The sequence below is a fragment of the Meriones unguiculatus genome (genome assembly GCF_030254825.1).
Source record: "Meriones unguiculatus strain TT.TT164.6M chromosome 13 unlocalized genomic scaffold, Bangor_MerUng_6.1 Chr13_unordered_Scaffold_33, whole genome shotgun sequence".
Classification (NCBI taxonomy): domain Eukaryota; kingdom Metazoa; phylum Chordata; class Mammalia; order Rodentia; family Muridae; genus Meriones; species Meriones unguiculatus.
In genome coordinates this window covers 7,800,049-8,088,406 of record NW_026843645.1, presented here as the reverse complement: position 1 = coordinate 8,088,406, position 288,358 = coordinate 7,800,049, and the positions used below count along the sequence as shown (strand labels likewise).

Here is a 288,358-nt window from a genome sequence, read left to right as displayed (position 1 = left end):
AAATCATATTTCTTTCCCATAAGCCAAGTTCAGGAAACTGCCACTGTAGTGAAAGACTGTTGACATAGAGCCTCTTTTTCCTTTCTTCAGTAAGATCTGACTGAAGCCTGGCCTGTGAGTTCAAGGCCAGCCTGGTCTACAGAGTCCTGCACAGCCTAGAAAAACAAAAACAAGCAAACAAACAAAATCCAACCATCCAAAACAAATCAAAACAGACAAACACAAACAGCTGCTATGGGAAGTTGAAATTGTATGTATTTTACTATATAAAATTTAGGAAATAAACCCAGCTTCTATCTTGTCATGGCCTTAACTCAACCTTCACATCCACACTCACTTTTCTCTCTGTTCCCCAGTGCCTCCTACTGAGGAAAATAACTGCTGAGGTCCTAGTGAGTACTATTTCTCTTCTATTTCTTCTGCAACAATTTCACAGTTGAATCATATAAGGACAGGCTGGAAAGGGCAGCAACTGAACCTCTTTTTAGATAGGATTCACTACAGAGCAGTTGCATCAGAGGCAAGAGAAACGATTCGGCCATGAGACAAGCAGCCTTGGATTCATCCCTGGCTTGGGTTTCAATTCTGATCTGATGCGGCATCAAAGGGTTCCATTATTTCTCTTCCCTTGTTTTCCCTCCCTGCCACCCACACCCCAATGAATCATGTCCCTGCCCTTCGATGATGAGCTCACTAGAATGAGGTCATGGACCAACAACCTACTCCTCTCTGTAGTCTTCCCACCAGCAACGAGAAACCATAACCATGAATTACATTATCCAGTGGTTCTTTGGAATGTATAAAGCAGAGCCTTGTGATTTTGCCAACTTTTCAAGATGTGCATACACGAGTGTAAGGCTGTGTCAACTCTATATGCACTCTCATCTGACGATTAAAGGTTTGTTTTTTAGTAACATAAGTCTGGTGTCCTGCACTACTAGGGTACTGTGTGAACAAACAATCCATAAATATTTTAAATATATGTATATAAAAACCAATCAATAAATATATAATATATAATTATATATAAATATATATGGTATACATAATATATATAAATATATCTCTATAACTATATTAATATATTTATATAAAATAACAATCCATAAATATATAAAAATATATAATATATATACAATTACATATAAATATATGTTATACAGTATATAATATATCACATATCTATATTAATATATAATATATTAAAAATAAATTTTGTAAACCCAATTAAGAAAAAATCACTATGCTTCTTCTCACTGAATGCTTTATAATATTAACACATCATGACTTCTGAATCATGGGAGGGTAGCAATTCTTTCCTATTTTCTTATAAGTGCTTGTTATGTTTTGTTTTTGTTTTTTTACAATTCTTCTTTATTTGGGGGTGTTTAAGCCTCAGCCTCCCCATTGTGGGGAATAGGTAAAACAGACCGCTTTACTTCTCTGGGCTGTTGTTGATCAAGGGTCCTTTGAGAGTCTCCATATCAGTCCCCAACAACTGCAGATACAGCCACCTTCTCTCTACTCCAGGATGTGCTCAGAGGCCCTCTCAGTGCACGAGGCAGGCCTGTTATCAGCTGTCAAAAAGCCATGTCCTGGGAGACCATTAATAGGTGTGGATGAACTATGTGCAAACTGAAATCCCACACTCGGGATTAAGATGGAAACAAATTCACACAACATTCCCAGCACTTCCATTCTGTCTCCTCACTGTGGCCTCCAACTGTCGGGAACCCATTTGACTCCAATCAGGCTTGTTACCCTGAATAAAAGGAGGAGGCCGCCACCCAGGTTCTAGTTATGCAAAAGCCAAAATAGACAGAGACACTGGACACATATAGAAGTAGGACCAACTTCCAGGGGCAACTCAACCAAAACCACCATTATCCCACAAGGACTTAAATCAATGTGTCTTTTAAGGACTGGGGAGACATCTCAGATATGTCTATGTGCTGCCGAACTTGCTCTTGTGTATTTTTACTGGCTGAATGCATTGTTAAATAGGCCACTAGGAAACATTTTTGTTTCCATTCAAGCGAGTCCTTGCACAACCAAGAGTTCACCTAGTGACTTAATATCCTTCCTGCAAAAATCAAACTGGTATGCAGGGCCCATATCCTTCCCATATAGTCAGTTCCTGCACCTTCCTCAAACATGTCCATTTCCAAGGGAAACCGTCTCATTAAGGGCCTCCTCCACAGCCAGAATTTGCACTGTTTCCTTTTGGAGACATTGAGGTGAGAACTTTTTTTCAGATTACAGGCCTCGACTTCCCCTCCAAAGTTCAATATAATCTTGTTCAGTTTAAGTGAGGACTGTGTTTTCAGAACAGCCCCTGGTAAGAACTTCTGGAAGGTTTGTACTTTGGGAGCCAAGGTGACCCTGACCTGGCTGTGGATAGGCCTGTCTTTTAAGTGGTTCACCAGCATACTGGCTCCCTTCAAATTCTTTGGATCTGCACCAAACAGAGCATATGTTTTAAGCTTTAAACCTTAAAGAGAAACCCATGAGTTGTTTTTTTTAATATTTATTTATTTATACATGAGCACTCTGTCTGAATATATGCCTGTATGAAACAAGAGAGCACCAGATCCCATTGTAGACAGTTGTGGGTCATCATGTGGGCTGCTGGGAATTGAACTCCAGACAATCTGGAAGGGCAGCCAATGCTCTTCACCACTGAGCCATCTCTCCAGCACCCACCCATGAGTTTTTAAATCAGATAAGGCCATTCAGCTCTTCAGCCCTTAAGTTCTGGTTTCTCATGATTCCCCATCAAAGCACCCTCACCAAATAAAGAAAAGTGTCCGGCTTTTTTTGTGCATAATTTTTATCTGCAGGGAAAACCTCCCCAAGACCTGCACATGCACACACACACACACACACACACACACACACAACCTCTCTCATTGGTCCTTGCGGGCACACGGTTTTTCACAGGTACCAGGTGAAACTTAGGTGCGGTTATCTGAGCCCAGCATGAAGCCACAAAACAAAAATATTGTTTCTTGAAATTTCTCTGATAGGGGAGGTCCTCCTCCCCTTTCATCTGACCCTAGCCTATCAGGTCTCATCAGGACTGGCTGCATTGTATTCCTCTGTGGCCTGGTCAGGCTGCTCCCCCCCCCCGTAGGAGGAGGTGATTAAAGAGCCAACTACTGATTTCATGTCAGAAACAGTCCCTGTTCCCCTTACTAGAGTTCCCACATGGATACTGAGCTGCCATGGGCTACATCTGAGCAGGAGTTCTAGGTTATCTCCATGCATGGTCCTTGGTTGGAGAATAAGTCTCAGAAAAGATGGAGTGGGGCATGGATGGAAATGAGGGAGCAAGGGTGAGATCGGGAGAGATTGAAGGAGGGGCCTATAGATGGGATAGAGAGTGAATAAACTTGGAATATTCTAAAAAATAAAATGTTAAAAATCATTTATATTCAGAAATGAAATGTATAAGGAACTCAGTCTCAACCCAAATTTTGTTAGCAGCTTTTACACTTTTTGCGAAGAGGGCATTTTGCATTTATTACAAAACACAATCCATATTGTTCTCTGAGAAGACTATATGACTCCTGTGGGAGTCATTTATAAATCCTAATAAACTCCTCTGTAGTACTTGTAAATCACTGTAAACTCGACATTTCACCAAAGATGAATATGATGTAGCATAACTTAAGAATCCTGCAATCATTTTTGTCAGCATTGTTTGATTCTACTAAGTATGTTCTCTAGACATATTAATCATATTAATCATCTCACAAGAAGGGGCTTCTTGGTGTATGTGATTCCTACCTTTTATATATTATATTATATTATATTATATTATATTATATTATATATTATATATGTATATTACTGCTAAAGCATTTAAACACTATGGTAATTTAATAAAGAATTCACCTTAATTTGTATTTTGTTCTTTAATTATAAAATGTATAAATAATTAAAAAAATGCTCTTTACTTGTTAATATTCAAGGGCACCTTCCATTTGTGGAACAGATGGGTAACTCCACTGCAGTTGAGGAATGAGCTAAGGAAGCCTGATCCACCAGGAGGAAGAAAGAGAACTGCTTACTGAGTGCTGTGGGGCCTCCGGCATGCCCTGAGATCTTGAATTTGGGAGCCTAGGGTCCCCTCCCACAGAGGAGAGCAGCAAGTGGCTGAGCGGCAAGTGTGGGAGGGCTGGGTGGTCCCGAGGCTGGGAGGACAGGCGTTAGTGCTGCTGAAATGTAAATCTCCTTAGACCTGAAGAAGGCACGGTCCTGGCCTGGAAGCCAGGGTCAGGGAATAACGGGCTGAGTCCCTTCCACACACTCTAACCCTAAGGGAGACACCCTAACCCTAAGGGAGCCCTCCTGTCACACAAAAATCTCTGGCCAATCAGAGCCTCTGACCAGACCTGCCAGTCAAGAGAGGGGGCGTGTTCTTCCGTGTGCCTTTGTATGGGTTCAGCTCCTGCTGCTGAGCAGGTTCTCAGGGTTCCAGGTGAAGAGCTCTGATCGCTGCCGCCGCTGCTTGGGTGCTGTAAGGGAACTGAGGCAAGCTACGAAGTTGCAGCATGGTGAGTGCAGGGAGAAGAAGGCGGCTGAGCGGCGGGAGCTGGGGTGCGGGGTCTCTTCCAGGACTGGCTAGTCAGCGGCGGCCCCTGGGGAGGAACCTTGTGGTCCTGAGCTCTCGCTGGAACCAGTGGTGGTATCTGAGTCACTTCACTGAGGGGATCGCATCCGCGCAGAGCGTTTGCAGCAGGGGTTCTTGTGCAGAATCATCCTCGTGGCTGGACACCAAACTCGGAATACTTGAGTTTGTCAAGTACTTCAGTGTTCCAGTTTCTCTAGTGTCTTCTACAAGTTCTGCTCTTAGCATTTAACCTTTGGGTGTGAGATCCATTCAGAGGTAGTTTTGTGGGGGTTGGAAATGGCATCTCGTGTGTTGGGTAGCACTCCAATATTAAGCTGTGATGAGGAAGAGTAGAATTGATGATGTAAAGGATTGGGAAGTATAGGCGACACTAAATAGAATTTAGCCAGGGGAGAGGACTGCCTCTCAGTCACCCCACAGGTATGCTAACCAGGCCTGTTAGAGATTAGCATGCTAGCATACACATGCTGACCGGGCTTGTCCAGAAATTTGGCTCTAACCCTAGCAAAAAAGAGAGATAAATGTGATTTACAACCAGCTACCGGGCCGATCCTCATATCAAAGAACAGGCCTCTACGGAGTGGCTCAAGGCGGTCTCAGGGTCACTACCAACATTATAGCCTGTGATGACATAAAGGTGTTAAAGTAACATTTATTCCCCTGATGTAGTTTTCCTCCAGGAACTTAGTGCCTTCATCTGCGAACCTAGGCCTGGTCCTGCAAGCTTCTAGCCTCCATACAATCAAATCTAGGCTTAGAATGTTTTCATCCTCTGAGACTTGGTGCTGAATAAACTCACCCTTTCTATTTCTTTTAGAACTCTTGCTAGGCTGTTCAACTCAGCTGGTCTGGCTCAGACTCCCCTCCAGTCTGGCTTCTCTTAGTTTCTGACTGAATTGCTCTGTTTGACCTCATACTAACTTTGGCAATATGTTATAATCCTCTAGATGGTTCTCATTCTCTGGCTCTGTCTGTCTACACCTGTGCCTAGTTTCTCTCTTCAACTTGTGTCTGTAAAAGTCTCCCAGTAAAACTTTTTTTCTGAATTCTGCAAACTCAACTTGACTGCATTGCCTCTCAACTCACTGACTCACTCAGCTGAACAGCCTGAGCAGAAATGGCTAGAACTCAAACATCTGCATGCCTCAGTTTCCTGAGGGTTAGGATTAAAGGTTTATACCATCACACCCAGACCTAAGCTTTTCTTTCCTGAAGCTTGCGCTATACCTGGCTTGCCTAGTCCACAAGGATCAGCTTATCTCTCTCTGCTGTGATTAAAGTTGTGTTTGTATTCCAACCAGACTGTATAGACCTAGAAAGTCTTTGGATTTGATCTCTTGCTAGAACAGTCATGTTCTGAATTAAAATTCATTTACCTAAAGGTCCAGATTTGTTTTTGGGAAAAGAATAGTTTTTTCCACAGGGGCAAGTCTATACTGGTTGACAACACTTTGAAAAGGAAAACAACAACAACAGAACAAACAAACAAACAAACAAACAAACAAAAAATGTCTTTGTGTTCATGGCTGACATGATCAATGAAGGCATTCCATGAGGCCTTCATGTAAGAGGAATGGCATAGTTCTTTCTCAAACCCATTAACATTCTTGGCATAGCCAGTAACAGACAGGGGCCTAGGCCTTGGGAGCTTTCACTAAGTTATCCATGTATTTAGAATAAAATGGAGTTCCTTCTCAAAAGCGAGGAACATGTTTGGGAGAGCCTGTAATGGTCTGAGTCCCAGGCCTTTGGGGGGGGGCATTGCTTCAGATCATAAGATACTAGCTCTTTCCACCACTTGGGGCTGTGGTTGTCACTTCCAAGGCCACTGTAGGCTTAGTTAATAATGTTCTTGAGAGACCCTGTGTTCCTCTTAATGCAGCTTTGTTTCATTAGACTCCTCATGAGTTTGTTCCTACATATGATATTTTCTGCTGACATTATAGAAGTTAACCATTTCCTTCCATTTCCCCTGTGTTGATATATTTTTTAATGTATACACCTTACCCTTGTTCATTCAAATACTGATTTCTTCTGCACCCCACCCCCAACTCTCTGGTTTCAATCCGGATATTGCATTGTGATACTCATTTTAGGCATCCTGTCTCAACTCTTGTGTAAACAGGACAATATAAAGCAACTAGACACAGTGTTGAGCAGGGAGGAGGCAGAGGACAGGAAAGAGGGGAGGAGCCAGAAAGCAGGAATGAGTGGGAGGAGAAGGGGTGAGAGGAGAGTGAGGAGAGCAGAGCTGGAGGAGAGATCTTGGAGGACATGGAACATGAACCAGACCTAAGATTTCACAAAAAGCAAGTTTAATGTGGGAAATCTAAATATTAGGAAACTGAGGGCTTGGAGGTTTAGGAGGGAGTAAATATTGCCCAGCATTGTGTTCTAGGTTAACTAAAAGCTAAGTCTCTGTGTGGTGATTTGGTTATACAGCTGTTTAAGATTAAATGCAAGCATTACCGGTAGATAAACCAATAGTAAATATTAATCGTCTCCTACAAAACCCTTGAAAGTAGTATACCAGATGTTATTCTTGAGAAGCTAACATGGCCATGGACCTCTCAGAGGCTGAACCACCAACTAAATAGTATTCATGGGCTGGACATAGAACCCCTCCATATATGTAGCAGATGTGTATCTTGGTCATCATGTAGCTCTCCTAACAATGGGAGTCCTGGCTGTTTCTGACTCTGTACCTGGGTTTGGATCACTTTCCTCCACCTGGACTGCCTTGCCTAGCTTCAGTGGGAAAGGGTAAAATTGGTTCCATTTAGACTTGATGCATCAGGGTATGTCGGTACTTAAGTGGGAAAGGAGATCTGCTCCTATGAGGATAGAGGTAGGGAGGAGTGGGGTGTGGGGATGAGACAGGGAGGAAAGGAGGGTGGATTTTTCCATCTGGCTGTTAAGTGATTAAATAAATGAACTAAAGGATAAAAATGCTTACTCAGCTTAACACATAGCTTGTATAAGACATCCCCACCCCAGCTTTTATTTTTTCCAATGTTGCCTTTTTCTCTTCTGGCACACTCACTTCAGGACCCTGTCACTGAAGAATGGCCTGCTGTTTGAGGGCACTAGTCTACTTCTGGCAATATTTTTGCTGTGTAAATCTTTCTAAGTGGCTAGACTTACAAGTCTCCAGTCCCCATTTAAATTGTTATAAACATAACCTGGGGACTGAACCTAAAAGTGACTTAAAGGTTACAAGATATGTGTAATGCAAAATTTTGTCCACAGCTGGCTCCTTTTGAGCATTGGCCAGAGCTGAATGTATGCTGTCATTAATTGCATGCTGTCTTAATCTTTTAATTGTGTTTGCAGTGATTTCTCCTTGGGAGGAGATATTAATTCTAGACCAGCTGCATCTTCAGCCTGGTAGATAAATGTTTCCAAGACAAGCTATTCAGACTGAGGTCACCTTCATCCCAGTCTGTTTCTTCCTAGGGCAATGACCTTGATTTCCTCTTGATTAAACTTTCTAAATTCTTTAGTTAAAGGGCTGTACCAAAAAAGAACTTTATAATTTGAATTAGTGATATACTGTCCATTGTAGTTACAGTGAAAGGATTTCCATGTGGAACATGGTTTCTGCCTTCTGTTCAGAACAGGAAGAACATTTTTTTTATGTACAATTGCTGGGTGAAACAGGATAGGCAATAGCTAGATCAAGGACTAAAATTTAAGGCAGTCAGCTGCAGCGGTCACCCTATGAAGAAGGACATGATCCCCACAGGGTTAGTGAGATTTTTCAATTTCTAGCACATATTAACTTTTGCATGTGAGTGAAAATAGACCAGATTGGTGGGTGTTCAATTTAGGTACCTTAGATGGAGCCAGTGAATATTGACTTTCCAAGTAAGGTCTATCCTATGCATTTATGTGCAGTCTTCTTGGACAGGGCTATGTCTGCTCAGAAATTTGAGACTAGTGCTAGTGGCAGTAATCTCAGCAGCTAACACTGCAGGTAGAATCAAGTCCAAACTGTATCCAATTAATGCCAATAGCTCTACCAGAAAAGGACCTGCTTTTATTAAAAGTCAGTATACCTATGCATTTTTCAATTATATTTATCTTTCTAAAAAAGTCAGTTGTTGGTATTACTTACTAAGTTTTATTTTCTTTATGTATCACTGCTCTAATCTCTTATTTGTTTCTCTTTTCCAACATTTCCCAGTTATTAAGAATTTCATTCCTGGGACGGGAGACATGTCTCAGTGGTTAAGAGCACTGCCTCTTTTTCTAAAGGACCCAGATTCAGTTCTCAGCACCCACATAGCAGCTCACAACTGTATGTAATGCTAATTTCAAGGGATCTGATACCTTCACAGTACTGCACAAAAAATAATATTACATGATTTTTTAAAGAATTTCATTCCCATTTAAAAAGGGATTTCTCATTAGTTTCTGTTTAGAGCACTGTCTCCCAAAATGCATCCTTTCTTCACGCTGTGTAGTTAAGAGTTACTTTGAACACGTAATCCTGCGTCTGTGGCCCAGTGCCTTACAACTCATTTCAGGCTGGACCTTAACCTGGTCAGTGAAATGGAAAAGAGACCAGTGAATGAGGTTCCTCAAACATCCCTGGCCTTTATAGGGTGGGCAATTACAAATAAAGAGGGACCTGTGTATGAAATGAGTTCACTGACCAACTATGAAGCTGGTGTCATCATAGCACAAAAAGGGATGGAGAAGAAGGATGGTGAGAGCTTTCCTGCTTGGACAGGAAGTGTCAGTTATTCAATTTTAGATGGTTAGGAAAAGTCCAAACTAGTAATACTTGGATTTCACATACCAAGGCAATTACGATTCTGGAAGAGGAACTAAACTTATTTCTAGAAACCAAACTTCTGTAGTTACATTGATTCAACAAACACAGAAGATCTGGACAAAATGGTGTGGCTGAGCCTAACAGGAATGTTATTACTCTAAAAATAATGGTGCATCCCAAGATAAAAGGAGTGAATAATACTTGGTGTGCCCTGCTAGGCATGTCTAGTCCTAGAAAACTATTGGAGCATGAACCCTGTTTCAACTTTTACAACAGTTTTTGAGATTATAATTAAATCATTTCAGCCTCCTCATTCTTCCTTACTGTTAAGTCTCAAATGCTGGGACAAATGGCTGAGATACCTATTTAACAACTCAAAGCAGGCCCAGTTGCTGGTTCTCCCAGCATAACTCTGTTTCTAACTGCCATAGGTTAATGGTTAGCATTTCAGCCTTCTAGCCTAGGGTCTGAGTTCCCCTTCCCCTGGATGGTCTTACTAATGTAATCCAACCATTTTGGTTACCTGGTCTTTTTCATCTATTATTTAATATCCTAGCCTCTTGGTCTGGCTTTGCCCTCTCCTCTCCTCCCATTCCTTGTAAGGCTCGCAGTCATGTCCCCTCTGAACTCTCCCAGACATCCCTGCCTCTTGCTATTCTGTCTCTTTTATGTATAATAAACTTTCTACTGTAACATACCTAGAATCATCCATGTCCTTACCTTTTTTTCTTTTTTTCATTCATTTCTCATTTACCACTCCTTACTTTTAAATTCATGGTCACTTTTTGCTGTAATTGTTGTTACTGTTTGACTTTGACTTGTTTGGCTTTGGGATTTCTCAGCTATGAGGTAGGGATAGCTGCACTGAACATTGATTGTGTGTTGGAATATGCACACAAAGGACCCTGTGTCTTGGAAGAGGAACTGTCTCCTTGTGTCTTGGAGACTGGAATGTTGTACTAAAATACAGATTTCTTATAGTAGGGCTCTGTCTGACCCTAAGGTGGAAGGGCCCAACTGGGAAGGCCTCAGCTGTCTGAGCCTTTTGATTGGATTCCCCAGTAGAGGAGCTGCTACTGTCCTGAAGCCCAGCCAGGTGGCTGAAGGAAACAAGGGACTCTGGGCAGACCTACCAATCAGCAGCACCACTGGAAGGTAGCTCATATTTTCTTTTCAGGATTCTTCTCTGATGCAGCTGAAGAGAACTGTGAGGGGAACCACAAACCATGCAATGGTGAGTCTGTGGGCCACTGTCCCAAAAACCAGGAGGAACAGGTCTGCTAAGCTCTCTGAGTCTGATATGGTGATGCTGAGACTGTGAGTCTACTGTAGTTCTGTTGATCTATGTGGTGACTTGGGGAGTGGTCCTTTGTCACTGATTCTCCCTTGAGTATGGATTTCTTGGGGGCCTTGTGTGGGGATCTGGGAGAATTCCTCTGCAGCCCTGGCAGTTTAAAATGATGCTTAAAATATCACTGTCCAGTGTGCACACACATACATTGCTTTTGGTGTGTACTGGGAAGACAGACTGGAAAACTAATAGTCTGCTCTCTAGAAGTTCTGAACCTTGCATTCCACATTCAGGTTTGTGTGGACAATTGTATAAATAGTTTTAAAGCTGGTAGAGAAGGGGCTATGTGCATCCTCCAGCAATTTTTGTTTGCAATCTTTTTATCTTTTCACTACTTTCAACCACAGTGTTGTGACTCAGGAAAATTTAATTTCAGGACACAAAGTGAATTTCTGAAATGCAGAGGTTTTTAAGGTGTGCATGGTGTTGTGTAGGTGTGTAATGCAGATTCCATATCTTGTGGCACAATCCATGTGGGAGTAAGCAAACATGAAAACACTCACCACATCGGTTTGTGTGTGGCTTTCATTGGGGCTGAATTTGTCTGAAACCACAAGAACGCATGAGGGGCTGTAGAATCGTAGCCCACTTTTTGAATCACTGTTTTTTTTTTTTTTTTAACAGAGAGCTCCAGAGCATAGAGCATGTTTTCTCTCCTTTTGGAAGAACAATCTATAGTAGCTGGTGGGTCACAAATATACTTTAGCGGTCAGTTTGAGTTGCTTTTGTAAGAGTTTTGAAGTCTGTGTTTATTTAATTTCTACACATATATAACCAAAGGTAACTTGGTCAAGTACACATTTTTCCTGGCAGAGTTTCATTGGGAATTTTGAGGGAAATTGGAATATATTTTTAAGCTTATGGTTTTCACTTTTTCTCTTCATCTCCTAATTTTGTCAAAACTGTTGTACACATTCTTGGTAGTTGTAGTCTGAGATACATTCTGAGGTCACAGCTGCCCATGTGTGTACTCTTACTTCATAATCCTATTTGGAATTCTGTATCATTTTTCATGGGATATAGCTTTGGAATCATCTTTCCTCTTAGAAATTCATAGAAATTTTCTTCAGATTCTGTTGAATTCATGTTGAAAAATAGCCAACATCTTTGTATTTTTAAATAGATCATTTCATTAGTGTCGTTTACTCTAGTATAAAAGGGTAAATGATATTATCCTACATAATCATTTGTTTAGCAAACTACAGTTAGTACATAAAATTGAAAGTGATATGAAATAATTTTCAATCTATAAAAAGAAGACCAGTATAGAGTTTACTGACAGAAAAAACATTGTTACAGTCAGAAAAGCTATCTCATCAAGTATAATTTGAGAAAACAAAAAGTGAAAATAATACATGGTCCAGAATTGAACTATAAATTTGAATGTGATATGGGATCGTGTATTAGCATACAAAATCAACTCTTGATAGCAGAATTTGGGATTTCCTGTGGATACAAACTAAAATTAGGTAACATCAAGTAGTTTTAGAGTCAATGTAAAACTGCAAGTATTTAATGTATGTAATCTGATGGTTTTGCAGATATTACCCCTACCCACACACCCTCATTACCAAAAGCAACACAATAAACCATGTTTTTACACATTCTCATTGTTTCCATGTTTATGTGTGCCTACATTGCACAGAGCTCTCATAAAATGACAGAATTGCTATGGATCCTAACAGTCTTCTCAGTAAATTTTCAGGTACTTTAGATTGGTTTTAAATAAGTATCTGAATTCTCATGCTTATTGCATTTATGTTCGTGGTGGCATACCTTTCAAAATAACCTAATTCTTCATTTGTTGAGGTCACTCTGAGTATCTCAGGAGGACAGTATGGTAAATAAATGAAGACAATAGCAATGGTTAAAGGATTACACACTTTTAAAAGACTCTCACAGTCAGTGCTGTATTAGTCATGAAAGAGGATATAAGTACAGCATAAACAGTGTTAAATCAACAAACTTCTCTTTCTCTCTCTAATTTCAATCGTGCTGCATTTCTATTTGTCCATTGGGTAGGAGACGTTCAGTTATCTTGTCTACCTAATGAAAGGCAGAAACAACACAACCTAGGTGAAGCAATCACTTTCAAAGAATTTTTATAACATTTTTTAGTTGGTATGTGGAGAAGGAAAATCAAATATCAGACTTTTTAGAGCAAAAGTTGTTATGGAAAAAAAGCAAATGTGCTTTTATAGTATAGTATAAAAATGCAGATAGTTGGTTTATTTTGATGGTCTGAGAGCTTTATGCCAATGAGTCATGAAATAATTTGTTATGGAACAAAATTATTATGGAAAAGTTGTTATGGAAAAAAAGCAAATGTGCTTTTATAGTATAGTATAAAAATGCAGATAGTTGGTTTATTTTGATGGTCTGAGAGCTTTATGCCAATGAGTCATGCTACACAAAGTGAAAATGAGTTAAGAAACAGACTGACTTGTTTTGTTTGAATTGAAATAATGACAATAAATTATAGTTGATTAAAAATGTAATAGTCTTACACAAGTGACACTTTTCTTAGTTTTGTTCTGATCAGCTAACCTGTCTTAGATGGTAATACTTTTATTTTTATTGGAAAAACATGTCTAAACACTTAACATTTTAAAACATCAGTTTGTATATACTTAATGTATTATATATTTAATGTATAGTGTATAACATTATGCATTTATTTCTGTTATTGTGAATATTATTCAAACATTCTTTTTGGTTGCTTCTTTTTAAAGATTTTATTTATTTAATTAATGTTCTGTCTGCACATGCGCCTGCATGCCAGAAGAGTGCAACAGACCACAGTATAAATGGTTGTGAGCCACCATGTGGTTGCTAGGAATTGAACTCAGGAGCTCTGAAAGAACAGAGAGTGTTCTTATCTGCTGGGCCACCTCTCCAGCTCCAAACTTTAGTTTTTATTATAGAGAAGAAAGAGTACTCTTTTGGAATTAAGTGAGCAGGGACCCCTATAATTCCACATAACAGCAGAAAATTACCATTTTTTTTACCTGCATGATATATATATTTCACATTGGTGAGAGCAAAACTTCTGATTTCACAGATCTAGATGGGACTAAAGAATAAGCTTGTTAAACTCCTGAGTGATGCTTTCTCTCTATGCACAGAGAACAATAACTGTACGTCATGATTGTGTTTGCCTAGTCGTCACTATTTCACTTCTCTTTGATTGCATCCCTTCTTCCCATTTTTTTTAGGTAGGAAAATTTAATTAATGCTTTTTAATTGAAAAGGATTCTTCCCTCATACAATATATTCTGACCACTGTTTATCCTCCCTCTACTTCTCCCACGTCCAGCATACCTCCCTTCTTCCCCAGATCCACTCCTTCCACTCTGTATTCTTTTCAGAAAAGAACAGGCCTCCAAGATAGGACTGCCAAACAAGACCAAACAAGATACAAAACGATAAAGCAAACAGACCTCACATTGAGGATTGAAAAGGAACCTGATAGGGGAAAAAGATTCTCAAGAGCAGGTGAGAGAGTCAAAGCTACACCTGTTCCTAATGTTAGGATTCCCCCAAAAAATACAGAGCTAACAGCCATGACACCTCAGTAGAGGACCTGGTGCTGAGACATGCACATGCAATGCTTGCCATTTATGTCTCTGTGACATTCCTGGCCATGCAGGGAGTGGGTTCCATCCCATGGCTTAGGCTGCAAGTTAAACCAAACATTAGCTCACCACTCAAGCAAGTTTGGTGCCACCACCACCCCTTTACATCTTGTAAGCAGTACAGATTTTAGGTGGAGTGGTTTTTATTCTGGGTTTGTGTCCAGGTTTCTCTTTCGAGAGCCTGTACAGTACTGTCTCACCCCAAAGAGACTAGAACATAGGGGTGAAGTCTTTCAGCCTGCACCTGGTCCACCTCTCCACCTTCAGTATGAGTGAGCTGTCGCTTGTCCTGATAAACTTCACCATTCTGACATGTGTAAAATTAAACCTCAAACCTTAAAGGCTAAGGATGCTGAACCTGAACAGTGTTTCTCGGCTATTTGAGATTCTCCTGTTGAGAATTTTTTATTGAGATCTGTTCTCTGTTTTTTATTTTATATTTTTATTTTTTAAATATAAGTTACAGTTTATTAACTTTGTATCCCAGCTGTAGCCTGCTCCCTCATTACCTCTGATTCCCACCCTCCTCCCTACCCTTTTCCAAGTCCACTGATAGGGGAGGTCCACCTCCCCTTCAATCTGACTTTAGCTTATCAGGTATCATTGGGACTGGCTGCAGTGTCAACTTTTGTGGCCTAGCAAGGCTGCTCCTCCCACAGAAGAGGGAGGTCAAAGAGCCAGCCATTGAGTTCATGTCAGAAATAAACCCTGTTCTCCTTACCAGGGTACACACTTAGATACCAAGCTACCATAGGCTCCAACTTAGCAGGGATTCTAGGTTATATCCATACATGGTCCTTGGTTGGAGATATAGTCTCATAAAGGACCCCTGTTCCCATATATAATTAATTGGTCCTTGTGGCACTCCTGTCCTCTCCATGTAATACTAACTCTCTCTTCTTTCATATGATTCCTTGCCCTCAGAGGACCGGACCCACAGTGCAATTGATGCTCAGCACAGAACTCACTGCCTGGTGAGATGTTTTTCAAAAAAATAAAATAAAATTTCTTAAGAATAAGATTAAAAGCTCTGATATAAGAAGGTTTTGTGAGGATGGCAGCAATGTCTGATTTAATGTCTGTGCACAGAGAATAATAATTAGAGGTCCCCTCATCCACCCACTCAAAAATCTTATAAAAATTTAGTTATATAAGAAAACCTCCCTTAAACAAATCCTTAAAGCCTAAGGTCTTGCCAGTCATGCTTGCACAAGCCTTTAATCTAGGCACATGAAAGGCAGACACAGGCTGTTCTTTGTGAGTTCAGGCTGGTTGACAATAACAGGCCTAAACAAAACAGAAAATCTGAGATAGATTTGGTGGCACAGGCCTTAAATCCCAGTCCTCTGGCAGAAAGAAGCAGGCCAGTCTCTGTGAGTTTAAGGTCAGCCTGGTCTACAGATCTAGTCCAAGACAGCAAAGGCTAAAAGGAGAAGCCCTGTCTCAAAATACCAAATCATAATATATATCTCTGTGTCTGTATGTGTGTGTGTATACATATATGTATTAGCTGTATACATACACAGAGAAATTTATTCTGTCAGTTCTTTTCATGGGAAGAGCCTTCACTAGTATAACTTTCTGTTTTCTACATCTTCCCATTGAGGAGAAATTTTTACCTGATGATAGTACTCCAATGTGTCATGTTTTTCCTGCTTTTTTTTTTCTCCTGGGTTTTCTCTGATCTTCCAGGAGAAAAGTGGCTACAGTTTACATGACCCCAGCGTGAATTCACAGAACATAAAATCTCCTTCCATTTTCTAAAATCTCTCTATAATTTTTAATACTCTTGGCACCCTTCCTCCTGTGGGACAGGCTGTTCGCTCTGCTACAGGTTGAATAACAGTTGTGCAATGTCCACCTTGATTCCAGCAGGAAGAGGGAAATTGCATTGTAAGTGTGGAAGACAGAGGGTAGGCTAGGGGAGGACAGGCACAAATGATGAAATGCAAATCTCTGCATATCTGAAGAAGATTTGGTACTGAAACTGAAGCCTGAGCCATAGATAACTAAGCCTTGTCCCTTCATTACAGTGTAAACCTAAGGGAGGTGCTCATGTCACTCAAGACTCACTGGCCAATCAGAATCTTCCATCCCTCCATTTGAGGAAGAGGCCGGTTCTTCTTGGCGACATGGTGCATGTTCCCTCTATAGCTGAGCTGGATTGAATGGTTGGTGTGCTCTGGTATGAGTGCAGCTATTGTGTGCTGTGAGGCGATTTCAGACAAGTTTGGTGAGTTTGTGGTCAGTGCCCCCAACCTGGTGGAGCAGGAGGCCGAACGACAAGAGATTCTGTGTAGGGTCTTTCATGGGGCTGGGTGGGAACCAGCAGCCAGAATCAGCCATGGGAGATGACCCTTTTCCTAGCTCTGAACAGAGCAGAGCATCTGAATATCTTGGCTATGTTAGCTTTTGGTTGGGAGCAAAGAAAACTCATTTCCAGAACAGAAGGTTAAAATGAAAGCTTTATTTTCTGAGCTCAGGGAGGCAGCCAGTTCAGGATCTGAAAGGTGACGGAGAGTAAGCTTCATTGTATATTTAAAGAGTTAAATCCACACGGCGAGGGCCCCTTGGTCAGTCCTGGGGTCATCCAATCAAATTTTAACATTGTGGGTTAGGCAAGGGAGTTTCTGTTGGAGGCTGTGTTGATCCACTGGGCTCAAGGCCTTTAACTGTTTTCCAAGACATTTGGTCTGGATTCCAAGGCCCTTCATTTATATCCCTTGACACGTGGTCTGGAGCTCAAGGTGATAAAGAAACAGAAACAAAGACATGAGTGCTCTGTCTGTAATAAGGCAGGGCTTTGTAAGTGCTATATTTTTACAATTCAGGCACATTGGTTAAGGTAGCAGCAAGTTTTACCAGTTAACTGATAATTAGGAAAATGTTTCAAGGGGTTCAGTGGGAGATGGCGCTGAAAGGTTTGGAATGTGAAGTTAATTTAATCTTGCTAGTAAAGTGGAAGAGTTGCTTGGAGAGGGCTGGGGCACTGGAGGCTGCCTCCTTACACACTATGGGCTTGCATGTTTACAAAGTATTTGCAAGAGGGGCTTGAACACAGAAATGTCCTTGGTAGGATGCAAACTCAGAGAGGCCTAGTTTCTAGTATCTTTTCCAAGTACTGACCTTGGCATTTAACATTCAGGTATAAGATTCCTTTGGAATTAATTTTGTGGAGGTTGTAAATAACATATGTGTTGAGTAGCACTTCATTATAAAGCTGTGGTGTAAACACCTAGAATTGTTCAGGTAAAGGATTTACCAATACTTAGGTGACAGGAAGTCACACCAAGTAGAATTTAGCTAAGGGCTACATAGATAAGTGGCATGCCAACCAGGCATGCTTGAGATAAGGATGCTAGGAAATACATGTTTGCATAAGACGATAGTCAACAAATTTGTCTACAGTCATAACCAGGGAGACAGCCCTGATTCATATGAAGCACTGGCCCATGTCCATGTCAAAGAACAGGCATCTAACAAGCTGCTTAATTGCCATTACAGACTGACAGCCAGCATTAAAGACTGTTGTGCCATAAAGTTACAGTTTTCTTGAGAAAAGCATAGCTCTGTCACATGGGGAAGACATCTGGTGAAAACCAATTGAACAGGGAAAACACTGCCCTGATCAAACAAAGCTTTCCCCAAGAGCCTCGTGTATGGAGAGTGACCTAACTTCTTCTCGTACTCCTCAGATATGCTTGGCAGAACCAGATCAACCTGTGGCCTAGTCTTTGGGAGATTTGCCCAAGATTATGAGGTATTTAAAATAAAGCACTGTTCCTATTCTAAAACCAGGAATAGGGTGAGCTGCAGGTTCAGGGCATTTGAGGAGTGTTTCCTTCAGATTCTGAGAACCCAACTCTTTCTAACACCTGGAGATACCCTCATCAGTTCCAAAGTCACTGTGTTCTTGGTAAATAATGTTCTTGAGATCCTGTGTTCCCCTTGTGCAGTGTTGTTTATTAGACTTTTCATGGTTTTATACCATTGTATGAGATTGTCTGATCAATTCATAGATGTCTCCTGTTTCCTTCCATTTCTCCCCAAGGAGTGTACAATATGCTATGCTCCTTAAGAAGCTTAATTAGGATAAGATATAGTTTGTGCAAAACCTTTCCACCCTAGCTTCTACATTTTCTACCTTCTACTTTTCCTAATATTTGAAACCTCTGAGACATCTCACTTATACCCTGTCACTGAATAATGACCTACTGTATTAGGGGAGTGGAGTACATAAATCATTCTAGGAATATCTTTGCTATGTAAATCTCCCAACTGGCTCAGTGGCTAGACTTGAACTCTCTGGTCCATATTGAAATTGTTTAATATATAAACTGGAGCCTAAAAGAGACCTAAGGAAGACTGCATGTATGGAGTACAAAATCAGTTTTAGGTTGTCTTATAGCATTAACTAGAGCTAGATACATGCTATTATTAAAGAAAACTTTTTTAATTAACCATTTAATTGTGTGTGGCATACATTCTCCCTGATGGTGGATATTAACTCTAGAATAGCTGCATCTTCATTGTTTTGGAAAAATATTTCTGAGACAAGTGTTGTTGGCTCAAGTCACATTTTTCCTAGTCTCTTGTTCCCCAGATGCATGAGTTTGCTTTCCTCTTGGTTAAAATTCCTAATTCTGAAGTTAAAGGCTGTGCACATCAGAGTCTTAAAAATTACTCATTTGAGACATACAATGAGCTGTCTACTGTGTGTGCAGTAGGAAGACAGCTTGGAAAAAATGAAAGTCCGATTTCAAGAAGCTTTAAACATTGTTTCCTAATTCAGTTGTTTTGTGATGAATGTTACAAGTTTACAAATAGGCTTCAAAATGGTGTCAAGGAAGAAATGTAGATCAGTCTTCAGCAGTATTTGATTAGCATCCTTTTATGTTTCCACTCACAGCAGCCACGATGATGTGACTTAAGAACAGAATTCCAGGATTAAAAGGAGTTTCTGAGCTGCAGAGATATCTCAAGTGTACATAGTGTTATGCAGTTACATAGGACAGATTTCATAACTTGTGCTGGAATACATGTGGCAAGAACGAGACTTAAAATTACTATTTCACATTGTTTTGTTTATGGGATTCAGTAGAACTGTGTTTATCTTCAATCACTGGGGGCACATGAGCTATAACCCTATAGCCCACCTTTCTGGTGACCTCCATTTACAGATAGAGGTCTAGAGCATGGGTATTTTCTTTGAAAAATAATCAGTTATATCTAGAAGATAATTTGTTTTTTTTAATTTTTTATTAATTACACTTTATTCATTTTGTATCACCCCATTAGCCCCTCCCTCCTCCCCTCCCGATCCCACCCTTCCTCTGCTTTCTGCAGGCATGCCCCTCCCCAAGTCCGCTGATAGGGGAGGTTCTCTTCTCCTTTCTGATCTTAGTCTATCATTTCTCATCAAAAGTGGCTGCATTGTCATTTTCTGCGGCCTGGTAAGGCTGCTCCCCACCTCAGGAAGGAGGGTTTGAGGAGGGTTTCCTTCAGATTCTGAGAACCCAACACTTTCTAACACCTGGAGATACCCTCATCAGTTCCAAAGTCACTGTGGTCTTGGTAAATAATGTTCAGATCAAAGAGCAGGCCAATCAGATTATGTCAGAGGCAGTTCCTCTTCCTATTACTATGTAACCCCCTTGGACACTGAACTGCCATGGGCTACATCTGTGCAGGGGTTCTAGGTTATCTCCATGAATAGTTCTTGGTTGGAGTATGAGTCCCTGTGTTCAAATTTTCTTATTCTGTTGCTCTCTTTGTGGAGTTCCTGTCATCTCCAGCTCTTACTATTTCCCACTTCTTACATAAAATTCCATTCACTCTGCCCAACAGTTGCCCATCAGGCTCAGCATCTGCTTTGATAGTCTGCAGGGTAGACGCTTTCAGAGACCCTCTGTGGCAGGTTCCTAGTTTGTTTCCTGTTTTCTTCTGTTTCTGATGTCCATCCTCTTTGCCTTTCAGGATGGGGATTGAGCGCTTTAGTCGGGGTCCTCTGTCTTGCTTAGTTTCTTTAGATGCACAGATTTTAGTGGGTTTCTCCTATGTTGTATGTCTATATGAGTGAGTATATACCTTGTGTGTCTTTTTGCTTCTGGGACAACCCACTCAGGATGATCCTTTCCAGGTCCCACCATTTGCCTGCAAATTTCATGATTTCCTTATTTTTCATTGCAGAGTAATACTCCATTGTATAGATGTACCACAATTTCTGCATCTGTAGATAGCTTTTGGTAAAATGGCCATTTTTACTATTTTAATCCTGCCAAGCCATGAGCATGGGAGATAGTTTCATCTTCTAATATCTTCTTCTAATTCTTTCTTCAGAGACTTGAAATTTTTTTCATACAAGTCTTTGACTTCCTTGGTTAGGGTTATACCAAGGTACCTTATGTCATTTGTGGCTATTGTGAAGGGTGTTGTTTCTCTAATTTCTTTCTCAGCCCTTTTGTCTTTTGTATACAGGAGGGCTACTGATTTTTTGAGTTAATTTTGTATCCGGACACTTTGCTGAAAGTGTTTATCAGCTGTAGGAGTTCCCTGGTAGAGTTTTTGGGGTCACTCACGTATACTATCATATCATCTGCAAATAGTGATAATTTGACTTCTTCCTTTCCAATTTGTATCCCCTTAATCTCCTTCAACTGTCTTATTGCTCTAGCAAGGACTTCCAGAACTATGTTGAAGAGATATGGAGAGAGTGGGCAGCCTTGTCTTGTCCCTGATTTCAGTGGGATTGCTTTAAGTTTCTCTCCGTTCAGTTTGATGTTGGCTATAGGTTTGCTGTATATTGCCTTTACTATGTTTAGATATGTGCATTGTATCCCTGATTTCTCCAGTACTTTAAACATGAATGGATGTTGGATTTTGTCAAAGGCTTTTTGAGCATCTAGGGAGATTTTCATGTGTTTTTTTTTTTCTTTCAATTTGTTAATATGGTGGATCACATTGATGGATTTCCGTATAATGAACCACCCCTGCATACCTGGGATGAAGCCTACTTGGTCATGGTGGATGATATCTTTGATGTGTTCTTGTATTTGGTTTGCGAGTATTTTGTTGAGTATTTTTGCATCAATGTTCATAAAGGAGATTGGCCTGAAGTTCTCTTTTTTGGTTGGGTCTTTGTGAGGTTTAGGTACCAAGGTGACTGTGGCTTCATAGAATGAGTTTGGTACTCTTTCTGTTTCGATTTTGTGGAATAGTTTGAAGAGAATTGGAGGTAGCTCTTTTTTTAATGTCTGGTAGAATTCTGCACTGAAACCATCAGGTCTTGGGCTTTTTTTGGATGGGAGACTTTTGATGACTGCTTCTATTTCCTTGGGGGATATAGGACTATTTAATTGATTTACCTGGTCCTGATTTAGCTTTGGTAAGTGGAATCGATCAAGAAAATTGTCCATTTCATTTAAATTTTCAAATTTTGTTCCGTATAGACTTTTGAAGTAAGTCCTAATGATTGCTTGGATTTCCTCAGTGTCTGTAGTTATGTCCCCCTTTTCATTTCTGATTTTGTTTATTTGGATGGTGTCTCGCTGACTTTTAATTAGCTTGGCTAAGGGTTTGTCTATCTTGTTGATTTTCTCAAAGAACCAGCTCTTGGTTTCATTGATTATTTGAATTGTTTTGTTTCTAATTGATTGATTTCAGCCCTGAGTTTGATTATTTCCAGCTGTCTGCTCCTTCTTGGTGTATCTGCTTCTTCTTTTTCTAGGGTTTTTAAGTGAGCCATTAAGTTGCTTGAATGCGCTGTCTCAGATTTCTTCTTGAAGGCATTTAGTGCTATGAACTTTCCTCTTAGCACTGCTTTCATTGTGTCCCACAAGTTTGGGTATGTTGTGTCTTCATTTTCATTGAGTTCTAGGAAGATTTTAATTTCTTTCTTTATTTCTTCCCTGACCCAGCTGTCTTTTAGTAGCAAGTTGTTCAGTTTCCATGTATGTGTAGGCTTTTTGCTATTTCTGTTGTTACTGAGGTCCAGCTTTATTCCATGGTGATCAGACAGGATACAAGGGATTATTTCAATCTTACTGTATTTGTTGAGGCTTGCTTTGTGACCAACTATGTGGTCTATTTTGGAGAAGGTTCCATGAGGTGCTGAGAAGAAGGTAAATTCTTTTGTGTTTGGGTGTAAGGTTCTGTAAATGTCTGTTAGGTCCATTTGATTCATGACCTCTGTTAGAGATATTGTTTCTTTGTTTAATTTCTGTTTGGTTGACCTGTCCTTTGTTGAGAGTGGGGTGTTGAAGTCTCCCACTATTAGTGTGTGGGGATCTATATGTGGTTTAAGTTTTATCAATGTTTCTTTCACAAATGTGGGTGCCCTTGTATTTGGGGCATAGATGTTCAGGATTGTGTTGTCTTCTTGGAATTTTCTCTTGATGAGTATGAAGTGTCCTTCCCCATCTCTTTTGATTAATTTTGGTTGAAAGACTATTTTATCAGATATTAGAATGGCTACTCCTGCTTGCTTCTTGCGTCTATTTGCTTGAAAAGCCATCTTCCATCCCTTTACCCTCAGGTAATGTCTATCTTTGTGACATAGGTGTGTTTCTTGTATATAGCAGATTGCTGGGTTTTGTTTACGCATCCATTCTGTTAGTCTGTGTCTTTTTATTGGAGAATTAAGTCCATTGATATTGAGAGAGAGTAATGACCAGTGGCTGTTAGATCCTTTGAACTTGATGTTGGCTGTGGTCATACGGTTGTGTGCTTGGTTGTTTTTTGTTTTACTGTAGTAGGGTTATTTCCTGTGTTTTCTTGAATGTAGCTAGCTTTCTTGGGTTGTATTTTCCCTTCCAGTGTCTTCTGTAATGCTGGATTTGTTTGTAGGTATTGTTGAAATTTGTTTTTGTCATTGAATATCTTGTTTTCTCCATCTATGAGGACTGAGAGTTTTGCAGGGTATAGTAGGCTTGGCTGACATCTGTGTTCTCTTAGGATCTGCATGATATCTGTCCAGGCCCTAGTCTCTGTCGAAAAGTCAGGTGTGATTCTAATGGGTTTGCCATTATATGTTACTTGGCCTTTTTCTCTTGCAGCTTTTAGTATTTTTTCTTTGTTCTGTACCCTTACAGTTTTAATTATTGTGAGGCGGGAGGATTTCCTTTTGTGGTCTAATTCATTGGGTGTTCTATAAGCCTCTTGTATTCTTATTGGCCTCTCCTTTAAGTTGGGGAAATTTTCTTCAATGATTTTGTTGAAAATATTTTCTGGGCCTTGGTGCAGGGAATCTTCTTTTTCCTCTATTCCTATTATTCTTAGGTTTTGTCTTTTTATGTTGTCTTGAATTTCTTGGACAGTCTGTGTCAGGAAATTTTTAGATTTAACATTTTCTTTGACAGATACATCTATTTCTTCCATTGTATCTTCCACACCTGAGATTCTTTCTTCCATTTCTTATAGCCTATTGGTTATGCTAACCTCTGTAGTTCCTGCTTTCTTCCCTAAGTTCTTTCTCTCCACAATTTCTTCCATTTGTGTTTTTTTTTTTTTTAATTTTTCCAATTCTATCTTCAGGTCTTGAGCTATTTTGTTGGTTTCCTTCCCCTGTCTGAGTGTATTTTCATGTTTTTCTGTCAATTCCTTCAGCTGTTTGTTTGAACAATCCACTGTTTCTTTTATTTCATTCAGTGATTTAAGCATTTCCTCTTTAAAGGCCACATACCGTTTGGCTGCAGCTTCTTCTATTTCTTTTCATATTTTATTTGTTTCCTCTGTTATCATCTTCTTGAGCATAGATGTTAGGTCATCTCCTTGAATTTCATTTATGCTGGGGTGTCTAGGGCTATTTGCCCCTGGATAACTGGCTTCTGGAGATGCCATAATGCTCTGGCTTTTGTTGGTTGAACTTTTACGCTGTCCTCTACCCATTGGGCTATCTTAGTTGTTTGAATTTAGTTTCTGGTTGTTCCTGGACTGTTGTAGTGGAGAGAATCCCTTTGGCAGGAAAATGCTTTTTCCTGAAGGAAGCCTTCTCAGGTTTTTGGGTATCGTCCCTGGATGTCTGGTGTTTTTCAGGAGTTGCTACAGCTCACCTCAGACATAGAGACCTGGGTGGTAACTGTGGTCCTGATTAGTCAAGAGGGCTCTCCTCTCACCGGGAGAAGTACTGGAGACAGCTGCCCTCCTTCTGGATTTTCTTGCTGTAAATTTAGTGATCAGCTGCTGTAACCTGTGTGTCCCGTGGTTTGGTCGCTTTTGTTAGGGATAACTGGTTGCCCCTTGGAGCAGTATCTGGGGGTTGATCTCAGGATTCCCGGTCTTTTGTAGGTCTGAGGTTGGGGCTCTGTGCCCCAGAACCCAAGAGATAATCTGTGGTGGGTGAGTACTGCTCCGGTGTCTTGGGGCACTCAGTTCTGTCTGTAAGGAGTAGTTGCTATGAAGCAGGCCTCTGAGCTGGTGGAGCGTGCGCCCACCTGCTAGTCTGCAGGAGCTGAATTTCCAATCACTCTGTGTTCCGTTTGGGCCCAGATCTGTGATGGGTGGCTGTACTCACCTGTTTGCAATTTGCAGTCTGCTAGACTTTCCCTAGGTGACCCCAGCAGCACGGTTTCTTCCTTCTCTGTGGGGTCCTCTCCGGACAGGGGTTCCCAGTCCCTGTTGTACTGGGGCGCGCAGCTTGTCTGTACTGCTGAGCTGAGCGCAAAGCTCTCCGTGCACGGCAGGAGCTCGACTGTGATGGCGGCAGAGACCGTCCGGGGAAAGACTGGGTGACCTGCGATCAGACCCGCAACCCTGCTTCCCCGTGGGGTTCCCACACGACTGGGACTCCCAGTCTCATGTACCCTTGTGCCCACAGATCAGTCTGGGAAAGTGACTGGGACACGCCTGCTTGCGGCTCCAGCCTGGATACCCAAAGCCTGCGTTACCTGGGATTTCTTCCAGGTTCTGGCTGGGTAGTCGTAAGAGGACCCAACCGATTCCCACGCTGTGGGAGCCTCCCCTCACCTGGGAAACATGATTGATGTAGTTTCAGGGCCCTGAGTTCAGTCTCCTGGTCTCTGCACGGAGAGTGCTGTCCTGCTTCTCAGATGCGCTGTTCTCCCGGCGCCGCCATCTTGGCTCCCCCTAAAAATATTTTAAATGAAGGATACATTTCCAGTATTGTAAATATCATGCTTTCTGTTGTACATGTGTGTGTATATTTTAGATAGCATTGACCTACAATGATGTGCATGTGAATTTCACTTGAGAAGAGTGGGCTTTGATGGATCCTTCCCAGAGGAATCTCTACAAAGATGCAATGCTGGAGACCTACAGGAACCTCACTGCTATTGGTAGGACAGTGAATTTTTTTTTACCTTTTAAAATATGCGGAAAACTCTTTATTCATTATTGAAGTGCTTCTGCAATTTCTCTTGAGGATGAGCAAGAATGAGGTGAATGGTTCTTTCATTGACCATAGAGCACGACTTAAATTTTGTCTTATTTCCGATAATGAATCATACATATTGTGTTATTGTATTTTAGGCTACAATTGGGAAAGTCATAATATAGAAGAGCATTTTCAAAATTCTAGAAGACATGCAAGGTAATTTTTATGAATGAATATCGTTCTGAGAAAATTTTAATATGTTCTGGAAATTTGAAAGAGAAGGGAGAGTGTAAATGAACTGTTTTAAGTGTTTTAATTGATGATGTCTAACTTGTTACTAAACCATGTACCTCCATGTTAGGTATTTGATGTGTGCTTGCAAGGCACTCCTCTAAGAAAGAATGCAAGGAAATCATACTTACACAAGATCAATGTTTAAATTGTTTACTCATTAGCGCTATGAGGTAAAAGTGAAATTTGTTTCGTCTCCTACAACTCAGATATGTGTGAATGCATCATGAAATCATGTTATTTATTATTATTCTTTAATAGTGATATAATCATGTATCACAATGTATACAAGTCATTATAACATATGTATATTGAAAGAAACAATGTACCACCCAGAACAACTAAAAGGTATAGTAGTCCCCATTTTGAGTGGATGTTTAAAAATTGATACCTATTATACTTTATATGGGCTATTTAGAGCTGCCAGCAGTACAGATAAGGACACAGAGGCTTTTTAATATTTTAAAGCTTAGGCAATTTAACTGGGCAGATTCTGAACCCTTTTTTTCCCTAATACAAACCTAGCACAGTGTCTGGATGCATGGCCAGCTCTACTTCTTTGTTCATGGTCATGTCCATCTGTTAACCTCACTGTCATGCTGGTGAGTAGCCTATCATTTGCTTTCTTCCCAGCAACCCTCTCTCACTCAGAAGTTCTGTCCTCCATTTTGTGCAGTGCTATCACTTGTTAGCTCTTTATTATTTCCAATAGATAAGTAAGGAAGGACAAATGTTTACAAAATATATGACAGGTGATCAGCCATAGAACCAACAATAATATGATTTCGTCAGTACTTAGCTGGTTGCTGGCTCATCAATCAGCATTCACCTGTACTGGCACATTTTCCCAGAATATACACTAACATCATTTACCTGGCTATTCACCTTCATTAGGAATTCTCACAAAATCACACTGCAAAAAATATAAGTTTTAGGAATATACAAATTATTCTTTTTCTAACAATCATCTTTACATATTTAGTTTGGCACACAGTATAGGGAAAGTTATTAATCCAGTTAGTGTGTTAAAGCTCTGAGGTATTCTAGTTTTCTATAAATATGTGGTAAAACATCCTATAGAAGAAAGTATATGATAAATGTGTGCCAGGTAAAAAAATATTTTTACCATCACAGGTATTTTCAAATATGCAAAACAACCCGTACAGAAGAACATCATAAATATAGAAATAATGATGAAAACTCAAAATGTAATTCTTCTTTACCTTTAATTCAAATTGCAAAATTAAGTCATGTGTCAAAAACATCCATTAGTGTAATGAATGTGGAAAAGTTGTCATATGTGCCAATTATCTTTGCAGGTATGAAAACAATCATTGTGCAGACAAACTCCCTGAAGATACTCAATATGAAGTCTTTGCACATCACAGTAGTCCCCACACATGTAAAAGTATGCATACTGGTGCAGATCACTATGAATGTAGACTATATAGCAATGCCTTTGCACATAAAAGTCATCTCCTAAGACATAAAAGGATACATAGAGGAGAGAAACATCATGAATGTAACCGATGTGGTAAAGCCTTTCTACGTAACAGTCATCTCCTAACACATAAAACAACTCACACTGGAGAGAAACTTTATGAGTGTAATGAATGTGGTAAAGCCTTTGCATGTAACAGTCATCTCCTGCTACATAGAAGAACTCACAGTGGAAAGAAACCTTATGAATGTAACCAATGTGGTAAAGCCTTTGAACGTAACAGTAGTCTTCTAGTACATAAAAGAACTCACACTGGAGAGAAACCTTATGAATGCATCCAATGTGGTAAAGCCTTTGCACAGAACAGTAGTCTTCTAGTACATAAAAGAACTCACACTGGAGAGAAACCTTATGAATGTAACCAATGTGGTAAAGCCTTTGCATGTAACACTGGTCTCCTAGTACATAAAAGAACTCACAATGGAGAGAAACCTTATGAATGTAACCAATGTGGTAAAGCCTTTGCACGTAACTGTAGTCTTCTAGTACATAAAAGAACTCACACTGGAGAGAAACCTTATGAGTGTAATGAATGTGGTAAAGCCTTTGCATGTAACAGTCATCTCCTGCTACATAGAAGAACTCACAGTGGAGAGAAACCTTATGAATGTAACCAATGTAGTAAAGCCTTTGCATGTAACAGTAACCTTCTAGTACATAAAAGAACTCACACTGGAGAGAAACCTTATGAATGTAACCAATGTGGTAAAGCCTTTGCATCGAACAGTCATCTCCTAAGACATAAAAGAACTCACACTGGAGAGAAACCTTATGAGTGTAATGAATGTGGTAAAGCCTTTCCATGTAACAGTCATCTCCTGCTACATAGAAGAACTGACAGTGGAGAGAAACCTTATGAATGTAACCAATGTGGTAAAGCCTTTGCAGATAACAGTGTTCTCCGAAGACATAAAAGTTCATGTTGCAGAAAATCCTTATGAATATAACTGATGTCATGAAGTCTTTTCATGTAAGACTTATCTTGAACAAGAACACTTATTGGAGTGAAACCCTATGAATATAACCAATGAGTGAAAAAGTTTGCATGCCATAATAATCTCCATGTACATAGAAGAAGCACACTGGATAGAAACTTTATGAATGCAACCAATGTGATAAAGCATTTTGATATAATAGTAATCTCCTATGACATAAAGAAAGCACACTGGAGAGAAGCCTTATGAATGTAACTAAGGTGATAAAGCCATTGCATGTAACAGTAGTCTCCTAATACAAAAAAGAGCTCACACTGGAGAGAACTCTTATGGATGTAATCAATGTGTGAAAGCCTTTGCATGTAACAGTCATCTCCTAATACATAAAAGACCTCACCCTTGAGAGAAACCTTAATAATGTAATCTATGTGGTAAAGCCTTTTCACAAAACAGTCATCTCCTAATAAAATTTTGCTCTTCACAATTATCTTCAATGTCATGAAAGAATTCATACTGGAACAAAAGACTATGAGTGTATTTACATGGTGAAGCTACTCCACATTTGTATAATCTTCGTCATCAGGAAAGAATTCATACAGAGAGAAAATTTATGAATGTGTTAAAATGGGAGACCTTTGCACATATCTATATTCTACATCATCATAAACGTTTCAAAATGGAGAGAAAAATCTGAGAATATAATGAATATGGTAAGGCTTTTGTGTTCTTCTGTCCACTGAATCCATTATAACTCAAACAGATCAATACCGATAAAAAAATATTGTCATCCAGTTTGATGAAGGACACATAATGTTTAACTGTGATGCCTACCCATCCAATGAGCCAGAAAGTTACAGAGGTTCTGAGCTTGAAAATCATAAACATCTTTAGAGTTTTACAACTGAATTATTTCCATTAGTCATGGTTTAGGGATATGGGATTTGTTTATGTCTTAGAGGAAGTCACCTGATGCAAAATGTAGGTTTAACAGTCAAAACAATCATATCCATTTGTTCTTTTGTGGTTAGGAAAAGGTATTGTGTTTTAATAAAGAGAATTTGTGGTTTGTGTCAGTCATTATGTTAGGGGACCAGAAATCATGGTATGGAACAGTCATTTTGGGCAACAAAAGTTAAGTAATTAAAGCCGGTCAGCTATTGAGAAGTCTACAGCTTTCCTAGGGACTATGAACTTGAACTTATGTTCACCCGATATATCAATGAATGCTGGTAACTAAAAGGAAATACTTAGGACAAATTGCTTTTACATGTTCCCACATACAATTTGCTTTTACAAGTATTGCATATCAAAGTCATCTTCAAGTATACAAACGGTCAGATAGTAGAGAGAAACCTTATACATGTCTTCAATGTGATAAAGCCTCTTCTTAATACAGTTATCTCCAAATATATAAAAGAAAACACACTGCAGGGAAACCCTCTGAATAAGCAATGTGGTAAATCCTTTTCATAGGGTTTTCCTTGAAATCATGAGAAAAAGTCATGCTGCAGAGAAAAACCATGAATATAGTCAGTATGATAAAGTTTTCTGCTTCATGCTACCATTATATAAGAGTAAAAGCTTTACTCTGTGGGCTACATCTTAAAGCCTTTGCATATCACAGTAGCCTTTGAGAACCTAAAAGAACTCATTCTGTAGAACATCTATTAGAATAAAAGATTTGTAAAGGTCTTTGACCCACCAACTTGCATTCAATTACACTAGATTAGTTTGGAGGAAAATTCTAAGAAGTGTCAACGATGTATGCATGTGTTTGTGACATCCATCCTTATTTTGTTTCCAATTGAAATCTCATGGACCAAAGGCATATGGATTGAAACAGTAAGATAATCCATTTTTATTTCACAATTCACTTCAATTACATGAAATAAATCATCCAGTTGTAAAATTTATGTGTGCATATTAGTGCATTTTCTATGACCAAACACAATGTCTATGGCAACTTCCAAATGTGTTTACTTTGCCTTATGATATGGGAGAGGATATGGGATCACTTTAAATTGGGCAAAACAAATGTCATACATGGCAGCTAAAGTAGGAAGCTTGGAGCTCACAACCTCCACCTGCAGCATGAAACAGAGAGTGGGAACTACAGATGGTATGCAGCTGAAAACTATCAAGCCCACCCCAAGTAACATACTTTCTCTAGCAGGGATACATTTTTTTAAACATTCACAAAATGATACCACCAACTGAAAAGGATTCATTTCTCTGATTTCAAACCTACATGTTTGATTTCTGTTACATGAAGGAATTCATGATGAAGATATTTGTAGATAAGCCTGTAGTTCCCTCAACACCTGAGTTCAGTAATGAATGCTTATACAAGTAAAACATGAGTATATTTAAGAATTTGTTCTAATTTCTCTTACGTGATAACAGTTTGTCTTTGTCTGTTCATGTGCCTGTCCACTTTACTTTCCATATAGACCAGACCCACTGATTTTCTCATAACAAAAAGTATAGAAAGTTGTCAAAAACCTGACCTAGGTCCTGGGAATGAACTTGTCTTAACTGCAAAACCATGTATCCAGTACTGTAAATATCTTAAATATTAATATATCATCTTGATGTCAGGAAGTAGAAAAGCATTCGTAGAAGAGAGCAATCTTATTTATGCAAAAGTGTTTATTACTTTGGACATAATAAATGTATTCATTTCCAAGAAACGAAACTATTTTGAATCTGTTTTTATCAGAGCCTCAGAAGAAGTAATTATTTACCATGTTCACTTCATTATAATGGAGGAGATCACCAATTGTGGTTGTGGTCTGAATTTTGAAACATTGGAGTAGGTATTAAATTTGCTGTGTGTGTAGCAAATCCATTCACAGAAGTTTATTAGGTTGTTCTGATATTCCTTCTGTGGTGGCTGTTCATGTTCTAATGCATTTCCACTTGGTTATAGGTATTTTTCTGCTGCAATGCATAGAATGGAATCCACATCCTCTATGTGGCGCATTGCTCATTTATATCAGACAGTGTGAGATCATAGTTTTCAAGAAAGGGTCTATGAGAACTTGTACTTTTTTATGTTTTCACAAATTCATTTAAGATGTTTGTTTTTAAGCCTTGCTTGGATATAAATAATTAATTGATGCTTAATAGTATGTGTGTACATATGTATGTATATATTGTTTGAAGATTCATGCTTCTACATGTTCCCATATTTACTATATGGCACATCATCTTGAAGTATTGCCTTCTTAGAGATTTATCTAGAAGTGAAAGTTAATGTAACAGCAACAAGATTTATTTCAAAAAGACATGATATGTGTGTGATGGACTATTCATTCTTAGGCTATGACAGATATACGAAGAGTGTGGGATCTATTTTCGTCATGGTTCTATGATCTTCAAGGTATGTGGTCTCTTTTGCATACCACAAACACTCCCCACTAAGCTCATTGAGACTCATAAAACTTACTTGAAAAATTATATCAGTACAATATTGTCTTCTATTCTGATTATGAATATATTGTCATCTGAGGATGGAAGAAAAAGAAATTATTTGAATAATAAATTCTACTTGCAAATGAAAATTATACACTCCTGTCTTCTTTTGGAATGTGTTAGTTCCTTCTTAGGAGTAAAGACTTATTCTTAAGAATTTCTCAAAACTGCAAGTGAAGGTCAGAGAATTGTCTCAGTGGGTAAATTTAGTTATTGCTAAGCCTGATGATTTGAGCTCAATCCCTGAGTAGTTCATATCAGTGCTATAGATTTTTCTAATGTTTCTATAGTTGGGCTGCTGTATATGCAAAATCACACACTAGCATATACGTAAATGTATTTTCAGGCTAAATAAGGGCCAGTGTGGTCACTGGCCAAAAGACTCATTGTGTTCCATGTCAAGAACTTATATATGGGATGTAGATAATAAATAGCAATAAGTTGTACTCTATCACATATACACAATAACATGTATGTTTACACAAACACACTCCAGCACTTTTTAATTCATTTTTATTTTTATTGATTACAGTTTATTCACTTTGTATCCCTGCTATAGACCCTTCCTCATCCCCTCCCAATCCTACCCTCTCTCCCTCTTCTTCTCCTATGCCCCTCCCCCAGTCCACTGGATAGGGGAGGTACTTCTCTCCTTCCATCTGAACCTAGTATATCAGGTTTCATGGGGACTGTCTTCATTGTCTTCCTCTGTGGACTGGTAAGGCTGTTCCCCCTGCAGGCAGAGGTGATCAAAGAGCCAGGCCCTGAGTTTATGTCAGAGACAGTCCTTGTTCCCATTACTAGGGTACCCTCTTGGACACTAAGCTGCAATGGGCTAAATCTGTCGGGTATTACATTATCTCCATTTGTGGTTCTTGTTTGGATTATGAGTCTCCAAATATCCCTGTGTACAGAGTTTTTCATTCTATTTCTCTCCTCATGGAGCTCCTGTCCCCTCTAGGTCTTTCTATCTCCACCTTCTTTCATTAGATTACCTATACTGTGCCCAAAGGTTGGTTATGAGTCTCAGCATATGTTTTGATACTCTGCTGGATAGAGTCTTTCAGAGGCCCTCTGTGGTAGTTTCCTGTCCAGTTCCCTGTTTTCTCTGTCTTCTGATGTCCATCCCGTTTGCCTTTCTGAACGAAGATTGAGCATCTTACCCAGGGTCCTCCTTCTTGATTAGCTTCTTTAGCTGTACAGATTTTAGTATTATATACCTTATATCCAGTTATAAATGATCAAATTAACAAAGCAATGGAGCCACTTATAGATGACAGAAATTATTTGTAGAATTTGAAGACTTATTGTTGTTCTTGAAAAGGAAAATGGTTCCTCTGTACATCTTATTTTATCCTTTAATTTATTGATTCAAGGATAGACGACTTAAAAATCATAGCTTGGCTCAGAAGTGCATCCTTGTCACCCTAAACCTAGGATTCAGTGGCAGGCTGATCTCTCTGAGACTGAGGCCAGATTGTTCCACAGACTGTATTCTCAGTTTTTTTTTTGTTTGTTTTTGAGACACAATTTTCTTGTGTAGCTTTGATTGTTCTGGACTCACTTTGTAGACCCAGCCATCCTCAAAATTACATAAATCTGTCTGCCTCTTCCTCCTTGAGTGCTGGGATTATAGGTGTGTTCCACCATGCCCAACTCCACGGACACTTCTAAAACAGGCCTGGCTATGTAGGAATATCATGTATCAAAATGATTTCAAAATGCAAACTATCTTTCAAGTAATAGATTTTTTTCCTGAGGGATAGTGTACACAGCGATGTTAGAAGTTTTCTGAAATTGGGCTCTCTGTCCTTTCTGTGAGTGAGAGCTGTAGCATTGTAATATCCCTCTCATAGATCAGATATTATTACCAGATGTCATTGCTCCCTGAGAAATCTACTTTTATGGCCTCATTTACTTCATTTTCAGCTAAGAACTGTGGTCAAAAGTAAACATTCCAGAGGCATTTCTGTCCATAATTTTAAAATTTTTACATCTATTTCTGCCAAGAAATGCCAAGAGTGCCTTTTTATCTCTTATTTTTACATTATTTTCACATTCAGAATAGGACTTAATTTAGAATGTCTCTGAGTAGACAAACCCACATTTGAACTTATCCATATGCCATAAGTTAAATTCCGGTGCTTGCTTTCTTGAAGCAAACCGTTGCTTTGGAAAGGACTCTTATGCTCTTCTTGCCTGTGCCAGGAAAATCTCTTTCTCAGGTCTTGTGTCTTTGCTGGTGTAAAAAAAAACACCAAAACACAGGCTCTAAGAGCTACAATCAATAAATGGGACTTCATGAAACTGAAAAGCTTCTGTAAAGCAAAGGATACTGTCTACAGATAGGGAAAGGATGTTCACTAACTCTATATCTGACAGAGGGCCAATATCCAGAATATATAGAGAACTCAAGAAGTTAAAGAGCAATAAATCAAATAATCCAATTAAAAAAGGGGGGGTACAAAGGTAAACAGAGAATTCTCAATAGAGGAATGGCAGAGAAACACTTAAATGCTCAATGCCCTTAATCATCAGGGAAATGCAAATCAAAACAACCCTCAGATTTCACCTTACACCCATCAGAAGAGCTAAGATCTAAAGCTCAAGTGACAATACATGATGAAGAGGATATTGAGAAAGAGGAACCCTCCTGCACTCCTGGTGGGAATGTAAACTTGTACATCACATTGGAAATCAATCTGGCACTTTCTCAGACAATTAGGAATACTGCTTCCTCAAGATTCAGCTATACCACTGCTAAGCATATATCCAAAAGATGCTCAAGTATACAACAAAGACATTTGTCCAACCATGCTTGTAACAGCTTTATTACCTTTATTTGTAATAGTTAGAAGTTGGAAACAACCCAGATGCCCCTCAACTGAGGAGTGGATTAAAAAATTGTGGTACATCTACATAATGGAATATTACTCAGCAACAACAACAACAAAAACAACAACAACAAAAAAACCCAAGGAAATCATGAAAATTGCAGGCAAATGGTGGGAACTGGAAAATATCACCCTGAGTGAGGTATCTCAGCAGCAGAAAGACACACAGGGTGTATAGTCAATCATAAGTGGAAACTAGATATACAATATAGGATAAACATACTAAAATCTGTACAACTAAAGAAACTTATGAAGGAGGAGGACTCTAGCTAAGATGCTGAATCCACCTTCAGAAAGACAAAGAGGATGGACATCAGAAGAGGGAGAAAACAGGGAACATGATAGGAGCCTGCCACAGAGGGAATCTGAAAGGCTCTACCCTGCAGGGTATCATAGAAGATGCTGAGACTTGTAGCCAAATTTCGGGCAGAGTGCAGAGCACTTCATGAAAGAAGTAGGAAATAATAAGACCTGGAGAGGTCAGGTTCTCCACAAGGGGAACAAGAGAACTAAAAAAATCTGGGCACAGGGGTCTTTTCTGAGATTGATACTCCAACCAAGGACCATTGATGGAGATAAACTAGAAACCTGCACAGATGTTGCCCATGGCAGTTCAGTGTCCAAGTGGGTTCCATTGTAATGGGAACTGTGACTGTCTCTGACATGAACTGATTGGCCTGCTCTCTGATCACCTCCCCCTGAGGGGGAAGCAACCCTACCAGACCACAGAGGAAGACAGTGAAGCTATTCCTGATGAGCCCTGATAGACAATGATCAGGGGAAGGGAGAGGAGGACCTCCCCTATCAGTGGACTTGGGGAGGCACGTGTGTGGAGAAGGAGGAGGGAGAATGGGATTGGGAGAGGAGGAGGGAGGGGGCATGGAGGGATTCAATGTGAATAAAGTGTAATGAGTAAAAATTAAGATTAAAAATGGAAAGAAAATAAAAGACACAGAAGCCAGATTTATAAGCTCTCATTGGTCAAATGACAAAACAATTTAAACATCAAAATGATACGTATATCTATGTCCTCCCAAAATTCCTATGTTGAAGTCCTAAGACCCAAAGTAACGGAGCTGCATGAGATCTTTGGGAAGTACCCAGGTCTGGGAGGTGAAGCCCTTATAAATAGGTTCATAACCTTATTGAAGAGATCCTATAACATTGAGTTTAAAGTGAGAACAGGACTAGATAAGCATGCCCCCAACTAGACCTCATAATTTAACTTTAGACTTTCCAGAGTTCACAACTCTGAAAAGTAAAGCCTTTGTTTATAAATCATTTGTCACTTAGCCGCAGCAGACTAAAACAAACAGTAACAGTCCAGTCCACTACAGAAGGCACATAAATCATGAATCCATATTGATGTAAGTGTATGGCAAATGCATTAACATTCTGATGAGGACCAAGACACAGAGTGTCAAGGCATTCATGGGGGTGCAAGGTATTAACTGTGTAGTAGAAAATCCTGGAAAACACTGATTACAAGTAATCAAAGTCAAAATATGTACCACCTGATAGGACACAATGTGTTATACTTTTGTGATACCCTTGTCCCAGTTTATGTATTGATCTATGAGAACACAAAGAGCTTAGAGAGAGTCTATAAAAATAACTAACCTGGGATATTAGCCATATAGCACAAAATAACCATGGTACAGCCCACAGACCTAAATAAACTAGGTAACATGGAGGGTAGAAGAGAGGATACTTGAATCCCACTAAGAAGGGGACAGACATGGGAAGTGGAGTGAGAGAGGAGGTGGGTGGGAGAGGGGGGTGAAGAGAGGAACAGGAGGGGGGATCATGTGTGGGTAAAGTGGAGATGGGGGAGGAAGAGGGCTAAGAAAGAAGGGAAATTGGTGTTGAGGCATCTCTGAGATAAGATGAAGACCTGGAATTTTGGAGGTGCCTGGGAAGATATGAGGTTGACCCTGGCTGAGACTCCTAGCAGCAGGGATATTGAAACTGAAGTAGACACATCCTGTAGCCAGAGGAGGGAGGGGGACACCAACCATCTCACAAATCCCTCGACCCAAATTTGTCATCTACAAGATATTCAGGAATAAAAGATGGAACAGAGATTAAGGAAATGACCAACCAGTGACTGGCACAACTTGAGACCCAACCCATAGAAAAGACTCAACTTCTGACACTATTAATAATACTCTGCTATGCTTGTAGACAGGACACTAGCATAACTATCATCTGAGAGGCTTCATCCAATGGATAATGGAAACAGTTGCAGAGACCCACAGCCAAACAAACATTAGGCAGAATTTGGAGAGTCCTGTGGAAGAGTTAAAGGAAAGATTTAGGGAGCTGGGAGGGGGTAGTACACCACAATACTTACATAGCCAGCTCACCTGGGACCATGGGGACTCATAGAGACTGAAGAACCAATAAGAGTACATGCCTGGACTAGTCCTAGGATCCCTCCACATATGAAATTGATGGGCTGTTTGTCCTCAAGTGGGTCCCCTAACAACTAGAGCAGGGGCTGTCTCTGACTTGGGCTCCTATCTCTGTTGCTTCCCTCTGGATCCCATTTTCCTTGCAGGGCTGCCTTGTCTTGCCTCAGTGAAAGAGGAGGTACTTAATACTGATGTAACTTGATGTGCCAGGGTGGGTTGGTTGGGGGCTATCTGGGGAATATGGGTGAGTGTGATGATGGCAGGACTGGGAGGAGAGGAGGGAGTGGGGTTGTGAGATGTAAAATGAACAAATAAATAAATTAATAAATAAATAAATTAATTAATATAACTGACCCACAGTCATCACAAGTGACAGGATTATGAAAAAGATGACAGAACTATTCCATATTGAAAGAGACTAAAAAGATAAGGAAACAATGCAACACTTAAATGTACCCACTTCCTCGACAATTATGTGAGTAATAACATAGTCAACACAACCCAAATTAAATGTAATACTGTGTCAGTGTGAATTACCAAATTTGATAACTGAACTGTCATTATGTAAGACAAAGTTCTTGTTTGTATAAAATCAACACTAGACCATTCTGAGTGACAGGGCATAAGGTCAGCAGCTTCCTTTCAAAATGTGCAAAGTAAAACAACAATTAACTGTACATACTTGGAACTATCTTCAAGTTTGTTATTGTTTCAAAATTGTTGTGGGGAAGTTGTGTGTGGTCTTTAACTCCAGCACTTGGGAGGCAGAGGAAGGCAGATCTCTGTAAGTTCAAGGCCAGCCTGCTCTACATAGGGAAGCCCAGGACAACCAGGTCTCTGTAGAGAGAATTTGTGTCAAAAAAACAAACTAAATAAAATTGTTGTGAGGAGAAGTACAATGTAACTGAAAACTGAACAAGATTAAAAACAAAGCTGATTCTCCACACTGGCAGTCTGGGTAAGACTATGTCTGTAAGAGACTGAAAAGTGAAATGACATGACATTTTGGAGCAGCAAGAAGATTCTCTAAATACAGCCCACAGTCTTCTTTTGTTATTGTGTATGTGTGTGGGGGGAGTGTTCATGATGTGGGTAAAGGATGAATATCAGTGAACATATGGGAAGGTCAGATGACAACTCTGTGCAATCATTTTTTCCTTCCACCTTTTCAGGAATTCAGGGATCAAACTCAGGTTTCCAGGCTTGCCCATCAAGCCATCCTACCGACCTGCAAGTGATTCTCTTAAATGACCTCAATTAGATAATAGTGAGAAAAAAATGTGAAGGGTCCCTGCTCTTAAACAATTTCTTAGGGATGAATAAATAATAAAAAAGAGATGAGTAGAACATTAGTACACTAGTGCTACTAACGACTAACAATCATCCAAACACAACCAAGCACCTCCTGAGACAAGGGGCTGCAGGGCTGGTAGCTAAAATTCCTTGCAAGTGTAAAACTGGAATAAACCTGAAATAAAAGAGCTTTCCCAGCTCTACAGTAACCTTGTTATTATATCCTGATTATCTACACATAGCAACCCAAAGAAATACAAATAGGAAAATAAGCCCGCATGAACCCTGTAAACTCCTGGTTGTACAAGTCCATCAAAGTATAAAAAGCAGTGTATCTGCCAAACTGTTCCTTATGAAGAATACTCTGATGAATAAAGAGAACAATTAAATCACGTGAAATCTAAATGAGAGAGAGCACCTGCAGTGGCTGTCTTTACTTAAGAAGAGTCATTTCATTCTGGAATGCTGGCACATACGTCCTGAAACAATATTCCTAGAAATGTGCACGGATCCTGTAGCCTTTTTAAGTACATTTTTAAGGCATTCATTCGACTGGGATGTCCAAGCTCCCCCACTCTACCCGCCCTAGGGCAGGCAGGAGGCAGCACCGGACTCTGCACTTCCATTCCTGGAGGACTGGCCCCAGCATCACTCTTCCTCAGGATGCAGAGCGCAAGGGTATCATAGAAACTCCACAGAGTGTACTCCCGCCCTCCCAACCCTGGCAGCAAGAGGGCGCGGTCCCAGGTACCAGCATCCTCCATAAAAGCTCTTGGCAGAACTCTGACAGACTCTCCCGACCCGCCCAGCCCTCCAGCCCCCAGCTGCACAGCCCTGCCTTGCCTCGCAACTGCCGTCTAGCGCGTCCCTCACACACATCGCCTGCTCCGCGATGGCCAACAGGCTCCTCCACCTTGGGACCCAACCCTCTCTCCTCTCAGCCTCCCAGCCGCGATGCCAGGCCCAGCACCGCCTAGCCCACTGGATGGCTGCTGGGGGCGGAGGCAGAGCCAAGAAGCAGAGCGGGGGAGGAGCCTGTAGGCGGAGGCGGAGCCCGAGGGGCGGAGGCGGAGCCAGGGGGGGCAGGGGATGAGCCCGGCGGAGGAGGGAGACGGAGCCCGTGGTAGCAGAGGCGGAGCCTAGCGGAGGGGGGGCGGAGCCCGGGAACGAAAGCGAACTCGGGGTAGAGACAGGGAGAGGCCCGGACGCGGAGGGAGGCGGAGCCCTGTGAGGTGAAGGCGGAGCCCGGCGGATGAGGGAAGCGGAGTTTGGGAGAGCAGAGGCGGAGCCTAGTGTGTGCAGAGGCTGAGCCTGGGGCGGAGGCGGAGCCCGAGGGGACGGAGGCGGAGCCCGGGTCAGGCGGAGGCGGAGCCCGGGACGGCGCCTGCCCCACACCCTTACCTGGCTTCTCCTGGTCTCAGCCTTCCACGATGAAGTAGTCCACTAGCCAAGCCACGACCGCCGCCATCGTGCCCGGGAAGCGGGTTCCAGTCGCCAACCCTCGCCGCCGCCGCCGCCGCCGCCGCCGCCGCCGCCGCCGCAACCCAAAGGGATTTTCCTTTTACCTTTGGTGGCTGTTGCCATAGCAATGGCGCTTACGTCACGCTTGACAATGGAGGCGCGCACTGCGCCTGCGCTGGGCCTCGCGCAAGCCCCTCCCCCGCCCCATCTGCGAGGGCTCGGCCTTCGGGTTCCCCCGAGGCGGCTTGGACCCTGGCTCAGGAAGTGGGCGGCTGCTCCGAGGGGGAGCTCTTAGAGGCCGCCCTCTGCCTCAACGCCCCCCTCCCCTATTCTTTATTTTCCTCTATCAGGGGTCTTTCCTTCCGCCTTCTCTCTCCCTTTTGCAGTGGGGGGAGAAGGGCATGGAGGGTCGTGAGGTCACTGGAAAGCTTGCTCTTCTCTGCTGCCTGCTTGCCACTGGCCGCGCAGCAAAGATTCTCCCGCCCTCTGCTGGAAGCTTTTATTTTGCACCACCGAGGCTTTCTGGCTGAATGTTTTCTGTTTATGTTGTGCAGATTGGGATTTTAGAAACATGCCACCGAGCTGGCGGGGGAGGAAAAGACTTGCGCAATCTTCAGAGACACCTATGGTTTCTGGGATTCCTGGGCTGGGAGCGTTCACCTTGGGCTTTCCTCTGAGTGCCCAAGAGAGTTGGGTTCCACCTAAAACAGGGCATCCCAGGGATCCTCCTGAAATGGTCCTGTCGCTTCCCAGGGAGCCCTGCTCACCTGAATTTCACTGCTTTTTTGTTTCAAAGCTCTGGTAGCTGAAACAGGTATTAACTTCCAAGTTGCTCTATTGCAAAAGTGCAATCAGATAAATTCATGGGGCTCTTTGTCCAGTCTAGAGATTATCCTAGTCGATTGAGTTTATTTTTTATTTCTTTTTTTATTTTTTTTTTAATTTTCATTAGTTACAATTTATTCACTTTGTATCCCCCCTGTAGCTCCCTCCCTCCTCCTCTCCCAATCCCACTCACCCTCTCCCTTCTCCACCCATGCCCCTCTGCCAGTCCACTGATAGGGGTGGTTTTCCTCCCCTTCATTCTGATCCTAGTCTATCAGGTCTCATAAGGACTGGCTGCACTGTCTTCCTCTGTGGCCTGGTAAGGCTGCTCCCTAAAGGGGAGGTGATCAAAGAGCAGGGCAGTCAGTTCATGTCAGAGACATGCAAAATCCATACACATAAAATAAACAATCTTTTTATACTTGGAATAAATGTATATATCATAAAAGTAAATATACACTCCAGTGGCATTTAATATATCTCACCATTGGACAACGAATACAGCTGTCTTTTTTGTTTCAAACCATTTTCATCACCCACCCAAAATCCATTAAATATACACTACCATTTCTCTCTCTAGGCCCTGGCAATAACCACTCACTTTCTGATTCTATGGGTTTGCCTGTTTCCTATAACTTGAATTAATCTTGTCTGGAATATTGTTTCCTAGGTTTTGGGTTTTTGCTTTTGGGTTGGTTGGTTGGTTGATATTTAAGTGAGGGTTTCTCTGTGTAGCCTTGGATGTCCTGGAACTTTCTTTGTAGACAAAGCTGGCCTTGAACTCACAGAGATCTGCCTACCTCAGCCCCCTGAGTGCTGGGATTAAATGTGTGAGCCATCACACCACCACCTGGCTTTTTTCCTAGTTTTATCCATGCTCTATCATTAGTGCTGCCTTGTACTATATCAGAGCATCAGTACTGCATTCTTCCTTACTGTTGAATAACCCTCTTCTCTATGTACAAATCAGGCCTTGCTTATCCACTGGTGATTTAGAGCATAGAGCATTGTTTCTGTCTAGCACCATGACCATGTATAGAAAATATGTGAGTGGAGCTAAAGAGATATCTCAGTGGTTAAGAGTACTGGTTGCTCTTTCAGAGGTCCTGAGTTCAATTCCCAGCACCCACATGGTAGCTCATAACCATCTGTACTGGGATTTGATGCCCTCTTCTGGCATGCAAGTGTACATACAGATAGAGCACTCACATACATAAAATGAATAAATCTTAAAAGAAAAAAAAAGTGACTGAGTACCAGTTTGCAATTCTCTTGGTATATCCTTAAGAGTAGCACTAATGGACAGTAGTAAATTACATATGGTAATGATTTTACCTACCAACACTGAACAAGAATTCTAACTTATTTCTATCTTTATATCTTTGTCAACAGTTGTTTCCTTGGTTGTTTTTTTAAAATATTATAGATATCTTAAGAGGTATAGATTACTTTTTGTTTGTTTGTTTGGGGTTTTGTTGTTTTGCTTTACTTTTTTAGCTTGTTTAAAAAAAAGGGGGGGGTTTTCTCTGTGTAGCCCTGGCTGTCCTAAAACTCACTCTGTAGACCAGGCTGGCCTCATACTCAGAGATCTATCTGCCTTGTACTCCTGAGTGAGTGCTGGGATTAAGAGTGTGCCACCACTGCCTGTCCCAATAAGTGTGAATTATTAACTTATGCTGTTGCTCTTAAGACAGGGTCTCACTAGAGACCCAACTAACCTGTGACCTAGTTTACTCTTGTACTCTGGATCCTCCAGCCTAATTTTCACCCCCAATACTGAGGTTAACAGCATGGAATTAACCACCAGGCCTAGCTGAGTAGATGTCTTACTGTCCTCCTGATTTATATTTCTTTAATGACTCATGGTGTTCAGCATATATTCCTCTGTATGACTGCCATTTCTAAATCTTCCTTGAAGAAATATCTATTCTAGTCCTCTGCCTAACTACACCTTTACCACACCCTGCTGAGGTGTCTAACCTTTGGCTTCCCCCGTGCTAGGCAAGCTCTGTTCTACTGAGCCATACCCCTAGCCCAGCCCTGTTTGTTTTTGTTGTGTTTGTTATTCTAAAAACTAGACTTCTGTCAAATATAAACTCTGCAGACTTTCTTTCTGTAGACTGTCATGTTATCTTCTTGATATTACCCTTTGGTTCAAAAAAGTATTTTACTTTGATGAAGTCCAAAGTTTTATTGGTTTTCTATGATTTTTGTGTCATATTTAAAAATTAATTATTGAATTTAACATCATGAAAGTTCACTACTATGTAACCTTTGCACACTTATAGCTCTTATATTTTGGCCTTTGATCCATTTTGGGTTGACTTTGTAATGATAGGGTTCTCATTTTACCTTTTTTTAAAAGATCTATGTTTATTTTGTGTGTGTATAACTCTTTGTGTGTACATATGTATATGTGTGCATGTGATGACCAAAAGAGAGTGTCAGAGACCCCAGATCTAGAGGGAGAGACAACTGTGAGCATCCAGCATGGATGCTAGGAACTGAACTTAGTTCTTTGGATGAGAATCAAGTTCTCTTAACCACTAAGCCATCTCCCCAGCCCCCATTTACTCTTTAAATGCATATTGTTTAAATTCTCTTTGAAAATATTGACATTAACCTGAGGTAATCATTGTTCATCCTACTAATACTAAACTACATTCCCAACTTGCAAGTTTATTTTAATTTTTTCTTTTTTTTTATCGAAGTTGTTTCCCAAACCTAGAATTGAGCACTACCTTCTTGACTATGTTTATTCTATTAAGGTCTTAGATAGACTAGTGGACATTTAAATGGCTGTTTTGTAAATGAAGTTTTCCCATGAAATAAGGTAAAGGCCTAAAAGTACTGTGTGTTTCTATCTATGCATGAACACATTAACATCCACTGAAGATACACTTTGGTTTCTCACCTAACAACTGCCAGGCTGCTGAAACTAATAAGCCTGGACAGGACAGCCTGATTGATGAGGCTGGTTAAAGGCCATTCCACCCCCTAAGATAACTACCATCATCTTTCACTAACAAGGGAGAGAACAATCCAAGTCTAGATTTGTTTTGCTGAGGGCTGGGAGCCTCAAGTGATGAAGCTATGCAAGAGAGAAGACAGCCTTTCTTGCCTTACAAGACAAGATGAAGCTGATTCCTAGTGTGGGGGGGATTTCTCCGCCTGATACTCCCCGTGTGGACTGTGGTGGGGTAAGTGGTTTCACTGTACAGGCATTGCCAATGCTTGCTGTGGTTAGCCACTACAGTTTAGGCAGGCAGTCTGAGAGTTGGATTTGATCATATTTCCTGCAGCCACAACCAGGGCTCCTTCAGATTTCTTCTCCCAACCCATAACTTAGGAGACTGAGAGATGTGGAAATTTCCCTGATGACTGCCATATCTCAAAACACGAAGTTGCCTAAGCAAAAATCTCAATGACTGCTACCCTCGATACTGGCCTTTCACTCAGGCCTACATTTGTCTTTCAGTCCTGTTGCTCCTACTTCCCACATGTCCATTTCACACTCACATCATTGCCATTTCCCATCTTGATAGTTTATAATACCTTCCTTACCCTTTTCCCTCTTCATTGGTTCCATGTGTGTAAAAAAAATGGCTTTTTATATGTAAAACTTATTTTTTAAAATCAGGTTTTACTTATCTCAGGCTAGCCTCAAAAATTCCAAGCACATTAAGATGATGTTGAACTTCTGATGCCCCTGACTGCACCTCCTTATTGGGATTACAGGTGTGTACAAAACACGAGGTTTCATGGATGCAAGGCAAGCACTTTACCAACTGAGTTATGTTCCAAATCCTTATATAGAAAACCTAAAGACAAAAAGCAAGATATTGACCCAGTCTTAAAATTAAGTCTGTAAGCCTGGAGCAGTGGCACACACCTGTGAGCCCACACTCAGAGAAGCTGAGGCAGGTGGGTCGCACTGAGTTCAGGGCCAGCCTGGTCTACACAGAAAAGCCCTATTTTGAGAAAAAAAAAGTTAGTGTACCAAGCACACATTTTCAGTTTGAACTATGTTTGGAGTGCAGGAAAGAGAAATCCAGAGATGGCTGACAGACTGTGTCTTAGGCCATTGTGTCTTGACATTTTTTTCGAAGTATCTGGGACTGCAGTGGTCACAGTGCTACTGAGAGGCTTTGCAGGCTGTTCTTATATAGATTGAATATTTGGTACACAGGCCTTGGCTACATAATTTGCAGAGTCCAGTGCAAAACAAAAGTGTAGGATCCCTTGTTCAAAAGTTAAAGATTTCAAAAGCTTTAGCAGAGCATTAGAACAAAGGTGGGCTCCTCTGAGTGCAGATCCCTAGTACCTGAACAGGGTGTGTTTCCACAAAGCTGACTCTGTTGGTGCAGTCTGTGTGCATGCTGGAGTAGAGAGGGGGGGTGGTTGCTGGGAATTGAGCTCAGGACCTTTAGAAAAGTAGCTAGTGTTTTTAACCTCTGAGCCATCTCTTCGGCCCATTTTTTTTCTTTTTTTTTTGATTTTGATTTTTATGTCTATGAGTTCTCTACATGCATATACACCTGCATGCCAGAAGAGGGCATCAGATCCCTGTATAGGTGGTTGTGAACCACAATGTGGTTGCCAGGAATTGAACTCAGGTCCTCTGGAAGGACAACCAGTTCTATTAGCCTCCAAGTCATCTCTCCAGCCCCAATATTCTGCTTTGGTTGTTTGGTATTTTGGAGATAACAATGAAACCTAGAACCACGTTGTGCATGCTTAGCACATGATTTACCACTGAGCTACATACCCCAGCCTCAAAACAATCTCTAGTTGTTCTAGTCTTGTCATTATTGTTGAGATGATCTCACTACATAGCCCAAGTTCACCATCCTTCTGCCCCAACCTCCTAAGAGTCAGGATTACAGAAGTGTACCATTACACCCAACACTCAAAACTATTGTTTCTAAAGTGTGTGTGTGTGTGTGTGTGTGTGTGTGTGCATATTTTCAGCTTTTAGGAACTTTATTTTCCTTCCACCTTTTCTGTTTGCACAGTTTTCTGCAGAGGAGCTCAGGACCACTCAGGGGTGGCTCCAACCCAATCAGTGGCCTATGCTGTGGGAGCTGTTCACCAGTCCTTAGTGTCTGGCTGGACACTCCAGTCTTCAGTAGGGAACTTCTGCATGGGTACAGAGGGCACCTGCATACCCTCAGACCAGTCTGCCACCTTGGGATGAGCGACAGTGAACTCAGGAGCTGGCACAGTCCATTCACCCTGGAATTCCTCCTTGGTCATGGCCTTCTCAGCAGCAGCCTGCTATTCTTTCTCAGTCTCCTCTGGGTATATGTAGAAGTAAAGACCAAGCATAACCTCCCATGACTGCTCATAGGAGATAGTGCCATGCATGAAGAGTACTTCCTCGGCCAGCATCCACCACTGAGTGAACTTCCTTGTTACGTGGATGGCAATGTCCACATAATGCAGAGAATCTGTCTTGCACTGAGCAATGGTAGGCAGGTTCACCTAAGCAGCCTCTGGGAAGGGCTGGTTTCAGCCCTGAGATCAGTTACCATTAGAAGTTATGGCTCCCTGAAGCTGCTTGCATCTGGTTAGTGAAGATCCCAGGTGTGAAGGGGGCAACAATTGGAGTGGCTACAGTGGCAGTGGCAAACTTCAGCACAGCTTGTTCACCAGTGTTCCTGGAGGTGATGACACTGACATCAGCAAGGTTCTCAATGGCAACAGTAGTCTGAGCCAAAAGCAACAGGTCCTCTTCAGATTTATGATGTAGATACCATCACTCTTCCTTTTGTAGATGCATTGCTCCATCTGAAAGTCAAGGTTGGTGCCACATAACTGGGTTACTGTGGCAAGGAATTTGAGGACATCCTCCTCCTTCATCTGCAGGACATCAAGGGCTCAGAACATTGTGTAAGTTTCCCCTTTAAGTTATGTTGGGAATTGAGAACAAGACCACATGGACCCATTCCCAGGCAGTGCATAAAAGTGTGTGTATGTTTAAATTTTTGTAATCTTACTATTAATTTTATAGAACAAAAAGGTCCTTGAGATAAGTGTACACCAAATAAATTCTATCCTATTTTCAAATCACTTGTCTTAGTTATTTTTCTATCACTATGCTAAGATATCATGACCAAAGCAGCTTATAGAAGAAACAGTTGTTTGGGTACTTAGAGTTTCAGATGATAAGTCCATGAATATCATGGCAGAGACCATGGTGGCAGACAGTAATGGCAGGCAGAGCACCAGAGCAAACAGTGGTTAAGAGCTTACATCCTGATCTATAAGTATGAGGCAAAGAACTAATTGAGAATGGTGTGGGATTTTAAAACTTCAAAGCCCACCCACAGTGACACAACTCTTCAACCAGATCACACTTACTAATGTTTCCAAAATTGTTCCACCAACGGGGGACCAGATTTTCGAACATATGAGATAGTAGGGGTCATTTTCATTCAAAGAACTACACTCCTCAATAGCTTCCTATGGAGACAGGAATTAAGATAAAAATTTTAATGTCCCAAAGCATCTCAGGCACTCAGATTCTTGTGTTGTTTTGTTGTTGCTGCTGCTGTTTTGTTTTTGAGACTGAGTTTCATATAGTCCAGGTTGTCCTTCATTCCTGACCTTCCTGATGCTCCATTTACAGGCATGTGTCACCACACTTGTTTTATGATCTTTTTTGTTTTGTTTTGTTTGTTTGTTTGGTTGGTTGTCATTTTGCTTTGCTTTTCAAGACAGGATTTCTCTATGTAGCTTTGCCTGACTGGACTATCTCTGTTGACCAGGGTGGCCTCAAAATCACTGAGATCCAGTGTGTGCCACCACACCTGCTGACCTCTTTTTTTTTTTGAGAGGGTATTTTTATCTTTTGTGTAGATGAGTGATAAGATTATTTTACTTATATGTATAGAAGTGTACCACATGTGTGTCTTATTTCCCAGGAGGCCATATGGCATCAAATTCCCTGTAACAGGAGCTACTGAAGATTGTGAACCACCATGGACATGCTAGGAACTCTGCAAAAAAAGTAGAGAATGTTTTGCTTTGTTCTAAGATTTATTATGTATATAATGTTGTGTTTTCATATACACCTGCATGCCAGAAGAGGGCAACAATTTTCATTATAGATGGTTGTGAGCCACCATGTGATTGTTGGGAATTGAACTCATGACAAAAAGCAGCCAGTCCTCTTAACATCTGAGCCATTTCTCCAGCCCCACAGAAAGTATTTTTCATCACTAAACCATCTCCTCAGCTTCCTCTTTAGTCTTTGTTATTTCTTGTTGGGAACTGCTGTTTTACCAGCTGCTTTGATATTTAAGTCTCAGCAGAAAGACTGCTTTTTAAGGCCTTCACTGGAGTTAGTGAAGAATTTCCAAGTCTAGCTTCTTTTCTTTGAGACAGCATGTAGGATACCTTGTCAAAATCACACCTCTTGTTTCACCTACTTGTGAATTTAACTCATTATACTAAAGTGCTTTTACTCTGTCTTAAGAGGAGTCTGATATAAAGCAAGGCATCTAGCTTCCACTAGAGCCTCTGGGAAAGGTCCCATGTGTTGTCTGTTGGTTTATCAATTTCAGTCCTCACTCCAGACTCAAGAACAATTCAACTCTACTGGCAGGCTCTGGCAATTACTATTATTGTTGTTGTTGTTAATATTATTATTACTTTCTTCCCATTTATATTCCAAACAAATTCACTTTCTTTCATTTCCCCTATGGAACTAAAATGTTCTCAACTCTGGACCTTTTAATACGTATGTTCTTTATCCCTTCTGGGGTGTTAGATCCCTCTTGCTTTTCTTTAGGTTTCATAGTGGATTTTATAGTGATGTATACATTTCTTTGCATGGTCTATAGGTTTGTTTATGGTGGAATACCCCACAAGGCTGTAAGCTTTTAGAGAAAGAATGGTGCTTTCATGAATCATTTTCTGTGTGTTCAGGACATAGCACAGTACTGGGTAACTATTTCACAAACAGTAACTCTCTGTAGAAGGACAAATAACCTTTTAAGTAGTAAATGCCTTGAACAAAGTCTTCGTAATCTGATAGTAATACTGATTTCCCACCTAAAGGATGGGAGCATGTAGCATTTTATTTATTAATGCCAGCCATTGTGCCGACTGTAATAAACTTCTCTTGAAGTCTTTTTATCTTGTTCTGTTACTGCTGTTACTAAGACATCCTCCTCTATGCCTGTTGCCTTCTCTGTGTTCTCTTTCATTTGTCCCATAACAAGTTACTTCCTTTAAGCTTTAGTGAGATTTAGCATCTGGCTCTATCATATGCAAAGACTATCTGTATCTACTTGTTTTGCACAGAAGCTAGGAATGCAGCTCAGAGGTAGAACATTTGCTTCACATATACAAGGTAAAGAAGGAGGAAGAAGAGGAGGAGAAAGAAAAGGAACAGGAGATGCAAAGCATTGCTTCTCTTTATGCAGATGCTCTGCCTTAAATACAGGGATTAACTGTCTTCTTGTATCTGCCTTCCAAACAAGATAGAAATTCCAGATACAGCAACAGTGCTACTTATTTGGTGTTAGTTTTTAACCTGGTCCCTCTCCTGACATTCACTGAATACCTGCTTTATACATAGTTGGTTTTATGAAAATATTCATTTTCTGGGAAGAATGTATGTTTTCATTAGGTTTTATAAGAAAATGTCCAGGGTTTTGCATCCTGCCATACTTATCCCCAGAAGACCATATCTATAAAGCTGATTGTGTCCATTTCTGTAAATCATTTGATGTTATGACTTCAGGATGCATTTTGAACCTTGTTTTCAAGAGCATGCTGTAAACCAGCCCTAAGCTTAAGAGCCATTTTGTGCCTCATTAAAAAAAAATTCATCATAAAATGTCCTGACTGAAAAGAGCATCTGAGATCGTTGTACAATGAACTCAGTAACTTTCATTTTAGTCACTAACATTATTAGTACTGTTTGTTGTTTATCATTACTTTTCTAGAGACCCAAGTATGATGACCCTGGTGTAAGGGACTGTGCACACACTGTTAACTAAGAAAATAAAACCATACATTCAAAACAAGCAAAACCTTCAAATATTAATAAGAATTAGGTTTAGATTTAGGGCCCCAAAATAATTCAGTTGAAATGTGAGGAAGACATTGAAACACCATTATTCAGCAAGCTTTTAGAGTATATATATGATGTAAGAATATACATATAAACACAACTTAAGAATTCTTGGGCATACACACAAAATGTGGAACTTAATTAAACAGGGTTTTTTTCCTTTCTGTTTTCATGCCAGGAAATTTTTAAACATGTTCCTCCCCTCCCCTCCTGACAGCAGGGGTCCCTTTGGCAATGCTTTCACATAATTGCATCTTTTCAAGAGCAATGTTTGTAAATTCACACTGAGCAAGGAAGAAAGTTGTCAAGAGGCAGAGCAGAAGGATCAGGAATTCAAGGTCATCTTATAGCTGTTTAGTTTCAGGCCAGGCTGGGCTACAGGGGATCCTAACCAAATAATAATAACAGTAATAACCACAATATGCTTTGGCTAAGAGCATATTTGACGATTATTGTTCCAAGTCAGAGCTAACCTCAGGTCACCAACTTTCCTCAGAGAGGAAGCAAGGAAACAATGAGGTCCAGCGCAACAGGATTTTCTGCATACATACCCCTCTCCAACCAAGCCTTCTGACCCAAGCATGTGGAAATGTGTGCTCCCACTGGAGACCAGAGGTGCCTCAGCTTGTAGTTCTGGGTGTGTGGGGAAGGCAAAGTCACCGTGGAGCACAACTGTTTGGTCACTGGCCCACTGAGACCATCACAAGCAAACAAAACCACAAAAGAACAACACAAGAAAAAATGTACTGGGTACAATGCACGCAAAGAGAATGGAAGAAGAAAATACCAAAACTCAGAACAGTGGCCTGTCTCTCTATGGGCCCTCTATCCTGTTCCATTCGTGGTGGCCTGCCCTGAAATCAGGATCCACCCAACTACACCAGAGTTTGGAACGGCAAGCATTCAGCCAGACCAGAGACTGGAGTAGCAACTCCAGTATCTGTTGATCTTTACCAGATCTGAGACCCAGAGCAGTAGCCAAGCTATGCCAGACCAGAGACCAGAGACCAGTGGCAGAGGTGCCAAGCCTGGAGCTCTGCATACCACATACATCCCTTGGCACCTCCTTACCACTGTCACTTAGCCTTTGGAGCATGGCTCAAGGCTCCTTGAAATGGGAAATAATAGAATTTAGGGAGATAGAAGGATTCTGTCCCATGTCCTCAGTCAGGCCCAATAACAAAAACCAGACAGTGACAGACAAGACAGTCAAACAAAAAGACAAAACAGCCAGATCCCACTGCTTGTGCAGTAGAAAAATACACAGAGCCAGACAACAGACCCCACCACTCCTGCAGTGGAAAAAATGAAAGTAGGAAATCAGCAAATCTGTGCTGCAGGAGCTACCTGCCTTGTCCTTTTTTTTTTTTTCATGAAAAAAATTATACTTTATTTATATTTTTCAAGTAATTTATTCATTTTTTTTCTTTTTCTTTTATTTTTTTTATCAGTTACATTTTATTAACTCTGTATCCCAGCCGTGTCCCGATCCCTCATTCCCTCCCAGTCCCTCCCTCCCTCCCTCCCTCATCTCCACCGTGCCCCTTTCCAAGTCCACTGATGGGGGGACCTCCTCCCCATTCATCTGATCCTGTTTTATCAGGTATCTTCAGGACTGGCTGCAAAGCCCTCCTCTGTGGCCTAACAGGACTGCTCCTCCCTTCGGGGGTGGGGAGACCAAAGAGCCAGTCATTGAGTTCCTGTTAGAAATAGTCCCTGTCCAATGATCCAGAGATCACAGAAAACTGAGTTATCTACCACCCTTTACAGATAGGGGCACATTCATGCCCTCTGAGATCCAGAGATCACAGAAAACTGAGTGTTCAACTCTCTTTACAGATGCGCCCCTTTACAGATGGACTGTCTTCCAGGCCCCGTGTGGCTCACAGCTCTCCAGAGCATCAGCTTTAACCTTTCTGACCACATAGATTACAGATTTTGCCTCAAGGCTTGAAAACAGAAACTACGGAAACACAGAGGCAGATGCAGACAAACAGACATGGGCAGAGTGCTCACTTAACAGGCTGGTGTTCAGCTTCATGTGCCAGTGGTGCTTGGGGCTCTTGGGAATCCTGTATGAGCACCCAAATGTTATGCCCAAAGATCATCAGGAGCTGGACGACATATACAAGAGCAGAGAGCTTTATAGGGGCTTAACCCCAGTCCCTCCATGATCACCAACACAGCAGACCAGAGAGGAAAGCCCTGAGAAGTTGCATGGCAGGGTTTTGATTGGAGTCTGAAGAAGGAACAGGAAGTTCCAGTTTAACAGTTACAGGATTGGGTGACATTCAGTGAGGGCAAACATTTTACAAAGTGATTGGCTAGCTAACATAACTAACACTGAGTGAGGTAGCTATAGGTCTCAGGAATGTTAGTTAATTTCTGTGCCATGGAATGTTCTAATACAAGGTTGGTGGGCTGCTCAGCACAAATATCCCAACTTGAGATAAGATACTTTCACATTCTTGTAGTTATCCTCAGACTGTTCCTTGGGTAGGGAATCTTATGACCTTATTTCTGGAATTGGTGACCCATAACCTAGTTTGCGGTGACCTTGTGGAGGGGTCACTAGTTTGGTGACCTTTAGGTAACCATTTTTAGGCCTAATTCATGGTTACCTTTGGAGGTGCCAGGTCTGGTTCTCTCAATTCTAATGATGCATTTGGATTTTGTGGGGGTTGTAAATGGTATGTCCTGTGTCAGAGAGCACTCCAATATTAAGCTGTGATATAGAAGATTAGAACTGATGATGTAAAGTATTTACTATTGCTTAGAAATGAGTGACACCAGTTAGAATTTAGATGAGGGAAGACTGCCTGTAAAACACTCCATAGAGAAGTAGTATGCTAACCAGGCCTGTTAGAGATTAGGATCCCGGGATACATGTTTGCTCATGAGGATTATCTAGAAATGTGGCAGGATGAGGTTTCTAATTTGTAATTTTCCAACGTGTATTTATTAATTCATGAATGTGAATGAAAACATACCAGATTGGTGGGTGTACAATTTGGGTCAGGTAGCTTGATCCAGTGAATATTGAATTTCAAATTAAGGGACTGTCCTATGCCTGTATGTACAATCCTCATTGACATAGTTCTGTCAGTTCAAATTTGAGACACAGGCTAGTGGATAAAGCTATGTCTGTCAGGTTACCAGTCTCAGCAGCTAATATTGGACACAGGGGCAACATTAAACAGTATCTTATTAATGGCTTTCACTCTACCACAGAATGGCCTGTGTTTTTCAAAGTCTGTATGCCTATGTGTTTTTTTCAACTAAGAGCTTAAGAGCACTGGCTGCTCTTCCAGAAGTCATGAGTTCAATTCTCACCAAGCACATGGTGGCTCACAACCATCTATAATGAGATATGGTGCCCTCTTTCAGTGTACAGGTGTGCATGCGTGTAGAACATTGTATAAATAATAATAAATAAATAAATACTTAGAAAAGTCAGTTGTTGGTATTATTAAATTTTTTGTTGATGCATCATTTTCCTAGTCTCTTATTAGTTAATATTCTCTGATAATCCCCAGTCATTAAGAATTTCATTCCTTTTTCTCTAGTACTTTGATATTTGTTTTGTTTAAAGCAATGTCTCCTGTAGATCAGCTTTTCACTTGTTATATAGTTTACACTTTATTTCAACACTGAATGTTACCTCTACTGCCCAGTGCCTAGAACACAGTCTTGCAAGTCTTTTCAGGTGGGCCCTGACTGGTCTCTGTGAAGTAAAAGAGACCAGTGAATGAGTGTCCACTGACAGCCCTGGTTTTCCTGGGTTTTTTTTTTGTTTGTTTGTTTGTTTGTTTGTTTTTATTTTGAAGATGGGACTTGTGTGAGAATTGAGTTCACTGACCTACTTTGAAGCTGGTTACAACACAAAAAGGGAGGAGGAGGAGGAAAGATGGTAATGAGTCAGGTAATCAATTTCAGACAGTCAGTAAAAGTGAAAACTGGATGTTTGAGGGGATTCATACACAATGAAATCAAGAATATGTATTAAGAGCTGAGATTGTTTCTGGAAAGCAAATTTTGATAGTTGAACTAGTTAAAACAATACAGAAGATCTGGAGAAACTGGTGTGGTACTGCCTAACAGGAATGTTTCCCCCATTTGAAATTGCAAAACCAGAGAGAAAAGGTGAGTAACAATTGATGTGCGCTAAGATATACCTGAAGTCCTCGAAGAATAAGGCCATTTTCAACTTTTAAAAATAATTTTTAAGATTATAATGAAATTGTTTTAACCTACTCATTCCTCTCTACTCTTAGGTCTCAAATGCTGGGATGAATGGTTGAGGAGCCTACTTACCAAAGCAAAGTAGACCTTGCTGTCAGGTCCTCCCAGCATCCCTCAGTCCTTACCTGTTACAAGGTATGGGTGTCAAACACAGATCTCTAGCCCAGGAGTGGAGCTGCCCTCCTCCCAGCTATCCTTCCTCATGTATTCTAACCGTTTTAGTTACCTGGTCATTTTCATTTATCATTTATCTTTCTAGACCTTTGTTCTGGCTCTCCACTTCCCTCTCTCCTCTCGTCTCACATAGCTCAGGGTCATGTCAACTCTAAACTGTCCCAGATTTTCCTATGTCTGACTATGTTCTCTTGTCTATCTATAATAAACTTTTTACTCCAACATTTCTAGGTACAGCTATATCCTTTTTGTTTTATTTCTCATTTTCATTGAGCTCTCATTAACTACTCCTTGCTCTCAAATCCATGGCCATTTGTTTCTTTAATGGTTGTTACTCTTTGGCTTTGACTGAAGTTTTGATGAAGGACTTCCCAACTATGAGGTAGAGGTGATTGCACTGGACACTAAGTGTGTAATAGAATGTGCAACATAAATGGCTTGTATCTGGGAAGATGAGCAGGTGCCCTGGAAAAGTGGAAGATTGTATTTTAAAACATTTCGAAGATGAGGATGTTGCAGGATATTTGATCCCAGTGTGATACCTGAGATTGTAAACTGTAAAAACCCGTGCTTTGTTTGGTGTGGGTGAGCCCTAATACAAACCTTAATTCCAAGAACTTACAATTTATTGTAAACAGGTCATTACGGTATGGTTCCATCAGCCCTAGAACATGCCTTTAATTCAAAAGCTCTCTGTGCACAGGATTTATTAATGTTAATTCTAGGTCAAGAGGTAAAGCAAGAAACCAGCTAACAGGGATTAAGGAGTAAGTGGAACTTTCAGCTGAAATGTATTTAAGACAGAGTGTAAAAGTGGAAGGAGTTTTAGCTTTGTAGATTTTGGGCTTTTTGAGCTTTGAGCTAGAAGCCTTTGGCCTTGGGTTCCTTTCGCCTATTGCCCCCAGAGCTGTCATCTAAACTGGTGAGCTTTTGGAGCTTCTTCCTCTTAGAGGTAAGGTGAGTAGCAAAATCAGATGGGTGCTCTCTTTGCCTTTTCTGTGCTAGCAGGTTTTAAAATCGAATAATTGGGATTTTCATTCTTTTAGAACAAAACTAGGGCTCTGTGTACCCATAGGGGTTAGGGCAAAGCTAGAATGCCTCTGTTATCTGCATCATTTGACCTTTGATCCACTGATAGAGGGGCTACTACTTTTCTGAGACTCAGCTTTATTGTTCAAGCTAATGAGGAACTCTGGGCAGGCATAGCAGTCAGGAGCAATAATGGGAGGTAGTTGATGGGTTTGTTCTGGGATTTTCCTCTGATGTAGCTCTAAAGAGCTGTGAGTGAGACCAGAGGCCATGTCATGCTGAGTGTGGGGCCATTTTCCCCAGGCCAGGAAGAGAAGGCTGCTGACCTCTCACAGCCTGATCTGCTTTGAAAGAGATGGACTGTGGTTCAGACTGTGGTTCAGGCTGTGGTTCTGTTCGTCTCCATGTGGTGATCTCGGCAGAGACCCTTGGCCTTCAACCCTTCCTGAGTGTTTATTGACCAGAGAAATGAGGATTTTGTGACCTGAGCAGTAGAAAGTTGTGGTGCTTATAATTTGACTACCTAGTGTGCACACACAGGCATTGGTATTGCAGTGGACAAATTGGAAAACTGAAGGTCTCATTTCTAGAAATGATGAACGTTGTATTCCACATACAGTTTTGTGTAACAAATTTTACAAATCATTTGAAACTAGAAGAAAAGAGGTGGTGGTGGTCATCTTTCAGCAATACTTGATTACGTTTTGTTGTTGTTGTTGTTTTTTACCTTTCAACTACCACTAGTCACAATGGTGTGATTTAGGGAAATTCAATTCGAGGGTACAAAAGGAATTTCTGAGATGTAGAATTTTGTCAGGTGTGCCTGGTTTTAGGTAAGTGGATAGGGCAGATTCCACATCTTGTGACATAATTCATGCAGCAAGAAAAAGATACTAAATTATTCTTCAACATTTTTTGTGTGTGAGTGTCGGCAAGGGCTGGGCTGTGCCTGAACCCACAAGGGGACATGAGGGACTGCAAGCCATAGCCCAGCTTTATGATCACCTCCATTTTCCAAGAGACTTCCAGAGTAAAAGGACTCTCTGTAAAGGAGGTTAGTAGTAGCTGGAGTGTCAGAAATATAACAGTTTAGGTGTCGCTTTGTGTTTGTCTTGTAGCAGTTGTGAAATCTGTGTTTATTTAATTTGTATTAATTACAAATTAAAGTTATCTCTGGTCCAGTGCACATTTTTCATGCTAGAGTTTCCTTAGGTCTTTTCACGTAAACTTGGCTATATTTTAGGCTTATGTTTTTGGCTATTTCTCTCACCCCTTCATTCTTTCACAAACACTGTACACATTCTTCTTGATTATTGAAGTTTGTGGTAAGTACAGAAATCACATCTTGCCAGAAGATTATGAGATTCATGACAATAGAATCATCCCTTATTTTTCTGTTTTCCTCTGTTTCTTACCAGGTGGCTTTTCTGATATGAGATTGAGATTTTGAATTCTCCTTTAACAAGCACATAAAGATCATTTGCACTTATGTCTGTAGAAGGCAGAAGAGACAACATGGAGGTAGGTGATACCACTTGGCCAGTTTACTCCTTTTCTTTGGACATTTTCTTTAGGTGATCTATCCTTTTTCTTCCAAAGTTTTATTTGTCCAGTGGTCTCCATATTCCTTAGTCTTTCAGAGGCTCTCTGTGGTAGAATCCTGCCCTGTTCCCTGTTTTCTCCCTCTTCTGTTGTCCATCCCATTGGCCTTTCTGAGTGAGGATTGATTATCTTACCCAGGGTCCTCCTTCTTCCTTAGCTATACAGATTTCAGTATGATTATCCTATATTATATGTCTAATATCCACCATATGTGTCCTTCTGCTTCTGGGATACCTCACTCAGGATAATCTTTTCTAGATCCCACCAATGGCCTGCAAATTTCATGATTTCCTTGTTTTTAATTACTAAGTAGTATTCCATTGTGTAAATGTGCAATTTCTGTATCCATTCCTCAACTGAGGGACATCTGGGTTGTTTCCAGCTTCTGGCTATTATGAATAAAGCTGCTTTGAACATGGTGGAACAAATTTCCATGTTATGTACTTGAGCATCATTTGGATATATGCCTAGGAGTGGTATAGCTGGATCTTGAGGAAGCACTATTCCTAATTGTCTGAGAAAGAGCCAGATTGATTTCCAAAGTGGTTGTACAAGTTTATATTCACACCAACAATGGAGGAGGGTTCCCCTTTCTCCACATCCACACCAGCATGTGTTGTCAATTGAGTTTTTTATCCTAGGCATTCTGATGGGTGTAAGGTAAATCTCAGGGTAGTTTTGATTTGCATTTCCCTGATGACTAAGGACTTTGAGCATTGCTTTAAATGTTTCTCTGCCATTCAATATTCCTCTGTAAGATTTAGGGTTGGAGAAGATACTTTCCTAGTCTGTAGGATGTTTTTTTGATTTGATGACAGTCTTCTGCTTTACAGAAGATTTTCAGTTTCATGAGGTCCTATTTATTGAATGTTGATTTTAGAGCCTGTGCTGTTGGTGTTCTTTTCAGGAAGTTGTCTCCTGTGCCAATGAGTTCAAGGCTCTTCCCCACTTTTTCTTCTAACAGATTTGGTGTATCTGGTTTTATGTTGAGATCTTTGATCCACTTGTGCTTTAATTTGGTTCAGAGTGATGAATATGGATCTATTTGCATTTTCTACATGTAGACATCCAGTTAGACCAGCACCATTTATTGAAGATTCTGTCATTTTTCCATTGTATGGTTTTGGTTTTTTTTTTCAAAAAAATAAATAAAGTATCCGTAGCTGTGTTGGTTTATTCCTGAGTCTTCTGTTTGATTCCATTGATCCACCATTATGTACCTATGCTAGTAGCATGCAGTTTTTTATTATTATTGCTCTGTGGAACAGTTTGAGATCCAGAAGATCTGTTGTTGTACAGATTGTTTTAGCAATTCTGGATTTTTTGTTTTCTATATGAAACTGACTTTTTTTTCTTTAAAGGTCTGTAAAGAATTGTGTGGGTATGTGATGGGAATTGTACTGGATCTGTAGATTGCTTTTGGCAGGATGGCCATTTTCATTGTTTTAATCCTACCAATCCATGAGCATGGGAGCTCTTTTCTTCTTCTGATATATTTTTTCAATTACTTCCTTCAGAAACTTGAATTGTTTTTTAAACAGGTCTTTCAGTTGTTTGGTTAGAGTCACACCAAGGTGCTTTATGTTATTAGTGGCTATTTTGAAGGGTGTTTTTACCCTAATTTCTTTCTTGGCCCTTTTGTCTTTCATATATAGGAGGGCTACAGAATTTTTGTTAATTTTGTATCCAGCCCTTTTGCTGAAAGTGTTTATCAGCTGAAGGAGTTCTCTGGTTAAATTATGGGATCACTCATGTATATCATCATATGCATGGGACAACTACTGCCACCTCTGTTGAGCAGGGAGACCCATGCTTGGGCAAGGGGAAGTACAGGGGGGGGTTGAATATTCGACACTCTCAATTCTCGGAGATGTCCATGGGTGACCTGGCTACAAACTCTCCAAACTCACAGATTTTCCCCTCTCACCCAGGAAACCTCAATGTGGATGTTCTGGCTTCAGCAGCCCCTCCATTCACAAATTTCAGAATTTTAGATCCTGTTCCCCTCAGAAACATTGCACACTGTTTGCTGCCATGCTGGACCCCTTTCCTTTTCTTAGATTCTTAGAAAGTTCTTCTCCTATCAGGTTAGTATCATAAACCTGAGATCAAATATCCATTGTATTTCTAATCCATGCCTCTCTTGGTGCTGATCTTGCTTTTAAAGGTCTAATCACCTTTTTGCATTTTAAATAAGCATTTTCAAAAGCCAAAAATTCAATTGATATTCTTCTGGCTTCTGAATCTGATATGTTCACTAGGCTGGAGTATCAAAAGAATTTTCTATGGACTGTTACAGCTAGAATGAGATCACCAGTGGTAGTGGAAATTCGGGTGTTCTAGCCTATGGCAATACCAAAGTGTTACCATTCTTGGTTAAGCTGCTGTGCTAAGCACCTCAAAAGTGCAGGTGAAAGTCCGTGCCTGGTTGGTTGCAACCAAGACTCAGGCCTGGTGAGACACAGACCCAGTGAGTCCTAGGCCCAGTGGGCCATTGAGCAGGCCCAAAGGGAGATAAATGATGACTCTCAGGGGCCATGATGGAAGGCTGATGGTATCAAGTGGCATACAACCAACCACATGGATTCACACCCAGCATGTTTATTTGAAGTCAGGGATTTATAAACCTTGGGCAAAGAGAAGGATTTTGAGGATGAATGTTTGATTTACTATGGTCTAGAGGTCAAGGATACTTGGCTTATGTATGCATGAAAATGTATATTCATTTTCCATGCAGTATCATGGTCCTATTGCAAGAAGGAGAACACAGTACTTAATTATCCTATTTGTAGGGGGAAAATCTCTGAGTACAGTTGAAAGTCACTGCTGAAGAATAAGATCCTAAGCAGGGTGATGCATTTCTAGGAATTTAGAGATGCTTGTTGGAGCAGTTTTCTTATCAGGAAAGGTTTTGGCTAATAATCTGCCCTGAGGCTCTTTACCAGACCTGGGGTCAAACATATCAGGGAGTGGATTTTTAGGCCCTTCCTTGAGAAGACAGAGTTCACCTTCATAGACTGAGTCCAAATAAATGGCTATCCAAAGATGTCAGAGTTTACCCTAATCCAGCAAAACCTCACATCCCTCAAATGTTTGTTGGCTTTATTTAAGGAATTTATTGGTTTCCTCCAATAGTGTGATTATGTTTTGCCTGGATTTCCTTATGGAATTTATTCATATCATATACCACAGCACATCCTGAATATACAAACATAGCTGAAAGCATACACAAAAAAAAATCTTTAAACAAACAAACATCATGAAGATGATGAAGATGATATTGGTCATTACAGCAATTGGTGCAAAAGGAAGTGTTTAAGTATATAATACAAGCACACTGTTTCTATAAAAATCTGCTTTCTTCTACTTGACATTTAAAAGTTTACATTTTCTGACACTGGTGCAGACATATATCCAATCATCAATCACAGAAAATAATATGGTTCCCAAATGATCATAACAGATATCCCTTTCTTTATCATAAGAGTATGAGATAATTTTAGTAGTCAAATTTATTTTATTCTAATGTTGAAACATTTGTATGCTTTAATGGAATCTCTTCAATTGGAATAGCCCTCCACCTCCAATACATTTTTTATTGTTGCCAAAGGAAATAACCAGATTGCACAAGTTGAGTAATGGCCAGTGATGTCTTTGATTTTGATTTTGACTATAATCCTATTGTATTTGCTTATAGGACTATGTTATATTTATAGGCCTATCTTTGTGTTTCCTTTTGACAGTGGTGCTATGTATATTGTGTGATTTGTTTATATATATTATATTATATTATATTATATTATATTAATTTTTTCTCTTGAAAGGAATAGACCTTCACATATTTTTGCCTTCTGAAAATTTATTATATTATGCTATAATTCCTTGAGTTTCTGTTGATTTGGGACTTGATTTAGAGAAACAGTTTTACTTTTCTCTTCTTGATCTTAAAGGCTTCCCTCTCCTCATTCCTTGGTATATCTGTGTTTTCAAATTCTTGCAATCGTCAATGTATCGGTTTTTACTACTTAAGTGACTGATAGAATTAACACAATATTTTTGTTTTTTTATATTTTTTTCTTTATTAATTACACTTTATTCACTTTGTATCCCCCCTGTGATTCTCTCCCTTCTCCCATCCCAATCCCTCCCTTCCTCCACCTTCTGCATGCAGGCCCCTCCCCAAGTCCACTGATAGGCGAGGATTTCTTTTCCTTCTTTCTGATCCTAGTCAATTAGGTCTTATCAAGAATGGCTGCGTTGTCTTCTTCTGTGGCTTGGTAATGCTGCTTCCCCCTCAGGGGGAGGTAATTAAAGAGCAGGCCAATCAGTTCATGTCAGAGACAGTCCCTGTTCCTATTAAAATGGAACCCACTTGGATACTGAACTGCCATGGGCTACATCTGTGCAGGGGTCTTAGGTTTTCTCCATGCATAGTCCTTGGTTGGAATATCAGTCTCAGGAAAGTCCCTTGTGCTAAGGTATTTTGGTTCTGTTGCTCTCCTTGTGCAGTTCCTGTCCTCTCCAGATTTTACTGTTTCCCACTTCTTTCCTAAGATTCCATGCACTCTGCCCAAAGGTTGCCCATAGGTCTCAGCATCTACATTGATAGTCTGCAGGGCAGAGCTTTTCATGGGTCCTCTGTGTCAGGCTCCTGACTTGTTCCCTCTTACTTTTTCATATATTGTTGTATCTTTGTCCTCATTAGCTTCAGTTGTCAACATTTCAAAGCCTACAGTCATCTGAGGGAGCCTCAATTAAGGGCATGCCCTCAACAGAGAAGCTGGCTGTTATATCTGTGAGAGATTGTGTTGACAGATGATTGATGTGGGAAGGCTCTTCCACTGAGAGATGCAATAACCCTAAGAAAATGGGCTTGGCCCACGTAAGATAACTACCTGAGCATGAGACAGTGATTAAGTAGGAGACCAACCCAAAAACGTTTGTCATGGCTTTTGCCTTAATTTCATTCAAACTTGACTTTCTATGCTAAGCTCCCAAAATGATGGACTGTGATCTGACACAACCAAACTCAATGAATAAACCCATTTATGACCTGGGATTCTTTTGGTTATGGGATGTAGTCACAGAACAAAGTAGCAAATTAGAACAAAAAAAAAAAAATATATATATATATATATATACAAAGAGTGATTTCACTGCTGGACACAACCTTGGAATATTCACTTTTTAAGGAATATGGAAAACATCAGGATTTAAGATGGGGAAAACTTTAGAAAGCTGTATACAGAGCTTCATCGGCTATTCTGGTAGGACTTAGTTGATCAGAGTGTTGACAGTAATGCAGACAAAGTAAGTCCAGGTCATAGAATTTCAGTGGAAAATAGACTCCATGGAAAATTAAGCTAGAGGTCATTTGTGTGATATTTTAGCTGCAAATCATGCTTATTCTGCCCATGCCTTGAGAAATTGAGTAAAGTAGAATTAAAAAATAATGGGCTGGATTTCTTACATGGAATGTTGAATCTGTTGAATGGATATTATTAGTGAGATGTTCAGGGCCAGAGTAAAAGAATGAGCCAAGTGGAGCAGAAATAAATGTAAGGTCTTTGGTTTGTAGAGAAAAACACTAGGTAGTTTTAGATGGCAGAAACGTGGTGAAACAGAGACAGGAATTTTCAAGGAGATTATTGCCATCAAAGAGAAGGTCCTAGCTTTGGATCTGAAGCCTAAGATGGTTTCCATAGATTAATATTCCCTCTTGCTAATTCTTCTGTTAATGGAAGGAGTAGGCAACGTGATTCCTAGTGCCAGGAAAGAACTTCATATAAAAGCTGCTCCAAATGTGGTCAAAGTGTGACAACGTCCATCCCAATTTAGAATCCAACTTGACAGGCTCACCCATGTTGTGCTGGTTCTGGAAACAAGAAAGATTCAAAATTTAAGGTAATGGATGCTTTCTTTGTGGTTTCTGTTCAGCACTGTGCCAGCCATCTGTGTTTGGCAGAATCAGATCCCCAGCGAAGATGCTGTAAAGGTTCATTGCATGAAGCAGGGTCAAGTTGTACCTTGACACTACAAGATGTTCAGATACCTAAGTTATGAGACACATCTAATATAGTGCTGCCTTTAGGAAGTGGAAGTAACCAAACAGAGATGTATGATACATTGCAGGGATAGGACCATCTAAGCCTTTTGAATCAGCAACAGGATTTGTTGTTTTCCTTGCTGATCTTTTTTCCTTGGTCCAGTTTCCCATCACTATATACTGGAATGAAAATGGGTATTCTGTGCATCTATGTTGGAATGATGTAACTTGTTTCTGATGTTATAAGATGTGGCACCCAAGAGATTTTTCTTCTGTGTCAGTAGAGACTTTGGACATTTGGACAGTGTATGAGCTAGTGCAGAATTTTAGGATCATTGAAATTAGACTACATTTTCATTATGGGATGACAATAATTCTACAGTGAATTTTGTCAGAACATATTTGATTGAATCAAAATAGCTCCCAGAGAAGATAATGTTTCTGTTTTGACATTGAAGAAAAAGTTTCTATGTAGCTGTGGCTGTCCTGAAAGTTGGTATGTAGACCAGGCAGGTTTTGAACTTACAAGTCTAACTGCAGTTGAGTATTTGGCTTAAATTTAGTCCAACATGCCTGGCATGAACATCATCATCATTGGCCGCTGAGCCTGGAATGTAGGGTCAGGTGTATGACAACCTTCCTACTTGTTCTGTTTGGTTCTTTTTAACTTTATTTATTTATTTATTCACATTTAATTCATTTTTAATTTAAATTTGTTTCTTAATAATTTATTCTCTGACATGAACTTGGCTCTTTGATCACCTCCTCCTGGAGGGTGCAGCCTTGTGAGGCCAAAGAGGAAAATGATGCAGCCATCCTTGATGAGACATGATAAGCTAGGATCAGACAGAAAGGGAAGAGTTCCTCCCCTATCAGGAGACTAGAAAAAGGGCATGGGAGGGAAGAAGGAGGGTGGATGGGACTGGGAGTTACAGTAGGGATACAAAGTGAATAAATTGTAATAAATAAATAAATGGCATTTAAAAATAATTTATCTGCTTAACATCCCAGTTGAAACCCCTCCCTTGTCTCTTGCTGGCCTTACCCTCCTTTCCTCTTTCCCCCTTATCTAATTTTCTACTTCTCAGATGGTAGGAGCCCTCCTATCAATTCTCACTAGGACTGCCTGTATCCTCTTCCTTTGTGACATGCAATGCCCGCTCCACCACGGGGAAGTGATTAAAGAGCAGGTAACAGAGTCCATGTGAGAGACGTGGGATCCTCTTACTATGGATCCCACATGGAGACTGAGCTGCCTATCAGCTACATCTGAGCAGGGGTCTGGGTCCTCTTCATGAATTGTCTTTGGTTGGTGCATCAGTCTCTGCAGGTCCCCTGGGCCCAGATTCATTGGACTTGTTGGTCTTCTTATGGACCTCCTGTCAGCTTTGGGTCTTTCTATCCTCCCACTCTTTCCTATGACTCCCTGTGCTCTGCCCAAAGTTTGGCTGTGAGTCTTAACATCTGCTTCGATCCCCTGATGGGTAGAGTCTTTCAGAGAATATGTATGTTAGGCTCTCATCCTCTTCCCTCTCCTCAGTCACTTCTGATGTCAATTCTATTTGCCCTTTTGAATAAGAATTGACCATCCTACATAGGGTCCTCTTTTTATTTAGCTCCTTTAGGCCTGTGGCTTGTAGTATGTTTATCCTATATTATGGCTATTATCCACTTACAAATGAGTATATATCATGCATGTCTTTCTGGTTTTGGAATAACTCGCTTAGGATGATAATTCCTAGTTCCATCCACTTGCCTGAAAATTTCATGGTTTCCTTTTTGTTTTTCAATACCCAAGTAGCATTCCATTGTGTAAATGTACCACAATTTCTGTAAAACAATGGTTTGTTTGAGAGACATGTAGTTTGTTTCCCTATTCTGACTATTATGAATATAGATGCTATGAACATAGTTGAGCAAATATCTTTGTTGAATGGTGGAGCATCTTTTTTATATATGCCCAGGAATGGTATAGCTGTGTCTTGAAGTAAAACTATTTCCAATTGTCTGAGAAAACATCAGATTGATTTCTAAAGCGGTGGTATAAGTTTGCACTCCCACCAGCAATGGAGGAGTGTTACTCTTTCTCCACATTCTTGCTAGCTTGCTGTCACTTCAGGTTTTAACATTAACCATGATGGGTTTAAGATGGAATGTCATTTGCATTTCCATGATGGCTATAAATATTGAGTATTTAATGTCCACCATTTTGATATTCCTCTGTGGATAAATCTCTGTTTAGTTCTGTACCCCAGTTTTAAATTGGATTATTTGGATTGTTGGAGTTTAATTTCTTGAGCTCTTTATATATATTGTTTATTAGCTCTTTCTGTTGTATGTAGGGTTGGTGAAGATCTTTTCTCAGGCTGTAGGCAGTCATTTTGTTCTATTGACAGTGTTCTTTGCTTCATAGATTTTTGTTTCATGAGATCCTATTCATTAATTCCTGATCTTAGAGCAAGTGCTCTTGGTGTTCTGTTGAGGAAGTTACCTTCTATGCCAATGAGATCGAGGATCTTTCCCACTTTTTTTTTCTAACAGATTTAGTGTATCTGGTTTTATGTTGAGGTCTTTGAACAACTTGGACTGCAGTTTAGTGCAGGGTGATAAATATGGATCTATTTTCATGTTTCCACATGTAAACTTCAGGTTAGACCAGCACTGTTTATTGAAGATGCTTTCCTTTTTCCATTGCATGGTTTTGGCTTCTTTGTCAAAAATCAAGTGGACATAGGTGTGTGGGTTTATTTATGGGTCTTCACTTCCATTCCATTGATCCACTGATTGTTTTTATTATAGTACCATGCAGTTTTTATTACTATTGATATATAATAGACCTTGAGATGAAGAATGGTGATACCTACTAAAGATCCCCTATTGTACAGGATTGTTTTAGCTATTCTGGCTTTTTTATTTTTCCATATGAAGCTGAGAATTGTTCTTTCAAGTTCTTTAATGAATTATGTTGATATTTTGATGGGAATATCATTGAATCTGTAGATTGTTTTTGTTACGATGGCAATTTTTACAATGTTGATCCTACTGATCCATGAGCATGAGAGATATTTTTATCTTCTGGTATCTTTTTCAATTTCTTTCTTCAGAGGCTTGAAGTTTTTGGGGTTTTTTTGTTGTTGTTGTTGTTGTTGTTGTTCATATAGGTTTTTTACTGGCTTGTTGAGGATAACACCAAAATACATTATGTTTCTTTGGTTGTTGTTGTTTTTTTTTTGTTTTGTTTTGTTTTGTTTTTTTTACTGGCTATTGTGAAGGGTGTTATTTTCCTAATTTTTTTTTAGTCCATTTGTCTTTTGCATACAGGAGTGTATTTTTTTGAGTTTTTTTTTAACTGAACTTTATATCCACCCACTTTGCTGAAGTGTTTTTCAACTGTAGGAGTTCCCTACAGTAGAATTTTGGGCTCATTTTTGTATACTGTCATATCATCTGTGAATAGAGATACTTTGACTTCTTCCTTATCAATTTGTATCCCCTTAATCTCCTTTAGTTGTCTTATTGCCCTAGATAGGTCTTCGTGTACTGTATTGAAGAGATTTGGAGAGAGTGTGTAGCCTTGTCTTGTCCCCAAGTCCAGTGGAATTGACTTAAACATTCTTTTCATTTAGTTTGATGTTAGCTATATACTATTCTGTATATATTCTGTATATTCTGTATACTATCTTTACTATTTTTAGATATGTGCCTTGTCCCTGGTCTCTCCAAGACTTTAAACAAGAATAACTGTTGAATATTGTCAAATACTTTTTCAGCATCTAAGAAAATGGTCTTTTTTTCAATTTGTTTATACGGTGGATTACATTGATGGATTCCATATACTTAACCACCCTTGCATGCCTGGGATGAAGCCTACTTGGTCATGGTGGATGATATCTTTGATATGTTCTTGGATTTGGTTTGCAAGTATTTTATTGAGTATTTTTACATCATTGTTCATAAAAGAGATTGGTCTTTCTTTTTGGGGATCTTTGAGAATTTATCAAGGTGACTGTGGTCTCACTAAAGGAATTTGGTCATGTTGCATCCATTTCTATTTTGCGAAATAATTTGGAGAATATCAGTATTCGCTCTTCTTTGAAGGTCTTGTAGAATTCTGCTCTGAAATCATCTGGCCCTTGGATTCTTTTGGTTGGGAGTATTTTGATGGCTGCCTCTATTGCCTTAGGCACTATAAGACTATTTATTATCTTTACCTGATGTTGAGTCAACTTTGGTAAGTGGAATTTAAAGAGAATTGTATATTTCATTTGGATTTTCAAATTTTGGGGCATATAGGCTTTTGACATAAAAGTTAATGGTTCTTTGGATTTTCTCAGTGTCTATTATATCTTTTTCTTTCAGACTTTGTTGATTTGGATAGTGTCTTTCTGCCATTTACTTACTTTGGCTAAGAATTTTCTGTGTTTTTTATTTTCTCAAAGAACTAGCTCTTGGTTTCGTTGATTCTTTGAATTATTATCTTTGTTTCTAATTTATTGATATCAGCCCTGAGTTTGGTTTTTCCTAGTGGTCTACTCTTGCTGGGTGTGTCTGTTTCTTTTTACTTAGGTCTTTCAGGTATGCCATTAAGTTGCTTGTATGGGATGTCTCCAATAGCTTATGATGGCCTTTGTTGGTATTCAAACTCCTATTCGGACTGCTTTCATTGCATCCCATATGAAGTTGAGAAATCTTCTATCAAGGTTTGTATACTATTCTGTTGGTATTTTGATGGAAATTTCATTGAACCTGTAGATTGCTTTTGGTAAGATGTCCATTTTCACTATGTTAACCCTGCTAAGCCATGAGTATCGGAGATAGTTCCATGTTCTGATATCTTCTTCTAATTCTTTCTTCAGAGACTTGAAGTTTTTTTCATGCAAGTCTTTGACTTGCTTGGATATGGTCACACCAAGGTACTTTATGTCCTTTGTGGCTATTTTGAAGGGTGTTGTTTCCCTAATTTCTTTCTCAGCCCTTTTATCTTTTGTATACAGGAGGGCTACTGATTTTTTTGAGTTAATTTTGTATCCAGCCACTTTGCTGATGGTGTTTATTATCTGTAGCATGTCCCTGGTAGAAATTTTGGAGTTACTCAGGTATACTATCATATAATCTGCAAATAGTGATACTTTGACTTCTTCCTTTCCAATTTGTATCCTTTTGGTCTCCTTTAATTTTCTTCTTGTTCTAGCAAGGACTTCAAGAACTATGTTGAAGAGATATGGGGAGAGTGAGCAGCCTTGCCTTGTCACTGAATTCAGTGGGATTGCTTTAAGTTTCTCTCTGTTTACTTGATGTTGGCTACAGGCTTGCTGTATATTGCTTTTACTATGTTTAGGTGTGTGCCTTGTATCCCTGATCTCTCCAATAGTTTAAACATGAATGGATGCTTGATTTTTTCAAATGCTTTTTCAGCATCTAAGGAGATTATCATGTGTTTTTTTTCTTTCAATTTTTTAATATTGTGGATCACATTGATGGATTTTTGTATAGTGAACCACCCCTGCATACCTGGCATGAAGCCTACATGGTCATAGTGGATGATATATTTGATGTGTTCTTGTATTGGGTTTGCAAAGTATTTTGTTGAGTATTTTTGCATCAATGTTCATAAGGGAGATTGGCCTGAAATTCTCTTTCTTTGTTGGGTCTTTGTGAGGTTTAGGTTACAAGGTGACTGTGGCTTCAATGAACGAGTTTCGTAGTTCCTTCTGTTCCGATTTTGTGGAATAAATGGAAGATAGCTGGAGTTACCTCTTCTTTGAAGGTGTGGTAGAATTCTGCACTGAAACCATCTGGTCCTGAGCTTTTTGTGGATTGCAGTCTTTTGAAGAATGCTATTTCCTTAGTGGATAAAGGACTATTTTATTGATTTACCTGCTTTTGATTCAGCTTTGGTAAGTGTAATTGATTAAGAAAATTGTCCATTTCATTTAGATTTTCATTTTTTTTGGCATATAAACTTTTGAAGTAAGTCCTAACGATTGTTTGGATTTCCTTAGTGTCTTTTGTTTTGTCACATTTTCATTTCTGATTTTGTTAATTTGGATAATCTCTCTCTGCTTTTAGTTAGTTTGGCTAAGGGTTTGTCTATCTTGTTAATTTTCTCAAAGAACCAGGTCTTGGTTTCATTGATTCTTTGAATTGTTTTATTTGTTTCTAATTTATTGATTTTAGTTTTGAGTTTGATTATTTCCAGGTGTCTATTCTTTTTTGGTGTTTCTGATTCTTTTCTTCTAGGGCCTTTAGATGAGCTATTAAGTTGATTGTGTGAGATGTTACAAATTTTTTCTTGAAGGCACTTAGTGCTATGAACTTTCCTTCTAGCACTGCTTTCATTGTCTCCCATAAGTTTGGTTGTGTTGTGTCTTCATTTCCATTGAATTCTAGGAAGACTTGAATTTCTTTCTTTATTTCTTCCCTGACCCAGCTGTCATTTAGTAGTGAGTTGTTCAGTTTCCATGTGAGTGTAGGCTTTTTGCTATTTCTGTTGTTGTTGAGGTCCAGCTTTAGTCCATGGTAATTAGATAGGATACAAGGCATTATTTCAATCTTCTTATATCTGTTGAAACTTACTTTGTGACCAACGATATGGTTTATTTTGGAGAAGGTTCCATGAGGTGCTGAGAAGAAGGTAAATTCTTTTGTCTTTGGGTGTAAGATTCTGTAGATATCTGTTAGGTCCATTTGATACATGACCTCTATTAGAGATATTGTTTCTTTGTTTAATTTCTGTTGTTTACCTGTCCTTTGTTGAGAGTAGGGTGTTGAAGTTTCCCAGTAGTAATGTGTGGGGATTTGTGTGTGGTTTAGGTTTTATTAATGTTTCTTTTACAAATGTGGGTACCTTTGTATTTGGAGCATAGATGTTCAGAATTATGATTTCTTCTTGGCGGAATTTTCCTTTGATGAGTATGAAATGACCTTCCTCGTGTCTTTTGATTAATTTTGATTGAAAATCTACTTTATTAGATATTAAAATGGCTACTCCTGCATGTTTCTTGGGTCCATTTGCTTGGAACCTTCCACCTTTTTACTCTCAGGTAATGTCTATCTTTTTGACTTGGATGTGTTTCTTGTATGCAACAGATTGTTGGGTCTTGTTTACATATCCATTCTGTTAGTCTGTGTCTTTATTGGAGTGTTAAGTCCATTGATGTTGAGGGAAATTAATGACCAGTGGCTGTTAGCTCCTTTTATTTTGATGTTGCTTGTGGTAGTGTGTTTGTGTGCTTGGTTACTTTTAGTTTTGCTGTAGTGACATTATTTCTTTCCTGTGTTTTCCTGAATGTAGTTAGCTTTCCTGGGTTTTAGTTAGTTTTCCTTCTAGGAGCTTCTGTACCTCTGGATTTGTGGGTAGGTATTGTTTAAATTTGTTTTTGTCATTAAATATCTTGTTTGCTCCATCTATGATGACTGAGACTTTTGCTGGGTATAGTAGCCTGGGTGGTCATCTGTGTTCTCTTAGGGTCTGCATGATATCTGTTCAGGCCCTTCTGGCTTTCATAGTCTCTGATGAAAAGTCAGGTGTGATAATGATTGGTTTGCCATTATATGTTACTTGGCCTTTTCCCTTTGCAGCTTTTAGTATTTTTTCTTTGTTCTGTATACTTACTGTTTATTATGTGGTGGGAGGATTTTCTATTCTGGTCCAATTTATTGGGTGTTCTTTAGGCCTCTTGTATTCTTGTAGACCTCTCTTTTAAGTTGGAGAAATTTTCTTCTATGATTTTGTTGAAAATATTTTCTGGGCCTTGGAGGAGGGAATCTTCTTTTTCCTCTATTCCTATTACTTTTAGGTTTTGCTTTTCATGTTGTCTTGGATTTCTTGGATGGTCTGTGTCAGGAATTTTTTAGATTTAACATTTTCTTTGATAGCTACATCTATTTATTCCATTGTGTCTTCCACACCTAAGATTCTTTCTTCCATCTCTCGTAGTCTATTGCTTATGCTTACTTCTGTAGTTCCTCTTTTCCTCCCTAAGTTCTTTCTCTCCACAGTTTCCCCCACTTGTGTTTTCTTTAATTTTTTTCCAATTCTCTTATCAGATCTTGAGCCATTTTATTGATTTCCTTCACTTCTCTGACCGTATTTTCCTTCAATTCCTTCAGCTGTTTGTTCAAACAATCCTCTGTTTCTTTAATATCTTTTAGTGATTTAAGTATTTCCTCTCTAAAAGCCACAAATTACTTGGCTGCAACTTCCTGTATTTCTTTAAGGATGTCCATAATCTGTTTGACTTTATCTTCCTCCATTTCTTTGCAAAAGACAATAATCTGTTTGACTTTATCTTCATCTAGATCTTTATGTAGTTTATTTTTTTCCGCTATTATCCTGTTCATAAACACAGATTAAGGTCATCTTCTTGAATTTCATTTACCATGGTTTGTCCAGGGCTGCTTGCCCCTGAATAACTGGGTTCTGGAGATGCCATACTGCTCTGTCTTTTTGAGCTTTTACACTTGCCTCTACCCATTTGGCTATTTTAGGTGTTGGGTGTTAGTTTCTGGCGCTTCCTGGAATCCTGTGGTGGGGATAATCCCCTTGGCAGGAAGATGATTTTTCCTGAAGGAGGGCTCCTCAGCTTTTGGGGTATTGTCACTGAATAGCAGGTATTTCTCAGGAATTGCCAAAACTCACCACAGGCATAGAGACCTGAGCAGTAATTGTGGTCTTTGTTAGTCAAGGGGGCTCTTCTCTCACCCAGAGAAATCCTGGAGACAGCTGTCCTGCTTCTGGCTTTCTTGCTGTAAATTTAGTAAGCTGTAGCTGTAACCTGGGTACCCCATGGTTTGGTCAGCTTAGTTAGGGATAACTGGTTGTCCCTTGGAGCAGTATCTGGGGGTTGATCTTTGGGATCCCAGGCTTCTGTAGGTCTGAGGTTAGAGCTCTGTGCCCCAGTACCGAAGCAGTAACCCGTGGCAGCTGATCACTGCTCTCACATGTGCAGCAGGAGGCTAGAGTCTGGAGCCTGTGAATAACCAGAAACTTCTCCAGAGCTAGGTGTCCTGAGGTAGGGCCAGATGTTTTCCCCACCTTTGGGTTTTCTCCCAACATGAAGACCTAGTCTGTGGTGTTTGACATGGTGTGTAGAATGGGTAGGCACTTGCCAGATGGCTACCAAGCTGGTGACTGGGAAAGAACCTGAAAACATTTCCAAGAATATTCCCATGTGTGGTAGTGGTAGTGTGTGTGTGGGGGGAGTTGGCTGAGTGCTCTAAGCTGGGACCTGCTCTTTCACTGCCTGTGGGGTTTTCTCCAGACAGGGAAACCCATCCTCTAGTGTCCTGGGGCACAGAGTTCTGTCTGTGATGGAGAGTAGGGCATACAGGTCTCGCAACTGGAGGCCCACTCAAGGCTGGCAGCTGTGCACCCACCAGCCTGCAGGACCTTTTCCAGGGATAGACTGGGTGACCTGAGGTCAGTCCAACTTTCTTCTTCCCTGTTCTTTTTTTTTTTGAGACTGGGGCTCCCAGTCTCTGGTGCCCAGGAGCACACAGTTTTGCCTGGGAAGGTGATCAGGACACACACAGGTGCATCCTGTGCCGGAGATATTTTCCGGGTTCTCACTGAGTGACCTGAGAGTGGAACTGAATGATCCCCACACCACTGAGTTTCCTCTCACCTGGGAAACACGATTGCTGTTCTTTTAGGACCCAGAGTTCAGTCTTTTAGTTGCTGTACCAACATTGCTGTCTTGTTCCTGTCCTGGTCCTCCTGGCAATGCCATCTTGGATTCCCTTTTCCTCATCCCTTTCAATTAATTTTGGGTGAAAGTCTGTTTTATTAGATATTAGAATAGTTACTCCTGCTTGCTTCTTGGGTCCCTTTGCTTGAAAAACTTATTCCTGCTGCAACATCCAAGGAATTTTCCCAGAGATTTGCTGGGCACTCAGGTTGGACCCAATTGTTTCCCTCATCATTGGTTTTCTTCTTACCTTGGAAACACAGTCAGTGGTGTTTGGGGGACCACAGATCCAACTATTGGTCACTGTGCAGTCTCTGCTACCCAGGTTATCAGACACAGTGTACAATCACCCCAGCCATCTGGGATCTATTTTTAGTTTTTACTGAATATAAGTATTTTGATTGTATGCATGAATATGCACCTCTTGTGTGCCTAATCTGAAGTCTGAAGTGCCTAATCTGTAGTCTGAAGATGTCTTCAGAATTCATGAACTTATAGCAATTGAAAGTAGCGGGTCCCAGGTAAACACTAACAATTGAACCCAATTATATGCAAGAGCAGTAAGAGCTCCTCACTGCTGAGCCATTTCTCCTATCTTATGTTGCTCATTTATGATCATCATTTACACCGCTAATATTTTTGTCTTCTATTTTTACCTGTTTAAACATGCATTCCCTTTTAGTAAGATATCATTGAAGTTACAGTTTAAGCTGGGGCACTGCGGATTTCTGGAAAATAAATATACAACAGGAGTGAATGTATAATTCCTTGTAGAAGCTTCAGTAAAGACCTCTGAGTTCTTTCAATATTTTGTGTTTGTTTGATTGACTTTTAGGGGAGGCTCTGTCTTACTATATAGGTCTGGCTGTCCTAGAACTCTTTGAATAGATAATGCTGACATCCAGTTCAATAAGGTACACCTGTGTCTGCCTCCTGAGTGATGGAATTGAAGGCATGACAGAATACACCCAGCTTGTCCACCATTTTTTGTAGTTAGTAACTGTTCATAAATTTCTCTGATCTGTACTTAGTATTGTTCATCTGTTAATTTCTCTCTCTGTATGTCTCTGTCTCTATGTGTCTGTCTCTCTATTTCACACTCTTCTCTCTGTCTTTGTCCACATTAATTGCCATGTCTATTCCAAAGCTATATCCTCTTCAAAAAGTTCAGATATGATACAGTTAAAACTTGTTATTCCGTTTTCTTCTAAAATGACTTAGTGATAACATTAACACTTCTTTTTTAATGGAAAAGTTTTATTCTTTATTTTTAATCTATAGACTACATTATTAAGTAAGGAGGATATACAAAACAATGATCAAAGAATAATCATGTGTTCTATTCCTTTTCTTTTGTCTGGTCACAAAGAAATAAGATGTTATTGGCTATGATTGTGGTTGCTTGCCACTCACATTATTTTTATCCATGTATTCACTGTAGTCCACTTTCCCTTCCACAAATATATGAGCCCTCCTCTTCACATACTAATATGCCACATCCCTGAGCCCTGGTCAAAACATAATATTCAGTACCATGTTGTCTTTTGACTAATGTTACCCATCTGTTCAGTGTCCCCTGATCAACACATCTCATTTGTTGCTATATAAAATATCATGACTGTGTTTTGTCCTTCCACCTGTCTCATGACAGCGTGCTGACCTACTCACCCAAGTAACTGAAGATGATTCAATAGATTGCTCAAGAACCCAACTAATGGCTACTTTATATTCATGTCTTACAAACTGATGAAACACAGGTTTTTGAAGCACGCCTTTGTTTTTTTTTTTTTCAATCTAACCTTTAGGCGTTTTCATCTCCCCTACTTCACATCACGCACAGCACCCAACTGTATAACATTCGCACTTCTGTGTCAGAAAATAAATTGAAGAAGCAGTAGAATTATATGATTATATTGACAATGGCGTATAAATTATATTGTTGCCACTGTTTCTGTTGTACAAATGTATGGCATATTTTAGAATTCGGTGACCTTCAATGATGTGCATGTGAAATTCAGCCAAGAAGAGTGGGCCTTGCTGGAACCTTCCCAGAAGCAACTCTACAAAGATGTGATGCTAGAGACCTGTGAAAACCTCACTGCTATAGGTAAGACTGCAATTTTTCTTTCACTTTTAAAATAAAGAGACAACTCTTACTTTGTTATTGATCCTCTTCTGTAATTCCAATTGAGAATGAGGTGGAATGAGGTAAATAAATCAGGCATGGTTCTAAGGGTCACAGAAGATAGTGATTTAAGTTTTGCCTTAATAATAACATGATATTTCCAATAATATATATTTCCTCGTACTATATTTTAGGCTACAATTGGGATGACCATAATATTAAAGAACATTTTCAAAGTTCTACAAGTAATAAAAGGTAACTTTATGTGCATGTTGATACAGATATAAATCTTAAATTTTAATGTGTCCTGGAAGTTTGGTGTTTTTTTGTTTGTTTTTGTTTGTTTGTTTGTTTATTGGCTGCTTTTTATTTTCTGTTTTTGAAATAGATTTTTTTCTGAGTATCTGTGACTTTCTTAGACTTACTTGTTATACCAGCCTGACCTCAAAATCACACAGATCTGCCAGATTCTGCCTCCACAAGTGCTGGGATTGAAGGCATGTACCAGCACACATGGCTGTATCCTCGAAGTTTTAAAGAAAAGCAACAGTATAAAAACAGCACTGCTTTAAGTGTACTGATGATCATTAAAATCTCATAATTCCATGTACTTCAATGTCAGACATCTGATTTCTGTTTACAAGGCACTCCTCTAAGATAGAAGAAAATAAAATAATATTGTAACAAAAATACCATTTGAATCATATGGACATTACAGCTACTGACTTGAACTGCCAATCTGTTTAGTCTCATTCTATCTACTCAGATATTGTAAAGGTATACACACTGAATTGGTGATCAGTATGTGTCCAAAACCTTCTAATAAGCAAAAATTTCATATTAGAACCAGTGTTACTCATTTTTATGCAGTAACATTGTAAAGTTTAGTGAAAGGAGCAGCTTATGAGAATCAAGAATATTGTTTTGGAGAAACCTTAATCCCTATATGACATGTCTATGATGAACAAAAAACAAACTGTGTTAATTCAATATGGGAATCTTTATTATATTTGTGAATTAAACTGGTATATCATATGTCAAAATGATTCAAGACATGAGCATAGGGATATTGAAAGAAGCAGTGTCCCTGTCTTTCTCCAAGAACAATTGATTTGGTAGTAGTCCCCACTGTGAGTAAATTTTCTGAATGTGATAAATGGTTACTGTTAATTGGTTTTGCAACTTCACTGAGAATTCATCAGCAAACTCATATTGCTGAAAATACCTATGAATACTAGGAATTTGGAACTTCTGCTTCTCTTGGCTCACTTTGAAAATGAAGTATCATTCATACCGTACAAAAATTTGTGAATGGGATTGGTGTGGTGAAACTCTGAATTCTTACAATACTCTTCATATATAGGAGAAAACGTCTTATAGAAAAATGATGCTATAAAAGAGATCCACATAACAAATGCTCTTACCATCACAGGGAACTTCAAAAATACCCATAATGAAGGGGAATACTGTGAATGTAAATAAAGTGATAAAACTTTAAAATTTGATTCTTCTTTACCATTAGACCAAATTATGAAATTAATTCATATAGATAAATATATTTATTAGTGTAATGAAATGACTGTGGTAAATCTTTCACATGTGCCAATTTTCTTTGCAGGCATGAAAGCAATCATACTGGAGAGAAACCCTTTAAATGCACTCTATGTGGGAAAGCCTTCCCCTATATCACTGTACTCATATGGCATAAAAGAACACACACTGGAGAGAAGCCTTACAAATGTAATAAATGTGGTAAAGCCTTTGCAAAAAGCAGTCAGCTCATACGGCATAAAAGAACACACACTGGAGAGAAACCTTATGAATGTAACCAGTGTGGTAAAGCCTTTGCAGAAAACAGTCATCTCATAAGCCATAAAAGAACACACACTGGAGAGAAACCTTATGAATTTAATAAGTGTGGCAAAGCCTTTGCAGAAAACAGTCATCTCATAAGCCATAAAAGAACACACACTGGAGAGAAACCTTATGAATGTAACCAGTGTGGTAAAGCCTTTGCAGAAAACAGTCATCTCAAAAACCATAGAAGAACACACACTGGAGAGAAACCTTATGAATGTAACCAGTGTGGCAAAGCCTTTGCAGAAAACAGTACTCTCTTAAGTCATAAAAGAACACACACTGGAGAGAAACCTTATGAATGTAACCAGTGTGGTAAAGCCTTTGCAGTACACAGTAATCTCTTAAAGCATAAAAGAACACACACTGGAGAGAAACCTTATGAATGTAACCAGTGTGGTAAAGCCTTTGCACAAAACATTCATCTCATAAGCCATAAAAGAACACACATTGGAGAGAAACATTATGAATGTAATCAGTGTGGTAAAGCCTTTGCACGAAACAGTCATCTCATAAGACATAAAACAACACACACTGGAGAGAAACCTTATGAATGTAACCAGTGTGGTAAAGCCTTTGCACAAAACAGTACTCTCTTAAGCCATAAAAAAACACACACTGGAGAGAAACCTTATGAATGTAACCAGTGTGGTAAAGCCTTTGCAGAAAACAGTAATCTCATAAGACATAAAAGAACACATACTGTAAAGAAACCTTATGAATATACCTAACGTGATAAAGCCTTTGCACAGCAGAGTAGTCTCCGAAAATAGGAAAATACACACAGTGGAGAGAAGCCTTGTGAGTATAATTAGTGTTATAAAGCGTTTGCATGTAACAATCATCTCCTAAGATAACAACACATATGAATATAACTATGTGGCAAAGCCTTTGCACATAACATCTCTTAATATATAAAATAACACATACTGGAAAGATGTCTGACTGTAACCAATGTGAAAAAACTTTTGGACTTCAGAATAATCTCCACACTCATGAATGAAATCCTAATGGACAGAAAGCCTGTGAGTGCTTTTAACATGGTGAAACCATTCCACATTTGTATAATCTTCATCATCATGAAAGGATTCATAATAGAGGAAAAACTTATGAATGTGTTAAAAGGGTGATGCCTTGCACAAATCTAGAGTCATCATGAACATAAAAGTATCCTTACTGGAGAGGAATTTTGTGAGTATAAGCAAGGTGGAAAGGCTGTTGTGTACTTTGGTCCACTGAAATGCAACAGAACTGTAAAACTAGCTCAATGGAAAAGACCTTGCTTTTCTGAAGGGGAAAAGGGATGGGGCAATAGGAACGGAGGGTAATCATGGACAGAAAAGGGAGGGAGATTACTATTGGAATTTAAAGTAAATAAACTTATTTTTAAAAAGAATACAATGAATGGTGAATATCAATTACATGCAACAGTACTATATAATAAGGTGTTTACGGAAGACTTTTTGATAGTCCTGTTTCTCAACCTTTACTGTTTTCAATTGCCTCAATTTACACAAGAAACTTTTAGTCCAGTGGATGAATATGTAGGGAATGGTGAACTAACACCAGCCAGGAAGTTCTCTGAGAGCATCACAACAGTGGCAGCCTGTAGAAGTTTCTTTGTGTACACATACCTATTATTCCAGGGGTTCTATTGAAAACCATCACAACCCAGACTGAATTTTGAGATGTGAGTGAGGAGGCTTTCTCTTTCATGTATGACCCTGCTGCTGGCCTAGTTGTATAACCATGGCAAGGGTGAGTTTTCTCTGCCTGACTTCATCTGGAGAGTATCTTTAGACATAGATGCCACCAACCAAAATTCATACATGGCCTTTGACACAGATCTCTGACAACTCCCCTCCCTTCAAATATAGGATAATCAGGTTCCATGTTCTTTTTCACATGATAGGAATGTGCTGTTTAATGTAAATCAAGCATCCTTGAAGTGCCCTGTTTTAAACAATTATCTACACCTATCCTTAGAGCATCCCAGTTACTCCCCAAGGGGTACATACCCTCTGTTTTTTAGAATTAAAGTTGAACTTACTTTCTGAGGTGGTTCCCCGAGTGTTCTGATCACTGTTATGCTTAGGTGGCTTCCAAGTTTTATACCTCATCTTCTGGGGCTCCTTTCTTCCTGGGCTGGTGGGAAACAGCCTCCAGGCAGCAAGAGAACCACGTTCTCTGAAATGCTTGTGAAAAAAATGTTTCACACTTCATAGCATTTCAAATTTCACATGTTTCTTGATGTGAGATGGTAAATCAAACAGTGTCTTGGGGGTGGGACTCTCTAAAATGAGTTATACCTAGTGTTTATTTCACAGTAAGCTTTCAGGCAAGCTTCATAGTATGAAATCTTCTGAGGTGAGCACAGTGGCCTATGCAGAAGTAATAAGAGCAGAAATTTTATTTCCCTCATTTTAATAGCTGAGTAGTGTTCTGATAATGTGTGGATGGATGGGAGAGGAGGGGAACTCCCCCTTTGAGAGGATTAGGGGAAAGAGTTTGGGGGAAAGAGGGAAGGAGTGTGGGACCAGTAGGAGTTGAGGGAGTGGCCTTTAAAAGGGGTATACAATGAATAAATTGTGAAAAAATAAAAATGATTAATAAAATACGAATTAATTAGAAAAGCAAAACTTGACATCAAAAATTTGAGTCCAGTCTGGGTACCTGCCCTCCCTCAAAGAAAAGAAAGATGATATAAAGAAAGCAAAGAAAAATAGAATCTTTGTCTTTGCCATCTTTCTTCTTTGTGAGCTCATTTTTTAATCATTACCTAATGGAGACCAAATGCTCGGTCTGAAGTTTATATTTCCATAGATGTAGGTTTCATACCTGGAACAAAAGGCAGAGGTTCATATTTAACATATCAATACAGAACTAGCTGCCAATTTTTTCCCAGCAATCCCTCAGTTCTTCCATGTTATACGGTCCTCAAGGCTTGCATAGCCCACCCAATACCCTGAATTCACACCTCCCTGTAAGTTCACACCTCCTACCACGCTCCCACCTCCCTGCATGCTCACACCTCCTACAAGGCTCACACCTTCTTGCCCGCTCACATCTCCTGGCACACTCATACTTCCCTACGTGTTCACACATCCCCACACACTGACACATCTCCACATGCTCACACCTCCCTGCAAGTTCACACCTCCTACCATGCTCACATCTCCCTGCATGCTCACACCTCCATGCACACTCACTCCTCCTTGCACGTTCACACCTACCTGCACATTCACATCTCCCTGCATGTTTACACCTCCCTGCATATTCACACCTCCCTGCATGTTCATACCTCCCTACAAGCTCACACTTCCATGCAAGTTTACACCTTCTAGCATGCTCACACCTCCCTGGACACTCACACCTCCTACAAGGCTCACATCTCCCTGCACGTTCACACCTTCTACCATGCTCACAGCTCCCTGCAGGCTCACACCTCCATGCATGCTAACACCTGCACATTCACATCTCTGTGCAGGTTGGTATCTCTCTACATGTTCACACCTCCCTGCAGGCTCACATGTACCTACATGTTCATACCTCCCTACAAGCTCACACCTCCCTTCAAGTTCACACCTCCTGCCATGCTCACACCTCCCTGGACACTCACACCTACCATGCTCACAGCTCCCTGCACATTCACACAACCTTGCACATTCACACTTCCCTGTATGCTCACACGTCCCTGCAAGTTCACACCTTCTACCATGCTGACACCTCCCTGCATGCACACACCTACCTGCACATTCATACCTCTCTACATGTTCACACCTCCCTGCATGCTCACACATCCCTGCATGTTCACTCCTCCCTATAAGCTCACACCTCCCTGCAAGTTCACACCTCCTACCATGCTCACACCTCACTGCATGCCCACTCCTCTTACAAGGCTCACACCTCTCTGGATGCTCACAAATATCATGCTCACAGCTCCCTGCACACGTACACCTCCTTCCATATTCACACCTTCCTACATGTTCACACCTCCCTAAAACTTCACACCTTCTTCCCCTCACACCTCCCTTCAAGTTAACACCTCCTACCATGCTCTCACCTCCCTGCACGCTCACAACTCCCTTAACATTCACACCTCCTTGCACCTTCACACCTCCCTGCATGCACACACCTCCCTGCACATTCACAGCTCCATGCATGTTCACAGCTATCTACATGTTCACACCTCCCTGCACGTTCACACATCCCTGCATGTTCACATCTCCCTACAAGCTCACACCTCCTTGCAAGTTCACTCCTCCTACCATGCTCACACCTCAGTGCACACTCACTCCTCCTACAAGGCTCACACCTCCCTGGACGCTCACACCTACCACACTCACAGCTCCCTGCATGCACACACCTCCTTGCACACTCACACTTCCTGCATGCTCACACTTTCTGCATGCTCACACTTCCTGCATGCTCCCACCTCTGTGCATTTTCACACCTCCTTGAATGTTCACCCATCCCTACATGTTCACACCTCCCTTCAAGTTCACACATCCTACCATGCTCATACCACCCTGCATTCTCACACCTCCTATGAGGCTCACACCTACTTGCCTGCTCACACCTCCCTGCATGCTCACACCTCCCTGGATGCTCACACCTCCCTGCACATTCATACCTCTTTGCATTTTCACACCTCATGCCATGCTCACACCTCCCAGCATGCTCACACCTCCCTGGACCCTCATACCTCCTACCATGCTCACACCTCCTTCCACACTCTCACCTCCCTGCACGCTCACACCTCCCTGCACATTCACACCTCCTAAAACTATCACAACTTTTACAATGTTCACAACTCTTACCAGGCTCACACCTCCCTGCACTTTCACACCTCCCAGTAGGCTTTCACCTTCCTGCTTACACCTCCCTGCTGGTTCACACTTCCCTGGACCCTCATACCTCCTACCATGCTCACACCTCCTTGCATGCTCTCACCTCCCTGCATGCTCACTCTTCCCTGCACATTCACACCTCCTTGCATGTTTACATCTCCCTACATGTTCACACCTCCCTGCAAGTTCATACCTCATACCATGCTCACACCTCTCTGGAAGTTCACACCTTCTACCATACTCACACCTCCCTGCATGATCACACTTCATTGCACATTCACACCTCTGTGCACATTCACACCTGTCTACATGTTCACATATCCTTGCATGTTCACCCATCCCTACATGTTCAAAACTCCCTGCAAGTTCACACCTCATACCATCCTCACACCTCCCTGCAAGTTCACACTTCCTAACATGTTCACACCTCACTGCATGCTCACACCTCACTGCACATTCACACATCCCTGCATGTTCACTCCTCCCTGTAGGCTCTCACCTCCCTGCATTCTCTCACCTACATGCATGCTCACACCTCCCTTCATGCTCACAACTCCCTGCACACTCACACCTTCATTTTGGATCTCCCCTGTTGACTACTTTTGACGCAAAGTGCATGTTATCAGACCAAAAAATAAAAATATTCTCAGATGATAGAATATGGTTGTTTTCCGGTTCCACCTCCCTGTGATTCTTTCAAGCCTGTGACCACAAGTCAGTTTCTGTGTCTAATGTAGAGGGGATGCTCTTGGAAGTAGAAAACAGGCAGATCCTGTCTCTTAGACTGTCTGGTAGTTCGTGTGTTTTTTATTGAGAATTTTAGACCACTTATTGAGTTATTGTCGAAAGATGTATGCTGATTCCTGTCATGTTCATGACCTCATGCTGTTTTCTTGGGCTGATTCTACCACCTAACGTTGCAGAGGAACATCTTTAAGCACCTTGTGACATCTCGGATGTGTTAATTCTTCTCCTTAGGTGGAGGCATTCCTCCTCATTTTCTCTACAGACCCATCTCTGGACACATCAAATGTTTTCATATGTGTTTATCCTAAAAGAGTATCCCTCTCTCGGTTTTAATACATACCATTGCAGATGATAACCTCTTGGCTAATAGGCTCTGTGTTTTGATTTCCTTCTGAGTTTAAATTTGATGTATTATTCTAGCAGGCTCACCACCTTTGTAAGCTCATTCATCTTTTTCCATTCAAGTTTTGATAACATTTTTAATTTTGTGTGTCTAATGTTTTAACTACAATCCATTGTTAAAAGTCATGTAACAATCTCTCTCTCTCTCTCTCTCTCTCTCTCTCTCTCTCTCTCTCTCTCCATCTGCTTTGGGAGGATTCCAGGGTTCTAGATAATACTAAGGACAGGACGTTAGCTCTCGGGTCACCAGCAACTGGTTAAGAAGTATCACCAGGAAAAAAAAAAGGGATATTGGAAGGAGCTTAGGATTCTTCTCTAGGAATAAGTAAAAATCAGCTTCTGAACTAAACTGGAAAGGTTTGTAAACAGGTTTGATCTGAGATTAGCTCCTGTGAAGGAGAAGACCTCTGCAGAGTCCTCCTGAATAAACTCACTTATTCGTGGATTAACAGGAAAAGAAAAAGAGGGAAGCCAGCAAAGACGGTTCATACACACTCAAGGGAAAGGGTGATGAAATGAAAACCTCAAAGTTCGACTTTGACACATTTTAACAAGTTTGTATATGACGATGATATTTCTTTTAGAAACTAAAACTAACTTGCAGTTTTAGCCTGCCGGTTTGACAGTATCTGACCATGCACACACAGAAACACAATCAGACATACAGACATGTTCATAGTCCTACACACACTCCATGGATGATATAACTGTCGCTCCCTACATAACAACAATTGACATGCACCCATATAAAATCATGAATCTCCAAACCTCCTGTATTATCTGTTTATACTTTAATGCTTTGGAGACAAAGGAATTACATCACAGTAAAAAAAAAAAAAAGGCAGTTAGTCACAAAAACAACTGAAGTCTAAACTACAACAGGTTACATATTTTAAAAGTAAACATTTTTTTTTATCTATGTATCCATGACATGCATTCATGATGAGTTGAGAAAGACGAAGCTCGACCAAGGTCTCAAAGTTACAAGTATATATGTCTTTTCAATCAGGACTGACCTGGCTACTCATGTTTCAGCTATCTCTAAGTTTATAGTGAGCTCAGGACAATAATTTTATCTCTCTCTCTCTCATTCTAAGGAACAAGATTAATTTAAAAGGACAGTATATGATGCCATTAGCTGACTTGTTATAAGGAATTACAATGAAACGTTTTGAATTTAACGATTTCAAGACTCGTACTTAATTTACACACTTCTTGGTAGCCCCATGATATTTTGGGTTCGTGGGAAGTTTAAACCAACTTGCCCATATTCATGGTGTATACCAGGATTCATGGCGCCATCCAAGGTCACAAATGTGCCTCATACCCGTCTCCTACTGAGGCCCCCGGAGGACCACAAAGGTATTTATTGCAGCCGTATATTTGCTAAGGTTGTTTTAGAAGTTCTAAAGCAATTGAACTTGCATCAGGAATTCCGACTCAGGAATCAATCCATGTTCGAGAAGATCCTCTAGGAAGTTTATCAATCAGAGTGGGTAAATGCCCAGAGAGTGACAGTTCACACCACGCCAGATTTTAGTGAGTTGCAGCAGCAGGCGCATGATGGTGCTGTCAGGGGTTGGAAGCAATTCTGGGGTGCATCACAGATCACCTTCAAGAAGGACCCTTTGCCTAAAGAGCTCCTTTCATGAAACGAATGTCGACAATACACCCTGGAGAATTTGAGTTCTAAGTCTCATGTAATTGGTGTTAGGTAGTTCTGTTATAGTTGGTAGGCATCACTTTTAGGAGCTTTTGGAAATTTTCTTCACCGCTTTTACTGGAGATAATTTCTATGCCTCTGCTAATGTTTTCTTCTCCTCTTTCTACGATCATAATTTAGGGATTTGGGTATTTTCTTGGTATCCACCAACCCTTTCATGCTACACTTATATATACTTTCAAGTTTCTCCATTTCTGTTATCGACTATTATTGGACTTTTTTTCTCAACTCTTTTTTAAATTTTTTTTTTCTTTATTAATTACACTTTATTCACTTTGTATCCCCCCTGTGGTTCACTCCCTCCTCCTGTCCCAATCTCTCCCTTCCTCCACCCTCTGCATGCATGCACCACCCCAAGTCCACTGATAGGGGAGGTCTTCTTGTCCTTCTGATCCTAGTCAATTAGGTCTCATCAGGAGTGGCTGCATTGTCTTCTGTGGACTGGTAATGCTGCTTCCCCCTCAGACAGAGGTAATTAAAGAGCAGGCCAATCAGTTCATGTCAGAGATAGTCCCTCTTCCTATCACAATGGAACCCATTTGGATACTGAACTTCCATGGGCTACATCTGTGCAGAGGTTCTAGGTTATCTCCATGCATACACCTTGGTTGGAGTATCAGTCTCAGGAAAGACCCCTGTGCTCAGATTTTTTGGTTCTGTTGCTCTCCTTGTGGAGTTCCTGTCCTCTTCAGATCTTACTGTTTCCCACTTCTTTCATAATATTCCCTGCACTCTGCCCAAAGTTTGCCCACAAGTCTCAGCATCTGCATTGCTTTTCTGCAGGGCAGAGCCTTTCAGAGGTCCTCTGTGTCAGGCTCCTGACTTGATCCCTCTTTTCTCCTTCTTCTGATGGCTATCCTCTTTCCTTTTCTGGATAGGAAATGAGCATTTTAGCAAGAGTCCTCCCTCTTGATTAGTTTCTTTAGGTGTACAGATTTTAAACTTGTACAACCACTCTGGAAAGCAATCTGGCGCTTTCTCAGACAACTAGAAATAGCGCTTCCTCAAGATCCAATTATACCACTCCTAGGCATATACCCAAAAGGGGCTCAAGTACACAATAAAGACATTTGCTCAACCATGTTTGCAGCAGCCTTATTTGTAATAGCCAGAAGCTGGAAACAGCCCAGATGCCCCTCAGTGGAGGAATGGATGCACAAATTGTGGTATATCTACACAATGGAATATTACTCAGCAATAGAAAAACAAGGAAATCATGAAATTTGCAGGTAAATGGTGGGACCTGGAAAGGATCATCCTGAGTGAGCTATCCCAGAAGCAGAAAGATGCACACGGTGTATACCCACTCATATAGACATATAATATAGGATAAACCTACTAAAATCGGTACAGAACTTTTGCTAATCAAGATAAGATAGAGAGTAGAATACTTTTTTTTCAAATTTGCTAATTACATACAGTCTAGACATTGTGAATGTAATTTATACCTGATTATAGATACTTTATTGATGTTAGAGGGAGAAGTCTTTCATTTAGCCAAAAGGGGAAATGTTGCAGGATATTTTATCCCATTATGAACCCCAAAATTGTGAATGGTAAAACTGTTTTTTGATCAGTATGGTTGAGCCCTACACACACTTTCAATCCAAGAAATTTCTATCTATTGCAAACAGGTGATCATGGTGTTGTTCAGCCCTAGCAAACACTTTTAATCCAAGAGCTTTCTGTACACAGGATTTACTAAAGTTAACCCTAGGTCAAGAATTGAAGCCAGAAACATGCTTACAGACATTAAAGAGCAGGAGGGACTTTGAGTCGAGGGGTATTTAAGACAGTGTGGAAAGGCTTATCTCAGACTTTTGCCTTAGCTTTAGCTTAAGCTTCAGCTCCTTAGCACCCTGGGATTTCTAGGAAGCCTTTGGCCTCGAGATTTTTGGCTTTTTTTTTTCTCCTGGGCATGAGTTGAGCTAGTGAACATTTTTTTTTTCTCCATTTGGACTGAAGCTGAGAAGGAAGGCCACCTGGGTGCTTTCTCTGCATCTCTGAGCTGGAAGCTTTTCTCTGTAGCATCTGGCTCCTGAGTCTTTATTGGTAAAATACAATGGTTGGAATTTTCATTTTTGCTTATGACGACATTTGCCTTTCTTTTTTTTTTTAAGTCTGGAAATTTTATTTATCTTTATAATATTATTATTTTTTAAAATATATCAAAGAATTAATAACATTAATACCATTTTCATTGAATGAACCAACTGTTACAGAATTTATGGCTCTTGAGTTTTCTAAGTGGAAATCTTGAAACTATTTTTTTTCAATGCACTTTATTCAGAAACATTGAACAATCCTCGGACCCCGGGGAAAGCCTTCAAAACGTTCACCCAACAGTCTGCCGGAACTGTCACAGCATTCAAAATTCACCCAATCATGGTAATCCCACGACCAGAAAATGTTTTTATGTACAATAAATCACGATGTTCACAATTTCTTGTAAATATAAACATTTCTTCTTTCTGGCTGCTTCCTGGGGACTGGGTTTCCAGCCTGGTCAGCTTAGCAGGGTTCGATGTCTCTACAGGAAAAATGAAAAGTTTCTTCCCCCTGGAGTGAGAGACTAGAAGTGTTCAGTGAATAAAAAAGAAATAGAAAAGAAATGAACCTGATGGGTACTAGGTATGGGGGAGGAGTAAGTTATTTCAGATCTGAGGAAGAGCATAGACAGAGCAGGGACACCTGGGAAAATCCAAAGTGGACATGACCCTGGGCCATGTGAATCATTAAAAAATAAAAACACACAAACACACAAAGAAACAAAGAGAGAAAGAAACATGCCTGGGGTTGTTTTCCCACTCAAGTAGATCTCTGTCCTCAGCTCTAACCTGAACCCTCAGAAATGTGTAAAGAAATTAACCTTTTTTGTTGACATCTCAGGAAGCTGTTTTCTGAGACACAGTTTTTTCTGTCTGACCTTGACTGATCTGGACAGGCTTTCTAGACCAAGCAGGCCTTGAACTCACATAGATCCACCCCCTTTGCCATCCAGAGTACTGGTATTAAAGGCATGTGCCAATATGCCAGGATTTGATATTTTCATTTCATTTCATTTCATTTAACTTAATGTGCTTTTATTGAGACATGGTGTCTCTGTGCATGGTTGCCTGTCCAGGACTCTCTCTGGAAACCAGTGTAACCTTGAACTCACAGAGATGCACCTTCTTCAGCCTCTCAAGTGCTGAGACTAAGGATGTGTGCCACCCTGCCCGGCCAGACTTTCTTATACCATAGGTTAAGTCACACTCTGTTATTTCCGACAACTCTAGTTATGTGGGTGTGAAGGACCCTGTTTTCTCAGACTCTGTTCCCTTGCGTGTCCTGGAATTGCTTTGTAGACCAGGGTGACATTGAACTCATGCAGATCAGCATAGTTGTGCCTCCCAGAGAGCTGGCATTACAGACATATGCCACCATGCCTGGCTCAGATTTTATATATATGATTAAAACAAAATATGTATTGATATATATTAAATATATAATATATTAACTACATTATATATTTATCAAACATTAACTCATATTAATACATTCAATAACTTTATATTTAATAAATATATTAAAGATGTATTTAAATATATATTAAAATTTATATGCATGAATTTATATACATGAATGATTTGGTATTTTGAGACAGAGTTTCTCTGTTTTAGCCCTAGCTAACTTGGACTAAATTTGTAGATCAGGCTGATATTGAACTCACTGAGATTGGCCTGCTTCTGCCTGCTAGACTGCTGGGAATAAAGGCCTGTGCCACCAAACCCAGCTCAAATTTTCTGTTTTAATCTTATTTTCTGATCTGATTTTTAAGACTGGGTTTCTCTGTATAGGCCTGACTGTCCTGGACTGTCTTTGTCAGCCAGGCCTACATTGAAATCACAGGGATCATCTTGTGTCTGCATCTCATGTGCCTGGATTAAAGGCTATTGCAAGCTTGTCTGGCAAGACCTTAGATTTACCGACACAGGGACCAGGGGAAAGGCTGTGTTGGCTGTGTGCCACTGAGGCCTGCAGTAGCGTGAAGAGGCTTCCCCAGCCTACTTCCAGGCTTTTTGCCATGCCACCCATGAGCAAAGCTGAGGGACCCCAGCACGTGTTTTAGGGACTAGCCTGCAGGAGCTTTATAGGCAGCACAAGGGACAGGATTCATGAGGGAGACATGGGGGGACTCAGATATTTGACTGAAAGCAATCCCTCCCCTGTCCACCACCATCTGTCAGTCCGTCTGCCTGGAGTCCCCTAACGCTTCGCACGTGGGGCAGAACCACAGACGGGGGGAGGACTAAAGAGAGATGCACAATCCTGCACTCCCACCCTGCTGCCTGCATCCTGGGGGGGATTGGTCCACCCCGCCTGAGTTCAGGTTGGGCATGACCTTGTTTAGGGTGTTCTGGCGCCCTCTGCTGGCCAGTGGTGTGTGAGCAGGCTGGACACTAAATAATGCTTGGTGTGCTGGAGGCTTAGTAGGTAAGGTGCTCTGTGCTCAGTGGTAAGCTCTGTGCATAAGGCTTCCTCTGCTGACATGAAGGCATATATACATGAGCCAAGAAATAAAGGAAGAGGTGGAGGAGGAAGAAAGAAGGAAGAAAGATCAATCTATGTGTGTGTCTGTTTTCGGAAAAATTCCCAGCTAATAGATACTTGGGTACTAAGTTGGTGTTGATTTGCTGAACTTGAACCAAAATACACAGGCAACTATACAGGTAGTCTATAGTGATATAAATAATTGATGTGTTTTCCTTATGGCAAAATATTTTCAACCAGAAGGAAAGTGTGGAAAGTGGCCAAGCAACACATTATATTTAGAGTCTATCAAATAAGAATGATTTTATAAACTTTTTCAGAGGAATCTTTTCATGTTAAAAGAAAAGCACCATCCCTGGCCTAAAGCATTTTCTCGAGGCACCTATATCCCCCCAGTACCCAGGAGATTCTTCCATAAATTCTGGATTGACAACTTTGATTGCTCACCTGCTTTGCTATGTAGAAATCATAAACCATACCCAGCAAACATTTCAATACAGATTAAACCAGAAGAAAATGATGGGATGACCAAGTCTGAGCCCAGCTATTCCATATGAAATGTAGTGTAGGCAGTGGCCCATGCCCTCCAGAAAATGCTGTTGAGCAAAACTGAAACGGGATCTAAAGAAGACACAAACAAGGGTGAGAGTCTAAGGGTGGCAGGTAAGCCTCACTCATCAGCAAGAGAAGCTTCACAATCTTACATCATTTGTAAGTAATTTACTGTGGTCAAGACAGTAAAACATTTTCATCTTATAATTAAAAATATGAGTTAAAATGGAAAAGGGTTCTGTCACAGTTTATGTATATATGTCTGTAATTATCTTACATGATTTTGGAACTGAAAGCACTGATTAAAGACAATAAATTTGCATATACTTCAAAAACAAGCAGTTTATATTTCAAAATACATGTATATATAACACATGAAGTAACAATGAGGAAAAAAGCCATGAATTTGAAAGTGAGCATGGGGCAGTGTGTGGGAAGGCCTGGAGAAAGAAAAGGGAAGGATGAAATTTCATGATGAAATTTTAGCCTCAAAATAATTGATAATTGTTAATATCCAGAAGTGAATACCCAGCTTGGAAAGACTGAAGCAGGTGAATTCAGGGTCAGGGACTGATATTTGTCTCTTTCTGTATACCTAAACTTGATTTGGGCATCTTGATGAAGTCAAAAGCAGTTTTATTTAGGTGTTAATCCCCAGTCTCCTTACTTGGAGCCTGGTGCTTTACCAATTGAGCCACTTAAGGCTTTCTGGTCACTCTGATGACAAAGTCACTCTTTCCCTAATGTTTTTATTGCTTAACAACAGGTGGTCTTAATTAGACTGACAAAGAATTCCAGGCTTGTTTACCCAGAGATATTCTTCAGGCCACTATGGGCTCAGTGGCAGTCATCTTTCCTTTCTCTTAGGCAGGCTCCAAGGTCTGGTAGAGTTTTAGGGTCCCATTAACTCTCCATGATCTAAAGAGAAATGGATAGAAAATATAGAGGTCACAGGCACACACACTGAAAAAAGTGGGTGAAACAAGAAATTTTACTAACAAAGTCCTACAAGCTTACTTATGACGATGATGCTGATTTCAGCTAGCATGTCCTCTGCAGGAACTGTAGCAAGTTCAGGCTTCCCTTTAAGAAAACATCTTCCCTGACCAGCTGTTGTGGCCTGTTCTCCCATACATACACGTAGACAAATGATCAGATATATAAATCTGTATATATTTGCACATATTCCATGGACGATGAAAAAGGAACTCCTTATAGCCAGATAATTGACATACACTCATGTAAAATATACCAAAAAAACAGACTGACCTAGTTCATGCAAACACATCAATATACATATTTACATATTTACATCACATGGGTGAAGCAAATTCCAGTGGGCTTCATAGTTTTTACATTTCTGAGACAAAGGAATTACTACATAGTGAGAGACCAAAGAATCAAAATTTAAGTTTTATTTTTTAATTTTTTGGGGAAGGGCTTTGGTTTAAAGTTTAAAGCATAAGCCTGAAGAAAGACAAGACAGGTGTATACATGTCCAGCCACCTTCAGGGGTGAACTAGCCCTACCACATTCTTTTCTTGCCCAGTAGAGATATAGTTGCTAGGTTGCTGGACCAGATGTTCAGGCCAGAACCATTTAGTGTCTTAGCATGTAAAATAAAACAATCATTTCAAAAGTAAATTTCCCTTACACAGTCATGTAACTCCAAGGCATGTAACTCACTGCCTATGGCTTTTCCCTTTAAAAACCTTGTTGCCCTAGACCACCCTACCATACTCCTCCTCTTCACCAAGGAGGTTGTTGTGACCGAGACTCTAGCTTGTATTAAATAAACCCTCATATGTTTTCAGTGGAGTCAATTCCTGGTGACCTTTTGGGATCTCATGAACTGAGAATAACATTTGCCGGGCTCATCAGGATCCCCAAGACTCCAGGACCCTGACCTAGATGGTCTTATTGTGGCTGGTAAGTATCTAAGTGTGCATGTGTGTGATTACTTTCTGTCCTTATTCTAAAAAATCCTCAGGTGTTCATATTGGTGATGGCAGCAGGATGTAATCAGAGGAAGACTTCTGGGTAATCACAGCTGCCAAAGTCAGGGTATTACCCCGTCTTCATTTTTTTTTTGTGGGCACTTGGGTAGAGTCTTGAAGTAGGGAGGTAGTTCAGAACCACCCAGTGCTCTGGAGGCTCTGTGGCAGGGAAACCAGAGCAGTGATCTGAAGTTCCATGGATCTGAGCTTACCTTATGATCTGGCTACACGGCCACTCAGTCTGCACCTGTCCTATTTTATTCCTTGTGTTTAGAAACTTCTTTGGCACAGATGTGCCTTTCCCAGAGGAAGAACCTGTTTCTGCTTTTGCCTTTCCAACCATGAACAAAAACCAAACACTTGGTTTTGGTTTTGTTTTCAGTAGTGTAGCAGCAAGTATGCATGCATTTGTCTGTCTATTTTGTTCCTTGTGTTTATGAATGTTTGTTTGTATTGGAGTATGGGACTGTGATGATGCTATGAGATAGACTTGCTGTAATCCCTCCTGTTCCTTTCAGCCCCTCCACCCTCATGCTGTTCACCTTCCCCACGTCCTGCTGTGGCACAATCAGGTGTTCTGGCAGCCAGAGGGAGAGAATGCAAGGGTGGGTCTGGGGATGAAATTGTCAGGACTGCTCCTGCCCAGCTAGGAGCTATGATTGTTGAGTGCATTTTCATCATGGTGGAGGTAGCAGCAGCAATGCCCCATGGCAGGAGTGGGCTGAGGGAATTGAGATTTCAGATCAACTGGTCTGGTATAATAACGGGCTGCCATTTCAGGCTAGTATAATTGTATGGAGTGCAATTTGGGGGAAGACCACCCCCTAATGGAACAGGAAAGAGGGCCATTGAGAGATGGACCACTACACCTTCGGGTTTTCCTTCTTCTCCCTTTCTTTTTGTACACATTGTATTTGTACATTATTTTCTTGTGTTCTTTTATGGGTTTGTTTGTTTATGATGGTCTCAGTAGTCAGGTGACCAAACAGCTGTGCACTATGGTGACTTTGCTTGCCCCATGCTCCTAGCACTATAAGGTGGGAAGCCTTTGGTCTTTGGTGGGGGCATGCCTCAGGGCAGGACAGATACAGGACTCCCAAGAGCAGGGTGGGCTCTGAGAGCTTGCCCAGACTGATAGGACAATTACAGCTGGATGGAGTAAGAGAAGTTTTCTCAGTTTAAATGTATATATCGCCACTTCATATTTTTGACTGATCTTAAATGTTTAATATGCTCTGTATGTCTTGTTTATAGCTTAACAGTTATTGAATATGTCTAAAGATTAAATTCAAACTCTTGTTTAGAACATATATGTGTGCATATGTGTTTATTAGATCTACAGAAGCACAGATGTTTTTAAATAGCAACCATGTGGCTTGTCATGCATTGTGATGTGACTCCACCATTTTGAAATTGCCACGTGGGGTAGAACAAAGGAAAAGAGTGGTTACAGAACCTCTTAGTCAAAATGAATTTTGTTTATCCTGTTTCCTTTTAGACTAAGAAAACAAGACTCATTTTAAATTGGTATTGAATTTAGAGATTGGATTGTTTGCACTGGTAAAATTTAGTTTTAAATTTTGATTCTGACTTTCAAAATTATGGTTATGCTTTGTGGTTTTACTCCTAAAAAGGGTAATTTATTTTCATATGGCAAAAACAAGTTTTGGAGAATGTTTAAATTTTTAAGACTATGACACATTTTAAAGTTTATCAGGCATTTAAAATAATGACCTTGGGCTATCTAACAAAGAACATGGAACAGTTTCTTGACCCTTTGGGGAGGTCAAGAGACCTTGGTAATTGTTTTATTCATTTTACCAAATGAAACCAAGCCATATTGTTTGAAGCAATTAAGAAAAGTGCAGTTTTTACAGTATATCATCGCAAGATGGTAAAAAAAAACCCATGGCTTAGTAAAGAAATGTTGAGAGAATTTTGATGAAGGTTTTTATGTTGTCTGAAAAGCAAGAGAGAAGGCAAGAGACTGTGACAATGAAAAAAAGAAAGGGAAGGAAAGGGAAGGGAAAGAAAAGAAAAGAAAGGAAATGAAAGGAAAAGAAGAGAAAAGAAAAAAAGAAAGGAATAGCTTGTCCAAAGTAACCTAAAGTTATATAGAATTTTATGGAATATCAGAGTATGTATAGAAAGCCAGAGGACATATGAACTGTATTTGCTTTGGTTTTGCGTTCCTGCAAATATGATTTGAGAAAGAACTGTAAAATATGTTGTTTTTCACTTAAAAGGCTGGAGATTATTCGATGCAAAATGTCTGCTTATGCTCTTTAACAGGAGAATAAAACTGCAGCTCCATGTTACCATAGGGTTATACAGGGTTGTATTCAGGTAATTATTAACCATTATATACCTACCACCAGCTCCTGAGTGAATGGATTAATGCTGTTTCTTTCTGGCTGACAGGTTTGGTATGGCCAGAATAGTTAAAGTACTGTTCTTTTATGCAGTTGGTTCTAAAACGTATTTGATTACAATTTTAGAAATTTTAGTTATGGGGAACTGTAAATGCTCCACAGTGCTATACTGTAGGCTGTAGTAACACCATCAGTGACACCTAATGGCTGTTTTGCATTGGCGGCCACAGTATGCAGCAACGCATGGCTAGCCACCATGGTGGTTCATGGATAAAGAAGGTGGAGCCATGGTTTTACCACTATCTTTGTTGAAGGCTGCCAGCTGTATTCAGTTCCAAAAGTGCTAAGGGCAACTTTTTTTCTTTAAACTTTTTGCTGTTCAGTTTTTTAAATTAAGTTTTTATTTTTTATACTAATTAGAGCTTATTCACTTTGTATCCCAGCTGTAGCCTCCTCTTTCCTTCCCTCCCAATCCCACCTACTCCTCCTCATCTCCTCCTATGCCCCTCTCCAAGTCCAGAGATAAGGGAGGTCCTCTTCCCCTTTCATCTGACCCTAGCTTATCTGATCTCATCCAAACTGACTTCATTGTCCTCCTCTGTGGCCTGGCAAGGCTGCTCCCCTATCAAGGGGAGGCAGTCAAAGAGCGAGCCAGTGAGTTCATGTCAGAGATGTCCATGTTCCCCTTACTGTGGAACCCACTTGGATACTGAGCTTCCATGGGCTACATCTTAGCAAGAGTTCTATGTTATATCCATGAATAGGCCTTGGTTGGAGTATCAGTCTCAGAAAAGACCCCTATGCCCAGATATTTTGGTTCTGCTGCTATCGTTGTGGAGCTCCTGTCTTCTCCAGGTCTTGCTATCTCCCCCTTCTTTCCTAAGATACCCTGCAGTCTGCCCAAAGTTTGTTTATGAGTCTCATTATCTACTTTTATACAATGATGGTTATACTCTTTCAGAGGCCCTCTTTGGAAACAGGCTCCTGTCCTGTTTCCTGTTTTTATCCTTCTTCCAAAGTCCATCCCATCTGCCTTTCTGAGTGAGGGTTGATCATCTTACACAGGGTCCTCCTTCTAGCTCACCTTTTTTAGGTGTTCTGATTTTTGTAGGTTTATCCTATCTCATAGGTCTAGTATCCACTTATAAGTGAGAATGTCTCATGTGTGTCTTTCTGTTTGTGGGATACCTCACTCAATATGATTTTTTCTATGTCCCACCATTTGCCTGCAAATTCCATGATTTCCTTGTTTTTAATTGCTGAGTAGTATTCCATAGTGTAAATATACCACAATTTCTGTATCCATTCTTTAATTTAGGGACATCTCAGATGTTTGCAGGTTCTGGATATTGTGAATAAATCTGCTATAAACATGGTTGAACAAATGTCCTTGTTGTGTACTTGAGTATATTTTGGATATATGCCTAGGAGTGGTATAGCTGGATCTTCAGGAAGTGCTATTCCTAATTGAGAAAGCACCAAATCGATTTCCAAAATGTTTTTCAAGTCTACATTCCCACCAGCAATAGAGGAGGGTTCCCCTTTCCCCACATCCACTCCAGCGTGTATTTTCACTTGATTTTTTTTTAATCTTAGCCATTCTGATGGGTGTAACGGAAATCTTAGGGTCATTTGATTTGCATTTCTCTGATGACTAAGGACACTGAGCATTTCTCTAAGTGTTTCTCTGGCATTCTATGTTCCTCTACAGAGAATTCTCTCTTTAGCTCGGTACCCCATTTTTAATTGGATTACTTGATTTGTAGCTTTTTAACTTCTTTAGTTCTTTATATATTCTGGATATCAGCTCTCTGTCAGACATAAGGTTGGTGAAGATCCTTTCCCAGTTGGTAGGCTGTCATTTTATTCTGATGACAGTGTCCTTTGCTTCACAGAAGCTTTTCATTTTCATGAGATCCCATTCATTGATTGTTGCTCTTAGAGCCTGTGCTGTTGGTGTTCTGTTCAGGAAGTTGTGTCCTGTACCAATGAATTCTAGGCTCTTCCCCACTTTTTCTTCTAACTGATTTATTGTGACTGATTTTCTGTTGAGTTATTTGATCCATGTGCACTTTAGATTTGTGCAGGGTGAGAAATATGGATCTATTTGCATTTTTTTACATGTAAACATCCAATTAGACCATCAGCATTTGTTGAAGATTCTATCTTTTTTCCACTGTATGATTTTGGCTTCTTTGTCAAAAATCAAATATGCATAGGTTTGTGGGTTTATCACTGGATCTTCTGTTCGATTCCATTGATCCACCATTCTGTTTCTATAAAAGTATCATTTGGGTTTTATTACTATTGCTCTGTAGTACAGGATGAGATCAGGAATGGAGATTCCTCCAGATGATCTGTTGTTGCACAGGATCATTTTGACAGTTCTGCTTTTTTTTGTTTTTCCAAATGAAGTTGAGAATTTTCTTTCAATTTCTGTAAAGAATTGTGTTGGTATTTTCATGGGAATTACATTGAATATGTAGATTGCTTTTCACAGGATGGCCATTTTCACAATTTTAATATTATTGATCCATGAGCATGGGAGATTTTTCCATCTTCTGATATTTTCTTCAATTTCTTTCTACAGAGACTTTTATTTGAACAGATCTTTCACTTGCTTGGTTAGAGTAACACCAAGGTATTTTATATTATTAATGGCTACTGTGAAGGGTGTTATTTCCCTAATTTCTTTATCAGCCCTTTTTTCTTTGGTATACAGGAGGGTTTATGATTTTTTTTCTGATTTTTTTTTTAATCAGCCACTTTGCTGAAGGTGTTTATCAGCTGAAGGTATTCTCTGGATGAATTTTTGGTGTCATTCATGTAGACTATCATATCTTCTGCAAATAGTGATACTTTGATTTCTTCCATTCCAATTTGTATCCCCTTGATCTCCTTTAGTTGTCTTATTGCTCTAGCGAAGACTTCCAGTACTATGTTGAAGAGAGATGGAAAGAGTGGGCAGCCTTCCCTTGTCCCTAATTTCAGAGGGATTGATGTAAGTTCTTTTTTTTTCTGTTTAGTTTGATGTTGGGTATAGGCTTGCTGTATATTGTCTTCACTAAGTTTAGGTATGTGCCTTGTATACCTGATCTCTCCAAGACTTTAAACACGAATGGGTGTTGGGTTTTGACAAATGCCTAGGGAGATGATCATGTCATTTTTCTCCTTCAGTTTGTTTAAATGATGGATTTCCATATATTGAACCACCCCTGGATGCCTGAGATGAAGTCATGGTGGATGATATCTTATATGTTCTTGGATTCAGTTTGCCAGTATTTTATTTAGTATTTTTTCATCAATCCTCATAAGAAAGATAGGTTTGAATTTCTCCTTTTTGGTTGGGTCTTTGTGTAGTTTAGGTTTCACGGTGACTGTGGCCACCTAGAATGAGTTTGGCAATGTTCCTTCTGTTTCTACTTTGTGGAATAATTTAAGTTGAATTGGAATTAGCACTTCTTTGAAGGTCTGGTAGAATTCTGTGCTGAAACCATGTGGCCCTGGGCATTTTTTTTGTTTGTTTTTTGGAAGAGAGATTTGTGGTGACTGCTTCTATTTCCTTGGGGGATATGGAATTATTGAATCTTTCTGCCTGATCTTGATTTAATTTTGGTACATGGAATCTATTAAGAAAACTGTCCATTTCATTTAGACTTTCTAATTTTGTGGCATATAGGCTCTTGTAGTATGACCTAATGATTGTTTGAATTTCCACAGTGTCTGTTGTTATGCCCCGCTTTTCATTTCTGATTTTGCTGATTTGGATAATTTCTATTAGCCTTTTAGTTAGATTCACTAAAGGTTTGTCTATATTGTTCATTTTCTCAAAGAACCAGTTCTTGGTCACATTGATTATTTGAAATGTTTTCTTTGTTTCTAATTCATTGATTTCAGCTCTGAGTTTGAATATTTCCAATCATCTTCTCTTCTTGTGTGTGTCTACTTCTTTTTATACTAGGGATTTTAGGTTTGCCATTAAATTGCTTGTCTAGAACTTCTTTTTGAAGAAACTTAGTGCTATGAACTTTCCTCTTAGGAGCGCTTTCATCATTTCCCATAACTTTTGGTATGTTGTGCCTTCATTTTCATTGAATTTTAGGAAGTCTCCAATTTCTTTTTTTGTTTCTTTCCTGACAAAGCTGTCACTGAGTAGAGAGTTGTTTAGTTACCATATGTATGTATGCTTTTGTAGTTTCTGTTGTTGTTGAGGTCCAGTTTTAGGCCATGGTGGTCTGAAAGGATACAAGAAATTATTTTTATTTTCTTGCATCTGTTGAGACTTGCTATGTGCCTGACTATGTGGTCAATTTTTGAGAAATTTTCATGAGGTATTGAAAATAAGGCATACTCCATTGTGTTTGGTTGAAAAGTTCTGTAGACATATTTGCTTCAGTAAATTTGCTCTGTAAGTGTCATTTCTCCCTATTTAGCTTTTGTCTAGATGATCTGTCCCTTGATGAGAGTGGAGTGTTGAAGTCTCCCACTATTAAGGTGTTGGGGTGTGTGATTTAAGATTTAATCATGTTTTTTATTTACAAAAGCAGGTGCTCTTGTATTTGGGGCATAGATGTTCAGGACTGTGATGTCCTCCTGGTGGAATTTTCCTTTGATGAGAATGAATTGTCCCTCCTTATCTTTTTTTTTAAATTTCTTTTTTAAGATTTATTTATTTATTTATTATGTGTACAGTATTCTGCCAGCATGTACACCTGCACACCAGAAGAGAACACCAGATCTCATTATAGATGGTTGTGAGCCACAATATGGTTGCTGGGAATTGAACTCAGGACCTTTGGAAGAGCAGTCAGTCAGTTCTTAACCTCTGAGACATCTCTCCAGCACCCCCTCCTTATCTTTTTTGTTTAACTTTGGTTGAAAGTCTATTTTTATCAACAGTTTTGGCCTGTAGTTTTCTTTTGTTGTTGTTTTTTTGTTTTTTACTGGATTGCTTATGACAGCAATACTGGATTTCTAGAAACAGTTTCAAAGAGTTCCTTCTTTTTCTCTTCTTTTTTTTTCTTATCTTCTCTTTTCTTGATACTTTAGGAAGGATTATTATAGCTCCTTTTAAATGTCTGGTAGAATTATGGTGTGACTTCAACTTTAGCAGACACACCCAAGTGGAGTAGATGATTGGAAATATTCAAACTAAGAAATCAATGAATTAGAAACAAATAAAACAATTCAAACAATCAATGGGACCAAGAGCTGATTCTTTGAGAAAATCAACAAGGTAGACAAACCCTTAGCCAAACTAACTAAAAGCCAGAGAGAAAATACGCAAATCAGCAACATAAGAAATGAAAATGGGGGCATAACAACAGACACCAAATGAGGAATATGGGCATCATAATGGCATCAAATAGAGCTATGTTCCACAACAGCACAAAGTCCTCAGTGTAAGCAGTTCTTGGGGTTATGCTTCTCCAAGACAAACTCTTCATGACTATGCTAACGGGGGAGCCACAGTCCATGAGTGCTACAGATGTTTTGCTGTTGCTCCTGCATGGCTTTCAACAGGACCAGGAAGCCAAAATAGTTTGCCTATATATGGGGGAGGGAGGAATGAGTTTAGCTCAGGCCCTGGGAAGAATTCAGTGTATTAGGTGCGCTATGCCAGCCTGGAGGACCATATAACATGGAAGGACTGAGGGATTGCTGGGAGAAAATTAGCAGCTAGGTCTGTTTTGATATGTTAAATATGAACTTCTGCCATTTGTTCCAGGTATGAAACCTATGTCTATGGAAATATAAACTTCAGAGAGAGCAGCATGTTCTCCATTAGGCAATGATTAAAAAATGAGCTCACAAGGAAGAAAGGTGGCAAAGACAAAGATTCTAATTTTTTTTCTTTCTTTATGTCTTCTTTCTTTTCTTTGAGGGAGGGTGGGTACCCAGACTGGACTTGAAGTTTTGCTTATAAGTTTTGTTTTTCTAATTCATTTTTATTTTATTAATCATTGTTATTTTTTCATAATTTATTCATTATATATCCCTATTAAAGGCTACTCCCTCAACTCCTACTGGTCCTACCCTCCTTCCCTCTTTCCCCCACTCCCTTTTCCCTAGTCCACTGAAAAGAGGAGTTCCCCTCCTCTGCCATCTACCCATACATTATCAGAACACTACTCAGCTATTAAAAACAGGGAAATAAAATTTCTGCTCTTATTTCTCCTCCATAGGCCACTGTGCTCAACTCAGAAGATTTCATACCATGAAGCTTGCCTGCAAGCTTACTGTGAAATCAACACTAAGTATAACTCATTTTAAAGAGTCCCATCCCAAAGACACTGTTTGATTTACCATCTCATATCCAGAAACACATGAAATTTGAAATGCTATGAAATGTAAAACATTTTATCACAAGCATTTCTGAGAACGTGGTTCTCTTGCTGCCTGGAGGCTGTTTCTCACCAGCCCAGAAAGGAAGGAGGGGCCAGAAGATGAGGTATAAAGCTTGGAAGACCCACAAGCATAACAGTGATCAGAACACTCTGGGAACCACCTCAGAAAGTAAGTTAAACTTTAATTCCAGAAAACAGAGGGTATGTACCCCTTGGGGAGTGACTGGGATGCTCTAAGGATGGGTGTAGATAATTGTTTAAAACTGGGCACTTCAAGGATGCTTGATTTGCATTAAAAAGCACATTCCTATCATGTGAACAAGAACATGGAACCTAATTATCCTATATTTGAAGGGAGGGGAGAGTTATCAGGGATCTGTGTCATAGGCCATGTATCAAACTTGATTGGTGGCATCTATGTCTAAAGACACTCTCCAGATGATGTCAGGCAGAGAAAACTCATCCTTGCCATGGTTATACAACTAGGCCAGCAGTAGGGTCATACATAGAAGAGAAAGCCTCCTCCCTCACATCTCAAACTTCAGTCTGGGTTGTGATGTTTTTCAATAGAACCCCTGGAACAATAGGTATGTGTACACAAAGAAACTTCTACAGGCTACCACTGTTATATTACTCTCAGAGAACTTCCTGGGTGGTGTTAGTTCACCATTCCCTACATATTCATCCACTGGACTGAACTTTTCTTGTCTAAAGTGAGGCAACTGAAAACAGTAAATGTTGACAATCAGATTTATCAATAAGTCTTCCCTAAACACATTTTATAATACTTTGCATGTAATTGATATTCACCATTCATTGTATTCTTTTTAAAAAATAAGTTTTTTTGCTTTAAATTCCAAATGTAGTCCCACTCCCTTCTCTCCCCCATTACTACCCTCCATTCCTATTGCCCCTATTCCCTTTCCACTTCCCCTTCACAAAAGGGAAGTAATTTCCATTGAGCTAGTTTTTCAGTTCTGTTGGATCTCAGTAGACCAAAGAACACAAAGGCCTTTCCATATTGCTTATAGTCAAATATTTCCTCTCCAGTAAGGATACTTTTATGATGATGATGACTCTAGATTTGTGCAAGGCTTCACCATTTTAACATATTCAAAAGTTCTCTCCAGTATGAATCCTTTCATGATGATGAAGATTATACAAATATGGAATGGTTTCACCATGTTAAAAGCACTGTCCATTAGGATTTCTTTCATGAGTGTGAGGATGATTCTGAAGTGCAAAAGTTTTTTCACATTGGTTAAAGTCATATAGCTTCTTTCCAGTATGTTTTCTTTTATGTATTAGGAGATGTTATGTACAAAGGCTTTGCCACACAGTTAATTCATATGGTTTCCCTCCAGAATGTGTTGTTGTCTTAGGAGATGACTGTTATATGCAAAGGTTTTATCACACTAATTATCCTCACCAGGCTTCTCTCCACTGTGTGTTTTTTCATGTTTCCTGAGACAGCTGTGCAAAGGCTTTATCATATTGGGTATATTCATAAGGTTTCTTTCCAGTATGTGTTCTTTTATGGCTTATGAGATTATTATTGAGTGCAAAGGCTTTACCACACTCATTACATTCATAAGGTTTCTCTCCATTGTGTGTTCTTTTATGGCTTATGAGATGACTGTTTTGTGCAAAGGCTTTACAACACTGGTTACATTTGTAAGGCTTCTCTCCAGTGTGTGTTCTTTTATGCCGTATGAGAGTACTGTTATGTGCGAAGGCTTTACACACTGATTACATTCATGAGGTTTCTCTCCAGTGTGTGTTCTTTTATGACTTAAGAGATGATTGTTTCGTGCAAAGGCTTTACCACACTGGTTACATTCATAAGGTTTCTCTCCAGTGTGTGTTCTTTTATGCCGTATGAGAGTACTGTTTTCTGCAAAGGCTTTACCACACTGGTTACATTCATAAGGTTTCTCTCCAGTGTGTGTTCTTTTATGGCTTATGAGATGACTGTTTTCTGCAAACGCTTTACCACACTCATTACATTCATAAGGTTTCTCTCCAGTGTGTGTTCTTTCATGGCTTATGAGATGACTGTTTTTTGTAAAAGCTTTTCCACACTGGTTACACTCATAAGGTTTCTCTCCAGTGTATATTCTTTTATGGCTTATGAGATTACTGTTGTGTGTAAAGGCTTTGCCACACTCATTACATTCATATGGTTTCTCTCCAGTGTGTGTTCTTTCATGGCTTATGAGATGACTGTTTTTTGCAAAAGCTTTACCACACTGGTTACACTCATAAGGATTCTCTCCAGTGTGTGTTCTTTTATGGCTTATGAGATTACTGTTGTGTGCAAAGGCTTTGCCACACTCATTACATTCATATGGTTTCTCGCCAGTGTGTGTTCTTTTATGGCTTATGAGATGACTGTTTTCTGCAAAGGCTTTTCCACACTGGTTACATTCATAAGGTTTCTCTCCAGTATGTGTTCTTTTATGCCGTATGAGCTGACTGTTTTTTGTAAAGGCTTTACCACATTGATTACATTTGTAAGGCTCCTCTCCAGTGTGTGTTCTTTCATGGCTTATGAGAACAGTGGTATGGTGGAAGGATTTACCACATAGAGTGCGTTTAAAAGGTTTCTCTTCAGTACGACTGCTTTCATGCCTGCAAAGATAATTGGCACATGTGAAATATTGACCACAGTCATTTGATTACACTAGTAAATATATTTATCTATATGAATGAATTTTATAATTTGGTCTAATGATAAAGAAGAATCAAATCTTAAACTTTTATTATTTTATTTACATTCATGGCATTCCCCTTCATTATGGGTATTTTTGAAGATCTCTGTGATGGTAAGAACATTTATTATGTGGTTCACTTTTATAGCATCATTTTTCTATAAGAGGTTTTCTCGTGTATATGAAGAGTATTGTAATGATACAGAGTTTTACCAAAGCAATCCCATTCACAAATTTTTGTATGGTATGAATGACACTTCATTTACAAAGTGAGCCAGGACAAGCAGAAGAAGTTCCAAATTTCTAGTATTCATAGGTATTTTCAGCAGTATGATTTTGCTGATGAATTCTCAGTGAAGTTGCAAAACCAATTAACTGTTACCTTTTATCACAGTCAGAAAATCTACTCAAAGTGGGGACTTCTACAAAATTAATTATTCTTGGAGAAACACAGGTACACTGCTTCTTTCAATATCTCTATGCTCATGTGTCTTATAAACATTGTGACATATGATATACCAATTTAAATTACAAGAATAATAAAAGATTCCCACATTGAATTAACACGTTTTTTTTTTTTTTGTTCATCATAGACATGTCATATAGGGATTAAGGTTTCTCCATAATTATATTCTTGACTTTCATAACCTGCTCCTTTCACTAAACTTTACAGTGTCACTACCTGAATATGTGTAACACTGGTTGTACTATGAAATATCTGCTCATTAGAAGGTTTTGAAACATAGTGATCACCTATTCAATGTGTATACCTCTTACAATATCTGAGTAGATAGAATGAGACTAAACAGATTGGCAGTTTAACTCAGTAGCTGTAATGTCTATATGATTTCAATGGTATTTTCTGTTACAACATTATTTTATTTTCTTCTATCTTCGGGGAGTGCCTTGCCAATACAAATCAGATACCTGACATTGAGGTACGTGGAATTATGAGATTTTAATGATCATCAGTACACTTAAAGCAGTGCTCTTTTTACACTGTTGCTTTTCTTTAAAACCTCCTGGACACAGCCAGGTGTGCTGGTACATTCCTTTAATCCCAGCATTTGTGGAGGCAGAAGCAGGCAGATCTGTGTGATTTTGAGATCACATTGTTCTAACAAGCAAGTCTAAGTCAAGCCACAGCTACACAGAATAAAAAAACTATTTCAAAAACAGAAAATAAAAAGCAGTCAACAAACAAACAAACAAAAAAAAAAAAAAACCAAACTTCCAGGACACATTAAAATTTCTTAAGATTCATATCTATATCAGTGTGCACATAAAGTTACCTTTTATTACTTGTAGAACTTTGAAAATGTTCTTCAATGGTATGGTCTTCCAAATTGTATCCTAAAATAGAGTACCAGAAAATATATATGACTGGAAATATCATATTATTATTAAAGCAAAACTTAAATCACTATCTTCTATGACCCTTAGAACCATGCCTGATTTAGTCACCTCATTCCTCCTCATTCTCAATTGGAATCATAGAAAAGGATAAATAACAAAGTAAGACTTGTCTCCTTATTTTAAAAGTGAAAGAAAATTTGCTGTCTTACCTATAGCAGTGAGGTTTTTACAGGTCTCTAGCATCAAATCATTGTAGAGTTGTTTCTGTGATGGTTCCAGCAAAGCCAACTCTTCTTGGCTGAATTTCACATGCACATCATTGAAGGTCACTGAATCCTAAAATATGCCATGCATTTGTACAACAGAAAGAGTAGCAACAATATTAATTTATACTTCATTGGCAATAGAATCATATAATTCTAGTGCTGCTTCCATTTATTTTCTGACACAGAAGTGCTAGTGTTAGATAGTTGGGTGTTGTGCATGAGGTGAACAAGAGGAGAAGAAAAAGCTTAAAGGTTAGATTGTAAGGAAAACCAAAGGCATGCTTTGGAAACCTTTGTTAAAGGTGTTTCATTAGTTTGTAAGGCATGAATATGAATTAGACATTAGTTGGGTTCTTGAGTAATGTATGAATCATCTTTAGTTACTTGGGCAAGTAGGTCAGGACCCTGTCATGAGACAGGTAGAAGGAAAAAACACAGTCATCATATTTTATCTAGCAACAAATGAGATGTGGCTATCAGGTGACAGTGAACAGATGGGTGGTGTCAGTCAAAAGACAACATGGCACTGGATATCATGTTTTGACCAGGGATCAGAGATGTGGCATACCAGTATATGAAAATGGGGGCTCATATATTTGTGGAGGGGAAATTGTACTACAGTGAATAGATGGATAAAAATAATGTGAGTGGCAAGCAACAATAATCATAGCTGATAACATCATATTTCTGAGTTCCCAGACAAAAGAAAAGGCATAGAACACATGATTATTCTTTGATCATTGTTTTGTATATTTTCCTTTTTAAATCATGTATAGGCTATAGTTTAAAATAAAGATTAAAACTTTTCTATTAAAAAATAAGTGTGAATGTTATCACTAAGTCATTTTAGAATAAAACGGAATAAAAAAGTTTAACTGTGCCATATCTGAATAGGATAGAGGTTTGGAATACTCATGGCAATTAATGTGGACAAAGACAAACAGAGAGAAGAGAGCAAAATAGAAAGAGAGAGACAGAGACACACAGAGAGAAATTAACAGATGAACAGTACTAAGTACACATCAGAGAAATATGAACAGTTACTAACTACAAAAAAAATGATGGACAAGCTGGGTATATTCTGTCATGCCTTTAATTCCATCACTCAGGAGGCAGACACAGGTATATATTATTTAATTGGATGCCAGCATGATCTATACAAAGAGTTCTAGGACAGCCAGACCTATATAGTAAGACAGAGTCACCCCTTTAAATCAATAAAACAAACATAAAACATGGAAAGAACTGAGAGGTGTTTACTGAAGCTTCTACAAGGAATTATACATTCACTCCAGTTGTGTATTCAATTTTCAGAAATCTACAATGCCCTAGCTTAAACTGTAACTTTAATAAGATCTTACTAAAAGGAATGCATGTTTAAATAGCTAAAAATAGAAAGATGAAAATATTAGCAATGTAAATGATGATATATGTAAGCAACATAAGACAGGAGAGATGGCTCAGCAGTGAGGAGCTCTTGCTGCTCTTGCAAATAATTGGTCTGAAATGTCAGTGTTTAACTGGGACCCACTATTATCAATTGCTATAAGTTCATAAGTTCTGAACACATCTTTGGACTCCTGTGACGATCAGGCACACAAGAGGTTCATATTCATGACTTCAATCAAAATACTCATATTCAGTAAAAATTAAAAACAGATTCCAGATGGTAGGGCTGATTGCATACTGATCAGTGGGGTAACAGAGACTGCACAGTGACAAATAGTTGGAACAGTTGGTCCCTAAACAACATTGACTGTGTTTACCAGGTGATAAGAAACCCAATGATGAGAAAAACAATTGGGTTCAACCTCAGAGCACCCAGCTAATCCCTGGAAAATTTCCTGGGCTGTTTTGGCAGGAATAAAGTTTTCAAGAAAATAGACCCAAGAAGTGTGTCCTGATCACCTTCCCAGGCTGAACTGTGTGCCCCAGAGCACAAGAGACTGGGAGTCCCACTCTCAAGAAAAACCCACAGGGAAGGAAGCAAGTGGGACTGACTGAATGTCATCCAGTCTATCCATGGAAAAGGTCCTGTAGACTTGCAGGTGCACAGCAGCCAGCCCTGAGTGGGACTTCAGCCGCCAGACCCACGTAACCAACTCTCCATCACAGACAGAACTGTGTGCCCCAGGGAACTAAAGGATGGGTTTCCCTGTAGAAAGAAAACCCCACAGGGAGGGAAACAGCAGGTCCCAGCTTAGAGCACTCAGCTGACCCTCCCACCACCACTACCACCACCACTACCACGACCACATATGGGAATATTATCGGAAAAATTTTCCAGGTTCCTGTCCAGTCACCAGCTTGGAGCCACCATTCGCAAGCAAGTGCCTATGCACTCTACACCCCCCAACAGTACAGACTGGATCTTTCTGTTGGGAGAAAACGCAAAGGTGGGGGAAATATCTGGCCCTACTTTAGGACACCTAGCTCCAGAAAAGTTTCTGGTTATCTACAGGCTCCAGACTCTAGCCTCCTGCTGTACACATGAGAGTGGTGCTCACCTGCCACTGATTACCACCTGGGTACTGGGGCACAGAGCTCCAAAATCAGACCTACAGAAGCCTGGGTTCCCTGAGAACAACCCCCAGATACTGCTCCAAGGGACAACCAGTTATCCCTAACTAAACTGACCAAACCATGGGGTTTGCTCACTAAATTTACAGCAAGAACCCCAGCATCAGGGCAGCTGTCTCCAGGATTTCTCTGGGTGAGAAGAGAGCCCCCTTGACTAACATGGAAAATTTCCACTAACGTCTGTATGCCTAAGGTGAGCTGTGACAATTCCTGAAAAACACCTGTCATTCAGTGACCGTACCCCAAAAGCTAAGGAAGCCTCCTTTGAAAAAATTTTCTTCCTGCCAAAGGGATTCTCCTTCTCCCCAGCACAGGATTCTAGGAACCACCAGAAACTAACACCCAACACCTAAGATAGCCAAATGGATAGAGGCCAGCATAAAAGCTCAACCAACAAAAGACAGAGCAAAATGGCATCTCCAGAACCCAGTTATCCAGGAGCAAGCAGCCCTGGATACCGCAGCATAAAAAACAATTTCAGGCCAATTTCCCTTATGAACATTGATGCAAAAATACTCAACAAAATACTTTGCAAACCCAATAAAAGAACACATCAAAGATATCATCCACTACAACCAAGCAGGCTTCATGGCAGGTATGCAGGGGTGGTTCAATATACAAAAATCCATTGATATGATCCACCATATTAACAAATTGAAAGAAAAATAAACACATGATAATCTCCTTAGTTGCTGAAAAAGCATTTGAAAAAATCCAGCATCCATTCATGTTTAAAGTATTGGAGAGATCAGGGATAAAGGGCACATACCTAAACATAGTAAAGGCAATATACAACAAGCCTATAGCCAACATCAAGCTAAATGGAGAGAAAATTAAAGCAGTCCCACTGAACTCAGGGACAAGGCAAGGCTGTCCACTCTCTCCATATCTCTTCAACATAGTTCTTGAAGTCCTTACTAGAGCAATAAGACAATTAAAGGAGATCAAAAGAATACAAATTGGAAAGGGAGAAGTCAAAGTATCAATATTTGCAGATGATATGATAGTATACCTGAATAACTCCAAAACTTCTACTAGGGAACTTCTACAGATGATAAACAGCATCAGTAAAGTGGCTGGATACAAAATTAATTCATAAAAAATTTAGCCCTCCTGTATACAAAAGATAAAAGGGCTGAGAAAGAAATTAGGGAAACAACACCCTTCGCAATAGCCTCAAAGGACATAAAGTACTTTGGTGTGACCATAATCAATTAAGTCAAAGACCTGTATGAAAAAACTTCAAGTCTCTGAAGAAAGATTAGAAGAAGATATCAGAATATGGAACTATCTGATACTCATGGCTTGGCAGAGTTAACATAGTAAAAATGGACATCTTACCAAAAACAATCTACAGATTCAATGCAATTTCCATCAAAATACCAACAGAATACTTTACAGACCTTGATAGAAGAGTTCTCAACTTCATATGCGATGCAATGAAAGCAGTCCTAAGAGGAGTTTGAATAGCAACAAAGGCCATCATAAGCTATTGGAGACATCTCATACAAGCAACTTAATGGTATACCTGAAAGACCTAGGAAAAAAGAAGCAGACACACCCAGCAAGAGTAGACCACTAGGAAAAACCAAACTCAGGGCTGATATCAATAAATTAGAAACAAAGATAATAATTCAAAGAATCAACGAAACCAAGAGCTAGTTCTTTGAGAAAATAAAAAACACAGACAAATTCTTAGCCAAACTAAGTAAATGGTAGAAAGATACTATCCAAACCAACAAAGTCTGAAAGAAAAAGATATAATAGACACTGAGAAAATCCAAAGAACCATTACCTTTTATGTCAAAAGCCTATATGCCCCAAAATTTGAAAATCTAAATGAAATATACAATTCTATTTAAAATCCACTTAGCAAAGTTGAATCAACATCAGGTAAAGATATTAAATAGTCTTATAGTAAATAAGGCAATAGAGGCATCCATCAAAATACTCCCAACCAAAAAAAAAAGCCAAGGGCCAGATGATTTCAGAGCAGAATTCTACAAGACCTTCAAAGAAGAGTGAATACTGATATTCTCCAAATTATTTCATAAAATAGAAATGGATGCAACATGACCAAATTCCTTTGGTGAGACCACAGTCAACTTGATAAATCCTCAAAGATCCCCAAAAAGAAAGAGAACTTCAGACCAATCTCTTTTATGAACAATGATGTAAAGATACTCAATAAAATACTTGCAAACCAAATCCAAGAACATATCAAAGGTATCATCCACCATGACCAAGTAGGCTTCATCCCAGGCATGCAAGGGTGGTTAAGTATATGGAATCCATCAATGTAATCCACTGTATAAACAAATTGAAAAAAGCCATTTTGTTAGATGCTGAAAAAGCATTTGACAATATCCAACAGTTATTCTTGTTTAAAGTCTTGGAGAGACCAGGGACAAAGGCACATATCTAAAAAGAGTAAAGATAGTATACAGAAAATATACAGAATATATACAGAATAGTATATAGCTAACATCAAACTAAATGAAAAGATTGTTAAGTCAATTCCACTGGACTTGGGGAAAAGACAAGGCTACACACTCTCTCCAAATCTCTTCAATACAGTACTCAAAGTCCTATCTAGGGCAATAAGACAAGTAAAGGAGATTAAGGGGATACAAAGTGATAAGGAAGAAGTCAAAGTATCTCTATTCACAGATGATATGACAGTATACAAAAATGACCCCCAAAATTCTACTGTAGGGAACCTCAAAAAAATACACTCCTGGATGCCAAAGACAAATGGACTGAAAAAAAATAGGAAAATAACACCCTTCACAATAGGCAGTAAAAAAAAATGTATTTTGGTGTTATCCTCAACAAGCCAGTAAAAAGCCTATATGAACAACAACAACAACAAAACCAAAAACTTCAAGCCTCTGAAGAAAGAAATTGAAAAAGAAACCAGAAGATAGAAATATCTCTCGTGCTCATGGATCAGTAGGACCAACATAGTAAAAATTGCCATCGTAACAAAACAATCTACAGATTCAATGATATTCCCATCAAAATATCAACACAATTCATTAAAGAACTTGAAAGAACAATTCTCAGCTTCATATGGAAAAATAAAAAAGCCAGAATAGCTAAAACAATCCTGTACAATAGGAGATCTTCAGGAGGTATCACCATTCTTCATCTCAAGCTCTATTATAAATCAATAGTAATAAAAACTGCATGGTACTATAATAAAAACAATTAGTGGATCAATGGAATTGAAGTGAAGACACATAAATAAACCCACACACCTATGGCCACTTGATTTTTGACAAAGAAGCCAAAACCATGCAATGGAAAAAGGACAGCATCTTCAACAAACAGTGCTGGTCTAACCTGAAGTTTACATGTTGAAAAATGAAAATAGATCCATATTTATCACCCTGCACTAAACTGCAGTCCAAGTTGTTCAAAGACCTCAACATAAAACCAGATACACTAAATCTGTTAGAAAAAAAAGTGGGAAAGATCCTCGATCTCATTCGCATAGAAGGTAACTTCCTCAACAGAACACCAAGAACACTGGCTCTAAGATCAAGAATTAATGAATAGGATCTCATGAAACAAAAAGCTTCTATGAAGCAAAGAACTCTGTCAATAGAACAAAATGACCGCCTACCGACTGACAAAAGATCTTCACCAACCCTTCATACAACTGAAAGAGCTAAAAAACAATATATATAAAGAGCTGAAGAAATTAAACTCCAATAATCCAAATAATCCAATTTAAAAATGGGGTACAGAACTATACAAAGATTTCTCCACAGAGGAATATCAAATGGTGGACATTAAATGCTCAATATCTGTAGTCATCATGGAAATGCAAATGACATTCCATCTTAAACCCATCATGGCTAAGGTCAAAACCTGAAGTGACAGCAAGTTAGTGAGAATGTGAAGAAAGGAACACTCCTCCATTGCTGTGGGAGTGAAAACTTATACAACCGCTTTAGAAATCAATCTGATACTTTCTCAGACAATTAGAAATAGTGTTACTTCAAGACCCAGCTATACCATTTCTGGGCATATATCAAAAAGATGCTCCACCATTCAACAAAGATATTTGCTCAACTGTGTTCATAACATCTATATTCATAATAGCCATAATAGGGAAACAAACTATATGTCTCTCAACCAAACCATTGTTTTACAGAAATTGTGGTACATTTACACAATGGAATGCACCTCGGGTATTAAAAAAAAAAGGAAACTATAAAATTTTCAGGCAAGTAGATGGAACTAGAAATGATCATCCTAAGTGAGTTATTCCAAAACCAGAAAGACATGCATGGTATATACTCATTTGTAAATGGATAATGGTCATAATATAGGATAAACATACTACAATTTATAGACCTAAAGAAGCTAAATAAAAAGGAGGACCCTATGGAGGATGCTTAATTCTTATGCAAAAGTGCATATAAAATCGACACCAGAAGTGACTGAGGAGAGGGAAGAGGATGAGAGCCTAACATACATATCCTCCAAAAGACGCCCAGCAGGGGTTCGAAACAGATGCTAAGATTCACAGCCAAACTTTGGGTAGAGCACAGGGAATCATAGGAAAGAGTGAGAGGATAGAATGTAGAAAGACCCAGAGCTGGCAGGACCTCCATAAGAAGACCAACAAGGACAAAAAATCTGGGCCCATGGGGACTTGCAGAGATTGATGGACCCACCAAAGACCATTCATGAAGAGGAAACAGACCCCTGCTCAGATGTAGCTGATAGGCAGCTCAGTCTCCATGTTTGATCCATAGTAAGGGGAGAAGGTGCTGGCTTTGACATGGACTCTGTTGTGTGCTATTTGATCATTTCCCCGTGGTGGAGGGGCATTGCTATGCCACAGAGGAAGAGGATGCAGGAAGTCCTAGTGAGACTTGATAGGCTGGTTTCAGATGGTAGGAGAGGAGGGTTCCCTGTATCTGAGATATAGGAAATGGGATAAGGAGGAAAAAAATGGAGGGTGAGACAAGGAAGAGTCAAGGGAGAAGATTACAATTGGGATGTTAAGTGGATAAATTATTTTTTTAATTTAATTAAGTTATTTATTACAATGTGTTCACTTTGTATCCTTGCCATAGCCCCCTCCCTCATCTCCTGCCAGTCCCACCCACCCTCCTTCTTCTGCTCCTATGCCCTTTCTCTAGTCTCCTAATTGGGGAGGGATTCCTTCCCTTCTAGATTATCAGGTCTCATCAGACCTCATCAAGGTCATCCTCTGTGGCCTTGCAAGGTTGCACCACCCAGGAGGAGGTGATCAAAGACTCAAGTTCATGTCAGAGAATAAATAAAAAAAAAACAATTTAAATTAAAAATAAATTAAATGTGAATAAAACAAACAAAATTAAAATAAAACAAATACAACTGGTAAGAAGAGCGTCACACACCTACAATTCAATGACTTGGAAAGCTCAGATAGTGTTAGTGTCATAAATAAAGGGCATCCTAAGAAATTAAATATACTCCCTGCCAAATTTCAAATGCAAGATGTTGATGAAGATCAACACAATAACCTATGCTTACATATACAAAACAAAAGAAAATAAATACCTAAAACTCTATATTCCATGCTCAGCAGCCAATGATGGTGATGTTGATGCCAGGCATGTTGGCCTAGATTTAAGCCCAACACTTGACTTGAGTTAGAGCTGTTAAGTTCAAAACCAGCCTGGTCTACATACAAACTTTCAGGAAACATCCAGGAACTCTGGGACATTATGATAACACAAAACATACTAATAATCAGATTAGAAGAAGAAGGATGAGATCAAAGTTCCAGAAGATATTTTCAACAAAATCATACAAGAAAAATTTCTTAACCTAAAGAAGATGTCTATGAAGGCACAAGAAGCATAAAAACACCAAAGAGACTGGACCAGAAAAGAAAGTCCTCTTAGCACAGAATAATCAAAATACAAAACATGCAGAACAAAGAAAGAATATAAAAAGCTGCAACTGAAAACAAAAACAAAAACAAACCAAACTAACCAACCAGACAAACCAAACCAAACAAAACAAAACAAAAAATAACCCACAAAAACCAACCAAAAAAAAAAGAGGCAGATCTATTGGAATTAATCCTGTATTCTCAGTAAAAATGCTAGAAGTTGAACAGCTTAGACAGAGTGCTTCTGACTCTAAAAAACTACAGAAGCCAAGACAAATTACTAACCATGCCCAGAAAGTTTCAATCAGCAAATGAAGAAAAATAAGATGTTTCATGATAAGGTCAAATTTAAACAATATGTATCTATAAATATAGCCCAACACAGGGTGCTAAAACCACCACCACCGCCACCACCAAAATACCAGGATTTACAATCACTGTTTGTTGATATCTCTTAATACCATTGACCCAAATTCACCAATAAAAAGACACAGGCTCACAAAAATGGATGATAAAACAAAATCCACCCTTCTTCTAAATACATCAAACACAGCTTCACATCAAGATAGACATTATCTCAAGGTAAAGGGTTGGAAAAGATATTCCAAATAAATGAATTAGAATATCAAGCTTGTAAAGCAATTTTAATATCTAACAAAACAGACTTCAAAATCAACTAATCAAAAGATGGCAAAAGACATGACATATTAAAAAAACATCCAGCAATATAACATTTCAATACTTAACATCAATGCCCCTAACCTAAGAGCACCCAAGTTATAAAAGAAACACTTCTGCAGCTGGCATCACATCCTGGCCCTCATAAACCGATAGGAGAAAACTTCAATATATCACTCTCACCAATGGACAGGTCCTCCTGACCAAACTGAACAGAGAAATGGTCCAGATAACTGACATCAAAACACTACCCAAATGATGTTTACAGAACATCCACCCAAACAAAAAGATTGTTCTCTCTTCTCAGCAACACATATATTGTTCTCCATAATTGATGATATACTTGAACTGTGGAAGTCTCAAAAGATATAAGAAACTTTCAATAACCTCCTGCATCCTATCAGACCACTAAGGTTTAAAGCAGCACATCACCAATAACAAAAACAATAGAAAGCTTAAAAACTCATAAAAATTGAACAACACTCTATTAAATAAAAATTGGATCAAAACTGAAATAAAGAAATTAAAGACTTTCTAAAAGTCGATGAAATGAATACATAAGATATCAAAAGTCATAGTACACAACGGAATTGTTGACCAGAAGACAGTTCATACCACTAAGTACATTCAGAAAAAATAATCAGAAAGATCTCTTAGTAGCAACTTAACAGCACACCTACATACTCTAGAAAAAAAATGAAGTAAACAAAACTAAAAGGAGTAGACAGTGAGAAATTACTGAACTATGTCTTCACTGGTAAAACCAAATGTTACCACAGGAAAAGAAAGGAGGATCCTAACAAAATTGATAATGATTAGATTTTAATAGTGGAGATCTCCTGAATAAGCAGAGGTAACTTTTCATCAGACAGTGTGGTCATTCACTCCAAACTAACTTAATAAAGACTGAAGTTTTTTTTCTTAAATAAAAAAGATACTTTTGTTGTTTCATATTAAAAACAGTTAAGAGCTTTAAAAAGTTTTAAGTAAATTCTAAGGTATAAATTTTTTGAGTTGGAATAATTTGGAGTGACTATAACATATCTGAGCAGCATGGTGATAGACCATGCATTTAATCCCAGAAGAGACAAGCAGTTCTATATTAATTAGTTGTTTTCTAAATTCAGGAGTTACAATGACAGGGTGTTGGTGGTTCATAGCCTTAATCCCAGCATTTGGGAGGCACGTGCCTTTTCATACCACCTGGGAGGCAGAGGCAGGCACACAGGATTTACACTGATTTTATTTAAAAGCTGCTTGTAAAAGGCAGGCTGAAAATCAAAGTGAATATCCTTTATTATCTAGAAATAAATACACTTTAAGGTATATTTGGAAACTTTCAAAGATTTTTTTAACTTTAATTGAGATATTATACTTTTTCTATTTCGAAAAAACCATTTTGCTCTATAAAAGATATAACATGCCTAAAAAGCTACAACCCTCACCCCAGAATTAGGGATGGGGCAGGGTTTTGATTTAATCTTTTCAGGAGAATAAAATCATCCAACTAAAGAATATGGAGACCACTGGACACATGAAACTTCTGAAGAAAATGACAGATCACCAAAAAAATGTGAAAAGAGAAGGAGTAAACTGGCCAACTGGTATCACTCACCTTCATGTTATCTCTTCTGTCTTCTACAGATATAAGTGCAAATTGTCTTTATGTGATTGCTAAAGAACAATCCAAAATCTCTATCTCATATCAGAAAAGCCACCTGGTAAGAAACAGAGGAAAACAGAAAAATAAGGGATGATTCCATTGCCATGAATCTCATAATCTTCTGGCATGATGTGACTTCTGTACTTACCAGAAACTTCAATAACCAATATGTGTACAGTGTTTGTGAAAGAATGAGAGGGTGGGAGAAAAAGCCAAAAACATAATCCTAAAATATAGTCAAGTTTACATGAAAACACATAAGGAAACTCTAACATGAAGAATATGCACTGGACCAGAGATACCTTTGATTTTCTAATTAATACAAATTAAATAAACACAGATTTCCCAACTGTTATAAGACAAACACAAAGTGACACCTAAACTGTTATATTTCTGACCCTCCAGCTACTACTAATCTCCTTTACAGAGAGTCCTTCTGCTCTGGAAGTCTTTTGGATAATGAAGGTGATCATAAAGATGGGCTATGGCTTGCAGTCCCTCATGTACCCTTGTGGGTTCACGCACAGCCCAGCCCTTTCTGACACTCACACACACAAAAATGTTGGAGAATAACTTAGTATCTGTTTCCTGCTGCATGAATTATGTAACAAGATATGGAATCTGCCCTATCCACTTATTTAAAACCAGGCACCCCTGACAAAATTCTGCATCTCAGAAATTCCTTTTGTACCCTGGAATTGAATTTCCCTAAACCACGCCATTATGACTGGTGACAGTTCAAAGGTTTAAAAAACATAATCAAGTATTGCTGAAAGATGACCACCACCACCTCTTTTCTTCTAGTTTCAAAATGATTTGTAAAATCTGTTACACAAAGCAGTATGTGGAATACAACATTCACCATTTCTAGAAATGAGACCTTCAGTTTTCCTATCTGTCCACTGCAAAGCCAATACCTGTGTGTGCACACTAGATAGTGATATTATAAGCACCACAACTTTCTACTGCCCAGGCCGCAAAATCCTCACTTCTCTGGACAATAAACACACAGGAAGGGTTGGAGGCCAAGGGTCTCTGCTGAGATCACCACATGGAGACCAACAGAACCACAGCCTGAACCACAGTCTGAACTACAGTCCATCTCGTTCAAAACATATCAGGCTGTGATACCTCAGCAGCCTGCTCTTCCTGGCCTGGGGACAATGACCCCACACTCAGCATGACATGGCCTCTGGTCTCACTCACAGCTCTTTAGAGCTACATCAGAGGAAAATACCAGAACAAAACCATAAACTACCTCCCACTGTTTCTCCTGACTGCTACGCCTGCCCAGAGTCCCTCATTAGCTTTTAACAATAGAGCTGAGTCTCAGGACAGTAGTAGCTCCTCTACCAATGGATCAATGATCAAATAATGCAGATAGCAGAGGCATTCTAGCTTTGCCCCAACCCCTATGGGCACACAGAACCTTAGTGTTGTTATAAAAGAATGAAAATCCCAAATATTCAATTTTAAAACCTGATAGCGCAGAGAGGCAGAGAAAGCATCCATCTGACCTTCCTACTTACCTCACCTCCAGGAGGAAAAAGCCCCAAAAGCTCACCAGTTCAGATGACAGCTCAGAGGGGATAGGCCAAAGGAACCTAAGGCCGAAGGCTTTCTAGCTCAAAGCTCAAAAAGCCCAAAAGCTACCAAGCTAAAACTCCTTCCACTTTTACACTCTGTCTTAAATACATTTCAGCTGAAAGTTCGACTTACTCTTTAATCCCTGTCAGCTGGTTTATTGCTTTGCCTCTTAACCTAGGGGTAACATTATTTAATCCTGTGCACAGAGAGCTTTTGAATTAAAGGTATGTTCCAGGGCTGACAGAATCATATCATAATCACCTGTTTAGAATGGACAGTCAGTCCTTGGAATTAAGGTTTGTGTTAGGTTTCAACCATACCAAACAAAGCACAGGTTTTTACAGTTCACAATCTAAGGGATCACACTGGTATCAAATATCTTGCAACACCCTCATCTTGGAAATGTTTTAAAATTCAATCTTCCACTCTCCCAGGGCACCTGTTCATTTTCCAAGATACAGGTAATTTATGTTACAAACTCAGTGTCCAGTGCATTCATCTCTACCTCATAGTTGGGAAGTCCTTCAGCCAAACTTCAGTCAAAGCCAAACAGTAACTGAAGAGCTTAAGATAGCCTGAATATAACTCCATTTTGAAATAAAGATCTTGACTGGGAACTGAATTCAGGCACCAGGAAATATCACAGAATATACACCTGGTAGAAAACAAAGTTAACTCTCCTAGCAACAGCCTCCAGGAAATATAACAGAATAAATGCTTCATAGAAAATAGAGACAAACTCCCTGGCAATAATCAATGGGAATCGGTTGAGAATCGAGTGGGAAAATTCTCCCCAATGTTTCAGATATGGTTTAGAAAAATAGCCATTGTGATTATATGCCTTAGCCATTGTGATTGTGTGCCTCAGAAAAGGTCACCCTTCCCTGCTAAACTTCACCCAATTCTGTAACACCAAGGCTTGTGCCCCCCTGCTTGCTGCCATGGAAACCCCTGGCTCCCAGACTTTCCCTTTAAAAATTCTGTTCACTCAGAGCTCGGGGTCCCACTTCTCTACTGCTGCGCTAGTGAGACTTGGGTTCCGAGTTCAATCGCTCTCATAAGAAAGCTCTCTTGCAATTGCATTGAGTCATTTCCTGGTCGTCTCTGAGGGTCCTGTGAACCTGGCATAATATTTGGGGGCTCATCCATCCAGGATACCTCAAGAACTCTAGGACTCCTGGCCTGGGTTGGAGTGTACTTACCTCTTTAGGTTTACTGTGGTGAATGTTAAGGGGAACGGGAACACCCACAATCATGCATGCCATGTCTTCAATGTCTTATGTATTGTTGACAAGCAAGCACTTGAGAACGACTATAAAGTTATACTCCAAGAAACTTACACTTGGTGGAAATTCAACTTTCAGGAGTTAGCATGGCACCTCTTCATTTTTCTAGTTCCTCCTGTACCCTGTTATTTTCAGGTATTTCAGACTAAACAAAAAGCATCTTTTCAGGCTGGAAATGGACTGTAGTTTTCAGGTTAGATATAGCAGTAGCATAAAATTCGTTCAGTGGTGAACTATACTTATCTGTGTACATTATTAAAAATATCAAGATTGCAACATGTTTATATTCATGAATGGACTTTCATGTATTATAGGGATTTTATGTGGATAATTCACAGTATGATTGCTTAAAACTCTTTCAAAAATTTACTGTTATTTCACCCATTTCCTTCTTTTATATTTATCCTCCTTCATAATTAGAGTACCTCCCCTGGTTTATCCCAATCGGATCAATTGTACCTGCCATTGTATTGCTTACCCACCATGCGTTCTTGTTTCTACAGTTATTCCATGATGAATACTCACAAACCAACATTTGGAGCTAGATGCCCCAGAGTAGAGAATGAAAGATATTTGTCTTCTGGATATGGATTACCTAAATTATGTATTTTTTTACTTACATCTATTTATATATAGATATTTATCATGTTAAACATATTTATGAGTTTACATTTCCTACATATTGTGAACAGAATAGCAATGAAGGTGACTGAGCAAGTGTTTGTAGAGTGGGATGTTGAGTCATTTTTACATATGACAAGGAAAAGAGAGCAGAGACAGGCAGCAGATTTATAATTTCTCTTTAGAAAATTCTCTACTCTGATTTCTGGAATGGCTCAACTGTTTAAAAAACACACCACCAACCCCTTTCCAGAAACTGATTCTCATGCTTGGACTATAGAAGAATCTCAGATATCACCCAAAGCCCTGTATATAACAGGGCTAAAAACTCCCTAAAATAACAAAGAAAACAAGTATTTGTTCATGTACTATTTATCTCAATTACTTTCATGTAATTACATTTTGAATATGTATATTGTCCAAAAATTAATAAATAACATGCATAACTTACTAAAATGTGTTTTCAGCAGCAGCTTTTATTCTAAAATAGAATGTCTGTGATTGTTTGACAAAGTGAGGAGCTCTTTTGTTTGTTTAAATATACATTTAAGAAAAAGTTACTTAAAAGTGGGTAAATAACTTAATTTTAGTATACTAATGGGTTTTATTAGAAAAAAGAAAACTAATACATCAAAATGATCAGTTTTTATTTGGTATTTTTTGTTTTTAATACATCTCAAAGAGTTTTTATCAGGTCTTAAGAGAATAATGTAGCACTTAGGGAAGAAGATGCACCCCAGCAACCCTGCACTAGAGGCCAATATGGAGAAGACCTCCACAGCCATGACAGCTTTGCCCTTGGTGCTCTGGTAAACAGGGATGAAGATGACCCAGACACTGAGGAAGACCAGCATGCTGAATGTCAGGAACTTGGCCTCATTGAATGTGTCAGGCAGGTTCCTTACCAGGAAAGCCACAGTGAAGCTGCCTAAGGCCAGGGTCCCTAAGTAAGCCAGCACACAGTAGAAGGCAGTGACTGAGCCCTTGTTGCATAAAATGATGACATGAGCATGTTCAGAGTGTTCATCTGTGTCAATATAAGGAGGTGAGGTTCCCAGCCAGACTGCAGAGAGAATAAGTTGGATCAGGACACAGATAGGGATGACAGAATTATAGATGCCTGAGACGAACAACCTTCTCATTGTTCTTCCTGGTTTCATGACCCTAAAGGCCAGAATTACAGTTATAGTTTTTGCCAAAATGGTGGAAATAGCCAAGGTGAACACAAGTGCAAATGTTTTTTGTTGCAGTATGCAGGAGGTTGTGTTTTGGCGTCCAATGAAGAGAAAGGAACAGAGGAAGCAGAGGAGGATGGAGATGAGCAGGGTGTAGCTGAGAGTCCTGTTATTGGCCTTAACAATGGCTGATTCTCGGTGTTGGAGAAAGACTCCCAAAACTGCAATTGTGCTGACAGAGAAGCACATAGCTGTGCATGCCAGCGCCATGCCCAGAGGATCCTCAAATGAAAGGAAGGTCACTGCCTTGGGCAGACAGTTGTTTCTCTCAGGGTTTGGGTACTCATGACTTGGGCAAGTGATGCACTCCTGCTGATCTGTATGGAGAAATTTGATCAACATTTCACCTTATATAAATATCTATTTGTTGCACATTTAAAGTGTTTTCCAGTGATGTGTGTATTCTGGTATATTCTGCTTCCTGTTACTGCCAAGTACATGAAATCTTTATAATTCACATTTTTACTGTTTATCTTGTTTAATCAAAAATAAGCTTTCTTCTCAGCAGCTTATCACTGTTTCTCAAGGACAGTAAAATCTATTTTACTTGTATTCAGATAAAGTAATACTGTCAAGTGAGCCTTCAAATATTTTTTTTTACACGTTGAGTTTCTAAGTATGTGTACATTGTATTTTGGTGACATCGATGTATAAATATACTTCATTGTTTCCACCATCATGGATTCTTCTCATTTTTCTTGTTACTCACTGTTTCAGTGGATATTTGTTATCCCACTCCTATAATTTTTCTAAGGTAACATGGGAATAAGTGAGGTCTCACCTCCATGACCTATGAAACAGTTCTGATTTGGTGGTAAATATACAGCCCTTGCATCAACAAACTCCAGCTCTAATCTCAGACCAATAATTACCTATCTCAGCTGTGGAAGTTTCAAATAAATTTCTATAGTCTTTGACATCCTTTGACTCAGGACAGGACTCTTTGTCTTTCATTATTAATTCCAGAATAATCCTGGGAATTGTTCTAATTTTCACTCTTGTTCTTCAGTAATATTCTGAAGACTGAAAAATGACCTGCATGTCATAAATACCATAAATCTACCAAAATGTTTTATCACAAAGGGAGAATGACAGAGCCATATTCACTGAAAGTGTTGAGAGTCATTTGCCAGTATAGTTGCTTGGTGCTATTCCAGCAAAGCTGAGATTGTTACAATTTTTCTATCTCTAACTTCTGCTTTTTTTAATTGTTTGCTGCATTACTGGGGACTTTCTGCACTTTGATTCAATTTCTGTTCTTTTTTTTCTACATAAAAATTATGTCTGAGTCATTTTTAATTAGGTATTTTTAATTATTTATAGTTTATTCACTTTGTATCTTAACTGTAGCACCCTTGCTCATGCCCTCCACATCTTCCCACACTCATATCCTCCCATACCCCTCTCCAAGTCTGCTGATAGGGAGGTCTTCCTTCCCTTCCCTCTAACCCTAGCCTATCAGGTCTCATCAGAGCTGGCTGCATTGTAAGGAGAACAGGGACTGCCTCTGAATTTAACTCAGTGACAAGCTCTTTGATCATCTTCCCTTAACAGGGAGCAACTTTACTAGGTCATAAAGGAAGACGATGCAGCCAGCCCTAATGAGACCTGAGCCTTATGAAAATACTAAACTTAGCTTTATCTGTCCACTGTTTGAAAATCTTCTTTATGCCCTGAAAATTGTTAAGCAGAGTTAAGCAGATAGAGAGATGAGACCATTATTTCAGAAGTTTTCTTGGGGTATGTGCCCCTAAATATTATATTGGTGCAGGGTAAACAAATGTAATATGCATAACCTGAGAGGCCTGGAGATTCATGTATAGGTTTAAGATCTTCTATTATAGGCTTAGAGCTCCCTGAAAATGTAGTTTAAAGATAGAAGTTCACAGAGGATACACTCCTGATGGAATAAAACTTAGTAAATAAGATTGACTTAAATAAACTTTTTCTAGTTTGTAGCATAGATAATGATACATATAGTAAAAGGAGATATTTCTTTGTATTTGCTATGCATAAAAAGACCAGTTAAAGTGTTTTTTGTTTCTCTGGACTACACTCATAGTGCAAACAATACCAGCCTAAAAGCAGGCTTTCACATATTAAATGTGTTTTCTGTGAAGGAGACATTCTTTGGATTCTTTAAAGTAGAGTTATAGGGCTAATAATGATAATCAAATATGTTTGGTGTGTACTTTTTAAATTGTAACAGAACTTTTATCCCTGGATAATGAAAAAAAAATCAAACACCCATTCTGTACCACTTGTATAATCATTAATCTGTGTTTGTACTGTGAAACTTGTACAAACAAGAAGAGCCTTGTCAACAATAAGTCAGAGCCAAAGAAAGGTCTTAATGTTATAAGTCAGCTGCTAGATTCCACTAACCACATCAGCTGACTAACTCCCTCTCATCGTTGACACCTCATCAGCTCTCTGGAGCACCCTGTAGGCAAAAACCTCTCCTTTCCATGCTCGGGATTGCCCCACAGAAAGGCTCCTGGCACAAGCTCACAGAGAATGAACTGCCAACAGTAAAGCATGCAAGGGACAGATATGAGATTTTTGCACATATATAACACTTGTGCAGCTTTGTCTTTATGGGGACACCTAAGAGCAAGACCAAAGCTTTCTCTGACTCTTTTGTCACCTAATTTGACTGCCTTGTGTAGCCTCAATAACAGAAGTTGTGCTTATTCTTATTGCAACTTTATATGCCAAGGCTGGTTGATATCCATGGGGGACTTGTTTTTTTGGAAAGAAAGGGAGGAGTGGCACATTGGGTTGGGAGGGTCTGAGAGGAGAGGTGTGAGCAGATGCTGTGATAGTACACGAATTAATTAATAATATAATAAAAAGAAATAATAGCTTTGTAATAGAAATGAGTGAAACAGAAGCAAAGAACACAATACATAGAATTAACCAAAGGAAGAGCTGTCTCTTTCTGAAGATAAAGAAAATTGACAGACCTATATCTCAAGTAAATTAAGGAAAAAATAGAGTACTCAAATTAACAGAATCAGAAATTACAGAAAAACTTTATTACAGAATTCAACGAAATTCAGAATATTCTAAGGAAATATGTTTAAAACATACTATATTCTAGTCAGCTTAAAAGTGGTCATGAGATGGATAAGTTTTAGATTTGTTCAAGCAACCATTAGTCAAAGTTGAATTCAACAACAATTCAGCAACCTAATTAGACCTAAATAGACCCAAGTGTAAATTCAAAAAATTACAAAAGGCTCCCACCAAAAAAGAAAAGGATGAAAGTTCAAACAAGGAGAATCCAAGATGGTGGAGACCAGTGTGCACCTTATCTGAGGGGCAGAGATGCAGAGACTCTGAGACCAGTGTATGGACAGGTGGCCAGATCCACAGAATCAACTTTGCTGCTTCCTGTTCTGAACAGGTCATCCAAGAAATGGAGTCCATCTGATACAGGCCCTCTGTGGCCATCTCACAGAATCAGGAGTAACAAAATTTGGGCCACCTGCCCCTTCATATACTCCAGTGAGTTTGGATCCCCATATCCAGGAACTGTTTGCTCTAGAAGTCAGAATTTGGATCTCTTCTGCTCCCTGTAGGGCAGCTTCAGGTTTACTGGGAGAGCATCTAAGCCACCAAGCTACTGTTTACTGGTCACCCTGTGGACACCATGTGAACAATAAAATTACAGGGATGGCAGATCCAAGAAGGCAGAGCCCAGAGGAATCTGAGTACAGGGAGCACAGTTTGGGGCAGGCCTGTAAGCAGCAGCCCAGCTTTATTCTGAGGAATCCCCCGGATACAACCTGAGGCACCTGCCCCTTGCAGATGACCACCAGTACCTGCACTCTAAAATTCATGGTTCCAGTGCATGCACACCCTTGTCCTTCAGTTCACCAGTCCCTACATGTTTATGTGTCTATACACTGCCATGTGCCCTGCCCTTCAAGATGCTGGCATCTGAACTGCCAGTATCCATTCCTGAGCAACTGTACATTTGACATCTTCCTGAATACTACTCTAAACTCCAAAAGCAGGAGGATCCAGTCTTTGGTACAGTTTCCAGGAAGAAACAGGTAAGTCTACAGAGAACCAGATGGCCAAAGGCCAGTATAGAAACACAGTCAACAAAAACTGGGACATCCTGGCTCCACCAGAACCCACCCCTGAGAGCAATGGATATTCTAATACAGCTGAAACACAGAAAAGGGACATTAAATCTATGTTTATGAAGTTATTAGAGACGTATAAAGAAGAAAAGAACAAATGTCTCAAAGAAATACAGGGCAAACAAAGAGAGGCCATCATATATAAGAAACCACAATTAAACAGGTGAAAGAAATTATTAAAAATATTCAATTATTGAAATGGAATTGGAATCAATAAGAAAACAACCAGAAAATCCTGGAGATGGAATACGTAGGGAAGAGATCAAGTACCATAGAGATAAGCATCACCTACAAAATACAAGAAATGGAGGAGAGAATCTCAGGCATTGAAAATACAATTGAAGAAACTGATCTATCTCTCAAAGAAAACATATAATCAGAAAAGTTCAAGGACTCCATGAAAATGTAAAGCCTAAGAACAATAGGAATAGACTAAACAGATGATTCCAGGCTCCAAGGTACAGAATATATTTTTAATAAAAATCATAGACAAAAATTTCTCCAACCTTAAGAAATAATAACCTTAAACATACAAGAGGCTTACAGTACACTAAATAGACTAGAACAGAAAAGAAAATTATCTTGCCATAAGATAATCAAAACAATAAATCTACACAATGAAGAAAAAATATATCAAAAGCACAAAGGAAAAAGATCAAGTGAAATATAAAGGCAGACCTATTAGGACCACACCACACTTTCCAACAGAGCCTATGAAACCCAGAAGGGCCTGGGGAGATGTCATGCAGACATGAAGTGACCACAGATTCTAGAGCAGACTACTGTACTCAGCAAAACTTATAATCAACAGAGATGGAGGAAACAAGATATTCCATGACAAAACTAAGTTAAAACAAGTCTGTGCACTATCCCTGACCTTGAGAAGCTACTAGAAGGAAAACTCCAACCCAATGAGATCACCTACACCCATGAAATACACGATATAGATAACATCAGAAGTTGGGCTGGAGAGATGGCACTGGCTGTTCTTCCTAAAGGTTCCTGAGTTCAATTCCCAGCAACCACATGGTGGCTCACAGCCATCTATAATGAGATCTGGTGCCCTCTTCTGGCATGCAGGTGTACATGTGGGTAGAACACTGTATACATAATAAATAAATCCTTTAAAAAAAAGAGAAAAAATCAAAACAAGCACATAAATACACTATCCGCAATAACACCACAATAAAAGGAACCAAAATTCATTGATGACCAGTATCTCTCAACATCAATGGAGTCAGCAATCCATTAAAAAGACACATGCTAACAGAATAGTTATAGAAACAAGATCCTACATTCTGCTGCATACAATAAACACACTTCAGCCCCAAAGATAGACACTACCTTGGAGTAAAGTGCTAAAAAAAGGTTTTCCAATCAAATGGAACCCAGGAGTAAGTGGCACTACCATCTTAATATCTAATAAAATAGTCTTCCAAATGAAATTATTCAAAAGAGAAGTGAAGGATATGTTGTCCTCATCATACAAAAATCCACCATGAGGACAATATCTTTAACAACTATGCCCCAAATAGAAGGGCACCTGCATTTGTAAAAGAAACATTATTAAAACTTCAATCACATATCAGTCCCAACACAGTAATAATGGTAAACTTTATGACCTCACTCTCACCAAGTGACAGATCATTGTCACAGAAGCTAAACAGTGAAATAATGAAGCTTACATAGGTCATGCATCAAATACCTAATAGAAGTCCTAAAAATGGTCACCCAGACACAAATATGTCTTCTCTGCAAATCAAGGAATTTTCTCCAAAATTGAACATATATTCAGGCAAAAAGCAAGTCTTAACACATACAATAAGACTGAAATAATCCCTTGGATCCAATTACACTACCATGTTCTAAATCTGGACCTCAACAATGACAGAAAGAGCGAAATGCCTACACATACACATGGAACCTGAACAATTCTACTCAATAACAGGTGTCATGGAAGAAATAAAAAAGTAATTAAAGATGTCCTAGAATTCAATAAAAATTAAGGCACAACATGCCCAAACTTATGGGACACAATGCCAGCAGTGCTAAGAGGAAAATTGATAGACTAAATGCCTTCATATAGGAATTTGAGACATCTCCTACAAGCAATCTAATAACACAACTGAAAGACCATGAATAATACAACAAGATGTAGACAGGGCCAAGAGGAGTAGAGGGCTGGAAATAATCAAATTCAGTGCTGAAATCAATATACTAGAAATGAAATGATTCAAAGAATCATCGAAACCAAGAGCTGATTCTTTGAGAATATCAACCAGAGAGACAAACTCTTAGCCAAAATAACTAAAAGTCAGAAAGACACTATCCAAATGAACAAAATAAAAAAGGAAAAGGGTGATAGAAAGATGGAAATCGAAGGAATCATTAGGTCTTACTTCAAAAGTCTATACATCACAAAAACTTAGTATCTATATAAAACGGACAATTTTCATGGTAGATTCCACTTAGCAAAGTTAAATCAAGATCAGGTAAATAAAACATCCTATCTTACCCAAGGAAATAGCGGAAGTCTTCAAAAGTCCCTATCCAAAAAAGCCCAGAGCCAGATGGTTTCAGCTCAGAATTCAACCAGACTTCAAAGAAGAGTAAATACAAATACTCTTCAAACAATCCCACAAAATAGAAACAGAAGGAACATTAACAAATTAATTCGATGAAGACGCAGTCACATCACAGTCAAGACCCAAAAAAGACATAAACTTCAGACCAATTTCTATCATGAACAATGACACAAAAAAACTCAGTAAAATACTCGCAAAACAAATACAAGAACAAGTAAAAGATATCATCCACCACTGTCAAATAAGCTTCATCCCAGGCATGCAGGAGTGGTTCAGTCTATAGAAATCCATCAATTTAATCCACCACATAAACACACAGAAGGAAAAGAATTCCATGATCATTTCCATAGATTCCAAAAATCCAATGCCTCTTTATGTATAAAATTTTGGAGAGATCAGGGTCATAAAGCACATACCTAAACATAGTAAAGTCAATATACAGCAACCCTATAGCCAACATTAACCTAAACAGAGAGAAACACAAATCAATCCCAATTGAGGACTTCTATTAGGTATTTGATTCATGACCTTTGTAAGCTTCATTTGTAAGCTTCATTTGTAAGCTTCATTTGTAAGCTTCACTGTAAGCTTCATTTGTAAGCTTCACTGTAAGCTTCATTTGTAAGCTTCACTGTAAGCTTCATTTGTAAGCTTCACTGTAAGCTTCATTTGTAAGCTTTGTAAGCTTCATTTGTAAGCTTCACTGAAATCAGGGACAAGGCAAGGCTCTCTGCTCTCTCCATATATTTTTAACACAGGAATTGAAGTCATCTGTCACTCTGCAAGGAATTTAACCTATGATAGCATTAGATCTTAGAATATAAAGAATATTTAATTTTCAACATTTGATCATTTCCAATAATACATAAAAAATTCTGTTTGTATTATGGTTGTCTAAGGATTGGCCTTTATAATAGAATAAATAGTAGATTCTCATCATTATATTAATGTATTTTCTTTCTGACTTTTTATTTTTCTGTAAAAATTTTCATTTAAAAAATAATATAATTACCTCACTATGCCTCTTCTTTTTCATTTCTCTAAGTCATCTCCCAGACCCACCTTATATTTATTTACTCTCAAATACATAGGCTCTTTCTTTTCTCATTAAATGTGTTTCTGTCTTGGTGTGTGTGTTTGTATATAAAAATGCAACCTGCTCATTCCATATGATTTTACTTATATATGTTATCACACAGTTGACCACAACCCTAAAAAGGCAGCCATGTTTTCATTTACAAAGACTTGCTTTTTTCTATTGTTGATACTGAAAATAACAACTGTGTTGTAAATGCAGTTCAGTTTCTTGTGCATTCAGAAACAATCAGATATGCAGTTTTCCTGGAGTTACTTTGAAGAAAGAATCATTAGGTTTGTTAATCACAGAAATACAAATCTATCCTGGACAACTGGAGAACTCACAATTAATGGAGAGCTCATAACATGGAACACTGCAAGAGCTGAGATGGTCATTCCGTGCACCCAAAGGTTGGTTTTTGAAAGTAGGGTGCATATGACACAATAGCATGAGAATTGCCACTCTAAATTCACACATTGTGTGGTTTCACCAATGATTAATGGATTTAAGGATGAGTGTTAGAGACATATGGAACAGCACTACATTATGACACCAAGGTCACTTCTTAACTTTCCCCCTCTGCATTCCCAAGCAGTTTGAGTAAAAGTATTATTTTTCTACCTGTCTGGTTAGAAATATGCTGCTCTGGACAAAATGCACAAGAAAAACAGCAGACCGGCCTTTCTTTTTGTAGAACTTTCCAGAATCCTGGACCACAGCTCTGTGTACATACAGATTGAGGAGTCTGAAAACAACACAGAAAAACTGGTCACGGTATCGAACATCACTTTAAAATAGATTAGGCTAAATACACGTAACCTATGGAAATTGCATTTGTTTATGAGGAACTCTGAGGTTTTAATGTGGGAATGTAGAATGGAGATTTCAACTTACCACACTTTCCAATACTAAATGTTCAACATCCCTTTTTGGTGACCAAACTATGACTCACTACTGCCTATCCTGTGTGAAATGTGTTGGACATCAAGATATCCTCTTCTGTGAGGCAGAAAGCCAGAACTTATTTTATTGTATGAATTTTGGGACAGTTGGATTTTAAGACAAGTATCCAATCATAAAACTTGCCTCCAAGCACACTTATTTCTACCTTTATATTTCCAATCTTATAGTAACACCCATGCACTCTGATTCAGCTGCAAAAGGAAGTTCAATTTTCTCATGAAAATGTTTCGGCCATTGGTGAATTATAATCTGTTACTGTGACTCTTACCCTTGACTCCCAATGTTAGGGGTTGTTTTATGCCTTTCTTTTCAAACATTAGTGATGTCATCAAATGGGACTTTCACCAGTTGCATTCTTTATAACATAACTAATAAAATCCTAGTGCAATTTTAGTTTGTTATACGTTAGAAATTTTGTAGGACAGGAAATATTTTTATCTTAGATCTCTTTTCTGCCCTGGTTTGGCAGTTTCTGTCTAATGAATATGTACATATTAACAGGAATGTGTTTCTGGATAACTGGATTAGCTGTTAAGAGTGCACATAGCTCTTGAAATGAAATATAAGTTCAGTTCCTGAAACACATATTGGGCAGCTCATATACATTGCTTGGAGAAATGTTTTGTGTCCAAATCCATAATTTATTAGTTATTTATGCTAGCTCACATCCTTGTAAAATTATTGATATGCTTGAGTATGAGTTATGTGAATGGAAGGATGCTTGAGCATCAGCTAGCCTTTATAATTAAGATGTGAAAATTTACAGAACTTTGTGTGCATATGTGTGTTTACATATAGAAACACACATACATGCCTTTATATAACCATGAGTACTCAATCATTCATTCACTGCATTATTAATCAACACAAACATTCAAATTCAATTCATCTAATTGTAGCTAAGGAATTAGCTGACATTATGTGTGCATTTGTATGTATATTTATATGTGTATGTATATACATATATGTAATTCTGAAATATTAGTTCATTTCTGATTTAATGTCATCAAACAGAACTAAAGAGATGTTTTAGTATTTAACATGCATGCCACATAAGCAGGAAAATATGAATTTGATCATGATGAAAAGATGGAAGAAAAGTTGGGTACAGAAAAATAGGCCTGTAATCCAAACTTTATGATAATGAAGACAAAGAGAGAACCTAGGTAATTCTGTCCACTGAGTTCAGCAAAATCAGAAAGTAAGGGTTTCACAGATAAAAATAGAGTTGACAGCAACTGAAGAAGATAACCACGGTTGACTGGGATTTACGAAGCACATGTTCTCGGGTGCATGAACACCCACACACAAGCTAATAGTCACAATAGACATAAGAAATTAAAAATTCACAATCATTTTAAAAGTTCAAAGAATCATTACACAATCAATTTTTATAATTCTTTACAATTAATTCCCTTCAAATTAAATACTGAAAAATTTCCAGACCTGTTTTAATTTGCTTGGCCATTGAATCAGAACTTCATTGATGAAAAAGCCTTGATCTTGTGCACTCTTGAAGACAAACTCTCCCACTTTAAGTAGTAATGCATTTTGAAAATTATATGCAATAAAATTTTGTATATCATATGTTTTCCTAATATTCTTGTTCTCATCAAAGCTTATTTTATTTCCAGCAGCATTTATAAATTTAATTTTCCTCAGAAATGGATGCAGCTGAAGAGAGACATCATATGATATGAGTGGCCGACACAGGCTGACTTTAAAGAGAAGCTCATTTTCCCTCTCTCTACCATGGCTTTCTTTTTGAAAGTGCTTAGTTTGTTTATTTGTCTTCCCAGTTGTTTAGTGAGATTAAAACTATTCCCCATAGAAATAATACAAGAGCCAGTGAACACAAGTAGAAATATTGTCTATGAGATGGAAGATAGTATAGTATGTAGCATGTCCTTAGTTGGAAAAAAGTCCTGTGCCTTTCCAGCACCAGAAAAAAATATTTCCATTTAGAAGATGTAGAGTTGAAGAGGACAAAAATGGCAGCACCCGGTGGACCGGGTTAATAAGGCTTCAATTGTAGTGACTTCACAGCAAGTGGGGCCGTGCTGTGGAATTGAAAATGTTATGTTGTATATGTCTATGCTTCACAACTGTACAGAAGATACTAGAATGAAAACCCCCACCAAAGTAAGTAAACATCACCCAGAGAATAACAGAAAATAAATAACACTGCTGCTGCAATAACAAATGAAAAAAAACCACAAAAACTTGCTGCAATCATAAAAATCAAAATAACAGGCACTAGCAATCATTAATCATTAATATCAGTCAACATCAATGGACTCAATTCCTCAATAAAAAGACAAAGACTAACAGAATGGATGCTGAAATGGGACTCATCAATCTGCTGCATACAAAAGAAAAAACACAACTTAAAAACAAAGGAGGACATTACTTCAGAGTGAAGGGCTGGAAATATGTTTTTCAAGGAAACTGACCCAAGAAGCAAGTTGAAAGAAGCCATCCTAATATCTAATAAAGTAATATTTTAACTGAATTTATTCAAAACAGATATGAGAGGACACATATCATAGCAAAATGATACATATGATAGCAAAAATCCACCAAGATGATGTCTCAATTCTGAATGTATTGGTCCAAATACAAGGGCACCTACATTTGTAAAAGTAACATTACTAAAGCTTAAATCATAGACTAATACCTCCACAGTCATAGAGGGAGACTTCAAAACCCCATACTCACCAAAGGACATATCACGAAGACAGAAACTAAACAGAGAAACAATTATACTAACAGAAACACAAATCAAATGGATTTAATGGACATATACAGAATTTTTCCCCCAAAGAGGAATATACCTTCTTTTCAGCACCTCACAGAAGCTTTTCCAAAAGTGCGTATTGACTTAGTCAGAAAGCAAGCCTCAATAGGTACAAGGAAGTTGAAATAACTCCTTGTATTTTATCAAACTACCATGGATTAAAGCTAGATATCAATAACAGTGGAAACAAGAGAAAACCTAAAAAAATCATGGAAACTGAACAATTCAGTGACCACTGGGTCAGGGAAGAAATAAATTAAAGATTTTCTAGAATTCAATGAAAATGAAGGGACAACATACTGAAACTTCTGGGACACGATGAAACAGTGCTAAGGAAAAGTTTCAATGCATTAAGTGCCTTCCTAAAAAGAATTAACAAATTCTTATAATATAAATTTAAAAACACATGTAAAAGCTCTAGAACAAACAGAAGTAAAAACAACCAAGAGGAACTGGCATCAGGAAGTAGTCATTTTCATGGATGAAATCAGTATCAGAAAAATTGGAAACAATACAAAGAATCAGTGAAACTAAGAGCTGTTTTTTTTTTTGAGAACATCAACAAGATACACATACCTCTAAACAAACTAACAAACAGAGAGACTGTATCCAAATAAAAAAAATCAGAAATGAAAAGGAATAACTCATAAGAATCACTATATATTATTTCAAAAGACTATTCCACAAGTTTCAAAAATCTAAATGGAAGATTTACCTGATAGATTTCACTTACCAAAGTTAAATCAAGATCAGGTAAGCAGGTTAAAGAGTCCTATAACACCTAAGAAAATAGAAACCGTCATCAGAAGTCTCCCAACCAAAACAAAATCTCAGAACCAGATGGCTTTAGCATAGAATTTTACCAGAATTTCAAAGAGGAGCTCACACCAATACTTTAGAAACTATTGTACAAAACCAAACAGAAGGAACATTGCCAAACTCATCCTATAAATCCATAGTCACACTGGTATCTAAACCACTCAAGGACCCAACAAAGAAAGAAAAGATCAAACCCATTTCCCTTACGGACTTTGGTGCAAAGATACTCAGTAAGATACTGGTAAAACCAGTCTAAGACCACATCAAATAATCATCCACTATGATCAAGTAAGCATCATCCCAGGGATGCAGGTATGGTTCAACATAATTAAATCCATCACTGTAATTCCCTGAAAGAAATAGTAAATAAACATGTTCATCTCATTAGATGCAAAAAAAAAAAAAAAAAGCCTTTGAGGTAATTGAGCATGACTTCATGATAAAAGCCCTCTAGATCTCAGGGATACAAGGCCCAAACATAAACATAATAAAGGTAATAAAACAACGAGCCGATAGCCAAAATCAAATTAAATAGGGACAAAATCAAAGCAATTACACTAAAGTCAGGGACAATAGAAGGCTGTCCACTTTCTTCATATCTTTTCTGTGTAGTACCGTAAGTTCTAGCTAGAGCAATAATCCAACTACAAAAGATCAAGGGGTCCAAATTGGAAAGGAAAAAGTCAAAATATCCCTATTCACAGATGATACACTAGTATATATAAGTGACCCACAAAATTTTACCAGAGATGTTCTATAGTAGACAAACCCCTTCAGTAAACTGGCTGCTGTAAAATTAACTTATAAAATCAATAGCCCACATGAATGTAAATGATAAATTGGCTTGTAAAAAAATTAGGAAAACAACATACTTCACAGTAACCAGAAATAATATATCTTGGTGTAACTACCCAAGCAAGAGAAAGACCTCTATTACAAGAACTTCACATCCCTGAAAAAAGAAACTGAAAAAGATATGAGAAGATGGAAATATCACCCATGCTCATGGATCAGTAGGATTAACATAGTAAAAACAGCCATCCTACTAAGAACAATCTACAGATTCAATGCAATTACTATCAAAATACCAACCCAAATCTTCACAGACCTTGAAAGGACAATTCTCAATTTCATATAGAATGCCAAAACCAAAACAAAAAATTAGCTAAAGAATAGCTAAAACATTTTTGTATAATAAAAGAACTTCTGTAGGTAACTCCATCCCTGATTTCAAGTTGTACTAAAGAGCGATAGTAATAAAATCTTATGGGACAAAAGGAAAGCAGTGCTAAGAGGAAGTTCATAGTGCAAAGTGCTGCCAGAAAGAAGCTTGAGACATCTCATATAAGAAACTTAATGACACACCTAAAATCCCTAGGGGGAAAAAACAAGCAGATACACAAAAGAGGAGTAGACAATTAGAAATAATCAAACTCAGAGTTGTAATCTATGAATTAAAATCAAAGAAAACAATTCAAAGTATCAATGAGACCCAGAGCTGGTTCTTTGAAAAAATCAACAACATAGACAAATCCTTAGGCAAACTAACTAAAAGGCAGAGAGAAAGTGTCCAAATCAGCAAAATCAGTAACTATAAAGGGGACATAATGACAGATACTGAGGAAATCCAAACAATCATTAGGTCTACTATAAAAGCTTATATGCCACAAAATTTGAAAACCTAAATGAAGGGGACAATTTTCTTAATAGTTTCCAATTACCAAACTTAAGTAGAGATTGGCTAAATAGATTAAATAGTCCTATATGTCCCAAGTATATATAAGCAGTCTCAGAAGTATCCCTTACAAAAAAGCCTAGGGCCAGAGAGTTTCAGTGTAGAAATTTACAGACCTCAAAAAGAGCTAACTCCAGTTCTATTTAAATTATTCCACAAAATAGAAGCAGAATGAACATTACCAAACTCATTTCATGAAGCCACAGTCACCTTGATACCTAAATCTCAGGAAGACCCAACAAATACAGAACTTCAGACCTATCTCTCTTATGAACATTGATGCAAAAATACTCAATAAAATACTTGCAAACCCAGAACACATAAGAGATATTATCCACCATGACCAAGTAGGCTTCATCTCAGGCATGCAGGTTCAATAGACAGAAATCCATCATTGTAATCAATCATATAAACAAACTGAAGGAGAAAAACCACACGATAGTTTTCCTAGATGTCAAAAAAGCTTTTGACAATATCCAATACCTATTCATGTTTAACTAAGTCTTAGAGAGATCAGGGATACAAGGCACAAGACAAAATATGGCAAGCCTATAGCCAACATCAAACTAAATGGAGAGAAATTTAAAACTTTTTCCATTATACTTTTTTTTTTATCTTGAAAGCGTGGTTTATTGTCTGTGTGACTTTTCTTTTTTTATTTTTTATTTTTTATTTTATTTTTTATCAGTTACATTTTATTAACTCTGTATCCCAGCCGTGTCCCGATCCCTCATTCCCTCCCGGTCCCTCCCTCCCTCATCTCCACTGTGCCCCTTTCCAAGTCCACTGATAGGGGGGACCTCCTCCCCATTCATCTGATCCTGTTTTATCAGGTATCTTCAGGACTGGCTGCAAAGCCCTCCTCTGTGGCCTAACAGGACTGCTCCTCCCTTCGGGGGTGGGGAGACCAAAGAGCCAGTCATTGAGTTCCTGTTAGAAATAGTCCCTGTTCCCCTCACTTTGGGAAACCAATTGGTTACTGAGCTACCACAGGCTACATCTGAGTGGAGGTTCTAGGTTATATCCATACATGGTCCTTGGTTGAATGTCAGTCTCAGAAAAGACCCTGTGCCCAGATATATTTGGTCCTTGTGGAGCTCCTATCCTTTCCCCATCAGACTAACTCCCCTTCTTTCTTATGATTCCCTGAACTCTGCTAAAGGTTTGGTCATGAGTCTTTGCTTTGAAAACACTGCTAGTTAGAGTCTTTCAGATGTGCTCAGTAGACTCCTGTCATACGTTCAATGCACATCCCATCTGTCTTTCTAAACGAGGATTGATCATCTTACCCCATGTCCACTCAATTGATTATCTTTTTTAGGTGTATAGATTTCATTATGTTTATCATATCTTATAGGTCTATATAAGTGAGTATATCCCATGTTTGTCTTTCTCCTTCTGGGATATTTCACTCAGAATGATCTTTGCTAGATCCCACCATTTGCCTGCAAATTTCATGATTTCCTCCTTTTTGATTGCTGAGTAGTATTCCATTGTATAAAAATACCACAATTTCTGTACCCATTCCACCATTGATGGACATCTGGGTTGTTTCCAGGTTCTGGCTATTACAAATAGAGCTGCTATAAACATGGTTGAGGAAGTGTCCTTTGTGTGTACTTGAACAAACTTTGGGTATATACCTAGCAGTGGTATAGCTGGGTCTGGAAGAAGCATTATTCCTATTTGTATTAGAAAGCTCCAGATAGCTTTCCGGAGTGGTTGTACCAGTTTACATTCCCACCAGCAGTGGAGGAGGGTTCCCCTTTCTCCACAACCTCTCCAGCATGTGTTATCGCTTGAGTTTTTCATCTTGGCCATTCTGATGGGTGTAAGGTGATATCTCAGGGTTGTTTTGATTTGCATTTCCCTGATGGCTAATGAGGATGAGCATTTCTTTAAGTGTTTTTCTGCCATTTGATATTCCTTTGTCGAGAATTCTCTGTTTATCTCTTGTGAAAATGGCCATACTGCCAAAAGCAATCTACAGATTCAATGCAATTCCCATCAAAATACCAACTCAATTCTTTACAGACCTTGAAAAAAAGATTCTCAGCTTCATATGGAGAAACAAAAAACCCAGAATCTCCAAAACGATCCTGTACGACAACAGATCATCTGGAGGTATCTCCATTCCTGATCTCAAGCCATACTACAGGGCAACAGTAATAAAAACAGCATGGTATTGGCATAGAAACAGAAAGGAGGATCAATGGAACCGCATCGAAGACCCAGAAATAAGTCCACACACCTATGAATACTCGATATTCGACAAAGAAGCCAAATCCATTCAATGGAAAAAAGACAGCATCTTCAACAAATGGTGCTGGACCAACTGGATGTCTATATGCAGAAAAATGAAAATAGATCCATATTTATCACCCTGCACAAAACTAAAGTCAAAGTGGATCAAGGACCTCAACATAAAACCAGATACCCTAAATCAATTGGGAAAAAAGTGGAGAACAGCCTAGAACTCATTGGCACAGGAGACAACTTCCTGAACAGAACACCAACAGCACAGGCTCTAAGAGCAACAATCAATAAATGGGACCTCATGAAACTGAAAAGTTTCTGTAAAGCAAAGGATACCGTCATCAAAACAAAACGACTGCCTACAGATTGGGAAAGAATCTTCACTAACCCTTTATCTGACAGAGGACTAATATCCAGTATATACAAAGAACTAAAGAAGCTGAAAAGCAGCAATCCAAGTAATCCATTATACTTTTAATTGTAAGATGAAAATGTTTTATTGGCCTGACCACAGCAAATTACTTACTAATAATATGAGGTTCTAAGCTTCCCCTGATTATGGGTGAGGCTTATTACCTGCCATGGTAGAAGCCAGTCTGTGTTTCTGTCTTCTTTAGATCCCATTTCAGTTTTGCTCAATAGCATTTTATGCAGGGCATGGGCCACTGCATACACTGCACTCCATATGGAATAGCTTGGCTCAGAAATAGTCATCATATCATTTATTTTCTCCTTAGTCTTTAGGGAAATATTCACTGGACAAAGTTTATGATTTCCACATTGCAAAGCAGGAGGTAAACAACTAAAATTGTCAATCCAGAACTTAGAGAAGTAAACATCTCCTGGGTAATGGGAGGGTGTAAGGGCCTCAAGAAACTGCTTGAAGCCAGGGATAGTTCTCTTCTTTAAAAATGAGAAGCTTCCACTGAATAGGTTCATCATAATATGCTTATTATTTATTATAGACTCTAAGTATGTTGAGTGTGGCTTTGCAAAGATCCACACCTTCTTTCTGATTAAAAAGATACGAATGTGTACACAGAAGAACAACAAGTCATCTATATCACCATAGAATAAATTCACATTTATTCGTGTATGTTGTTTCAAGTTCAGCAAACCATAATCATATTTTACATTATGATTCAAATTATCAGGGAGTTTTTGTGTAAAAGCTACACAGATATCTTCTGATACCATCTTTACTTTCAGGTCAGAGAGAAACTCCCTTCCTTTCTTATCATCAGACACAATGAGCCCCATCCACTTCCAGGCAAAGTGGAGCAATAAAGAGATCAGCCCTTGGGCTAGACCTCTGTCTTTAGTAGACATCTGATAAAGGGATGGAGACGTATCTTTGTCACTAAGCACGGAATCAAATGGTCCATATGTGACCTGAAGAAGCAAAGAAAAAAAAAAGTGATTCTGAATTTCAGGTATTTGGAATCATCACCCTGAGTAAGGAAGTGACTTCATTATTCAAATATGAGGGTTAATATGAATATTGTTAAGGAGGATGTCTTCTGTGAGATTAGCTTGTCCCTAAATTATGTGGTGGAGTACAGTCTTTTACAAGTACTATAGGCTCCAAAGTTACTAAGGTGTCTGAAGCTGCCAATAAGTAAACAATAAGCAGCTCACTGGCTTTGAAAGGCATGATAGCTATCTCTTGTTGCAATAACAATGCCAAAAAGTATCTCATGTAGAGAAAAACTGCAGAAAGCATTAACAGGTACTTTCTTGTCACATAACACCATATTTCCGAGAACCTTCATTTTTAGGAAAGCAAATACAGAGACTAACAAAGTTTTTAGAGATTCAGTTTCCTAAGTTAAAATTGTGTAAGTTAAAAGGCGAAAGATTTATGTGATATGAAGAGAAACTAATAAGAAAAATAAAATAAAAAAACTTAAAAAAATTGTGTAAGTTGTGAAGATCTGGGGCCACATTGCCAGAGGTTATTGTATCATCCCTCTCAATAGATTTGATAGAGAGAAAACTCAGACAGATTAAATTATTGTCTTTTACTTTTTATTACATTAGGTTAAACACATTTACAAATTGTTTAACTGAATGATAACAATGAGAGTTACCAGGTGGGTTTTTAATCTTGATTATTTCTGACTCTTGTGCTCACCAAGTATTTCTATATTTGTAGTAACGCCTGCTGATAGATGCATTTCTTCAGTGTAGCCTTGGATGAGTCAATTGCAACGATATAGCTAAGTGGTTGGTCTTTGTGGGTGCTATTCTGAGATCTATTTCCTGAATGATATCATTAATTCCTTGAAAAATTTTCATCAGTGATGGCATTAAACATTGATCCAAACTTAGTTACATGTCCTCGACTTTCTTTTTCCATGTGTAAGGTATTGACAACCATAGGAATTTTAAGATGTTTATATGCTAGATTGCATATTTAGGTATCTTTGTTGTAGAATTTGACTTATGATCAAATGCAGACTGTGTATCCACAGTACATCATCCATTGTTTGGAGATAGAATCATGGATACTACTAAGTGATCTGCTTAGAAATTCCCAGAATTTGCTGTCCATGCTTTTTACCACACTCTGTCATCTGTTAATTATTGCCATATCAAAATAATTCCGTCAGTGCTTTTTGAAATCTGCCTACAATAAACATAACCCATTTCTCTGTTTTCTTGTGTTTGTTCTGTTATTGTATTCTGTTGGTTTGTTTGTTTTGGTCAGGTCTAAGATGTGATTATGCTTAAAATATGTTTCTAACTTACTTGTGGGAGATTGTAGAGCTCTGAAAGTGTTGCAATTGCAGCAGAAAATTCAGGCTTGGTTCCTGAAATGATTCCTAGAGCATTATGTTAAGTGTTTCACTTGTAGTTAGGGATATATTCACTCCTTCCAGACAGCCACATCAGAGGGCCCTCCAAGGCTCTTTTGTTAGAATTAAAGGCATTGTAGATGTGGGGACCCAAGGTCATATTGGGAAGCAAGCTTGAGTCCTTATTGATCTCTTCAATGGCAAAGTATAAGGTCAGCAAATATTGATAGTTTCTCCAAAGGAATCTAAACCAGAAGAACAGAATGATGGGTCTTGTCAGCACATTTTTTCTCAAAAAGTCTTTGTCAAATACAGGAACCTAGAGGTCCTAGCCTTTGACTTTTCTTGTGACATGTAAATCTTGTGTGAATAAGCCTATGGCAACCCAGGAACATCATTGAACTTCTCCTAAACTCTCAGAAGTTTAAGTGTTCCTAATGTTTTTTGGTGTACATTGTGTGCATAAAATATCACGTTTGTATCAGATGAGTACTGAATACATAGGTGCTTATGATGTTTCAGCACATGGAAGCACTGGGTTACAGAAGAGTCACTAAGGTGTTCACTAGGAATATAAGCAAGAGCTTCATATCCTTTTCTTTTGTCATTATTCAATTTCATACTCACTTATAAAAATTTCTAACAAGTTTATATGCACTCCTAGTGTTAAAGTGTCTCTTTGTGGTTTAGACAGATGCCCAGGCATCTGTATATAGATAGACCGCTTTGAATAAAAGCTAGCATCAGTTCTCAGTGCCCACAGGGTGGCCTTGGAAACATGTTTAGCTCCAGTTCATAAGATCCCTCTGGCATCTTTGGGCACCAGGCACACCTGTGGTATTCAAACCTATGTAAGAAGGTGAGCTCTCAAGTACATGAAATAAGAATAAATAAGCATGTGCAAAATAGTGTTCTTGGGTTTGAAAAATGATTGATACATTATAACTAGTTGCTGCTCTTGTGGAGGACCCTGATTCAATTCACAGTAGCCAGTTTTAGGTTCCTATAGTGTGTAACACCAGTTCTAGGGAATCCATGTCCTCCACTGCCCTATGAAGGGACCATGCACACAAGTGGTACACACACAAACATGAAGGCAAAACACTCATAATCATAATGTAAAAATTAATGAATTCCTATAAAAATTCAAAAAGTAGTAAAAAAGCAGTGAAGGAAAAGTGTTTCTCTAAGCTTTCAGATTAAATGAATGAGTAGAGTTTCCTGGGTAAGGTAAGGGAAAAATAGTAATTTAAAGTAGCATATTAAAGTGAGGAAAACCAAGTACATTAAGACAGTACATAATGGGAGAAAGTGGAACTTTGTTGCAGGCAGTTGGATTGAATTGTGTCACAGATATCCTTCAGTGCTTGAGGATGGGTCCTTAAAAGCTTGTTTCAAAACCTGTGGTGGATAAGAGTCTGGGTGACCCTAATAGAGGAAGCTTAACACAAATCATTAACCTGAAGTCCACTGGTTTCTATTGAAGGAAGGAGTCTGCATTCTGACCTGCCATCACCAGGAAGAATTCGAATTGGATGTACTACATTTATCTGAGTTCTGTGTCTAGATGTTATGTTAAGAGAGAATCTATTGGGCAAAAGCAGGCAATTAGCAACAGCCAAGAGAAAGATAATTTAGTCTTCCCCAAGGATTATACCATACTAAATATTGAACTGTAGGAATGTATACATGCATCAATGAGAACTCCTGGAAACAGCTGTGTTTGCAAAGACTGGCTATAAAAACTTCATTGAAGAGATTGCAATATTGTAGTTTGATAGGCTCATTACCAAAGCTTGGGCTATTTGCAGCACCCTGAGTAGCCATTTCCTGGACACCTCTGTGGTTGAGACGATAGCTACATAGATACCTGTATCTGTTTCTATATCTATATATCTCCTATAGCTCTTGAATAAAATCATTTTAGAATGTAGTAACCCAGTACACTACTGGATTTTGCCAATCTAAAAGACAAGAATGACATCACATAGCCATCTTGGTCCTGTAAGATACCTTACCACATTTTGCTGTTAATATCCTCTCTGAGGTTTCCAGTGCTGTATTGGATTTATAGTTTTCCTTATTCTGTTACTCTGAAAATTCATGAAGCTGCTTCCACATTGTATCATGGAGTTTGGGATAACCTAAATTGTGTTCACAGACTCTCAAATTTATTCAAGAAGAAATTCTTTCTTTTTTTCATTTGAGCTGAGGGCTTATGTTTTTCCATTCACGTAAAAGCAATACTAAAGATTAAAGAATCGATTCAGTTCATTCTATCTGTATACTTATTCATTTATATATATATATATATATATATATATATATATATATATATATATATATGTGACAGGAACTCTACAAAAAGACCATCAGGACCAATCACCCAGGGCCCAGAGGGTCATACAGAGTATGAAGTACCCACAAAACACAAGGCATGTAGGTCTTCTACATATAAGTAGCTGATGTGTTTAGGCTTCATGTGGGCCCACTAGTTAGTGGAGTGGACATAGACTATATTTTCTCTTTGTTGATCACTTTCCCCTGATGGAACTGCCCTAAAAGACAACAGGGGAGGAACACAAACTCAGCCTACAAACTAAGACTACAGGGGCTGGGGTGTGTAGGTATGGAGCAGAATATTGGAGGAGGATGTGAGAGAGAGAGTAGGATTGGGAGGAGAAGAGGGTGGGGCCTATGACCAATATGTAAATTCAATTAATTAATGAAAAATATTCAAGTGAAAAATATTATAATAAGTTAGATGCTCTCTCTCCAAGCCCTCAGAGAGTTCTCCTGAGTATGGATTTAAGGAATGTAATGAAAATGATTTCTCTGCCACATATTGGTTGCTGAGATAGGTTGCTAAGATATGTAGATAGACCGCTTTGAATAAAAGCTAGCATCAATTCTCAGTGCCCACAGGGTGGCCTTGGAAACATGTTTAGCTCCAGTTCATAAGATCCCTCTGGCATCTTTGGGCACCAGGCACACCTGTGGTATTCACACCTAAGAATAAGGTGAGCTCTCAAGTACATGAAATAAGAATAAATAAGCATGTGCAAAATAGTGTTCTTGGATTTGAAAAATCCTTACATTCCTGCTGAAGATATACTTCAAAGCTTCTCATTGTGCTGAAATCTTAACTGCCATTACACATTCAGAGAGAGGAAAGAAATTGTCTTTCTTTTGATCATATTTCAACTGTGGTAATGCTGACAACTGAACCATGAATTGCCACACACTTCACCCAACAATAAATCTCTGTCCAACCTAGGGACATGGTTGAATTAAATTCTCTACTCTGCATGGCCAAGGTAGGTTATTTTTCCCAAGTTCCTGCTCCATAAAAAATCAGGCCTCACAAGTCTGGAATTTAGAGGCTCATGATGCCTTGTGTGGCAGATAAAGACAATGTTGTTTTGTGTGGCATACAAAGACTGTCAACCTCTGGTCCCTACATAGTCTTTGAAAATGCCATGGAGGATCCCAGACTGGGTGCCCAGGTATCCATTAAATTTCTGTCATTTTTACTGGCATAGAGACCATTAGGATTATACTTCCAGATAAAATTTTCCCATCTCAGATCTGTTCTCATTTTCATAGCAGGTTGTCATTATAAAAGTTTAACAGATGTTATGAAACTTTAGGCAGCTCCTCTGAACAATGCTGCAGCTACATGGTCAGTCCATATAATACATGAAAGTCAGGCCTTGTTCTTTTCTACAGATACAAGATTTTCCTTTGAAGAAGATATTACCTTGCTGGCTTCACACTGAAAAAAATCTAATCTCACAAAATTAGATTTAAATGAAATTCAAACTGAAGCTACTAATACCTAATAGTTTACATTTTATCGTTCTTTCCTTTAAAAGGACTGGCTTGTCAATCATTTCTCCCAGTATTCAAACCAATCTGTCTCTGTTTAAATGCCTGGATGTTGGAAACAGACACTTTAAAGTTGATGTAAATTTTGAATGTCTAAGAAAGGGATTTAAGGTATGTAAATTTAAGGTATGCAAGGTATAAAAATTTGGGAAAGTGGTTTAAAGTATGTGAAAAATGAGACTTAAAGAGTTTAAACTTTCTGATTTTAAAATGTGAATCAGTGGAGTTCTGATATGCTATGAAAACCACCAGGGGAAAGCCTTGGCTAGTCTTCTCATAGTTACTGAATCAGACTTTTTAATGTCCTTACATTCCTGCTGAAGATATACTTCAATGCTTCTTATTGTGCTGAAATCTTACCTGCCATTACACATTCAGAGAGAGGAAAGGCTGTTCATTTTTAGTCCAGAACCATCCTTTTTGTTGCCCAAGCTTATCTGTAAAGCATCAGTCTACTCTAATTGTTTACAGACACTTGTTGACTGCTGTTGGTCTAACAGAATCTAGATTAAGACTTCTGTCAACTAACAATGCAGTCTTTCTATCTACTGTCTATATCTGAAGATGGGTACTTTCCTTCCTCCTGTGTTGGCATTCCTTCTCTTTCCAGCTGCATTGGGCTCCTGATCAATGATTTCTCTATCTTGTGAAAGCATTCCTACGAGTTCTTTATTTTCAACATAAATTAGGAATCCTGATTTTTTTTCTATTCAAGTACTCCACAACAATACAACTACCAGGATCTTAGGCTAGTATGTTTGTTTCCTGCTCAGAGAGGAAATATGTATTGTGGATTCAAAAGATACTTTTCAGCAAAGGACCATCCTAATCCCAAAACTGATGTTCAAATGAACACATGTACCAAATATAGCATCAACAAAAACCAGGAATATGAAAAAGCCTACTGACTCCTCCACAATATCATAAAATATCAGCAACCTAACTCACAGTTTCTCAGAGAGATAAAGTGGTAGATAAATACTTCAGAAAGTAAAGAGATGAACAACAGAAAAGAAGACAGAATCAATAAATGGATTCAACTAGGCATTCAGACAAGAATCAACATTCTCCATGAGAACTTGGATGAGGGATAGAATAAACAACAATACACAGGAAAGACTGACTACCATAAAAGACAAATCATAAGACAAAATTGAGATTGTGAGGGAGGAGAAAGACAGATAGAAAGGTTGGAAATGAAAATCATAAAACCTCCAATCATATCACAGAACACTGGGTTTCCAGCACAGCTAACTAAGCAGAGGACAGAATGTGGGCATGAATGACATGAATTTCATAACATTACATTACAATATCAATGTAAAATAAATTAGTTATAAGTATGACCAGTCTTTAAACTCTGAGTTCCTTTAAATATACTAAAATCAGAACACAAGAAACTGGAGATTCTAAGATTTGTACTGAGGACATAGGGATATTCAAGTTCACTTTAGCAGAAACTCTCCAATTCTTGAAAGAAACAGATATTCAAACATAACACATTTAGATGGCCAAATAGACCTGAGAAGACTAGAAACTTATCTTGACATATTAGCATCAGTTAAAAAAAAAAAACATAAGCTTGTCCATGGAATCACACCATGGAGCAGACACAAAAGTTGGTGGTTTCTCTTCCTGATTTCTTTCTTACTGGAAACATAACAAAGAGAAGTGGAAATGTTTGTAGATGCACAATGAAGCAGGAAAATGTCAAACTGTTTATCACATTGTTCTGGAACTAGTTCATAATCCTCAATGGAATTACATGTGTTTAGCAGGTAATGTACTATCTTGTAGACAGAACAAACATAGCACATTCAAAAAAGTACTCACTGAAAGTTGTTCCATAGAGGACTTGGTTCAGTGTCAAAACGGTTCTGGACATTTTGGGGTAGATCAAGTAGGATGTGAATGGGGATAAATGTACCAAGGATTATTTCTGCCTCTGTGTAGTTGCTAGGATCCCAGTAATGAAAACAATTGAGCTGAGACATCCTGCTATGGGGTGATGTATATGCAGGTTGCTGGAGTAGGATGAGACAAAGCAAAAGAAGGAACATTTAGGCTCTTCACTACACAGAGACAGTCTCCTGCATTTGGATTGATCCAGGGAGATTATTGGCTTAGGTCCTGGAACAGGCTCAGACCTCAACAATGTCAGAGAAGGCTTTGTATGCTACAGCTGCTTCCTACTGTTGCTTCAGTCTCTCAGTCTGTGCATAGCCATAGGTTCTCATAACAGGTCGGTGCAAACACTGTAGCAAATTCCAGACAACTGAGGGTCACAGTACTGAGATATTTCTGTTGCTGTAGCCAGACTTGCTCTGAATTTTCTGTCTTTTTATTGTTCTATTTCCCTGTCATCCATGTACTCTTGAAATCCCATAGCCCTGGAGCTCTGCACCTGGTTCCACTATGTGGGTTAAAAACATGTTTGGTTCTTTCTTTCTTCCATCAACAACCTGTAATGATTTCATCATGGTCCACAGTGACTTTGGAGAGCACCAGAGTCTGAGACAAAATTGTAGGTCATCCAAAAACAGCTTGTTGAGGTTTGATTGCTGTTGTGAGAGTAGTTTGAACATTTGATTTCTCCTAGGAAGGGGAGCAGGGACAATCAGGCTTTGATCACTTTGATAGCTCTTTGACCACTTCCACAAGTCAAGGTGGCTAAACTAAGCAACAGGGAAAGTAGATCCAGTTTTGATGAGACCTGATAAGCTACAGTAAGATAGTAGAGGAGGAGGAGGACATCCCTTATCAGTGGACTAGAGGAGGGACATAGGGGGCTGGAGAGGGAGACTTCAGTCATACTTTGACATGGGGTTTTGACCAAGAAAGTAAACACTAGTGACTCAGCCTTATGCAGGACACCTGGGTTCAGGGTTCTCAACTCATCTTTTGCATTCAGACCTCTTCCTGGATGTCTGGCACCAACTTCAGAATTATACAGGACAAAAAGAGGGGGCAAGCTGCTCATAGTCAATTTAAGTCATGACAGGCAACACTTGTGTGCTTAGTTTAGAGTATCAGTCACTTTCCTCTTTACATTCTTTCCTGATTAAAAAACAAACATGAATCACCTGAAGAATCAGGATAGGAGTAGGCTTTAGGATCTCTGAATATGAACTCAGTTTTGAACCTGGCAGCAGAAGTCTTGAGATTCAGTCAACTGTCTCATAACAAAAACCAAAAAGAAAAAATACTTTCTCTCTATACTTTTTCTACTTTACTGTAATACCATTTATCATAATTACTACTGATATAATTTCATGGTATTATTATATATTATTGTTATAATATGATATATATAATATAGTGAAAATCAAATTTTGATATCTAACAGGTAAATTTATTCATAAAAACACAGCCATGAAATTTCAAAAGAGGTAAATCTGAAAGAGGCTTTGAAGGTAGGAAAGTGGAAAAAATGATGTAATGTTAATTCTTATGTATAAACAAACAAAATAATTAATTGATGTCTCCTATGTATAATCTTACAAAATTTGGTTACTGGAATTTAAAAAAAATATATAGTGAATACACACACAAATAAATCTGTCTATCAATCTATGTATCTATCTATCTATATCAATCCAGATATAGATAAATATAACTATACAGTGAAATTTCTATGTAGGCACCAGCTTAATTTCTCTATGTTCAGTGAGTTGTGTAAGTGATGTATTAGCGATAGAGACTTACAGTGAATTTATGGAGAGCAAATTATAATATTGATCAAAGTTTGCATTGTTTGGGCATACCAATAAGACTCCTTTGCCCACCACCTCAAATAGATATAACCCATTCTTCTTTGATGACAAGTGACATGCTGTTGTGACTTTCTCATATTATTTCATTATTATTTCATTATTCAGATATGTATATATTTTAGGAAGCTCCTGCTCTATTAGGTTACTACAGTAACATTCAACCGACATTTCATCTTCGCTGTCTCTCTTCATATTACTTTCCTTAATGTCCTCTTTCTTCCCCACTTCCAACCCATTCTTCTTTATGAGCCCATTCTCCAACTATAAATAACTATTTTACTGACCTATCCTAAAGAGATCTAGTTACTTGTTCTTGAACACTAGTTCCTTGTTCTGTGTGTATCCTACATGGTTTAATGTACTGTACATTGCTTATCATTCACTTTAAAAGTAACAGATGTAGCCAATGGCAGTTCAGTGTCCAAGTGGGTTACATAGTAATGGGAAGAGGGACTGCCTCTGACATAAACTGATTGGCCTGCTCTTTGATCACCTTCCCCTGAGGGGGGAGCAGCCTTACCAGGCCACAGAAGATGACAATGCAGCCACTACTGATGAGAACTGATAGTCTAAGATCAGAAAGAAGGAGAGGAAGACCTCCCCTATCAGTGGACTTGGGGAGGGGCATGCATGCAGAAAGGGAGGGAAAGGTGGGATTGGGAGGGGAGGAGGGAGGGGCTTATGGGGGGATACAAAATGGATAAAGTGTAATTAATAATAATAATAAAAATTTAAAAAAATATATTAAAAAAAAGAAATGCCTGAGAATCCAGACAGGCGTGTCCAGGCTTTTGACATTGCCAGAACAATGCTGTCATCTATAAAGTTCATGCTAGACAATTGTGCTATTACCTTTTTAAGAAAAATCCTTCTCCCAAACAGTAAAAAAAGTAACATTAACATGTGAGAAGATACATGACATATTTGTATTTTTGAACTTGTGTTACTATATACTCAGTCTGATTTTTTCTAGTTTTCTTGCACATATGCATATTCTTTCAAATTTCACGATTTATTTTGTAAAATGACTGAGTACTATTTTGTTGTATAAATGTCGCATTTTCTTTATCTATTCTTCTGTTATGGACATCTGGGTTTTATTCAATTTCTTGCAGTGTTGATTAAAACAATCATAAACATGTTTGCATAATTGTCTCCATGGAAGGATGAAACATTCTTTGGATATATGCCCAACAGTGGCATAGCTGATTCTTGAGGCAGAACATTCTCCATATTGCTGAGGAAAAGCCACAAATATGTCCTTAGTGGCTATACATTTTGGTACTCCTACTAGCAATGTCAGAATATTCTTAGCCATTGTGACTCTCTTTAGACCATACCTCAAACTACTTTTTGTTTCCATTTCCCTGATGACTATCGATCTTGCACATATCTTTAAATGTTTTTCAGCCATTTGAATTATTTCTTTAAGAATTCTCTTCTGATATCTTCTTATATTTCTTTCTTCAGAGACTGAAGGTTTTTTTTTTTTCATACAAGTCTTTCACTTGCTTGGTTACAGTTACACTAGGGTACTTTATGTCCTTTGTGGCTATTGTGAAGGGTGTTGTTTTCCCAATTTCTTCCTCAGCCCTTTTGTCTTCTGTATACAGGAGTGCTACTAAATTTTTTTCAGTTGATTTTGTATCCAGGCACTTGGCTGAATTGATTTATCAGCTGTAGAAGATTTTTTGGGGTCACTCAGGTATACTATCATATATCATCTGCAAATAATGACATGACATGAACTCATGGGGTGGCTCTTTGATCACCTCCACATGAGGGGGTAGCAGCCTTACCAGTCCAAAGAGAAAAACAATGAATCGAGTTCTGATGAGACCTGATAGACTCGTGTCAGAAAGAAGGAAAGGAGGTCATACCCTATCATTGTATTGAGGGAGAGGCATAGGAGAAGAAGGAGGGTGGGATTGGGAGGGGATGGGGAGGGTGCTACACCTGGGATAAAAAGTGAATAAACTGTAATTAATAATAGTAATAAAGAATTCTTTATTTAGAATTATATTGTGTATTATTCATATTGTATATTTTCTTGATATCTAATTTTTCTTTTGACTTATTTATTCATTTGAATATTAGAATTTATTTGGGTGTGTAGTTGGTGAATGTATTTTAGCTTTTTTTACACTTCTTCATTTTCAGAATGATGGTGGTCCTTTGTTATGAAGAAGATTTTAAGTTATCTGCTGTAATATTGAAGATGGTTTATCTTTATGCCTGGGCAAGGGCTAGGAATATCTCCCCTACTCATTGACAACTAAGATTAATACAGTAAAACTCTCCATCATAAAAAAATGCAATCAACATTAACATTCAGTGTAATCCTCATCAAAATTCCAGACAATTCTTACCAGATGCTGAAAGGACAATTTTCAGCTTCAAATAGAAGCACAAACAAACCATGAAACCTAAATAAGAACAATCCTAAATAAGAACTGCAAGAGGGATCACCCATCCAAAGATTAAATTGACCTAAAAACTATAGTAGTAACAGCATGGTACTGGCAGAGTAACAAACACTTTGGTCGATGATGAGATGAAAAACCTATGCAGAAATCCAAATACCTATGGACAGTTAATATTTTTAAAATAAGAAATCTTGAAATAAACACTGGAAGAAAAGACAGCATCTTCACCACATTGTTGTGGTCAAACTAGAAGTGTGCACATAAAATAATTCAAAAGATCCTTATGTATCACTCTGAACAAAACTCACCAAAATAGATTAAAGACCTCAGTAAAATCAAGAATCAGAGAATCTGATGGATGAGAAATTAAGGAATAGTATTTTCGCTAGTCATGAGAATGTCTTTTTCATGTTTTGGACTGTGTTGGTGAGGCTTATCACTTGAGTTTTTGTTAGACTTCTTCAGCAGTTTTTTATTTCTAGATATATCTCAGTTTTTCATTTTATCGATTCCTTTTGTAATAAAATGTCTTCAACTATCTTCAGTGTTTTATTTCACTTTTTGTTTTCACAGACATCATTGAGGTTTTATAAATATCCTGTGCTATATCCTTGATTTATCTATGTTTTGAAATCATTGTTTTGTTCTGTGGCTATATTGAATTTCTCAGGGTCTCCTCTAATAGGTTTGTGGTGATTTGGTGTCTTAGGTGTTAATGATTTTGATTTCGCTCTGGTGTTTAGTTATCTGGGTTTGGGATGATTGTAATTCTAGCTGTGGCTATCTGGACTTGTCTATTTTAGGTTTATGGTGTTTAATTTCTTCATTTCTGTTTCTCTCTCTGGATCTTAGGAAAGGGTGTTGGCTGTGTATTGTCTTGTAGAGAATTCTTCTGACTGTGTGCCTTGATAGGTCATTAGGGATACTAGAGAGAGACTGTTCTTAGGTGTGGGTGATTACACTAAAAAAATAATGATAAGTAAAGATAGCCCTTACCTCAGGGCTGGAAAACGTTTTGAAAGCAAGAAACCCCCCCAAAAAAACAAGATGAAGTAGCCATTTTCATGTCTTAAAAATAAGTTTTCAATCAAAATTAATCAAAAGAGATAGGTAAGAACACTTCATACACACTGAAGAAAAAACTCACCACAACAACCATTCAATAATGAACATCTCTGATGCAAATGCAAGAACAGCCTCATTCATAAAAAATACTACTAAAGCTAAATTCACACATTGAATCTCACACATTAATAGTCAGAGAATTTAGCACTGACTTTCTCCAAAAGACAGATCAATACAGAAAGTAAATGGGGAAAGAAAGAAACTAACAGGCATCTTGAATCAAATGGGCCTAAGTGATATATATAGAACATTTTTCAGAGGCTCATGAAACCTTCCCCAAATTTGACCATATAATCAGTCACAAAGCAAGCCTCAGAAGATATAGGAAGACTGAAATAACTCCATGAATCTTATCAGACATCCATGGATTAAAGCTAGACTTCAACAAGAGAAACACCACTTGGTCATGGAAGAAACAAAGGAAGAAATAAAAAACATTCTAGTTTTCAATGAAAATGAAGGCAAAACATATGCAAATTTATGACACAATGAAAGCAGTGCTAAGAGAAAAGCTCAGAGCATTTTGATAAATTAAGTGCCTTCATAAAGAAATTGGAGAGATCCCATACTAGTAATTTATCAGCACACTTGAAAGCTCCTAACAGAAGGAAGCAAACACACCTACATGGAGCAGTTGACAGGAAATATTCAAACTTGGGGCTGGAATCTATACATTGGAAACAAAGAGACTGATACAAAGAATCAATAAAACCAAAAGCTGGTTCTTTGAAAATTTCAACAAGATAAATAAACCCTTAGCCAAACTAAATGAGAGGCAGAGGGAGAATATCCAGATAAACAACATCAGAAGCAAAAATGGGGATATAACTACAGACAATGAGGAAATCCATAAAAATCATTCGGACTTACTTCAAAAGCCTGTATTCCACAAAATTCAAAAATATAAAGTAAACAAATGATTTTCTGGATAGATTTCACCTACCAAAGATAAATAAAGATCAGGAAAAAGTTTAAACAATCCAATAACCACTAAGAAAATAGAAGGAATCATCAAAAATCTCCTAACCAAAAAACAGGCCCACATCCAGGTGATTTTAGTGCAGAATTCTATGAGACATTCAAAAAAGAACTAATACAGATACTCTTCAAATTATTCCACAAAATAGAAACAGAAGGAACATTGCCAAATTCATTCTATGAAGCCACAGTCACGCTGACACCTAAACTACATAAAGACCCAACAAAGAAAGATAATTCCACACCAATTTCATGCATGAACTTCCATGCAAAAAACTAAAAAAAAAATGCAAACTGAATCTAAGAACACATCATATACATCATACTGGGGATGCAGGGATGGTTCAACATACAAAACGTCATCAATGTAATCCACCATATTAAAAAAATTAAAGAAAAAAAATCACATGGTCATCTCATTAGGTGGAGAAAATATGTTTGACCAAATCCAACATCCTATCATGACAAAAGTCTTAGAGAGATCAAAGATACAAGGTCTATATTTAAACATAATAAAGGCTATATACAGCAAACTGATTGCGAACATCAAAATAAATAAATGTAGAAATATTGTAGAAAATAAATAAATGTAGAAAAATTCAAAGCAATTCCACTAAAATCAGGGACAGGAGAAGAATGACCACTCTCTCTGTTCCTCTTCAATGTAGTACTTTAAGTTCTAGCTAGAGCAATAAGACAACTAAAGTATATCAAGGGCATACAAATCAGTAAGGAAGAAGTCAAAATATTTCTATTTGCAGATGAGGTGGTTGTGTATGTAAGCAACCCAAACATTCCACCAGAGAACAGCTGATAAACAGCTTCAGCAAAGTAGCTTGATACAGGATTAATATTTTAAAATATCTGTAGCTCTCCTGTACATAAGGGACATATGTGCGAGAAAGAAAGTAAGGAAACTACACCATTCATAATATCCATAAATGCTATAATGTATCTTGGTGTGACTCTAACCAAATAAGTGAAAGACCTGCATGAAAACAACTTCAATGATTTGAAGAAAGAAAATGAAGAAGATGTCAGAAAATGGAAAGATCTCCCAATTTCCTGGATCCATAGGATTACCATAGTGAAAATGGCCATCTAACCAAAGGCAATCTACAGATTCAATTTAATCACATCAAAATACCAACTCAGTTCTTTTCAGACCTTGAAAGAACAATTCTAAACTTCATATGGAAGAATAAAAAAAAAAAAAAAAAACCCAGAACAGCTTAAACAGTCCTACAAAATAAATAAAAGAACTTCTGGAGTTATCTTCATCCCCGACTTCAAGCTACAACACATAGCAATAGTAATAAAAACTGCATGGTACTGGCATAGAGATAGACTGGTTGGTTGATCAATGGAATTGATTCAAAGACCCAGAAATAAACACACATACCTTTGGTCAATTGATTTTTGACAAGGAAGCCAGAACCGTACAATGGAAAAAAGACAGCATCTTCAATAAACCATGCTGATCTAACTGTATCTCTGCATGTAGAAAAATGCAAATAGATACATATTTTTCTCCCTGAAAAAATGTCTCAAATCCAAGTAGGTGACTCTAATCAGGCCTGTTACCCTGAACAAAAGGAGGAGGCCCCCACCCAGGTTCTAGTTATGCAAAAGCCAAAATAGACAGAGACACTGGACACTTCAACCTGGAAGTAGGACCAACTTCCAGGGGCAACTCAACCAAAACCACCGTTAGCCCAAAAGGACTTAAATCAATGTGTCTTTTAAGGACTGGGGTAGACATCTCAGGTATGTCTACATGCTGCCGAAAACTGGCTCTTGTGTATTTTTACTGGCTGGATGCATTGTTAAATCGGGCTACTGGGAAACATTTTTGTTTCCGTTCAAGCGAGTCCTTGCACAACCAAGAGTTCACCTAGTGACTTAATATCCTTCCTGAAAAAATCAGACTGGTATGCAGGGCCCATATCCTTCCCATAAAGTCAGTTCCTGAACCTTCCCCAAACAGATATCCATTTCTGAGGGAAACCGTCTCATTAAGGGCCTCCTCCACGGCCAGAATATGCATTGTTCCCTTTTGGAGACATTGAGGTGAGAACATTTTTTTTTAAGATTACAGGCCTCAACTTCCCCTCCAAAGTTCAATATAATCTTGTTCAGTTTAAGTGAGGACTGTGTTTTCAGAACAGCCCCTGGTAAGAACTTTTGGAAGGTTTGTACTTTGGGAGCCAAGGTGACTCTGGCCTGGCTGTGGATAGGCCTGTCTTTTAAGTGGTTCACCAGCATACTGGCTCCCTTCAAATTCTTTGGATCTGCACCAAACAGAGCATATGTTTTAAGCTTTAAGCCTTAAAAAGAAACCCATGAGTTGTTGTTTTAAAAAATATTTATTTATTTATACATATGAGCACTCTGTCTGAATATATGCCTGTATGACACAAGAGAGCTCCAGATCCCATTGTAGACAGTTGTGGGACACCATGTGGGCTGCTGGGAATTGAACTCAGGACCATCTGGAAGGACAGCCAATGCTCTTCACCACTGAGCCATCTCTCCAGCACCCACCCATGAGTTTTTCAATCAGATGAGGCCATTCAGCTCTTCAGCCCTTAAGCTCTGGTTTCTCACAGTTCCCCATCAAAGCACCCTCACCAAATAAAGAAAAGTGTCTGGCTTTTTCCATGCATTATTTTTATCTGCAGGGAAAACTTCCCCAAGATCCGCTTGTGCATGCACACACAAACACACACACACACACACACACACAACCTCTCTCATTGGTCCTTGGGTGTGCACAGTTTTTCACAGGTGAAACTTAGGTACAGTTATCTGAGCCCAGCATGAAGCCACAAAACAAAATATTGTTTCTTGAAATTTCCCTGATAGGGGAGGTCCTCCTATCCTTTCATCTGGCCCTAGCCTATCAGGTCTCATCAGGATTGGCTGCATTGTCTTCATCTGTGGTCTAGTCAGGCTTCTCCCTCCCCCTCAGGAGGAGGTGATCAAAGAGCCAGCCACTGAGTTCATGTCAGAGACAGTCCCTGTTCCCCTTACTAGAGTTTCCACATGGATACTGAGCTGCCATGGGCTACATCTGAGCAGGAATTCTAAGTTATCTCCATGCATGGTCCTTGGTTGGAGAATCAGTCTCAGAAAAGATGGAGTGGGGCATGGATTTAATGAGGGAGCAAGGGTGAGATTGGGAGAGATTGAAGGAGGGGGCTATAGCTGGGATAGAGTGAATAAACTTTCATTATTATAAAAAATAAAATTTTAAAAATTCATTAATATTCAGAAATGAAATGTATAAGGAACTCAATCCCAACCAAAATTCTGTTAGCAGCTTTTACACTTTTTGCGAAGAGTGCATTTTGCATTTATTACAAAACACATGCATATTGTTCTCTGAGAAGACTATATAACTCCTGTGAGAGTCATTTATGAAATCTAATAAACTCCTCTGTAGTACTTGTAAATCACTATAAACTCGACATTCCACCGAAGATGAATATGATTTAGCCTAACTTAAGGATCCTGCAATCATATTGTCAGCATTGTTTGATTGTACTGAATATGTTCTCTAGACATGTTAATCATCTCACAGGAAAGGGCTTCTTGGAGTAGGTGATTCCTACATTTTATATTTTATTATATGTATATTACTGCTAAAGCATTTAAACACCATGCTAATTTAATAGAGAAGTCAGCTTAATTTGTATTTTGTTCTTTAATTATAAAATGTATGAATAATTAAAAAAATTCTCCTTGATTGTAAATATTCTAGGACCCCTTCCATTTGTGGGACAGATGGGTAACTCTACTGCAGTTGAATAATGGGCTATGGAAGCCTGATCCAACAGGAGGAAGAAATAGAACTGCTTACTGAGTGCTGTGGGGGAGCTCAGGCATGCCTTGAGAAAGAGTTGGGGAACCTAGGATCCCCTCCCACAGAGGAGAGCAACAAGTGTTCAAGTGGCCAGGGTGGGAGGCCTGGGTGGTCCCGAGGCTGGGTGTGCAGTAAGATGTATGTTATGGGAGGACAGGCATTACTGTTGCTGAAATGCGTATCTCTGCAAATCTGAGGAAGGCGCGGTCCTGGCTTGGAAGCCAGGGTCAGGTCCCTTCCGCACACTCTAACCCTAAGGAAGGGGCTCCCGTCACTCAAGACTCTGGCCAATCAGGGCCTCCGACCGGACTTGCCAGTCAAGATAGGAGGCATGTCCTTCCAGGTGCGTTTGTGCGGGTTCAGCTCCTGATGCTGAGCAGGCTCCCGTGGTTCCAGGTGAAGAGCTCTGAGCGCCACCGCCACTGCTTGGGTGCTGCAAGGGGAACTGAGGAAAGCTCCGAAGTCTCAACATGGTGAGTGACGGGAGGAGAAGGCGGCTGAGCGGCGGGAGCTGGTGTGTGGGGTCTCTTCCAATACTGGCTGGTCTATGACGGCCACTGGGGAGAGACCTTGTGGTCCTGGGCGCTGAGCCAGCAGGGGCATCTGAGTCACTTCAGTGTGGGGGCCGCATCCGCGCAGAGAGTTTGCAGCAGGTGTTCTTGTGCAGAATCATCCTTGTGGCAGGATGCCAAACTTGGATATTTTTTTACTGACATCATAGAAGTTAACCGCTTCCTTCCATTTTCCCTGAAAGTGCTATACCAAATGCTATCCTTGAGAAGCTAACTTGGCCCATGGGGCTCACAGAGACTTAACTACCAACTAAGTAGTAAGAGTGGGCTGGACATAGAACCCCTCCACAGTTGTAGGAGATGTGCAGCTTGGTCTTCATGTAGCTCCCCTAACAATGAGAGTTTCTGGCTGTTTCTGACTCTGTGACTATGTGTGGATCACTGTCCTCCACCAAGAATGCCTTGCCTAGCTTCAGTGGGAAAGGGTACAATAGGTCCCATTTAGACCTAATGCATCAGGGTATATTGGTACTTAAATGGGGAAGGGGCTCTGCTTCTACGAGGATAGAGGCAGGGAGGAGTGGGATGTAGGGGTGAGACAGGGAGGAAAGGAAGGTGGAGGTTTCCATCTGGCTGTTAAGTGATTAAATAAATGAACTGAAGGACAAATGCTTACTTGTTTAACACGTAACTTGTACAAGACCTCCCAACCTCAGCTTTTATTTTTTTTCCAATGTTGCCTTTTCCTGTCTTCTCTTCTGCCACATTCGCTTCAGGACCCTGTCACTGAAGAGTGGCCTGCTGTTTGAAGCCACTGGTGTATTTCTGGCAATATTTTTGCTGTGTAAATCTAAGTGGCTAGACTTAAAAGTCTCCAGTCCACATTTAAATTGCTGAAAACATAACCTGGGGCCTGAACCTAAAAATGACTTAAGGGTTACAAGATCTGGGTAATGCAAAATTCCGTCCTCAGCTGGCTCCTTTTGAGTATTGGCCAGAGCTGAATGTATGCTGTCATTAAATGTATGCTGTCTTAATTAATCTTTTAATTGTGTTTGCAGTGATTTCTCCTTGGGAGGGGATATTAGTTCTAGAACAGTTGCAACCTCAGCCTGGTAGATAAATGTTCCCAAAACAAGCTATTCAGACTGAGGTCACCTTTATCCCAGCCTGTTTATCCCTAGGTCAATAGCTTTGCTTTTCTCTTGATTAAACTTTCTAAATTCTTTAGTTAAAGGGCTGTACCAAAAAAGATCTTTATAATTTGAGTTAGTAATAAACTGTCCATTGTACTTCAGTTAAAGGATTTGCATGTGGAGCATGGTTTCTGCCTTCTGTTCAGAACAGGAAGAACAATTTATTATGTACAATTGCTTGGTGAAACAGGATAGGCAATAGCTAGATCAAAGACTAAAGTTTAAGGCAGTCAGCTGCAGGGGTCACCCTATAAAGAAGGACATGATCCCCACAGAGTTAGTGATTTTTTTCAATTTCTAGCATGTATTAAATTTGCGTGTGAGTGAAAACAGACCAGATTGGTGGGTTTCAACAAGGGTAGGTTAGATGGAGCCAGTGAATATTGAATTTCCAAATAAAGTCTATCCTATGTATTTATGTGCAGTCTTTCTAAAGAGCGCTATGTCTGCTCAGAAATTTGAGACTCAGCTATTGGCAGTAGCTTTGTATGTCAGGTTACCAATATCAGCAGCTAACAGTGCAGGTAGAATCAAGGTCAAAGAGTATCTTATTAATGCCATTACTCTAGCAGAGAAGGGTCTACTTTTGTTCAAAGCCAGGACACCTACAGTTTTTCAAATATATTTAACTTTCTAAAAAAGTCAGTTGTTGGTATTGCTTACTAAGTTTTATTTTTCTTTATGCATCACTGCTCTAATCTCTTATTTGTTTCTCTTCTCCAACATTTCCCAGTCATTAAAAATTTCATTCCTGGGAATGGAGAGACAGTCCAGTAGTTAAGAACACTGTCTCCTCTGCTAAAGGACCCAGATTCAATTCCTAGCACCCATGTGGCAGCTCACGACTGTCTGTAATGCCAATTCCAAGGGATCTGACATCTTCACACCAATGCACAGAAAAAAAAAATAAGTAATTTATTTTATTTTATTTTTTTCTCAATGCAGTTTATTCAGGAACCTTGAACAGTAATTTTTTTAAAAAAGGAATTTCATTACTATTTAAAAAGGGATTTCTCATTAGTTTCTGTTTAGAGCAATGTCTCCCCAAAATCAGCATTCTTCATGTTGTGTAGTTAAGACTTGCTTGAACACCTAATGCTGCCTCTGTGGCCCAGTGTCTTGCAACTCATTTCAGGCTGTACCTTAACCTGGTCATTAAAATGGAAAAGAGACCAGTGAATGAGGTTATTCAAACAGGGTGGGCAATTACAAATAAAGAGGGACCTGTGTATGAATTGAGTTCACTGACCAACTTTGAAGCTGTTGTCATCGTAGCACAGAAAGGGATGCCGAAGAAGGATAGAACTTTCCTGCTTGGACAGAAATGTTAGTTACTCAATTTTTGATGGTTAGGGAAAGTCCAAACTGGCAATACTTGGAATTCACAGACTAAGGCAATAAAGATTCTAGAAGAGGAACTAAACTTATTTCTAGAAACCAAATTTCTGTAGTTACACTGGCTCAGCAAACACCGAAGACCTGGACAAACTTATGTGGCTGAGCCTAACAGGAATGGTATTTTTCTAACAATGGTGCACCCCAAGGGAAAAGGAGTGCATAATTCTTAGTGTGCTCTGCTACGCATGTCTAGTCCTAGAAAACTATTGGAGCATGAAGCCTGTTTCAACTTTTTACAACAATTTTTGAGATGATAGTTTATTCATTTCAACCTCCTCATTCTTTCCTACTGTTAAGTCTCAAATGCTGGGACAAATAGTTGAGGTAGCTATTTAACAAATCAAAGCAGACCCAGCTGCTGGTTCTCCCAGCATCCCTCAGTTGCTACCTGTCATAGGGTAATGGTTGGCATACCTAGCCAAAGGGCTGAGCTCCCCTTTCCCTGGATGGTTTTCCTTATGTAATCCAACCATTTTGATTACCTTGTCTTTTTCATGTATCATTTACTATACTGGCCTCTTAGTCTGGCTTTCCCCTCTCTCCTCCTCCCTTTCCTCATAAGTCATATCCCCTCTGGACTCTCCCAGATGTCCCTGCATCTGGCTATGCTGTCCCTTTAATCTATAATAAACTTTCTATTCTACCATACGTAGAATCATCCATGTCCTTTCCTACTTCTTTCTTTTTTTTTTCATTCTTTTCCTTTTCCCACTCCTTTCTTTCAAATTCATGGTCACTCTTTGCTTTAATTGTTGTTAGTGTTTGACTTTGGGATTTCTCAGATATGAGGTTGAGATAGCTGTCCTGAACACTGTTTACGTGTTTGGAATGTGCACACAAAGGATCCTGTGACTTGGAAGAGGAACTGTCTCCTTGGAGACTGGAAAGTTGTCCTAAAACACAGATTTCTTAGAATAAGACTCTGTGTGCCCCTAAGGTGGAAGGGCCCACCTGGGAAGGCCTCAGATATCTGAGTCATTTAATCTGATTCCCCAGTAGAGGAGTTGCTACTGTCCTGAAGCCCAGCTGGGTGGTCAAAGGAAATGAGGGACTCTGGGCAGACCTACCAATCAGAAGCACCAGTGGGAGGTAGGTAGCTCATAGTTTCTTTCCAGGATTCTTTTCTGATGCAGCTGAAGAGAACTGTGAGGGGGACCACAAACCATGCAATGGTGAGTGTGTGGGCCACTGTCCCAAAACTAGGAGGAACAGGTCTCCTAAGCTCTCAGAGTCTAATATGGTGGTGCTGAGACTGCCGGTCAACTGTCATTCTGGTGATTTATGTGGTGACTTGGGCAGTGGTCCTTGGTCTCTCACTCTTCCTTGAGTGTGGATTCCTTGGGGGCGGTGGGTGGTGGGCTAGGAGAATTTGTCAGCAGCCCTGGCAGTTTAAAGCTGTGATGCTTAAAATATCGCTGTCCAGTATGCACACACACACATTGCTTTTGGTGTGTAGTGGGAAGACAGATTGGAAAACTGATGATCTGCTCTCTAGAAGTTCTGAACCTTCCATATTCAGTTTTGTTTGGCAAATTTCATAAATAGCTTTGAAGCTGGTAGACAGGAGGCAATGTGCATTCTTCAGCAATTTTTGTTTAGAATCTTTTCATCTGTTTTGCTACTTTCAATCACAGTGGTGTGATTCAGGCAAATTTAATTTCAGGACACAAAAGGAATTTCTGAGATGCAGAATTTTTTTAGGGTGTGCATGGTCTTGGATTGGTGGATTATGTAGATTCCATATCTTGTGGCACAATCCATGTTGGAGTAAGCAAACATGAATACATTGACAGCATTGGTTTGTGTGTGGCTTTCAGTGGGGCTGGGTTTGCCTGAAACCACAAGAAGGCATGAGGGCCTGTAGAATCACTTTTTCTACAGACAGCTCGAGAGCATAGAGCATGTAATCTCTCCTTTTGGAAGAGTGATCTACAGTAACTGGTGGGTCAGAAATATAATACTTTAGGGGTCAGTTTGTGTTGCTTTTGTAAGAGTTTTGAAGTCTGTGTTTATTTAATTTCTATACACATATAACCAAAGGTAACCTTGATAAAGTACACAGTTTTCCTGGCAGAGTTTCCTTAGGTCTTTTGAGGCAAACTTGAATATATTTTTAGACTTGTGATTTTGGCATTTCTTTTCGTCTCCTAATTTTCTCGCATCTGTTGTACACATTCTTGATAGTAGTAGCTCTGAGATACATTCATAGGTCACAGCTGCCCATGTGTTTACTTTTACTTCATAATCCTATTCGGAATTCTGTATCATTTTTCATGGGACATAGCTTTGGAATCAGCTTTCCTCTTAGAAATTCATAAAAATTTTCTTTGGATTCTGTTGAATTCATGTTGAAAGAGAAAATAGCCAACATCTTTGTTTTTTAAATACATCACTTTATTGGTGTTGTTTATTCTAGTATAAAAGGGTAAATGATATTATCCTACATATACATTTGTTTAGCAAACTACAGTTAGTATATAAAATTGCAAGTGATATGAAAAAATTTACACAGCCATAGAAAGAAGACTTCAGTATAGATTTTACTGACACAAAATATATTGTTATGGTCAGAAAAGCTATTTTACCCAGGATAATTTTAGAAGACAAAAAGTGAAAATAAAACATGGTCCAGAATTGAACAATAAATTTGAATGTGATATGGGATCGTGTATTAGCATACAAAATAAACTCTTGATAGCAGAATTTGTGATTTCCCACGGATATGAACTAAAATTAGGTAACATCAAGTTGTGTTGTTATAGTCTATGTAAAACTGCAAGTATTTAGTGTATGTAATCTGATACATTTGTAGATATTACCTACACCTACACCCCCTCATTACCAAAAACGGCCCAATAAACCATGTTTTTCACACATTCTCATTGTATCCATGTTTATGTGTGCCTACATTGCACAGAGCTCTCATAAAATGACAGAGTTGCTATGGATCCCAACCGTCTTCTCAGTAAATTTTCATGTACTTTAGGTTAGTTTTAAAGAAGTATCTAAATTCTCATGCTTAGTGCATTTATATATGTAGTGGCATAACTTTTAAAATAAGCTAATTTCTCATTTGTTGAGGTCACGCAGGGTGCCTCAGAAGGACAGTATGATAAATGAATGAAGACAATAGCAATGGTTAAAGGATTAGACACTTATAAAAGACTCTCACAGTCATTGCTGTATTGGTAATGAAACAGCACATAGCACAGCATAAGCAGTGTCAAATCAAAAAACCTCTAAAACCTCTCTCTGATTTCAGTCTTGCTGCTTTCCCATTTTTCCATTGGGTAGGAGAGCTTCAGTGATCTTTTCTACTTTATAGTTCACAATAGAAAATGAAGGGCAGAAACAACACAACCTAGCTGAAGCAATCACTTTCAAAGAATTTTTGTAACATATTTTTAGTTGGCATGTGGAGAAGGAAAATCAAATATCAGGCTTTTTAGAGCAAAAGTTGTTATAGAAATAAAAAGCAAATGTACTTTTACAATATGCTATAATAATGCAGAAAGTGGGTTTATTTTGATGGTATAAGAGCTTTCTGCCAATGAGTCATGCTGCATGAAGTGAAAATGAGTTAAGAAACAGAATGACTTTTGTTTGAATTGAAATAATGACAATAAATTACAGTTGAATAAAAATGTAATAGTCTTAGACAAGTAACCCTTTTCTTCATTTTGTTTTGATCAGCTAACCCACCTTAGATGATGATAATTTTATTTGTATTAGGAAAACATGTTTAAACATTTAGCATTCTAAAATATCAGTTTGTATATACTTAATGTATAAATAGTATATAACATTACATACTTATTTCTATTATTGTGAATATTATTCAAATTTACTTTTTTGTTGTTTTAAAGACTATATATTTAATTAATGTTCTATCAGCATTTGTACCTGCATGCCAGAAGAGGGCAACATATCTCAGAATAGATGATTGTGAGCCACCATGTGGTTTCTGGGAATTGAACTCAGGACCTCTGAAGGAACAGAGAGTGTTCTTATCTGCTGAGCCACCTCTCTAGCTCCAAACTTTAGTTTTTATTATAGAGAAGAAAGAGTACTCTTTTGGAATTAAGTGAGCAGGGACCCCTGTAATTCCACATAACAGCAGAAAATTACCTCATTTTACCTGTGTGATATATATTTCACATTGGTGAGAGCAAAACATCTGATATCATAGATCTAGATAAGACTAAAGAATAAGCTTGTTAAACTTCTGAGTGATGTTTCCCCTCTTTGCACACAGAATAATAACTGTACATCATCAGTTGTACAGTTGTACAAACCTGGATTTGTGTCCAGGTTTCTTTTGTGGTAGCCTGTACAGTATTGTCTCACCCCAAAGAGACTAGAACATAGGGGTGATATCTTTCAGCCTGCACCTGGTCCACCTCTCCACTTTCAGTGCACTGTGTAGTTTTTGTTTTCCTTGTCTTCATTATTTCACTTCTCTTTGATTGCTTCTCTTCTTTGCATTTTTAGGTAGGAAAATTAAATTAATGCTTTTTAATTGAAAAGGATTCTTCCCTCATACAATATATTCTGACCAATGTTTTCCCTCCCTCCCCTTCTCCCACATCCAGCATACCTCCCTTCTTCCCCATAACTACTTCCTTCCTCTGTATCCATTTCTCTAAGATAGGACTGCCAAACAAGATACAAAAAAAGACAAGGCCAACAGACCTCACAGTGAGGATGGACAAGGAACCCAATAGGGGAAAAAAGAGTCTCAAGAGCAGGTGAGAGAGTCAAAGCTATACCTGTTCTTAATGTTAGGAGTCTCACAAAAATATAGAATTAACAGCCATGACATCTCAGCAGTGGACCTGGAGCGGACACATGCACACACAATCCTTGCTGTTTATGTCTTGGAGACATTCCTGGCCATCAAGGGAGTGGGTTCCATCTCATGGATTGGGCTGCAAGTTTAACAAAACATTAGCTCACCACTCAAGCAAGTTTGGGGCCATCACTGCCCCTTTACATCTTGCACGCAGTATAGATTTTAGGTGGAGGAGTTTTTATTCTGGATTTGTGTCCAGGTTTCTTTTCTGGGAGCCTGTACAGTACTGTCTCACCCCAAAGACACTAGAACATAGAAGTGAAATCTTTCAGCCTGCACCTGGTCCACCTCTTCGACTTCAGTACACTATGATAAGCTTTCCTCCAGAGTGTGGCCCTGCTGTTGTTTTTCAGAGAGCAATGCTCTCTCCTAACATCAGCCTGGGATTTAGGCATCCTCATACAACCTCCTGGGACAACAACTCAGTTGTGTGAGAAAATACAATGTTGGCTGTATTTGTTTGCCCTCCAACCAGCAATGGAGGCGTGTTCCCCTTCCCCAACACCTTTGTCAGTATGAGTGAGCTGTCACTCGTCCTGTTAAACTTCACCATTCTGACATGTGTAAAATTAAAGTTCAAAGTAGTTTCCATTTGCATTTCCTTAAAGGCTAAGGATGCTGAACCTGAACAGTGTTTCTCAGCCATCTGAGATTCTCCTGTTGAGATTTCTCCATTGAGGTCTGTTCTCTGCTTTTTATTTTATTTTTTTAATATTAGTTACAGTTTATTAATTTTTATCCCAGTTTTAGGCTGCTCCCTCACTCCCTTCCAATCCCACCCTCCCTCCCTCATTTCCTCTATGCCCCTTTCCAAGGCCACTGAGAAGGGAGGTGGTCCTCCCCTTAAATCTTACCTTAGCTTATCAGGTATCTTCAGGACTGGCTGCAATGGCAACCTTTGTGGTCTAGCAAGGCTGTTCCTCCGTGGGGGTGGGGGGAAGATCAAAGAGCCAGCCATTGAGTTCATGTCATAAACAGTTTCCATTACTAGAGAACACACTTGGCTACTAAGCAACCATGGGCTCCATCCGAGCAGGGGTTCTAGGTTATAACCATACATGGTCCTTGATTGGAGATACAGTCTCACAAAAGACCCCTGTGCCCAGATATATTTGGTCCTTGTAGAACTCCTGTCCTCTCCATGTGATACTAATTCTCTCTTCTTTCATGTGATTCCTTGCCCTCAGAGGATCAGACCCATAGTGCAAGTGATGCTCAGCACAGAACTCACTGCCTGGGGAGATGTTTTTCCAAAATTAAAATAAAATTTCTTAAGCATAAGAATAAAAGCTCTGATCTCAGAAGGTCTGTGAGGATGGCAACAATGTCTGATTTAATGCACGCATAGACACATACAGATAATAATAAACAGAGGTCCCCGTATACACCCACTCAAAAATCTTATAAAAAATTAGTTATATAAGAAACCCTCCCTTAAACAAATCCTTAAAAGTCTAAGGTCTTGCCAGCCAGGCTTGCACAAGCCTTTAATCCAGGCACCTGAAAGGCAGACACAAGCTTTTCCCTGTGAGTTCAGTGTTGGCCTGGTTGACAAAGAGAGTCCAGCACAGACAGGCCTACATGATGAAACCCGGTCTTAAAAAAACAAAACAAAAAATAAAATTAAAACAAAATCTGAGATGGATTTAGTGGCATAGACCTTGAATTCAAGCCCTCTGGCACAAGAAGCAGGTCAGTCTTAGTGAGTTCAAGGTCAGCCTGGTCTACACATCTAGTCCAAGACAGCCAGGGCTAAAAGGAGAAGCCCAGCTCAAAATACCAAATCATATATACATACATACATACATACATACATACATACATTTGTGTATGTGTATTAGCTGTATACATACAGAGAAATTTATTCTGTCAGTTCTTTTCATGTAGAGAGCCTTCACTAGTACAGCTTTCTGTTTTCTTCATCTTCCCATTGAGGAAGAAGATTTACCTGATGATAGTACTCCAAAGTGTCATGTTTTTCCTGCCTTTCCCCCGCTGGGGTTGTCTCTTAACTTCTAGGAGAAAAGTGGTTGCATTTTACCTGACCCCAGTGTGAAGTCACAGAACAAAAATCTCCTTGCATTTTCTAAAATTTCTCTGTAATTCTTAATAGTTTTGGTACCCTTCCACCTGTGGAACAGACTGTTCACTCTGATACAGGTTGAATAATGGTTGTGCAATATTCACCTTGATTCCAGGAGGAAGAGGGGAATTGCATCCTGAGTGCTGGAAGACAGAGGGTAGGCTAGGGGAGGATTGGCACAAATGATGATGAAAAGGAAATCTGCAGATCTGAAGAATATTCGGTATGGAAACGGAAGCCTGGGCCAAAAATCACTAAGCCTTATCCCTTCAGTACAGTGTAAGCCAAAGGGAGGTGCTCATGTCACTCAAGACTCACTGGCCATTCAGGATCTTCCATCCCTCCCATAGAGGAAGAGGCGGGTTCTTCCTGGTACCGTGGTGCATGTTCTCTCTATAGCTGAGCTGGATTGAATGGTTGGTGTGCTCTGGTATGAGCACAGCTGCTGTGTTCTGTGAGGGGATTTCAGACAAGTTCCAAAGTCTCAACATGGTGATTATGTGGTCAGTGTCCCCAACCTTATGGAGCACGAGGCTGAACAGCAGGAGCTGCAGTGTAGGATCTTTCGTAAGGCTGGATGTGAACAAGCAGCCAGAATCAGCCATGGGAGAGGTCCCTTTTCCTATCCCTGAACAGAGCAGAGCATCTGAATATTTTGACTATGTTGGCTTTAGGTTCTGAGCAGAGAAAACTCATTTCTGGAACAGAAGGTTAAAATTAAAACTTTATTTATTGTGCTCAGGGAGGCAGCCAGTTCAGGATCTGAATGGTGCCCTAGGGTAAGCTTTATTGTATATTTCAAGAGTTAATCCATAAGGGGAGGTTCCCTTGGAGAGTCCTGGGTTCATACAATCAAATTTTAACATTGTGGATTAGACAAGGGAGTTTATGTTGGAGGCTGTGATGATCCAGGCCACTGGTCTCAAGGCCTTTAACTGTTTTCTAAGACATTTGGTCTGGATTCGAAGGCCCTTAATTTATATCTCTTGACATTTGGTCTGGAGCACAAGGTTATAAAGAAAAAAAAAAAAAGATGTGAGTGCTCTGTCTGTAATAAAACAGGGCTTTGTAAGTGATATATTTTTACAATTTAGGCACGTTGGTTAAGGTAACAGCAAGTTTTACCAATTAACTGATAATTAAGAAAATGTTTCAATGGGTTCAGTGGGAGATGGCGCTGCAAGGTTTGGAATGTGAAGTTAGTTTAATCTTTCTAGTAAAGTGGAAGAGTTGCTTGGAGAGGGCTGGGACACTGGAGGCTGCCTCCTTACACACTATGGGCTTGCATGTTTACAAAGTATTTGCAGCAGGGGCTTGAACACAAAAATGTACTTGGTAGGATGCAAACTCAGAGAGGCCTAGTTTCTAGTATCTTTTCTAAGTTCTGACCTTGGCATTTAACATTCAGGTATAAGATTCCTTTGGAGTTAATTTTGTGGAGGTTGTAAATAACATATGTGTTGAGTAGCATTTCATTATAAAGTTGTGATGTAAATGCCTAGAATTGCTGATGTAAGGGATTTACCAATACTTAGGTGAAAGGAAGTCACACCAAGTAGAATTTAGCTAAGGGCTAAGTAGATAAGTAGAATGCTAACCAGGCATGCTTGAGATTAGGATGCTAGGAAATACATGTTTGCTTAAGACGATAGTCAACAGATTTGTCTCCAGCCATAACCAGGGAGATAGCCCTGATTCATATGAAACACTGTCCCATGTCTGTGTCAAAGAACAGGCATCTAACAAGCTGCTTAATTGTCATTACAGACTGACAGCCAGCATTAAAGACTGTTGTGCCATAAAGTTGCAGTTTTCTTAAGAAAAGCATAGCTCTGTAACATGGGGAAGACATCTGGTGAAAACCAATTGAACAGGGAAAACACTTCTCTGACCAAACAAAGCTTTTTCCAAGAGCCTCATGTATGGAGAGTGACCTAACTTCTCACACTCCTCACGTATGCTTGGCAGAGCCAGATCCACCTGTGGCCTAGACTTTAGGAGATTTCCCCAAGATTATGAGGTATTTAAAATAAAGCACTGTTCCTTTTCTAAAACCAGGAATAAGGTGAGCTGCAGGGTCAGGACATTTGAGGAGGGTTTCCTTCAGATTCTGAGAACTCAACTCTTTCTAACACCTGGAGATACCCTCATCAGTTCCAAAGTCACTGTGGTCTTGGTAAATAATGTTCTTGATATCATGTGTTCCCCTTGTGCAGTGTTGTTTTATTAGACTACTCATGGTTTTATACCATTGTATGAGAGTGTCTGATCAATTCATAGATGTCTCCTGTTTCCTTCCATTTCTCCCCAAGAAGGAGTCTACAATATGCTATGCTCCTTAAGAAGCTTACTTGGGATAAGATACAGTTTGTGCAAAACCTTCCCACCCTAGCTTCTACATTTTCTACCTTCTACTTTTCCTAATATTTGAAACCTCTGAGACATCACCTATACCATGCCACTGAATACCTGCTGTATTAGAGAAGTGGAGTACATAAATTATTCTAAGAATATGTTTGCTATGTAAATCTCCCAATTGGCTCAGTGGCTAGACTTGAACTCTCTAGTCCATATTGAAATTGTTTAATATGTAAACTGGAGCCTAAAAAAGACTTAAGGAAGACTGCATGTATGGAGTACAAAATCAGTTTTAGGCTGTCTTCTCTTATAGCATTAACTAGAGCCAGATATATGCTACTATTAAAGAAAACTTTTTAAATTAACCATTTAATTGTGTGTGGTGTACATTCTTCCTGATGGTGGATATTAATTCTAGAATAGCTGCATTTTCATTGTTTGGAAAAATATTTCTGAGACAAGTATTGTTGGCTAAACCACATTTATCCCAGTCTCTTGCTCCCCAGATGCATGACTTTGCTTTCCTCTTGGTTAAAATTCCTAAATTCTCAAGTTAAAGGGTGTACACATCAGAATCTTTAAAATTACTCATTTGAGACATACGATGAGCTGTTTATTGTGTGTGCAGTAGGAAGACAGCTTGGAAAAAAATGAAAGTCAGATATCTGGAAGCTTTAAACATTGTTTCCCAATTCAATTGTTTTGTGATAAATGTTACAAGTTTACAAATCAGTTACAAAATGGTGTCAAGGTAGAAATGTAGATCAGTCTTCAGCAGTATTTGATTAGCATCCTTTTACGTTTCCACTAACAGCAGCCACGATGATGTGACTTAAGAACAGAATTCCAGGATTAAAAGGAGTTTCTGAGCTGCAGAGATGTCTCAAGTGTACATAGTGTTATGCAGTTACATAGGACAGATTTCACATCTTGTGCAGGAATATATGTAGCAAGAACGAGGCATAAAATTACTATTTAACATTGTTTTGTTTATAGGATTCAGTAGGACTGTGTTTACCTTCAAACACTAGGGGCACGTGAGATACAACCCCATAGCCCACCTTTCTGGTGACCTCCATTTACAGATAGAGCATGGGTATTTTCTTTGAAAAAGAATCAGTTGTATCTAGAAGATAATTTGAACAGTGTACAGGTCACTTTGAGTTATATTTGTGGGTGTTGTGATGTTTCTGTTTATTTAATTTCTATATGTATACTATCATAGGTAACATTGGTCTACTTCAGAATGTTCTTGGTTGAGTTTCCTTAGGTATCTTGATGAAATCTTGACTATATTTTTGGGCTTATATTCTTGGTATTTTTGCTTTATTCTTTCACAAAAATTGTGCACAATTTTCATTGTTTTGGTTGTAAAGTAAGTACAGAAGTCATATTTTGTCTCTGTGTGTAATATATCTTTATAATCCTGCTGAGAATTCTGAAGTTTTTTTTTTTTTGCACATGGTAAATTCAGTTGGCAGCATGCCATCATAAAATGTCTTGTTGCTACCATCTAAAGAGCATGCCTGGGCTAAACCTAGGTACCATATGCATATCTAGCTGATGGGCAGCTTTGTCTTCATGTTGGTCACCTAGCATTTGAAATGAGAGCTGTCTGTGACATGGACACAGTTGTCTTTTTATGAGTCACTTTGCCCTAGCTGGGCTACCTTGTCTGGCCTCAGTGGAAAAAGATGCACTTAGTTCATATGTACCTTGATGTGTTGAAAAGAGTTGATATGGGGAGGCTCCCCTTCTCTGAGAAGAGGGGGAGGAGGGGTATGGAGACAGGGGAAAGGATGATACCAGGAAAAGAGGAGGTACAGAGCTGCAAGCAATGTATAAATGGAAAAAATAAATAACTAATAGAAAATGGCTGGTTTCTATGTAAGTTTAAGATTGTGTTCACTAATGATTTCTATAGATGGCTCTTCAATTGAGGGTGACAGTATCCCTGAGCAAGTGGCCCTGGGCTGGATAAGAAAATTAGGTGACACATGAGACGATGAAGAAACAAGAGAGCAAGGCAGGAAACAATATTTGCCATGATTTTTGCTTAAGTTTTCTTGAAACTTGAGATTCTATCCTAGGATTCCAAAATGACAGGACCACAAGTAAACTCATTCATGGCCTGAGGTGTTTGTGGTTAGGGGATTTACTCAGAGCAGCACAGTAGCAGATTAGAAGAAAAAAAAAATGTATGCCAAAAGTGACCTTGCTCCTGGAAAGACCTGAGAATGCTCTCTTTTTTGAGGAATGTGAGATGGCAAAAATCCAAAACTTTATTGGCTCTTCCTGTAGTACCTGGAAGTTCAGAATATTGAGTGTAGTGAATACAGAGGAAGAACTCAGTGGAAAATAGGCTCCATGAAAATTAAGCTAGAGGTCATTTGTGTGGTAATTTGGCCTCAGATCGTTCTTATTCTACTCATGATCTAAAAAAATATGTAAGGGAGAATTAAATTTTGGGGACTGATTTCTTAGATGGTGATGTTTGTTTTCATACCTGGCTTGGATGTTAGTAATTAGTCAAAGCTACATTTGAATTCTTGATTCTCATGTGTCAGCTTTCTGAGTACAATTGCAAGGATGGAAGATGTACTGTACCCCCAATGTGTTCTGTTTTGTCAACATATTTTACCAATGTTAATACTAAAATGCTTAATAGAATGTATATATGTATTGTTTGAAGTTACAGGCTTCTTTATGTTCTCATTAGTTCTCATTATGTTCTCATTATGCTGAAGTTCTGCATTGTACTAGAATTTTCTAGAGGTTCTATATAATGCCACAACAATGAGATTTGTTTCAAAGAAAGCATGTTATATGTATAATATGACTGTGTTCTTAGGCTATAACAGATATATGAAGATTTAATGACAGTTTGGGGGGTTTCTTTTGACCATTCTAATTTGATGGTCAAGGTGATGTTGCCAGTTTTCCCTCTGAATAGTTCAAAGAATGTGTTAATATTAATCTTTTTTTTCACTTTTACTTATTACATTTATTTTGTATCCCACCTATAGCCCCCTCCTATATCCCTTCTCAAGCATACTGTCTATCTCTCTTAGTGTATTAAAATTTTTAAAGAGATTAGTTTGGTTTTTTACTTTACATCCACAGGGCAATTCCTCCTTCCTCTGCTCTCAGTCCATTCTTACCCTTCTTTCTCCCCTCCCAGAAAAATGGAGCCCTAGTCTCCCTGTATCACCCCATTGCAGCACATCAAGTCACATCAGGACTGAGCATATCTTAATCCACTAAGACCAGTCAAGGCATTCCTGACAGGGGGGAAGGATCTAAAAGCAGGTAGTAGAGTTCACCTCCACTTACCACTCAATCCACATGGACCAAACCGCCCTTAGTACAGATAAGTCCAAGAGGCCTAGGTCTAGAACATGCATGCTCCTTAGCTGATGTCTCATTTTCTCTAAGCTCCCCTCCCCCGGGTCTGGTTTACTTGTTGCAATTGGTCTTCTTGTGGCCTTCTATCACCTTCAGGTTCTTCCATCATTCCCCCAGTACTTCAATAAGACTCCCAGAGATCCACCCCATGCTGAGTTGCAAGTTCCAACATCTGTCTCCAATTGCTGCTGGGTGGAGCCTCTGAGATAACAGGCATGTTTAGGCTATTTCTACAAGCTCAGCAAAGCAACATTTACAATATAATTGGCTGATTCTCTAGTGTAAAGTAGGTCTCAGATTGGCCCAATTATTGGTAGACTTTCCCTCAGTCTTTGTTCCATCATTATCCCTAAACTTATTGTAGGCAGAGTAATATTTGGATCATGAGTTTTGTGGTCCAGTTGTTGTTCCTTCTCTCCACTCGTCCTGACTGGCTAGAAGGTGCTCACTTCATTTTCCATGTCTCTTTTCCCCTGCCAGCAGTACAAATAATGACACAGAGGCTTTTTAATATTTCAAAGCTTAGGCACTTTAACTGGGTAGATTCTGAACCGTTTTTTCCCCTGAACACAAACCTATCACAGTGTCCGAATGCATGGCCAGCTCTACTTTGTTCATGGTCATGTCCATCTGTTAACCTCACTGTCATGCTGGTGAATGGTGTGTCATTTGCTTTCTTCTTCCCAGCAACCCTCTCTCACTCAGAAGTTCTGTCCTCCATTTTGTGCCCTTCTATCACTTGTTAGCTCTTTATTATTTCCAATAGATAAGTAAGGAAGGACAAATGTTTACAAAATATGACAGGTGATCAGCCATAGAACTAACAATACTATGATTTCATCAGTATTTAGCTGATTGCTGGCTCAGCAAAACAGCCAGTAGAGGAGAACAACGTGAATATAAAAATAATGATGAAAACTCAAAATGTAATTCTTCTTTACCTTTAATTCAAACTGCAAAATTAAGTCATGTGGCAAAAACATCCATTAGTGTAATGAATGTGGAAAAGCTGTCATATGTGCCAATTATCTTTGCAGGTATGAAAACAATCATTGTGCTGACAAACTCCCTGAAGATACTGAATATGAAGTCTTTGTACATCACAGTAGTCCCCACACATGTAAAAGTATGCATACTGGTGTGGATCACTATGAGTGTAGCCAATATGGTAATGCCTTTGCACATAAAAGTCATATCCTAAGACATAAAAGTATACATATAGGAGAGAAATCTCATGAATGTAACCGATGTGGTAAAGCCTATGCATCTAACAGTGGTCTCCTAAGACCAGGAACTCACACTGGAAAAAAAAAAACTTATGAAAGTAATCAATGTGGTAAAGCCTTTGCATGTAACAGTAAACTTTTAGTACATAAACGAACTCACACTGGAGAGAAACATTATGAACGTAACCAATGGAGTAAAGCCTTTGCACAGAAGAGTAGTCTCCTAGTACATAAAAGAACTCACACTGGAGAAAAACCTTATGAATGTATCCAATGTGGTAAAGCCTTTGCATGTAACAGTGATCTCCAAAAACATAAAAGAACTCACACTGGAGAGAAATATTATGAATGTAACCAATATGGCAAAGCCTCAGTCATCTAGTACATAAAAGAACTCACACTGGAGAGAAACCTTATGAATGTAACCAATGTGGTCAAGCCTTTGCATGTGACAGTACTCTCCTAGTACATAAAAGAACCCACACTGGAGAGAAACCTTATGAATGTAACCAATGTGGTAAAGCCTTTGCAAAGAACAGTTCTCTTCTAGTTCATAAAAGAACTCACGCTGGGGAGAAACCTTATGAATGTAACCAATGTGGTAAAACCTTTGCACATTACAGTGTTCTCCTAAGACATAAAAATCGTTGTTGTAGAAAATTCTTATGAATATAACTAATATCATGAAGTCTTCATGTAAGACTTATCTTGAACAAGAACATTTATTGTAGTGAAACCCTATGAATATAATCAATGTGTCAAAAACTTTGCATGCCATAACCTTCATGTATGTAGAAGAAGCACAATGGATAGAAACTTTATCAATACAACCAATGTGATAAAGCATTTTGACATAATAGTAATCTCCTATGACATAAAGAACGCATACTAGAGAGAAACCCTATGAATGTTACTAAGGTGGTAAAGCCATTGCATGTAACAGTAGTCTCCTAATAAAAAAAAAAGAACTCACACTGGAAAGAAGTCTTATGGATGTAATCAATGTGTTAAAGCCTTTGCATGTAGCATGTAACAGTCATCTCCTAATATACAAAAGTCCTCACCCATGAGAGAAACCTTAATAATGTAATCTATGTGGTAAAGCCTTTTCACATAACAGTTATCTCCTAATAAAAATTTGCTCTTCACAATCATCTTCAACGTCATGAGAGAATTCATACTGAAACAAAAGTCTATGAGTGTATTTGCATGGTGAAACTACTCCACATTTGTATAATCTTCATCATCATGAAAGAATTCATACAGAGAGAAAATTTATGAATGTGTTAAAATGGGAGGCCTTTACACATATTTATATTCTACATCATCATAAAATTTTTAAAAAGGAGAGAAAAATCTGAGAATATAATCAATACGGTAAGGCTTTTGTGTTCTTCTGTCCACTGAATCCAATATAACTCAAACAGGTCAATACAGATAAAAATATATTGTCATCCTGTTTGATGAAGGACACATAATGTTGAACTGTGATGCCTACCCATCCAATGAGCCAGAAAGTTACAGAGGTTCTGAGCTTGAAAACCATGAACATCTTTACTGTTTTACAACTGAATTATTTCCATCAGTCATGGTTTAGGGATATGGGATTTGTTTATGTCTTTGAGGAAGTCACCTGACGCAAAATGTAGGTTGATCAGTCAAAACAATCATATCCATTTGTTCTTTTGTGGTTAGGAAAAGGTATTATGTTTTAGTAAAGAGAATCTGTGGTTTGGGTCAGTCATTGTTAGGGGACCAGAAATCATGGTATGGAACAGTCATGTTTTGGGCAACAAAAGCTAAGTAATTAAAGCCGGTCAGCTATTAGGAAGTCTACAGCTTTCCTAGGGACTATGAACTTAAATCCTATAAATCAATGAATGATGGTAACTAAAAGGAAATACTTAGGAGAAATTGCTTTTGCATCTTCCCACATACAATTTGCATTTACATGTTTTGCATATAAAAATCATCTTCAAGTATACAAATGAACAGATAGTAGAGAGAAACCTTACACATGTCTTCAATGTGATAATGCCTTTTCTTAATACAATTATCTCCATATACATAAAAGAACATACACTGCAGTGAAACCCTCTGAATAAGCAATGTGGTAAATCCTTTTCACGGGGTTTTCTTTGAAATCATGAGAAGAACTCATGCTGCAGAGAAACCCCACAAATGTAGTCAGTATGGTAAAGTTATCTGCTTCATGCTACCATTATATAAGAGTAAAAGCTTTACTCTGTGGGCTATATCTGAAGGCCTTTACATATCACAGTAGTCTTTGAGAACCTAAAGGAACTCATTATGTAGAACATCTATTAGAATAAAAGATTTGTTAAGTTCTTTGACCCACCAACTTGCATTCAGTTACACTAGATTATTTTGGAGAAAATTCTAACAAGTGTCAACAATGTACGCATGTGTTTGTGACATCCATCCGTATTTTGTTTCCAATTGAAATCTCATGGACCAAAGGCATATGAATTGAAACAATAAGATAATCTATTTTTATTTCACAATTCACTTTAATTACATGAAATAAATCATCCAGTTGTAAAATTTATGTGTGCACATTAGTGCATTTTCTGTGACCAAACACAATGTCTAAGGCAACTTCCAAATGTGATGACTTTGCCTTATGATATGGTAGAGGATATGGGATCACTATAAATTGGGCAAGACAAGTGTCATGCGTGTCTGCTAAAGTAGGAAGCTTGGAGCTCACAACCTTCATCTGCAGCATGAAGCAGTGAGTGGGAACTACAGATGGTATGCAGCTGAAAACTATCAAGCCCACCCCAAGTAACATACTTTCTCCAGCAGGGATACATTTTTTTAAACATTCCCAAAGGATACCACCAACTGAAAAGGATTCATTTCTCTGATTTCAAACTTACATGTTTGATTTCTGTTACATGAAGGAATTCATGATGAAGACATTTGTAGATAAGCCTGTAGTTGCCTCAACACCTGAGTTCAGTAATGAATGCTTATACAAGTAAAACATTCATGAGTAAAAATATATTTAAGAATTTGTTTTAATTTCTCTTATGTGATAACAGTTTTTCTTTGTTTGTTTATGTGCCTGTCCATTCTAGTTTCCAAGTAGACTAGACCCACTGATTTTCTCATACCGGAATTATAGAAAGTTGTCAAAAACCTGACCTAGGTCCTGGGAATGAACTTGACTTAACTGCAAAACCATGTATCTAGTACTGTAAATATCTTAAATCTTAATATATCACCTTTATGTCAGGATGTAGAAAAGAATTCATAGAAGAGAGCAATCTTATTTATGCAAATGCGTTATTACTTTGGACATAAAAAATGTATTCATTTCCAAGAATAGAAACTATTTTGAATCTGTTTTTAAAAGAGCCTCAGAGGAAGTAATTATTTACCATGTTCACTTCATTATAATGGAGGAGATCACCAATTGTGGTTGTGGTCTGAATTTTGAACCATTGGAGTAGCTATTGAATTTGCTGTGTGTGTAGCAAATCCATTCACAGAAGTTTATTAGGTTGTTCTGATATTCCCTCTGTGGCAGCTGTTCATCTTCTAATGCATTTCCACTTCGTGATAGTTATTTTTCTGCTGCAGTGTATAGAATGGAATCCCCATCTTCTATGTGGTCCATTGCTTATTTATATCAGGCAGTGTGAGATCATAATTTTCAAGGAAGGGTCTATGAGAACTTGTACTTTTATATGTTTTCACAAATTAATTTAAGATGTTTGTTTTTAAGCCTTTCTTGGATATCAATAATTAATTGATGCTTTATAGTATGTGTGTACACAGGTATGTATATATTGTTTGAAATTTCATGCTTCTACATGTTCCCATATTTACTATACGGCACATCATCTTGAAGTATTGCCTTTATAGAGATTTATCTAGAAGTGATAGTTAATGTAACAGCAACACGATTTATTTCAAAAAGACATGTTATGTATGTGATGGACTATTCATTCTTAGGCTATGACAGATATATGAGGAGTGTGGGATCTATTTTCGTCATGGTTCTATGATCTTCAAGGTATGTTGTCTCTTTTGCATACGACAAACACTCCCCACTAAGCTCATTGAGACTCATAAAACTTACTTGAAAAATTACATCAGTACAGTATTGTCTTCTATTCTGATTATGAATATATTGTCATCTGAGGATGGAAGAAAATGAAATTATTTGATTAATAAATGCTACTTGCAAATGAAAATTATACACTCCTGTCTTGTTTTGGAATGTGTTAGTTCTTTCTTAGGAGTAAAGACTTATTCTTAAGAATTTCCCAAAACTGCAAGTGAAGGTCAGAGAATTGTCTCAGTGGGTAATTTAGTTATTGCTAAGCCTGATGATTTGCACTCAATCCCTGAGTAGTCCATATCACTGTTAGAGATTTTTCTAATGTTTTTATAGTTGAGCTACTGTGTATGCAAATTCACACACTAGTAGATATGTTAATATATTTTCACGCTAAATAAGGGCCAGTGTAGTCACTGGCCAAAAGACTCTTTGTGTTCCATGTGAAGAACTTATATATGGGATGTAGAAAATAAATAGCAATAAGTTGTACTCTTAGTAGCATGTATACATCATAACTTATGTATGTACACACAAACACACTCCAGCATTTTTAAATTATTTTTATTGATTACAGTTTATTCACTTTATATCCCTGCTATAGATCCCTCCTCATCCCCTCCCAATCTTACCCTCTCTCCCTCTTCTCCTATGCTCCTCCCCCAGTCCACTGATAAGGGAGGTACTTCTCTCCTTCCTTCTGAACCTAGTTTATCAGGTCTCATCTGGACTGTCTTCATTGTCTTCCTCTGTGGACTGGTAAGGCTGTTCCCCCCACAGGCAGAGGTGATCAAAGAGCCAGGCACTGAGTTCATGTAAGAGACAGTCCTTGTTCCCATTACTAGAGACACTAAGCTGCAATGAGCTGAATCTGTCTGGGGTACTACATTATCTCCATTTGTGGTCCTTGCTTGGAGTATGAGTCTCCAAAAATCACTGTGCCCAGATTTTTTTATTCTATTGTTCTCCTTGTGGAGCTCCATTCCCCTCAGGTCTTTCTATCTCCCCCTTCTTTCATAAGATTACCTGCACTCTGCCCAAAGGTTGGTTATGAGTCTCAGCATCTGTTTTGATACCCTGCTGGATAGTCTTTCAGAGGTCCTCTGTGGTAGGCTCCTGTCCAGTTCCCTATTTTCTCCCTCTTCTGATGTCCATCCGTTTGCCTATTTGAATGAAGATTGAGCATCTTACCCAGGGTCCTCCTTCTTGATTAGCTTCTTTAGCTGTATAGATTTTAGGATGATTATCCTATATTATATGTCTAATATCCGTTATAAATGATGAAATTAACAAAGCAATGCAGCCACTTATAGATGACAGAATTATTTGTAGAATTTGAAGACTTATTGCTGCTCATTAAAAGGAAAATGGTTCCTTTGTACATCTTATTTTATCCTTTAATTCATTGATTCAAGGATAGAACACTTAAAAATCATAGCTTGGCTCAGAAGTGCATCCCTGTCATACTAAACCTAGGATTCAGTGGCAGGTTGATCTCTCTGAGACTGAGGCCATATTGTTCCACAGAGTGTGTTCTTTGATTGTTTGTTTTTGAGACACAATTTTTGTGTAGCTTTGGCTGTTCTGGACTCACTTTGTAGACCCAGCCCTCCTCAAAATCACATAAACCTGTCTACCTCTTTCTCCTTGAGTGCTAGGATTACAGGTGTGTGCCACCATGCCCAGCTCCATGGACAGTTCTAAAACAGCCATGGTTATGTAGAAATATGATGTGTCAAAATGATTTCAAAATGCAGACTATATTTCAAGCTATAGATTATTTTTTTCCTGAGGGATAGTGTATACAGGGATGTTAGAAGTTTCTGTATTTGTGCTCTCTGTCCTTTGTGTAAGTGAGAACTGTAACATTGAAACATCTCCTCATAGATCAGACATAATAATTACCAGATGGCATTGCCTCCTGAGCAATCTAGTTTCATGGCCTCATTTACCTCATTTTCAGTTAAGAACTTGTGGTCACAATTAAACATCTCAGGGGCATTTCTGTCCATTTTAAAAATTTTACATATATTTCCCCATGACTTTGAGCCAAGAGTGCCTTTATATCTCTGATTTTACATTATGTTCACATTCAGTATAGGACTTAATTTAGCATGGCTCTGAGTAGGGAACCCACATTTGAACATATCCATATGCCCTAAGTTAAATCCTGGTGCTTGCTTTGTTCAAGAAAACCATTGCTTTGGAAAGGACACTTATGCTCTTTTTGCCTGTGTCAGGAAAATATCTTTCTCCGGTCTTGTGTCTTGGCTGTGTAACAAAACACCAACAGCACAGGCTCTAAGGGCAAAAATCAATAAATGGGACTTCATGAAGCTGAAAAGCTTCTGTAAAGCAAAGGACACTGTCTACAGATTGGGAAAGGATGTTCACTATATCTGACAAGAGGGCTAATATTCAGAATATATATAAACAGATGAAGTAATCCAATTAAAAATGGGATACAGAATTAAACAGAGAATTCTCAATAGAGGAATGGCAGAGAAACACTTAAAGAAATGCTCAACGCCCTTAGTCATCAGGGAAATTCAAATCAAAACAAATTTGAGATTTTACCTTATACCCATCAGAATAGCTAAGATCTAAAGCTCAAGTGTCAATACATGCTGAAGAGGATTTTGAGAAAGGGGAACCCTCCTCCACTCCTGGTGGGAATGTAAACTTGTACAATCACTTTGGAAATCAATGTGGCACAGAAAATTAGAAACAGTGCTTGCTCAAGATTCAGCTATACCACTCCTAAGCTTATATCCTAAAGATGCTCAAGTATACAACAAAGACATTTGTCCCACCATGTTTGTAACAGCTTTATTTGTAATAGTCAGAAGTTGGAAACAACCCAGATGCCCCTCAACTGAGGAATGGATACAGAAATTGTGGTACATATACATAGTGGAATATTACTCATCAATAAAAAAAAGAAATCATAAAAATTGCAGGCAAATGATGGGAACTGGAAAAGATCATTCTGATTGAGGTATCCCAGAAGCAGAAAGAAACACAGGGTATATACTCACTCATAAGTGGATATTAGCTATATAATATAGGATAAATATACTAATATCTGTACAACTAAAGAAACTTATGAAGGAGGAGGACTCTGGCTAAGATGCTGAATCCTCATTCAGAAAGACAAAGAGTATGGACATCAGAAGAGGGAGAAAACAGGGAACAGGACAGGAGCCTACCACAGAGGGAATCTGAAAGGCTCAACCCTGCAGGGTATCAGAGAAGATGCTGAGACTTGTAGCCAAATTTTGGGCAGAGTGCAAGAGCACTTCATGACAGAAGTAGGAAATAAGAAGCCCTAGAGAGGACAGGTGCTCCACAAGGGGAGCAAGAGAACCAAAAAAAAAAAAAAAATCTGGGCACAGGGGTCTTTTCTGAGACTGATACTCCAACAAAGGACCATTGATGGAGATAAACTAAAACCCTGCACAGATGTTGCCCATGGCAGTTCAGTGCCCAAATGGGTTCCATTGTAATGGGAACAGGGACTGTCTCTGACATGAACTGATTGGCCTGCTCTTTGATCACCTCCTCCTGAGAGGAAAGCAACCTTACCAGACCACAGAGGAAGACAGTGAAGCTATTCCTGATGAGCCCTGATAGACAATGATCAGAAGGAGGAAGAGGAGGACCTCCACTATCAGAAGATTTGGGGAGGCATATGTGTGGAGAAGGATGAGGGAGGATGGGATTGGGAGAGGAGAAGGGAGGGGGCATGGAGGGATTCAAAGTGAATGAAGTGTAATTAATAAAAATATTAAAAAATGAAAAGAAAAAAGATACAGAAGCCAGATATATATGTCTCATTGGTCAAATGACAAAACAACTTAAACATCAAAATGATCTGCATATCTATGTCCTCCCAAAATACCTACGTTGAAGTCCTGAGAGCCAAAGCAACAGAACTGCATGAGATCTTTGGGAGGTGCTCAGGTCTGGGAGGTGAAGCCCTTATAAATAGGTTCATAACCTTATTGAAGAGATCCTATAAAATCATGTGGCCCTTTAGAACACTGAGTTTAAAGTGAGAACAGGACTGTAGACAAGCATGCCCCAACTAGACCTTATAATTTAACTTTAGACTTTCCAGAGTTCACAACTGTGAAAAGTAAAGCCTGTGTTTATAAATCATTTGTCACTTAGCTCCAACAGACTAAAATAAACAGTAACAGTCCAGTCCACTACAGAAGGCACATAAATCATGAATCCATATTGATGTAAGTGTATGGCAAATGCATTAACATTCTGATGAGGACCAAGACACAAAGTGTCAAGGCACTCATGGGGATGCAGGGTATTATCTCTGTAGTAGAAAATCCTGATTACAAGTAATCAAAGTCAAAATATGTACCACCTGATAGGACACAGTGTGTTATACTTTTGTGATACCCTTGTCCCAGTTTATGTATTTATCTATGAGAACACAAAGAGCTTAGAGAGAGTCTATAAAAATAACTAACCTGGGATATTAGCCATATAGCACAAGATAACCATGGTACAGCCTACATACCTAAAGAAACTAGGTAACATGGAGGGTAGAAGAAAGGATACTTGAATCCCACTAAGAAGGGGACAGACATGGGAAGTGGAGTGAGAGAAGAAGTGGGTGGGAGAGGGGGGTGAAGAGAGGAACAGGATGGGGGATCATGTGTGGGTAAAGTGGATATGGGCTGTAAGAGGGCTAAGAGAGAAGGGAAATTGGTGTTGAGGCATCTCTGAGACAAGATGAAGACCTGGAATTTTGGAGGTGCCTGGGAAGATATGAGGTTGAACCTGGTTGAGACTCCTAGCAGCAGGGATATTGAAACTGAAGTAGACACATCCTGTAGCCAGAGGAGGGAGGGGGACCCCAACCAACTCACAAATCCCTCGACCCAAATTTGTCACCTACAAGATATGCAGGAATAAAAGATGGAACAGAGATTGAGGAAATGGCCAACCAGTGACTGGCACAACTTGAGACCCAACTTCTGACACTATTAATAATACTCTGCTATGCTTGTAGACAGGACACTAGCATAACTTTCATCTGATAGGCTTCATCCAATAGATAATGGAAACAGTTGCAGAGACCCACAGCCAAAGAAACATTAGGCAGAATTTGGAGAGTCTTGTGGCAGAGTTAGAGGAAAGATTTAGGGAGCTGGGAGGGGGTAGTACACCACAAGACTTACATAGCCAGCTTACCTGGGACCATGGGCCCTCATAGAGACTGAACCACCAATAAAAGAACATGCCTGGACTAGTCCTAGGACCCCTTCACATATGAAATTGATGGGCTGTTTGTCCTCAAGTGGGTCCCCTAACAACTAGATCAGAGGCTCTCTCTGTCTTGGGCTCCTATCTCTGTTGCCTCCCTCTGGATCCCATTTTCCTAGCAGGGCTTCCTTGTCTTGCCTCAGTGAAAGAGGAGGTACTTAATACTGATGTAACTTGATGTGCCAGGGTGGGTTGGTTGGGGGCTATCTGGGGAAAATGGGCGAGTGGGATGAGGGTGGGACTGGGAGGAGAGGAGGGAGTGGGGTTGTGAGTGGGATGTAAAATGAACAAATAAATAAATTAATGAAGACAAAATACAACTGACCCACAGTCATCAAAAGTGACAGAATCATGAAAAAGATGATGGAACTATTCCATATTGAAAGAGACTAAAGAGATAAGGAAACAATACAACACTTAAATGTACCAACTTCCTTGACAATTATGTGAGTAATAACATTGTCAACACAACCCAAATTAAATGCAATACTGTGTCAGCGTGAATTATCAATTTTGATAACTGCACTGTCATTATGTAAGACAAAGTTCTTGTTTGTATAAAATCAACACTAAACCATTCTGAGTGACAGGGCATAAGAGCAGCAGCTTCCTCTCAAAATGTCCAAAGTAAAAGTGCAATTAACTGTACATACTTGGAACTATCTTCAAGTTTGTTATTGTTTCAAAATCATTATGGGGAAGCTGCACGTGGTCTTTAACTCCAGCACTTGGGAGGCAGAGAAAGGCAGATCTCTGTAAGTTCAAGGCCAGCCTGGTCTACATAGGGAAGCCCAGAACAACCAGGTTTCTGTAGAGAGAATTTGGGTCAAAAAACCAACTAAATAAAATTGTAAGGAGAACAATGTAACTGAAAACTGAACAAGATTAAAAACAATGCTGATTCTCCACACTGGCAGTCTGGGTAAGACTATGTCTGTAAGAGACTGAAAAATGAAATGACATGACATTTTGGAGCAGCAAGAAGATTCTCTAAATACAGCCCACAGTCTTTTTTTTAAATTGTGTATGTGTATGTATGTGGGGGGGAGAGTTCATGATGCAGGTAAAGGATGAATACTAGTGAACACATGGGAAGGTCAGAAGACAACTGTGCAATCATTTTTGCCTTCCACCTTTTCAGGAATTCAGGGATCAAACTCAGGTTTCCAGGCTTGCCCAGCAAGAGCCTTTATCTGCTATGTCATCCTACCGACCTGCAAGCGATTCTCTTAAATGACCTCAATTGGGTAATAGTGAGAAAAAAATGTGAAGGGTCCCTTCTCTTAAACAATTTCTTAGGGATGAATAAATAATAAAAAAGAGATGAGTAGAATATTAGTACATTACTGCTATCAACGACTAACAATCATCCAAACACAACCTAAGCACCTCCTGAGACAAGGGGCTACAGGGCTGGTAGCTAAAATTCCTTGCAAGTGTAAAACTGGAATAAACCTGAAATAAAAGAGCTTTCCCAGCTCTACAGTAACCTTGTTATTATATCCTGATTATCTACACATAGCAACCCAAAGAAATACAAATAGGAAAATAAGCCCGCATGAACCCTGTAAACTCCTGGTTGTACAAGTCCATCAAAGTATAAACAGCAGTGTATCTGCCAAACTGTTCCTTATGAAGAATTCTCTGATGAATAAAGAGAACAATTAAATCACGTGAAATCTAAATGAGAGAGAGCACCTGCAGTGGCTGTCTTTACTTAAGAAGAGTCATTTCATTCTGGGATGCTGGCACATACGTCCTGAAACAATATTCCTAGAAATGTGCACGGATCCTACAGGATGCCTTTTTAAGTACATTTTTAAGGCATTCATTCGACTGGGATGTCCAAGCTCCCCCACTCTACCTGCCCTAGGGCAGGCAGGAGGCAGCACCGGACTCTGCACTTCCATTCCTGGAGGACTGGCCCCAGCATCACTCTTCCTCAGGATGCAGAGCACAAGGGTATCCTAGAAACTCCTCAGAGTGTACTCCCGCCCTCCCAACCCTGGCAGTAAGAGGGCGCGGTCCCAGGTACCAGCATCCTCCACAAAAGCTCTTGGCAGAACTCAGACAGGCTCTCCCGACCCGCCCAGCCCTCCAGCCCCCAGCTGCACAGCCCTGCCTTGCCTCGCAACTGCCGTCTAGCGCGTCCCTCACACACATCGCCTGCTCCGCGATGGCCAACAGGCTCCTCCACCTTGGGACCCAACCCTCTCTCCTCTCAGCCTCCCAGCCGCGATGCCAGGCCCAGCACCGCCTAGCCCACTGGATGGCTGCTGGGGGCGGAGGCGGAGCCCAGAAGCAGAGCGGGGGAGGCGGAGCCCGAGGGGCGGAGGCAGAGCCAGGGGGGGCAGGGGAGGAGTCCGGCGGAGGAGGGAGACGGAGCCCGTGGAAGCAGAGGCGGAGCCTAGCGGAGGGGGGGCGGAGCCCGGGAACGAAAGCGAACTCGGGGTAGAGACGGGGAGAGGCCCGGAAGCGGAGGGAGGCGGAGCCCTGTGAGGTGAAGGCGGAGCCCGGCGGATGAGGGAAGCGGAGTTTGGGAGAGCAGAGGCGGAGCCTAGTGTGTGCAGAGGCTGAGCCTGGGGCGGAGGCGGAGCCCGAGGGGACGGAGGCGGAGCCCGAGTCAGGCGGAGGCGGAGCCCGGGACGGCGCCTGCCCAACACCCTTACCTGGTTTCTCCTGGTCTCAGCCTTCCAGGATGAAGTAGTCCACTAGCCAAGCCACGACCGCCGCCATCGTGCCCGGGAAGCGGGTTCCAGTCGCCAACCCTCGCCGCCGCCGCCGCCGCCGCCGCCGCAACCCAAAGGGATTTTCCTTTTCCCTTTGGCGGCTGTTGCCATAGCAATGGCGCTTACATCACGCTTGACAATGGAGGCGCGCACTGCGCCTGCGCTGGGCCTCGCGCAAGCCCCTCCCCTGCCCCATTTGCGAGGGCTCGGCCTTCGGGTTCCCCCGAGGCGGCTTGGACCCTCGGCTCAGGAAGTGGGCGGCTGCTCCGAGGGGGAGCTCTTAGACGCCGCCCTCTGCCTCAACGCCCCCCTCCCCTATTCTTTATTTTCCTCTATCAGGGGTCTTTCCTTCCGCCTTCTCTCTCCCTTTTGCAGTGGGAGGAGAAGGGCTTGGAGGGTCGTGAGGTCACTGGAAAGCTTGCTCTTTGCTGCCTGCTTGCCACTGGCCGCGCAGCAAAGATTCTCCCGCCCTCTGCTGGAAGCTTGTAATTTGCACCACCGAGGCTTTCTGGCTGCACGTTTTCTGTTTATGTTGTGCAGATTGGGATTTTAGAAACATGCCACCGAGCTGGCCGGGGAGGAAAAGACTTGCACAATCTTCAGAGACACCTATGGTTTCTGGGATTCCTGGGCTGGGAGCGTTCACCTTGGGCTTTCCTCTGAGTGCCCAAGAGAGTTGGGTTCCACCTAAGAACAGGGCATCCCAGGGATCCTCCTGAAATGGTCCTGTCGCTCCCCAGGGAGCCCTGCCCACCTGAATTTCACTGCTTTTTTGTTTCAAAGCTCTGGTAGCTGAAACAGGTATTAACTTCCAAGTTGCTCTATTGCAAAAGTGCAATCAGATAAATTCATGGGGCTCTTTGTCCAGTCTAGAGATTATCCTAGTCGATTGAGTTTATTTTTTATTTCTTTTTTATTTTTTTAATTTTCATTAGTTACAATTTATTGACTTTGTATCCCCCCTGTAGCTCCCTCCCTCCTCCTCTCCCAATCCCACTCACCCTCTCCATTCTCCACCCATGCCCCTCTGCCAGTCCACTGATTAGGGGTGGTTTTCCTCCCCTTCATTCTGATCCTAGTCTATCAGGTCTCATAAGGACTGGCTGCACTGTCTTCCTCTGTGGCCTGGTAAGGCTGCTCCCTAAAGGGGAGGTGATCAAAGAACAGGCCAGTCAGTTCATGTCAGAGACATGCAAAATCCATACACATAAAATAAACAATCTTTTTATACTTGGAATAAATTTATATATCATAAAAGTAGATATACACTCCATTGGCATTTAATATATCTCACCATTGGACAATGAATACAGCTGTCTTGTTTCAAACCATTTTCATCACCCACCCAAAATCCATTAAATATACACTACCATTTCTCTCTCTAGGCCCTGGCAATAACCACTCACTTTCTGATTCTATGGGTTTGCCTGTTTCCTATAACTTGAATTAATCTTGTCTGGAATATTGTTTCCTAGGTTTTGGGTTTTTGCTTTTGGGTTGGTTGGTTGGTTGATATTTTGAGTGAGGGTCTCTTTGTGTAGCCTTGGATGTCCTGGAACTCTCTTTGTAGACAAGGCTGACCTTGAACTCACAGAGATCTGCCTACCTCAGCCCCCTGAGTGCTGGGATTAAATGTGTGAGCCATCACACCACCACCTGGCTTTTTTCCTAGTTTTATCCATGCTCTATCATTAGTGCTGCCTTGTACTATATCAGAGCATCAGTACTGCATTCTCCTTTATGGTTGAATAACCCTCTTCTCTATGTACAAATCAGGCCTTGCTTATCCACTGGTGATTTAGAGCATTGTTTCTGTCTAGCGCCATGACCATGTATAGAAAATATGTGAGTGTAGCTAAAGAGATATCTCAGTGGTTAAGAGTACTGGTTGCCCTTTCAGAGGTCCTGAGTTCAATTCCCAGCACCCACATGGTAGCTCATAACCATCTGTACTGAGATCTGATGCCCTCTTCTGGCATGCAAGTGTACATACAGATAGAGCACTCACATACATAAAATGAATAAATCTTAAAAGAAAAAAAAAGTGCCTGAGTACCAGTTTGCAATTCTCTTGGTATATCCTTAAGAGTAGCACTAATGGACAGTAGTAAATTACATATGGTAATGATTTTACCTACCAACAAGAATTCTAACTTTATTTCTATCTTTATATCTTTGTCAGCAGTTGTTTCCTTGGTTGTTTATTTTTTTTTTAAATATTATAGATATCTTAAGAGGTATAGATTACTCTTTGTTTGTTTGTTTGGGATTTTGTTGTTTTGCTTTACTTTTTTAGCTTGTTTAAAAAAAGGGGGTTTTTCTCTGTGTAGCCCTGGCTGTCCTAAAACTCACTCTGTAGACCAGGCTGGCCTCATACTCAGAGATCTCTCTGCCTTGTACTCCTGACTGAGTGCTGGGATTAAGAGTGTGCCACCACTGCCTGGCCCAATAAGTGTGAATTATTAATTTATGCTGTTGCTCTTAAGACAGGGTCTCACTAGAGACCCAACTAACCTGTGACCTAGTTTACTCTTGTACTCTGGATCCTCCAGCCTAATTTTCACCCCCAATACTGAGGTTAACAGCATGGAATTAACCACCAGGCCTAGCTGAGTAGATGTCTTACTGTCCTCCTGATTTATATTTCTTTAATGACTCATGGTGTTCAGCATATTTTCCTCTGTATGTCTGCCATTTCTAAATCTTCCTTGGAGAAATATCTATTCTAGTCCTCTGCCTAACTACACCTTTACCACACCCTGCTGAGGTGTCTAACCCTTGGCTTCCTGCATGCTAGGCAAGCTCTGTTGTACTGAGCCATACCCCTAGCCCAGCCCTGTTTGTTTTTGTTGTGTTTGTTATTCTAAAAACTAGACTTCTCTCAAATAAAAACTCTGCAGACTTTCTTTCTGTAGACTGTCATGTTATCTTCTTGATATTACCCTTTGGTTCAAAAAAGTATTTTACTTTGATGAAGTCCAAAGTTTTATTGGTTTTCTATGATTTTTGTGTCATATTTAAAAATTAATTATTGAATTTAACATCATGAAAGTTCACTTCTATGTAACCTTTACACACTTATAGCTCTTATATTTTGGCCTTTGATCCATTTTGGGTTGACTTTGTAATGATAGGGTTCTCATTTTATCTTTTTTAAAAGATCTATGTTTATTTTGTGTATGTATAACTCTTTGTGTGTACGTATGTATGTGTGTGCATGTGATGACCAAAAGAGAGTGTCAGAGACCCCAGATCTAGAGGGAGAGACAACTGTGAGCATCCAGCATGGATGCTAGGAACTGAACTTAGTTCTTTGGATGAGAATCAAGTTCTCTTAACCACTAAGCCATCTCCCCAGCCCCCATTTACTCTTTAAATGCATATTGTTTAAATTCTCTTTGAAAATATTGACATTAACCTGAGGTAATCATTGTTCATCTAATCATTGTTCTACTAATACTAAACTACATTCCCAACTTGCAAGTTTATTTTAATTTCTTTCTTTTTCTTTATCGAAGTTGTTTTCCAAATCTAGAATTGAGCACTACCTTCTTGACTATGTTTATTCTATTAATGTCTTAGATAGACTAGTGGACATTTAAATGGCTGTTTTGTAAATGAAGTTTTCCCATGACATAAGGTAAAGGCCTAAAAGTACTGTGTGTTTCTATCTATGCATGAACACATTAACATCCACTGAAGATATACTTTGGTTTCTCACCTAACAACTGCCAGGCTGCTGAAACTAATAAGCCTGGACAGGACAGCCTGATTGATGAGGCTGGCTAAAGGCCATTCCACCCCCTAAGATAACTACCATCATCTTTCACTAACAAGGGAGAGAAAAATCCAAGTCCAGATTTGTTTTGCTGAGGGCTGGGAGCCTCAAGTGATAAAGCTATACAAGAGAGAAGACAGCCTTTCTTGCCTTACAAGACAAGATGAAGCAGATTCCTAGTGTGGGGGGGATTTCTCAGCCTGATACTCCCCGTGTGGACTGTGGTGGGGTAAGTGGTTTCACTGTACAGTCATTGCCAATGCTTGCTATGTTTAGCCACTACAGTTTAGGCAGGCAGTCTGAGAGTTGGATTTGATCACATTTCCTGCAGCCACAACCAGGGCTCCCTCAGATTTCTTCTCCCAACCCATAACTTAGGAGACTGAGAGATGTGGAAATTTCCCTGATGACTGCCATATCTCAAAACACACAGTTGCCTAAGCAAAAATCTCAATGACTGCTACCCTCGATACTGGCCTTTCACTCAGGCCCACATTCGTCTTTCAGTCCTGTTGCTCCTACTTCCCACATGTCCATTTCACACTCACATCATTGTCATTTCCCATCTTGATAGTTTATAATACCTTCCTTACCCTTTTCCCTCTTCATTGGTTTCATGTGTGTAAAAAAATGGCTTTTTATATGTAAAACTTATTTTTTAAAATCAGGTTTTACTTATCTCAGGCTAGCCTCAAAAATTCCAAGCACATTAAGATGATATTGAAATTCTGATGCCCCTGACTGCACCTCCTTATTAGGATTACAGGTGTGTACAAAACACGAGGTTTCATGGATGCAAGGCAAGCACTTTACCAACTGAGCTATGTTCCAAGTCATTATATAGAAAACCTAAAGACAAAAAGCAAGATATTGACCCAGTCTTAAAATTAAGTCTGTAAGCCTGGAGCAGTGGCACACACCTGTGAGCCCGCACTCAGAGAAGCAGACGCAGGTGGATCGCACTGAGTTCAGGGCCAGCCTGGTCTACACAGAAAAGCCCTATTTTGAGAAAAAAAAGTTAGTGTACCAAGCACACATTTTCAGTTTGAACTATGTTTGGAGTGCAGGAAAGAGAAATCCAGAGATGGCTGACAGACTGTATCTTAGGCCATTGTGTCTTGACATTTTTTTTTCGAAATATCTGGGACTGCAGTGGTCACAGTGGTACTGAGAGGCTTTGCAGGCTGTTCTTATATAGACTGAATATTTGGTACACAGGCCTTGGCTACATAATTTGCAGAGTCCAGTGCAAAACAAAAGTGAAGGATCCCTTGTTCAAAAGTTAAAGATTTCAAAAGCTTTAGCAGAGCATTAGAACAAAGGTGGGCTCCTCTGAGTGCAGATCCCTAGTACCTGAACAGGGTATGTTTCCACAAAGCTGACTCTGTTGGTGCAGTCTGTGTGCATGCTGGAGTAGAGAGGGGGGGTGGTTGCTGGGAATTGAGCTCAGGACCTTTAGAAAAGTAGCTAGTGTTTTTAACCTCTGAGCCATCTCTTCGGCCCATTTTTTTTTCTTTTTTTTGATTTTGATTTTTATGTCTATGAGTTCTCTACATGCATATACACCTGCATGCCAGAAGAGGGCATCAGATCCCTGTATAGGTGGTTGTGAACCACAATGTGGTTGCCAGGAAATGAACTCAGGTCCTCTGGAAGGACAGCCAGTTCTATTAGCCTCCAAGTCATCTCTCCAGCCCCAATATTCTGCTTTGGTTGTTTGGTATTTTGGAGATAACAACAAAACCTAGAACCACCTTGTGCATGCTTAGCACATGATTTACCACTGAGCTACATACCCCAGCCTCAGAACAATATCTAGTTGTTCTAGTCTTGTCATTATTGTTGAGATGATCTCACTACATAGCCCAAGTTCACCATCCTTCTGCCCCAACCTCCTAAGAGCTAGGATTACAGAAGTGTACCATTACACCCAACACTCAAAACTATTGTTTCTAAAGTGTGTGTGTGTGTGTGTGTGTGTGCATATTTTCAGCTTTTAGGAACTTTATTTTTGTTCCACCTTTTCTGTTTGCACAGGTTTCTGCAGAGGAGCTCAGGACCCCTCAGGGGTGGCTCTATCCCAATCAGTGGCCTATGCTGTGGGAGCTGTTCACCAGTCCTCAGTGTCTGGCTGGACACTCCAGTCTTCAGTAGGGAACTTCTGGATGGGTACAGAGGGCACCTGCATACCCTCAGACCAGTCTGCCACCTCGGGATGAGCGACAGTGAACTCAGGAGCTGGCACAGTCCATTCACCCTGGAATTCCTCCTTGGTCATGGCCTTCTCAGCAGCAGCCTGCTATTCTTTCTCAGTCTCCTCTGGGTATATGTAGAAGTAAAGATCAAGCATAACCTCCCATGACTGCTCACAGGAGATAGTGCCATGCATGAGGTGTACTTCCTCGGCCAGCATCCACCACTGAGTGAACTCCCTTGTTACGTGGATGGCAATGTTCACATAGTGCAGAGAATCTGTCTTGCACTGAGCAATGGTAGGCAGGTTGACCTAAGCAGCCTCTGGGAAGGGCTGGTTTCAGCCCTGAGATCAGTTACCACTAGAAGCCATGGCTCCCTGAAGCTGCATGCATCTGGTTAGTGAAGATCCCAGGTGTGAAGGGGGCAGCAATTCGAGTGGCTACAGTGGTAGCGGCAAACTTCAGCACAGCTTGCTCACCAGTGTTCCTGAAGGAGATGACACTGCCATCAGCAAGGTTCTCAATGAAATGGCAACAATAGCCTGAGCTGCAAGCAACAGGTCCTTTTCAGATTTATGATGTAGATACCATCACTTTCCTTTTGTAGATGCATTGCTCCATCTGAAAGTCAAGGTTCCTGCCACCTAACTGGGTTCCTGTGGCAAGGCATTTGAGGACATCCTCCTACTTCATCTGCAGGACATCAAGGGCTCAGAACATTGTGTAAGTTTCCCCTTTAAATTATGCTGGGAATCAAGAACAAGACCATATGGACCCATCCACAGGCAGTGCGTAAAAGTGTGTGTATGTTTAAATTTTTGTAATCTTACTATTAAGTTTATAGGACAAAAAGATCTTTGAGATAAGTGTACACTAAATCATTTCTATCCTATTTTCAAACCACTTGTCTTAGTTACTTTTCTATCACTATGCTAAGATATCATGACCAAAGCAGCTTATAGAAGAAACAGTTGTTTGGGTACTTAGAGTTTCAGATGATATGTCCATGAATATCATGGCAGGGACCATGGTGGCAGACAGTAATGGCAGACAGAGCACCAGAGAGAACAGTGGTTAAGAGCTTACATCCTGATCTATAAGTATAAGGCAAAGAGCTAACTGAGAATGTGTGGGATTTTAAAACCTCAGAGCTGACCCACAGTGACACACCTCTTCAACAAGATCACACTTACTTTTCCAAAATTGTTCCACCAATGGGAGACCAGATTTTCAAACATATGAGATAGTAGGGGTCATTTTCATTCAAAGAACTACACTCCTCAATAGCTTCCTATGTAGCCAGGAATTAAGATAAAAATTTGAATGTCCCAAAGTATCTCAGGCACTCAGATTCTTGTGCTGTTTTGTTGTTGTTGCTGCTGTTTTGTTTTTGAGACCGAGTTTCATATAGTCCAGGTTGATCTTCATTCCTGACCTCCCTGTTGCTCCATTTACAGGCATGTGTCACCACACTTGCTTTATGATAGTTTTTGTTTTGTTTTGTTTGTTTGTTTGTTTGTTTGTTTTGGTTGGTTGGTTGTTGTTTTGCTTTGCTTTTCAAGACAGAATCTCCCCGTGTAGCTTTGCCTGGACTGGACTGGCTCTGTTGACCAGGATGGCCTCAAAATCACTGAGATCCAGTATGTGCCACCATGCCTGCTGACCTCTTTTTATTTTGAGGGGGTATTTTTATCTTTTCTGTAGATGAGTGATAAGATTATTTTACTTGTATGTATATAAGTGTACCACATGTGTGCCTTATATCCCAGGAGGCCATATGGCATCAAATTTTCTGTAACAGGAGTTACAGAAGATTGTGAACCACCATGGACATGCTAGGAACTCTGCAAAAAAAAAAGTAGAGAATGTTTTGCTTTGTTCTAAGATTTATTATGTATACAATGTTGTGTTTTCATATACACCTGCATGCCAGAAGAGGGCAACAGATTTCATTATAGATGGTTCTGAGCCACCATGTGGTTGTTGGGAATTGAACTCATGACAAAAAGCAGCCAGTCCTCTTAAGGAATGAGGCATCCCTCCAGCCCCACAAAAAATACAGAAAAATACAGAAAGTATTTTTCATCACTAAGCCATCTCTTCAGCCCCTCTGGCTTCCTCTTTAATCTTTGTTATTTCTTTTTGGGAAGCACATGGTGGGAGTGTAGCTCAGTTGATAAGAGGTGGATCAGACGGATCAGAAATTTAAGCTGTTTAGTATAAGGCCAGGTTGGGGTACAGGGGACCCTAACCAAGTAATAATAATAGTAATAACTATAATACGCTTCAGGTAAAAGCATTATTTGGCGATCATTGTTCCAAGCCAGAGCTAACCTCATGTCACCAACTTTCCTCGGAGAAAAAGCAAGGAGGCAACAAGGTCCAGCCCAACAGGATTTTCTGCATACCGATCCCTCTCCAACCGAGATTTCCCAGCCAACCATGTGGAAATGTGTGCTCCCACAGGAGACCAGAGGTGCCCCAGAGTGCAGTATGGGGCAGGCAAAGTCACAATGGATCACAACTGTTTTGTCACCAGCCCACTGAGACCATCACAAGCAAACAAAACCGCAAAAGAACAACACAAGAAAAAATGCCCTGGGTACAATGCGTGCAAAGAAAATGGAAGAAGAAAATACCAAAACTCAAAACAGTGACCTGTCTCTCTATGGGCCCTCTATCCTGTTCCATAAGTGGTGACCTACACTGAAATCAGGATCCATCCAACTACACCAGAGTTTGGAATGGTGTCCTGCATTCAGCCAGACCAGAGAATGAAGCAGTAAAATATCTGTTGATCTCTACCAGACCAGAGTCCAAACACCAGCCAAACTCTGCCAGACCAGAGACCACAGCAGCAGCAAATCTCGGCCAGATCAGAGTCCAGAGCAGCATCCAAACTCTGCCAGACCTGAGGCCAGAGTAGTGGCTAAGCTCTGCCAGACCAGAGACCAGAGAACATTGGCAGAGGTGCCAAGCCTGGGGCTCCACATACTGTATCCATCCTTTGGCACCTCCTTGCCACTCTCATGGGAGCCTGTGGAGCATAGCTCCAGCTTCCCTGAAATGGGAAAGAATCAAGTCTAGAGGGATAGAAGGATTCTGTTCCATGTCCTCAGTCAGTCTCAGAGACAAAAAAATGGCAACAAGGGACAAAACAGTTAAACAAGACACAAACAGCTAGATCCCAATGCTTGTGCAGCAGAAAAATACACAGAGCTAGACAGCAGATTCCACCATTTCTGCAGTGGAAAAAAATGAAAGTAGGATATCAGAGAATCTCTGCTATAGGAGATACCTGCATTGTCCTTGTCCAATGATCCAGAGATCACAGAAAACTGGGTACTCTACCACCCTTTACAGATAGGGGCACATTCATCCTCTCTGAGGTCCAGAGATCACAGAAAACTCAGTACTCAATTACCTTTACAAATGTGCCTCTTTGAGGGGGGTCTGGAAAGTCTTCCAGGCCCCCTCTGCCCCACAGCTGTCCAAAGCATCAGCTCTAACCTTTCTGACCACACAGATTACACATTTTGCCTCGAGTCTTGAAAAAAGAAACTACAGAAACACAGAGACAGACACAGAGAGATACTGACAGAGTGCTCACTTACTGGCTGTTGTTCAGCTCCATGTGCTGGGGGTGCTTGGGAGACTTGGGAATCCAATATGAGAACCCATATGTTATGGCCAGCACTTAGGGTCACCAAAGATCATCAGGAGCTGGACCATATATGCAAGAGCAAAGAGTTTTATTTGGGCTTAAGCTGGGTCTCTCCATCATTACCAACACAATGGATCAGAGAGGAGAGCCCTGAGTAGCTGCATGGCAGGGTTTTGATTGGGGTCTGAGGAAGGACCAGGAAGTTGTAGTTTAACAGTTAAAGGATTGGGTGACATTCAGCAAGGGCAAGCTTTTTATAAAGTGATTGGCTAGCTAACATAACTAACATTGAGCAAGCTATCTCTAGGCCTCAGGAATGTTAGGTATTTTCTGTGTCATTGAAACTTCTACAAGGTTGGTAGGGTGCTCAGCACAATCGTCCCACTTTAAGATACTTTTCCATCCTTGTGGTTATCCTCAAACTGTTCCTTGGGTAGGGAATCTTATGACATGGCCCAATTCCTGGTGACCTTCGGGTAGAGTCACTAGTTTGGTGACCTTTAGGTGACCTTTTTTAGTCCTAGTTCCTGGTGATCTTTGGGAGTGTCAGGTAGATTGTCTAAGTTCTAAAAGATCCATTTGGATTTTGTGGGGGTTGTAAATGATATGTCCTGTGTCAGAAAGCACTCCAATATCAAGCTATGATATAGAAGAGTAGAACTGATGATGTAAAGGATTTACTATTGCTGAGAAACTAGAATTTAGCTGAGGGAAAACTGCCTGCAAAACACTCCACAAATAAGTAGTATGATAACCAGGCCTGTTAGAGATTAGGATCGGAGGATGCATATGTTTGCTGACCAGGATTATCTAGAAATGTGGCAGGATGAGTTCTTTTAATTTGTAATTTTCCAACGTGTATTTATTAATTCATGAATGTGAATGAAAACAGACCAGATTGGTGGGTGTACAATTTGGGTCAGGTAGCTTGATCCAGTGAATATTGAATTTCAAATTAATGGACTATCCTATGCCCATATGTACAATCCTCATTGAAATAGTTCTGTCAGTTCAAATTTGAGCCACAGGCTAGTGGATAAAGCTGTGTCTGTCAGGTTACAGGTCTCAGCAGCTAATATTGTACACAGTGACAACATTAAACAGTATCTTATTAATGGCTTTCACTCTACAAGAGATTGACCTGTGTTTTTCAAAGTCAGTATGCTATGTGTATTTTTCAACTAAGAGGTTAAGAGCACTGGCTGCTCTTTCAGAGATCACAAGTTTAATTCCCAACAACCACATGGTGGCTCACAACATCTGTAATGAAATCTGGTGCTCTCTTCTGGCGTGCAAGTGTACATGCATGCAGAACACTGTATACATAATAAATAAATAAATAAATAAATAAATAAATAAATAAATAAGTCAGTTGTTGGTATTACTAAATTTTATTTTGTTGATGCATCACTGCTCTAGTCTATTAGTTAATATTCTCTGATAATCCCCAGTCATTAAGAATTTCATTCCTTTTTCTCTAGTGCTTTGATTTTTGTTTTTGTTTAAAGCAATGTCTCCTGTAGATCAGCCTTTCACATGTTATGTAGTTTACACTTTATTTGAACACTGAATGCTACCTCTACAGCCCAGTGCCTAGAACATAATCCTCCAACTCTTTTCAGGTGGGCCCTGACTGGTTAGTGTGAAGTAAAAGAGATCAGTGAATGAGTGTCCACTGACTTCCCTGGGTTTTGTTTGTTTGTTTGTTTGGAGCTGGGTGATTACAAATAAAGAGAGACCTGTGTAAGAATTGAGTTCACTGAGCTACTTTGAAGCTGGTGTTGTCACAACACAGAAAGGGAGGGGAAGAGGGAAGATGGCAATGATAATGGTAATCAATTTTAGATGGTCAGTAAATGTGAAAAGTGTATACTTAGGGCTGGGAGTTATACACAAAGAGAATCAAGAATATGGATTAGTTGCTGAACTTGTTTCTGGAAAGCAAATTTTTACAGTTACACTAGTTCAAACACACAGAAGATCTGGACAAAGTGGGGTGGTAGTGCCTAACAGGAATGCTTTCCCCTCCCCCCATTTGAAAATGCACAACCTGAGAGAGAAAAGGTGTGAGTAATACTTTGTGTGCTCTAATACATACTTGAATTCCCTGAAGAATATTGGACCATAAAACCATTTTCAACTTTTAAAAATAATTTTTAAGATTATAATGAAATCGTTTCAACTTTCTCATTCCTCTCTACTCTTACATCTCAAAAGATGGGATAAATCCTTAAGGTGGCTACTTAACAATCAAAGCAGATTTGGCTGTCAGGTTCTCCCAGCATCCCTCAGTCCTTACCTGTTACAAGGTATGGGTGTCAAACAGAGTTCTCTAGCCCAGGAGTTAAGCTGCCCTCCTCCCAGCTGTCCTCCCTTATGTATTCTAACCGTTTTGGTTACCTGGTCTTTTTCATTTATCATTTATCCTCCTGGCCCTTTGTTCTGGCTCTCTACTTCCCTCTGTCCTCTCTTCTCACATAGCTCAGGGTCACGTCAACTCTAGACTGTCCCACATTTCCCTGTGTCTATCTATAATAAACTTTCTACTCCAACATACCTAGGAACAGCCACATCCTTTTTGTTTTATATCTCATTTTCAATGAGCTTAACTACTCCTTGTTTCGAATTCATGGCCATTTGTATCTTTAATGGTTGTTACTGTTTGTCTTTGACTGAAGTTTCGATGAAGGACTTCCCAACTATGAGGTAGAGATGAATGCACTGGACACTGAGTGTGTAACAGAAATTACCTGTATCATGGAAAATGAACAGGTGCCCTGGGAGTGTGGAAGACTGTATTTTAAATTATTTCCAAAATGAGGGTGTTGCAGGATTTGATCCCAGTGTGATTCCTTAGATTGTGAACTGTAAAAACCTGTGCTTTGTTTGGTATGGTTGAGCCCTAACACAAACCTTAATTCCAAGAACTTTCTGTTTATTCTAAACAGGTGATTATGGTATGGTTCCGTCAGCCCTGGAACATACCTTTAATTCAAAAGCTCTCTGTGCACAGGATTAAATAATGTTAACCCTAGGTCAAGAGGAAAAACAAGAAACCAGCTGACAGGGATTAAAAATTAAGTGGAACTTTCAGCTGAAATGTATTTAAGACACAGTGTAAAAGTGGAAGGAGTTTTAGCTTGGTAGATTTTGGGCTTTTTGAGCTTTGAGCTAGAAAGCCTTTGGCCTTGGGTTCCTTTTGCCTATCCCCTCTGAGCTGTCATCTGAACTGGTGAGCTTTTGGGGCTTTTTCCTCTTGGAGTTGAGGTGAGTAGGATGGTCATATGGGTGCTTTCTCTGCCTCTCTGTGCTAGCAGGTTTTAAAATTGAATAATTGGGATTTTCATTCTTTTATAACAACACGAGGGTTCTGTGTGTTCATAGGGATTAGGGCAAAGCTAGAATGCCTCTACTATCTGAATCATTTGATCTTTGATCCACTGGTAGAGGAGCTATGACTGTCCTGACTCATCTCTATTGTTCAAACTGATAAGGGTCTCTGGGCAGTCCTAGCAGTCAGGAGCATCAGTGGGAGGTAACTTATGGGTTTGTTCTGGGATTTTCCTCTGATGCAGCTGTAGAGGGCTGTGAGTGAGATCAGATGCCATGTCATGGTGAGTGTGGGGCCATTGTCCCTAGGCCAGGAAAAGCAGGCTGCTGAGCTATCACAGCCTGATCTGCTTTAACTGAGATGGGCTGTGGTTCGGACTATGGTTCTGTTGTTTTCCATGTGGTGACTTCAGCAGAGATCCTTGTCCTCTGACCCTTCTTGAGTGTTAACTGTCCAAGGAGGAGGGGACCCTGTGGCTTGGGCAGTAGAAAGTTGTGGTGCTTATAGAATCACTATCTAGTGTGCACACCCAGGCATTGCTTTTGCTGTGCATTAATTAGATTGGAAAACTGAAAGTCTCATTTCTAGAAATGCCTCGTGTTATATTCCACACAAGGTTTTGTGTAACAAATTTTACAAATAGTTTTGAAACTGGTAAAAAAGAAGTGGTGGTGGTCATCATTAAGCAATAATTGCTTACTTTTTTTTTTTAATTTATTTTTTACCTTTCAACTACCACCGGGCACAATGGTGTGATTCAAGGGAATTCAATTCCTGGGTTCAAATGGATTTTCTGAGATGAAAAATTTTGTCAGCATCAGGTGTGCCTGGGTTTAGGTAAGTGGAAACGGAAGATTCCATATCTTGTGACATAATCCATGCAGCAAGAAACAGATATTAAATTATTCTCCAACATTGTTTTGTGTGTGAGTGTTGGTGAGGGCAGGGCTATGCTTGAACCCACAAGGGAACATGAGGGACTGCAAGCCATAGCCCATCTTTATTATGGTCTCCATTTTCCAAGAGACTTCCAGAGAAAAAGGATTCTCTGGAAAGGAGATTAGTAGTAGCAGGAGGGTCATAAATATAGCAGTTTAGGTGTCACTTTGAGTTTGTCTTGTAGGAGTTGTGAAATCTGTGTTTATTTAATTTGTATTAAATTAAAAAAAATCAAAGTTATCTCTGATCCAGTGCACATTTTTCATGTTAGAGTTTCTTTAGGCCTTTTCATGTAAACTTGACTATATTTTAGGCTTATGTTTTTGGCTTTTTCTCTTACCCCCTCATTCTTTCACAAATACTGTGCATTCTTGACTGTTGAAGTTTGTGCTAAGTATAGAAGTCACATCATGCCAGAAGACTATGAGATTAGTGGCAATAAAATTGTCAATTATTTTTCTGTTTTCCTCTGTTTCTTACCAGGTGGCTTTTCTGATATGAGATAGAGATTTTGTGTTGTCCTTTAACAAGCATATAACGACAATTTGCACTTATGTCTGTAGAAGGCAGAAGAGACAACATGAAGGTGAGTGATACCAGTTGGCCAGTTTACACCTTCTCTTTTGAAATTCTCTTTTGGTGATCTGTCATTTTCTTCAGAAGTTTCATGTGTCCAGTGGTCTCCATATTCGTTAGTTGGATGATTTTATTCTCCTGAAAAGATAAAACCAAAACCCTGCCCCATCCCTAATTCAGGGGTGAGGGTTGTACCTTTTTAGGCATGTCATATCTTTTAAAGGGCAAGATGGTTTTTGGAAATAGAAAAGTATAATATCTCATTTAAGTTAAAAATCATTGAAAGTTTACAAATATTCCTTAAAGTGTATTTATTTCTAGATAATAAAGGGCATTCACTTTTATTTTCAGCCTGCCTTTTACAAGCAGCTTTTAAATAAAATCACTGTAAATTCTATGTGCCTGCCTCTGCCGCTCAGGTGGTATGTAAAAGGCCCATGCTTCCAAATGCTGGGATTAAGGATATGAACCACCAACACCCTGTCACTGTAACTCCTGAATTTAGAAAACAGCTAATTAATAGAGAACTGCTTGTCTCTGCTGGGATTAAATGCATGGTCTATCACCACAGTGCTCAAATATGTTATATTTACTCCAAATTATTCCAACTCAAATAAGTTTATTCCTTTGAATTTACTTAAAACATTTTAAACCTCTTAAATGTTTTTAATATGAAACAACAAAAATATCCTTTTTATTTAAGAAGAAAACTTTAGTCTTTATTAAGCTAGTTTGAACTGAATGACCACACTGTCTGATGAACAGTTAGTTACCTCTGCTTATTCAGGAGATCTCTACTATTCAGATGTAATCATTATCAATTTTGATAGGATCCACCTTTCTTTTCCTGTGTAAACATTTGGTTTACCAGTGAAGACAGAGTTCAGTAGTTTCTCACTGTATACTCCTTTTAGTTATGTTTACTTCTTTTTGTTTTAGAGTATTTAGGTGTGCTGTTAAGTTGCTACTAAGAGATCTTTTTGATTATTTTTTTTCTGAATATACTTAGTGCTATGAACTGTCTTCTGGTCAACACTTCCATTGTGTACTATGAGTTTTGATATGTTGTGTATTCATTTCATTGACTTCTAGAAAGCCTTTATTTTCTTTCTTTGTTTCAGTTTTGATGCATTTTTATTCAGTAGAGAGTTGTTCAATTTCTATGAATTTGTAAGCTTTCTATTGTTTTTGTTATTGGTGATGTGCTAGTTTAAACTTTAGTGGTCTGATAGGATGCAGAAGATTATTGAAAAGATATAAGGTTATTCTTATATCTTTTGAGACTTCCACTGTTCAAGTATATCATCAATTTTGGAGAACAATATATGAGTATGAGTTGCTGAGAAGAGGGAACAATCTTTTGTGCTTGGGTGGATGTTCTGTACACATCATTTGGGTATATTTAGTTTTTTGATGTTAGTTAGCTGGATCATTTCTCTGTTCAGTTTGGTCAGGAGGACCTGTCGATTGGTGAGAGTGATATATTGAAGTTTTCCCCTATCAGTTTATGAGGGCTAGGATGTGATACAAGCTGCAGAAGGGTTTCTTTTATAACTTGGGTGCTCTTATGTTTAGGGCATAGATGTTAAATATTGAAATGTTATATTGCTGGATATTTTTTTAATATGTCATGTCCTTTGCCGTCTTTTGATTAGTTGATTTTGAAGTCTGTTTTGTTAGACATTAAAATTGCTATACAAGCTTGATACTGTAATTCATTTTTTGGAATAACTTTTCCAACCCTTTACCTTGAGATAATGCCTATCTTGATGTGAAGCTGTGTTTGATGTATTTAGAAGAAGGATGGGTTCTGTTTTATCCTTCATTTTGTGAGCCTGTGTCTTTTTATTGGTGAATTTGGGTCAATGGCATTAAGAGATATCAACAGTAATTGTTAATCCTAGTATCTTGATGGTATTGGTGGTGGGGATGGTTTTACCATCTTGTGTAGGGCTATATTTATACATACATATTGTATAAATTTGACCTTATCATGGAACGTCTTATTTTCTCCATTTGTGATTTGAAAGGTTCTTGGCATAGTTAGTAATTTGTGTTGGCTTTTATAGTTTTTTTTTTTTTTTTTTAGAGTCAGAAGCACACTGTGTAAGCCATTCAACTTCTAGAATCTTTATGGAGGATGCAGGATTAATTCCAAATAAATCTGCCTATATTTGTTTCATGGCTGTTGTTTGCCTTAGTTTTTCTGTTTGATTGGTTGGTTAATTTGGTTTGTTTGTTTGCTTTTCTGTTGCAGATTTTTATATTCTTTCTTGTTCTGTATGTTTAGTGTTTTGATTATTCTGTGGGAAGAGGTCTTTGTTTTCTGGTCCAGTCTCTTCGGTATTTTGTATGCTTCTTGTGCCTTGATAGATATCTTCTTTTTTAGGTTAAGAAATTTTTCTTATATGATTTTGTTGCAAATATCTTCTAGATCATTAACCTCATTCTTCTCATGTAATTTGATTATTAGCAGTTTTTGTCATCATATTGTCTCAGAGTTCCTTGGTGTTTTGTGGTAGGGAATTTTTAGATTTAACATTTTTGTTGATGCATGTATCCATTTCTTATTTTTTCTGTTTGTTTTTTGGTTTCAGACAGGGTATATTTGTATAGCCTTCGCTATCCTGAAATTACTTTGTATATCAGGCTGGCCTTAAACTCAGGACAATCCAGCTGCCTCCCTGAGTGCTGCTATTGAAGGAGTGTGCAACCACACCTGTCTTCCATTTCTTCTATTTTGCATTCAATGCCTAACTTTCCTTGATCTCTGTTTTCTGTGTGAACATTCCCTCTGTAGTTCCTTGTTATAGTTTTTAAATTTTCATTTCCAGGATTCCTTAAGTTTATGCTTTATAAAATAATTAATTTTCTTTTTTTTTTTTTGAGGCTGTATTTCTCTGTGTAGCATTGGCTGTCCTGGAATTACTTTGTAAACCAGGCCAGACTTAATGTCACTGTAATGTCTCTGCCTCTGCCTTCCCAAATGCTGGGATCGCATGTGTGCACCACCATGCCCAACTTGTTCATTCTTTATTGCTTCTATTTCTGTATTTCCAGTATGTGTTTCATTCTGTCATTCTCCTTTCAGCAGGGGACTGGAGCTCAGCTTCCAGATGGAGAACAGCAGTTCTATTTCTCAGGGGCAGCTAGAGCACTTTAGGTCGAGGACCAGGTTCACTAGGCTGGGTTGTGGAAAGAATTTTGTATGGACTGATACAGCAAGCTATCTCTTTTAGAATTAGATCTCCAGGGTAGTGGAAATAGAGCTATGGCAATAGAAAGTGTTACCATTCTTGGTTAAGCTGCCATACTAAGCACCTCAGAGGTGCAGGTGAATTCCATGGCTGGTTGGCTTGAAATCAAGACACAAGCCTGATGAGACCCAGACCCAGTGAGGCCTAGACCCAGTGGGCCAGAGAGCAGGTCCAGAGGGGGATAAATGACTACTTTCAGGAGCCATGATGGAAGGCTGATGGTATCAGGCATTATACAACCAGCCAGCATGAATGCATTCCCAACATGTTTATTAGAAATCAGGGATTTATATACCTTGGGAAGAGGGAAGGATTTCGAAGATGAATGTCTGATTTTCTGGGATCTACAGGTAAAGTATACTTGGCCTACATGTAGTGCTACTGTGTCTCATTTTCCATGCAGTAACATGGTCCTATCACAAGAGGAAGAACACAGTACTTAATTATCCTAAATGTGTTTGTGGGGAATCTCTGAGTACAGTTGAAAGTCACTGCTAAAGACTAACATTCTTAGCAGGGTAATCCATTTCTAAGAATTAAAAGAAGCTTGTTGGAACAGTGTCCTTCTCAGGAAAGGGTTCATCTAATAATCTTCCCTGAGGGCTATATGAGGCTCTTTACAAGACCTGGGGTCATACAGATCAGGTAGCAGATTTTTAGGCCCTTCACTGAGAAAACAGTTTACTATCATAGAGCCAGTTCAAATAAATGGCTATCCAGAGATGTTGTACTTCACTGTAATCCAACAAAGCCTCACATCCCTCAACTGTTTGTTTCCTGTTTCATGGCTTTATTTAAGGAATTTATTGGTTTTCTACAATTGGTTATGTTTTGCCTGGATGTCTTTATGGAATTTATACATACTACATACTACAGCATATCCTGAATATACAAATATAGCTGAAAGCCCAAGAGAAAGATCTTAAAAGAAACTACATGAAGATGATATTGGTCATTAAAGCAATTAATGCACAAAGAGGTGTTTAAGCGTATAATACAGACACACTGTTTCTTTAAAAATCTGCTTTCCACTTGGTTTTTAAAAGTTTATATTTTCTCACACTGGTGCAGACATATATCCAATCATCATCCATAGAAAACAATATGGTTTCCAAGTGATCCTAATATATACCTTTTTCTTTATCATAAGAATATGAGATAATTTTAGTAGTAAAAATTATTTTTTCTAATGTTGAAACATTTGTACGCTTTAATGGAATCTCTTCATTTGGAATATCCCTCTACCTCCAATGCATTTTTTATTGTTGGCAAAGGAAAGAACCAGAATGCACAAGTTGAGTGCTGGCCAGAGATTTCTTTGATTTTGATTTTGGCTATAATCCTATTGTATTTAAGACTGTATTATATTTGTAGGCCTATCTGTGTGTTTCCTTTAGTAAAGGATGCTAAATATTGTGTGACTTGATTAGTTATAATCTAGATATATATTTTTTCTCTTGAAAGTGATAGACCATCACATATTTTTGCCTTCTGAAAACTTATTATAATATAATTCCTTGAGTTTTTGTTGATTTGTAGACTTGATTTACAGAAACAGTTTTACTTTTCTCTTCTTGATCCTGAAGGCTTGCCTATCCTTATTTCTTAGTATATATGTGTTTTCAAGTTGTAGCAATAATCAATGTCTTGGTTTTGCTACGTAAGTGATTGATAGAGTTAACACATTGTTTTGGTGTTTTAAAAACTTTGTCATATATTGTCTCTGTGTCCTAATTAGCTTCAGTTGCCAATATTTCAAAACCTACAGTCAAGTGAGGGAGCCTCAGTTAAGGTCATGCCCTCATCAGAGAAGCTGGTTGCTCTATCTGTGAGAGATTGTGTTGATTGATGATTGATATAGGAAGGCTCTTCCACTGAGAGATGCAATATCCCTAAGCAAGTGTGTGTGAGCAACATTAGACAACTACCTGAGAATGAGACAGAGGTGAAACAAGAGATCAACCCAGGAAATATTTGCCTATTGCTTTTGCCCTAATTTTCTTCAAGCTTGACTTTCTATGCTAAGCTCCCAAAATGGTGGACAGTGATCTGACAGCACGAGACTAAACAAGTAAACCCATTCATGACCTGAGATGCTTTTTGTTGGGGGATTTAGTAATAGCAACAAAGTAGCAAATTGGAACAAAATTATATGCAAATAGTGATTTAGTTGCTGCACAAAAACTTGGAATGTTCTCTTTTTATGGAAAGTGGAAAACATGAGGATTTAAGATGGCAAAGGCATTAGAAAGCTGTATACAGAGCTTCATCAGCTGTTCTGCTAAGACCTAGAAGATCAGAGCGTTCAGAGTAATGCAAACCAAGGAAGTCCATATCATAGGACTTCTGTGGACAATAGACTCTACGGAAATTAAGCTAGAGGTCATTTGTGTGATATTTTAGCTACAAATAATACTTATTCTGCCCATGCCTTGAAATTGAGTAAGGTAGAATTAAAAAATAATGGACGGGATTTCTTAGATGGAATATTGAATCTGTTGAATGGTTATTATTAGAGAGACATTCAGGACCACAGTGAAAGAAAGAGACAAGTGGAGCAGAAATAATTGTAAAGTCTTTGGTTTGTAGAGAAAAACAGTACTAGGTAGTTTCAGATGGCAGTCACGTGATGAAACAGAGGCAGAATTTTTCAAGGAGATTATCACCATCAAAGAAAAGGTCCTAGCTCTGAATTTGAAGCCTCAAATGATATTCATAGAATAAACGCCTTCTTGCTAATTCTTTTGTTAATGGAAGTAGGACTCAACGTGATTTCTAGTGCCAGGAATGAACTTCATATAAAGCCTGCTCCACATGGTCCAAGTGTGGTACGGTCCTTCCCAATTTTGAATCCAAATTGACAGGTTCACCCATGTTGTGCTTTTTCTGGAAACAAGAAAGATGCAAAATTTAACGTAATAGATTCTTTGTGGTTTCTATTCAGCACTGTTCCAGCCTTCTGTGTTTGGCAGAGTCAGATCACCAGTAAAGATACTGTAAAGATTCATTGCATTAAGCCGTGAGGGTGAAGCCTGAGTTGCATCTTGACACTACAAGATGTTGAAATACGTAAGTTATGAGATACTTGTCATAGAGTGCTGCCTATAGGGAGTAGAAATAACCAATCTGAGAGATGTATGAGATGTTGCATAGATAGGACCCTCTAAGCCTTTTGAAATAGCAACAGGATTTGCTGTTTTCCTTGCTGGTCTTCTTTCCTTGGTACAGTCTTCCCTCACTATGTATACATTCCTCTCTACTGGAATGGAAAGGGGTATTCTGTGCATCTATGTTGGAATGATGTTACTTGCTTCTGTTGTGGCAGTCAAGAGATTTTCTTATATGTCAGAAGAGACTTTGGACATTTAAACAGTGTATGAGTTATTGGCAAATTTTAGGATCATTGAAGTTAGACTACATTTTCATCATGGGATGGCCATAAGCCAATAGAGAATTTCATCAGAAATTATTTGATTGAATCAAAAAAGCTCCCAGAGAAGATGATGTTTCTGGTTTTGACATTGAATGAAAATGTTTCTGTGTATCCCAGGCTGTCCTGAAAGTCAGTATGTACACCAGGCAGGTTTTGCACTTACAGGTCTAACTCCAGTTGAGGGTTGGGGTAAAATTTAGGCCAACATGCCTGGTATCAACATCATTATCATTGGCTGCTGAGTCTGGAATGTAGGGTTTTGGGTTTTTATTTAGTTTTGTTTTGTTTTGTCTATGTAAGCATAGGTTTTTGTGGTGATCTTCATCCACATCTTGCATTTGTAATTTGCCTTAGAGTATATTTAATTTTTTAGGGGCATGTATTCATGACATTAACACTGAGCTTCCTGAGTCATTGAATTGCAGGGATGTGACATTCTTCCAACCTGTTGTGTTTTTTAACTTAATTCATTCATTTTATTCACATTATTTATTTATTTATTTCATTTTTTTATTTAACTTTTATTAATTACACTTTATTCATTTTTTATCTCCCCATAAGCCCCTACCTCCTCCCCTCCCGGTCCCACCCTCCACCCTCCTTTCTGCATGCATACCCCTCCCCATGTCCACTGATTGGGGAGGTCCTCCTCTCCTTCTTTCTGATCTTAGTCTATCAGTTCTCATCAGAAGTGGCTGCATTGTGAGGGTCCTAGGTTATCTCCATGAATAGTCCTTGGTTGGAGTATGAGTCTCTGGGAAGTTCCCTGTGTTCAAATTTTCTTGTTGTGTTGCTCTCCTTGTGGAGTTCCTGTCTTCTCCAGCTCTTACTATTTCCCACTTCTTACCTAAAATTCCATTCACTCTGCCCATCAGTTGGCCATCAGGCTCAGCATCTGCTTTCACAGTCTGCATGGCAGAGGCTTTCAGAGGCCCTATGTGGCAGGTTCCAAGGTTGTTTCCTGTTTCCTGATAAGCTAGGGTTAGATAGAAGGGGGGTAAGTAGTTCCTTCCCTATCAGATTAGGGAAAGGGCATAGGAAAAAAGAAAGAGGGTGAGTGGGACTGGGAATAGATGATGGGGGGGCTACAGTGGGTTTACAAAGTGAATAAATTGTAATAAATAAAATTTAAAAATAATTTAACATCTCAATTGTAACCTCCTCCCTTGTCTCTTCCTCATCTCATCCTCCATTCTTCTTTCCCCCTTGTCCCATTTTATCAGATAAGGGGAGCCCTCCTCTCCTACCAGCTGACACAAACTTATCAAATCTCACTAGGACTGTCTACACCCTCTTTCTTTGTGGTGTACCAATGCCTCCTCCACCATGGTGAAGTGATCAAAGAGCAGGCAACAGAGTCCAGGTCAGAGCCAGCCCCTGCTCCTCTTACTATGGATCCCACATGGAGACTGAGCTGCCTGTCAGCTACATCTGAGCAGGGGTATGGGTCCTCTTCATGAATGGTCTTTGGTGCATGCATCAGTCTCTGCATGTCCCCACAGTCCCAGATTTGTTGGTCTTGTTGGTCTTCTTATGGAGCTCCTGTCATCTCTGAGTCTTTCTATCCCCCCACTCTTTCCTCTGACTCCCTGTGCTCTGTCCAAAGTTTGGTTGTGAGTCTTAGCATCTGCTTCGATCCCTTACTGTTCAGAGGACATGTATGTTAGGCACTCATCCTGTTCCCTCTCTTCAGTCACATCTGGTGTCAATTCTATTTGCAGTTTTGAATGATAATTGAGCATCCTCCATAGGGTCCTCCTTTTTATTTAGCTTCTTTAGGTCTGTGGATTGTAGTATGTTTGTCCTGTATTATGCCTATTATCCACTTATAAATGAGTATATACCATGCATGTCTTTCTGATTCTGGTATACCTCACTCAGAATAATCTTTTCTAGTTCCATCCCATTTCCCTGAAAATTTCATGATTTCCCTGTTTTTAACACATGAGTAGCATTCCACTGTGGAAACGTACCACAATTTCTGTAACCGTTGTTTCATTGAGAGACATGTAGGTTGCTTCCAGATTCTGGCTATTATGAATATAGATGCTGTGAACATAATTGAGCAAATGTATTTATTGAATGGTGGAGCATCTTTTGGAAATATGCCCAGGAAGAATATATCTGAGACTTGAAGTAGCACCATTTCCAATTGTGTGAGAAAGCATCAGAATGATTTCTAATGTGGTCATATAAGTTTTCACTCTCACCAGCAATGGAGGAGTGTTTTACTTTCTCCACATCCTCACTAGCATGTGCTGTCTCTTCAGGTTTTGATCTTAGCCATTCTGATGGAATATCAAAGTCATTTTGATTTGCATTTCCATGATGGCTATTGATATTTAGCATTTATTTAAATGTTTTTCTACCATTTGCTATACCTCTGTGGAGAATTCTCTGTTTAGTTCTGTACCCCTGTTTTAAAGTGGATTATTTGGTTTGTTGGGGTTTAATTTCTTGAGCTCTTTATATATTTTGTTTATTACCCCTCCCTGCTCTATATAGGGTTGGTGAAGATCTTTTCTCAGGCTGTAGGCTGTTGATTTGTTCTATTGACAGAGTTTTTTGATTCATAGAAGGTTTTAGTTTCATGAGATCCTATTTATTAATTGTTGATCTTACAGCCAGTGCTCTTGATGTTCAGGAAGTTATCTTCTATGCCAATGTGATCAAGGCTTTTTTCCACATTTTCTTCTAACTGATTTAATGTGTCTGGTTTTATGTTGGAACTCTTTGACCAACTTCAACTTTAGTTTAGTGTGGGATGATAAATATGGATCTATTTTCATTTTTCCACACGTAGACTTCCAGTTAGACCAAAACCATTTGTTGAAGATGTTATCATTTTTCCATTGCATGGTTTTAGCTTCTTTGTCAAAAATCAAGTGTCCATATTTTTGTGGGTTTATTTATGAGCCTTCACTTCAATTCCATTGATTCACCAGACTGTTTCTGTAATAGTACCATGCTGTTTTTATTACAGTTGCTTTATAGTATAGTTTGAGATAAGGGATAGAGAAACCTCCTGAAGATCTGCTATTGTACAGGATTGTTTTAGCTCTTCTGTTTTTTTTTTTCCACATGAAGCTGAGAATTGTTCTTTCAGGGTCTGTAAGGAATTGTGTTGATATTTGATGGGAATATCATTGACTCTGTAGATTATTTTTTGTAATATGGAAATCTTTACTATGTTGATCCTACTGATCCATGAGCATGAAAGATCTTTCTATCTTTTGTTATCTTCAATTTCTTTTTTTCAGACGTTTGAAGGTTTTTTTCATATAGGTTTTTCACTTGCTTGGTTAGGGTAACACCAAGATACTTTATGGGTTTTTTTTTCCTGGCTATTGTGAGGGGTGTTGTTTCCTTAATTCTTTCTCAGGCAGTTTGTCTTTTGTATATGGAAGTGCTACTGATTTTTTGTTAACTTTGTATCCAGCCACTTTGCTGAAGTGTTTTTCAATTGTAGGCATTCCCTGGTAGAACTTTGGGGATCACTTATGTATACTGTCATTTCATCTGTGAATAGTGATACTTTGGATTCTTCCTTTTGAATTTGTATCCCCTTAAACTCTTTTAGTTGTCTTATTGCTCTAGGTAGGACTTCAGGTACTGTATTGAAGAGATTTGGAGAGAGTGGGTAGCCTTGCCTTGTTCCTGAGTTCAGTGGAATTGATTTAACTTTCTTTCCATTTAGTTTGATGTTAGCTATAGGATTACTGTTTATTGCCTTCAATGTTTTTAGGTATGTGCCTTGTATCCTCAGTCTCTTCGAGACTTTAAACAAGAATAAGTGTTGGATATTGTCAAATGCTTTTGTAGCGTCTAAGGAAATGATCATGTGGTTGTGTTTTTTTTCCAATTTATTTATATGTTGGATTACATTGATGGATTCCATGTATTTAACCACATGCATGGGATGGAGCCTACTTGGTCATGGTGGATGATATCTTTGATATGTTCTTGAATTTGGTTTGTGAGTATTTTATTGAGCATTTTTGCATCATTGTTCATAGGAGTGATTGGTCTGAAGTTCTCTTTCTTTTTTGGGTTTTTGAGGATTTATCAAGGTGACTGGAGTCTTACAAATGTAGTTTGGTTATGTTGCTTCCATTTATATTTTATGAAATAGTTTGAAGAATATCGGTATTCTCTCTTCTTTGAAGCTCTGGTAGTATTCTGCTCTGAAATCATTTGGCCCTTGGTTGGGAGTCTTTTGATGTTTGCTTCCATTACCTGAGGGGATGTAAGAGTATTAAATTACTTTACCTGACCTTGATTCAACTTTGGTAAGTGGAATCAATCAAAAATTGTATATTTCATTTAGATTTTTAAATGTTGTGGCATATAGGCTTTTGACATAAGAGCTAATGGTTGTTTGGATTTTCTCATTGTGATATCTCTCTTTTTATCAGACTTGGTTGATTTGGATAGTGTCTCTCTGCCATTTTCTTAGTTTGGCTAAGAATTTGTCTGTTTTTTATTTTCTCAAAGAACTAGCTCCTGGTTTTGTTGATTCTTTGAACTATTCTCTTTGTTCCTAATTTATTGATTTCAGCCATGAGTTTGATTTTTCTAGTGGTCTACTCTTGTTGGGTGTGTCTGCTTCTTTTTTCCTAGGGCATTTTGGTGTGCCATTAAGTTGCTTGTATGGGAAGACTCCAGTAGCTTCTGAAGGCACTTAGTGCTATTAAATCTCCTCTTAAGACTGTTTTCATTGCATCTCATAAGTTTGAGTATGATGTGCCTTCATTTTCATTGAACTGTAGGAAGTTCTTTATTTCTTCCCTGACCCAGATTTCATTGTGTAGGGAGTTATTCAGTTTCCATATATATGTAGGCTTTTTGCTATTTCTGTTATTGTCTAGATCTATCAATAGTCCATCATGGCCTGATAGGATACAGGATATTGCTTCGATCTTATATCTGTTGAGGCCTGGTTTGTGACCTACTGTATGTTCATTTTTAGAGAAGAGTCCGTGAGGTGCTGAAAAGAATATATATATATATATATATATATATATATATATATATATATATATTTCTGTTTGGGTGAACATTTCTCTAGATATCTGGCAGGTCCATTTATTTTATGACATCCATTAGTGTCATTATATCTCATTTTAGGTTCTGTTTCACTGCTCTGTCCTTTGATGATAGTGAGTTGTTGTGGTCTCTCACTATTAATGTGTGGAGACTGAAGTGTTCTTTAAACTTAATTAATGTTTCTTTTACAAATGTGGGTACCCTTGAATTTGAGGCATAGTTGCCCAGAATTGAGACACCATCTTGGTGGATTTTTCCTTTTTTTGAGTTTGAAGTATCCTTCCTCATCCCTTTCAATTAATTTTGGTTGAATGTTTGTTTTATTAGATATTAGAATTGCTATTCCTGCTTGTTTATTGTGTCCATTTGCTTGAAAACCACATTCCTGCTTCAACATCCCAGGAACTTTTTCCAGGGATTAGCTCAGTGATCTGAGGTTGGAACCAATTTTTTCCTCACCATTGGGTTTCCTTTCACCTGGGAAACACAGTCAGTGGTGTTTTGTGGCCTACTGTTCCAACTCTTGGTCACTGTGCAGTCTCTGCTACCCTGCTGATCAGACACAGTGTGCAATCAGCTCTGCCATCTGGGATCTGTTTTTTTAATTTTTACTGAATATGAGTATTTGGTTGTATGCATGATTATGCACCTCTTGTATGTCTGATCCTCACAGTAGTCAGAAGATTGCCTCAGAACTCATGAACAATGGATAGTAGTGGGTTCCATGTAAACACTGACAATTGAGCCCAATTATTTGCAAGAGCAGCAAGAGCTCCTCACTGCTGAGCCATCTCTCCTGCCTTATGTTGCTTATTTATGATCATCATTTACATTGCTAATATTTTTCTCTTTCTATTTTTACCTGTTTAAACATGCATTCCCTTTTAGTAAGATCTTATTAAAGTTGCAGTTTAAGCTGTGGCACTGCTGGTTTCTGGAAGATTAATACAGAATTGGATTGAATGTATAATTCCTTGTAGGAGCTTCAGTAAAGACCTCTGAGTTTTTTCTACCTATTATATTTGTTAGTTTGACTTTTAGGGGAAGCTCTGTCTTACAATATAGGTCTGGCTGTCCTGGAACTCTTTGCATAGGTCATGCTGGCATCTAACTCAATGAGATTCACCTGCCTCTGCCTCCTGAGTGATGGAATTAGAGGCATAACTGAATACACCGAGCTTGTCCATCATTTTTTGTAGTTAATAAATGTTTATACATTTCTCTGATATGTAATCAGTACTGTTCATATGTTCATTTCTCTCTGTCTTTCTCTTTCTCTTTCTATTTCACTCTCTTCTCTCTGTTTGTTTTTGTCCACATTAATTGGCATATCTATTTCAAGGCTATATCCTATTGAAAAAGTTCAGATATGACACAGTTATTCAGTTTTCTTCTAAGAATTACTTATTGATAACATTAGCACTTCCCTTTTAATATAAAACTTTATTCTTTATTTTTCAACTATAGACTATACATGATTTGGAAAGGAGAATATACAAAACAATTATCAAAGAATAATCATGTGTTCTATGCCTTTTCTTTTGTCTGGTCACTCACAAATATGATCTTATTAGCTATGATTGTTGTTGTTTGCCAACTCACATTATTTTTATCCATGAATTCACCATAGTCCACTATCCTGTCCCAAAACATACAAGCCCCCCTTTTTACATACTGATAGGTCATATCGCTGAGGCCTGGTCAAAACACAATATTTAATGCCACATTGTCTTTGGACTGATGCCAGTGTCCCCTGTTCACAAAATCTCATTTGTTGCTAGAAAAAAATATCGTGGCTATGTTTTTTTTTCCTTCCACCTCTTCCATCACTGGGTTCTGACCAACTCACCCAAGTAACTGAACCCAATTCATAGATTCCTCAAGAATCCAATTGCTGGCTTCTTTAGACTCATGTTTCACAAACTGATGAAACTCCTATAACATAGGTCTTCAAAGCGTGGCTTTGGATTTCTTACAATCTACTCTTTAGGCTTTTCCTTCTCCCCTCCTTCACCTGATGCACAACACCTAACTGTCTAACATTAGCACTTCTGTGTCAGACAATAAATGAAAGAAGTACTAGAAATATGTGAATATATTTCCAATGAAGTATAAATTTATATTGTTGCCTCTGTTTCTGTTGTACACATGTATCACATATTTTAGAATTCAGTGACCTTCAATGATGTGCATGTGAAATTCAGCCAAGAAGAGTGGGCCTTGCTGGAACCTTCCCAGAAGCAACTCTACAAAGATGTGATGCTAGACACCTGTAAAAACCTCACTGCTATAGGTAAGACTGCAAATATTCTTTCACTTTTAAAATAAGGAGACAACTCTTACTTTATTATTGATCCTCTTCTATAATTCCAATTGAGAATGAGGTAGAATGAGGTGAATAAATCAGACATGGTTTTAAGAGTCACAGAAGATAGTGATTTAAGTTTTTCCTTAATAATAATATGATATTTCCAATAATATATATTTTTTGGTACTATATTTTAGGCTACAATTGGGAAGATCATAATATTGAAGAACATTTTCAAAGTTCTACAAATAATAAAAGGTAACTTTATGTGCACAATGAAACAGATATGAATCTTAAGAAATTTTAATGTGTCCTGGTACAGATATGAATCTTAAGAAATTTTAATGTATCCTGGAAGTTTGTTTTTTTTTTTTGGTTTGTTTTTTGTTTGTTGGCTTCTTTGTATTTTCTGTTTTTAAAAGTTTTTTTTTTCTTTGTAGCTGTGGCTTAACTTAGAATTGCTTGTTAGACCAGCCTGACCTCAAAATCACACAGATATGCCTGATTCTGCCACCACAAGTGCTGGGATTAAGGGCATGTACCAGCACATCTGGAAGTTTTAAAGAAAATCAACAATGTATAAACAGCACTTTTTAAGTGTAATGATGATCATTAAAATCTCACAATTCCATGTACTTCGATGACAAGTATCTGATTTGTGTTTTCAGGTACTCCTCTAAGATAGAAGAAAATAAAATAATGTTGTAACAGAAAATACCAATGGAATCATATGGATATTACAGCTACTGAGTTGAACTGCCAATCTGTTTAGTCTCATTCTATCTACTCAGATTTTGTAAGAGGTATATACATTGAATAGGTGATCAGTGTGTATCCAAAACCTTCTAATAAGCAAATATGTCATAGTACAACCAGTGTTACTCATAGTCATGCAGTAACATTGTAAATTTTAGTGAAAGGAGCAGCTTATGAGAGTCAAGATTATTGTTGTGGAGAAAATTTAACCCCTATATGACATGTCTATGATGAAAAAAAAAACTGTGTTAATTCAGTGTGGGAATCTTTTATTATTATTATAATTTAATAGGTATATCATATGTCACAATGTTTCTAAGACACATGAGCATAGGGATATTGAAAGAAGCAGTGTATCTGTCTTTCTCCAAGAACAATTAATTTTGTAGTAGTCCCCATTTTGAGTAGATTTTCTGACTGTGAAAAATGGTTAGTGTTAATTGGTTTTGCAACTTCACTGTGAATTCATCAGCAAACTCATAGTGCTGAAAATACCAATGAATACTAGGAATTTGGAACTTCTTTTGCATGTCCTGCTCACTTCTTAAATGAAGTGTCATTCATACAGTACAAAAATTTGTGAATGGAATTGCTGTGGTAAAACTCTAAATTCTTCCAATAATCTTCATATATTTGAGAAAAGCTCTTATAGAAAAATGGTGCTATAAAAGTGAACCACATAACAAATGCTCTTACCATCACAGGAATCTTCAAAAATACCCATAATGAAGGCGAATACCATGAAAGTAAATAAAGTAATAAAACTTTAAAATTTGATTCTTCTTTACCATTAGACCAAATTATGAAATTAATTCATATAGATAAATATATTTATTAGTGTAATGAAATCACTGTGGTAATTTCACATGTGGCAATTTTCTTTGCAGGTATGAATACAGTCATACTGGAGAGAAACCCTTTAAATGCACTCTATGTGGTAAAGCCTTCTCCTATATCACTGTTCTCATATGGCATAAAAGAACACACACAGGAGAGAAGTCTTACAAATGTAATCAATGTGGTAAAGCCTTTGCAAAAAACAGTCATCTCCTGTGGCATAAAAGAACACACACTGGAGAGAAACCTTATGAATGTAATGAGTGTGGTAAAGCCTTTGCAAAAAACAGTACTCTCATACAGCATAAAAGAACACACACTGGAGAGAAACCTTACGAATGTAACCAGTGTGATAAAGCCTTTGCACAAAACAGTCATCTCTTAAGCCATAAAAGAACACATACTGAAGAGAAACCTTATGAATGTAACCAGTGTGGTAAAGCCTTTGCAAAAAACCATACTCTCATACAGCATAAAAGAACACACACTGGAGAGAAACCTTACGAATGTAACCAGTGTGATAAAGCCTTTGCACAAAGCAGTCATCTCATAAGACATAAAAGAACACACACTGGAGAGAAACCATATGAATGTAACCAATGTGGTAAAGCCTTTGCACAAAGCAGTACTCTATCAAGCCATAAAAGAACACACACTGGAGAGAAACCTTATGAATGTAACCAGTGTGGTAAAGCCTTTGCAGAAAAGTGTAATCTCTTAAGCCATAAAAGAACACACACTAAAGAGAAATCGCATGAATGTAACGAGTGTGGTAAAGCCTTTGCACAAAACAGTGCTCTCAGAAGCCATAAAAGAACACACACTGGAGAGAAACCATATGAATGTAACCAATGTGGTAAAGCCTTTGCACAAAGCAGTACTCTATCAAGCCATAAAAGAACACACACTGGAGAGAAACCTTATGAATGTAACCAGTGTGGTAAAGCCTTTGCAGAAAACAGTCATCTCATAAGCCACAAAAGAACACACAGTGGAGAGAAACCTTATGAATGTATGTAACCACTGTGGTAAAGCCTTTGCACAAAACAGTGCTCTCAGAAGCCATAAAAGAAAACACAGTGGGGAGAAACCTTATGAATGTAACTACTGTGGTAAAGCCTTTGCAGAAAATAGTAAACTCATATGACATAAAAGACCACACACTGGAAAGAAACCTTATACGTATACTCAACATGATAAAGCCCTTGCACAACAGAGTAGTCTCTGAAAACATGAAAAAACACACAGTGGAGAGAAACCTGGTGATTGTAATTAGTGTGATAAAACCTTTGCATGTAACAGTCATCTCCTAAGATAACAACACATTCTGGAAGGAAACCATATGAATTCAACTATGTGGCAAAGCCTTTGCATGTAACATCTCTTAATACATAAAAGAACACATACTGTAAGGAAGCTGTCTGACTGCATCCAATGTGAATAAACTTTTGCACTTCAGAATCATCTTCAAACTCATAAAGAAATCCTAATGGACAGAAAGCCTATGAGTGCTTTTAACATGGTGAAACCATTCTATATTTGTAAAATTTTCATCATCATGAAAGGATTCATACTGGAGAGAACTTATGAATGTGTTAAAACGGTGAGGCCTTGCACAAATCTAGAGTCATCATCATCATAAAAGTATCCTTACTGGAGAGGAGTTCTGCGATTATAAGCATTGTGGAGAAGCCTTTGTGTTCTTTGGTCCACTGAAATCCAACAGAACTATGAAACTAGCTCAATGGAAATGATCTCCCTTTTCTGAAGGGGAAAGGGAATAGGGGCAATAGGAATGGAGGGTAGTCATGGGGCAGAGAAGGGAGGGGGATTACAATTTGAATTTAAAGTAAATAAACTTATTTTTAAAACAATACAATGAATGGTGAATATCAATTACATGCAACAGTATTATATAATAAGGTGTTTAGGGAAGACTTATTGATAATCTTGATTCTCCACATTTACTGTTTTCAATTGCCTCAGTTTACACAAGTAACTTTTAGTCCAGTGGATGAATATGTAGGGAATGGTGAACTAACACCAGCTAGGAAGTTCTCTGAGAGTATCACAACAGTGGTAGCCTATAGCAGTTTCTTTCTGTACACATACCTATTGTTCCAGGGTTCTATTGAAAACCATCACAACCCAGACTGAATTTTGAGATATGAGGGAGGAGGCTTTCTCTTCTATGTATGACCCTGCTGCTGGCCTAGTTGTATAACTATGGCAAGGGTGATTTTTTGCTGCCTGACATCATCTGGAGACTGTCTTTTGACATAGATGCCACCAACCAAATTTGATAAATGGCCTTTGACACAGATCCCTGATAACTCTCCCCTCCCTTCAAATAAAGGATAATTAGGTTCCATGTTCTTGTTCATATTATAGGAATGTACTTTTTAATGCAAATCAAGCATCCTTGAAGTGCCCAGTTTTAAACAATTATCTACACCTATCCTTAGAACATCCCAGTCACTCCCCAAGGGGTACATACCCTCTGTTTTCTAGAATTAAAGTTGAACTTACTTTCTGAGGTGGTTCCCAGAGTGTTCTGATCACTGTTATGCTTGTGGGTCTTCCAAGCTTTATACCTCATCTTCTGCCCCTCATGCCTTTCTGGGTTGGTGGGTAACAGCCATGCAGACAGCAAGAGAATCACTTTCTCTGAAATGCTTGTGATAAAATGTTTCAGACTTCATAGCATTTCAAATTTCACGTTTCTGAATGTGAGATGGTAAAGAGTGTCTTGAGGTCGGATTCTTTAAAATGAGTTATACCTAGTGTTTATTTCACAGTAAGGTTGCAGGCAATCGTCATGGTATAAAATCTTCTGAGGTGAGTACAGTGGCCAAGGGAGAAGAAATAAGAGCAGAAATTTTATTTCCCTGTTTTTAAAGGGATGGGTGGATAAGGTATGGGTGGATGATAAAGGAGGGGAAATCCACTTTTGAATGGACTAGGGAAAGTGGTTGGAGAAAAGATGGAGGGAGGATGGGACCAATAGGAGTTGAGAGAGTGAGCTTCAATCAGCATATATAATGAACAAATTTTAAAAAATAAAAACAATTTATAAAATAAAAAATAGTAAGAAAAACAAAACAAGAGAGCAAAAATTTGAGTCAGTTTGAGTAACCACCCTCCCTCAAAGAAATGAAAGAAGATATATAGAAAGAAAAGAAAAACAGAATCTTTGTCTTTGCCCCCTTTCTTCCCTGTGGGCTCACTTGATAATCATTATCCAATGGAGACCATGCTTCTCTCTCTGAAGTTTATGTTACCATAGAAGTAGGATTCAAACCTGGAACTAATGGCAGAGGTTCCTAGTTAACATATCAAATCAAACCTACCTGCCATTTTCTCCCAGTAATCCTTCAGTCCTTCCATGTTATCTGGTCCTCCAGGCTAGTACAGCCCATGCAATACCCTGAATTCTTCCCAGGGCCTGAGCTAACCTCACCCCCCCCCCTTATCCATCTATAGGCAAACTATTTTGGCTACCTGTCCCTGTCAAGAGCCATGCAGGAGCAACAGCAAAACAGCTGTAGAACTCATGGAATGTGGCTCCCTGTTAGCATAGTCACAATGAGTTTGTCTTGGAGAAGCATAATCCCAAGAACTGATTTTCCTGAGGACTTTGTGTTCTTATGTAGCATGTCTCTGCTCGTTGCCCTTATGATGCCCATATTCCTCATAACATGAGTTGTATGAAAACTCTAAGGAGGCTTCTAGCCCATCACTGGGCAATATCACTGGCATTTAAAATTAACAATGCTTGATCTCTTTTCACATGTTAACTGGAGCAGATTAATGAATTAACCAGTGCCCTTGAAAGGAGCCATAGATATAGATTGTTAGCAATGACCATTATACTTAGAAACAATTTGGAAAATTAGATTGTTTAACAAGGTCAGGGAAGATGTTATTGCTAATGGCTCTGATGTAAAAAATCTTAGAGAACAATTTAAAGTTAAGAAAAGTACACTCTTAATAGTAAAGCCTAGGAAGTTTTAAGGTTGATGAGCTGAAACAATAGTCCAAGATAACATTGGCTGTCTGGGCACCCTCAAACTGGGTCTAAAACCTGAGACAGCAGTTGATTCCCCTATATTTGTTTTTCCCCTCAGCTTCTTGATATGATTTAATAAAAATGATTAATGAGTAGATGCACACCCCTTTAAGATTTAAAGTACAGGTGCCAGTACCATGCCATTTTTTATTACTGTTGCCCTATAGTACTACTTGAGATCGTGGATGAAGATACCTCCAGAAAATATTTATTGTGCAGAATTGATTTAAAAAAAATAATATTTTTTTTTTAAATCAATTCTGTTTTTTTTTTCCATATGAAACTGAGAATTGTTCTTTCAAGGTCTGTAATGAGTTGTGCTGGTGTTTTGATTGGAATTGCATTGAGTCTTTAGATTTCTTTTGGTAGAGTGGCTGTTTTTACTATGTTAATCCTACCAATTCTGGAGTATGGGAGATTTTCTGATATCTTCCTTGAAGTTCTTTTTTTTTCATACAAGTCGTTCACTGGCTTGATTAGAGTCACACCAAGGTACTTCATGTTATTTGTGGCTTCTGTGAAGGGGTTTTGTTTCCCTAATTACTTTCTGAGCCCATTTGTCTTCTGTATACAGGAGGGCTTCACAGTTTTTTAAATTTAATTTTGTATCCAGTCATTTTACTGAAGTTGTTTATCAGCTGTAGGAGTTCCCTGGTTGAATTTTTAGGGTTATTCATGTATACTATCACATCATCTGCAACACAAGCTGGACTGGATGTGGAGAACAGGGAACCCTTCTCCATTGCTGGTGGGAATGTAAAATTGTACAACCACTTTGGAAATCAATCTGGTGCTTTCTCAGAAAACTGTGAATAGTGTTACTAGAATATTCAATTATACCAACCCTGGGCATTTATTCAGAAGATTATCAACCATACAACAAGGACATTTGTTCAACTGTACTCATAACAGCTTTACTGATAATAGCCAGAATCTGGAAACAATTTAGATGTCCCCAAACCGAGGAATAGACATAGAAATTGTGGCACATTTATACAATGCAATACTATTTAGCAATTAAAAACAAGGAAATCAGCAGGCAAATGGATGCAACTAGAAAAGATCACTCTGAGTGAGGTATCCAGAAGCAGAAAGACACTCATGGTATATCCTCACTTATATGTGGATATTAGTCAAATAATGTAGGGTTAAAATACTAAAAACTATACTCCTAAAGGATCTAAACAACAGGAAGAACCCTAGTGAAGATGCTTAATCCTCATTTAGAAGGGAAAAAATGGGATAGACATCAGGAATGGGAGAAGACAGGGAACAGGGCAGGAACCTACCGCAGAGGGCCACTGAAAGAATCTACCTAGCAGGGTATTAAAGCAGATGATTAGACTCATAGACTATGATTAGTCTCATAGACTCATTGGGCAGAGAGCATGGACTAATATGGAGGATTCAGGAGATAGAAAGACCTGGATGGGAGAGGTCCTCCACAAGGAGGCCAATTGAGTCAAAATATATGGGCCCTGGGGGTCCTGTTCCAACCAAGGACCATGCATGAAGAACACCTAGAACCCCTGCTCAGATGTAGCTCATAAGTATCTCAGTTTCAATGTGAGTTCCCTATTAAGTGTAACAGCATCTGTATCTGACATGAACTCAGTGGCAGGCTACTTGATCACCTACTACTGGAAGGTGCAGCCTTGCCAGGCCACAGAGGAAGACAGTGCAGCCATTCTTGGTAAGACTTGAGAAGATAGTAGGAAAGGAAGACTTCCCCTATCATTGGACTAGGAGAGGGGTATAAGGATAGAAGAGGGAGGTAGTTTGTAACTGGTGGAAGATGAAGGAGGGGCTTACAGCCAGAAAACAAAGTGAATAAATTGTAATAATAAAAAAAAATGAGTTTTTTTTCCCTGAGATGACTGGACTCAGGCAACTGTCTCTTAAAAACAACTAGAAGAAATAGTATTTCATCTCTACTCATTTTCCTTTTTCCTGTAATACTATATATAATAAATACCCTTGATAAAATTCAGTGGTTTGTCATATATTCCTAGTATTATAATATTGTAAAATATTTTACAAATCAAATTTTGATGTTAAGTGTGTAAAAATAGTTTATGAAAAAGTGGCTTGAATTTTCAAAGAAGCAAAGAATGATTACTCAAAACTCAGGAGGGTGAAAATAAAAGGAAATTGATGGAAGAATAAATTATATATAAAAAATAATATCTCTTACACAGTAATTAAAACATTTTGGTTATTGAGATTTAAAAAATATACACAGAATATTTCTCAAGTAAACAATGTAAGCTATTAGTAATAGCTCCTATGCAGGCACCCTGAAGTATTTCTTTAAATTATTCCTCTTGTCACTGAAATGTGTTCTTTGACAAGTCATGCCACTACACCTTGATGTTCAGGCTCTAATACTGACTATTCAGTTCTTATTTCAGAGTACTGACTTTTTTTAGCCCAAATAGGACTGAAGTCATACAATGTTTGATTTCTGTGTCTAGCTCAGGTCATAACTTTTGATGATACATTTTGAGTTCATCCACAATTTCAAAGTAAAATGATTGCCTTTCTTGAAATGTTAAATGTTCTCTCTCGCTCTCTCACATACACATACACACATGCATACACATGCATGATACATGTAATAGCAGTTATTGGCACCCCAAAACTTGAAATTGAAAGAGCCAAAAGAGGGATATATGAGAGATTTTGTAGGGAGGGCTGAGAAATGAGAAATAATGTGATTATATTAAAAATTCTCAAAAAACAAATGTGCATGTTTTCCATGAATAAAAAAAATTGAATAATATTATATTTTGCACTCATGTGATTCAGGACAATCAAGTCCATTCTATCTTAGCACATGGTAAGCTTTGCTTCAGTAAACATAAGTGTAGATGTGTGCTGGACCAGCCCAAGTCATCTGTTTCATATGGATAATGGTGGAACTCCTCATTCAGTGTGTACAGTACATACCCTCTTTTAAATTGACTCAAGAATTTTAGGTATTTTTTGTGTGTGAACTGTATAAAATAAAGTTCCCCTAAACTTCCTTTTTGGTCCACTTTCTTCTACTGTCTCCTTCCATCCTTTACACAGAGATGCTGTCCAACCCGGATGATAAAGTGTGTTCAGTAGATGCAGCAGAAGAATGGACATTTTTGTCTAGGGCATTCTGTTAGTTCCTATCTTCCTATTGGAGAATTGAACATCCAAGTTGAGAGATTTCAATGAGCAATGTTTACTATTTCAACTTATTTTGTAGTTATGGTGTGGGGTTTTTGCCTTCTGATTTGATGCTTGGGATTATTCATTCTTTGTGTTGTCTTGGGTGTGGTTAACACTTTAAATTGGAGTATTTCATCAATTGGCTTCTGTAGTGAAGTTTTACAGAGATACTGCTCATATGTCTTTTTATTATGCAATATATCTTTATTCCTCATTTATTATTGAAAGTTTACTGGATATAGGAATAAGGGTCCCTTAAAGATTATATATCTGTCTCAGCCATTCTAGGTTTAGAATCTCTCTTGAGAGATCAGGAGTTATTCTAAAGAGCCTGAATTTATATGCAACTTAGTATTTTCAACTTGTAACTTTTAATATCCCTTCTTTGTTTAATATGCTTTTCTTTACATTTAATGTTTTGATTTTATGTGCTGAGCACAATTTCTTTTTGATACACTTTAATTGTTCTATATATGTTTTGTACTTTTATAGGCTACCCCTTCTTCATTAGGTTAAGGATACATTCTTCTTTTATTTTGCTGAAAATATTTTCTAGGATTTTGCTGTGAGTTTTTTCTTCTTTTTCTATTTCTATTATTCATAAATTACTTTTTTCACTTTTTATATTTTCTGGATCTTTTGTGCATGGCTATTTAACATTCCTTTTGACACAATTGTTTTTCTTTTTCTTCTTCTTCTTCTTCTTCTTCTTCTTCTTCTTCTTCTTCTTCTTCTTCTTCTTCTTCTTCTTCTTCTCATCCTTCTTCTGCTTCTCTTCTTTCTCCAACTCTTCCTTCTTTTTCTTTCTCTTCATCCTCCTCCTTCTCCTTTTTTTTTTCTTTTAAAAATCGTCACTTTACTTATATATTCATCCGGATTAAAGTTTTTCCTTCCTCTAATCCTGGCAACTCTTTCCCATCTTCCCTTCTATCCTGTCTAAATTCACCCTCATATTAAAAAGGAGGACTATAATGTACAATAAGAAAATAAAATAGCAAAAATACAAAAGCAAACATATCTGAGTAGGAAAAAGAAAAAGAAAAAGAGCCCAAGTTAAGAAATGATGCAGACTTGTTCATATGTGCAGGAATCTCATAACATATTAAACTTGAAATAATGGTATACACACAGAGGACATGTAGTTTTAAAAATAGAAAAAAAAAATCTTCAGCAAATTAAAATGAGAACTATAATAAAAAAATTTTAAATGCATGCCAAAATTCTAGGAAATGAGAATCCAAACTTGCCAGTGAGGGAAATCTTTGGCCATCTACCTTTTTTAATGTACTCTTAAAAATAAAATTAAGAGTAGTCCCTTGGATAAAATGAGTGTCCCTTGGAGAAAACTACATTTTCATTTGCAAGCACTTATCAATTAGAGATAAGGCTAGGGACAGCAATAAGTCTTTGTGCATGCTGCCTCAGTCTCTTGCAGCTTGTATATTCTTCAGTCCTCTTAATTTGTAGTGATTTGTTCTTTGATATCCTTTATCCTTTCTGGCTCTTGCACTCTTCTGGCTGAATTACTGAAGAGCCTGGAGGGCATATTCTGAGGTCTCTCACTGACTATCTATTTTCTCTATGAGCCTCTGAATTTGTCTCCATCAGATGCAGGATGACACTTTTTTGATGATGGCTGAACAAGATACTGGACTATGAGTATAGCAGAATGATGGCAAGGGTCATTTTAATACTTTTAGTAGAACATAGTATTTGCTTTTTCCCTAGAACCATGGGCTATGTAATTTCTTTTTCTTGATCAATAAACCAATGTCAGGTGTGGATTCCATCATGTGAAGTGGGCCTTAAGTCAAACTATAGATTGGTTATCTACTCCTACAACTGTTGCACTAATATTGTCTTACAGGTAGGACATTGTTATAGTTCACAAGTTTGGTAGCTGGGTTAGCATTTATATTTCTTCTCTTGTAGTTGCAGAGTACTTCCCATACAAAAGTTGCTAGAATGCAGGTGTGACAGTTCTATATAGGCACAAGCTCTATTTATCTATGTTCCATGTAAGTGTAAGTGTTGTCTCCAGCAAGAGGGCACTGCATTCAATTTGTGGAGAGTAGCCTATAGTCTTGGCAAAAGCCTGTATTGTTTTGTCATTACAATCACACCACTTTGGCCAATACCTCAGTTAAATATAACCCATTACCAGTACTGGATGCTTTATTTAGTGACAAGAAATTTCCAGTTGGAACTTTCTTCTTGTGTGGTGATTTCATTTATATTGGCTTCATATATATATTTGAGAAAGTTTCTATTGCATTAGGTTTCCACTGTACCAAACAAATGACCCTTAATTTTACCTGTCTTTTTTCATGTTACGTTTTCATTGCCCTCTTCCTTTCCCAATACCCTTCAATTCTATCTTTTTAGCCCACCTTCTATTTGTACCAACTATTTTATTTCCCTTTCCTATGGAGAAATCTCTGCCTCCCCTAACCTCCATTTCTTAATCTGTATGTATCCCCTGTGGTATTATGTTCAGTTGCTTCCATATCATACATCTTGCAACTAATATATATGTAAAAGCAAATACATACCCTATTTGTCTTTAGGAGTCTAGGTTCTCTCACTCTCAGTTACCTGCAAAGGTGCATTTACCTTCATGTTTCATGATTTGATTTTTTAAATGTCTGAGTAATATTTGATTATGTAAATACACTAGTACTATAACAAAAATAGAAATACACACTGGAAAAACAGATAAAATCTTCCCAAATGATGCTGACTAAACTAGATGTCTATATGTAGAAACATAAAAATAGGTTCTTATTTTTCACACAAAGTCACCTCTAAATGGATTAAAACCTCACCAAAGTTCATATACAGTTAAAGCCATGAAATCAGCACAGCTATTTGACCAAGATCCAGCACAGCTGAGCTGCATGGTACAATAGCCTTCATGCTATCTTTCAGGCTTGGTCTTGATCTCCACTTGCTCTATGCTTAGAGGGCTTTCAATACATGTACAACCTGGAGACATTGGAGCAATGGTAATTTTTTTTAATGAATTATTTATGCCTTCACCCTGTGGTACTGCTTCTAAGCTTCTCCAGAAAAATCCTGAGCATACTGCCCCTCTCATTTTTAGGGGAAATATCAATTATCTGGCCCTACATGAATGTCTTTATGGATGAATATCAATAATCTGGCCCTGCATGAATGTGGAAGTTGTAACTCACATAAAAATGGCAGATAACTCCTTATGAGACTTCAGCTCCAAGATAGTCTTGCAAAATCTACCCCTGTGCTTCCTCAAGAAGAAAATAATCAGAACATACTCTTAAAAAGGCAAACAAAGTTTGTAGTGCTAGAAGAGTTGATAGTATTTGAGATTAAATACCTAGTACTGCTGTATCCTCAGGAGATTACTTGGCATATAAGATTAGAAGCTACATATGGTATGCCCCTCAATGACTTTACGGAGCTGTAAATGAATGGCTGGAGACATCTTCACCTACACTAGGGTCTATAATGATGGACAAATAATGTTTTGTAAAAGCTATTTTAAAAGTGAGGTATTAGGACCTCATTTTCCTAGAAATATCAGCTTGCACAGTATCACTGTGATGTTGTATGACCAAAATAATGAAATAATACTTAATTTAGCACATAAATAAATTCTAAAAGATATGAGGTATAGACACTACATTATGCCAGGAACTGAATAATGATTGTTGCTGCTTTGGCCTAAATTGTTTCTCTTGAGGCTGTCCATTAAAATTTGAAAATATATTTCTTGGGACAAAGCAATATGCCCAAGCTGGTTTAAAGATTTTCTATCTATTGCCATTGAATCTGAGAATGCTTCCAACCAGAGAATGGGCTTTCAGGCTGTGGCAAATATGCCTCAAGATTTTCAAAAATGTCAGGTTATGGTATTGATGAAGAAAAATGATAGTAAAAGATAAGGTTTATCAGTGATGACTAAATTTATGACCAAGAGACAGTTAAAACTCCTGTCTGGGGACAAGAAGGATATCATCTACGTTTTAAAACAATGTGAATCTCTTTTATTATTGAACTCTGTCTAAATAAAGAAGCATTATGACTGCCAGTCAGTCCAGACTCTAAGTTTCTTCGGACAACCATGTCTGACTCGTTTCTGCCCCACCTTATCCTTCCCTCCTCTCTGGAAACTATCAACTGCTGGGGCTGGTCCCCTGTCTTTCACCACACTCTTTCTTTTTTCACAGTAGGGTGAATACTCACAACTAAAGATCTAGAGCTACATTCTTCAGAGTAGATAGGACATGTGATATCTGTTTTCTGAATCTGAGTTACCTAAATCAATATCGTCATTTATATTTCTATCTACTTATGTACATACTATTTCACTTATCTATATCAGGTGAAGGATATTTAGGTGTTCTCATATTGTACCTATTGTGAACAGAATAGCAATGAGCATGGTTGAGAAAATATTTTTGAAGGAGTATGTTGAGTCCATTGTGCATATGTCAAGGAAAGTTATAAGTGGTTCATATGGTAGATTTATTTTCATCATTTTGAGAATTCTGCACACTGATTTCCACTGTGGATGTACAATTTTGCAAGCTCCCTTTACCAGAGATCCAAGTTTTTGCCTGTCCAACAGAAGATGTCAACTATCAACCTAATTCCTGTTTCCTCCAGAAAAATAAAATACTAAGGAAAATTATATAGTACCTGTATTTATCAGAATTACTATTATGTAATTAAAATTTGAATACTTATATGTCCATAAATTAAAAAGTAACATGTATAACTTACTAAAATGTGTTTTCAGAAGTAGTTTCTATTCTGAAATAGAGTGTATCTATATAACAATGCTTAAATGAAGGGCTCTTTTAATTATGGTTAGATATACACTTTATATAAACTTACTAAAAGTAGGGATAAATAATTTCATTTGGAGACACTAAGGTATTTTATTGTAGTCTGGTTATTGGACTTAATGATGGGTGAGTCATGGTGCTTGAGAAAAATCTCCAAAACTATAGCTGTGCTGACAGATAAGCACAGAGCCATGCAGGGCATGGCCAAGCACAGAGGATCCTCAAATGGCAGGAAGTTCACTGCCATGGGCAGGCAGTGGTTTCTCTCAAGGTTTTGGTACTCTTGAATTCAGCAAGGGATACATTTCTGCTGATCTACGGGGAGAACGTAAATCAACATCTCAACTCCTACAAGTCACTCCATGTTCAGTGAATGAAGAAAGATTTCCAATGATACTGTGTGCATCCTATCACATTCTCTTTTACTATAGTGCCAAGAAGGACACTAAACATACATTATTTGTCATTTGAGGTATTGGTTGCCTAAGTTTTGTGTTTTTTTTCTAGCTAGATCTATGATTAAAGATGGTGAGTATTTTTTGTGTTTTTCTCAGTAAATTGTGTCTTATTTATGATTCGTTCTGTCACCCATGTTTATCATTAATTTTTACAATTTATTCATTTTGTATCCCAATTGTAGCCCCCTCCATCATCTACTCTATGTCCCACTATCCCTCCCTCCTCCTCCCCTATCCTTCTCCTGTAATCCTCTGATAGGGAAGGTCCTATCAGACCCTAGCTCATCAGGTTCCATTAAGACTCCCTGTATTCTATTCATCTGTAGGCTGTCTAGGTGGCCCCACCAGGGAGAAGTGATCAAGAAGCAGGCAACCAAGTTCAGAGACTGTCTCTTCTCCCCTTACTAGGATTCCCATATGGAGACTGAGCTGTCTATGGGCTACATCTGAGCAGGGGGTCTAAGTCCTCTCATGCTCTTTGGTTGATGCATCAGTCTCTGCAAGGCCCCAAGACCCAGATTTTTGGCTTTGTTGCTCTCCTTGTGTGACTCCTGACCCCTTTAGGTCCTTCTATCTCCCACTTCTTTAATAAGAATTTTTGTGTTCTATACAAAATTTTGCTGTGGGTCTCTGCATCTGCTTCAATCACCTGTTGAGTGGAGTCACTTAGTGTACATCCTTGGGAGGCTCCTATCCTGTTCTCTCTCTTCTATGTGTTCTGGCATCTGTTTTCTTTCCTGAATGAGAATTAAGCATCTTCCCTATGTTCCTCCTTGTACTTTAGCTTTTAAAAGTCTGTAGATTTTAGTATGTCCAATCTATATTGTATGGGCAATGTCCACTTATAAGTGAATATATACCATACATGTATTTCTGCTTCTGGGATACATCACTCAGGGTGATCTTTTTTAGTTCCATCCATTTGCCTGCAAATTTTATGATTTTCTTGTTTTTAATTCCTGAGTAGTATTTCATTGTGTAAATGTACCACAATTTCTGTATCCATTCCCCTATTGAGGGACATCTAGTTGATTCCAGATTCTGGCTATTATGAATAAAGCTGTTATAGTCATAGTTTAGCAAATGCCCTTGTATGGTTGAGCATCTTTCTGATATATGTCACGGAGGTGTTTAGCTGGGTCTTGGGGTAGCAGTATTTCCAGTTTTCTGAGAAAGCGCCAGACTGATTTCCAAAGTGGTTGTACAAGTGTATATTCTACCAGAAATGGAAGAGAGTTCTTCTTTCTGCACATCCTCTCCAGCATGTGTTGACCCTTGAGTTTTTGATCTTAGCCATTGTGATGAGTGTGAGGTGGAGTCTTAGAGTTGTTTTGATTTTCATTTATCCATTTTTTAAGGACATTGAGCATTTTTAAATGCTTCTATACCATTCAATATTGCTCTGTTGAGAATTTGTGTTTAGCTCTGAACCCTATTTTAAATTGGATTATTTGATTTGTTGGGTTATTTATATATTCTAGATATTAGCCTTCTGTCAGATGCAGAGTTGGAGAAGATCGTTTCCCAGTCTGTAAACCATAATTTTGTTCTGCTGACAATGTCCTTTGCTTTACAGAATGTTTTCAGTTTCATGAGGTCCCATTTATTGATTGTTGATCTTAGAGCCTGTGCTGCTGGTGTTCTGTTCAGGAAGTTGTCTCCTGTGCCAATGTGTTAAAGCCTCTTCCTCAATTTTTTTTTAAAATAACAGATTAAGGATGTTAGTTTTATGTTGAGGTATTTGATCACAAGGAATTTACTTTTGTGCAGGGTGATAAGTATGGATCTATTTGTATCTTTCTATGTGTGGAGATCCAGTTAGACAAGCACCTTTCATTGAAGATGTTCTTTTTTCCATTGAACGGTTTTGGCTTCTTTGTAAAAAATCAGGTGTTGTAGGTGTGTGGGTTTATTTCTGGGTCTTTGATTCAATTCCACAGATCCACCAGTATGTTTCTATGCCAGTACCACATTTACTGTTTTTCTGTAGTACAGTTTGAGATTCAGGATGGAGATACCTCCAGAAGTTTTTTATTGTACTGGATTCTTTTAACTATTCTGGCTTTTTTGTGTTTTTTATGTGATGTTGAAAATTGTTCTTTCAAGGTCTGTAAAGAATTGTGTTGGTATTTTGATGGGAATTGTATTGAATCTATATTTCTTTTGATAGGATGGCCATTTTGCTGTTATTCCTACTGATCCATGAGTATGGGAGATTGTTCCATCTTATGATAACTTTTTCAACTTCTTTCTTCAAATACCTGAAAATTTTTTACACAGATTTTTTACTTATTTGATTAGAGTCACACCAGTGCACTTTATTTTATTTGTGGCTATTGCAAGGTTTTTTTTTTTTTTTCCTAATTTCTTTCTCAGCCCTCTTGTCTTTTCTATACAAGAGGGCTTCAGATATTTTTTAGCAACTTTGTTTCCAGCCACTTTGCTGAGGTGTTTATCAGCTGTAGTAGTTCTTTGGTAGAATTTTTAGGGTCACTCATGTATACTGTCATATCACATGTGAATAGTGATACTTTGACTTCTTCCTTTCTGCTTTGTATCCCCTTGATTTCCTTTAGTTGTTTTCTTGGTATAGATAGAACTTCCAGTACTATGTTGAAGAGAAAGGAGTGAGCAAACTTGACTTGTCTCTGATTTCAGTGGGGTTGATTTAAATTGCTTTCCATTTAGTTTGATGTTTGCTATAGGCTTGTTGTATATTATCTTTACGGTGCATTTTATCTCTGATATTTCCAAGACTTTAAACATTAATTGAGCTTGGATTTTATTAAATGCTTTTCAGCATCTATTGAGATGATCATCTGGTGTTTATTTTTCAGTTTGTTTATGTGGTGGATTACAATGATGGTTTTCTGTACATTGTTATCTCACCTGCATGCCTAGGATGAAGCCACTTGGTCATGGTAGATGAGATTTTTGATGTTTTCTTGGATTCATTTTGCAAGTATTTTATTGAGTATTTTTGTTTCAATATTCATAAGAGAGATTTGTGTGAAATAATCTTTCTTATTGTATCTCTGCCTTTTAGTTAGCTTTTGTGAGGTTTAGGTATCAAGGTGAATGTGGCTTCATAGAAAGAGTTTGGTAATGTTCCTTCTTTTTCTTTTTGTGAAATAGTTTGAAGAGTATTGGCATTACCTCTTCTTTGAAGGTCTAGTAGAATTCTGCACGGAAACTATCAGGCCCTGGGCTTTGTTTGACAGGGAGACTTTTGATGAATGCTTCAAAAGGGCATGTAGGTCTATTAATTTAGTTACCTGATCCAGATTCAACTTTGATTAGTGGAATCTAGCAAGAAAATATTCCATTTCATTTAGATTTTCAAGTTTTGTGGCATATAGACTTTTAAGATGAAACCTATTGATTCTTTGAATTTCCTCAGTATCTGTAATTATACCCCCTTTTATTTTCTGATTTTGCTGATTTATATAGTGTCTCCCTGTGTTTTAGTTAGTTATGCTAAAGGTTTGTCTATCTTTGTCATTTTCTCCAAGAACCAGCTCTTGCTTTTGTTTATTCTTTGAATTGTTTTCTTTGTTTCTAATTTATTGACTTCTGCCCTAAGTTTGATTATTTCTAGCCATCTACTCCTCTTGTATATGTCTGCTTCATTTGAATAGGTCATTCACTTGTGTTGTTATGTTGATTTGAAATGCCTCAGATTTCTTTATGAAGGCACTTAGTTCTATGAACTTTCCTCTTAGAATTACTTTCATTATGTCTCATTAGTTTGGGTAAGTTGTGCCTTCATTTTTGTTAAATTCTAGAAAGTCTAATTAGTTTATTTCTTCTGTAATCCAGCTGTCATTGAGTAGAGTTCAGTTTCCATGCATATGCAGGCTGTTTACTATTTTTTGTTACTATTGAGGTCTAGCTTTAGACCATGTTGTTCTAATATGATAGAAGGGATTATATTGGTATAATGTTCTTTTTTGGAATGTATAGAATTTACCCTTGTTCATTCAAATGCTGATTTCTTTCCTCCACTGTCTGGATTCAATCCAGGTATTGCATTGTGATGCTTTTTCTAAGCATCACCTGTCTCAAGTTTGCATAAACATGCCACCATTTGTTCTCTATATTGTCAATTAAAAAAACCAGCCCCAATACTGAGTAATGGAGAGGATAAGGTGAGACATCCTGGTCCAGAGTGGGAAGAAGAGGAAGGAAACAGGAGAGGAGAGGAGGAGAATCTGCAAGAGAGGTCTTGGCACCACATGTAGAAATGAAGTGGAACTAAGATATCACTAAAAGCCATATGATGGGTGAATCTGAATGGTAGGAAACTCTGTGGGCTTAGAGGTTTAGGATGGAGTAACTGTTAGCCAACATTGTGCTCTAGGTTAATTAATTAAATCCTAGTCTCTGTGTGGTGATTTGGTTATACAGCTGTTTAGGAATAACCACTGCTTAACCAAAAGATTTATCAATAGTAAATATTAATAATCTACAACAAATGGCACTCAACTAATCTAAGTATCCACACCCTTTAAATCCTACTTTAATTTAATTTAGTGGGGGAGAGGAATAAGCTCTCAGCGATACAACCCAAACTTTTTTTTTTTTCAATGCAGTTTATTCAGGAACAATGAACAATCCTCGGACCCCGGGGAAAGCCAGCCCACAGCTTAAATAGCCTCTGGGTAGCCAACCCAGGCGTGCCACGGGGGCAATGCTGATAGGTCCACATACATGGAAGCAAGCCAGATCCTCGGCCTTAGCCAAATGTGGAGTTGTTCGTGACAGAGAGCACTCACCATCGGGAAGGTGGGAGGCGGAAACCAGCTCCATCTTTAAGGCATAGCATTCGCAGCTCTCTACAGTTCCCCCTTTTTGTTTTAGACGCATCAGGCAAGAGTAGAGGTCTGATCTCTGATATTAGAAATAAATTGGGACTTTGTACAGATGTTCATTTAGGTGTCATCCACCCAAAGAGCATCAGACCGTCCGATACCTTTTTCTCAGAGGCGGGACATGGGGCATCAACCCGCATGCAATCAGACATGCTCTTCTCTGGGTCCAAAGCGGCTGACCCTGAGTGCAGTGCTTAGCCTCGCATCCTGAGCGTATCATTTTAGCTTTTTATGGTATCCAACCATGCTTGGGGAGAATGTCCTGCTTCAATGGCTGTAAAGGCCTGAATGATCATGGCTGCATCACACTGTTGTGGGACTCTAATCTTGCATATATACCACAGGCAAACCAAGGAGACCAACACCAGTAGGCCTGCTAACACTCCCATGCCCGCCCATTCCTTCAGATGATTCATGGCTGCAGCAATCCATGTTGATAATCCTCTGGCTAGTCCTGCGTCCACTCTGGTAGAATTTACTGTGACAATGGCCACTCTCAGCTGCTCCATCGTAGTATCGAATTCTCCAGTCCAATTACCTAAAATATAGCTCGACAATTGTTTAGACAGATTTGCAGCGCAGGAAAAATTCTCATGTTGTATGCTAGTGACACAAAGTCCAGCATACTTTCATTGACAGCCAGGTTGAGCGATTTGCCATAGGGTATCAATTTGCTCCTGCAAGAGGTCAATCCTCTGATTGAACACCATCAAGCTTCCTTTTAGTTGAGCATTAATTCCTTTATGTACAACTAAGGCATGAGCTACATTGGCTAAATGATTATTCAGGGTTTGAGCAGTCTGCCCAGTATGACTCATGGCTAATGCCCTGGTGGTAGCTCCAACAGCCGTCAATGAGATGGTAGTAACAATGGTGGCTGTAGTTCCAAGATCCCTTTTCTGTCTGAAGAGAGTCATAGCGTGAGGGGCATCAATGGGCACAGGCACCCAGTGAGGCATGCGAGTAACCAGGGCATACCTAAATTTACTAGCATTCCAGCATTGGGCAAAAAAGCAAGTATCATTACCACAATTACTTGGCTCTATCTGGCTAATAATGAATAAAAATGGGGGATATAGACAAACAGGTGTGGGCTTATAGGAAATATTATGAGAAGCCTTAACCCCTCGTTGGAACATCCTGCGTCAGTTCTAGAACTAGCAGTGGTGGTGTCTGAGGTCTGAGTAGGTTCAGGAGACCATTGCCCCCAGGGGCGAGACGTGCTCCATGCCAATTGACTAACTCCATGTTTTCCTCCAATTTTAAAAGTCATTTAAGGTTCTTAAATTATTTTTTTCCCTTTTTTCTTAAATTTTTCTTCAATTACACTTTATTCATTCTGCATCCCCCCATAAGCCCCTCCCTCCTCTCCTCCCAATCCCACCCTCCCTCCTCCCTCTGCTTGCATGCCACTCCCCAAGTCCACTAATAGAGGAGGTTCTCCTCTCCTTTCTGATCTTAGTCTGTCAGTTCACATCAAAAGTGGCTGTATTGTCCTCTACTGTGGCCTGGTGAGGCTGCTCCCCCCCCAGAGGGAGGTGATCAAAGAGCAGGCCAATCAGATTATGTCAGAGGCAGTCCCTCTTCACATTACTATGTAACCCAATTGGACTCTGAACTGCCCTGGGCTACATCTGTGCAGGGGTTCTAGGTTATCTCCATGAATAGTCCTTGGTTGGAGTATGAGTCTCTGGGAAGTTCCCTATGTTCAAATTTTCTTGTTCTGTTGCTCTCCTTGTGGAGACCCTGTCCTCTCCAGCTCTTACTATTTCCCAGTTCTTACCTAAAATTCCGTTCACCTGCCCAACAATTGCCCATCCGGCTCAGCATCTGCTTTGATAGTCTGAAGGGCAGAGGCTTTCAGAGGCCTTCTGTGGTAGGTTCCTAGGTTGTTTCCTGTTTTCTTCTTCTTCTGACGTCCATCCTCTTTGCCTTTCTGGATGGGGATTGGACGTTTTAGTTAGGGTCCTCTCTCTTGCTTAGTTTCTTTAGATGCACAGGTTTTAGTGGGTTTGTCCTATGTTGTATGTCTATATGAGTGAGTATATACCATGTGTGTCTTTTTGCTTCTGGGACAACTCACTCAGGATGATCCTTTCCAGATCCCACCATTTACCTGCAAATTTCATGATTTCCTTATTTTTGATTGCTGAGTAATATTCTATTGTGTAGATGTACCACAATTTCTGCATCCATTCTTCAGTTGAGGGGCATCTGGGTTGTTTCCAGCTTCTGGCTATTACAAATAAAGCTGCTACAAACATGGTTGAGCAAATGTCCTTTTTGTGTACTTGAGCCTCTTTTGGATATATGCCCAGTAGTGGTAGGGCTGGATCTTGAGGAAGCGCTATTCCTAGTTGTCTGAGAAAGCGCCAGATTGATTTCCAGAGTGGTTGTACAAGTTTACATTCCCACCAGCAGTGGAGAAGGGTTCCCCTTTCTCCACAACCTCTCCAGCATGTGTTGTCACTTGAGTTTTTGATCTTGGCCATTCTCATGGGTGTAAGGTGAAATCTCAGGGTTGTTTTGATTTGCATTTCCCTAATGGCTAGTGAGGTTGAGCATTTCTTTAAGTGCTTCTCTGCCATTCGGTATTCTTCTACAGAGAATTCTCTGTTTAGCTCTGTTCCCCATTTTTAAAGTGGATTACTTGGTTTGCTGCTTTTCAGCTTCTTTAGTTCTTTATATATACTGGATATGAGTCCTCTGTCAGATAAAGGGTTGGTGAAGATTATTTCCCAATCTGTAGGTGGTCGCTTTGTTTTGATGACGGTGTCCTTTGCTTTACAGAAGCTTTTCAGTTTCATGAGGTCCCATTTATTGGTTGTTGCTCTTAGAGCCTGTGCTGTTGGTGTTCTGTTCAGGAAGTTTCCCCCTGTACCAATGAGTTCTAGGGTATTTCCCACTTTTTTTCAAGCCGATTTAATGTGTCTGGTTTTATGTTGAGGTCTTTGATCCACTTGGACTTCAGTTTTGTGCAGGGTGACAAGTATGGATCTATTTTCATTTTTCTACATGTAGACATCCAGTTTGACCAGCACCATTTGTTGAAGATGCTATCTTTTTTCCATTGTATGGTTTTGGCGTCTTTGTCAAAGATCAGGTGTCCATAAGTGTGTGGGTTTATTTCTGGGTCCTCTGTTCGGTTCCATTGATCCACCATTCTGTTTCTATGCCAGTACCATGCAGTTTTTAAAACTGTTGGTCTATAGTACAACTTAAGATCAGGGATGGAGATACGTCCAGAAGATCTTTTATTGTAGAGGATTGTTTTAGCAATTCTGGGTTTCTTGTTATTCCATATGAAGTTGAGAATTTTCCTTTCCAGGTCTGTAAAGAATTGTGTTGGTAATTTGATGGGCATTGCATTGAATCTGTAGATTGCTTTTGGTAAGATGGCCATTTTTACTATGTTAATCCTACCAAGCCATGAGCATGGGAGATCTTTCCATCTTCTCATATCTTCTTCTAATTCTTTCTTCAGAGATTTGAAATTTTTTTCATACAAGTCTTTGACTTCCTTGGTTAGGGTTACTCCGAGGTACCTTATGTCATTTGTGGCTATTATGAAGGGTGTGGTTTCCTTAATTTCTTTCTCAGCCCTTTTGTCTTTTGTATACAGGAGGGCTACTGATTTTTTTGAGTTAATTTTGTATCCTGCCACTTTGCTGAAGGTGTTTATCAGCTGTAGGAGTTCCCTGGTAGAGTTTTTGGGGTCACTCACGTATACTATCATATCATCTGCAAATAGTGATAATTTGACTTCTTCCTTTCCAATTTGTATCCCCTTGATCTCCTTCAACTGTCTTATTGCTCTAGCAAGGACTTCCAACACTATGTTGAAGAGATATGGAGAGAGTGGGCAGCCTTGTCTTGTCCCTGATTTCAGTGGGATTGATTTAAGTTTCTCTCCATTCAGTTTGATGTTGGCTATAGGCTTGCTGTATATCGCCTTTACTATGTTTAGATATGTGCTTTGTATCCCTGATCTCTCCAATACTTTGAACATGAATGGATGTTGGATTTTGTCAAAGGCTTTTTCAGCATCTAGGGAGATTATCATGTGGTTTTTTTTCTTTCAGTTTGTTAATATGGTGGATCACATTGATGGATTTCCGTATATTGAACCACCCCTGCATACCTGGGATGAAGCCTACTTGGTCATAGTGGATAATATCTTTGATGTGTTCTTGGATTCGGTTTGCAAGTATTTTATTAAGTATTTTTTCATCAATGTTCATAAGGGAGATTGGCCGGAAATTCTCTTTCTTTGTTGAGTCTTTGTGAGGTTTAGGTACCAAGGTGACTGTGGCTTCATAGAATGAATTTGGTAATATTCCTTCTGTTTCTATTTTGTGGAATAGTTTGAAGAGAATTGGTGTTAGCTCTTCTTTGAAGGTCTGGTAGAATTCTGCGCTGAAGCCATCTGGTCCTGGGCTTTTTTTGGATGGGAGACTTTTGATGACCGCTTCTATTTCTTTGGGGGATATAGGTCTATTTAGTTGATTTACCTGGTCCTGGTTCAGCTTTGGTAAGTCAAATTGATGAAGAAAAGTGTCCATTTCATTTAGATTTTCAAATTTTGTGGCATATAGACTTTTGAAGTAAGTCCTAATGATTGTTTGGATTTCCTCAGTGTCTGTAGTTATATCCCCCTTTTCATTTCTGATTTTGTTGATTTGGGTGGTGTCTCTCTGCCTTTTAGTTAGCCTGGCTAAGGGTTTGTCGATCTTGTTGATTTTCTCAAAGAACCAGCTCTTGGTTTCATTGATTCTTTGAATTGTTTTATTTGTTTCCAATTGATTGATTTCAGCCCTGAGTTTGATTATTTCCAGCCGTCTACTCCTTCTTGGTGTGTCTGCTTCTTCTTTTTCTAGGGTTTTTAAGTGAGCCACTAAGGTGCTTGAATGAGCTGTCTCGAATTTCTTCTTGAAGGCACTTAGTGCTATGAACTTTCCTCTTAGCACTGCTTTCATTGTGTCCCACAAGTTTGGGTATGTTGTGTCTTCATTTTCATTGATTTCTAGAAAGACTTTAATTTCTTTCTTTATTTCTTCCCTGACCCAGCTGTCATTTAGTAACAAGTTGTTCAGTTTCCATGTGTGTGTAGGCTTTTTGCTATTTCTGTTATTGTTGAGGTCCAGCTTTATTCCATGGTGATCAGACAAGATACAAGGGATTATTTCAATCTTCGTGTATCTGTTGAGGCTTGCTTTGTGACCAACTATGTGGTCTATTTTGGAGAAGGTTCCATGAGGTGCTGAGAAGAAGGTAAATTCTTTTGTGTTTGAGTGTAAGGTTCTGTAAATGTCTGTTAGGTCCATTTGATTCATGACCTCTGTTAGAGATATTGTTTCTTTGTTTAATTTCTGTTTAGTTGACCTGTCCTTTGTTGAGAGTGGGGTGTTGAAGTCTCCCACTATTAGTGTGTGGGGACCTATGTGTGGTTTAAGTTTTATCAGTGTTTCTTTCACATATGTGGGTGCCCTTGTATTTGGGGCATAGATGTTCAGGATTGTGATGTCTTCTTGGTGGAATTTTCCCTTGATGAGTATGAAGTGTCCTTTCCCATCTCTTTTGATTAATTTTGGTTGAAAGACTATTTTATCAGATATTAGAATGGCTACTCCTGCTTGCTTCTTGGGTCCATTTGCTTGAAAAGCCATCTTCCATCCCTTTACCCTCAGGTAATGTCTATCTTTGTGACGTAGGTGTGTTTCTTGTATACAACAGATTGTTGGGTTTTGTTTACGCATCCATTCTGCTAGTCTGTGTCTTTTTATTGGAGAATTAAGTCCATTGATATTGAGGGAGATTAATGACCAGTGGCTGTTAGATCCTTTGAATTTGATGTTGGCTGTGGTCATAAGGTTGTGTGCTTGGTTGCTTTTTGTTTTACTGTAGTGAAATTATTTATTTTCTGTGTTTTCTTGAATGTAGCTAGCTTTCTTGGGTTGTATTTTCCCTTCCAGTGTCTTCTGTATTGCAGGATTTGTTTGTAGGTATTGTTGAAATTTGTTTTTGTCATTGAATATCTTGTTTTCTCCGTCTATGAGGACTGAGAGTTTTGCAGGGTATAGTAGCCTGGGCTGACATCTGTGTTCTCTTAGGGTCTGCATGATATCAGTCCAGGCCCTTCTGGCTTTCATAGTCTCTGTTGAAAAGTCAGGTGTGATTCTAATGGGTTTGCCATTATATGTTACTTGGCCTTTTTCTCTTGCAGCTTTTAGTATTTTTTCTTTGTTCTGTATACTTACGGTTTTGATTATTATGTGGCAGGAGGATTTTCTTTTCTGGTCTAATTTATTGGGTGTTCTATAGGCCTCCTGTATTCTTATTGGTCTCTCCTTTAAGTTGGGGAAATTTTCTTCAATGATTTTGTTGAAAATATTTTCTGGGCCTTGGTGCAGGGAATCTTCTTTTTCCTCTATTCCTATTATTCTTAGGTTTTGTCTTTTTATGTTGTCTTGAATTTCTTGGACGGTCTGTGTCAGGAATTTTTTAGATTTAACATTTTCTTTGACAGATACATCTATTTCTTCCATTGTATCTTTCACACCTGAGACTCTTTCTTCCATTTCTTGTATCCTATTGGTTATGCTAACCTCTGTAGTTCCTGCCTTCTTCCCTAAGTTCTTTCTCTCCACAATTTCTTCCATTTGTTTTTTTTTCCAATGTTTCCAATTCTATCTTTAGGTCTTGAGCTATTTTGTTGGTTTCCTTCCCCTGTCTGACTGTATTTTCATGTTTTTTCCATCAATTCCTTCAGCTGTTTGTTTGAACAATCCACTGTTTCTTTTATTTCATTCAGTGATTTAAGCATTTCCTCTCTAAAGGCCACAGACTGTTTGGCTGCAGCTTCCTGTAGTTCTTCACGGATGGCCATAATCTCCTTGTCTTTAATTTCCTCCATTTCTTTACGGATAGCCATGATCTGTTTGTTTTTATCTTCCTCTAATTCTTTTCATATTTTATTTGTTTCCTCTGTTATCTTCTTCATGAGCATAGATGTTAGGTCATCTCCTTGAATTTCATTTATGCTGGGGTGTCTAGGGCTATTTGCCCCTTGATAACGGGGTTCTGGAGATGCCATATTGCTCTGGCTTTTGTTGGTTGGACTTTTACGCTGTCCTCTAACCATTGGGCTATCTTAGTTGTTTGAATATAGTTTCTGGTTGTTCCTGGACTCTTGTAGAGGAGAGAATCCCTTTGGCAGGAAGATGTTTTTTCCTGAAGGAAGCTTTTCCAGCTTTTTGGGTATAGTCACTGGATGTCCAGTGTTTTTCAGGAGTTGCTACAGCTCACCTCAGGCATAGAGACCTGGGTAGTAACTGTGGTCCTGATTAGTCGAGAGGGCTCTCCTCTCATTGGGAGAAGTCCTGGAGACAGTTGCCCTCCTTCTGGGTTTCTTGCTGTAAATTTAGTCAATTTAGTATTTCCTGTTTGCTCCTGTTTTTAGGTAGTAATTTTTCATACAATGTCTGTGATCTGTGTTCCGTACTTTTCATCTACTTGCATGTCTTGCTTTCTTTATGTTTGTTAATTTTCATTTCTCTTGAAAGGCTGAATTCTATTCAAAGGTTGCTGAAAGGAGGTGAACCTCCTCATTTAGTTTCCTTCTAAAATGACTTGGTGAGTACATCAAAACTTCTGTGTCAGTAGATGTCAGGGAAGCACCAGAATTATATGAATATATTGTCAATGAAGTATGCATTTACACTGTTGTCACTATTGTGCTTTCTGTTATCCTCATGTATGGGATCATTTAGAATTCATTTACCTATGCTGATGTGGATGTGAACTTCACTCTGGAAGAGTGGGCTCTGCTGGATCCTTCCCAGAAGATTCTCTACAAAGATGTGATGATAGACACCTACAAGCACCTTACAGCTATAGGTAAGACAGTGAATTTTCTTTCTCTATTCAGGTAAAGGAGACAACTGTTGTTACTGTTGACTTTTCTTATTGATGTTCTTATATAAGTTCACTTGGAATGAGGAAGAAAAAATCAGGCATGTTTCTAAGGTTCACTGAATATAGAAACTTAAATTTTGCCTAATTTTTAATCCTCTCTCATTGACTTTTTGGTCCATATTTCAGGCTACAATTGGGAAGAGCATAATACTGAAGAACATTATCGACTATCTACTAGATATGGAAGGTAATTATTCATGGAAGCTTATATAAATATGCCTATGAAAAAATTTTAAAGATGATTTATTTATTCATTATTTATATATTATTCTGCCTGCACATGTGCCTGCCCACCAGAAGAGGGCATGGGATTTCATTGTAGATGCTTGTGAGCCACCATGTGGTTTCAGGGAATTGAACTCAGGACCTCTGTAGGAACAGCCAGTGCTCTTAACCTCTGAGCCAGCTCCCCAGCGCTGAGAAAAAAAAATTTAATATGTCCCAGAAATTTTAAAGAAAAGCAACTGTGGAAAAACAAACACCATTTTAAGAGTAGTAAGGAACATTAAATTCTCCCAAACCCATGTTCCTCACCGTAAGGTATATTATATTATTTATGTTTGCCAGGCATTTCAATGCAAAAGAAGAGAGTGAAACCCTTGCTAAATAGATATTGCTGTACAAATGACATTTACTCAATCTAGAAATTATGATCTCTGAAAATGACTGCCCCTCTGTCTGCCACCCTAGGCCTGGGCAGGGCAGCTTCTTGGTTCCATACACTCTTTCTTTGGCCTAGAAGATTTTCTGTCCTTGAGAATTCCTGCTCAATCTGGCTTTTGTCCTGACCTCTAAATTGCTTTGTTTAGTCTCAAACTAACTCCATCAGTCTTTTCTAATCTTCAGCTCTTTTTTATTCTCTGCTTCATTTGATCTTCACCTTAGTTTTCTCTCTCCAACCTGCCTATTACTGCACAGTAGAACTCCCTTCTCTCTCCTGGTAGCGCCAGCCACTTTTGGGTGATTCATTTCCTCTCTCTTCTCATGAGAGATACATGTATCTTATGCAGTCAATTATTTTTCTGAATTTGTCACCTTTCCTGAAACTGAATGAGACAGCATTTTCAAATATGGGTGCTTCCTTCTACCAGCTATTTTTACACCCATAGTTGGGGATTAAAAGCATGTACCACCATGCCTGAATCCAAGCTTTTCTTTACTGGACATTGCTCTATACCAGGCTGGCATTGAAGTCAGATCTGCTTTCCTCTGTCTCCTGGATTAAAGGCGTGTTTGTATTCTAGCCAGATCACATTGACATAGAAGGTATTTGAATGGGGTCTTTTGACAGAGCAGCCATGTTCTAAATTAAAATTCCTCTGTAAATGATAAATCATTAATCATATCCATGTTGAGATACTCTGTAGAAATCCCTATCTGTTGATCCTCTCTCGCCACTCATATTGTAAACAGCATACTCATAAAATAGGTGATAATTTTGTGTACAAAACCTACTGATGAGCAAATATTCCATAACAAAGGTTATGTTACTCAAATACCTGAAGCAAAGTTGTGAAGTTTAATCAGATGGAAATTATGAGGGTCAAGAATACTGTTGTGGAGGAACCATAATAACCATGTCTTTGAAGAACAAAAAGCAAAATTGTGTGTATGTGGAAATGTTTCATTTGTTGTTCTTCCGTTTTTATTTATATTTTAATATTAATTAGAGTTTATTCACATTGTATCCCAGCTGTACCCCATTACCTCCCAATTCTCCCTCCCTTCTTCATATCCTCTCAATCCCCTCCTCAAGTTCACTGATATATGAGTCCCTCCTCCTCTTCAGTCTGACCCTAGCTTCCCAGGTTTCATCAGGACAGGCTACAGAGTCATCCTTTGTGGCCTGCCAAGGCTGTTGCGCCTGCAGCAAGGGTTAGTCAAAGAGCTAGTGACTGAGTTCATATCAGAGACAGTTCCTGTTCTTATTACTAGCGAATTTCACTTGGACACTGAGCTGCCATGGGCTATATCTGAGCAGGGGTTCTAAGTTATATTTGTGAATTGTCCTTGGTTGGGGTATTGGTCTTAGAAAAGAACCCTGTGCCCAAGTATATTGATTCAATTGTTCTCCTGGTGGAGCTCCTGTCCTCCCCTTGCTATCTTCCCTTCATTCATAAAATTCCCTCCACCCTGCAGAGAATTGTTAAAGAGTATTTATTGTCTCCTCAATAGAAGTGATGATCTTGTAGATCTCCATCATTACCTCTGTGTAGAGATGCTTTTGGGAAGGATCCAGCAATGCCCACTTTTCCTGGTTGGGTTTTTCCAGATGCACATTATCATACACTATTGCATTCTAAACTATCCTGTACATGTGTACAGTAGAAAGCATGATAGTGACAACAGTATAAATTTATATTTGTTCATGTGTTCATTCATCCATTCATGATTAATAACGAATGAATTATGAACTCCTATCACCTTCGGAAAGTCTGCTCAAAAGAGAGGACTGTTAAAAATTAAACTAATGTACTTAATTAGATTTCCAAGCTCAATGAAAATATAGCCAAAGAAATCACATTACAGAAAATCCCTATGATTACTAGCCCTGTGGAAATTGTTGTGTTTATTTTGGTTCCCTTTATGAATGCAGTGTGATTACAACTATAGGAAAATTTATGAATGCAGTCCCTGTGTTAAAGCTGGCTCCTTCTAGTTCTTTTTAAATATGAAAAACCACTCATAGAAACGTGGTGCTGTCAGTGAGCCATGTAATGAAGTTTCTTACCATCAAAGGTATCTTGTAAGGTACAGAAACCCACAATCAAGGGGGAAACTATGAATGTAAAGAAAGTGATAAAAGGTTAAGATGTAATTTCAGTTTATGATTAAACCAAATTGCAAACATAGTTTGTACTGACATAAATATTCATCAGTGGCTGGAGAGATGGCTCAGAGGTTAAGAGCACTGGCTGTTATTCCAAAGGTCCTGAATTCATTTTCCAGCCAACCACATGGTGGCTTGTAACCCTCTATACTAAGATCTGTTGTCCTCATCTAGCATGCAGTCAGAACACAGTATAAATATTAAGTAAATAAATCTTTAAAAAAAGATTCATGAGGGTAACGAATATGGTAAAGCTTACACATATCTGAATTATTTTTGCAGAAAGAAAAGAATACATATTTATGACAAACCCTATGAATGTAAACAGTGTGGGAAAGCCTTTTCCCAACCTAGTAGTCTCCAACTGCATAAAAGAACACATACTGGAGAGAAACCCTACAAATGTAATCACTGTGGGAAAGCCTTTTCACGACACGGAAATCTCCAGAGGCATAAAAGAACACATACTGGAGAGAAACCCTACAAATGTAATCAGTGTGGTAAAACTTTTTCAGAAAATGGTACTCTCAAACTACATAAAAGAACACATACTGGAGAGAAACCCTACGAATGTAATCAGTGTGGGAAAGCCTTTTCAGAAATCAGTAATCTCAAACTACATAAAAGAACACATACTGGAGAGAAACCCTACGAATGTAATCAGTGTGGTAAAGCCTTTTCTTTTTTTTTTTTTTTTACTTTTTTTTTAAAGGTATTTTTTTTTTTTTTTATCAGTTACATTTTATTAACTCTGTATCCCAGCCGTGTCCCGATCCCTCATTCCCTCCCAGTCCCTCCCTCCCTCCCTCCCTCCCTCATCTCCACCGTGCCCCTTTCCAAGTCCACTGATGGGGGGGACCTCCTCCCCATTCATCTGATCCTGTTTTATCAGGTATCTTCAGGACTGGCTGCAAAGCCCTCCTCTGTGGCCTAACAGGGCTGCTCCTCCCTTCGGGGGTGGGGAGACCAAAGAGCCAGTCATCGAGTTCCTGTTAGACATAGTCCCTGTTCCCCTCACTTTGGGAAACCAATTGGTTACTGAGCTACCACAGGCTACATCTGAGTGGAGGTTCTACTTTATATCCATACATGGTCCTTGGTTGAATGTCAGTCTCAGAAAAGACCCTGTGCCCAGATATATTTGGTCCTTGTGGAGCTCCTATCCTTTCCCCATCAGACTAACTCCCCTTCTTTCTTATGATTCCCTGTACTCTGCCAAAGGTTTGGTCATGAGTCTTTGCTTTGAAAACACTGCTAGTTAGAGTCTTTCAGATGCGCTCAGTAGACTCCTGTCATACGTTCAATGCACATCCCATCTGTCTTTCTAAACGAGGATTGATCATCTTACCCCATGTCCGCTCAATTGATTATCTTTTTTAGGTGTATAGATTTCATTATGTTTATCATATCTTATAGGTCTATATAAGTGAGTATATCCCATGTTTGTCTTTCTCCTTCTGGGATATTTCACTCAGAATGATCTTTTCTAGATCCAACCATTTGCCTGCAAATTTCATGATTTCCTCCTTTTTGATTGCTGAGTAGTATTCCATTGTATAAAAATACCACAATTTCTGTACCCATTCCACCGTTGATGGACATCTGGGTTGTTTCCAGGTTCTGGCTATTACAAATAGAGCTGCTATAAACATGGTTGAGCAAGTGTCCTTTTTGTGTACTTGAACAAACTTTGGGTATATACCTAGCAGTGGTATAGCTGGGTCTGGAGGAAGCACTATTCCTATTTGTCTTAGAAAGCACCAGATAGCTTTCCAGAGTGGTTGTACCAGTTTACATTCCCACCAGCAGTGGAGCAGGGTTCCCCTTTCTCCACAACCTCTCCAGCATGTGTTATCGCTTGAGTTTTTCATCTTGGCCATTCTGATGGGTATAAGGTGATATCTCAGGGTCGTTTTGATTTGCATTTCCCTGATGGCTAATGAGGATGAGCATTTCTTTAAGTGTTTTTCTGCCATTCGATATTCCTCTGTCGAGAATTCTCTGTTTAGCTCTGTTCCCCATTTTTTAATTGGATTACTTGGATTGCTGCTTTTCAGCTTCTTTAGTTCTTTGTATATACTGGATATTAGTCCTCTGTCAGATAAAGGGTTAGTGAAGATTCTTTCCCAATCTGTAGGCAGTCGTTTTGTTTTGATGACGGTATCCTTTGCTTTACAGAAACTTTTCAGTTTCATGAGGTCCCATTTATTGATTGTTGCTCTTAGAGCCTGTGCTGTTGGTGTTCTGTTCAGGAAGTTGTCTCCTGTGCCAATGAGTTCTAGGCTGTTCCCCACTTTTTTTTCCAATTGATTTAGGGTATCTGGTTTTATGTTGAGGTCCTTGATCCACTTTGACTTTAGTTTTGTGCAGGGTGATAAATATGGATCTATTTTCATTTTTCTGCATGTAGACATCCAGTTGGTCCAGCACCATTTGTTGAAGATGCTGTCTTTTTTCCATTGAATGGAATTGGCTTCTTTGTCGAATATCGAGTATTCATGGGTGTGTCGATTTATTTCTGGGTCTTCTATGCGGTTCCATTGATCCTCCTTTCTGTTTCTATGCCAGTACCATGCAGTTTTTATTACTGTTGCCCTGTAGTACAGCTTGAGATCAGGAATGGAGATACCTCCAGATGATCTGTTGTCATACAGGATCGTTTTGGAGATTCTGGGTTTTTTGTTTCTCCATATGAAGCTGAGAATCTTTTTTTCAAGGTCTGTAAAGAATTGAGTTGGTATTTTGGTGGGAATTGCATTGAATCTGTAGATTGCTTTTGGCAGTATGGCCATTTTCACAATGTTAATCCTACCAATCCATGAGCATGGGAGATCTTTCCATCTTCTGATATCTTCTTCGATTTCTTTGTTCAGAGACTTGAAGTTTTTCTCAAACAGGTCTTTCACTTGCTTGGTTAGGGTCACACCAAGGTACTTTATGGTATTAGTGGCTATTGTGAAGGGTGTTGTTTCCCTAATTTCTTTCTCAGCCTTTTTGTCTTTGGTATATAGGAGGGCTTCTGATTTTTTTGAGTTGATTTTGTATCCTGCCACTTTGCTGAAGGTGTTTATCAGCTGAAGGAGTTCTCTGGTTGAATTTTTGGGGTCGCTCATGTATACTATCATATCATCTGCAAATAGTGACACTTTGACCTCTTCCTTTCCGATTTGTATCCCCTTGATCTCCTTTAGTTGTCTTATTGCTCTGGCTAGGACTTCAAGTACTATGTTGAAGAGATATGGGGACAATGGACAGCCTTGTCTTGTCCCTGATTTCAGTGGGATTGATTTAAGTTTCTCTCCATTGAGTTTGATGTTAGCTATAGGCTTGCTATATATTGCCTTTACTATGTTTAGGTATGTGCCTTGTATCCCTGATCTCTCCAAGACTTTAAACATGAATGGGTGTTGGACTTTGTCAAATGCTTTTTCGGCGTCTAAGGAGATGATCATGTGGTTTTTCTCCTTCAGTTTGTTTATGTAGTGGATTATATTGATGGATTTCCGTATGTTGAACCACCCTTGCATGCCTGGGATGAAGCCTACTTGGTCATGGTGGATGATATCTTTGATGTGTTCTTGGATTCGGTTTGCAAGTATTTTATTGAGTATTTTTGCGTCAATGTTCATAAGAGAGATAGGCCTAAAGTTCTCTTTTTTTGTTGGGTCTTTGTGTGGTTTAGGTATTAAGGTGACTGTGGCTTCATAGAATGAGTTTGGTAGTGTTCCTTCTGTTTCTATTTTGTGGAATAGCTTGAGGAGAATTGGAGTTAGCACTTCCTTTCAGGTCTTGTAGAATTCTGCGTTGAAGCCATCTGGTCCAGGGCTTTTTTTGGAGGGGAGACTATTAATGACTGCCTCGATTTCCTTGGGAGATATAGGGCTATTCAGTCTTTCTACCTGATCTTGACTTAGTTTTGGTAGATGGAATCTTTCAAGAAAATTATCCATTTCATTTAGATTCTCAAATTTTGTGGCATATAGGCTTTTGTAGTATGACCTAATAATTGTTTGGATTTCCTCAATGTCTGTGGTTATGTTCCCATTTTCATTTCTGATTTTGCTGATCTGGATAGTTTCTCTCTGCTTTTTAGTTAATTTGGCTAAGGGTTTGTCTATCTTGTTGATTTTCTCAAAGAACCAGCTTTTTGTTTCATTGATTCTTTGGATAGTTTTATTTGTTTCTAGTTGATTGATTTCAGCCCTTAGTTTGATTATTTCCAGCCGTCTGCTCCTTTTGGGTGAATCTGCTTCTTTTTGTTCTAGGGTTTTCAGTTGGGCCATTAAGTTGTTTGTATGTGATGTTACGAATTTCTTCTTGCAGGCACTTAGTGCTATAAATTTTCCTCTGAGCACTGCTTTCAGTGTGTCCCATAAATTTGGGTATGTTGTGCCTTCCTTTTCATTGAATTCTAGGAAGTCTTTAATTTCTTTCTTTATTTCTTCCTTAACCCAGCTGTCATTGAGTAGTAAGTTGTTTAGTTTCCATGTGCGTGTCGGCTTTTTGTTGTTTCTGTTGTTGTTGAGGTCGAGCTTTAGTCCATGGTGGTCAGATAGTATACAAGGGATTATTTCAATCCTTTTGTATCTGTTGAGGCTTGCTTTGTGGCCCACTATATGGTCTATTTTGGAAAAGGTTCCATGCGCTGCTGAAAAGAAGGTGTACTCTTTTGAGTTTGGGTGAAATGATCTGTAGACGTCTATTAGGTCCATTTGATTTAGGGATTCTGTGAGTGCTTTTATTTCCCTATTTGGTGTCTGTCTAGTTGATCTGTCCCTTGGTGAGAGTGGAGTGTTGAGGTCTCCCACTATTAAGGTATTAGGATCAATGTATGATTTAAGCTTTAATAATGTTTCATTTACGAATGTCGGTGCTCTTGTATTTGGGGCATAGATATTCAAGATTGTGATGTCCTCTTGGTGGATTTTTCCTTTGATGAGAATATAGTGGCCCTCCTTATCTTTTTTGATTAACTTGGGTTGAAAGTCTATTTTATTAGATATTAGGATGGCTACTCCAGCTTGTTTTCTGGAACCGTTTGCTTGAAAAACAGTTTTCCAGCCCTTTACTCTGAGGTAGTGTTTGTCTTTGTTGCATAGGTGTGTTTCTTGGATGCAACAGAATGTTGGATCCTGTTTCCATAACCATTCTGTTAGCCTGTGTCTTTTTATTGGTGAGTTGAGTCCATTGATATTGATAGATAATAGTGACCAATGCATGTTAGTTCCTTTTGTAATGGAGTCGATGATCTAACCCTGATTCATTGCTTGTTTTCTTTTCATTTTTGTTGGGACATTATCTGTATGCCCTGTTTTCTTGGGTGAATTTGTTTTCATTGGATTGGAGTTTTCCTTCTAGTATCTTCTGTAGGGATGGTTTGCTGTGTAGATATTGTATAAATTTAGTTTTGTCATGGAATATTTTGTTTTCTCCATCTATGTTGATTGAAAGCTTTGCAGGGTATAGTAGTCTGGGTTGACATTTGTGATCTCTTAGAGTCTCCATGATAGTTGCCCAGGCCCTTCTGGCTTTCATAGTTTCTGATGAGAAGTCCGGCGTGATTCTGATAGGTCTACCTTCATATGTTACTTGGCCTTTTTCCCTTGCTGCTTTTAATATCTTTTCTTTGTTCTGTAGATTTAGTGTTTTGACTATGATGTGACGTGATGTGTTTCTTTTCTGGTCTAGTCTATTTGGAGTTCTGTAGGCCTCTTGTATATTTATGGACATCTCTTTCTTTAAGTTGGGAAAATTTTCTTCTATGATTTTCTTGAAAATATTTTCTGGACCTTGGAGTCTGGAGTCTTCTTTTTCGTGAATTCCTATTATTCTTATATTTTGTCTTTTCATAGCATCCTTGATTTCTTGGATATTTTGTGATTGGAACTTTTCTGATTTTACTTTTTCTTTGAGAGAAGTATCCATTTCTGCAAGTGTGTCTTCAGCTCCAGAGATTCTCTCTTCCATCTCTTGTAGTCTGTTGGTGATGCTTACTTTTGTGGTTCCTGATCTTTTCTCCAAGTTCTCCAGCTCAAGGGTTTTCTCATTTTGTGTTTTCTTTATTGATTCTAATTCTGTTTTCATGCCTTGCACCATTTCTTTCATGTGTTTGAATTTGGATTCCTGTCTCTCTACGATGGCCTCTATTTCTTTTTTCATTTCCTTCTTATATGCCACTAATTTTTCCTCTACTTGTGTATCTATTTGTTTGGCTATGTTTGCCTGTGTTTCTTTAAGGATATTGTCTATTTCTTCTTTCTTTGCCTCCAATTGACTGGCCATCTCTTTGAAAGACTTGTTCATTTCCTCCTTATGAGCCTCAAATAATTGGGCAAGCATGGCTTTAAAATCATTTTCCTGTGCTTCTGCTGAATTGGTGTATCCATCGATTTTGGGGTTTGCTGGTGAAGTCATGATGTCCTGATTTATGTTGGAAGTGTTCTTTCGCCTACCTCTGGCCATTGGCTTATCTGAAACCTTCCCTGTTTGTTTTTGGATTCTGCAGATCAGACTGGTGCTGTCTCTCTCTGGTGTCTGGAGAGTTCTTCAGGAAGCTGAGCACTCTCAGCGTGTGCTGAGGACTAGCTGTACCTGTGGGAGGAAAGTACGCAGGCGCAAACGGGGCAAATGCAAGTGTGTGTGTGCGCGCGCGCGTGGGTGTCTGTGTGTGTAAGTGTGCGTGGATGAGTTTCTCGAGGGACAGAGTGATGGCTAATGTTGAACCCTTGAGTGTGTGGGAGGGGCACTGTACTGTATATGTCGCAGGCGCTAATGATGATCGCAGCGCAATTTCTGGTATTAACTGTCTTAGCTCCTCAATCAGGCCCACAGGGCAGGAACTTCAATGTCCCTAGTGCCCCTCTGTTTCCCAAAGTGGGTATGTGGGTGGGAGGGGGTTCAATGCCTGGCTTCTGATTTAGAAGGACCCAGGATCTGGGGAACTGCAGATTCTCAAGGGTGCACTCACTTACAGGCAGGTCTCTTGGCAGAGATCTTGGTATCCGGGGCTCTCTGCTCTCTGGTTTGGCCCTGCTTCTTTGATGTGTTCCGCCAGTTCTGTGCTGCTGTCACTGCCAGGTTCTGAGGTCTTGCTGCAGCTGGAGATTCTAGGGTGGTCACTTCAGCAGGGATGGGGTAACCAGGCTCTCTGTTCTCTGGTTTGGCCCTGGTTAGTCTTAAACTGGAGGGCTGTGGTGCCCCACCAGTTCAGTGCTGCTCCGCTGCCACATCCCGCTGTAACTGGAGACTGGGTTGCTAGTCCCAATGCTTTCTGGGAAGTCCTGGGATCTCTTCGTTGTGCTCTCCACCTTGGGAGGCCCAGCGCCTGGTGTGTCCAGGTTGTATGACGTTTCTGCCTGGTTTTGGTGAGCATATAGCGTATTCTCTCTGTCACTGTGGGATTGGGCGGGCCGTACTGTCAGTGATGGCGATCCTGCGGAGCTAGTATGGTGTCTAGCAGATTCACACCCTGGGAGGATGGTGCAGCCTCTGCGCGAATCTGGGACTCCGGGGCACGTACTGCTGGCTTTTGTCTGCCGCTAAAGTGCTTGGGGCTCCATCTCAGCGGCTGTATACCCCAGGCAGTTAGGTCTGCGCTGAGAAAGATGAGTCCGCTGTGCCGCTGTGCAGAGGAGGAAGGAGGTCTGGGGGAAGGGAGTGCCGCAAGAACAAAGGATCGTTTCTCTCCTTCCCCAAGCAAGTCTCTGGGTGACCGGAGGCCAAAGTTTTCACCTCCTGCGTTGTTCCCTGTTGTTCAGAAAGCCTCGCTGTGGTTTTCCTGGGTTGGGGGTCCTTCCATTATCCAACTCAGAAGATCAGGTATCCCACCGCTCAGAAACTGTGTGTGCTAGTCTCCATCTTGGCTCCGCCCCCTCCCGGTATGAAGACTTTTAATCATAATTAATTCTTTGTTTATTTTATCCCCTTTTAAATAAGGACAGGAACAACTCTCATTTTAAATTGGAATGGATTTTTATAAAAATTCCAAGTTATATTTTACAACATGCTATGCAATATGCTTCAACCCTGGTTCAACATAATTTTTATAAGATGCTAATATTTCAAGATTATAAAAGACTATTTAAATTAAGCTAATTTAAAATGTATGTCTAACTGCCTGTGACACTATCTATTCCTAAATTAATGAATAAATTATGTTTTTCCTTCCATGAGCTGCCTGTGATACAGATTTACCACTAGGCTTTCTGGGTAATCATTTGGTAAAATAAATTCAAATGTAATTTTAAAGTTGCTTTATAAAAAATATTGCTTTATACTGTTCTACTATATTGTTGTTTATTCTAAATCTCACAGCTCTATGGTTACTAAGTAAATGTTTTGGCCTAAATACCTTAAAACTATATGATATAATTCCAAGAATACTATAAATTAAGATCTGTTAATTTTAGAGTCATTTATTTATTCATGTTAAAACTTGGTCATTATGCTATATCTTCACTATCAAGGTTAAAATATACTTTTTCTTATTTTCTAAATATAAAAACATTATTGATCTATAATACAGCCTTAGACTTTTATAAGTTACAGACTATGTTTATGACTTTTAAGGCTCTACCTTGACAGGGACAAAACCTAAAGCCCTAATATTTGATGGTTAACAAATGCAAGTTAACAGTCAGTCATCTCACACATGATCAATTCTTCAAACATGTCCAAAATTATATTTATAGTCCTACATGGTCTCACTGCTATCTTAATTAAACATGTAAGGATGGTCCCTGAGTCACCATACAGGAGCAAGTAAAAAGAATAAGAGAAGTGCCTTCCCGACAGGCTCATCTGTGGCTTAAACTATGCTCCAGACCTTGGCGGCTGCTCTGAGACTGTTGGCATTCCCACACAGAAAACAAGAGGTCTTCAGCACCCCATCCAGTGGGGGTATAGCCAAAAGTCAACTCTGCCAGGGGACTGCTTGAAATGCAGCCAAAGGGGACACTGGCCCCATGGCTGCCTCAACAAGCCATGACTACCTGCTGGCAGACTGGCTTCTGGAAGTCAAAATGCTCCCATGCAGGCTTTTTCTCTGTGCCCAGCCATGGAGGCTCAACCAGTACAAGAGCCACAGATACTTTCAGCCTTCCTGCTCCTTGGCCTGGCAGAGGACAAATGGCTCCTAGATTCAGCAACCTCCAACACCATCACCTAGCCCAGGATAACAGGTCTGTTTTGCAGATATGTTTTGGCCTCAAACTAGGGTCCCTTTGTCATATTGTCAATTTCTGTGTTGAGAGACTTCAGATGCCTTCTCAGTTCTCTTCATATGCAGGAGACCAGGCCTTAAGCCTCACTGGTAGAGTTGTAAGGTCTAGGTGGTCTAGTTTGCTTCAGACTGAAAAAAACAAGCCTCAGTTGTAACCTTTTGTCAACCCTTTGGCTAAAGAACAATAAATGTTCACAGCAGTCTCACATATGTCTCATGGTATGTACCTAGATATAAAGATATAAGAAGAAGTTTAAGTTATAAAGGTTCTACAAAAATGTTTAAGGGTCTAAGAAACTGCTTTAAGGTTGATAAATGCAAACTTAAAAAATTGTTAGGCCTCTTTCCATAAGGTATAATCATAGTAAAAGTTAAGAGCAAGTGAGCTTTTGTCCCTTCTACTTCATGAAAGGCTTCTGCCTTTCCACAGTTAACCTTTGAAAATGTTGATGTTGGTGTATGTCTACCATCTTTTCTACAATGTGTATTTCAAAGCATGTTATAATGGTGATGCTGCCATCTCTAAAAGTTTATCTCCTTTATAAAACTTAAAAGGAATCATTGTAAGCTGCAGAAAAGCCACCTGAACCCACCTTTCAGTTCAATTCGGCTCCAGATAATGTACTGCACCTATTGTTCATCTCAACAGGGGGGATTCTTCCCTCTCCCTTCCCTTGTTTTGGAACTCCTTTTCTTGGCCACACAGTTGCTATATTCATACATGTAACACCAGTTGACTGATGTTTTCCTTTCCATGTTCCACATAAATGTTTCCCTTTGCCTGAGAGACTGATGGGTATCTTTCTATTTCCCTGGGAAAAGGAAGTATCCTCCCTTTTGGCCGACCCACACACAGATTCCTTCCCTTGGCTGAATCTTCTTTTTCTTTTTACCAAGAAGATTTTTGGCTTTCCTTTCCTCTCCTGTGTGGGGTGTTTCCTCTGAAAATCTTAGTACTAGTTGAGCCATGACTCCCGACAGTCTTCCCTGTGGCCCCTGTGTTGTAAGCGGTGATTAATATTAACTATTGGTTTATCTTTTATTAAAGCTTGCTGTTAATCCTAAACAGCTGTATAACCAAAATACCACACAGAGACCTGGTTTATTTAGGTAACCTAGAACACAATGCTGGACAATAGTTACACTCTCCTAAGCCTCCAAACCCTCATAGTTTCCTAACACTTAGATTTTACCATTATACTTACTTTTTCTTTGAAATCTTAGGTCTGATTCATTCTCTCCATGCTGTTCCAAGATCTCTCCTCCAGGTCTCTCTCATCGCTCTCCTCCAGCCTTGCTCTCCCAGCTCTCTTCCCATCTTCCTGTCCTCTGGCCCCTCCCTCTCTTCGTGCTTCCTTTCCCTGCTCAACATTGTGCCTAGTTACTTTATTTTGGATGTTTGCACAAAGTTGAGACAGGTGATGTTTACAATAAGTATCACTATGCAATGTCTGGATTGAAACCAGAGAGTGGGGGAGAGAAATCAGCATTTGAATGAACAAGGGTAAAGTGTATTACATTTCAGAAGAACATTATACCAACGTTTCCCACTTTAAGTCCAATAAAAGGCTCCTTTTCTTTCAATACAATAATAATTTTGAAATTATGAAAACTGTTAGGTAAAATCTACATGTGCAATGTCCAGTGCACGTGTATTTAGCAACTTAGGAGAAAGTATCTGATCATCCTATCTATCTTGACAAGTTTAAAGTTCTATACCTAAATTAACTTTTATCCCTATTGGTATTACCTATATGAAAGCATTTCTTAACTTCTAAACAACTTAAGCTTAATTGTGGCACTATAACTCTTTGGTCTTCAACCCTATCAGAGACTGGAGATGAAATAAAATTAAGTATTAGATTACATAGGAAGTGCATGTTAGCATCTTCCAAATATTCAGAATTCAGAGAAACAGTTTGCTGCCTGAACAGTCATCCATAACTCTCTGTAAGGTTGGAGCATCATCTTCAGCCTTCTGGCTCAGAATATTTGACAGACATATATGTGAAACAGGAACTATTTAGGGCTTGCTTACCCTGTCTTGGCAGAGTTCAGCAGTCGACTTGTCCTGCATTATCTTGCCCATTTTTGGCAGAATTTGTCTTTCATGAAGGAAGGGTATTTATCTGAGTGGCTTGTTTGCCACATTTGGTTCCATGGAGGTTCTTCGATGCTCATTATCTTCTTTCATGTAGGTGGGGTGCTGCCAGGAGATGACTTGTCTCATTGTCAAAGAATCTGTAAAATAATAAAGACATTTCAAAAGGCCATATTCTGTAGGTCTCTGAAGTTTTTGAAGACTACCTATCTTTATATCATCAATCTGTCTACAAAATCATATTTATGTGTTAAAACTCAGATGTATGCTCATTGGATAAATTAGACTAGTGTCTGACATGACTATGAGTTAAATAACTAGCAATTAACTTGCATTACCTAATATCCTAACCAGTTTTTAATAGCAGTTTAAAAGTATTAGAAGTAACTTTGAATTTGTATGAATATACTAAAGCTTATACCAATGTATGAAAAATACTTATTTTTGTATCAGTATGCAAATTCCTATACCAGAGTTAAAATTACCTTACTTGAGAATAACAAATAAAACCCTAAGCTGAATAGATTCAATAATCTACCTTTTGTCTTATTTTTATAAGTAGTCTCTGTATACTATTTTCTTTTTAACCCCTTTTCTCCTTATCTAAGAAAGTAAAAGGAAAAGAGAGAAATCCCTGAGTATTACCTTGTTTCACTCTAAATATGACCAGTAATAATTATAAACAGCTCTCAATTACAATAAAATTTTGTAGCCATAGCAAACAACCAAAAACACACCCAACCCCCTTTAAGGAAAATTGGACGTTGTTCTCATGGATTTCTTCTAGCTGACATTTTGGACATGTAGAAATCCTGCAGTGAGTACAAGTAAAATTGGGAAAATGGTTAATTAAGCAAGCAATAACATTTGTGGTCCAGTCTTTGAATGTTGAGAAATGTTAGGCTTAATAAAAGTCCTCTTTGGAACAGTCACAAATGCTGGACCAATAATGATTAGTAGCTTTCTTCAAACTTCTTTTGGGAGCAGGCTTAGATGAAATACAGCAATTGAAGCAGTTGAGTCAGGAACAAGAAGAATGCTGGAACATGCAAGATGCTGGAACAGATGTGTCAATGTCTCAGCATGCTGAAGAATGATTCTGTTCAGGTTTGATCTGGCATCTCTGGTGTACAGTTCTTTTGTTCGGCAAACACATAATTTCTCACAAGAATTATAGAGTTCTAAAATTATAAATGTATGAGATGTGCAGGATGAAATTAAACTGTGAGCAAATTCTATCTATGCAAATTAAAAGATTAGCATAATATATTTTGAGGACATTATAGCCAAGGATTTATTGGCCGAGTATTGTTGAAGTTCTGCCTAGAGATATATTTTTTTTAATTTCTCAGTTAGTTTTAGAGTTGTTCCCATGTAAAGGGATCAGAGCAATATAAATTACCATTATTATTGAACATACAGTCATTATCCCATTGAAATCAAAACAAGGTTGGATAAGTTAAAATAGCTTTTGGGGCTCTTGCGTGCCTGTTGTATTAGACCAAGTCGCTACTTATTTCCCTAGAAAAGCCTCCCATTAGAGAGACAAGCTGGTTGTCTTAATCAATAGAAAATGCATGTTTTAAGTAAACTTTATATCAACTCCTTTCTAATTTTGAATATAAGCATACTGTAAGTATCTTGTACCTGTTTAGAGGATTAGCCCTAGATTTTTATATATAGCTATGTAAAGCATTTTTTATATTTAGCTATGTGTCCTATTCCTTTTTTATATAGAATGGGTAGTTATGCCTTTATAGTCAAACTTTATATAACCTCCCTCTTACCTTTAGCATTTAAGCATACCCTAGGCATCTTGTACCTGGGCTTTACATTGATAATGGCTATTTTTTCGCTTGCACCTTTTTTATACAGAGTGGACAGTTAAGCCTTTATAGCCAAACTTTATATAAACTCTCTTAGCATTAGCATATAAACTCTCTTACCCTTAGCATTTAAGTATATCCCAAGCATCTTGTACCTGGGTTTTGACATTGGTTTGAGCTATTCTTTGGCTTGCCCTTTTTTGATATGGGATGGACAGTTTTGTTTTTTCAACATATGAATATAATTTTTGACTGTTTCTGACTAAACTAAGATGGCATGTATTTTGCCATGTTTAAGCCTCTTGTGTCTTTTTTACATAGGCATGGCCAGCATTTTCCCCTGTGAAAATGTTTCACATTTAAAAGGATAAGGCAGTTTCTAGAGCAGTGTGACATTATCTCTCTTTACATAAACCTAAAATATATGTGAATCCAACCTTTACAGCAGTAAGGACATAACATCTATTATTAGGACAAAAAGAATTTACATGGTAACCTTAAGGAAAATTTTGTCACTTTGAATCTTAGAGTATCTCTGCAAGTGGCTAAACAGCAGGAGTTGCCATCTTGGCTTTTATTATGTAAATTAGCTTAATCCAGAACTCAGAGACTTGCCTGTTTCTTTTTACTTTGAGTTGGGAGGAAAGGCATGTGCCTTAACCAGCTTGTTAATATATATATATATATATATACAGATATATATGTATTTGAACCTATATATCTATATATAGATGTATATGTTCCTTTGCTATCTTTTGCTCCTTGGCGGGTTTAAGAGTCTTTCTTAAAGAGACAGTAATTGACCTGGGAGTTTTTAGGTTTTAAGTTTGGGTTTTATCACTGGGAGCTTATTACCCCCACAAAGTTATGATAAAGTATGATTTAAAGAGTTTGAATACTTAGATTAGTTGGGCGTCATTTCTTGTAAGTTGCTGTTAAAATTTACTATTAATTATATTTTAGTAATGCTTGCTGTTAATCTTAAACTGCTGTGCAACCAAATCACCACACAGACACAGGGATTTCTTTAGTTAACCTAAAACACAATGCTGGGCAATAGGCACTCCATCCTAAACCTCCAAGCCCTAATAGTTTCCTAACATTTAGATTTCCCAATTATTCTTGATTTCAGTGATATCTTTGGTCCAGTCCATCTCTCCACATAGTTCCAAGATCTCTCCCCCAGCTCTCTCCTCCCTTAGCTCTCCTCTCACCCTTTCCCCTCCCACTCATTTTCTGTCCTATACCTCCTCCCCTCTTTTCTGCCCAATGGCTCCTCCCATTGCTCAACATTGTGTCTAGTTGCTTTATTTTGGCCTGTTTACACAAAGTTGAGACAGGATTCTTAGAGTAAGTATCACAATGCAATATCTGAATTGAAACCACAGAGTGGGGAGGGGAGAAGAGAAATCAGCATTTGAATGAACAAGGGTAAGGTGTACACATTTTAAAGGAACATGAAGAAAGAGAACACACTAGCACTCCATATGACTGGGTCTGTTTCCAGCCCTAGGATGATGTATGTGTTAAGGGTATGTAAGTGACTCCAGTCACTGTGTATATACCACTAAGATGAATGGGGAGGGTTGGTCTATGGGGGACGGGATTCAGCGTCAACTTTTGGGAAGTACTGAGTGTTCCTTTCTTCAGGAAGCTGGGATCTAGAAGGGTCAAGATCAGCAACAGTGTATGATTCCCTCAGAAGACTGTAAGTGATGTGTTTGGTGGTGCACTTGACCAGAAGTCAAGGTGCCAAGGAGTAGGTTGAGCTGATGTCTGTGGATTCAGTTGGTAATTTTCACACTGACAAGGCAAGACACTAGTTTCTGGAGAAGGAAAGAGTTCAAGGCTCTGTCTTGGTGTCCTTGGAGAGAGTTGAAGGTACACAGCAGACACAGAGGACAGGAGGTTAAGTGAGGGGTTTAGGGGGAGAATTACAAGGGATTTTGTGCCAGACTTTGTGTCTCTGTCACTCACACTCATTTGGGCTGGGCCATCCTGGATCCATGATCCAGGTGCTTCCACTGTTTGTGTGGTCTGGGTGACCAGTGAACTGTGGCTTCAGTGTTGGGAACTCATCCCCAGGAACCCCAATACTGCTTTCAGGGGACCAGGAGGGATCCAATGTCTGGGTGCTGGAGAGGAAAGTCCCTGGACCTGGTGATCTCCATTCACTGGCATATCTGTCAAGTGCTGATGTCCAGGTTTCCTGACTGTCAGACCAGGGAAACAGCTGTAGGGGTACCAGATCTATTGACCCCTAAATGTCCCAAGAATCCTGAAGATGCCTGAAGGAGAGCAGGAGGTATCATATATGTGGCTGCAAGAATGGAGGTTCCCTAAGCCTGGGGGTCCACAGTCACTGGCATAAGCCTAAAGTTTAGGGCCCCCATGGTTCATTACTGTCAAACCTGGGAGACAGCCATGGAAGGGCCTGGATGCAATTGACCATAACTGTCCCAGGAATACTAAAGCTCCCTTGAGGGGAGCATGGACTATCTGATGTCTGGTTGCTGGAGTGGAGGTTCCTGGACCTGGGGCTACTCACTGGCTGAATGTACAGAAAGTGCAGGCACTCCAATGTTTGTGCCTTTCAAACTAAGGAGATGGCCCTGGAGGCCTGGGTCCAATTTGCCTCAACCAAATACTATGCCCCTCTAATACAGTGCAGATTGGTCACCACCATCTTGGAATCCCCCCACAGACCACACTTAGGACAATTTCAGTAGAAATTGGAGACTGCAAGTCTAGCTCCAAAAGCAGGTGGAGATATACTGAGCAAAAGTAACTTTAAGTTCATCATGTATGATATAAATGGTACATTAGCAAGATTCATCAAAGCCACAATTCTCTCACATACCAAGGGGAGAGATCACAAATACAGAAATCAGGGTAATGACACCTATCACCACTGTTTGCAATTCTTAGATGGACAGCTATGCAGAGCTAGTCTAACCTCGGAATAAGGCTGCCTTTGCCTTTAGGTAGATTGACTCAATAAAGGAAAAGGAGTTCATTGCAGCTACCCAAGTCTGCTTTCTTTCTCAGAACTGTGACATCAATATAGAAAATTCCCTTTCGAAACTTTGTTTTTATTTCATGTGCATTGATGTGTTGTGATAGTGATGAACCCTGGAGTTCTAGGCAGCTAAGATGCCATGTGGTTGTTGGGATAAAACCCAGGTCATCTGGAAGACCAATCACTACTTCAAACCACTGAGCACTCTGACCCTGAGAAAGCCACTTTGTTAAGCTTTAAATGTCTTTCAGATATACAGATGATTTGTGTTCATATGTCTATGTACCCTACTTGAAAGGGCCAAAGGGGGCACCAGATCCATGGAAACGCATTTAGAGGATATTTGCTGGCTAGGAAGTGATATCTGAAATGGAACTTGTCTTCTGTAACAACACCCAGTTCTGATATCTTCCATGCTATCTCCAGCCACCATTTATTTAAAACTTTTCCTACAGATGTTAATTAAAATATATTACACCATTTCCCCTTCCTTCTCTTTTCTCCATGCCCTTCTGAATTCTCTCCTTCCAATGTCTTAAAAAAGAATGTGTGAATAACTGTGGACCTGCATATATATATATATTACTACATTAGTAGTATATATATATATATATATATATATATATATATATATATATATATATATTACTAATTCTATTCCTATTGGTTGTGAGGATAAGGTCTAAGGTTTCTGTGCTGAACCCTTTGTGTAGGATATATAATTAATTATGGAGTGTATCCCTGCTAATCCCACAACTTGGATGGAGTTCTAGTCTCCAATGCCCACAGGAGTCTAACCCTGAATTGAGGTAAGCTGTCTTGGACAGGAAACATTAGAAAGCACAGGGTGTCAAATTTCTTAGATAACACATGGTGCTGGAATGGCCCTGATGTTCTGGAACTGTGGGGAAGACTATGGACATTGGTCTTAGCCAATCAGTCCCCTTTGTTCTGTGGACCTCCCATTATACCATTGACCTGGGATATTTCCGTCGATTGCTTTGTCATCTTGAACTTTCTGCATTCTCTTTCTGAACACCATGACTACAGGACTGTGTTACCATGCCTGGCTTGGATTGTTTTAACCTCAGTGATTTGCGAGAATGTTGGGGCAAGTGTAATGTGTTGTTACACTTAACTATATTGAGAATCTCCTTATGTCTGTGAGGCTACTTTTCACTATCTGTTGAATTAAGAACAGAACTCCAATCTGCTTTGATGTGTCATAAAATCGCAATGTTAAAGAAAAAAACAATCATTTTCTTTATACTTAAAGTAGAGGATTTTAAGCCAAACAACTGCATCTGAACAATGCTTTTTTCCATTACTGGACTTAGGAACAGAGTCTGTGGGCTCCCTACCATGACCATTTGATGCCAACAATTTACTCTCAATAAGCCCACAGAAAAAACTGAATTATTGAGGTAGACCATGCCCAACTATCTTGCAGGTACTAGGGAAGCAAGGTAAGCAGATCTATTATGTACACTAAGTTCAAGGTCAGCCTGGAATTCATCCTGAGACTATTATTTCAAATAAAAAAGAGAGAAAACAATGTTTGAAAATGAAAATACATTTAATTAAGCTATTTATTTATTACAGTTTATTCCGTTTGTATAATGGCTGTATCCCCTTACAACCCCTACCATTCCCACCCAGCCTCCAAGTCTCCCCCTTGCACCTTCCCTAGTCTACATATAGGATACTAGGGAAAAATCAAAAACAATGGTTAAAACACAAATTATTAATAAAAACTGGAAACATATTCACATATTTATTCAGTGTGACAAATTTTGACCAGTGATGAATATATAACGTTATGCCGTTTCTTTCTTCCCACAGGTAATATTTGCTAATTAAAGACATGGTAAAGTATTTAATTGCAAGCTTATGCAAACAGTTCTCAGAGGGTACCAAGTTCCCAAGGAATAAGGCCATGGAAACTACCATGGAGGAATCCTAAATGTGGGCAAAGAGAAGGGTGGAGAGAGAGAGAGAGAGAGAGAGAGAGAGAGAGAGAGAGAGAGAGGGAGGGAGGGGGAGAGAGAGAGAGAGAGAACAGAAAACAGAGAAAGAGAAGAAAAGCATATAGAAGAAAATAAAATATCTGGGTACCTCTGGGAGTGGGCAGGCCCATTCTACTGGACTGAAAATTTAAGGGTCGAGGTGGGGAATGCCAATCATACCCTTTAGAAGGTAGGGACTGAAGGATGCTGGGAGAACCTGGAAGCCAGAAAACCTTCTGTCAAAAAGGCACCTCAGCAGCTTGTCTTAGTTTTGAAGTACAACAAACGTTCATCCTTCAGGTTTAATAGGTATAGAGAGCAGAGATAGACAACTCAATAATCTCTCCAAGCCATACATTAAAAACTTCCTGCCTATAAGTTGCTCCCTCATTCTCAGCTTATTTCTCTCTTGCAAGGTATTCAAATAATGACATAATGCTATTGATCAGAAAATATCTCATCTAGGGGAATAGGTCTTTTCATCAATGACATTCCAGACCAGTTTATAATTTCATGGAGTCCATTGATTTATTAGATATTCACCTAAGGGAGATATAGGAATTTTTATTCAGAATATCCCAATTCCTGCCAGGGAGAGAGATTACAGGGATGACAGTGAGAGGAGAGAGATTTAAAATCAATTTGAGACCACCAAGTGGTGACCTGCATAGCATTCTGACTGACATGTACACGTATCTGAGAAGACAAGGAAAGGGTGAAAGAAGTGGTGAATTGATCCACCACAGATGAGTAGATACAGAGAAGTAGGAGGCAGCTTGTCCTCAGGTACAGCCCAAGAATAAATTGCTCTCTAGGACTTTTATCCTTTTTTTAACATCCAAATCTTCCTCCCTTTCTTTAACACCTAATTCTCCTTCTTCATTTTCCTCAGGTCTCTGTAAATGCCTGATTTCTACAGCCTTCTATTGACATCTGTTTGAACCTCAGGCTCCCCTGACAACAACCTCCACAGCATCTGAAGTCTTGACCAGTCATGCCTCCTAACTGAATGTTTCCATCCATCAGGGGAACAGAATAAAATCCATTTCAGAAAAGTTGGTCTTCATGCCTTCAAATTCATTTTCTGTCTTTGCACTAGGCATAATCTCAAAAAATGATATACCTGACATATGTCTTGGTGGGTTCCCATTGATACCTATTTACCACCTGTGAAATAAACTCAGTGTGGTGGCTTTGGTTCAGTGATCAGGCCCTTTTAAGACACTTGTATTGTCAGTTGCTCTCCTGGCCATTTTTTGGATACTTCCATATTTTTGTGAAGATATTGGCTCAGAAACTTCTTTAAACACCAAGCCTAAGTTACTTTCTTATGTTCTCAATCTTCTCTTTTGTCTGGGTCATCAGAGCTGAGTTAAAAATGTAGTTAGGATCAACCTTTCACACCTATATGCTCTTCATCACACTTTCATGGGGCTAAACACGTGGCTCAGCGCCTAGGAGAACTGGCTGCACATCTTCATTTTCAAACAAATTTTATCATTGAAATTGCCATGAATTCATCAATTATTACATAACAATGTTTATAATGTGAGAAAAGACAATCTTTTATCGATGTAATATCTCAACTAATCTTATTGGAGCATCAGGGAAACAGAGCTGTAGGAAAGGATTTTGGTGTCCAAAGCTGGTAACCAGACCTCAATCCTCATATTAACATGCCAAATGATATGCAACAAAGTTGTCTCCCACTCTTTACATATCTGACATGGATTAAAACCACATAATCCTGTCACATGCACACACCAGAAGTGTTTCATTTTAAGTAAATATCCTTGCTGTTACATTGTATAGAATCTTTATAGTATAAACTTCTTATAGAATGCAGGACTTCAAGATTAAATGACAAATGGATGATTTGGAGGAACATACAGAATCACAGAACGTCCAATCATATATATATGTTCATATCACATCAAGCTATGCAGTGAGTTGCAGTTGATTACTGATTAGACCACTTCATTACATCTCTATGAAACATGAAAACAAAGCCTTGAGTTACCATATAAAACACATTCCTAGGGCTTCTCTTCAGTATCATTTATTCATGAACGTGAAGCCTATAGAAATGTACAAAGGTTTCGTTATACTAAAAACATTCACAAGGTTTTCTCTCCAATATGATTTCTTTCAAGGCTTTGAAAAAATGTGACAAGGGTTTGCTGGTAATTGATTTCATAGGGTTTCACTCTGGTATGAAATCTGTCATGCCTTTGGAGATCAATGTAATGTGTGAAGGCTTTACCACCTTGATTACATTCACAGGGTTTCTCTCCAGTATGTGTTCTTTTATTATTTTGGAGATTTCCGTTTCGTGAAAAGGCTTTCCCCCACAGATTACATTTTTATGGCTTCCCTCCAGTATGTGTTCTTTTATGCACTTAGAGACAACTGGGTTGTGAAAAGCATTTAACACAATGATTACATTCATAAGGTTTCTTTGCAGTTTGAATTCTTTCATGTCTCTGAAGACCACTACAACATGCAAAGGCTTTACCATATTGATTACATTCATAGGGTATCTCTCCATTGTGTGTTCCTTTATGCCTTTGAAGACTACTGGGTATTGAAAAGGCTTTACCACATTGATTATATTACTAGGGGTTCTCCCTAGTATGTGTCCTTTTGTGCACTTGGAGAGAATTGGACTGTGTAAAGGCTTTACCACACTGATTACATTCGTAGGGTTTCTCTCCAGTATGTGTTCTTTTATGCACTTGGAGTGTACCGAGGTGTGAAAAGGCTTTATCACATTGACTACATTCATATGGTTTCTCTCCAGTATGTGTTCTTTTATGAATGTGGAGACTAATCAATTGTGAAAAGGCTTTCCCACACTGATAACATTCATAGGGTTTCTCTCCAGTATGTGTTCTTTTATGCTTTTTGAGATTTCCACGTAGTGAAAAGGCTTTTCCACACTGATTACATTCATAGGGTTTTTCTCCAGTATGGGTCCTTTTGTGCACTTGGAGAGAATTGGACTGTGTAAAGGCTTTACCACATTGATTACATTCATAGGGTTTCTCTCCAGTATGTGTTCTTTTATGCACTTGGAGTATACTGAGGTTTGAAAAGGCTTTACCACATTGACTACATTCATAGGGTTTCTCTCCAGTATGAATTCTTTCATGTTTCTGGAGACGACTACAACAAGCAAAGGCTTTACCACACTGATTACATTTACAGGGTTTCTCTCCAGTATGTGTTCTTTTATGCACTTGAAGTGTACTGAGGTGTGAAAAGGCTTTACCACATTGACTACATTCATAGGGTTTCTCTCCAGTATGTGTTCTTTTATGAATGTGGAGACTAATCAATTGTGAAAAGGCTTTCCCACACTGATAACATTCATAGGGCTTCTCTCCAGTATGTGTTCTTTTATGCTTTTTGAGATTTCCGCGTAGTGAAAAGGCTTTCCCACACTGATTACATTTGTAAGGCTTCTCTCCAGTATGTGTTCTTTTATGCCTTTCGAGATTTCCGTTTTGTGAAAAGGCTTTCCCACACTGATTACATTCATAAGTTTTTTCTCCAGTATGTGTTTTCTTGTGCATTAGAATACCACTGGGTGGGGAAAAGGCTTTACCATACTGCTTACATTCATGCTTCTCAAAAATATGTCTTCTTTCATTCCTGTAAAGATAATTGGGTATCTGAGATTTACCATACTCATTACACTGATGAATCTATTTGTCAGTGTAAATTAAGTTTTCAATTTCATATACTTGTAAAATGAAGTTGCCTCTTAACCTTTTATCACTTTGTTCAAAATCATAGCTACTCCCTTGACTGTGGGTGTTTTGTACCTTCCAAGATACCTTTGGTGGTAAGAAACTTTATTACATGCCTCCCTTATACCATCATTTTTATGTAAGTGGGTTTTCACATATTTAAAAAAGACCTAGGCGTCAGCTTTATCACAGTGACTGAATTCATAAACTTTCCTGTTGTTGCTGACATACTACATTTGTAAATGAACCATAATAGACACAACAGTTTCCACAGGGCCAGAAATTATATGGATTTTCTGTAGTGAGAGGTTTTTTGGCTATAATCCCAATGAGTTTGAAAAACTCATTAAGTATGTTAGTATAATTTATTAATAGTCCCCTGCTTTGCCTAGACTTTCTGAATGTGATGCAAGTTTATGATTCATTTTTTATTAATAATGAATGAATGAACACATGAACAAATATAAACTTATAGTGTTGTCACCATCATGCTTTCTGTTTTATACATGTATAGGATAGTTTAGAATGCAATAGGATAGTTTAGAAGCACATGATGATGTGCTTCTGGAAAATGCCTACTCAGGAAAAGCAGGCTTTGCTGGATCCTTCCAAAAAGTATCTCAACAAAGATGTAATGATGGAGATCTACAAGAACATCATAGCTATGGAGGATATGATGAACATTCTTTAACAATTAAATAATTATTTCATTATGAATAATTATTAGTAAATTCAATGAAAACTTGCAGCACATTCAAAAAATATACTCAAGTAAGGACTATGACATCTTCTAATTGTTTTGGGAGAGTGAGGTATGTTTCTTCTTTCCATATCCTTACCCTCACATGACTTGTATGAATTATGACAAAGGATACACCTATTAAAAGAGGAATGACAAATGAAAATTACCCAAATTCACAGAGTTTGACTCGTTCATCTTCAAATACATGAGCTATAGGGATTATGGTTCCTCCACAACAATATTCTTAACTCTCATACCTTCTGTCTAACTTAGCTTAGCAACTTCAAGGATTTGAATAATGTCACCTTTGCTATGGAATATTTTCTCACAAGGAGGTTTTGCACATAAAATTTTCACCTATTCAATGAATATTCCTTTTGCAGTATGAGCGATATGAACTTCTACAGACTATCTAAAATGTGGATGTAAGTAATGATTTATCATTTATATAGAGGAATTTAAATTTAGAATAAGGCTGATGTGGTAAAAATATCCCATCCAAAGTCCTTCGATGTGTATGCGATCTGGCTGGAATATAAATACACCTTTAATCCAGGAGACAGAGGCAAGCAGATCTGACTTCAATGCCAGCCTGGTTTAAAGCAAGTCTTGTAAAGTAAAGCTATGGTTCAGGCATGGTAGTACATGCCTTTAATCTCAAACAAAGGGTGTAAAGTATTGTTACAATTAAGCTCCCACGTTTGAAAAAGATGTCTAGTTAAGTGGCACAAATGGGATCAAAATCTGAAAAAATAATTGACGGATTAGGATGGTGTATCTCTCATGAGAAGAGAGAGGAAAGGAAGCTCATTAACGGCCACTGCATGGAAAGAGGACAGATTTTACTGGGACAGTAATTGAAAGACAGGTTGTAGGGAAAGAATTAAGGTTAAGATCAAATGATCCAGAAAATTTGAAAGAGCCTGATGATTAGAAAAAATGCTGGAGTTATATGAAGTCAAACAATGCAATTCAGAGGGTGGGAGAAAAGCCAGATGTAATAACTTAGCTAGGAGAGTTGTTGGGCCAGAACTCTGAAAGAACAAGATAGGGTGTGCATATGAAGCAGTAATTCACACAGGCTGAAAATCTTCTACACCTAAGATAGATCATATGGAACTTAGAAACTGCCCTGCTCAGGCCAAGCAAGAATAGCAGACAGAGGAGCAGTAATCCTTGGAGACAGGAATTATGAGAGGTGAAGAAAAGTGCTTTTTACAGTGATATCTGTTTAACAAGGGTTTCACCATCTTCTGTTGTTTCAAAATGCCTTGCTAACATAAATAATATACCTGACAGTGAGGAACATGGGATCGTGAGAATTTAATATTCCTTAATACTCTTAGAGTGGTGTTTGTTTTCACACTGTCGCTTTTCTTTAAAACCTCTGGGACACATTATTATTTTTTACAGGGGCTGGGGATATGACCTGGAGGTTAATAGCACTAGTGGTTCCTCCAGAGGTCCTGAGTTCAATTCCCAGCAACTACAAGGTGGCTCACAACCATCTAAAATGAGATCTTATGTCCTCTTCTGGTGTGCAGGTAGAATAACATATAAATACTGAATAAATAAATCATCTTTGAAAATTATTTTCACAAGAATATTTATATCAGCTTTCATGAAATAATTACCTTCCATATCTTCTAGAAGGTTGATAATGTTCTTCCATATTATGGTCTTCCCAATTGTAGCCTAAAATATGTACCAGAAAGGGTATAATATATTATTGAAAAATACCTAAATTTTCTGTTACTATGTTCAGTAAATCTCAGAAACATGCCTGCTTTTTAACCTCAATCATCCCGATTCCAATTAAAATTATATAAGAGTATCAATAAAAACAAACAAAAGTAACAACAGATGTCCCCTTTATCCTAATAGTGAAAAAAAATTTACTGTCTTACCTATAGCTGTAAGGTGCTTGTAGGTCTCTATCATCACATCTTTGTAGAGACTCTTCTGGGAAGGATCCAACAGAGCCCACTCTTCCTGAGTGAAGTTTATATCCACATCAGCATAGGTAATTGAATTCTAAATGATCCCATACATGAGGATAGCAGAAAGGACAATGGTGACAACAGTGTAAATGCATACTTCTTTGACAATATGTTCATACAATTCTGGTGCTTCCCTGACATCTCCTGACACAGAAGTTTCAATGTACTCACCACTCATTTTAGAAGGAAACTAAATGAGGAGGTTCACCTCATTTCTGCAACCTTTGAATAGAATATAGCCTTCCAAGAGAAATGTCAATTAACAGACATAAAGTAAGCAAGTCAAGGATGCTGATGAACAGAACAGACCGCAGATCACAGAAATTGTATGCACAATTACTAACTACAAAAATTAGGAGCAAGCAGGATGTACTGGTTCAAAACTTTAATTCCCACACTCAGGAGGGAGAGGTATGTGTATCTCATTGAGTCAGAGGCCAGCCCAGCCTCTGAAACAATTTTCATGACATCCAGAAGTACATTTAAGACCTGAATCCACCACAATCATTCAAATGAGAAAGATATAATGAACTCCATGGTATTTCTGAAGTTCCTACAAAGAATTATATATTCACAACATTTCTGTATCTATCTTAGAGAAACATGAACTGTCACAGTTTAAACTCTAATATGAATGAGAGTTTACTAAAAGGGAATCCGTGTTCAAACAGGCACAAATGGACAGATGAAAACATTAGTACTGGAATAGCTGGTCATAAATGAACAACATAAGATGATTGAAGTGGATCATCAATGAAAAGCTCTTGTTTGTCTGGATATAACTGGGCTCAATTGCCAGTGCTTACATTCAGGCTCACAACTACCCATTACCCTAAATTCTGAAGTTCTGAGGCCATTGGCTGACTATTGTGAGGACCAGGTACACAAGAGGTGCATAGTCACACATACAGGAAAAATACTACTCGTATTACCTCATTTAAAAACTCAAAACAAACACAAGAGGTAGGAAGAATGTTACAGACTTGCAATTCAATGACACAGAAGTCTCAGGAAGTGTTAATGTCATGAGTACATGACATCCCGAGACAAAGAATATACTATCTGGCAAATATTAAAACATAAGGGTGGATTTGGATCAGCACAATAGCATATGCTTGCATGGAGTCTAAGGTGGTATACTGGGGATCTTCCCCAATATCTTTGTTAATTGAAACCCAATTCTCAGGATCTTCCCAGTGCTCTAACAAAAAACTTGTGGCTCCTTCCTCTCCATACCATCCAGCAAACAGAACACCATGAATACAGTAGTCAAACAGGCCATTAAAATAGCAACACTCATCCCACACTTTCTGAAACTTCAGAGTGCTAACAGAACCCCAAGAAAAAAACTGCCACACATCAAATCAGCAGTTAGTCCTATAATTGCCCCAAACCCAGATGCCTAGACACCAGTTTAGGAATAGATTCAAGAAGAGTCAGGCAATATGTCACCACCTGAGCCCAGCTATATTACCAGAGCAGGGAGTAACTATCTGAAAATTACAAAACTTTTTACAGAAACATAAAGGAATATATCTTCATCATTTCATGAAACATCCTCTATAATTGACCACATACTCAGACACAATGTAAGTCCTTAGAGTAAATTGAAATAATATCCTGTATCCTATCAGACCACCATGGCTTAAAGCTGGATTTATATATAGCATCAGAAAGTACACAAAGCTTACAAACTCATGGAAAGTGAATAACCTTCAACCAAGTGAAATAAAATTATTTCAAACAGAAAAAAAATATTTAAAGAGTATAAAATTCCATGAAAACAAACACATATCACATGAAAACTCATGGAATATAATGAGGAATGAAAAAATTATGCTAAGAGGAAACTTCATAGAACAAAGTGCCTACATAAAGGTATTAAAGAGGATTCATACCATCAAGGTAACAGCAGACGTGAAAAGACTAGAACAAAAATATGTAATCACACAAAAGGAGTAGACATCAAGAAATTATAAAATTTACGTAAAAAAATAAAAAAAAATAGAGAAAGAATCCATGAAATAAAGTTTTGGATTTTTGAGAAAAATCAACAAGACGGACAAACTCTAGTCAAAACTAACTAAAAGAGAGAGAGAATATATCAAATCACAAAATCAGGAACTGTATTAAGAATTTTTTTTTCAATGCAGTTTATTCAGAAACCTTGAACAATCCTCAGACCCTGGGGGAAGCCAGCCCACAGCTTAAATAGCCTCTGGGTAGTCAACCCAGGCGTGCCATGTGGGCAATGCAGATAGGTCCACATACATGGAAGCAAGCCAGATCCTCGGCCTTAGCCAAATATGGAGTTGTTTGTGACAGAGAGCACTCACCATTGGGAAGGTGGAAGGCGGAAACCAGCTCCATCTTTAAGGCATAGCATTCCGCAGCTCTCTACAGTTCCCCCTTTTTGTTTTAGATGCATCAGGCAAGAGTAGAGGTCTGATCTCTGATATTAGAAATAAATTGGGACTTTGTACCGATGTTCATTTAGGTGTCATCCACCCAAAGAGCATCAGACCCGACCGATACCTTTTTCTCAGAGGCGGGACCTGGGGCATCAACCCGCATGCAATCAGACATGCTCTTCTCTGGGTCGAAAGCAGCTGACCCTGAGTGCATAATGACCAAGTTTTAACATGAATAAATAAATGACTCTAAAATTAACAGATATTAACTTATAGTATGTTTGGAATTATATCATATAGTTTTAAGGTATTTAGGCCAAAACTTTTACTTACTAACCATCGAGCTGTGAGATTTAGAATAAACAACAATATAGTAGAACAGTATAAAGCAATATTTTTATTAAGCAACTTTAAAATTACCTTTGAATTTATTTTACCAAATGCATTAGCCAGAAAGCCTAGTGGTAAATCTGTATCACAGGCAGGTCATGGCAGGAAAAACGAAATTTATTTATTAATTTAGGAATAAAGTCACAGGCAGTTAGACATGCATTTTAAATTAGCTTGATTTAAATAGACTTTTATAATCTTGACATTTTAGCATCTTATAAAAACTATGTTGAACCAGGGTTGGAGGATTTTGTATAACATGTTGTAAAATATAAGTTGGAATTTTTAGAAAAATCCATACCAATTTAAAATGAGAGTTGTTCCTATCCTTATCTAAAAGGGGATAAAATAAACAGAGAATTAATTATGATTAAAAGTGTTCATACCATGTGGTCACCTTAAAGTTTACAGTTTAATCTTAAGATTTCATTTGAGAGTATGAAAAGAAACCAGAGAGTATTTTTATTTTGTTGGATAGCAGGAAAAGAGAAAGAGACAGGGCTTTGAGAAAAGTAATACAGAAATTCGCTTTTACTTTCTGATTACTCTGAGTGTTCCTTGGTATTAGACATTTGAGTAGGGCAAATATCAGTGGAGAAACTAGATGTTTCACAAAGAGAAGAGAATATGAAGAAGCCATTCCTGTGCATGAGAAAGGGGAAATGGAACTGGACCATGTGCTAGTGGTTCATCAACCAAATAGGACTGCAGGTCAGGGACTTAGGCCAGCTAAGGCCAAGAACCTCCTTGCCTAGTACTAGGTCTTTATCAGTAGTAAAGCTGAGTTCTCCTAGAGGGAATCTCATCTGTGGGAAAGGATAGGGCAGATAGGCAGCTTTAAATGGGGATAGGAAGGGGTTCAACAGCCTTTTATTACCATTAAGAGATGGTAGTTTTGTACCTGTGGAAACAATGTGACAGAAACAAAGTGGTAAGAGCAGCTGGCAGCTAGGGAAACCACATTTTTTATAACCAAGATGGCTGCCAATCACGTCACTGCCCTTGATTGCCCTGGATTAACATGGCAGTGAAGCCATGCCTTTAGTGAAGATGGCAGTGAAACCGTGGCTCCACCCTCTTTATCCCAGAATCAACATGGTGGCTAGCCATGAGTCGAGGGCAGCCACAAATGAGGCTGGAAATTTAAAACCCTAATTCTTGAGTCCTGAGGCAGCAGCAATATTTAAAGCCATTGGAGGGCAGTTTAAAAACTGTCCATACTATGTGGTGGAGTCCTGAGGCCTGGATTACCTAATAGTGAAGCCCAGCACAAGCTAACAAGCTAAAAGACCAGAGCAGATGAGGGGGTTGGTGAGAAAAGTTTCCCAGCAGCCACCAGAAGAGAGACAGTCGCATGTGGCTGTAGCAGCAGCAGTAGGCACACAGGTGAAGCCATCGAGAAAAAAAAAAAAAAACAGGATATGAGGGTGTGAGAGAAAGATCTGTAGTGAGTGGGCATGAGGAGAGGATTCCAGCATGTCTTAACGTTGTCGGAAAAGCCCACATGGGTTTCAACACTAAATGTTAGTATTTAGATAAAAGGACCATGCATAGAAACATTCTGAAATCCAAAGAGGTCTATTGGGTGGAGATGGAGATGGAAAGAGAGAGGGAAGGAGAGAGACAAGGTAGGAGGAGGGGGTGCTGGACAGAGTGATTGAAGAGCAAGAGAGTCTCAAAGTGGCAGGTTGGTCCCTTTATGGAGCCATTGAACCATGCAAGCCAGGTGGGACTAACTGGCAGGTGACGCATGATGATATCATAGGTTGCTAGGCAACCCAGAAGCAGGCCGCCTAAATACTAACACTCCCAGAATACAGTCCAGTATTCTATCGCTTTGTAGCTTGCCTGCTGAATTCTCTCTCCTATTCTTTCCTGAACCTCTCCTGCAGCTGACTCCCCTGGCTGAATTTTCTAATTCCTCTCTAACTCCCCCTCTCCTGACTGGCAGGAAGTCTAGCTGCTCTCTCTCCCCTGCTCAGCATCTGGCTGTCAGCCTCTTTGTTGACTTATTAGGGGAACACTGGGGGGCAGAGTTTATACACAGTAAGACAGGAGATTCTCAGAACAAGGCTTGCCACCAGATGTGGGGGATACAGAAATCAGCATTTGAATTACACAGTAACCTTGTTCCTACATACCCCCCTTTTAGCCTAATGAAGGGCTTTTTCTTACAATAAAAAAACTATATCTAATAATAACAATTATAAAAAGTATTATGTAAGACTGATGTTTGTATGTTTTCAGAACCCTCGGAGAAAGTATTTTACTATCAATTTCTATCATCCTAAACAATTTCAGTTTAACTGTGAGACTATAATATCTGCACTTCAACCCTGTCAGAGACTTACTTAAGAAGAAATAAATATTACCCAATATGTAGAAGTGCAGGCAAGTAGCCTCTAAAAGTATAGAAATTTGGCTGCCTGGAAGCCTTCCAAATTGTTTGCTGCAACACCTTTAGCCTTCTGGCTCAGAACATTTGTCAGACTTTTCTTTGAAGCAAGTTAAAGACTTGCCTACCTTGTCCTTGCAAAGATCGGCAGTCGAATTTCCAGTGTGCCATTTGTCCTGTTTGGACAGCATTGAGGCTCTAATAGATGGGAAGGGATTTTCTCACCCAGTGGGTGGGATATTGTCCAGTCTTAAGAAAGCTAGTTGTTAACATTCGCTGTCCAGTCTCTGCATGCTAACACAAGTTCAGGGCTTATCTGAAGTCCTGACTGGAACAGTTTGCAATGCTGGACAATCTAGCTAGCCATTTTTAAGTGGCCCTGGAAGCAGATTTTTGAAGAAGCGTTGTCAGTGAGGCAACCTGGGTAGGATCAGCTTGGCTAGTTGTCTTGTCTTTTTTTTTTTTTTTTTTTTTGGTGTCTGTTTTGGTTCTCTTGATCTGCAAAAGAATAAATTCTAAGGGCATCATATATGTTTTATATTCATAATAAATGTATGGTCTGTATACTGAGCACAGTTCAGTTAAAGGTGATACTCTGCTCTCTGTTCAATTAGGTAAAGAACCAAACTATAAAATAGACATTTTTATCTATCCCATCTTAAAGAATAATATGGTAAATAAGTCCAGGTGAGTTTGTAGTCAAAGAATTTTTGGCTATGCCCAGTTGATGTTCTGGCTGGAGACATTTTCACATCTTAGTCCGTATCCGAGATATTCCCCTGGGCAGGATCAGCAAACTAGGTTACCTGGCTTGTTCGGTCTTTTCGATTTCCCTTTTTTTTTCTCTGTGTAGCCAGGATCTTTAGGAGGTCTTCCCCATCAATTCTGATTTCTGTCAGTTTAGATGGAATATATAGTGTTTTCTGTCATGTTGAATCAAGAGCATATTCTCCAGCCCAATACAGAATATTTCCTGACATACATTTTGGAATTGGGACGTTTATGTGCTGATATGATTCGGCAGTCCTTTGTAGCAGGTGTGTGCGACTTTTCTCATTTAGACAATATTAAAGTGAAAAATCATTTTTAATCTATTTTGTGGAGATATTATTTTGCCTTTCTCTTTTATGCCACCCTTTTAAAATATTTAGTTCTTTTCATAACTGTTTGACCTTCAGAATTATATTTTACATTTTGGAAAACTTTCATGTCATAATGTCTAGAACATTGTTGCATTCCAATGGATAAACATGCTGAAGCACCAATAACTTCAATTTGCAAAGGTATCTCGAAGACAGTTGCCACTTCTAACAATTGCATAACCTTAGAATGATGCTTTCCAGAATTTAAGGCAATAGGACATTGGAATTCTGTATATGAACCTATGGCATGGTACATATGTTTCAGTTCCCCAAACTCTGCAAAATGTAGCACACAAGTCACTGTATGACCTCGTTCTGAAACAATGCCAAGCTAGATCTGCATTTCAACATTAACATTCTGCAGGGAATAATTATCATTTTACTCAGTTCATACACTGTTAAAAAGGTAGTTTGTTCACCAAGTGTTGAATACTTTTTAAATAGTTTTGCCTAGTATTACAGATTGCTTTTTACACATACACTTAATATTCACCATTATACCAATTATAGTGCACTGAATTCTACTTTAATGACAATCTCTTAAAACATACTTATAATAATCATGGTTTTTGATCCTAACTTTAGAGTTGATTTTTATGTCTTCCATGGTATAGAATTTTACGTTTTATAGTTACATATGACATATTTATAAATAATGCTATATTTATGCTCATCTGTGTGTGTGTGTGTATATATATATATATATATATATATATATAGAGAGAGAGAGAGAGAGAGAGCCTGGTTATTGTGCAATATGTTGTTATGGCATTTCAACTAATTTTCACATGTCAAGGATTTTCTATGAGGAAGGCAGTGGGTAGAGAGAAGTATATAGAAGTGTATAAATTAAAATTAGGTCAATAGCTATAGTTTATTAAGTTGAATGCTGTAGGTTTTTTTTCTAAGATCCATGACTTCACTCTCCTGGAGTACTTGGCTAGGTTTCTAATAACAGACATGTTTTCCATTTTCTTTGTTGGGCCCTCAGTTCAAATGAACAGGTGTTAGTTACCATCAAGATATGAGTGCCCCTATGGAAACCATAGAGTTATATTGCCATGGTAATCACTGTTGTAGTTTATAGGTACAGCTGTGTACCACTGTTGGTTGCTTGCCTACACTATCAACCTAAATAAAACCATCCAGTGCTATGAAATCTAGTCTTCATTCAGGAGTCTTCAGGTCAAACCCAACTTGAATTCTCTGAGGCCTGTTTCTGAAGTGCATGTTGGCTTCAGAAATGGGGGCTTATCTTCAAACTCTGGAATAGAACCAAAGGTCACAGCAGCAACCCAAAGGTTTTTCACATGCATTGGACACTCTTCATGTGAAAGAGAATGTTTTCCATGCATGGCACTGGTGCTTTAATTACATAGTAGTCTATGTCCTCTGTGGGGAGCATTGGTGGCCCATGTGTCATAACTTTTTACAAACTAAATGTATGTCTATATATACACATACACATGTCTTAGAGATGTCTTATTAACGACATTCATTCTACCAGGGAATGGCCTGAACTTTCTCAAGGTCACTATAGCTATGCATTTTTCAGCTTTATTCGTCTTTTCAAAAAGGCAACTCTTGGTTTCTCTCTTTAAATTGCATTTTCTTTAAATGCATCATAGCTCTAATCTCTTATTATTATTTAGTCCCTAGTGTTTCTTAGTACTCACAACGTTACTTTTTTTTTATTTTCTCAAGTGCTCAGTATTATTTACTTCTGTATAGAATATTGTCTCCTATAGCCCAGGTGTGTCTCGTGCTATGTAATTGCAAATTGTCTTGAACACCAAGACCTGTGTCTGCTTCCTAGTGCTGAGAAGACAGTCCTGAAACTCCTTCGAGTCTGGGCCTTACTGGTCAATGAGAAGATAAATTAGGCCAGTGAATGAGACTTCCAAACATTCTGGCCTTTATTGGAGACTTACAAATGAAGAAGAAACTGTGTAAGAAGTGAAATAACTGATCAGTATTGGAGTTTTTGTAGTCACAGCACTGAAAAGGATGGGCAAGAAGAGGGGGGAAGCTTTCATGCTTTGACAATACTTGATATTAACAATATGAAGTGAGGTAGTCAGTTATAGCTGATCAATAAATGTCCTGATTGGACATTTGTGTGTTCTAGAGCACAGGCATTCAAGAATCAGAATAAAGAACTAACCTTCTCAAGAGGAAGACATGCCTGCCATAAATTGTATATCACATGGGGTTTTGTTGTTGTTGTTGTTGTTTTGGTTTTTTGTCTGTTTGTTTGTTTGTTTTTGCTTTTCTTCCAGGGTTGTCTGATACCTACTAGGTAAAAAGTAGCTGCAGTTTCACTGACCCCACTGTAAAGGCACACGATAACAATGTCATTTGCTTTCCTAAAATCTCTCTTTAATTGCAAGCAGTTTTGGCAGCCTTCCTCCTGTGGACAGATGGTTCACTCCACTGAAAGATGAGTAATGGGTTGTTTAAACTATCCACCTTGATTTCAGGAGGAGGAGAAGGGGAAGTGATTCCTGAGTGCTGGAAGACAGAAGGGTAGGCTATTAGACAACAGGCACAAATCTACTGACAACGAAATCTCCGCAGATCTGGAAAAGGGGTGGCCCTGATTCTCCACATATGGACCCAAAGTTCAAGTCATGTATCCAAGGTGTCTGCGCGGAGCATAGGCTTCTCCCGAGTCAGCTTCTTCCCTAAGCCAGGTCCTCATTGCTTTTGTAATTAGCGAACACGCATTCATTACTCCTGGGCGAGGAAGCACTATGCTTTGTCTCTTCAGTACACTGTGAGCCTAGGGGAGGTGCTCATGTCGCTCAAGACTCACTGGCCAATCAGGACTTCCAGGCGACGCCTGTAATCAGAGGAAGGGGAGGGTTTTTCCTGGCGGTTTGTTGCAGGTTCGCTTTGGAAGCTGAGCTTTGAGGAGTGTTTGGCATCCAGTGGTCTGAGCTCAGCTACTGGGTCCTGTGAGGGGATTTCTGGCGACTTCCAAAGCAGCGACATGGTGAGTGTGTGGCCGCCGCCGCCAACGTGGTGGTGGAGTAGGAGGCTGAAGAGCTGGAGCTGGTGTGGATTGTCTTTCCTGGGCTGGATGGAAACCGGCATCAGTTGCTTGTGAGGTCCTTTGTCCTGGCCTTAGGAATGCTGAGCTATCTGAGTCCCACGTGTTAGAAGTGGGATGGACTGTGAGCAGACTGCATGTGGGGACCTGGGCACTGTTAAGAATGAAATCCTGGGACAAATGGCTGAGTTGCCTATTTAACAATTCAGAGCAGAATTAGCTACCAGGTTTGCCCAGTATCATTGAGTTCCTACCTGTTTACAGGCTATGGCTGGCATACACTGCCCTCTAGCCCAGGGCTCGGGCCCTTAACCCAGCTGCCCTTCTTTCTGTTATCTACCCAACTTGGTTACCTGCTCTATTTCATCTATTATTTACTGTCATAGTCTCATGATTGGGCGTGCCCCTCTCCTCTCCTCCCTTTCCTCACATGGCTCACAGGTGCCTTTCTATGTATAATAAACTTTCTCCCCACCATACCAAGGAAGAGTCATGTCACTTAATTTTTATTTTTTCATTCACCTCCCATTTGCCACTCCTTTCTTTCAAATTCATTGCTCTTTAGGCTTCAGTTGTTGTTACTGTTTGCATTTGACTGAGGGGTGATGCAGGAATTATCAGCTGTGAGGTAGAGATAGCTGCATTGGACACTGAGAGGGTAATGAAATGTGTACATGCAGGACCCTGTGACTTGTAAAATAAACATGTACCCTGGGAGAGAGGAAACATTTATTAAACTACTAATTTACTAGGCTAAGGCTCTGTCTGCCCCTAGAATGGAAGGGCAGAGCTGAGATAGTTTGTGCTGTCTGAGACACCTGATCTCTCATCCTCCAGTAGAGGATCTGCCAGAGTCCTTAGGACCAAATGCTTGGTGTAAGCATATTATGATGGACTCTGGGGAAAGTTCACATCCTGGAAGGAGGAATAGTACAAAGTACCTTACAGAGTCTTTCCAAGATTCTTCTCTGATTCTTCTATAGTGATCATATATCCAGGACCACAAGCTATGCCATGTAGACCTTGGGATTCATTGTTGCCAGTCCTGGTCTGCTGAGCTAGAGAGTCCCATGTGTTAGAAGTGGGATGGACTGTGAGCCAGCATGTATGTGGTGACCTGGGCAGAGGCCCTTGCCCTGTCAGCCTTTTTGAGTGTGGATCCCCTGGAGAGGATGAGACTCTACAGCTCTGTCCTGTGAAGGGGACTTTCCTTCTCCTCTTATACTTGTCCTTGCGGTTTAGCACTGTCTTCTGTGTCTTTCCAGGTCTATGTTATGTCACTCAGGAAGACCTTTTCTTGTTGCATTCATTTGCGTGCAGATTTCATGCTTTCCTTGTTTTTAATGGCTGGGTAGTGTTCTATTGTGTAAATATTATCAGGTTCATTACCCATTCTTCGGTTGAGAGGCATATAGGTTGTTTCCAGTTTCTGGTTACTAGAAATAAAGCTGCTATGAACATGGTTGTGGAAATGTCCTTGTTGGATGATGGAGCATCTTTCATGTGTATTCCCTGGAGTGGTATAGCTGGGTCTTTACATATGTCTTTTCCCAGTTTCTGAGAAAATGCCAGAATTATTTCCAAAGTGGTTGTACGTTTGCTCCCCTGCCAGCAATGGAGGAGTGTTCACCTTTCTGTACATCCTTGCCAGCATGTGTTGTCACTTCAGGTTATGATCTTAATTATTCTGACAGGTGTAAGATGGAGTCTCAAAGTTAATTTTGATTTGCAGTTCCCTGATGAGTAAGGATGTTGAGCATTTCTTTAAGTGCTTATGCACCATTCAAGATTTCTCTGCTGAGAGTTTTCTATCCCTGTGTCCCATTATTAATAGGATCATTTGGTTTGTTGGTGTTTAATTTCTTGAGATCTTTAATATAATTCTGGAAATTAGCCCTTTGTCAGACAGAGGATTGGTGAAGACCTTTTCTCAATCTGTAGATGGCCATCTCCTGGAAATAATAGTGCCCATTGCTTTACAAAAGCTTTTGAGATTCAAGATGTTCCATTGATTACTTGTAGATCTTAGAGTCTGCACTGCAGGTGTTCTGTTAGGAAGTTGTTTCTTGGACCAGTAAGTTCAAGGGTGTTACCCACTTTCTCCTCTGGCAGATTTTGGGAATCTAGCTTTATGTTTAAGTTGTTGATCCACTTGGTCCTGACTTTTTGCAGGGTGAGGAGTATGGATCTCTTTGCATTTTTCTATATGTGGTCATGTATTTGGAGCAGCACTATTTGTCGAAGACGCTGTCTTATTCCATTGTATGGTTTTGGCTCCTTTGTCCAAAACCAATTGTGCATAGGTGTGTGGGTTTATTTCTGGGTCTTTGATTTGTTTCCATTGATCACCCAGCCTACTTCTATGCCAGTACCATGCAGTTTGTATTACTATTACTCGTAGTATATCTTGAAGTCAGGTATGGAGATACCTCCAGTAGTTCATCTCCAGACTTTGGAACAGTCTTACATCTGATGAAATATGTCCAGGAGAACCCAAATGGGTTCTGGCTTTCAGATGTAGCCTCACAGTAGTGGGTATTTCGATGTAAGGGCACAGGCACAGGTGAACTGAAGGTTGAGGCATGGGATTTTTTTTGGTATCAAAAGTATTGCTTTGGAATGAAATGAGCAGGAATCCCACAATTTAAGCAATGGAAAGAACACAAAATGTGACAGTTTTTTTTTTCAACTAGGAATTATATTTGATATTACTGAGAGCAAAACTGTAAGCTTTCCTTTTTCAAATACCTACTTTATACTTGGTTCTTAAATACCTCTACCTCCCTTTCACTCACCACCCCTTGTTAGGAGAGAAAACAGTACAGACAAGGAATGCAGATTTCCAGCTACTTAATGCTGATTAGGGTTCATTGGGTTCTTTAGTGCAATAACTGTCTTACTTGTGTGGGTTCCAGGACCCCATTGAAACAGCAAACAACAAATGGCACTGTTTGTTTAAATCTCATTGATTTGGGTTTTTTGGAAGAGCAGCCAGTGCTCCTAACCTAAGCCATCTCTTCAGCCCTTTATTTGGATTCTTAAACCTATACCTCCCTTACAACCCTTATTCCTTCCACAACCCCCAATTGGTAAAGGAGAGAGAATGCTAGAGGGGAAAGAAACAGAGGTCTCTTTAACTACTTCCTGTGGATTAGGGTGGTCAGGATCTTTGGGGCAATACCTCTTAGTCACCAGGATATCCAGCAGCCCACAAACCAGCAATGACAAACAGAGTAGCAGTGTGGGTGAACAGCATCAGGAAGAGCAGCAGCTTCTTTCTTCTTCCAAGACCCAGTGTCCTCTCATGGCTCTGCATGTGTACCCTCTCCAGAAGACTCAGAACTAAACTATGTGCAGGTGGCAAAACCACAGCCCTGCTAGAGCACGAGACAATCATAAGGAACAGCTGTGGACAAACTGAAGCAGCTTCTTGCTCCACACCTGGGGATAATAGAAAAAAAATTCACATAACATGAGTGGGATTTTAAAGAACCAAAAATATTTAATACAATTGCTGATGCTATTAATTTGGATATTTCCTCTCTGTCTTTTATTTATTTTAGGTAAGGGTTTATCTTGTTTTTTTTTTTTTTTTCGCAAAGAACCAACCCTTTGTTTCATTGTTTCTTCATCTTCTCCTTCTACTTTATTGATTATAGGTGCAAGTGCTCTTTTCTTATGTGGGGATTTTGTTCTTAGTTTTCTGTTAGTTATCTCAAATTTCAGAAAGTGTGTTGGCGGAGTGTTACTTTTTTAATGACCTGCTTGGCTAGTGTATTCATGGTTTTAGGCTTGCTGGGATGGTATGGAGTGGATGGTGCCATGTGTGTTCTGTTGGAACACTCGGGAAGATCCTGAGAATTGAGAGTGATGTAACAAAGGTAGTGGAGAAGATCCCTGGTACACTGCCTTGGTCTCTATGCAAGCATGGCCTATGGTTTACCTGAAGACTTGGGAGTGGGATCCCGGAAGCAGAACAGAGAGTGAGAGTGTGTAATCTACGGGAGAATTGGACACAGGAAAGGGGAGCTGCCACTGCTGTTCTTTTGGAGTGCTAGCGGCATTGAGAATTGAGTCTTCAGTAACAGAGAGTGGAAAAGGTCCACAGAATCAAGTAGGAGAATTCCATTGAACATTTATTTCTTCTTTGTGTGGTTCTTTGGAGGAAGGTATAAACGGTTTTCTAGGAGGAAATTGTCTAGATTCCTTACTGGAGATTAGATTTGAATGTCTATGATCTCAAACCATTTCCTTTTGTTTCTGTCTAGTGTCTTATGATTGAAACTGATCATTCTGTTTCCTTCAGTGCTCACATGCTCTTCAGTGTTATCCAGTCTTTCCCTAAATCACAAGAAAGAGTCAAAGAAATTGCTATTCATTGCTAACCTATTTTGGTATCCTGAGGTTTTTACATTTTTAATTTTATTGTTTTTGAAGACCAAGTTTTTTGTGTTGATTTGGCTGTCCTAGATGTAGGAATGCAATCTATCCCAGCCTCAAACTTAGAAGTCCACCTCATATTGGCTCCAGAGGGCTAGGATTCAATGTGGCCCAATATGCCTGGCAGTTTTTCTTTTGATATGTTGGCTGATGTGGTATGTAGCTTTTTGTACATGTCAAGCATATGCTACCATCCTGATTGATCTTCATCCATATCCACTCTTGAATTCTTTTTTTATTTTTATTGTATTTATTTAGTATTTTATTAATATTTTTTATTTTTTATGAATGAAACATTTAATAGGTAAATATAAATTATACAACTGATCAATCAGAAATATAGCTAAATTTTAATCAATAAAATTAAATTAAATTGGAAGCCTCTAAAATATACTAGTATGAACAACAGTATCTTTTTTTTTTCAATGCAGTTTATTCAGGAACATTGAACAATTTTATACATTCACTTGTATCCCAGCTGCATCCCACTCCCTCTTTCCCTCCCAATCCTCCCCTCCCTCCCTCATCTTCTCCCTTCCCCCTTCTGAGTCCACTGAATTCTTATATTTGGCAGAGAGTATATTCTGTTTCTCAGGATGTCTTGTATTCATAACATTAATACTGACTGAGATTTTTTTTTTTTTTTTTTTTTTTTTTTTTTTCAATGCAGTTTATTCAGGAACATTGAACAATCCTCGGACCCCGGGGAAAGCCAGCCCACAGCTTAAATAGCCTCTGGGTAGCCAACCCAGGCATGCCACGGGGGCAATGCAGATAGGTCCACATACATGGAAGCAAGCCAGATCCTCGGCCTTAGCCAAATGTGGAGTTGTTCCTGACAGAGAGCACTCACCATCGGGAAGGTGGAAGGCAGAAACCAGCTCCATCTTTAAGGCATAGCATTCCGCAGCTCTCTACAGTTCCCCCTTTTTGTTTTAGACGCATCAGGCAAGAGTAGAGGTCTGATCTCTGATATTAGAAATAAATTGGGACTTTGTACAGATGTTCATTTAGGTGTCATCCACCCAAAGAGCATCGGACCCGTCCGATACCTTTTTCTCAGAGGCGGGACCTGGGGCATCAACCCGCATGCAACCAGACATGCTCTTCTCTGGGTCCAAAGCGGCTGACCCTGAGTGCAGTGCTTAGCCTCGCATCCTGAGCGTATCATTTTAGCTTTTTATGGTATCCAACCATGCTTGGGGAGAATGTCCTGCTTCAATGGCTGTAAAGGCCTGAATGATCATGGCTGCATCACACTGTTGTGAGACTCTAATCTTGCATATATACCACAGGCAAACCAAGGAGACCAACACCAGAAGGCCTGCTAACACTCCCATGCCCGCCCATTCCTTCAGATGATTCATGGCTGCAGCAATCCATGTTGATAATCCTGTGGCTAGTCCTGCGTCCACTCCGGTAGAATTTACTGTGACAATGGCCACTCTCAGCTGCTCCATCGTAGTATCGAATTCTCCAGTCCAATTACCTAAAATATAGCTCGACAATTGTTTAGACAGATTTGCAGCGCAGGAAAAATTCTCATGTTGTATGCTAGTGACACAAAGTCCAGCATACTTTCATTGACAGCCAGGTTGAGCGATTTGCCATAGGGTATCAATTTGCTCCTGCAAGAGGTCAATCCTCTGATTGAACACCATCAAGCTTCCTTTTAGTTGAGCATTAATTCCTTTATGTACAACTAAGGCATGAGCTACATTGGCTAAATGATTATTCAGGGTCTGAGCAGTCTGCCCAGTATGACTCATGGCTAATGCCCTGGTGGTAGCTCCAACAGCCGTCAATGAGATGGTAGTAACAATGGTGGCTGTAGTTCCAAGATCCCTTTTCTGTCTGAAGAGAGTCATAGCCTGAGGGGCATCAATGGGCATAGGCATCCAGTGAGGCATGCGAGTAACCAGGGCATACCTAACTTTACTAGCATTGGGGTTTAAAAAAAAGCGAGTATCATTACCACAATTACTTGGCTCTATCTGGCTAATAATGAATAAAAATGGGGGATATAGACAAACAGGTGTGGGCTTATAGGAAATATTATGAGAAGCCTTAACCCCTCGTTGGAACATCCTGCGTCAGTTCTAGAACTAGCAGTGGTGGTGTCCGAGGTCTGAGTAGGTTCAGGAGACCATTGCCCCCAGGGGCGAGACGTGCTCCATGCCAATTGACTAACTCCATGTTTTCCTCCCATTTTGAAAGTCATTTAAGGTTCTTAAATTATTTTTTTCCCTTTTTTTCTTAAATTTTTCATCAATTACACTTTATTCATTCTGCATCCCCCTATATGCCCCTCCCTCCTCCCATCCCAATCCCACCCTCCCTCCTCCCTCTGCTTGCATGCCACTCCCCAAGTCCACTAATAGGGGAGGTTCTCCTCTCCTTTCTGATCTTAGTCTGTCAGTTCACATCAAAAGTGGCTGTATTGTCCTCTACTGTGGCCTGGTAAGGCTGCAAAACCCCCCCCCCAGAGGGAGGTGATCAAAGAGCAGGCCAATCAGATTATGTCAGAGGCAGTCCCTCTTCACATTACTATGTAACCCAATTGGACTCTGAACTGCCCTGGGCTACATCTGTGCAGGGGTTCTAGGTTATCTCCATGAATAGTCCTTGGTTGGAGTATGAGTCACTGGGAAGTTCCCTATGTTCAAATTTTCTTGTTCTGTTGCTCTCCTTGTGGAGACCCTGTCCTCTCCAGCTCTTACTATTTCCCAGTTCTTACCTAAAATTCCGTTCACTCTGCCCAACAGTTGCCCATCAGGCTCAGCATCTGCTTTGATAGTCTGAAGGGCAGAGGCTTTCAGAGGCCCTCTGTGGTAGGTTCCTAGGTTGTTTCCTGTTTTCTTCTTCTTCTGATGTCCATCCTCTTTGCCTTTCTGGATCGGGATTGGACGTTTTAGTTAGGGTCCTCTCTCTTGCTTAGTTTCTTTAGATGCACAGGTTTTAGTGGGTTTGTCCTATGTTGTATGTCTATATGAGTGAGTATATACCATGTGTGTCTTTTTGCTTCTGGGACAACTCACTCAGGATGATCCTTTCCAGATCCCACCATTTACCTGCGAATTTCATGATTTCCTTATTTTTCATTGCTGAGTAATATTCCATTGTGTAGATGTACCACAATTTCTGCATCCATTCTTCAGTTGAGGGGCATCTGGGTTGTTTCCAGCTTCTGGCTATTACAAATAAAGCTGCTACAAACATGCTTGAGCAAATGTCCTTTTTGTGTACTTGAGCCTCTTTTGGATATATGCCCAGTAGTGGTATGGCTGGATCTTGAGGAAGCGCTATTCCTAGTTGTCTGAGAAAGCGCCAGATTGATTTCCAGAGTGGTTGTACAAGTTTACATTCCCACCAGCAGTGGAGAAGGGTTCCCCTTTCTCCACAACCTCTCCAGCATGTGTTGTCACTTGAGTTTTTGATCTTGGCCATTCTCATGGGTGTAAGGTGAAATCTCAGGGTTGTTTTGATTTGCATTTCCCTAATGGCTAATGAGGTTGAGCATTTCTTTAAGTGCTTCTCTGCCATTCGGTATTCCTCTACAGAGAATTCTCTGTTTAGCTCTGTTCCCCATTTTTTAAGTGGATTACTTGGTTTGCTGCTTTTCAGCTTCTTTAGTTCTTTATATATACTGGATATGAGTCCTCTGTCAGATAAAGGGTTGGTGAAGATTCTTTCCCAATCTGTAGGTGGTCGCTTTGTTTTGATGACGGTGTCCTTTGCTTTACAGAAACTTTTCAGTTTCATGAGGTCCCATTTATTGGTTGTTGCTCTTAGAGTCTGTGCTGTTGGTGTTCTGTTCAGGAAGTTTCCCCCTGTACCAATGAGTTCTAGGGTATTTCCCACTTTTTTTCAAGCCGATTTAATGTGTCTGGTTTTATGTTGAGGTCTTTGATCCACTTGGACTTCAGTTTTGTGCAGGGTGACAAGTATGGATCTATTTTCATTTTTCTACATGTAGACATCCAGTTAGACCAGCACCATTTGTTGAAGATGCTATCTTTTTTCCATTGTATGGTTTTGGCGCCTTTGTCAAAGATCAGGTGTCCATAAGTGTGTGGGTTTATTTCTGGGTCCTCTGTTCGGTTCCATTGATCCACCATTCTGTTTCTATGCCAGTACCATGCAGTTTTTAAAACTGTTGCTCTATAGTACAATTTAAGATCAGGGATAGAGATACCTCCAGAAGATCTGAGATTTGTGAGTCATTGGATTGCAGGTGTGTCTCGTTCTTCCTGTCTCATGTATTTGTTTTGTTTTAACTGAGTGAATGTGAGTAGTATTTTGTCTGTATGTCTTACTAGGCACCTCATATGTACGTGATCCTAACAATAGTCAGCAGCTGACCTCAGAACTTCAGAATTTGGAATAATGGGTAGTTGTGAGCCTCCATATAAGCACTGGCAATTGAGCCCAGTTATTGGTAAGACAGACAAGAGCTTTTCATTGCTGATCCACCTCAACTGCCTTATGTTGCTCATTTATGACCAACTATTCCAGGACTAATGTTTTCATCCGTCCATTTGTACCTGTTTGAACAAGCATTCCCTTTTAGTAAGCTCTCATTAATATTACAGTTTAATCTGGGACACTTCAGGTTTCTGGAAGATAGATACAGAAATATATTGAATATATAATTCTTTGTAGGAACTTCAGATATAATCACAGAATTTGCAGTATTTTTTTTATTTGAATGATTTTTGTGGTGGATTCAGGTCTTAAATGTACCTCTGCATGTCATGAAACTTGTTTCAGAGACTAGGCTGGCCTTTGACTCAATGAGATACACATACCTCTACCTCTTGAATGCTGGAATTAAAGTTATTAACCAGTACTTCCTGTTTGCCCCTGTTTTTAGGTAGTAATTTTGCATGCAATGTCTGTGATCTGTGTTCCGTACTTTTCATCTATTTGCATGTCTTGCTTTCTTTACGTCTGTTAATTTTCATTTCTCTTGAAAGGCTGAATTCTATTCAAAGGTTGCCGAAATGAGGTGAACCTCCTCATTTAGTTTCCTTCTGAAATGACTTGGTGAGTACATCAAAACTTCTGTGTCAGTAGATGTCAGGGAAGCACCAGAATTATATGAATATATTGTCAATGAAGTATACATTTAAAATGTTGTCACCATTGTGCTTTCTGTTCTACTCATGTATGGGATCATTTAGAATTCAATTACCTATGCTGATGTGGATGTGAACTTCACTCGGGAAGAGTGGGCCTTGCTGGATCCTTCCCAGAAGAGTCTCTACAAAGATGTGATGCTGGAGACCTTCAAGCACCTTACAGCTATAGGTAATACAGTGAATTTTCTTTCTCTATTCAGGTAAATGGGACAACTGTTGTTACTGTTGACTTTTCTTATTGATGTTCTTATATAAGTTCACTTGGAATGAGGAAGAAAAAAATCAGGCATGTTTCTAAGGTTCACTGAATATAGAAACTTAAATTTTGCCTAATTTTTAATCCTCTCTCATTCACTTTTTGGTCCATATTTCAGGCTACAATTGGGAAGAGCATAATACTGAAGAACATTATCGACTATCTACTAGATATGGAAGGTAATTACTCACGGAAGCTTGTATAAATATGCCTATGAAGAAATTTTTAAAGATGATTTGTTTATTCATTATTTATACATTATTCAACCTGCACACCAGAAGAGGGCATGGGATCTCATTATAGATGCTTGTGAGCCACCATGTGGTTTCAGGGAATTGAACTCAGGATCTCTGTAAGAACAGCCACTGCTCTTAACCTCTGAGTCAGCTCTACAGCTCTGTGAAAAAATTTTAATGTGTCCCAGAAATTTTAAAGAAAAGAAAAGTGGAAAAACAAACACCACTTTAAGAGTAGTAAGGAAAATTAAATTCTCCCAAACCCATGTTCCTCACTGTTAGGTATATTATATTATTTATGTTTGCCAGGAATTTCAATGCAAAAGAAGACAGTGAAACCCTTGCTAAATAGATATTGCTGTACAAATGACATTTACTCAATCTAGAAATTATGATCTCTGAAAATGACTGCCCCTCTGTCTGGCACCCTAGGCCTGGGCAGGGCAGCTTCTAGGTTCCATACTCTCTTTCTTTAGGCTAGAAGATTTTCTGTCGTTGAGAATTCCTGAAAATCTGGCTTTTGTCCTGACCTCTAAATTGTTTTGTTTAGTCTCAAACTAACTCCATTAGTCTTTTCTAATCTTCAGCTCTTTTTTATTCTCTGCTTCATTTGATCTTCACCTTAGTTTTCTCTCTCCAACCTGCCTATTACTGCACAGTAAAACTCCCTTCTCTCTCCTGGTAGCACCACTTTTGGGAGATTCATTTCCTCTCTCTTCTCATGAGAGATACATGTATCTTATGCAGTCAATTATTTCTCTGAATTTGTCACCTTTCCTGAAACTAAATGAGACAGCATTTTCAAATATGGGTGCTTCCTTCTACCTGCTATTTTTACACCCATAGTTTGGGATTAAAAGCATGTACCACCATGCCTGAATCCAAGCTTTTCTTTACTGGACATTGCTCTATACCAGGCTGGCATTAAAGTCAGATCTGCTTGCCTCTGTCTCCTGGATTAAAGGCGTGTTTGTATTCTAGCCAGATCACATTGACATAGAAGGTATTTGGATGGGGTCTTTTGACAGAGCAGCCATGTTCTAAATTAAAATTCCTCTGTAAATGATAAATCATTAATCATATCCATGTTGAGATACTCTGTAGAAATCCCTATCTGTTGATCCTCTCTCGCCACTCATATTGTAAACAGCATACTCATAAAATAGGTGATAATTTTGTGTACAAAACCTACTGATGAGCAAATATTCCATAACAAAGGTTATGTTACTCAAATACCTGAAGCAAAGTTGTGAAGTTTAATCAGATGGAAATTATGAGGGTCAAGAATGCTGTTGTGGAGGAACCATAATAACCATGTCTTTGAAGAACAAAAAGCAAAATTGTGTGTATGTGGAAATGTTTCATTTGTTGTTCTTCGGTTTTTATTTATATTTTAATATTAATTAGAGTTTATTCACATTGTATC

The 288,358-nt window shown here is 39.0% G+C and overlaps 2 pseudogenes; one reads left to right on the top strand and one right to left on the bottom strand.

Annotated features, from left to right (window-relative positions):
- Positions 1-101,700: 101,700 nt before the first annotated feature.
- On the bottom strand, positions 101,701-267,497 carry LOC132650827 (zinc finger protein 431-like; annotated as a pseudogene).
- LOC132650748 (zinc finger protein 135-like) lies at positions 212,843-215,751 on the top strand (annotated as a pseudogene).
- Positions 267,498-288,358: the final 20,861 nt, after the last annotated feature.